The sequence below is a fragment of the Bos indicus x Bos taurus genome, chromosome 3 (assembly GCF_003369695.1).
Source record: "Bos indicus x Bos taurus breed Angus x Brahman F1 hybrid chromosome 3, Bos_hybrid_MaternalHap_v2.0, whole genome shotgun sequence".
Lineage (NCBI taxonomy): Eukaryota > Metazoa > Chordata > Mammalia > Artiodactyla > Bovidae > Bos > Bos indicus x Bos taurus.
In genome coordinates, this window is record NC_040078.1 from 110,444,526 (window position 1) to 110,720,822 (window position 276,297).

At 38.2% G+C, this 276,297-nt stretch overlaps 2 protein-coding genes and 2 pseudogenes across 11 annotated transcripts; 1 reads left to right on the plus strand and 3 right to left on the minus strand.

Annotated features, from left to right (window-relative positions):
* Positions 1–11,746: 11,746 nt before the first annotated feature.
* ZMYM4 (zinc finger MYM-type containing 4) lies at positions 11,747–176,571 on the minus strand. Of its 5 annotated transcripts, none has more exons than XM_027537872.1 (30): positions 176,161–176,571; positions 129,947–129,992; positions 90,496–91,020; positions 88,765–88,826; positions 88,244–88,414; positions 81,360–81,444; positions 80,867–81,122; positions 76,367–76,541; positions 76,042–76,254; positions 72,212–72,362; positions 71,624–71,739; positions 70,905–71,180; positions 70,585–70,735; positions 69,635–69,807; positions 68,767–68,917; positions 68,074–68,214; positions 67,702–67,739; positions 66,509–66,653; positions 60,110–60,225; positions 59,238–59,409; positions 49,515–49,568; positions 48,932–49,111; positions 48,428–48,522; positions 40,227–40,398; positions 39,947–40,042; positions 37,582–37,733; positions 28,832–28,943; positions 27,144–27,392; positions 16,468–16,597; positions 11,747–15,626 (listed from the first exon to the last, which is right to left on the minus strand). In XM_027537872.1, the coding sequence occupies exons 1-30, from the start codon at positions 176,197–176,199 to the stop codon at positions 15,419–15,421; spliced, it is 4,650 nt and encodes a 1,549-aa protein (XP_027393673.1). In that variant the 5' UTR covers positions 176,200–176,571; the 3' UTR covers positions 11,747–15,418. The 5 variants fall into 5 exon arrangements, with proteins under 5 accessions (XP_027393673.1, XP_027393672.1, XP_027393674.1 ...); XM_027537871.1 differs by having other exon boundaries at positions 60,110–60,228; positions 176,161–176,570; XM_027537873.1 differs by lacking the exon at positions 176,161–176,571 and adding an exon at positions 175,976–176,073 and having other exon boundaries at positions 60,110–60,228.
* Positions 121,689–121,847, minus strand: LOC113890650 (annotated as a pseudogene).
* On the minus strand, positions 132,316–133,218 carry LOC113890155 (annotated as a pseudogene). Its single transcript, XR_003510435.1, has one exon. The product of XR_003510435.1 is annotated as a 60S ribosomal protein L6 pseudogene (transcript).
* A 66,368-nt stretch (positions 176,572–242,939) lies between the features above and the next one.
* Positions 242,940–258,884, plus strand: SFPQ (splicing factor proline and glutamine rich). 5 transcript variants are annotated; one of them, XM_027537877.1, is made up of 13 exons: positions 242,957–243,874; positions 244,557–244,745; positions 245,051–245,352; positions 245,454–245,549; positions 246,350–246,546; positions 246,645–246,729; positions 247,024–247,141; positions 247,543–247,591; positions 247,672–247,793; positions 250,217–253,366; positions 256,453–256,501; positions 257,376–257,459; positions 258,795–258,884. In XM_027537877.1, the coding sequence occupies exons 1-10, from the start codon at positions 243,047–243,049 to the stop codon at positions 250,352–250,354; spliced, it is 2,124 nt and encodes a 707-aa protein (XP_027393678.1). In that variant the 5' UTR covers positions 242,957–243,046; the 3' UTR covers positions 250,355–253,366; positions 256,453–256,501; positions 257,376–257,459; positions 258,795–258,884. The 5 variants fall into 5 exon arrangements, with proteins under 5 accessions (XP_027393680.1, XP_027393682.1, XP_027393681.1 ...); XM_027537879.1 differs by having other exon boundaries at positions 242,940–243,874; positions 250,217–256,501; XM_027537881.1 differs by lacking the exon at positions 250,217–253,366 and having other exon boundaries at positions 242,940–243,874; positions 257,361–257,459.
* The last annotated feature ends 17,413 nt before the right edge of the window (positions 258,885–276,297 follow it).

The window sequence follows — 276,297 nt, forward strand, 5'->3', positions numbered from 1 at the left end:
ATGATGATGTACAAATGATTCAGATTCAGTGGAAACTATCAAATTTTGTATTTTTTTAAAAAATTATTTTGAAGATTTTAAAAAAGGTGGACAATTTTTAAAGTCTTTAGACTCTGTTACCATATTACTTGTTTTATGTTTTGGTTTTTTGGCCACAAAGTATGTGGGGTCTTACCTCCCTGACCAGGGATTGATCCTGTGCCCCCTACTTTGGAAGGTGAAATCCTAGCCAGTGGACCACCAAGGAAGTCACTGGAATTTTGGATTTTAATCTCTCCTGGGCGAGCAATATGCAGGACACCTGCCTGCGATGCTGGGCAGTGGCAGCAGCCACAGCTCCCAGTTGCCACATCAGAAGGGGAAACAACCGATACATTATAACTATTCTATATCGATACAGCCCATCTGTTTCTCACTTTCAGTACAATATTCAATAAATTAAATGAGATGGTCAACACTTTATTATAGAATAGGCTTTGTGTACAACCCCCAGTGGCAAAGCAGCAAAGAATCTACCAGCAATGCAGGAGAAAAGAGTTCAATCCCTGGGTCAGAAAGATTCCCTGGGGAAGGAAATGGCAACTCACTCCAATATTCTTGCCTGGGAAATCCCATGGACAGAGGAGCCTGGCAGGCTACCGTCCATGGGGTAGCAAAAAGTCAGACATGACTTAGCAACTAAACAAAAGAAAGTGGTATTGCCCAGTTAATGCAGGCTAATTTAAGTGTTCTGGGCACCTTTAAGGTAGAATCGCTAAGCTATGATGTTGAGGTTAGGCATGATAAATGCTTTCTTGACTTAAAATATTTTCAACTTACTGGGTTTATTGGGACATAACACAAGTTGAAGAAGATCGAGATGATGGGAAAAGAGAGGAAGGAGAAGGAAAAGAAAACAATGAAGTATATTAACAATCCAGAGCCAAAATTCTAAAAAATATCAACATGGTAGAGTTGCAAAGACTACATCTTATTAGAAGATGTAGATGACAGTTAAAGAAACCAAGGAGAAAACAAGCATGTTTTAGTTTGAGTAACTCTTAAAAGGTTTATGACTGTGAAAAAGGAGGCGGAAAGAACCCCGAGGTATTGAACTCAAATTGGAAGAATTGATATGAACTCACAAGTTAAGAGAGATAGATAGATGATAAATTGTTATATATGGCTATATAAGCGTGTATTGTTTCTACTGATTAAACCTAAGGAAATTTGAGTATCAAATTATAACTTAATAAAATAGGAATATATGAGACTACTGATACACATAAATGAGTAAAAAATATGAAGGACTCAATATGAAGTCTCTTTAAAACCCAAAAATTTAGGACTAAAGCAACAGAAAAAAGAAAAAACAGCAAGGGAAAAAAACGGGAGAGGAAAAATAGTTATAAAATCAGAGATGGAAAAGAGAAGACTGACAAAACCAAGTGATGGTTCTTGGAAAGATTTTTAAGATAAGTCTGATCAAAAACAACAAATAACATACAAGGGAGTCTCCATAATGTTATCAGCTGATTTTTCAGCAGAAACTCTACAGGCCAAGAGAGAATGGCATGATATATTTAAAGTGATGAAGGGGAAAACCTACAACCAAGAATACTCTACCCAGCAGGGCTCTCATTCAGATTCGATGGAGAAGTCAAAAGCTTTAAGAACAGCAAAAGCTAAGAGAATCCAGCACCAGCAAACCCACTTTACAACAAACACGGAAGGAACTTCTCTAGGCAACAAAGAGACCACCAACTTAAAACAACTTTGCATATATATACAGACTGCTATATCAAAACCTCGTGGGAACGGCAGACCAAAAAACTACCATACACACACAGTGCTAAAGGTAGTCGTTCAAATCACAAGAAAAGAAGACAGAAGAAAAAAGACCCACAAAAACAAATCCCAGGCCATTAAGAAAATGTCAATAGGAACATGCATATCAATAATGACCTTAAATGTAAATGGATTAAATGTTCCAACCAAAATATACAGACTGGCTGAATATATACAAAAATAAGACCCATATATATGCTGTCTACAAGAGACCCACTTCAGAGCTAGGGACACATACAAACTGAAAGTGAGGGGATAGAAAAAGGTATTCCATGAAAATAGAAACCAAAACAAAACTGGAGTAAGCAATAATTATGAGACAAAACATTAAAATCAACAGCAACTTTAACACTTGTACCAATGGACAGGTCATCCATATAGAAAATAAGGAAACACAGGCCTAAAATGACACATTAGACCAGATGAACTTAATTGATATTTTTAGAACACTCCATCTGAAGGCAGCAGAATATACTTTCTTCTCAAGGGCACGTTGGAACATTCTCCAGGATATACCACATATTAGCCACAAATTAAACCTTGGTAAATCTAAGAAAACTGAAGTCATATCAAGCATCTTTTCCAACCACAAAGCTAAAAGATTACAAATAAATTACTGGGAAGAAACCTGTAACACAAATACATAGAGAAAACAATATGTTATTAAGAAACTAAAGCGTCACCAAAGAAATTTTAAAAAATACATGGAGACAAAGTGACAACGAAAACATGATGTTCGGAAACCTATGGGACACAGCAAAAGCAGTTGTAAGAAGTTTATAGCAATACAACCTTACTTCAGGATACAAGAAAAATCTCAAAGAACATAACCTTACACCTAAAGCAACTGGAAAGAGTAGAACAAACGAACCCAAATTAGTAGAAGGAAAGAAATCATAAAGATCAGAGCAGAAATAAGAGATGAAGAAAGCAACAGAAAAGATCGATGAAAAGTTGGTTCTTTAAAAAGGTAAACAAAATTGATAAACTTTTAGCCAGACTCATCAAGAAAAAAAGGGAGAGGGTTCAAAGTCAATAAAATTAGAAATGAAAAAGAAGTTACAACTGACACCACACAAGTATAAAGGATCATAAGAGCTACTACAAGCAACTATATGCCTATGAATCTGTCCATTTCTTCTAGGGGGACAGATTCATAGAAAGGTACTATCTTCCAAGACTAAACAAGAAATAAAATATATAAACAGACCAATAAGTACTGAAATCTAAACTGATTAAAATAGCTTCCAACAAACAAAAATTCGGGACCCGATGGCTTCACGGGCAAATTCTACAAAACACTGAGTTGTGGCATGTGGGATCTAGTTCTCAGACCAGGGATCTAACCTGGGTCCCCCGCACTGGGAGTTAATGGAGTCTTAGCCACTGGACCACCAGGAAGGCCCTCTATCATTTACAGAAGAGCTAACACCTGTCCTTCTGAAACTCTTCCAAAAAACTGCAGAGGAGGGAACACTCCCAAATTCATTCTGTGAGGCTACCATCACCCTGGTAGCAAAACCAGACAAAGATAGCACAAAATAAGAAAATTACAGGCCATTATCACTGATTAACACAGATACAAAAATCTTCAACAAAATACTAGCAAACCAAATCCAACAATACATTAAAAGGATTATATACCATGACCAAGTGGGATTTATCCCAAAGATGCACAGGTGTTTCAGTATCCACAAATAATGTGATACACCACAGTAACAAACTGAAGAATAAAAACCATATGATCATCTCGAGTTGCAGAAAAGGTTTCTGATAAAAGTCAATATCGATTTATGATAAAAACCCTCCAGAAATAAGGTATAAAGAGAACATAACTCAACATAATTAAGGTTACATAGGACAAACCCAGAGCACATGTAGTTTGTCAAACCCAGTTTTTCAACAGTGAAAAACTGAAAGCATTTCCTCTAAGATCAGGAACAAGACAAAGATGTCTCCTCTCACCACTTTTATTCAACATAGTTTTGCAAGTTCTAGCAAGGCAACTGAAACAAATAAAAGGAATCCAAAGTGAAAAGTAAAAACTTTCACTATTTGCAGATGACATGAGACTATACATAGAAAATCCTAAACATACTACCAGAAAGCTGCTAGAGCTCATCACTGATTTTGGTAAAGTTGCAAACTTTACAACTTATTAGTACACAGAAATAAAATTAATGCACAGAAATCTCTTGCATTACTACACACTAACAATAAAAAATGAGAAATAGAAATTAATGAAACAATCTCATTTACCACTGCATCAAAAAGAATAAATACCTAGGAATAAACCCTCCTGAGGAGGGAAACAACATGTATTCAAAAAACTATGATACTGATGAAAGAAATCAAAGATGACACAAACGGTTGGAGAGATATCCCATGTTCTTAGATTGGAAGAACCAGTATCAGACTGTACTACCCAAAGCAATCTACAGATTCAATGTCAAATTGACATTTTCCACAGAATTAGAACAAACAATTTTACAATTTGTACAGAAACACAAAAGACCTGAAATAGCCAAAGCCATCTTGAGAAAGAAAAGTGGGCCTGGAGGAATCAGGCTCCCTGACTTCAGACTACACTACAAAGCTACAGTAATCAGACAGCATGGTACTGACATAAGACAAATACACATCAATGGAACAGGGTAGAAAGGCCAGAGATAAACCCCCACACCTATGGTCTAATCTATGACAAAGGAAACAAGAATATACAACGGAGAAAAGGCAGTCTTCAATAAATGGCGCTGGGAAAACTGGACAGCCACTTGTAAAAGAATGAAATTAGAACACTCCCTAACACTGTAGACAAAAACAAACTCAAAATGGATTAAAGACTAAGTGTAAGGCTGAATACTATAAACCTCTTAGAGGAACACAGGCAGAACACTGGCATAAACTGAAGCAAGATTTTTTTGATTCATCTCATTAATGAAAATAAAAACTAAAACAACTTGGACATAACTAAACTTAAAAGCTTTGCACAGCAAAGGAAATCATACATAAAACCAAAAAACAGCCCATAGAATGGGAGAAAATGCTTGCATTTTCTCCAACAAGGGATCAGTCTCCAAAGTATACAAACAGCTCATGCGGCTCAGTAACAAAAAACAAAAACCCAGTCAAAAAATGGGTGGAAGATCTAAATACACGCTGCTTTGAAGCAGATATACAGATGTTTAAAAAGCATAAGATGCTCAACATCACTATTACACGAACAGATCTAGAGACTGTCATACTGAGTGATGTGAGTCAGACAAAGACAAATATATCACTTATACATGGAATCCTTAAAAATGGTACAAATGAGCTTATTCACAAAACAGAAGCAGAGGCACTGGTGTGTAACACAATCTATGGTTACAGGGGGGGAAGGATAGATTGGGAGATTGGGAGTGACATACACATACCATGTAAAATAGAAAACTAGTACGGACCTAGGGTATAGTCCAGGGAATTCTACTTAATACTCTGTACGTGGGAGCATCCATGGGAAAAGAATCTAAAACAAGTAGCTCTATATGATTCACCTCCCTGTACAGCAGGAACTAAAACAATATTGTAAATCAGCTCCAATAAAAATTTTTAAAAAGAAGGCATATCAGGAAAAAGAGAAAATGCAAACAATAACAAATATAGAATGGAAGAAGGAATTATGAAACATATGCTAATAAACCTGAACATATAGATCAAACTGAGAAAATTACCAAAATATCCAAATTGATAAGACATAAAAACCTGAGTAGATGAATGAGCACTAAATAAACCAAAATGGCATTAAATCAAAATCGCTTTAGAGGAATTTAAAAAACAATTAAAATGTTATATGGACATCCCTGGTGGTCCACTGGTTAATACATTGCCCCTCCACTGCTGAGGGTGCAGGTTCCACCTGTGGTTGAGGAACTAAAATCCCGCATGTCACATGGCATGGCCAAAAAGTAGAAAAAATGTTTATGGTTTGACTACACTCTCAAGAATATAAGTTCTATATAAGTTGTTCTGCACACTGGAAAAATAAAACTTGCTTATTTCTTTTTCTAACAGTGATTCCAAAATCAGATGAGAAATCAAAGAGAAACATAGTCAAAAATAATTCAGAGAGAAAAAATATAGTCACTTGTGACTATTGATGTAAAAACAGAACTGAATAAGATATTAGTTAGCCAAAATATGTAAACATAACAAGAGTTTATCCAAGGAATTTAAGAAGCATTCAATGTTCTTCACAACATTAATGAAGACAGAAAAGTAAGATGAGTGTTATTTTTTAAATGCAGAAAGAAAAAAAAAGGCCTTTGGTAAGCTCAACACATTTAAAATTTAAAGAAAAATTCAGGGCAAACTAGGAATGGAAGGTATTATCTTTACCTTGCTAAGGTTATATATCTAATCCTGCATATAAATCACATTAGGGTTTCACCAAGGAGTGCAGGGATGATGGTTCAACATTAGAAAAATCCATCAAGGTATTTTGGCAAATGAATAAAGATAAAAATTGCATGGACATAAATAATGAAAAACAAACACATTTAATAATAATCATTTATTTAACAAGAGGAAAGGGTAAACTTCTTTGTAAAATCTACCAAACTTCTTTAACTTAACGTCCAAGATTGACTCCAGAATGGGTATACAGTTCTACAATTATTCTTGCAATATATAAGGGTTTTAATATCCCTATATCACCAGCACCAGTTGACATTATCCTTTTTTTTCCTTTTAATTTTGGCAAGTCTTAGATGTAAAGTGATAGTTCTTTAAACAAAAAAATCCATTGATTACTGATGAGTTTGAACACCTCTTCATGTATTTGCTTACCCTTTGGGGCTCCTCATCTATGAAATGTGGGCAAGAATCCCTTAATAAGAAATGGATTAGCCATCACAGTCAACAGAAGAGTCCAAACTACAGTACTTGGATGCAATCTCAAAAACACCATAATGATCTGTTTGTTTCCAAGGCAAACCATTCAGTATCACAGTAAGCCAAGTCTATGCCCCAACCAGTAATGCTGAAGAAGCTGAACTTGAATGGTTCCATGAAGACCTACAAGACCTTCTAGAGCTATCACCCCAAAAAGATGTCCTTTACATTATAGGGAACTGGAATGCAAAAGTAGAAGTCAAGAAATACCTGGAGTAACAGGCAAATTTGGCCTTGGAGTACAGAACAAAGCAGGGCCAAGAGAACACACTGGTCATAGCAAACACCCCCTTCCAACAACACAAAAGAAGACTCTACACATGGACATCACCAGATGGTCAATACTGAAGTCAGATTGATTATATTCTTTGCAGCCAAAGATGGAGAAGCTCTATACAGTCAGCAAGAACAAGACCAGGAGCTGACTGTGGCTCAGATCATGAACTCCTCCTTGCCAAATTCAGACTTAAATTGAAGAAAGTAGGGGAAACCACCAGACCATTCAGGTATAACCTAAATGAAATCCCTTATGATTATACAGTGAAAGTGACAAATAGGTTCAAGGGATTAGATCTGATTGACAGAGTGCTTGAAAAACTATGGACAGAGGTTCGTGACACTCTACAGGAGGCAAGGATCAAGACCATCCCCAAGGAAAAGAAATGCAAAAAGGCAAAATGGGTGTCTGAGGAGGCCTTACAAATAGCTGTGAAAAGAAGCGAAGGGAAAGGCAAAGAAGACAAGTAAAGATATACCCATTTGAATACAGAGTTCCAAATAGCAAGGTGAGATAAGAAAGCCTTCACTGGTGATCAGTGCAAAGAAATAGAGGAACACAATAGAATGGGAAAGACTAGAGATCTCTTCAAGAAAATTAGAGATACTAAGGGAACATTTATGCAAAGATAGGCTCGATAAAGGACAGAAATGGTAGGGACCTAACAGAAGCAGAAGATACTAAGAAGGGGCAAGAATACACAGAACTGTACAAAAAAGAGCTTCATGACCCAGATAACCAGACCTAGATAACATGACCCATGATAACATGACCCAGATCACACCACGATGGTGTGCTTACTCACCTAGAACCACATATCCTGGAATGCAAAGTCAAGTGGGCCTTAGGAAGCATCACTACAAAGCTAGTGGAGGTGATGGAATTCAAGTTGAGCTATTTCCTAAAAGATGATGCTGTGAAAGTGCTGCACTCAATTTGCCAGCAAATTTGGAAAACTCAGCAGTGGCCACAGGACTGGAAAAGGTCAGTTTTCATTCCAATCCCAAAGAAAGGCAATGCCAAAGAATGCTCAAACTACCGGACAATTGCACTCATCTCACACGCTAGTGAAGTAATGCTTAAAAGTTTCCAAGCCAGGCTTCAACAGTATGTGAACCGTGAACTTCCAGATGTTCAAGCTGGATTTAGAAAAGGCAGAGGAACCAGAGATCAAATTGCCAAAATCTGTGGGATCATCAAAAAACCAAGAGAGTTCCAGAAAAACATCTACTTCTGCTTTATTGACTATGCCAAAGCCTTTGACTGTGTGGATCACAATAAACTGTGGAAAATTCTTCAAGAGATGGGAATACCAGACCACCTGATCTGCCTCCTGGGAAATCTGTATGCAGGCCAAGAAGCCACAGTTAGAACTGGACATGGAACAACTGACTGGTTCCCAATCAGGAAAGGAGTACATCAAGGCTGTATATTGTCACTCTGCTTATTTAACTTATATGCAGAGTACATAATGAGAAATGCTGGACTGGATGTAGCCCAAGCTGGAATCAAGATTGCCAGGAGAAATATCAAAAACCTCAGATATGCAGATGACACCACCCTTATGGCAGAAAGCGAAGAAGAACTAAAGAGCCTCTTGATGAAAGTGAAAGAGGAGAGTGAAAAAGTTGGCTTAAAACTCAACATTCAGAAAACTAAGATTGAGGCATCCGGTCCCATTACTTCATGGTAAATAGACAGGGAAACAATGGAAACAGTGAGAGACTTTATTCTGGGGGGCTCCAAAATCATTGCAGATGGTGACTGCCGCCATAAAATTAAAAGACACTTACTCCTTGGAAGGAAAGTTATGACCAACCTAGACAGCATATTAAAAAGCAGACATTACTTTGCTGACAAAGGTCCATTTAGTCAAAGCTATGGATTTAGTCATGTATGGATGTGAGAGCTGGACTATAAAGAAAGCTGAGCACCGAAGAATTGAGGCTTTTAAACTGTTTTGTTGGAGAAGAGTCTTGAGAGTCCTTTGGACTGCAACAAGATCCAACCAGTCCATCCTAAAGATAATCAGTCCTGAGTATTCATTGGAAAGACTGATGCTGAAGCTGAAACTCCAATACTTTGTCCACCTGATGCAAAGAACTGACTCATTTGAAAAGTCCCTGATGCTAGGAAAGATTGAAGGCGGGAAGAGAAGGGGATGACAGAGAATGAGATGGTTGGACGGCATCACCAACTCAACAGAATCACCAACTCAACAGAATCACCAACTCAACAGACATGAGTTTGAGTAAGCTCCGGAAGTTGGTAATGGACAGGCAAGCCTGGCGTGCTGCAGTCCATGGGGCCGCAGAGTTGGACACGACTGAGCGACTGATCTATGAAATATCTTTGTTTAACTTTCTTTACAATTTAGCAGTTTTATATTCTAGGAATAAATCCTTTGGTGGTCTTACACAAGTATCTTCTCTCAGCCTGTGATGTTTGCCATCCTTTACAGATATGATTAGTAACTAAATACTGTACAGTTTGCATTGCTACTGTGAAGTTATGTTTTTTAAAAATTAGTATCTTTTCCTTTTAATTACATTATCTAATTGGGTACTGCTCTTGTGGAAAAATGCTTTTTTATAAACTTATTGTTCGCAAGCTTAAACTTAGGGCTTTAAAGGTGGTACAGTGGCAAAGAATCCAATGCAGGAGACACAAGAGATCTGGGTTTGATCCCTGGGTTGAAGATCCCCTGGTGGAGATGGCAACCTGCTCCAGCATTCTTCTTTGCAAAGTTCCATGGTCAGAGGAGCCTGGTAGGCTACAGTCCATGGTGCAGAGTTGGATATGACTGGGCACAGCAGCAGCAGCAGCCTTATTTTTAATGGTATGTTTTTTCTCTTTTTTTTTTTGGCTTCATGGCATGGCTTTTGCAATTTTAGTTTCCTGACCAGGAATTGAACCCAGGCCCAGAGCAATGAAAGCAAGCAGTCCTAACCACTGGGCTGCCAGAGAATTCCCTCTTTTGGCTTTTTGCAAATGTTTCTACACCTGAAAATAATGACTTAAATATAATGGGTTTTCTCACTTGCCAATGTTGAAAAGCTCTTTGTACTCTGGATCAGAACTTCCAGTTCTGTATTAAGCAGTAGCATGATACTGGGCACAGTAGGTCTGTTAGGATACTGGTTTGGCTACTTTGGCAGAAACCAAATAATGATGGCTTCAGTAAGACGGAAGGTTTTTTTATGTGAAGGTCTGTCTGAGCTAGTAGGCAGCTGAGGGGTAAGTGGCTGCCCCATATGGTTACCGTACTTTCGCTGTATCGCCCGTTCCCAGGTAGGAAAAACTGGTTTGCCAGAACCACTGACTGACTACATTCACATCCTGGTGCATGGGGAGAGGAAAATTAGAAAGGAGGGCAAACTCTTCCCTTTTATGGATGCGGCCTGGATGTTACGTACTTCTGTTTCCATCCCATTGGTCAAAACCTAGTCACTTGTTTACATCCAGTTGCAAGATAGGCTGGAAGACAGTCACATACCAGAAAGCTGCTGCCTACCCAAAAGGTAGGGGATGCAGGTTCCTAATGAGGAGTGTGAAGCACCCATTGTACAGCAGCCTCTTCCTCTGACGGTGCAGAACTACTGTCAAATGATGAAATCTCACAGACTCAGAATTTCAATTAAAAAAAGGGTAAACTATCACAGGCTCTTCTTGTATCCACTGACGTAGTGAAGTGCATCAAAGCATTTCTGTAACGTCGATTACAGTTTATATGCATGTAAGCAAGCACATGAGTGAAGAATGTATGATTTAGTGTATACAGTGTATACACCAGTGTATATAGAATATTTAGGTATTCTAAATAGTTCATTCCAATATATTGAATTGATGATGCTGTGTATTATGTTTTACAGAATCTGAAGCACTGAATTTAGTGAAAATTCAGGCTGTAGTGGGGGAATTAGCATATATTTAAAATCTTACTATATGCCTAGAATTTGCAGGTGTTATAGTAAAAAAGAGTTGACACTGAAAACCTAGCATGTTCCAAGCACAACTTACAGAAGTTGATATTATTCCCAGTTTAAGAGAAAACTGAGGCACAGAGAGGCTAGGTAACTAACTTAAGGCTATACAAACAGTAAAGACCAGGCTCCAGAGCTTCCGACCTTCCCGCTCTGTAACGAAGGCTCACAATTATTTTTCAATGATGAAATAAGGTATGATGATGACAGACAGGAGGAATTGGGGGTACTGTTGCTTATTTCAACTCAGAATCACAAGGACTTTTTCTATTTGCATAGAAAATTAAATTTTGAATTTAATAGAAAAACTGGGACTCATTTACATAATTTCATTTTAACTTAAAACTTCTCAGAAAACTTTGTTAAAAAAAATAGGAATGCCACAAGGCAGGTAGGTAAAAACAATCTATGTGGAATCTGAAGGTATATTTGCACAATACCAAGATAACTAGAAAGTCTAAGGAAAATACCACTTAGTCTTACATTCCCAAATTAACTATGTATTCATACTTAAGAATATATTCTTTATTCTAATCTCATGATTTCAAAATGATTCAAGTTGAACTAGGTTAAGCTGTGTAAATCTAAAAAAAAGTCTGCCTAAAATGAAATACAGATCAGGTTGATGCAAACATAACTGCGGTTTCGGACTATGAATTTTAAATCATTGTGAGTAGGATCAAGTACATCTTTAATAATCAAAATAGGAATTACTGCAATCAACACATTTTTGCCAATGAGAAACAAGTTTTATTCCCATCGCGTAAGAATCTGTGCTTCAGGATTCGAAGAACTCCTGGAAGGCATTCTCTGCCCGCTGCTGGTTGTGGGATCATTTCCTCTGTAAAAAGCTGTTGAGATGCTTGGAGAAGTGACGGTTGGCTGGTGAGAGGTCGGGTCAATGTGGCAGATGAGGCAACACTTCACAGCCCAATTCATCCAATTTTTGAAGAATCATCCAACTTTTGAAGTGTCGGTTGTGCAGTGTGCAGTCAGGTGTTGTCATGCAGAACTGGGTCCTTTCTGGTGACCAGTGCTGGCCACAGGCATTGCAGTTTTTGGTGCATCTCTTCGAATTGTTGAGCATGTGTCTCAGATGTAATGGTTTTGATGGGATTCAGAAAGCTACAGTGAATCAGATGGGCAGCAGACCGCCACTGACCCTGACTGTTTTTTGGTTCAAGTTTAGCTTTGGGAAGTGCTTTGTGGCTTCTTCTCGATCCAGCCACTGAGCTGGTTGTTGCCTTGTATAAATCCACTTTTTGTCACATGTCATAATCTGATCAAGAAATGGTTTGTTGTAGTTGTGTAGAATTAAGATGACACTTAAAAATGATGATTTTTTTGATTTGCAGTCAGCCGCAAGATAAGTGAGGTACCCACTTCCCAAGCTTTTTCACTTTTCCAATTTGCTTCAAATGCCAAATGACCATAGAGTGGTCCACGCTGAGTTCTTCGGCAACTTCTTGCGTAGTTGTAAGAGGATCAGCTTCGATGATCCTCTCAATTTGCTGCTGTGAACTTCCCACAGCCAAACACTGCACTCCTCATTGTCAAGGGTCTTGTTTCCTTTGCAAAACTTCTTGAATCACCAGTTCCTGGGCCAAGTGCATTGTTGATGTTGTGAGTTGTCTCTACTGTTTTATGACCCATTTTGAACTCAAATAAGAAAATTACTAGAACTTGCTTTTTGTCTAACATCATCATTTCCCTAATCTAAAATAAACAGCAAGTAATAAGTCATTAGCAAAAGAAATGTGCATTAAAATAATGTATAATATAACCACATTTAAGAATGTGCTCATTAATATCAAACAGCAAAGTTCAACAATGCAAAACCGCAGTTACTTTTGCACCAACCTAATACTTGATACTTCTAGCTTTCAGGGCTTTGAAAATAGTAATAAATTAAAAACCAGAACAAGTCTTTGATGGGGGAAAAAAAACAATTGAAAAGATTTTGCAATGAAACACAATGTTTTCTGGACTGAGTAAAAACCAAATAATTTATTTTCTGAAAACTGATCTTTTTCTTTGTAATATACCATCTGTTGGATCATACCAATAGGGTCAAACAGAAAAAAATTTTTAAAATTCTTTCAAGACATAAAGAAAATGAATAATTCACCCATCAAATACAAATATACTATTTTATTCTAAGGGAATATTTCTGTGGTTTCTGCAAGGTGAAAACCCGAAAGTGTTTAAAAAACAAAGAACAACAGATAATTTAATGTTTCTCTTGTTTGATATTTTTTCCTCCCCTGGGGGAAAAAGAACCAATTTTACATTATTTTAATAAAATTTAAAAAAGCAAATAACTGGACACACACATCAACAGCTATGCTTATGAGGAATGACCAATAATGAATCAATATTTTCTTTTACAAATTATTCCAGGATCTGGACAACTCTGTGGACTAACATGCAATTGACATCTTGATACAGTCATTTACCTGGATATTGGCTGTTCTCAATTAAAAGATACAGAATTTTTTCCTCTCTCTAGTGTTTTATAATAGTTTATCTACTATGCCATAAATTTGCATTTCTACAGAAGGGGAAACATTAGTGTTTATATAAACCATAAAATTTCTTAGTGGGGACTATTACACCTGATGTTTCTGGATAGTTTATTGGCAGACTTATCAGACAATCCAATTGTTTTTCCTCCATATCAAACAAGGTCTGGAAGTAAGTTTTCCAGTCAGAAATGACAAACACAGATGGAATTAGTCATACAGAACTGGGGCAGATTTACTTCTTTCACACAGTTCTTGGTAACAAAAACAAGATTTGTTACAGGACAGAACCATAAGTACACAATGTCAAAAGGCCTACTTTAAAATTTTCATTGTATTTAAATTTATTTATTAAAAAACAAAAAAACCACCTGCCACTCCCATCTAAAAAAATGGGACATATAGTAAAGTCTTTCAAGGTTAAAATTTCTAAGAGGCTTTTTAGACTTCTCTCATTTCTATTAAAGGATCAAATTAACCTCACCTAAGGAAATTCTGTGATTGGCCAATATTATAGAAGCTTTGATTCAAAATTTTGTGGGGAAGAAACAGAATGGAGAAGAAGGAAATGGATCCATTTGCCAAACACTCCTATGACTTGATCCTCATCAAACTACTAAAACAGCTAGAGTTTGGAATAATGCTGTAAGAGGACCTTGTGGGTCTTTGCAAGACTGTCAGTGTCTTTGTATACTAACCCCAGAATCCTATTTATTTATTTAAGTGTCTTAGGGTAACAAGGTCATCTTCCAATGCTTTACATAGGAAAATACTAGTTCTTCTTCTACCGTAATTCTGATAGCTAAGTAACACTGTGTCTCTGTGGAATCACCCACAGGTTTGCCAGAGAAAGGAGAGACTCTTCTTTTTGAAATGACAAGGGCCTCCAGAAACTGGTGCAAAAGACAAAATAACAGAAATTATTTGGGAAACGGGAAGATAAAACAACAGGAGGAAAGCTGCCATTTGGGGATAAAATAAAAACAAAAGAACCCCCACTTCTGTGCGCCACAGCTCATGCTGTGAGACAGCAGCAATAAAGGCTGACACCCAGAGAAGTGGGCATTTTAGTGGGTTTTCTACAAACATTTCAAAACACCTGGGGTCTAACAAGTGCCACAGATTTTCTGTGTGCATAATTATTTTGCAAGTTTCAGCCCCTTTAACTTAATTTACCCACATCCAGACCCACAGCTGAGAAGGCTAGACCCAGAAAGTGAAGGGGACACATTACTGTATGAACAGCAGTGAAGGCCTTTTCCCCTGATGTGAGGGACCCTATGGCAAAAGCACCAGAGGCTTCTATCCTTCACAGAATTGGCTTGGCAGTGAAAATCAAAATCAAGACCACTTCACTCTCTACCTTTAAAAAAAAAAAAAGGCTGAGTATTTTTACTGGGTCTTCAAGTCTGGGCCCCACAGTCCTCATCTGATGCCACTCTTAGCTCTGTACTGATTTCTGCCCTGACTCTTACAGAGGGCTTGCCCAAGTAGCCTACTGCAGCCAAGGCTTCACTCCAAAGCTACCTCTCTAAGGTCTAAGGTTACTATGGTAGAATTTTATACAACAGTTTTCCTTAAAAATATTCCACAATTTGTTATTCCCAAACAAAATAAGATTATGCACCACTCAGAGAAATTGGTTAGTCATTCTGAAGATGTCTAAGAGCAATATCACTGCCGGAGAACAAGGTTTCTCAGCTCACATTCTTTCCTTCAGTTGCCATTTGTACATCCACACTGGTTCACGAGCTGTCTGTTCTCCATTACCTCATAATCAAGTCAAGAGGACTTGGGACTTATCATTTTCCAAAGCTGGATGCATTCACAATTTGGTGCATACCAACACGTATGAAAATAGGAACCCTACTTCCACTTTAATCTGATAACTCAACATCAGAGTCTTCTGATTTGGCTTTGGCAAGTTCTTCATGTACCTCCCTCACCATGAGAATACGTGTTAACATGGTGTCCAAGGTCCCAGGGTCTATGGGAAATGTGGAGTACCACATGGGGCTATTTGGAACACAGGAGCGCTCAGGCTGAAGGTAAAACACATCATTCCTCTGCTTCACACTTTCAGAGCTATCACAGGAAAGAAAAGAGAGAAAGAAAACTGGGATCAGAGAGTACAGCACACATGTAATTACTCTTTAAGTATAATGGCTCTCTATCTTTCGTACTATGACTAACATCGTAAACAATGTACCCACAGAGATAAACAAGTTTATAGACATTTATGCTCCAGGAGCAACCTGTAACTGCATATTTTTCCCCCACACTCAGGAATCACACTGGATTCGAAGTAAGTATAATGTTAATAGATGACAAAATGCAAATCCTTCACAAGTATTAGTACTTAAAACTTACCAGGAGCAAAAAAAAATTCAACTCACAAGTGACACTATGGCTGAGACTCATCCTCAGTGCCCAATACCCTGCAATGAATCCCCAGAATACTCCACACAGCTCTGCTGAAGAGCAAACCCAGTCACTGTGTTTCTTTGGGGAAAAAAATTGGCTTTAGTGTGGATCTTGCAACTTTTTAAAATCATAAAGTTTCTGTAAGAAAAAGACCACTCAAAAAATGTCAATTCTTTAAAAACTGTTTTCTCATTTATAGACGTAGCAGTACAGTCTTTCCCCTATTTTTCTATGTAAATAACAAATTCATAGCAGAATAAACAATGACAGTGATTCTTGCTTTTTAAGAGATTTTTGGGGGAAAATGCTCAAGATAAAGCAATTTGTTTCTTGGTTCAAAATCCAGGCAGATATGAAAGTGGGGAAAAAAATGAAACCGTAAGTAAATCTTTGTTTAAAGTCACAGACCAGCTACATTTCTGGGATTTGAGCATCTGAAATCTAAAATATAATAATTACTTTTTGAAGTGTGCTGTATCAAGTTCAGAGGAAAATCACTTACCATTTGGACAGATAAAACTCATAAAGTCGGACTGGGCATCTGAGGGGGTTATCAGTATTCTCTGCCATCTCCACACCCACTGGAACATCATCATCTTCATTTCGTTTCCTCTTGCCAATGGTTAGTTTATCTTGAGACAGAAAATTATAATCAAAGAATTAGAAAAGTCTTTCTTCAAGTCTTAAGACACCCACTTATATGGTTCCCTTTCCCTTCCTTTCACTTACTCGCGTGTTCAACAAGTATTTATTGAGGATCTATGGAAGCACTAGACTAGTGCTGGGTTAATCAAACAAAGTCCCTGTCCTGTACAATTTATGTTTTTATCCTTACCCAAGTTGGGGCAGCATGACAAAAAGCATGATGCCTGAGAGTAAGTCTCAATTCTGAGCCTGACTTTGTTAGGCAATTTTATTAGGCGTAGGGTTCTTAATCCATAGCAAAATAAAGAGAAAAAAGGGTTCTGCATGTTCTTCTCCTATAGTAGAGATCAAAACAGAAGCTGGCACCTCTTTCTCTGAAAACAGTTCTCCTGTAGGACACCAGTGTCCATTGGGCGTTTGTTTAAGTCTCTTTCATTTGTTATAGTATTATGAGAAGTGAAATCTTTTGTCAGAAAAAGAATTCTCAGTAAAGCTGACCATTTGATAAGGAAAGAGCAATCCCTTTTTCACCAGCAGAGTTGTGCAGAGGCCAAGGGTTATCAGAAAGAAGCCAGGGTAAAGACATGGAAAGCAGGCTGTTTCCTTCCCACTTTCTCCATTCAAACTTCAAGAGAACACTAGGTGGATCTGGAAACCCGAAGGAAAAAAGGTTTTCTTCTTCTTTTGTCATATCTGCTTTTAACAACTGATCCAAAAATTTCCCCAGCTTCCCGTATTAGTTCTGAATTAGGCATATGTCATCCAGTTTTCCACTTAGAGACTAAATAGAAAATATGCTAGCTGCTCATTCATAAAAGAAGCTAAATTTACTACCAATCTGGTCAAGCACCTAATCAGAAAACAGGGAAATGTTGTCCCATTGTCTCTACCTCCTTGAATTAATATAAATTTTTAAAGTTATCTATTTTTATTTATTTGGCAGAACCAGGTCTTAGTTGCAACATGTGGAATCTTTAGCTGTGGCACGTGAACGCTTTAGCCATGGCACGTGAGATCTAGTTCCCCAACCAGGGATCACATCTGCAACCCCTGCGTTGGGAGCGTGGATTCTTAGGTACTGGGCCACAAGGGAAGTCGCTGAATTAATATCCATTAAGAGCATAAAGTGGGCTATATATAAACAAAACATACGAGGGTATGAATGCATGGTGGAAAAAGCAAGATAATCTTAGTATTTTCTAAAGTAAACGAGCAACTGAGAAAAAAGTAAATACAAGATGAACATCACAATTATTCTTTACAGATTCTAGTTTCAGTAATTTAAAATTCTTACATTCAAAATATATACTTCACTCTTATCTCAAGGAAATAACAGCTTGGTTTTGGGAATTTCAGAACTTGCAATTCTGTTCAAAATAATTTCTAGTTCTATAATAACATTAATTTTTAAATATTAATAACAAATTATTAACAGATTTTTTAGAATGCAAGATCATAAACCTTCTAATAAAACAGTCACTGCTGATATTTTTCTACTGTGTATGACGGCAGTATACTCTAGGACAGGTTTAAGTTCCCTCAGAATTTTACAGCGTTAACATATTATTGACTAGAGACGTATCAACACATTTTTAGAGAGTGATACAATTAACATCACCAGGTGAAGCTGTTAAGAGTTTAAAACTGACCAAGGATTCATTATGTAACTTAGGATTGTTATCATTCACGTTTTGCTCCATTAGGTTTTTGTACCAGCCTTGTGTATATTAACATAAAATTTTCAAAACTGACACATTGAAAATTTTTGAGTAAAGAAGAATTTTTTGGTGAATTTTATACAGGTACTTTCTCTGATTTTCCAAGTGACATATATACTAGTGTCTTGGAAGATGATAGTTCTTCAAAATATAGTTCTCATTCAAACAATGAGAATATTAGGAAAAAAATAAGACAAAAGGCCGTAGTGATTGATTCTGATACATACAGGGAAACTCATGGTGCTAGAGAATGTACCTCTGCTTCTACAGGAGAGAGGACTAAAGACAACATTTCAAGAAAATTAGAAGACTTCACAGGTGTGTCAAGTGTAACTACTGAATCAAGAACCCACAAAGCGTTAGTGAAATAACAGAATTAATACCGGGCTGGTCAAAATAAAAACCACCAGCCACAGGTGTTAGTTTCTACAAAAATCCTGTGGTCAATAATGAGTTAACTAAAATGGAGTACTCTGGTCAAAACCCCCGAAACTTTTAGAAACACTAGATTTAAAAGTTATGCAAGTTTCTTTTAACTAGTAATTGACCCATCTGTTGCCTCTAAATCAATGATCCCCAATCTTGGCTGTATATTTCAATTTCTTGCAAAGTTTTAAACTGAAGATTATCTGGGTTACATCCCTAATGAATTAAATTAGAATGTCTAATTTAAATGACAATAAAAGAGGACTTTTAAGTGATTAATACTCTGTACTGAAGCGGGCATGAGTTTGAATCCTGGTCAGGGAACTAAGATCCCACAAGCCATGCAACATGGCAACCACTCCCCTCCACCAAAATAGCCCACCAATAAAAGCATACTGAAGCAACTGATTCTTCTAATTTTAAGTCAAGCCTTTAATATGACCCTAACAATAGAGTAAAGCATTTAAATGTTAAACTAAAGCTATACTCTTCCATGTCTAGAATTTGCAATTCCTCTTCTCTAATAAGTGTCTATCTGAATACTAATAAGATTTCAAATAGAAATCTTACAAGGAGGGGACAAGATGCAAGAGTAGGAAGATCCTGGGCTCATCTCTTTCCATGAACACACCAAAACTACAACTATTCACAGAGCAGCTATCCTTGAGAAAGACCTGAAGACCAGCACAAAAGATTTTCCTCAACTAAAGATAAAAAGAAAATCACCATTAAGATGGGTAAGAGAGGCAGAAATGGTATCTGGCCAGGACCCACAGGCAGAGAGGACATCACAGCTGCAGAGGTCCTCCTGAGGAGCAAAGTGTCCAAACTCCGCATCGAGCTCCCCAGCCGAGGGGGAATCAGCACCAGAGAGATAAGCCAACAAACCCCCATAACACCTGGATTTGAAAACCAGTGGGACTTACATCCAGAGGTCTGTAGGAAACTAAAACTTAAAGAGCACATGCAAAAACTCTCTTGCCCCAAGTCCCAGAGGCAGCAGTTTGAAGAGGACCTGGGTCATATGTGAAGGAGAGTCACTGACTGATTTTAGGGTGTGTGCAGCAGAGCCAGGGACTTTTATAATTTTCTCTGGTTCTGTAGCCACTGAGGAACTACGCCTACTTGGTCCAGGGCTGGTGGGTGCCAGTTTGACTCTCCCCATCTCATCCCAGGCTCACCTGTAGATCCATCCAAGCTGATGCTCCTCCAAAGCTATACTACTACACCTAGCAAATGGCTCTGGCCAGCACTAGAGCCCCTCCAAAGCAGCTCCACCCTAGGAGATGGCCTTGCAAACCATACTGCCTTCAACGGTCACAACTCACCATTATAGCCAGCTTTGTCAGGGTCCAGTCCTGCACACCAGTAAACCTACAGCCATCATGGCCTAACCACAGAGAAGGGTGCATGCAGCCCTTTTACATAAAGTCACCCTTTAAAGGCTGGCAGATGTGGCTGATCTATCTAGTACATAGAAACAAACGCAGAGAGCTAGGAATATTGAAGAGACAAAGGAATTTTTCCAAATAAAATAGGCAAAAACTAAGGATTCCCAAAGAAGGCAGGAAAGAAACAAAATCTATTTGAAGAAAAAACTGGCTGAAAACTTCACTAACTTGAAAAAGTATAAAGTCATCCAATTCCAGGAAATGGAGAGTCCCAAACAAGATGAATGCAAAGAAACCTACACTGAGGCACATTATAACTAAAATGTCAAAAGTTAAAGATAGAGAATATTTAAAGCAGCAAGGAGAAGAAAGGGGTGACAGAGGACGAGATGGCTGGATGGCATCACTGACTCAATGGACGTGAGTTCGAGCAAGCTCTGGGAGATGGTGAAGGACACGGAAGCCTGGTGTGCTGCAGTCCACAGGGTTGCAAAGAGTCAGACATGACTGAGCAAAAGAGAGAAATAACTACTTACATACAGAGGAGCCTCCACAAGACCATCAGCTGACTTTTCAGCAGAAACTTTAAAGCCAGAAGGCAGTGGCATGAGGTATTCAAAATGGTTAAAGGAAAAAATTTACAACTGAGAATACTCTGTCAAGATTATCATTCAGAACTAAAGGTGAAATCAAGTTTCCCAAACAAGCAGAAGTTAAAGAGTTTATCATTACAAAACTGACCCTACAACAAATGTTCAAGGGACTTCTTTGAACATAAAAAGAAGGCCATTACTTGAAATATGAAAATTATGGAAGAAAAAAACTCAATGTAAAGGCAAGCACATACTAAAGGTAGTGACTCAACCATCTATGCAGCTAGTATGAAGATTATAAAAGTAGTAAGATCAAATAATCTATAACTATTAAAGAAAATACAACATTAAAAAAATAAAATTTGTCAAAACATAAAAGATGGGGTGGGGTGGTGAGAGTAAAAATGTAGTGCTTTTAGAACACACACAAACTTAAGCAACCATCAACTGAAAATAGACTGCTATATACATAAGTTGTTATATAAGAGCCTCATGATAACCACTAACCAAAACCAAATAACAGATACACACACGAAAAAGAAAAAAGAATACAAACAAAACTAAATAGTAATCAAACTGCAAGGGAAGAGAGCAAGAAGAAAAGAAACAGACGTGAATACAATCATAAAAATTTTTAAATGGTAATAAATACATTTTTGTTGTTCAGTCATTAAGTTGTGTTGGACTCTGTGACCCTGTGGACTGCAGCATGCCAGGCTTCCCTGTCCTGTACATAGCAATAACTACTTTACATGTAAATCAACTAAATGCTGCAATCTAAAGACACAGGGTGCCTGAATGGATACCAAAATAAGATCCATATATATGCTGCATATTAGAGACTCACTTCAGACCTAAAGACACACAGACTGAAAGCAAGGGAAAAGCAAAAGATATCCCATGGAAACGGAAACAGAAAGCTGGGGTAGCAGTACTTTACATTAGACTAAAGAGACTTTAAAACAAAGATGGAAGAAGGACCCTGCATAACGATAAAGGGAACGTTTCAACAATAATACAAAACACTTGTATGTGTGTATGCATCCTACACAGGAGTACCTAAATACAATAATAAGCAAATATTAACAGACACAAAAGGAGGTAGTGACAATAATACCACAACAGCAGGGGGACTCTAACATCCCATTTATATCAATGGACACATCAATAAGGAAACACTGGCCTTAAAGGACACATTTGACCAGATGAACTTAATAAACAGTATGTTCCATCCCCAAACAAAATAATATTCAAGTACACATGGAACATTCTCCAGATACATCACATCAGACCACAGAACAAATCTCAATAAGTTTGTGGTATTCAGTTGCCAAGTCATGTCTGATTCTATGACCTTATGGACTGCAGCAAACCAGGCTTCCCTGTCTTTCACTATCTCCCGGAGTTTGCTCAAACTCATGTCCTCTGAGTCAGTGATGCCATCCAACCATCTCATCCTCTGTCACCCCAAAGCTGAAATCATACTAAGCATCTTTCCCAACCATAATGCTATCACACTGGACAGCAACTAAAAGGAAAACACTGGAAAAAACAAATATGTGGAGTCCAAACAACATGCTAGTGAACAATCAACGGATCACTGAAGAAATCAACGAGGAAATTTAAAAAAAAACACGTACTTTGAGACAAAAATCTATCAGCTGCAGCAAAAACAGTTCTAAGAGGGACGTTTATAGTGATATAGGTCTACCATAGGAAACAAAAAACTCAAATAATCTAACTTTATACCTAAAGGAACTAGAAAAAGAACAGCCGAAAACCAGTTAGTAAAGGAAGTAATAATAAAGATCAAAAGTGAAAATACATAAAATAGAAACAAAAAAATAGAAGAGAACCTGTTCTTTGAAAAGATGAATAAAACTAACCAGATTCATCAAAAACAAAAAGAGAGGGCTCAAATAAATAAAATGAAAATTCAAACAGAAGTTACAATTGACACCACAGAAACACAATGGATCACAAGAGATTACCGTGAACAGTTCTATGCCAACAAATTAGACAACCTAGGGGAAAAAATGGATAAATTCTTAGAAACATACTATCTGACTAAATCAGGCAAGAAATAGAAAACATGAACAGACCAATCACCAATAATAAAACTGAATCAATAATCATAAAACTCTCAAAAAACAAAACCTGGAGCCAGATGGCTTCACAAATGAGTTTACCAAACATTTAGGTAAGAGTTAATACCTATCCTTCTCAAACTATTCCAAAACAGGAGAGGAAGTAACTCTTGCAAACTCATTCTACATGGCCAGCAGAACCCTGATACCAAAACCAAAGACACCAGAAAAAGAAATAAAATGACACGCCAATATCACTGATCCTCAACAAGATATGAGCAAACTGAATTCAACCATACATTAAAAGGATCATATCCATGAACAAATGGGATTTATCCCAGGGATACAAGAATGATTCAATATTCACAAATCAACATAATACACCACATTAAGAAAATGAAGGATAAAAAGCATAAGGTAATCTCAGCAGATGCAGAAAAGGCTTTTGAAAAAAATTCAACATCCATTTCTGATAAAAACTCAACAAAGCAGCTACAGACAGAAGATACCCACACAATAAATGTGATATATGATAAACTCACAACTAACATTATACCCAATGGTGAAAAGCTGAATAAATTTTCTCTAAGTTGGAGAATAAGACAAGATGGTCACTCCTGACCGTTTTATTCAACATAGTATTGGATGAAATCCTAGCCATGGCAATCCTACAAAGACCGAGGCAATCTACAAAGTCCTAAGCAATCAAACAAGAAAAGGAAATTTTTAAAAATCAAGAACTTTGCTGGCGGTCCAGTGGCTAAGATTCCATGCTCCCAATGCAGGGGACCCAGGTTCAATCTTTTGTCAGGGAATTAGATGCCACATTTGCAACAATTAAAGATTCTGTATGCCACAATGAAGATCGAAGATGCCAGGTGCCACAACTAAGACCTGGAGGAGCCAAATAAATAAAATAAATACATATTTTTAAAATAATACTAAAAGACACATCACAGGTTACAAAAAATATTTTTAAAAATTCAAACTGGAAAAGAAGAAGTAAAACCATCACTACCTGCAGATATACTATATATAGAAAATTCTAAAGACACTACCAAAAAATTGTAAGAATAAATCAATTCTAGTAAATACATTTTACAGGATACAAAACATGTAGAAATATTTCAGATTTCTATACACTCATAACAATCTATCAGAAACAGAAATTAAGAAAACAATCCCATTTACAACTACATCGAAAATAATAAAATACCTAGGATGAAATTTAACCAAAGAGGTGAAAGACCTGTACTCTAAAAACTATAAAAAGATACAAATAAATTGGAAGATACACCATGCTCATAGACTGAAAGAACAGTGTTAAAATGTCTATTCCAAAATAACTGACAGATTCAATGCAATCCCTAACAAAATACTGGTTTTTCAAAAGGCAGAGGAACCAGCAATCAAATTGCCAACATCTGCTCAATCATCAAAAACGGAAGACAGTTCCAGAAAAACATCTATTTCTGCTTTACTGAATATGCCAAAGCCTTTGACTGTGTGGATCACAATAAACTGTGGAAAATCCTGAAAGAGACGGAAATACCAGACCACTTGACCTGCCTCTTGAGAAACTTGTATGCAGGTCAGGAAGCAACAGTTAGAACTGGACATAGAACAGACTGGTTCCAAATAGGAAAAGGAGTACGTCAAGGCTGTATATTATCACCCTGCTTATTTAACTTCTATGCAGAGTACATCACGAGAAACGCTGGGCTGGAAGAAGCACAAGCTGGAACCAAGATTTCCGGGAGAAATACCAATAACCTCAGATATGCAGATGACACCACCCTTATGGCAGAAAGTGAAGAGGAACTAAAAAGCCTCTTGATGAAAGTCAAAGAAGAGAGTGAAAAAGTTGGCTTAAAGCTCAACATTCAAAAAACGAAGATCATGGCATCTGGTCCCATCACTTCATGGGAAATAGATGGGGCAACAGTGAAAACAGTATCAGACTTTATTTTTTGGGGCTCCAAAATCACTGCAGATGGTGACTGCAGCCATGAAATTAAAAGACACTTACTCCTTGGAAGGAAAGTTATGACCAACCTAGATAGCATATTGAAAAGCAGAGACACTACTTTGCCAACAAAGGTCCGTCTAGTCAAGGCTATGGTTTTTCCAGTGGTTATGTATGGACGTGAGGGTTGGACTGTGAAGAAAGCTGAGCGCTGAAGAATTGATGCTTTTGAACTGTGGTGTTGGAGAAGACTCTTGAGAGTCCCTTGGACTGCATGGAGATCCAACCAGTCCATTTTAAAGGAGATCAGTCCTGGGTGTTCTTTGGAAGGACTGATGCTAAAGCTGAAACTCCAATACTTTGGCCACCTCACGCGCAGAGTTGACTCACTGGAAAAACACACTGATGCTGGGAGGGATTTGGGGGCAGGAGGAGAAGGGGACAACAAAGGATGAGATGGCTGAATGGCATCACCGACTCGATGGACATGAGTTTGAGTGAACCCCAGGAGTTGGTGATGGACAGGGAGGCCTGGCGTGTTGCAATTCATGGGGTTGAAAAGAGTCGGACATGACTGAGTGACTGAACTGAACAAAATACCATTTGCATTTTTCACAAAGATAAAGCAAGTAATTCTAAAATTTAAATGAACTCACAAAATACCACAAATGGCCAAAGGTATCTTGAATAAGTACAAAGCTGGAGGTTCACACTTCCTGACTTCAAACTACCATTGTTTCTTAAAAACACAAGTTTGAACTATATGGATCTACTCATACATGGATTTTTTTCAATAAATACACACAATACATGGCTTTTGAATCTGCAGACATGAAATGGTAAATGAGGAGGGCTGACTGTAAAGTTATATGCAGATTTTCAACTGGCTGGCTTAAGCTTCAACTGTATACCCAAAGCCACAATGATCATAACAGTATGGTAGTGGTGTGAAGACAGAGACACGAATCAGTGGGACAGAACAGATAGACCAGACATAAACCAACCCTTTGACGATCAATGCATGACCAAGAAAGCAAGAACACACAATGGGCAAAGACAGACTCTAAAACAAATGGACTGGGAAAACCAGACAGCTACGTGGAAAAGAATGGAAGTGAACCACTTTTTCACACCATGTACAAAATTAAACTCAAAATGGATTAAAGACTTACATGTAGACCTGAAACCATAAGACTCCTAGAGGAAAACACCGGCAGGAAACTCTGACATTGGTGTTAATAATATTTTTTTGGCGCTGTCTCATCAGATGAAGACAACAAAGCAAAAATAAACAACTGGGGCCAAATCAAACTTAAAAGATTCTGCATGGCAAAGGAAATGCCACAAAATGAAAAGGCAGCTTACTGAATGGGTAAGGATATTTGCAAAGTATACATCTGGAAAGGGGTTAACACACAAATCATACAAAAACTCAGAAAACTCAATATAAAAAATGCAATTAAAAAATGGGCAGAGGATCTAAATAGACATTTTTCCAAAAGGGACATACAAGCTGCCAACAGACAAATGGAAAGATGTTCCACATGACTAGTCATCAGGAAAATGCAAGTCAAAACCCACAACAAGATATCATCTCATATCTACCAGAACGACTATCATGAAAGGGACAAGGGAGCCCTGCGCACTGCTGGTCAGAGTGTGCACTGGTGCAGCCCCTGTGGAAAACAGCACACAGCGTCCTCAAAAACCGAAAACAGAGCTACCATATGGTCCAGCAATTCTGCTTCTGGGTATTTTTTACCCAAAGGAAACAAAAACACTAATTCAAAAAGATATAAATGCACCCCTATGTCCAATACAGCATTACTGACAATAGCCAAAATATGGATGTGTCCATCAATAGAAGGATTAATTCATTCAGCTATAAAAAAGAATATAATCTTGCCATTTGTGAAAAGACAGAGTGTGCTATGCTAAGTGAAAAAAGTCAGTGAGAAAAAGAAAAATACCATATGATTTTATCTGTATGTATAATCTAAAAAAATTAACTAACAGACAAAACAGAAATAGACTCACAGCTACAGAGAACAAACTGGTGGATGCCAAAGGCAAGAGGGGTGGGGGTAATTAGGTGAAGGGTATTAAGAGGTATGAGATTCCAGTTATAAAATAAATAAGTCATGAGGAGGTAATATGCAGCATACAGAATACAGCCAATACTACTGTAATAACTTTGTATGGTGACAGATGGTTACTAGACTTATAGTGGTGATCATTTCATAACGTATTTAAATGTCAAGTCATTATGTTACACACCTGAAACGAACATAATATTGTACATCAACTATATTTCAATTAAAAAAGAAAGAAATCTTGAAAACTCTGCCACACCTGGTTCCGACTCTTGTTTCTGTGAAGGTGGGAAGAACCTCAGATATGTCATCTTGGTGCTGTACTTCAGCGTCCTCGTCCGCCTCATCACATGGGCAAAAGAAAGCTGCAAGTGCTCAGTAACATTCCGTAGTTGAAAGTATTTGGTATTGAAGAAAAGGAGGGTGTTCAAGAGGACGATTGGTGAGTAAGCGCCCAGCTGTTTGCACTCCCACAAATGCTCTTCTTCAATGCGAGAGAACATGTAACCTGAACAGAACAGGGGAAAAGAAACAGCACTAAGCTCCTGCTAAAAGGGACTACGTAATTTCTTTAATTCTCAGACAGGAGGATACTAAGGAGAACACTGATTGCTCCTCTTTGTCCCTCTTCCTCATACATAAAAATAGAAAAAGCACTGCAAAAAAAAGGGCAGATGATTCCAGTGAAACAAACATAGTGAGCACTCCGCTAAAACAGTTTTAATCTATTGTTATTTTAGACCAGGGCATGGTAAATTTTTCCTGTGAAGAGCCAGATGATAAGTATATTAAGCATTGTGGGCCATAAGGGCTCTGAACAACTTTGTTGTTGTGAAAGATAAGGAAGTATAGACAATACAGAAACAAATAGGTATGGCTATTTATAAATTTTATTTATAGAAACAAATTTGATTCTCATGCAATTTTCCCATGTCACAAAATATAATTTAATTTCCCCCAACTATTTAGAAATGTAAAAAAATATTTTTAGCTGATAAACTATATAGAAACAGGCAAGAGGCCAGATCCAACCATGAGGTGCAGTTAGCAGACTCTTGTTTGAGATCATTATGCTTACTGTTAACTGCTTCAGTTTTATTTGGCTAACAACATTAGAAAGCAGCTCCTATTTAAAACTTATATTAAGAGAAATTACTTCACAATAGTTTATCTGTATTTTTCCTGAAAAGCACAGGTCAGAAGAATTAAAATTAGTATACTTTTAAACACAGCTTCCTCATGATATCCGTTAAACTCAGGTCTTTCCTAATGTTCTCTCCCCAATCCTCTTTGTTACCACCTCTCATTCTATTCTTGGGAGACTGCCCACGAATACATTATTTGTTACTTCCAAATACAGGTTCTTAGCTCCTCCTTTAAAAGCTAAATGCATCATGCCACTGTATTCCTTTTAATGCTTCATAGGTTCTCTGTAGCCCAAAAGAAGGGGACCACATTTCTGGGCATTACATTCAACCTCTCCATTCACAGGCAAGGAGCATGAGAGCAGGAGTGAATTAGGGGCTTGTCCAAAGACATATGGTCATAGACAATTCAAGGATGAAGACTTAACTCTCTTAACAAGTTCAGGGTACTTTTTTCAAAATACTGAAGAAGATCTACTGCTAACAGAGTCTAAAAGTAGTATATGTGGCAGCTACTGGTATAGTGTACAACTTTACCAATACTACCATATCAAAAATGGTTTCTAAAAAGTAAATGTAGCCTTTAGTTATTTTTTTATATCGAGTAGTCATTATCTCTTCATGTGCTATATGCAAGATATAGTTTTATTAAGTAACTGATAATAAACCAAAGATTTTCTCCTCAAAAGTCCAAATATAAGTCAAGACAAATATAAAAGGAACAATTTACAAAAGATAAGCATAAAAATTAAGCAATTTAAGAAGGCATATCATGAAAAGAATCAAAATATAATCATCCTACCATTAGGAAGTATTGTAGGTTCCCATATTTTCAAGAGTTTGGTAAGTTCAATCATAAATCTGGAATAGGGCTCAGTAAAAATGTTATCTATTCTACCATTTTCAAACAGGTACTACAAGAGAAAAAATGGAAACATATATGTTGATACAAAGAAAACATAAAATGTAAAAAATATATGTTTAGGAATATAGTTTACCCTTAGTTTCTGTCCTTACAATACTGAGAAATATTTTAAGGATACAGTCAAAACAGAAGAATTCAAGCTAAAGATCCTTTGCACATGAATTAACATTATCTTGACCACTGAGCTTGTAAGGTAAAGTTTTACATTTCCTTTTAAAAACAATTATTTAAAATAATAATAATAAATCAGTACCTTTCAGTCACTTAATAAAACTGATATACTAAACACTGTTCTTAATTCATATTTCTCAAATCATTTTTTAATTCTCAGCATCTGAGATGTACTCTTAGAAGTTTGTTTGCTTTTGAATCTAGTTATAAGATCATTTCCTGAAAATAATACAGTTAGCTAGTGTCAGGTGACCCGAGGGTACTGAAACTGTAAAACTATTTATTTGGAGGCTTCTAACCACAGCTCTCAACTCTCTGCCCCACAAGCCAGCCTTCACAAAGTTCAAGTCTAATTACAGGACATAAAATTATGCTAATTATAACCATCAAGAATCATTTCAGAGAGGAAACAAGCAATAGCTTGAGTAAATTACTATTAACTATTTTGAGGGTGCAGGTGAGGTCAGATGAAATCACTCAGAGAAATAAAATCAGTAGAATATGAGAAGAACACAAAGTAGCATAATTATAACCTAAAAATCTTGGTGTCTTAAAGATCTAGTATTTTAAACATTTATCTATGGCTATGTTGGTTTCCTGCTTTCTTGATCTATGTATGACTTGCTGTAAATTTTTATTTCCACTTAAGTATTATTCTGGCTAATAAAGATTATATACCATTTCAATGTACACTTTTACAGGTCTCTTTAAAGGCAATTTATGATCATATTGCCAGATTACAGTTTTGTTGTTGAAAAGTATTCATTTCCTTTTTATTTTAATAAAGTTATTTTTACAACTTAAAAATATTATATCTCATTATGAAAAGAGTTTAAAATATAGAAAAGGTGGAAGAAAAGTACGTTCAGACTTATTACTCAAAAGCAACTACTATCAACAATCAACTATCAATCTTTAAAAAATTTTTCTTTATGAATATATAGAGTTGAGTTTTTATACAGTAACTCAAACATAAGTACATATAAAATACATGGGTTAAAAAAAAAAATCACTGGACTTCGCTGGTGGTCCAGTGGCTAAGATTCCATGGTCCTAATGCATGGGGCTCGGGTTCAATCTCTGGTCAGGGAATTATTTAGATCCTACATGCTGCAACTAAGAGTTCCCATGCCTCAACTAAGACTGAGAGCAACCAAATAAATATATCAATAAAATAAAAAGAAATATTAAAAAAAATCACTTCTCCCTTAGATCAGGAACGAGATAAAAACGCCACTTCTATTCAACACTGGATAGGAAATCCTAGCCAGAGTAACCAGACAAGAAAAAGAAATAAAAAGCATTGAAATAGAAGAGGAAGAAGTAAAACTATCTCTATTTGCAGTGACACGAACCTATATATAGAAAATTCTAGAGTCCACAAAAAAATAATTAGAGCTAATAAATTAACTCAATAAAGCTGCAGAATACAAGCAACATAAAATCAGTTGCAATCAACAATCCAAAGAGAATATTAAGAAAATTCCATTTACAACAGTATCAGAAATAAAATACTTGAGAAGAATAAATTTAACCAAGGAGATACACATTTACACACTTAAAACTATATAGAACTTCTGAAATTAAAGACCTAAGAAAAACATCTTGTATTTATGGATCTAGAGACAGTATTATTACACTAGAGACAGTATTATTACAATACCAATACTCCCCAAAGTAAACTACAGATTCAATGCAATCCTATCAAAATCCCAAAGGTTCAGATTTTCTTTTTTGAAGAAATGGAAAAGTCAATCCTAAAACTATTATGAAATTGTAAGGAATATAGTCAAAAGAATCTTGAGGAATCACATTTCCCAATTTCAAAATTTGCTACAAAGCTACAGTAATCAAAACAGTGTGTACTGCCACAAGAATATTCATATGACCAAAAAGTATTAAAAACTGAGAGTGTAAAATAAGCACATACACATTTAGTCAAATGATTTTTGGCAAGGATGTCAAGATCAATGAATGAAGAGCAGACTCTTCAACAAATGATGCCAGGAGAACTGGATATCCACATATCCAGTTATCCCTAATTCAATATATCCCTGTGTTAATCACTTAGTTGTGTCTGACCCTTTGTGACCCCATGGACTGTAGCCTGCCAGGCTCCTCTGTCATGGAATTTCCCAGGTAAGAATACTGGAACGGATTGCCATTTTCTTCTCCAGGGTATCTTCCCGACTCAGGGATTGAACCCAGATCTCCTGCACTGCAGGCAGATTCTTTACCATCTGAGCCACCAGGGAAGTCCTGGTGGCTCACCTGATAGAATAATCATTCAAAACAGAGGATCTAAACACCGGTCCACTGACTTAAACATAAGAGCTAAGACCATAAAACTTTTAGAAGAAAACACAAGCAAATCTTAATGAACTTGAACTTCCCAATGGATTCTTTAGATATATCACCAGAAGAACAAGCCACAACAGAAAAAATGAACTGAACTTTATCAAAATTAAAAATGAAAGTACAAGAAAGTATATGAAACTGAAAAGAAAACCCAGAGAACTGGAAAAAAAATATTTGAACCACAAATCAAATAGAAGTTTACTATCCAGACTATAAAAAGAGATTCTACAACTCAATAACAAGCAAACTACTCAGTTTTAAAACAGGCAAAAGATTTGGACATTTTCCCTGAAGAGACTATACAAATGGCTTCGTACATGAAAAAATGCTCAGTGTCATTAGTCATTAGGGAAAAGCAAATCAAAATCACAATAGAATACCACCTCACACCCATCAGATGGCTATTTTTTTCTTAAGGATATTAACAAGGGTTTACAAGTATATGGAGATAATGTAATACTCAGAAGTTGCTGCTGGGGATGTAAAATGGTGCAGTCATCTTGGAAAATGGTTTGGTGGTTCCTCAACAAGCTAAAGAGTTACCATTTGACTCTAGAATTCCACTCCTAGGCATATAGTACCCAAAAGACATCAAAATGGGTGTTCAAACAAAAACATATATGAATGCTCATAGCAGCACTCACTATTCAGAGCAGCCAAAAGATAGACAGCACTCAAATGTCTATCAACACTTTTCCAACAACAGAATAATTCAACCATAAACGGGAACAAAGTACTGATTCATATTACAAAATGGATGATCTTTGAAAACATCGTGTTAAGTGAAAGAACCAAGGCATCAAAGTCCATAAACTGTAACTTTCCACTTACATGAAACATCTAGAATAGGCAAACCCATAGAGACAGAAAGCAGATTTATGGTTGCCAAGGACTAGATGGAGGAGGTAAGAAGTGAAAGCATAATGGGTAAGAGGTTTCCCTTTAGAGAAATAAAATTTTAGAACAAGATAGTGATGATGGTTGTACAAGATCATGAATGTAATGAATTATATACTTTAAAATGGTAAATTTTATATGTATTTTACCATACTATAAATACTACACATACAATTTTTCAAGTTACTTTTCAAAATGTACGTCTCCAAAAGTTTTCCATGTCAAAACATATAGAAGTTACAGAACCAATTCATTCCTTTAAAACTACTGTTTGATATTTAATAGTATGGATGTACTATATTTAATTGAATCATTTCATGAACACTAAGGTGGTTTCTAGTTTTTTGCTGTTAAAAACATTACAATGAAAACACTATTATGTGTTTTTCTAGGTAATTGTAGTAATTTCTTTGTGGGAAAGATACTGATCAATAGATTTGCTAGACTGAACAATCTATATGCACTTCAAGTTTTAAAATAGTCACTGTCAACTTGCCCTCTGAAAAGGCCTCCAACAGTGCACGTGTCTTCACTAATACTTAGTATTATCAAACTTCTCAATCTTTCAAGTTTTTTAATCCATCTGATAGGTGAAAATTTTCGCTGATTACAGCTGACCACTATTTTATATTAGAGAGGCAGCCCGACACAGTAATCATAACACGGACCCTAAAGCTGAGCTACCTGCGTTCACTTCACACCTTGGCCCTGCCACTTACTACCTTTAAGACCTTAGGCAAGTTATTTAACTCACTGTGCCTCAGATTCTTCAGCAGAAAATGATATTAGTTCTTATACATCATAAGTGTACACTAACAATTATGTAAGTTAATATATGAAATGGGCTTATATTAAAATATGGCATACAAAGTAAATGATTGTTAAATATTCCTGATACATTTTATCTATTAGCAATCTTTTGATTTTCTTCTGTTACTTGACTGTTTCTTTTGCCAATTACCCCTCCTAGAGAACGTTAACAATGGTGGTCAAGGCATTGATATTAAAGCTGTTGTTTTACATGCTTATGTATTTTCAAAACTCTTTACAATTAGCACCAGTTCAGTTCAGTTCAGTTGCTCAGTCATGTCTGACTCTTTGTGACCCCATGGACTGCAGCACGCCAGGCTTCCCGGTCTATTACTAACTCCCGGAGCTTACTCAAACTCATGTCCATCGAGTTGGTGATGCCATCCAACCATCTCATCCTCTGTTGTCTCCTTCTCCTCCAGCAACAGGGTCTTTTCCAATAAGTCAGTACTTTGCATCAGGAGGCCAAAGTACTGGAGTTTCAGCTTCAGCAGCAGTCCTTCCAATGAATATTCAGGACTGATTTCCTTTAGGGTGGACTGGTTGGATCTCCTTGCAGTCCAAGGGACTCTCAAAAGAGTCTTCTCCAAAACCACAGTTCAAAAGCATCAATTCTTTGGAGCTCAGCTTTCTTTATAGTCCAACTCTCACCTCCATACATGACTACTGGAAAAATCATAGCTTGGACTAGACGGACCTTTGTTGGCAAAGTAATATGCTGCTTTTTAATGCTGTCCAGGTAGTCACAGCTTTTCTTCCACGGAGCAAGTGTCTTTTAACTTCATGGTGGCGGCACCATCTGCAGTGCTCTGAAGTCTATCACTCACTCTCACTGTTTCCCTGTCTATCTTCCATGAAGTGATGGGACCGGATGCCACGATCTTAGTCTTCTGAATGGTGAGTTTTAAGCCAACTTTTAAGCATAACCATGTTTATAATGCCAACTTTTATAGCATAACCATATGTTTATAATGAGGAAAAAATAAAAAAGGAAACAAACTTGAGATGTAAACGTAAGTAAACTTTTAAAATTCCCTATAAGGAATAAGTTATAGGTTAACGAAAGTTTATTTCTTGCCAAAATTGCTAACAAGTTTGTAATTACTTACTTTCTATAAGTCATCTGAGAATTTGTTAACCTATAGAATTGTTACAGAAAGTCATTTATTAATATAAACAAATAACGAGAAATATACTAGGAAAAAACGTAACAGGTTTATGATTCACCTCACAAATAGAATACATATAGCAGAGTGTCTACATGTAAAGTACTCAAACGTTTTTTATTGAAATTCCTAGCAATGAGTACATATGTTTTGATTATATTCATATCATTAGATTATTAATAAATACTAAAAACATCTTATTTCCTGACATATGTATTAATAAAATTAGGAAATGTTCTTTAGATTCTTCATATTATAAACTCCAAACAAAGTGTGTCCAGAATCTTTGCGATTTTTACCTAAGCAAAATGCATGTTGACACACATAGAAGGTTCTCAAATTTTGCTGAAAGAATCCATAGAAGTCCTCTTATATGTGACTTTTAAAAATATATTTTACCACCTAGAAACTGGATCAAAATATAAGGGAAACTTATTAAGTAACAGGTGCCATTTTGATTCCATGTAGCTGCTTGCATAACCAGCTACACTTCAGATATGTTATTCATCAGCAACATACTTATTTCATGCATAAAAATGAATTTCAGATATATTAACAATGTCGATCTAAAAAACTCCAAATATTTTAGAAATTGAAGAGAATTTAAATATTTAAGTACAAAGACCATTCTAAGCAACATGGAAAATACAGGAACTACAAAGGGAAATATATCCATACTGGACTATATAAAAATGAAAACCTTTAGTAAAACATACCTAAAAACCAAAAGACAAAAATACACTAGAAAAATTTAATCTCATATTAGAATCAATATCCCTAATATAAGAGAGACCCTACAGATCAGGAGGAAAAATCCAAATGACCAACATAAAGACATTTTACTTCACAAAATTGGAAAAACACATATTGGATCCACAAGTTAACATTTTTAAAAATTCCATCAGAATAATAAACATTAGAAAGAGGACTGGTAAAGAGGATTCAAGAAACAGGCATCACACTGCTGGTAAAACCATAAGCTACCATAATTATCCTGGAAAGTAATCTGAAAATATCTTATAATTAGAAAAATATATGCTTTAACCTAGAAATAAAAGCACCAGTTCATTAGGTTTGCAAACAAAATATTTACTGAAGCACGGTTTGCAAGAGTAAGAGAAGAGGAGGGAGAAACTCCTGAATATATAAAAGAGGAAAGGCTGACTAAATATTATGTTCATATTCTGCAATATTATGTGACTTTCTTTTTTAAAGCAAGGAATTTGATTTATATTCATCTCAAGGGATACACAGATTGAGAATAGTAAGCTACAAAAAGTGGGTATAGTATAGGCCCCATTTTGAAAAAACTAAGCAAAAAAAAACTGTTAAACATCTATACACATGTATAAACATATATTGCATAGAAGATAATGAGATAAGTCAACAACACTACAATAAAAATTACAAAAAAAGAAGATACAGGTCACATATCATACTGCAAACACTGATTACCTCAGGGAGTGGGAATGGACAGATTAACTTTTCTTATTATGCCTTCGTTTACTGTTTTAACAGTTAACTGAGCCCATACTACTTTTATAATTAAAAAATGAAACTTTAACAACAAATAAATGACTAAATAATACCCCCTGAAATACAAAGGGAATAAAATTTGGCAAATAGAGAAAAAATAATCAATTACATTCAGAGTCCCATCACTCCAAGATAATAACCACTATAAATACTTTTCATATATTTCATTTTAGTATGTTATTTATGTGAATGGCTTATAAACCACTATGTTAAAATATAGTGATACACATACATTCTTACTTTGCTCATTAATGCTTTAGTATTAAGATTTTTATGTTACTAGAAGTCACTTTGGAGAAGGCAATGGCACCCCCACTCCAGTACTCTTGCCTGGAAAATCCCGTGGACAGAGAAGCCTGGTGGGCTGCAGTCCATGGGGTCACTGAGGGTCAGACAAGACTAAGCGACTTCACTTTCACTTTTCACTTTCATGCATTGGAGAAGGAAATGGCAACCCACTCCAGTGTTCTTGCCTGGAGAATCCCAGGGACGGGGGAGCCTGGTGGGCTGCCATCTATGGGGTCGCACAAAGTCGGACACGACTAAAGCGACTTAGCGGCAGCAGCAGCAGAAGTCACTTTGTAACCCATTTTTATTGGGGGCATAATATGTAACTTTATAAATATACTATACTTTACTTTGGTGGACACTGAGGTGATCTCCAGTTCTAGGCAATGATGTCTGAACTTCAGACTTTTGAGAGATTCCCCAAAAATGAATCATTGGTGAAATAATATGAACATTCAAAAGTATTCCTGAACCATACACTCAAAACTGCTTTTTACAAACTATGTACTAATTATCATCAACTATGAAGGTGAGGAGAAGGCAATGGCACCCCACTCCAGCACTCTTGCCTGGAAAATCCCATGGATGGAGGAGACTGGTGGGCCGAAATCCACAGGGTCGCTAAGAGTCGGACACGACTGAGCGACTTCACTTTCACTTTCAAGATAAATTAATAATGTATTTTGGAGAAGGCAATGGCACCCTACTCCAGTACTCTTGCCTGGAAAATCCCATGGACAGAGGAGCCTGGTAGGCTGCAGTCTATGGGGTTGCAAAGAGTCGGACACGACTAAGCGACTTCACTTTCTCTTTTCACTTTCATGCATTGGAGAAGGAAATGGCAACCCACTCCGTGTTCTTGCCTGGAGAATCCCAGGGACGGGGGAGCCTGGTAAGCTGCCGTCTATGGGGTCGCACAGAGTTGGACATGACTGAAGTGACTTAGCAGCAGCAGCAGCATGAAGGTGAACCTCCATCTCACAGAACTCATATCAACAATGAGTATTATAATTTTTTGATTTTTGCTAATGTGATAGATAAATATTGACATATCTATTCTAATGTGAATTTAAAGTTTAAATGAGACTACGAAATTCATGTAAATTCATACATATATACACAGAGTCACCTATCTCACTTCTTTTGTGAATTGCTATTAGGCCTTTTTTGTCCATTTAGCAATAAAATGAACCAACTTCAATTTCTATTACTCTAACAGTCTCAATTAAACTTATAAAAGCTTTACGTGACTCAGACTTTTAAATCAGGATCAGTGGTTCATTAAGAAGAGAGTATAGGAGCAATACCAAACAGACAATACATACAATACTTTCTCAGCTTAATTTACAAGTTCTACCAGAATTATTAAAAATGCAATAGTTTACATAACTGATTTCATACCTGCTGAATTCCAAGGCACAAGTATAAGATACTGTCTGGATCATATTTTTCACCATTTGGTCTCCGCACTTCTTGAATAAACTGGCATAAGCCTAAACTCAACTCAGCAAAAGTGCAGGACAGAATATCTTCCTTCAGCTTGATAGAGCGGACTGTGGAAAGGTAGAAAACATCTGAAATACTAACTTATAAGAAAAATAATAACATTACTCAATTCACTAAATAAACACTGACAACACTGCCCCAGGTATAGTGGTATACACTAGTGAATACATGGATTAAAGACAGATACTCATCTCAAGGCTTTTTTAAAGAAATAAAGATAATTCAGCACATTTGATGTAACATTTAAATAAAATGTCTTATTTAAGTAAAATTCTATGAAAACAAATAAAGGCCATCTAATAGTGAAGAGTCATGTTAGATTCCAGAAGATGTGAAAGGTGGAGAAGAATTAAACACGTAGATTAAGAATTTCAACTTGAGGATATAAAAAGATTTCCCAAAGTATATTCCACAAAATACTAACCCTGCGAAAGCTCAATAAAACTGGGTTTCTAAGATCTGATAAATTTGGAAAACAGCAGTATATTATATCTGCCTATGAAGAATTCACAGTATGTTTTAATATATTAAAGGCTCGGAAGATATCTGTAAAAGGAATGCTATTTAACTTTAAGTCGTATTTATTTGAATAAAGTACATTTCAGATTACATATTAACAACTTCATGCTTTTGAAAATGCTGGAAAATACAGTGTGTGCTCAGCCACAAAAGTGAAAGGGTTTGGGGACTTAGGAATATAGGAGAAAAGTAAAGAGGGCAGATCATGGTAAGCCTCATATATATATATTAAGATTTTGAAGACAACTAAGAATTGAATTGCTTCCCAGGTGTCTCAGGGGTAAAGGATCCTCCCATCAAAGCAATAGACACAGGAGACGTGGGTTTATTTCCTGGGTCAGGAAGATCTCTGGAGGAGGAAATGGCAACTCACTCCAGTATTCTTGCCAGGAAAATTCCACGGACAGAGGAGACTGGTGGCCTATAGTCCACAGTGTTACAAAGAGTTGGACATAGAGCAAATGAGCACACGCACATATGACCTGAATTAGTTTTAGGCAGGAGCGTTATCTAATTTGATTTTTAGAGATCTTACGGTAACAGACTGGTCCACACTGTGGGATGAGTTAAAACACCCTTTCCAGTTCCTGCTTTTCTGCATGTAGAAAAGACTACATGTTTCCAATGGCACACTCAAGCTTCCCTGAGTGCAAATTTAAACAGGTCATTCATGAGGGCAAGGACCATGTTTGACCTTTTTACCTGAATACGTACCACCATGCCTGATACATGGCAGATAAATACAGTAAGTATTTATCTGGAAGAGTGAGCAGTAGAAATGAGTAGGCATCCTGTGTGGCTACTACTTGGGCCTGGCAGTCTAACACCATATTACTTCTCCATTCTCACTACCCCTCCTCCTTCTTTCTCAAAAATGTTGTGGCTCAAAGTGCAAACTGAAAGGCCTAGTAAACCCCCATGACGTTGAGCATTTTTACATCACTCTGAAGCAGAGAGATTACACTTGATCTGTGGGAACTCAGTAAGTCAGTCACAGACCACAGCAGCAACTAACTGCTCCAATGAGGGTAAACTGAGGTGAAGCCAAGAATACATGCAGTCACCCAGGTATCAGAGAGAAGGTACAGTTGGAAATGGGTGAAAAGTTTAGTTACATACTCATGCATTCTGCCCTATCTCATTCCACAAAGACTTCATAAAATAATATACAAATGATATATAAACAAAATTAAAAAGCAGAACACAAACTGAAAACAAAATTTAGAACATAAAACAAAATCCTGGAAAGAAGAAATCTAATGATTAGGGTTCTAAAATAACACAGTGTTGCTCTATTTGAACTGCTGATTGGGTTCCAAATTTCTTGGCACCACATGTGAAACCTGCAAACATGGTCAATCACATACAGCTCCTTGATGAGAGAAACTGTAGAAACAGCAAGGCTTTCCCAGGTACTTGTCTTAAAAACAACAATAATGAAGTGTTACACTGGGCTCCACACGGGTTATTCTACAGATACAGGACTCAAAAAAGAGAGATTTGAGTCACTTGCACAGTGTTAGAAAAAGTCACAAAATTTCTTATATTTGTATAAGAAACTCATGATCTGAAGATAATAACCTTCCCTTAATAACAAGTTCTTTAAAACTGAGAGTGGAGATTAATTTCGCTTTTTAAACATAAACTTCAAATTTTAAAGAATTTTAAATTTCCATTTATAAATTTAAAATCAACGATGATATTACAAGCAATTCAGATCATAAGGAGATAAGTATTTTACCTTTACAGCCTGGCTCTGAAGATTCTTGAGAGAGTGCATGCTCTTGAGTACTTCCTAATGGGTCAGAACACGGGCTAGATGAGGCATGTTCAACTCCTGCATGAAAAGAAAAGTAAATGAGAAGTTTAAATAAAGATCCAAAAAAAATTAAGCAAACCAAAATCAAAGTTTTATGGGATTTCTGACCTAGCATTCATCCCCTTTGAGTAGGTTTATGGATTTATTAATCCGTATTCCTCCCACCCCTAAATCAAGACACAAATTCACGCCACATATTTACCGCCACACTTCAGGTCCCCCTGCTCTTCCTTGGCATTTTTCCACTGAACCCAGTTCCTCCAGGCGTTTACCCCATACATGTATTTCAATGTCATCCCAGACACTGAGCACCCTTGAAAGGCTCCTTGAATAAGACTCCTGGGCTCCACAGATACTATAGACTTCTTCCGTCCCTGTAAGAATTTCCAAAAATTTACAGAATATAAATTTAGTTTTGGATCTTTAAGAATCATGGTTCGTAAACATAGAATGGGCATAAATTTACAGAAAATGGAACTCAGTATTACATCCCTGAGATTCAGAGTTCTTATAGCTAGAAAGAGTTTTAGAAGTTATCTAATCCTATCCACAGGAGAAAAAAAAGAGAAAACTGAAGTGTAGAAAATAATACTGTAATAATCAATAATATTTGAGTATTTATTTACTATTTTCCAGATACTAGAATTACAAAATGAGGTATGAGGTATGAGTAACAGTTATTACATTCAGGTCTATTTAATGGAATAGATGAACAGATGGCTATAAAACAACCCTCAATCAACTCCCTAACTACAATGGAATTCAGCTATAAAACAATAAGAGAATAACATTAGAAAAATCCATAAAAGAATTAACCAACACATGTTAAGAAATCAAAAATGCAATTAGAGAATATTTTGAATTTAAGTAAAAATGAAAACAAAACATATCAAAATTTATGTAATAATGCTAAGCAGTGCTTATAAGGATATTTATATCTATTAAAATGCTTATATGAGAAGAAAGTCTGAAATCAATAAGCTAGCTCCTATGTTAAGAAACTAGAATAAAGACTACATTAAAACTCAAATTAGTAAAAAAAAAATAAGAGCAAAAACAAATTAAAAAAGAGGAAAAGATTAGTAAGACAAAAAAGCTGGTAATTTTAAAAGGTTAAAAAAATGGATAAATCTCTAGCCAGAATGATTATAGAGATAAGACAAAAGACACAAATTATCAACACCTGATTCCACAGACAAAATAAAGGGTAACAAAAGAAAACTGTGAACATCATTATGACAATAAACTAGACAGCTTAGAAAAACTGAACAAATTTCTTGAAAGATACAAACTAACAAAGCTTGCTGTTGAAGACATAGATAATGTAAACAGCCAGAGGAATTCAAATTATATTTTAAAACCTTCCCACAAAAAAATTCCAGACCCAGATGACATCACTGCTGAAGTCTACCCAAGAATAAAAGTAACTATATAAATTGTATTTCAGAAAACAGAAGAGGAACAGTAACTCACTTTACATCACTATTATCCTGCCAGCAAGGGCAGATAAAGTCATTACAAGAAAACTACACATCAACACCAGACCGCCTGACCTGCCTCTTGAGAAACCTGTATGCAGGTCAGCAAGCAACAGTTAGAACTGGACATGGAACAACAGACTGGTTCCAAATAGGAAAAGGAATACATCAAGGCTGTATATTGTCACCCTGCTTATTTAACTTCTACGCAGAGTACATCATGAGAAACGCTGGGCTGGAAGAAGCACAAGCTGGAACCAAGATTTCCGGGAGAAATACCAATAACCTCAGATATGCAGATGACACCACCCTTATGGCAGAAAGTGAAGAGGAACTAAAAAGCCTCTTGATGAAAGTGAAAGAGGAGAGTTAAAAAGTTGGCTTAAAGCTCAACGTTCAGAAAACGAAGATCATGGCATCTGGTCCCATCACTTCATGGGAAGTAGATGGGGAAACGATGAAAACAGTATCAGACTTTATTTTTTTGGGCTCCAAAATCACTGCAGATGGTGACTGCAGCCATGAAATTAAAAGACACTTACTCCTTGGAAGGAAAGTTATGACCAACCTAGATAGCATATTCAAAAGCAGAGACACTACTTTGCCAACAAAGGTCCGTCTAGTCAAGGCTATGGTTTTTGCTGTGGTCATGTATGGATGTGAGAGTTGGACTGTGAAGAAAGCTGAGCACCGAAGAATTGATGCTTTTGAACTGTGGTGTTGGAGAAGACTCTTGAGAGTCCCTTGGACTGCAAGGAGATCCAACCAGTCCATTCTAAAGGAGATCAGTCCTGGGTATTCACTGGAAAGACTGTGCTAAAGCTGAAACTCCAGTACTTTGGCCACCTCATGCGAAGAGTTGACTCATTGGAAAAGACCCTGATGGTGGGAGGGATTGGGGGCAGGAGGAGAAGGGGATGACAGAGGATGAGATGGCTGGATGGCATCACTGACTCGATGAACATGAGTTTGGGTAAACTCTGGAAGTTGGTGCTGGACAGGGAGGCCTGGTGTGCTGCGATTCACAGGGTCGCAAAGAGCTGGACACGACTGAGCGACTGAAATGACTGACTGACACATCAATAGATCTTTTAAACTGACATACTTAAAAACTTATACCAGCAAACTCAATTCAGCAATATACATAAATATAAAAACATCAAAAGAGAGTAGTGTTCATCCTATAAATGCAAAGTTAAGTTTATCACTGAAAAAAATCAATGTATTTCACCATTTAAAAAGACTTACAAAAGAAAAATCAGATGATCATCTCAAGAGATCACCTGACAAAGTTCAAAACACAATCACAAAAGCTGAGTAAATCAGAAGAAAACTTCCTGAGCTTGATAGAGGTCATCTATGAGAAAGACTGTCATCTACAAGAAACCTGTATGGAGGTCAAGAAGCAACAGTGAACCAGACATAGAACAATGGACTGGTTCCAAACTGGGAAAGGAGCATGTCAAAGCTGTATACTGTCACCCTGCTTATTCAACTTATATGCAGAATGCTGGCCTGGATGAAGCGCAAGCTACAATCAAGCTTGTGGAGAGAAATATCAATAATTTCAGATATGCAGATGACACCCCCCTTATGGCAGAAGGCAAAGAGGAATTAAAGAGCCTCTTGATAAAGGTGAAAGAGGAGAGTGAAAAAGCTGGCTTAAATCTCAACATTCAAAAACTAAGATCGTGGTATCTGGTCCCATCACTTCATGGTAAACAGATGGGGAAACAAAGGAAACAGTGACAGACTTTATTTTCTTGGGCACCAAAATCACCGTGGACGGTGACTGCAGCCATGAAATTAAAAGATGTTTGCTCCTTGGGAGAAAAGCTATGATCACCTAGATAGCATATTAAAAAGCAGAGACATTACTTTGCCTACAAAGGTCCGTCTAGTCAAAGCTGTGATTTTTTTAGTGGTCATGTATGGATGTGAGAGCTGGGCAATAAAAATGGCTGAGTGCCAAAGAACTGATGCCTTCAAACTGTGGTGCTGGATAAGACTCTTGAGAGTTCTTTGAACAGCAAGGAGAGTAAACCAATCAATCCTAAAGGAAATCAACCCTAAAGGAAATCAATCCAGTGAATATTCACTGGAAGGACTGATGCTGAAGCTCTAGTTACTCTGGCCATCTGATGTGAAGAGCTGACTCATTTAAAAAAACTGATGCTGGGAAAGACTGAAGGCAGCAGGAGAAGCGAACAACAGAGGATGAGATGGTTGGATGGCATCATCAACTCAATGGACATGAGTTTGAGCAAACTCTGATGGTGAAGGACAGGGAAGCCTGGTGTGCTGCAGTCCATAAAGTTGAAATGAATCAGACATGACTGAGCAACTGAACAACAACAACAGGAAGTATACAGCTAACATTGTATTTAACATTGCAAGGCTGAACTCGTTAAAATTGGGAAGAGTCATGAAAGTCTGCACTCATATTAAACATTGATCCCAGTTAATGCAATAAATCAAAAAAAGAAAGAGGGGCTTCCTGGTGGTCCAATGGTTAAGACTCTTGCTTCCACTGCAGGTGGTATAGACTCAATCCCTGTTTGGGGAACTATGATCCAACATGCCACATGGCATGGTCAAAAAAAAAAGTAAAATAACAAATAATAATTTTTTTTTAAAAAAGAAGAAAATACCCTGAGATTATAAAGGAAAAATTTTTAAACTTTCTTACTTCACAGATAATACAACTGTGTAGGCAGAAAATCCCACAGATTTTAGTTGAGCAAAACTGCCACATATAAAGTCAATATACAAAACCATCTCTATTTCTATATGTGAGTGAAGAACACTAGACAAGGAAATTTAAAAACAATGCTACCCACAACAGGATCAAAAATATATTAAAATATTTACTAGATATAATTTAACAAAGTGTAAGACTTGTACAACGAAACATACAAAATACTGTTGGGAGAAATTAAGATAATCTAAACAGAATAATCCAAATTGAAAGGAAGAAGAAAAGCTGTCAGTGCTTGCAGATAACACAACACTGTACATAGAAAATCCTAAACACACCACCAAAAAGCTATGAGAAGTCACCAATGAACTCAGTAAAGTTGCCTGATATAAAATCTACTGCATTTCTATACACTAACAACAAACTGTCAGGGAAATTTTGAAAACAATCCCACTGACAACTGCATCAAAAAGCATAAAATATCTAGGAATAAATCTAATAAAGAAGGCAAAAGACCTGACTCAGAAAACTGTAAGATGATGAAGGAAACTGAAGGTTAAACAAATAAATGGAAAAATATATCATCCTCATGAATTAGAATATTGTAAAAATAATGATACTACCCACAGCAAACGACAGATTCAATGCAAACAATTCAAAATACCAATGGCATGTTCCACAGAACTAAAACAAATGGTCAATTAATCTATGACAAAAGAGGCAAGAAAATATAATGGAGAAAAGACTGATCCTTCTGTAAAAGGTATTAGGAAAACTGGAGAGCTGCATGGAAAAAAATGAAACTGAATTACTTTCTCACACCATATACAAAATTAAACTCAAAATGGATTAAAGATGTAAGACCTGAAACCATGAAACTCCTAGAAGAAAACACAGGCAGGAAATTCTAGGATCGGTTTTAGTAATATTTTTCTAGATCTGTCTCCTCAAGTACAGACAAAATAAGCAAAAGCAAAGTAAAACAAAACAAAAATAAACAAGTGGGGCGTCATCAAATAAAAAAGATTTTGCATATCAAAGGAAACTCAACAAAATGAAAAGGCACCCTACTGAACAGGAGAGGATACTTGCCAAGTACCTATCTGGAAAGGAGTTAAAATACAAAATATAAAAAGAACTTAGAGAACTCATAAAAAGAAAAAAAATGCAATTAAAAAATGGGCACGGGAGCTGAAAAGACTCTTTTCCAAACAGACTGCCAACAGACATTTGGAAAGATCCTCCACATCACTAATTATCAGGAAAATACAAGTCAAAACCAATGCGAGATACCACTTGACTGTCATGAAAGGGACAATAAAGAACAAGTGTTGATGAAGATGTGTAAAAAGAGGAACCCTTGTGCACTCTTGATGGGAATGTAAATTGGTACCACCATTGGGGAAAGTAGCATGGAGCTTTCTCTAAAATTAAAAATATTAATAGGACTATCATATGATCCAGAAATTCCACTTCTCAGTATTTTCTACCCAAAGAAAACAAAAACACAAGTTCAAAAAGATATATATGCACCCCTATATCCACTGCAACATTACCAACAACAGCCAAAATATGGAAACAGCCAAGTGTCCTACATGAATAGATAAAGAAGATGTGGTGTGTATACACACACACACACACACACACACACACACACAGAGTTACATGCAATGGAATTATTAATCAATTACAAAAAAAGAATGAAATCTTGCCATTTGGGACAGCACAAATGGACCTAGAGAATATTAAGGTAAGAGAAAAAAACTGGATAGAATGTTAATACTATATTATTTCACTTATATCTGCAATCTAAAAAATAGGACAAATGAACAAATACAATAAAACAGAAACAGAATCAAACATACAGAGAATAAACATGGGGTTATCAGAGGGGAGGGTGATGCAGAGATGAGAGACACAGGTGAGGGAGATTAAGAAGTACAAACTTCAGTCACAAAGCAAATGAGTCATGGTCATGTTATGAAATGTACAGTGTGGGGAATACAGTCACACAATAATTATGTAATATCTTTGTATGTTGACATACTGTAACTAGACTTACCCTAGTGAACATTTTGAAATATGTAGAAATGTCCAATCACTACGTTGTACTCCAAGAACATAATGTTATGGGTCTATTATATTTCAAAACCAAACAAATTCTTAGAAAAAGAGATCAGATTTGTGGTTACCAGAGGCACAAGGGAGAGGCAGGAGGAATTGGATGAAGGCAGTCAAAAGGCACAAATTTCCAATTTTAGGTAAGGAAGTACTACGGATATAATGTGCATCATGATACATATAATGAACACTTCTCTATATTACATATGAAAGTTGCTAGGAGTAAACCCTAAGAATTCTCATAATAAGGAAAAAACTTTTTTAAAAAAAGTCTTTAATTCTTTATCTATATGAAATGATGTGTGTTTACCATCTTATTGTTGTATTCATTTCATGAAATGTAAGTCAGTCAAATCATTATGCTATATACCTTAAACTTATACAGTGCTGGATGTCGAATATGTTTTAGTAAAACTGGAAGAAAAATAAAATGAACCATGGAAATGGGGGAAAAAGTTGTTTTTCACTGTTAAGAAACGAAAAAGTCACAGAATAGGAGCAAATCATATTTGATACAAGAATTATATCCATAAAAAAAAAAAAAACACAACTCCATAAGACACCTGCTGCTGCTGCTGCTGCTGAGTCGCTTCAGTCGTGGCCAACTCTGTGCGACCCCATAGATGGCAGTCCACCAGGCTTCCCTGTCCCTGGGATTCTCCTGGCAAGAACACTGGAGTGGGTTGCCATTTCCTTCTCCAATGCATGAAAGTGAAAAGTGAAAGTGAAGTCGCTCAGTCGTGTCCGACTCCTAGCGACCCCATGGACTGCAGCCTACCATGGGATTTTCCAGGCAAGAGTACTGGAGTGGGGTGCCATTGCCTTCTCTGCCATAAGACACCTAACCCCCACCAAATGCTCAATAGTTTTGAACACACACTTTATCAAAAATACACCAACAGCAATATACATTTCAAAGATGCCCACACATTAGTCATGAGGAAAATACAAATTAAAGCTATAAGTTAATATCACTACACATTTACTAGAATAACTAAAATTAAAAATTGATAATACCAGGTGATAATAATTGATTATAATTCATAACAATTGATAATAACTGATAACAACTGATAATAATTGTTATTATCAATAACAATTGATAATTGTTAGTAAAGTCATGGAGCAGATAGAATTCCCAGACTGCTGGTGGGAATTCAAGATGGTACATGTACTTTGGAACACACTTTGTCAGCTTTCTTACAAAGTTAAAAATACACCAACAGACCCCACAATTCCATCCCTGGATATTTTTCCCCAAATGAAAAACATATATTCTTCACAAAGATGTTTATATTAGAATGTTCACAGCAGCTTTATTTAAAAACACCCAAATCGGAAATAACCCAAATTTCCAGGAGCTATTAAACAATTATATAAACAGTAGTTCATCCATAAAATGAAATACTCAGAAATAAAAAGGAATGAACTAGTGATACATGAAACAATATGGATAACTCTCAAAAACATTATGCTAACTGAAAGAACCCAGATACAGAAGAGTACAAATTATATGATTGCATTTATATGAATTTTAGAAAAGGTAAAGCAGTACCATTTTACACCCGTCCACAAAGCAGGTCAGTCAGTGGCTGTCAGGAGCTGGAGATGAAGACTGACTGGAAATGGTAACAAGGCAAATTTTTTCACAAGGGAAGTACTGTGATTGTGGAGGTAGTTACGTACTGTATACATTTATCAAAGTTCATCACTGTACACTTAAAATTTATGAATTTTTAAATGTAATTACAACTCAATGGAGATTTTTTTTAAAAGGCTATTATTGTTTAAATTTTAGTATGAGAAACCCCAGTCACCATGAAAACGTCTTTGTGTACCTCACTATTATAACTGTACTAAATAAAATAGGAAACCTCATTATTATATTTAAAAGCTAAATTTAGAGACTTTAAAAAAAGAGGAAAGTCTATAACAAGGATTATAAAAAACAAAACAGAAAAATCCTTCAATTGTGGAAAAAGTCCCTCTTAAAGAAATGTAAAATAAAAGATATGGTTTTTTACTTCAAAAAGCAAAAACATGAAAATTCAAGATTGGGAAATAATAAACAAAACAAAATGCTAGAAAAATTAAGCTACTGCTTACTCTTCGTCTGGGCTGGGGGAAGCCGTCTCTGTGTCGTCTTCTCGTTCGGGAACGTACCTGGATTCCCTGTCCCTTGTTTAATGGGTCAAAGGATTCTGTGACAACCAGGAGAAAGCATAATGTGAGATAAAAAACTCACAGTTAAATAAAGTCTCAGACTGGAGGAGGAAATATCAGGTAATCATCACTATATTATTTTGTTTTGATAAAATACAGATTTTACTTATATACTTGAGGAAACAGAGGAGATACAGCATGAATAAAAACTTTATTAACAATCAAGAAGATCCCCTATATGATTACTGTGGGAAAGTTAACAATAACAACAAAAACAAACCAAACTTTTGTAAAGAAGAAGATGGTATGAATCAATACCTTTGAAGTCAGGGACCATCTGTGCCTTTAGATAGTAATCACGCATCATAACTGCTTCAAAATGTCGATTCAGAGTTGTACCTATCTTCTAAAAAAGGACTTTCAGCAGTCAGGTTACACTGAACAAACCTGAGGGGAAATCTGCTTCCAGATCCTGTTCAGTTTCCCCTTTTGAGAACTGCTTCACTTCTAAATCAGCCTCTTGCACAGTATTTGACTTTAAGGCATAATGATTTAATTCTTCCTCCCAGCTATGTGGAGTAGATACTGCCTCTGATTCAAGATCACCACTGTAAGTACTTCCTTGGTCTGAAATAATAAAAAACAAACAAGCCTTCAAAATGAAATAAGACTCCTGACATGTTCATACATCTCCCTGAAATCCTAAATAACAAAAAGTCAGGTATAGTTGCTGGACAATTCTGTAGTTACCCTTAAGAATGAAGCAACTTATTCACCAGGATCACAGAAACGGATTTATATTCTTGGTATACACTTTAGTACATAAGTTCAATTAATCTCTAAAACCAGTATCTGAGGTACCTTTTATCAGTCTCTTTATAAATTACCACAAATTCACAGTTCTCTGATGCCCCTTACAAACAGCTTAAATTATAAATATTAAATCCAAGGTTGCTAATACTTCATGGGTTTGTATCACTAACAAAGATACAATATTTCTAAGTTTCATAATGTATTTACAATTACAAACCTTTTTCAAATATCTTGGTGTCTAAAAAGAGTTCCTGTTCAGAAGTTTGGGATTCTAAAGAAAAAGAAAAGCACATACTGTCAATTTATATGTACATGTGAACAAACTGCATCTCAAATGAAATGACTGCAAAATACCCTGCATATACAGAATAACTCATTAATAAAAATTAAGCACTAGCGATAAATAGTTAAATTACAACTGGGTAACAGTGGTTATATTTCCAAATAGCAGTATGAAAAAAGTCAAGGCAAGAGATGTTTATTTTGGATTCTATGCTATCTGAAATTTCTTTTTTTTTCTTTTACTTTTTAAAATATATTTAAAAATTTTTTTTATTGAAGGATAATTGCTTTACAGAATTTTTTTGTTTTCTGTCAAACCTCAACATGAATCAGGCATAGGTAAACGTATTTCCCCTCCTTTTCGAACCTCCCTCCCATTTCCCGCCCCATCCTACCCCTCTAGATTGATACAAAACTTCTGTTTGAGTTTCCTGAGCCATAGAGCAAATTCCCATTGGCTATCTATTTTACATATGGCAATCTAAGTTTCCATGTTACTTTCCATACATCTCACCCTCTCCTCCCCTCTCCCCATGTCCATAAGTCTGTTTTCTATCTGTTTCTCCATTGCAGCCCTGTAAATTAAATTCTTCAGTACCCTTCTTTCAGATTCTGTATAAATGCGTCAGAATACAATATTTATCCTTTTCATTCTGACTCACTTCACTCTGTTTAATAGGTTCTAGGTTCATCCACCTCATCAGAACTGACTCAAATGCATTCCTTTTTATGGCTGAGTAATATTCCATTATGTATATGTACCTCAACATCTTTATCCAGTCATCTGTCGATGGACATCTATGTTGCTTCCATGTTCTAGCTATTGTAAATAGTGCTGCAATGAACAATGGGACACATTTGTCTTTTTCAATTTTGGTTTCCTCAGGGTCTATGCCTAGGAGTGGGACTGCTCGGTCATATGGTAGTTTTATTCCTAGTTTTTTAAGGAGTCTCCATACAGTCTTCCATAGTGGCTGTATCAATTTACATTCCCACCAACAGTGCAAGAGTCTTCCCTCTTCTCCACACCCTCTCCAGCATTTATTGTTTGTAGACTTTTTGATGATGGCCATTGTGACTAGTGTGAGATGATATCTCATTGTAGTTCTGATTTGCATTTCTCCAATAATGAGTGATGTTGAGCATCTTTTCATGTGTTTGTTAGCCATCTGTATGTCTTCTCTGGAGAAATGTCTTTTTAAGTCTTTTTCCCACTTTTTGATTGGGTTGTTTGTTTTTCTGTATGAGCTGCTTGTATATTTTGGAAATTATCCTTTGTCAGTTGTTTCACTTGCTATTATTTTCTCCCATTGTGAGGGTTGTCTTTTCACCTTACTTATAGTTTCCTTTGCTTTGCAAAAGCTTTTAAGTTTAATCAGGTCCCACTTGTTTACTTTTGTTTTTATTTCCGTTACTCTAGGAGGTGGGTCATAGAGGATCTTGCTTTATGTCATCGAGTGTTCTATGAAATTTCTTTTTTTAATAACAAACACACACAATTTTTATTTACTCATAGGTTCGAAAATCTGTTCTACATTGCTTCCCCCCTGAAAAAAAAGATGTACCGTGAAATGGAAAACAGAATATAAATACATTAGCAATAAGCACATGAAACTAAACAGAACAAAGTTCTATCAATTATAAACTACCTTATTATTACTATTTTTTTTTTCTTTTGGTTGCACCACACAGCATACAGGATCTCAGTTCCCCAACCAAGAATCAAACCTGTGTTCTCTTCAGTGGAAACAGAGTCTTAACCACTGGACCACCAGGGAAGTCCCTGTAGAAGTACTTTAAAAGTAAAGAGTTTAGGACTTTCAGTTCAAGATGGTGAAGGAAGCATGCTCATCTCCTCCTATGACAGCACCAAAATTGCAACTACCTGTTGAATAATCGACAGGACACAGGGACGCACCAAAAAAGATAAGCCACATCCAAAGACAAAGAAGCTGCAGTGAGAAGGAGTGGCGCAATCACAATAAAATCAAATCCCATACCTGTCAGGTGCATGACCCACAACTGCAGAATAACAGTACCAAAAGAAGTACTGCTGTGAAGTACCCACTGCTGAACCTCCCACTGCTGTGAAGGTGCTGAACCCCACATCAGGCTTCCCAGCCTGGAGCTCTGACAAAGGGTCTGGGAATCTCCAGGGAATCTGGCCTTGAAGGCCAGCAAGATCTGATGAAAGGACTTTCACAGGACTGGGGGGAAACAGTCCTCCAGTCTTGGAGGGCACGAGCAAAGTCTTGCACATACCAAGACCTAGAGGGAAGGAGCAGTGACCTCACAGGAGACTGAACCAAAACCTACCTGCTAGTGTTGGAGGGTCTCCTATGGAGGGATGGGTCAGCAGGGGCTCACCAAAGGTACAGGGGCACTGGCTGCAGCAGTCCAGGAAGGTCCCCTTTGGCATAAGCCCCTTTAGAGGTCACCATTAACCTTACCATACAGCCTGTGGAACCCAGGGTTGGGTCACCTCTGGCCCAACAACTACCAAAGAGGAAGCACAACCCCACCCATCAGCAGATAATCTGACTAAAGCTTTACTGACCAAGGCCTTGCCCACCAGAGCAAAACCCAGTTTTTCCCACCACCAATCCCTTACATCAGGAAGTTTACATAAGCCTCTTAGCCTCCTCCATCAGAGGGCAGACAGAAGAAGCAAGAACTACAGTCCTACAGCAGCTAAAACAAAAACCACATTATAGAAAGTTAAACAAGATGAAAAAGCAGAAAGCTATGTCCCAGATAAAGGGACAAGATAAGACCCGAGAAAAACAACTAAGTGAAATGGAGCTAGGCAACCTTCCAGAAAAAGAATTCAGAATTAATCCAGGATATCTGGAAGACAATGGAGAAGATGCAAGAAATGTTTACCAAAGACCTAGGAGAACTAAAGAACAAACAGAGATGAATAATACACTAGAAGGAATCAATAGCAGAATAACTGAGGCAGAGAACAGATAATGACCTAGAGGACAGAATGGTGGAAATTACTGCTGTAGAATAGAATATAGAAAAAAGAATGAAAAGAAATGAGGACAGCCAAGGAGATCTCTGTGACAACATTAAACACACCAACATCTGCATTAGAAGGGTATCAGAAGGAGAAGAGACAGAGACAGGATCTGAGAAAATATTAAGAAATAATAGATGAAAACTTCCTTAATAGGGAAAAGAAATAGTCATCCAAGTTCAAGAAGCACAGAGAGTTCCAGACAGGATAAATCCAAGGAGGAATACACCGAGACACACAATACTCAAAACTGACAAAAATTAAAGACAAAGATAAACATTAAAAACAACAAGGGAAAAACAACAAATAACATACAAGAGAACTCCCATCAGGCTATCAGCTGATTTCTCAACAAAAACTCTACAAGCCAGAAGGAAATGCCATGGTATATCTAAAGTGATAAAAGGGAAGAACCCATAAGCAAGGAAACTCTATCCAGCAAGACTTTCCTTTCAGATTTGATGGAGAAATCAAAAGCTTTCCAGACAAGCAAAAGTTAAAGAGAATTCAGCACCATCAAACCAGCTTTACAACAAATGCTAAAGGAACTTCTCCAGACAGGAAACACAAGAGAAGGCAAAGATCTACAGAAAATAAACCCCAAATAATTAAGAAAATGGTAACAGGATCAAATGCACCAACCAAAAAACAGACTGGCTGGATGGAAGAAAATATGTGCGTGTTTGCATTTCCACTTACTACATCACTCTGCTTGATGCCCCAAACTGTATGTAATTATTTCATACTGTTAGGTTAATCATGTTCCCATTATGGTTTGCAATTGTAATTACGTTTTATTTTTTTGTCTGGATATTGATTGTGAAAACTGATAAACATCTTTCACTATTGTGATTATGTAACTATTACTCACTTAATACCACTGTATCATGATTGGTCAACAGAAAAATGATAGAACTCTGTATCACCAAAACTACCATTTAATACAAAAACCTGTAAACACTTTTGAAAATCCAGATGCTTATCAGAATTATCTTGGATTTTTAAAATATTTATTTATTTGGCTGCACCAGGTTTTAATTGCAGCATGTAGATCTTCAATCTTCTCTTGCAGCAAAGGAAGATCTTTAGTTGTGGCATGGGAACTCTGAGTTGTGGCATGTGGGATCTAATTCCCTGACCAGGGATTGAACCCAGGCCCCCTGCATCGGAAGCACAGAGTCTTGGGCACTGGACCACCAAGGAAGTCCACTATCTTGGAATTTTTTGAAAAATACAAATGTACAGGTATGCTTTTTTCCCCTCCAGAGCTACAGATATATTTCTAATGAGCAGCGATGTTTAAAAACAACTGGGCTATAACTTTTGTTGTTCATGTTCAGTTCCGCAGTTGTGTCCAACTCTTTGTGATCCCATGAACTACAGCGTGCCAGGCTTCCCTGTCCTTCACCATCTCCTGGTGCTTGATCAAACTCATGTCCACTGAGTCAGTGATGCCATCCAACCATCTCATCCTCTGTGGTCCCCTTCCCCTGCTTTCAATCTTTTCCAGCATCAGGGTCTTTTCCAATGAGTCAGCTCTTCACATCAGGTGGCCACAGCACTGGCACTTCAGCATCAAGTCCTTCCAATGAATATTCAGGGTTGATTTATTTTAGGATTGATTGGTTTGATCTCCATGCAGTCCAATGGACTCTGAAGAATCTTCACCAGGACCACAGTACAAATTCAATTCTTCAGTGCTCAGCCTTTTCTATACGTGACTACTGGAAAAACCTTTTTTATTGTCCAGTTCTCACATCTATACATGACTAATGGAAAAACCATAGCTCTATATGGACCTTTGTTGGTACAGCGATGTCTTTTTAACTTTTATCTAGTTTGTTTCACTTTTTCTATTTCATATTCAGTGCTCCCATTTCATTTAGTTTATGTTTTCCAATTTCTCCACCTCTTCTGGTTTTTTTTTTTTTTTTTTTTGGGTGTTCTTTCTCAAGTCTTTATCAAGTGTAGTAGAAAAGCTTTTGTATCAGTTCAGTTCAGTTCAGTTGCTCAGTCGTGTCTTACTCTTTGCGACCCCATGAATCGCAGCACGCCACACCTCCCTGTCCATCACCAACTCCTGGAGTTCACTCAGACTCATGTCCATCGAGTCAGTGATGCCATCCAGCCATCTCATCCTCTGTCGTCCCCTTCTCCTCCTGCCCCCAGTCCCTCCCAGCATCAGACTCTTTTCCAATGAGTCAACTCTTCTCATGAGGTGGCCACAGTACTGGAGTTTCAGCTTTAACATCATTCCTTCCAAAGAAATCCCAGGGCTGATCTCCTTCAGAATGGACTGGCTGGATCTTCTTGCAGTCCAAGGGACTCTCAAGAGTCTTCTCCAGTACCACAGTTCAAAAGCATCAATTCTTCGGCCCTCAGCTTTCTTCACAGTCCAACTCTCACATCCATACATGACCACTGGAAAAACCATAGCCTTGACTAGACGGACCTTTGTTGGCAAAGTAATGTCTCTGCTTTTCAACATGCTATCTAGGTTGGTCATAACTTTTCTTCCAAGGAGTAAGCATCTTTTCATTTCATGGCTGCAGTCACCATCTGCAGTGATTTGGGAGCCCAAAAAAGTGAAGTCTGACACTGTTTCCACTATTTCCCCATCTATTTCCCATGAAGTGATGGGACCAGATGCCATGATCTTCATTTTCTGATTCCTGAGCTTTAAGCCAACTTTTTCACTCTCCTCTTTCACTTTCATCAAGAGGCTTTTTAGTTCCTCTTCACTTTCTGCCATAAGGGTGGTGTCATCTGCATATCTGAGGTTATTGATACTTCTCCCAGTGATCTTGATTCCAGCTTGTGCTTCTTCCAGCCCAGCACTTCTCATGATGTACTTACATATAAGTTAAATAAGGAGGGTGACAATATACAGCCTTGATGTATTCCTTTTCCTATTTGGAACGAGTCTGATGTTCCATGTCCAGTTCTAACTGTTGCTTCCTGACTTGCATACAAATTTTTCAAGAGGCAGGTCAGGTGGTCTGGTTTCCCATCTCTTGAAGAATTTTCCACAGTTTATCATGATCCTCACGGTCAAAGGCTTTGGCACAGTCAATAAAGCAGAAATAGATGTTTTTCTGGAACTCTCTTGCCTTTTCGATGATCCAGAGGATGTTGGCAATTTGATCTCTGGTTCCTCTGCCTTTTCTAAAACCAGCTTGAACATCTGGAAGTTCACAGTTCACGTACTGCTGAAACCTGGCTTGGAGAATTTTGAGCATTACTTTAGTAGCGTGTGAGATGAGTGCAATTGTGCGGTAGTTTGAGCATTCTTTGGCATTGACTTTCTTTGGGATTGGAATGAAAACTGACGTTTTCCAGTCCTGTGGCCACTGCTGAGTTTTCCACATTTGCTGGCAAATTGAGTGCAGCACTTTCACAGCATCATCTTTCAGGATTTGAAATAGCTCAACTGGAATTCCATCAACTCCACTAGCTTTGTTCGTAGTGATGCTTTCTAAGGCCCACTTGACTTCACATTCCAGGATGTCTGGCTCTAGGTGAGTGATCACACCATTGTGATTATCTGGGTCATGAAGATCTTTTTTGTACAGTTCTTCTGTGTCTTCTTGCCACCTCTTAATATCTTCTGCTTCTGTTAGGTCCATACCATTTCTGTCCTTTATCGAGCCCATCTTTGCATGAAATGTTCCCTTGGTATCTCTAATTTTCTTGAAGAGATCTCTTCAAGAGATCTTTCCCATTTTGTTGTTTTCCTCTATTTCTTTGCATTGATCGCTGAGGAAGGCTTTCTTATCTCTTCTTGCTATTCTTTGGAACTCTGCATTCAGATGCTTGTATCTTTCCTTTTCGCCTTTGCTTTTCGCTTCTCTTCTTTTCACAGCTATTTGTTAAGGCCTCCTCAGACAGCCATTTTGCTTTTTTGCATTTCTTTTCCATGGGGATGGTCTTGATCCCTGTCTCCTGTACAATGTCACGAACCTCAGTCCATAAATATATAAATATATATAAATAAATAAATATATAAATAATATGTACAATATATACATTTCAGAAAACTTAGGAATTTTCGCCTAACTAAAAAATTTATGACATTTTAATACCACTTGTTTGACTTAGAATGAATAGAATGCTAGATTTCTAACTAAAAAAATAGATATGCAACAAGAAAAGTTTTACTGTATAGAACAGCAAACTATACACAGGAAACTATAATCAACATCTTGTAATAATCTATAATGGATAATAATTTCAAAAATATTATATCTGTATATGTATAACTGAATCACCTTGCTATGTACCTGAAACACTGTAAGTCAACTAAATGTCCATAAAATACATATATTAAAAAATAAATGTAAAAAGTTTAAAGATTCAGAGTATTAAAAAATCAGATTTTTTTAAAAACCAAGGAAAACTGTCTCTCTTCCCTGAAATCAAAGATAAATGAGCCAGATCCTTTCAGTTGGAATTAATTTTTCCCACTGTTATATTTCTAGACCATTTGATTTTACTTACACTATGATGATTAAAACTGGCTTGAAGCTTAAAGTTTTTCTGTTTGACTCCACTGCAAGTTAAGGCAAACTCACAATATTTGTATAGAAGAAATATCTGATAAATGCTGACTATTAATGCGAATAGAGAAGACAAGTTAAAATGAGGTTTATCATTAGAAATTGCCTGAACTTCCAAAATAAGTATCAGATATTAGAAGACCAAGTACAGGAGCAATATTCTAAGATATTAACATCCATATATAAATGGGTCACAACTATCAGATTATACACCAAAGAGCAAAATGAGACCAGAAACTTTGCGATAATGACAAAAAGCTTTTTATCCATCTCTCAAAGTATATATAATTTAAAAATACAGTGGCAACACAACTGAAAAGTTGACAGTAGCTTTTTCAAATGCTAAACTGTTCAGAAAATCTCTAGAATGTATTATACAAAATCAGAACCCAGTGGCTAGCTTTCTAAAAGCCATGATGGGAAAAAAGTTGTCAGAAAAGAATAATTTGTTGGGTCATCAATGATATGTGAAAGTTCAGTTCATTCGCTCAGTCATGTCTGACTCTTCGTGACTCCACGGACCAGCGCACGCCAGGCCTCCCTGTCCATCACCAACTCCCAGGGTTTACTCATACTCATTTCCATTGAGTCGGTGATGCCGCGCAACCATCTCATCCTCTGTCCCCTTCTCCTCCCATCTTCAATCTTTCCCAGCATCAGGGTCTTTTCAAATGAGTCAGCTGGCCAAAGTATTGGAGTTTCAGCCTCCAACATCAGTCTTTCCAATGAACACTCAGGACTGATCTCCTTTAGGATGGACTGGCTGGATCTCCTTGCAGTCCAAGGGACGCTCAAGAGTCTTCTCCAACACCACAGTTCAAAAGCATCAATTCTTCGGCACTCAGCTTTCTTTACAGTCCAACTCTCACATCCCTACGTGACTACTGGAAAAACCATAGACTTAACTAGATGGACCTTTGTTGGCAAAGTAATGTCTCTGCTTTTTTTGCTTTTACAAAAATTCACCTGTACATTTCAACTACCTTAAACACTGTTTCCTCTATCTTTTCTTATGATTATATCTCTTCTTTCATCCATAAATCAAGAAGGTGGTAATTAAGGCTGGAAACCATTCTGGAATACATACTACTGAGTTCTAGTCAAAATCCTTTCTTTGAAGTGAGACGGACCTGGATTCAACTTCTGGTTTCATTATGTCCTGATGGTATAACCATGGCTAGCCTATTTTCCAAAAGAAGAATCTAAAGTAAACAATACTTCCCTCAAGGAGTAGTTGTAAAGATTAAATGAGGTGACGTATACAAGTGCATTTAGGACAATGCCTAGCGTACAGCAAGGACATAAATCTTAACTACTGTTATTATCATTATTATACACTCATAAAATGGGATTTATCTATAGGCTATTTTGAACTAAATGTTTTTCCATCCTAAAATTTTATTGACCTTCTACCAACAAGCTGATTATTATACAACAGGAATTTTTATTTGGGGACCAGGGGCTTCCCCAGTGGCTCAGTCACTAAAGAATCTGCCTGCAATGCAGGAGACTGCCTTCAATGCAAGAGACCCGGGTTCACTTTCTCGGGAAATAAGTCTATCATTAAAACTATTACTTGTGAGATCATTTAAATACAAAAATAATAAACAAAATACAAATAAATGGAGAAGGAAATGGAAATGGCAACCCACTCTAGTATTCTTTCCTGGGAAATCCCATGGACAGAGGAGCCTGGTGGGCTATAGTCCATGGGGTTGCAAAGAGTCAGACACAACTGAACAACTGAGCACACAGGCTTTGACAAGAAGTATAAAACCAGAATATGATCATGAAACAGGGATTTGTATGTTATTTTTCTGGAAACATTAAGAACCAGAAATTATATCAAAACTTAGTTTTTTTCCTAAACTGCACAGAGTTTCAGAGTTAACAAGTTTAACAAGCCCACAGACTTGGTATTTAAACACAAGTAAAGCTTTTAGACTTAGTGGCTGAATAACAGCAAAAGCTTTTAGAAACTTCCTCACTGGCTAATACTTAAAATTACTCTTGCACTTTCATTGACCTGAAAGTCTGCAGATGTGCTTTTCTTTTTTATTTCCTTTAAAATTATACCAACCTCCCTGAGATAGAGTCTTCTCCTTCTCCTCATCTTCTGCAATCATTTCTGCCATTTCAAGGAGATCAGCTTCAAAAGGATGTGAGGGAAGCTTTTCCTTAATGTCCTCAATACTCTCAGTGACTTTATCTTCGTTACCCATTGAGGATGGAATAAGCATAGGGACAGGCATCTGAAAGACCAAGGACAGACTAAAGACTTTCTCGGGAAATGGTCTATCATCAAAACTATTAATTGTGAGATCATTTAAATACAAAAATAATAAACAAATCCAAGATATTCTATGGCCAACAATTAAAACAGCCTTGCTAGTTTGTTTTTATAAGACTACAGTCTCTTAAATAAAAACTCAGTAAGTGCTTTTCAGACACTCAAAAAAAGTATCTCTGAATCCTTTAAAAGAATAATTAAGCAATTCATTTTTATTTTTGATTATATTTCTTGTTTAATATTTTCACACAAGTATTTCTCGTAAGAATTCAGTACCAAGAAAATATGTATTTTCTGATAAAAAATGAATACATTTTTCTTTCATAAAAAGTGAGAATCCTGGAAATCACAGTACTCCTCTTTTCAGCCATGCTAGAATATAAGATTCTAACACACACCATTTCCAATCTTTTTCTATGTTAGTGGCCTTATTGTGTTTAAAATATTTTAAAAAACTACATCATAATCTTATCTGAGAAGGCAGGATACAATCAGGAGCTGTCCTTTATATATTCCATGTTCAAGTAATTAAAGTAATATGATGATATCCAACATGAGTCAGGTATATTTTACCAACAAGTGAAAAGTTTTTATGGAGCTGCTAAATCTTAATTGAGAAAAACGTGCACTAGATTAGCCTTAACCTCTCAATGATTACTCACTGGAACTGGAATTCCAAATGGGACTGGTGCATACTGAGTATAAAGATGAAGAGGTACAGGTACAAACACTGGTACTGGAACTGGCACCGCAATAATTTGGGGCTGAGCTGGAGTGTCTTCTAATAAAAACAAAAATAAAAGCAAAAACCCACACAAAAACAAAGAGGGTTAGAAACAACATTCTAATAAAAAAATTTTTTTTGTACTTCAAAAGAAATATCTATGATACTAGGGTGCTTCCCAGGTGACTCAGTGGGTAAAGAATCTGCCTGCAATGCAGGAGACACAGGTTCGATCTCTGGGTAGGGAAGATCCCCAGGAGGGCATGTTAACCCACTCCAGTATTCTTGCCCGGAGAATCTCATGGACAGAGGAGCCTGGTGGGCTACAGTCCATAGGGTGCAAAGAGTCAGACATGACTGAAGTGACTGAGCATGTACCCCAGACCCATGATACTAGGAGTTCATAGAAAGGAGAAATTGGGAAGAAAGGCTTGAGTATAAAGCACTAACAAAAAGTGGGCAACACAATAATTATCAATGACACAAGAATAAGATGAATGGTGGCTATAACTCGATGAATAAATGAACAGTGATCTTAGAAGGGAGGTATAGAAAACTTAACATGAATAGTGTATGTTAAAGAGGAGACTGAATATATAGAAGGGCCCTTTTCATAAGGCTATAATACACATTTAAAATCATTTCTAGTAAACAGTAGGAAGTACTACAAATTGTTTAGCACAAAGTAATGGTATAAAATTTGCATTTTAAAAGATTAATTTTGCTGCCATCTTTGGATGGAATACAAAGTATACAAAGCAACTACAATATATAGAGCTAAGACAATGAGGGCCTGAACTAGGGTGGTTATGATAGCTGCAGAAAAAGAGTAAGTATTCACAGCAGAGGGTCCAAGATATTAAAAAATTAAATAGAACTTGGACACTAACTTATACATGAGTAAGGAAAAAATGGGAAGGATGGAGGTAGGAGTCATTCAATTATTTAACAACCATCTAAAGTCTTTTCTGTAGGCCAGAAACATATGCTGGATAACTGTAAAATCATTAATGCAAGAGAAAGGTATTTCTAGTAAGGAGAACTGAAAAGTTGACAATTTGTCTAGGGTCAGAAGGGGTGAATAATATGGGATCAATTTTACCATGGTACAGTGGACATAAAAAAAGTTACGATTAGAGACGTCTGATAACCACGCGGCTGTTTTTCAGTCACCCAGTTGCGTCCAACTCTTTGAAACCCCATGGACTGTAGCACACCAAGCCTCCTTGTCCCTCACCATCTCCTGGAGTTTGCCCAAGTTCATGCCAACTGCATCGGGCATGCCATCCAGCCAACTCATCCTCTGACGCCCTCCTCTCCTTCCATCTCATCCTTTGATGCCCTCTTCTCCTTCTGCCCTTGATCTTTCCCAGCACTGGGGACTTTTCCAATGAGTCGTCTGTTCGTGTCAGATGACCAAAATACTGAAGCTTCAGCTTTAGCATCACTCCTTCCAGTGAATATTCAGGGCTGATCTCCCTTAAGATTGATCTCCTTGCTCTCCAAGGGACTTTCAGGAGTCTTCTCCTGCACCACAGTTCGAAGGCAAAAACTCTTTGGTGTTCTGCCTTCTTTATGGTCCAGCTCTCACAACCATACGTGACCACGGGGAAGACCAGAGCCTTGATTATACGGACCTTTGTTGGCAAAGTAATGTCTCTGCTTTTCACCACACTGTCTAGGTTTGTCATCTCTTTCCTGCCAAGAAGCAATCATCTTCTGATTTCATGGCTGCAGTTACCATATGCAGTTATTTTGGAGCCCCAAAAAAGGAAGATCTGTCACTACTTCCATCTTTTCCCCTTCTATTTATCATGCAGTAACCAAGCTACATGGTGGTAAACTAGGTCACTATTTTGGGACTGACATGTACAAACTGCTATATTTAAAATAAATATCCAACAAGGACCTACTGCAAAAAAATATTAAAAATAATTTTTTAAAAAGGTACTATTGACACAATAAAAATACAGGACTATCTTATCTATAGCCTTGCTATACAACATGGTTCATGAACCAGCACTGATATTACTCAGGAACTTTAAAGATGCAGAACCTCAGCTCCACTAAATCATAATCTACATAGCAACATTCCCAAGTAATTCATATGCATGTTCATGTTTGAGAAGTACTGCCTAGAGGATAACCTTCCAGGTCTAAGAATCTAAGATTCCTTTCTATTTTAAAAATTCTGGGATTTTCAGATGGCAGCATAAGGAGCTCCAGAGATCCATTCTTTAGGGAAACAAGCAAAGCTGGTGAAAATCTAAAAAATAACCATTTAAATTATTTTGAAATTGTCCAAAGGGTACACATCAAATGGAGAAATGTTTAAGAAAATCTACTAAATACAGTAAGAACAGTAGGAGTCTATGACATTTGATCTACCACCTGCTCCACATCCCTGCCTCACCCAGCTCAATATGACAGAAACTCTACTCTGGAATGGATGTCACCAACAAGAATGGGCTCCTCTTCCTTCAGCTCCCAATTCAAGGTTACTGTATCTCACCAGGAGGGGCAGGCCACCATTATCTCTTATTCCCTCAAACTCCAGGACAGAAAGGTTAATTTCCTAGTGCGTATCACTACCACCCATAAAGAGAAAACCTACTACAGGAATTAAAACTCAACATTCAAAAAACTAAGATCCTGGCATCCGGTCCCATTACTTCATGGCAAACAGATGCAGAAACAATGGAAACAGTGACAGATTTTATTTTCTTGTGCTCCACAATCACTGTGGACGGTGACTGCAGCCATAAAATTAAAAGATGCCTGATCCTTAGGAGAAAAGCTATGACAAACCTAGACAGCATATTCAAATGCAGAGACATTACTTTGCCAACAACGGTCCGTAGAGTCAAAGCTATGGTTTTTCCAGTAGTGACGTAGGGATGTGAGAGGTGGACCAAAAAGAAGGCTTAGTGCTGAAGAATTGATGCTTTCGAACTGTGGTGTTGGAGAAAACTCTTGAGTCCCTCAGATTGCAAGGAGATCCACCCAGTCAATCCTAAAGGAAATCAATCCTGAATATTCACTGGAAGGACTGATGCTGAAGCTCCAATATTTTGGCCACCTGATGTGAAGAACTGACTCATTGGAAAAGACCCTGATGCTGGGAAAGATTGAAGGCAGGAGGAGAAGGGGACAACCCAGGACAAGATGGTTGGATGTCATCACTGACTCAATGGACATGAGTTTGAGCAAACTCCAGGAGATGGTGAAGGACAGGGAAGCCTGGTGTGCTGCAGTCCATGGGGCTGCAAAGGGTCAGACATGACTGAGGAACTGAACATCAACAACTACAGGAACAGCAAGGCTATCAAAGCCAGGGTCTGAACAACCTTCATCCCAGTTCACCTGTAGGGCAGAGATTCCATGCTAGCAGAGGCAAGCTAAGAAGGTCAGAAGCTCACACTGTGCCCACAATCCAGAAAAGCAGTAGGTCAAAGAAGGAAGAGGCAGTTTATAAGAAAAGAAAGCCCTAAAGCTCTTCCCAAAAGAACTGACTTTATTTGAAACAGAGTGTGGAAAAGTCCAAACCTAAGGGTACTCTTTGTCATCAAGATGAAAAAAAGATGTCCTTTTCATTATAGGGGACTGGAATGCAAAAGTAGGAAGTCAAGAAATACCTGGAATAATAGGCAAATTTGGCCTTGGAATACGGAATGAAGCAGGGCAAAGACTAATAGAGTTTTGCCAAGAAAATGCACTGGTCATAGCAAACACCCTCTTCCAACAACACAAGAGAAGACTCTACACATGGACATCACCAGATGGTCAACACCGAAATTAGACTGATTACATTCTTTGCAGCCAAAGATGGAGAAGCTCTATACAGTCAACAAAAACAAGACCAGGAGCTGACTGTGGCTCAGATCATGAACTCCTTCTTGCCAAATTCAGACTTAAACCAAAGAAGTAGGGAAAACCACTAGACCATTCAGATATGACCTAAATCAAATCCCATATGATTATACAGTGGAAGTGAGAAATAGATTTAAGGGACTAGATCTGATAGAGTGCCTGATGAACTACGGACAGAGGTTCGTGACATTGTACAGGAGATAGGGATCAAGATGAACCCCATGGAAAAGAAATGCAAAAATGAGGAGGCCTTACAAATAGCTGTGAGAAGAGAAGCGAAAAGCAAAGAAGAAAAGGAAAGATATAAGCATTTGAATGTAGAGTTCCAAAGAATAGCAAGAAGAGATAAGAAAGCCTTCTTCAGCGATCAATGCAAAGAAATAGAGGAAAACAACAGAATGGGGAAGACTAGACATCTCTTCAAGAAAATTAGAGATACCAAGGGAACATTTCATGCAAAGATGGGCTCGATAAAGGACAGAAATGGTATGGATCTAACAGAAGCAGAAGATATTAAGAGGTGGCAAGAAGACACAGAAGAACTGTATAAAAAAGACCTTCACAACCCAGATAATCACGATGGTGTGATCACTCACCTAGAGCCAGACAGCCTGGAATGTGAAGTCAAGTGGGCCTTAGAAAGCATCACTACGAACAAAGCTAGTGGAGTTGATGGAATTCCAGTTGAGCTATTTCAAATCCTGAAAGATGATGCTGTGAAAGTGCTGCACTCAATTTGCCAGCAAATGTGGAAAACTCAGCAGTGGCCACAGGACTGGAAAACGTCAGTTTTCATTCCAATCCCTAAGAAAGGCAATGCCAAAGAATGCTCAAACTACCGCACAATTGCACTCATCTCACACTCTACTAAAGTAATGCTCAAAATTCTCCAAGCCAGGTTTCAGCAGTACGTGAACTGTGAACTTCCAGATGTTCAAGCTGGTTTTAGAAAAGGCAGAGGAACCAGAGATCAAATTGCCAACATCCTCTGGATCATCGAAAAGGCAAGAGAGTTCCAGAAAAACATCTATTTCTGCTTTATTGACTATGCCAAAGCCTTTGACTGTGTGGATCACAATAAACTGTGGAAAATTCTGAACGAGATGGGAATACCAGACCACCTGACCTGCCTTTTGAGAAACCTATATACAGGTCAGGAAGCAACAGTTAGATCTGGGCATGGAACAACAGACTGGTTCCAAGTAGGAAAAGGAGTACATCAAGGCTGTATACTGTCACCCTGCTTATTTAACTTCTATGCAGAGTGTATCATGAGAAACGCTGGGCTGGAAGAAGCACAAGCTGGAATCAAGATTGCTGGGAGAAATATCAATAACCTCAGATATGCAGATGACACCACCCTTATGGCAGAAAGTAAAGAGGAACTAAAAAGCCTCTTGATGAAAATGAAAGTGGAGAGTGAAAAAGTTGGTTTAAAGCTCAACATTCAGAAAATGAAGATCAGGGCATCTGGTCCCATCACTTCATGGGAAACAGATGGGGAAACAGTGGAAACAGTGTCAGAGTTTTATCTTTTTGGGCTCCCAAATCACTGCAGATGGTGACTGCAGCCATGAAATTAAAAGATGCTTACTCCTTGAAAAAGTTATGACCAACCTAGATAGCATATTGAAAAGCAGAGACATTACTTTGCCAACAAAGGTCCGTCTAGTCAAGGCTATGGTTTTTCCAGTGGTCATGTATGGATGTGAGAGTTGGACTGTGAAGAAAGCTGAGTGCCGAAGAATTGATGCTTTTGAACTGTGGTGTTGGAGAAGACTCTTGAGAGTCCCTTGGACTGCAAGGAGATCCAATCAATCCATTCTGAAGGAGATCAGCCCTGGGATTTCTTTGGAAGGAATGATGCTAAAGCTGAAACTCCAGTACTTTGGCCACCTCATGCGAAGAGTTGACTCATTGGAAAAGACTCTGATGCTGGGAGGGATTGGGGGCAGGAGAAGAAGGGGACGACAGAGGATGAGATGGATGGATGGCATCACTGACTCGATGGACGTGTGAGTCTGAGTAAACTCCAGGAGTTGGTGATGGACAGGGAGGCCTGGCGTGCTGCGATTCACGCGGTCGCAAAGGGTCAGACACGACTGAGCGACTGAACTCAACTGAACTGAAGGGTGCTCTGGAAAATAATAGTTCCTCTTAACTAAGACCCTGTATATATAATTCCAAAAGCTATGGAATTTGGATATATTTCCCATAATAAATAACTGTCATGAATAAAGAAATGAAATGAAGCATTCATGGTATGGTATTATCAACTACCTTTCCTCTGCCATAACTAAGGTACTGAAAACACCTAACCCACGGGGATACTGTAAGGACTCAATTGTGCAATGTATATAAGCAATGAAATACATCACCTATGAAATAAAAGACACAATTATTGTAAGCACATACCACATTCCTTTCCTTTAGGAAAAATTAAACAAAGAAAACACAAGGAACATACCTGTCTGGCATTCTTTGTTTTGTGTATGTGGTTTGCAAGAGGTGGCCTTGGTCTGTGTGATGGGTTTGCACAATAAAGCTTTATTCTTCAGAAGTCTTGGAGGCTGGGAAGGTGGCAGTTTTAGGACATCTGTTTGTGTACTTGCCTAGTAAAAAAATACATCAGAAACGAAAAGCTTACTAATTATGAGAAATATTGTATAATATCATTGGAGAAGGAAATGGCCACCCACTCCAGTAATTTTGCCTGGAGAATCCTATGGACAGAAGAGCCTGGTAAGCCCCAGTCCACGGGGTCACACAGAGTTAGACACGACTGAGCGACTAACACTTCACTACATAATGTTACATTTCAAAGTATTATAATTTCAAAAGAAATGCTATAATGGAATCACATGGAAGACACAGAATATAAATATTCAATTAAATATGTAAGAAATACAAAATTCCTAAAATATCAACAGCAATAAAGGAATACCTTGATAACTACATATTAACTCTGAATGTATCTAATTACCAGTTCTATTAACCAAGAAAAATACCATTTGTATTAATGAAATATTGTTGATCAGTAACAATGATGGTTGAGCTTAAAATAAGAACTGTTTTTTCTTGACTGGGTTAAATCTTAGAAGAACCAGTTTCAAGGTAACTAGAAATAATAATATCACTCATGATCCTATAAGTAACTTGAGAAAAGATGATATGATAATTGTCCCAGAAACTAGGAAAGACTTTAGAAATGCCACTGTTCTAGTCCTAAGTTTTTCTCATTATTGATTTTGTCCTTAAGAGACAAAAATATTTAGCTTTAAAAAAAAAAAAGAATGCTTATTTATAGCATAATCTTCACTGAATGGGAAACAAGCTACTTTCTACAAATACTTCATCTACAATCTGACTACATTACAAAATGCCCCAAATCCTTGTATGCCTAAATGCTATAAGATTTAATTCTATACAATTAAAACAAAAATTTTCAGTAACTATATAAAGCATTCAAAAAAACTGAAGTCCATAAAAGACCTAGTTAAATAACCAGGAAATCCTGTTCCTGAACAAGATTAAATGAACTCATGAAATTTATTTTATATAATAAATAAAAAATGAATAAGGGCAAATCAGCTTAGACATATTCATTCTGCATAAGATGGAAAAGACAGTAGCAATAACAATAAAAATAATAAAACTTACATCCCCAATGATTTTTGCTGTTACTGTTGGAACTGCACCTGATATAAATAAAAATATAAAATTTAGGATCTTATTATTTAAACACTAGCATTAACAGCTGATTTTCAGAAAACAAACACAAAGTTTTATAATAAAAATATGTATTATCTTTTATTTTATTCAGGGGAAGAGTAGCATCTAAAGTATTATACAAGAAAAATAGATTTGGAAACTACAAAAACACTGTTTAATGCCAAAGCAGCACATAGGGAACCACCATTCCTAATATGAATGTGACAAACACATGAAAATGATTACAGACAGAAAAAAGGTAGAGGACCACTGTCGTCAACCTCAAAAAGGCTAAATAACTGCTGTCAAATCAAGCCATACCTTGTAAGACACTGTTAGAATTCACTGTGGGCTGAGCAGCAGGAGCACTTGCTAATGATACCACATTAGCTATAACTGGAGTTGAATCTTTTCTTAGAGATGGCGGCCCTGCTGAAGCAGCTGGCACCATGGAAATACTTGCTGATTAAAATAAACAAAAATAAGAAAACCTCATGTAATTTATATGAACATACATAGAAACCAACATCTTAAGATGGTTAAACAATGCTTTTATGTTAGAGTAAAATAGATTAAAGAGTCACTTCAAGATTAACTGTATTTTTTTCTATTTTTAAATTACTAAACCTTAAAAGTATTCCATGTACTTTCGCTTGCATAACTATGCATGTGGTATATACAAAAGGCTATGTGGTTTAGATTCCATGTTCTTTGTTATAATCTTAAGTGCTTTTCTAAAGAAGTCAAGATGTGTATCTTCAACTATAAAACGTTAACTGCCATTCTTTCCCATAAAGTTCTTACAGAGTTTATTTGACTAAATATGCTCAGAGAAAACTGAAAGAATTTAGGGCATTAACCTAAGGTGTTAAACAAAAGGGATCTACATGTTAATGTGATTTGAACAGAATGAAATCTACAATTCATGAAATTATTTACAACTGTTTAAAGTTCTCAATCTGTGGAAGAGTAGTTAGTCCCTGGCATTGACCTAAGACTCAAGTTTAATTTTACCTGCATTGTTTTGTGAAGGTGGGTCACACATACTTTGCTGATTACAGAACATCAAAATACAAAGCAGGTTACAGAAATGTTTCATTTCTCCCCGCCATTTCAAGGACTCACTGAGCTTACCCTGTCGCTTACAACCATCACATTTTGCCATCTGAAAAAAGAAACAGAAGACAGTAAAGAAGTAAGAAATAAATTATCTATGGACTGATTAAATAAAAGGTCCCAGGTAACGAGTGAGGAAATCTGCTTAGAATTTAGATCACTAAAAGGAAGGTTAACTATCCTGGAGGGAGGGGCAATATACAGTAGGGGACTAAGAGGTACAAACTACTATGCAGAAAATAAGCTATAAAGATATTGTACACCACAGGGAATATAGGCAATATTTTATAATTATAAGTGAAGTATAACCTTTCCAAATTGTTAATCACTGTATTGCACACCTAATACTTTACTATAATACTATAATTCAGCTTTTTTTAAGAAAAAATGAAGGTTAATGATTCTGAAATTGGAAATTATGTCAACAATCTTATACAACATTAAAAAAAGTCACATTATAGATGCCAAAAATAGCAATTTTTAAAAAGTGAAATGGAAATAGATTGATCCTCCTTAAACACGTCAGAAGACTATTTTAAAGTGAATAATTATAATTTTAAATATTTTAATGTTTTAAGACATATGTCTTCTACAAGGAAATTAAAAAACAAAAGCAATGTAATTTCAGTAACATTAAAGTCTTTTTAAATCCTACATTAATACTTAACACTGAAAATCATTAATTGCCCTTTATACTATTTGAAAGAAAAAAAGAAGGGAAAAATGTGCCCTAACTTGAAAAACCAGGAATGTGAATCATATTTACCTGACAGAGCAAAACTGTATATTTGGACATGCATTCTTCACAACAAAACTCTTCTACTTTCCCCCCTAAATTATTCTGTACCAATTTGGGAGATGTCTGTAAACAATAACTGCACATTTTACAGTGATTTCCCCAGCGTTTTGCCAAGTCATGTTTATAAAGCAATTTGCAACCTAAAAAAATCAGAGAAGGTAAAATTAACATTAGAGAGAATAGTAAGTATTTACATCTTTAATTTAAATGCCCTATGATAAAGTTTGCACAGTTGGGTTCTCACCAATTAGTAGATCAAGAAATCAATTTAGAGGATTGATACTACCATTTTCTTTTTTTAAACAAAATAAGACAGCAGAGCAAATATTACAGTCCATCATATATAATAAAAGTCAGTTTTGTTTTATAAAACTTGTTTTCTTTGGGTATGTGATCATACACTGGGTCACAATGTAAAATGTATGTTTTCTGCATGTGGTCAAGAGGTTTGAAAGCCAGTAGACTAGGAGGTTACTTCTGCATGGTTTTAGAGTAAAACAAAACGTTCTAAACTTACAGTCATCTAAATAAGGAAGACATGCTGATTTGCATATTCAGAAATATAATGGATGTTAAAAAAAAAAAGTATAATCTTAGGATGCTACGAAAATTTAAGCAGTTCCTTTTAGAAATAAATATAAGAACTAAAAGATGCTCATCAATCTAATAACATTAAACATTTCTCCCATCACCATCATTTTTGCTATATACTGTGAAGATCTTTTCCTTCATTTTAACATCTTTATAATATGAAGGATTATACCAGAAAAGAGTGAACAAGTATAAACAAAACAAAAGGTTTTGGTGTTATATACAAAGGATGAAATAGATAAAACTTACACAGTGACAGCTTAAATTATCAACTACTTTTCAAATAACCAACATGCTCGGTAGGGAAGATAATCTTCTATCTTTACCTTCACTACAGAATGACTTGTCAGCCCCTGAGAATCGTACAGTCTCCTTTATAATTTTCTCAATTTTACAATATTCACACATTGCCATTACATTATTTATTTTCTTATATTCATCAGAACAATTTTTGCCACAGAACTGAAACATTTTACCCTGCAAAGAAATAAGATTAAGTACTAATTAAACATTTGGCTTTTATCTTGGGGAAATCTTTATCTCTCTTTCAAAGAAACAGTGTAATTTTGAAAGGTGAAAAGCCAGAAGTAAGTTTACAAATTGATCATTTTATACCCAAACTCTCTATCACGCTCCTATACTTTACCTTATAGTCGAGAAGTTCTGGTTTTGTGGCAAAAAGACGGTTACAGTGCTGACACTTGAGTTTTACAACACTTCGTGCAAACCCCACATGTTGGGATTGGGCAGCAAGACGCTGGAGACCAGCTGCAGCAGAGCTGCTGATGGAAGTGGGAGAAACAGCAGAGGTGTTACCCCCTCCTGCTGACACTGTTGAACCTGTAGGGATGCTTACAATTACTTGGCCCTGAGACAAGGGCACTACTGAAGAATTCATTCCTGCTGGTTTGTTGAACAAATTCTGAAAGAAGAAACAAATAAAAAGATCAATCTACTCACTTTTTCAAATAAGAGGGCACTGAGTACCTACCTATCTCAAGCATGGTTCTAGGCACTTAACATACATTTGTGAACAGGCAAAAATCCCTGCCTTTCAGTAGCTTATAATTGAATGGGGGGAGTGTTATTTACATCCAAAAAATAAAATAATTTAACTAATGATAATCTTTAAAGATAATATCCTCCCAATAGATAATCTAGGTAATAATAGTATCATTTAATTTCACAGGAAGCAATTAAATAACATGCATCCAAATAGAGGATGGACCAAAGAACCCTAGTTTATTTACTAAAACTGAGACAGAAATGTCGGCAATCCAGGCAGTTAGCAAACACCTAATAAGTTTACTTCACTATTGTAGGCTACTAACTGGCTGGAGAAAAGGAAGAGTCCTGAAGCCATACCTGGAAAGCTACCACACAACTGTAGCTGCAGAAGTTGCGTATACTTCCATCTGACATGGCTAGGTGATACTGAGGGATTGCTGAGGTTTTACAACTGTTACACTGAACTTGTACACCTTAGCAAATCAAAATAAAAGCTAATGAGTAATACATACAAACGTATGAGAAAGTACAACACATGAAAATTCAAGGGCCAAGTCATGTTGCAGGAACTAAAATTAAACTTAGTTACCTCACATGTAGACAAAAACTAACAATGCTAAAAATATTTCAGATGATTTAAAGTTGTCACGGTCTACACCCTAAAACTAAAAAATAACAAATCTTGAAATAAATTAGGTGTGAATAAAGTACATTTAAAAAGCCCTAAATTCTTTTGGTAAGGAAGATGTACAAATAGGCAAGCAAGTAAATAAACATAAAACATGTAATCAAGATAATAGGTGATATTTTACAACACAGATCTGATATATTTTAATTTGCATTAAAATCAATTAAATATGGACAAAAATCTGTACTACAAAAACAAAGCAATAATCATAATTTTTTCAAATATTATATTTATAAAGTTTATGAAACCAATATTACCTGCAGAAGTAACCATTTTAACTCTGTAAGCAGATAAGCAATTAACAGAACAGAAAAGCTCTGTCTTTCCCAAGCTATTGGTATTTTCAATCATTTCTGCTGAGGATCTCAATGATTTGCAAAGTGCACACGGTGTAATTTTGGCTGATTTCTATTAAGAGAATAAAAAAACATTCATTTTTACCAAATTACAAGTGAAAGCATAATTCTTTTAAATGTTTATACTTAACGCTGTTGAAATATTTTAAATTAGTGGCTTCCAAACTTTTATGATTACAATCCTCAGTAAGAAATATATTTTAGATTTCTGATGTTTTGTGGTTGTGTATTAAATAAGCATGTACATAAAACTGAAAAGTTTCATAAAATAATATATATAGTGATAAGCTTGATATTTTTCCTTTCTACTCATCTTCATTAAAAAACAATGCTCTTTAGCAACTAATTTTGGGATCTATTAATTCATTGCAACTACTGTTTTAAAAACATTATTTTAGACTTCCCTCTCAGATTGTAAAGAATCTGCCTGGAATGTGGGAGACCTGGGTTTGATTCCTGAGTTGGGGAGATCCCCGGGAGAAGGAAATGGCAACCCACTCCAGTATTCTTGCCAGGAGAATCCCATGGACACAGGAGCCTGGTGGGTTACAGGTCTGTGGGGTCACAAAGAGTCAGACACACTGAGTGACTAACACTTTCTTTCACTTCAAGATAAGCATAAGGGGTTAAGTACAAACTATTCAGTATTATGTATAAAGTAAATTAGCTATAAGAATATACCATACAAAACTCCAACCAAACAAATCCCCCCCACTATTTTAAAAATTACACAACAGAGAATTCATGCTCTTACTCTCTTCAAAACATTGGAAGAACTTTCCCACAAAAGGTGCTGCATATAGCAATGAAATGTGAATCCAAGGAAATCAATAAACTTACCAGAAAAATTCATTTTCAAATATACTACCTCTAACAATAACAAAGCACAGGGAATTCCCTGGCAGTTCAATGGTTAAGACTCCACACTTCCACTGCAGGGGCCATGGGTTTGATCCCTGGTCAGGGAACTAAGATCCCACATGCCACATGGCACAGCCAAAAAATAAATTAATAATAACAGCAAAGCACACTCCAAGCAATAAAGTGAGAAGAAACTTTGGATATCCCAAGTGTCCAATACAGACAATGAAAGAATCTGTTATCTTAAGTTCCCACTCTGTGAATCAGTAGTAAATAATGCTAAATACTATTAACATGTCATACATTCAGGATAACTTATACAGTATATCTAGCACCAATTAAAAGATTTCAAGATTCCTATGTAAGACTTGCTATTAAAATAAATACATGTTCAAGTGAGCACATTCTTGCATTCTGGAATGTCTTCAGCATCTCCAACCCCATTTGTCCTTTCTTCCTCCATCAGGGCTACAAATACAAACTTCATTTGTAAGAATTAGGTCAAGAGTTATCTCTGAAACTACCAAGCAGAACTGACCTTGCTTCTGCGGTGCCCTTCTGAATCCCTTAATAATTACATAGCATCTCTACACAGTTATATGTGTATCTCCCCAAGGAACATATAGCACCTCAAAACAGGAACCACATCTAATGCTTGTTAAATAAATTTAACAATTATATAGAAGAAAAGAAAAGTAGCAGAAATGACCATCTTCAGCATTTCAGGCTGTACACTAGGTGCTTTCTCATTCTTACTTCACATAATCCTAGAAACATCCCAGTGACACTGGTAGTACACATTCATTTATAGAAAAGAAAATGCAGTCAGGGAGTTTAACCGCTTTCCCCAATATAAAATTCTATTTGAATAGAAAGTCTGGAAATCAAATCAAAATCCATTTACTTCTAAATCCACATCCTTTCTCTAAAGTACACACTAATAAGTGAAAAGTTTAATAGGTATTAGCTAAATTAAAAGTAATAAACTTAAACTTAAGGCATTTCAAAGTATTTCTCCTCTGGTGGACCATACTACCATCTTCCAATAGACCGAATAGAAGTAACTTTTAGAACTTGATACAGTATCAGGAAAACAGTCTTTTGGACAAAGATAAAGCAAATGAAGATGCTGGATTTTTTTCCCATGTGAAAATGAAAACGAAGTGTTTCTAAGGAAGGATTAACTAGGAACTAAGTCCTTTAAAAATGCTTGCACATTACCAAGAAATAAATGGAAACACTAGAATGTTTAAAATTTCAAGATCACTGCAAAGTTTTAAGAACAATTTAAAAGAAATTTCTCAATCAACATTATTAAATTCACCAGTTTTCATAAACTATATAAAAATTTACTATTCTATGAAAAAGAATGATCAGTAGATGCAGTGAAACAGGAAAGTATTATAAAACTGAAAATTTAAAAACTTCTTACTATCTTTCGTATCAATTTTAAAGTGGATTTTTAAATCAAAACTTATCAACAAAATATAAGCAGTATAAATAAAACTGCCAACACTGCTAATTATCAGAGGAATACAAATCAAAACTATACCTCACACCAGTCAGAACTGCCATCATTTAAAAGTCTATAAATAACAAATGCTGGTGAGGGTGTAAAAAAAAAAAGGGAACACTTCCACACAGCTGGTGGGAATGTAAATTGGTGCAGCACTGTGGAAAACTGTACGGAGGTTCCTCAGAAAAGTAGAAACAGAATTACCATATGATACCACAATCCCACCCCTGTCCATACATCCAAACAAAATTGTAATTCAAAAAGATACATGCATCCCTACTGTTCATAGCAGCACTATTCACAGTAGTCAAGACATGGAAACAACCTACATGTCCACTGAGAGATGAAGGATAAAGAAGACGTGGTGCATGTGCACAATGGAGTACTACTCAGCCATAAAACAGAACAAAATAATGCCATTTGTAGCAACATGGATGCAACCAGAGGTTATCATACTAGGTGAAGTAAGCCAGAAAGAAAAAGACAAATACCATATGATATCATTTATATGTGGAATTTAAAATCGGACACAAATGAACCTATCTATGAAACAGAAACAGAATGAGGGACGGACATAGAAAATAAATTGATGGTTGCCAAGGCAGGAGGAGGGTGGGAGAGGGATGGATTGGGAGTTTGGGATTAGCAGATGCAAAAATTAGAATGCATAAACCAAAATGATGAGACTGGGGATTTCTGGGAGATGCATTATATTTTCTTCTTCGTGCTCTTCTGCATTTTCTGTTCAAAAACATTTAATGAAAAAAATTCCAGAAAGTTTCAAAAAAGCAAAAGAATTTGCTGCATGCCAGCAACTATTTACATGGCATTTACAATGTATTAGATATTATAAGTAATCTGGAGATGATTTAAAGTATGCAGGAGAATGTATGTAGATAATATACAACTGGTGGGCTGCAGTCCATGGGGTCGCTAAGAGTCGGACACGGCTGAGCGACTTCACTTTCACTTTTCACTTTCATGCATTGGAGAAGGAAATGGCAACCCACTCCAATATTCTTGCCTGGAGAATCCCAGGGACGGGGGAGCCTGGTGGGCTGCCGTCTCTGGGGTCGCACAGAGTGGGACACGACTGAAGCGACTTAGCAGCAGCAGCAGCAGGCCTTCTGATTCTGGTTTCCTCAGGGTTCCTGGAAGCAATCCCCCATGGACACTGGGGTACAACTAGTACTTATAAAGTTCCGTAACAAGAGTGTTTAACATACAAGCATTTCACAAATACTATTTAGATGCAAAAATATTAATTAAGCTAATAATAAGAACTTAATATTTTTGTGACATTTTCATAAATAATTTCTACCAAAATAGATCCTTCTGAAGTATGGTCACATACCTGCTTATATGCTGTGACACATGTTGAACTACAAAACTTCTTAGACTGTCCCTCTATCTGAAGCATGTGGCATTGTCCAGAGCCACTGTAGCAGTAACCCCCACAGTTTTCACAACAGTTCATGGTGAGATTGTTAGCAGAGCGAAATTTAGAGAAGCAGGCATCACTGCAAAGTTTATGTACCACATTCTGGTAATTAACTTCATGTCGAATCTAGAAATTATAAAGTAACAACTCAGAAACAACAAGCAAAGATCATCAAAAGCTGTCGTTTAAGCACAAATACCAGACTCTTTCCCCCAGTACAGTAAAAAAGATAACTTACAACAGCATTCTTCTGACACATGCTGCATTTAGTTGAAATGCTATTTGTATTTATGGTAACAACAGGTTTTCTTTTCAGTTCATATGTTGACAAACACGACTGACTACAAAAATCTTTACTAGTGGTGGTATTTTCAAACTGGGCACTGATCACATCCTTTGGATTTAAAATGTCTCTAAAAATGACAACAAAGATAAAATAAGCCACAACATAATTCATTTTTTTCCTTTTTGTCAACTAGAAATATCAAATGAAACAAGGGCAATTAAAAGTGTAGGGAAAGGGCATGGAAATTTAAACCTGAAACCTGGGTTTTCTTGAATAAACTGATAAATCTCTTTGATCCTCAAACTCTGTTGTATAAAATGAAATGAATACATAGCTTAGTTCATAGAACTGTTGTGAGGATCAGTATACTATGTTTTAAGATAAATACTTATCATTTACTATCTCTAGGAGGAAGAATTATAGGAGATTCTCATTTTCTTTATTCAGGTCTCCTGTATGTTCAAAATACTCTTCAAATAACATTACATTTGAAAAATTTGAAGTCACTATCTTTTAAAAGTAAGAATACATTTAAAACTACACAGTGCATATTCTATCAAGATTATATTGAATTGAACATTTTCATATCTAAGTGATTCGATCTGTAAGCATTAGTAAAAGACAATGAAGGTTAAAACTGTGATAATTAAGACTCCCTACCTTTCCACCCTTTATCCCACTCCCAAATCAGTCTTACTGCATAGAAGTTTATGAGATAGTTTAAGTGCAAACCATTTTAAAAACCAGTAATTCTTTAAACAATGTCTCTGTCCCATGAGTATACACTCACATAATAATAAATAAACTGTTATATTCATTCTTACATTTTCAACAGATTACACTAATATAGTATTTTTTAGAAAAGATTACAAATACCCCTGCTTCAATACAGGAAAACAGTGAACACAGTGGGATTCATCACAATACTGTAATTCGTAACACCACACCTCATCTTCAATACTCAGAAGCTTAACACTGCTCTATTATCTGCATTTTCTCATCTTTTATAGCTATTTTTAATTAGGTTTTAATTTATTATATTTCATTTATAAGGGTATTTAATGAGCAGTTATATTGAGTCAGGGACTAGCCCAACCCTAGGCGAAGTAATGGTACAAGCACTCAAGGAGCTTGTATACTGAGACAAGCACATAAATGATATATTAAATACTGTAACAAGTATTCTTAAAATAGTATAATAATTTTGACAAATATATTTATATACATAAAATGTACTACTGAAATATTAGACAAGATGTGACATGAAAATTATGATATTTTATCTGAACCTTAAATAGGTGTTTTCTAGAAGGCTAAGGAGATAAGAGTTGGGGAACAGCATGGATTGAGGCAACAGAAGCATAAAAACAGCTACTTCTCCCAGCTCTTAGTATGTTTAACATCCAGCTGCATTACATTTTATTGATACAGATTACATCTTATGTCAGAATGAGAATGAGCAACATCATTTCAGATAGCAAAAATTCAGAAATGGTACAGACAATCCTGAAACAGTTACTTCTCTGAGTACTATTATATCTAGAAAACTGATCTATGGGTATTAATTAAGACAAGTATCCTTATCCAAATTATCTCTTTTAAATGTTGAATTTGATGACAAAAGCAAAGACAGAGGCAAAAATGAAGACAGGATATGTGGGAGAATGTGAAAAATGTTTTTCATATCTGCCTATTTTTTGGATTAAAATCTCAACTTACTCTAGTAATGTTTGTTTCTCTATATACTTAAAACACGAAGTAAATGTCAAAAAAATCAGAAAGTGTAGGATGTGAAATTGAGTTTTTTAAAATAAATTGTTACATCCTTATTACTAATGAAATCTAAAGATTAAATGATTAGCCAAAATATATTCAGACTTTAGGTTAAATTCAAGATGCTAAGAGATTTGGTTAATAAAAGACTAAAAAATAAAACTGTTACTCCAAACAGTGATGTAGCTTCTTTCAAGTGCTGCTGCTATTATTTCTACCAGTCTGCTGCTGCTAAGTCACTTCAGTCACGTCCGACTCTGTGCAACCCCAGAGATGGCAGCCCACCAGGCTCCCCCATCCCTGGGATTCTCCAGGCAAGAACACTGGAGTGGGTTGCCATTTCCTTCTCCAATGCATGAAAATGGAAAGTGAAGTCGCTCAGTCATGTCCAACTCTTAGCGGTCCCATGGACTGCAGCCTACCAGGCTCCTCCATCCATGGGATGCGGCTACCTAATGCGAAGTGCTGACTCACTGGAAAAGACCCTGATGCTGGGAAAGACTGAAGGCAAAAGGAGAAGTGGGCAGCAGAAAATGAAATGGTTAGACAGCATCTTCAACTCAACGGACATGAATCTGAGCAAACTCTGGGAGATAGTGAAGGACAGGGAAGCCTGGCAGGTTGCAGTTTATGAGGTTGCAGAGTCGGACATGACTTAGCGACTGAACAACAACATAAAAATAGCAGTAAGCTTATCGGAAAAGAAATCTTTTCTATCTCCACCTATTCAAATTAAAGTAAAAATCCTTCTTACAGGGACTGAATTACAAATTAAACCTACTTGACTAAATAGACTATAAGGGGGGAAAATGAATGTGCCAAAACAAGCTGTTAAAACGTGACACTGAGTAAATCACTTAACTTCTTTGACTCTAATTTCCTTATATTTAAGGCACAATTCATATCAATAATTTTATAATCAGAAAAACCAGACTATTCCACACTGTTGTAATGACTGTGTAAACAAGAGAGAAAAAAAGAGAAAGGAAAAGTGATGAAATGGAGATGAAAGAGTAGTTCAGAAAATGAAATGAAACAGAATACAAAGGAAAACGAAACTAGTAAAAATGATTGAGGATTGAGAAACGAGTGAAAAAGGTACTCTGTAATAAGAGAAAGGGGGAAATGAAGACAGAAAATGAAAAAGAAAAACTGAGGTGATAAGCAGGCAAGGAGTACCTGAAAAAAGACCAGAAAGGGGTAAAGGAAAGAGCAAAGGATTTAACAAAAGGTAACAGAGTAAGTGAAGGAAGAGGTAGAACAGTTTAAAGTCAAAGAATGACAGGTTGAAATTTATGGGTAAGACCAAACATTACAAAAGAAGAAAATGTAATCTTAAAAATAATTAAACTACATAAGATCAAAACTAAGGAATGACATGCAGGTAAAAATAACCATCTCCAGATAATGGGAAGTCAATACCAGAGCTCAAAGAAATACAGTGAATTTAGATGAGAAGAGCAACATGTATGGATAAGAATTAAAAAACACAAAAAGAGGGCACACATTTTAACTTCTATGAATTTCCTATGGTCATTTTGAAATTCATTGATAAATCATTGCAATAAATATCTATGACTATTATTATGAAAGGAGAAATCGCTGAAATTTTAGAAAGTGCTGACTGCTCAAGAATTAAATAAAGAAACATAAAAGGAAGTTATTACATGAAATTATTTCATGGCAAAATAGGAAACTGAAAAAAGCCTTATAAAAAGTCTAATTCTCAGGTTGATTAGCCTTAGAAAGATGATAAATTTACTAAAATACAATAATTAGATATGTGGTCTGTAAGTAATCATTTTTTAAAGCATATTTCATAATTCAAACAGTATAAATAAAGTCTACTTTTACTAAATTTAACTTGAAACTTAAAGGAATGCAAATATAACTTCTGGAACATCTAACCATACTCAAATTTCTTTTAGAAGTTTCTTTCTGTATGCCTTTTCCAACTGAACTAGAAGAGGGAGCATCTTTTTCCCTTTCTAGTCAGAAAAGGGCAACATCCTTGTATTGATCTAAGTATTGATACAAATAAATCATAGTTTGAGTAGCTTAATAACAGAAGCCAAATTGTTTCAGAACAAAAGCATTATTCATCTTTTTCTGACTTATTTAAACAGTGTCTAATGACCACCCTGCAAAATTAGTTCATATTCCTCAAATGATCCTGTCATAATTTTTTGTTGTTAAACACTGAATTATAACCTCTGAGATACTTCAGAAATACTGAGAAGGTAAAAATAAATATACTTGAATCTAATTAAAGTTAATATGAAAAGTATTAAATGAATTCCAACTATGTAAACAAGAAATACACACAAGCATTAAATATTTGTTGGACTTAAGTGTCTATTGCCTACAGTTATAAAATACTTCGGTCACATATTACTCTAAGTTATGCAGTTTTTGTTTTATAAAGCATCTCAACTAACAGGGATGCTAAAATATGTTTCAAAAGTATCTCTTATTATATAAAATGCACATTAATTAAAGTTAAAAGAAAGCTGAGCACCTCTCATCCTAAAAGACGGAAAGCAGCAGCAACAAGTTTGTAGTAAACAATGTGTGATATTTCTCAAAAAACACAGAAAGGTAGAAATTAAACAATGCACAAATAAGAACAAAGCATCTTGAAAGAAAGGAAACAGAAGATAATTTAGAATTCTGCTATACTTTGAGCAACTTGAGCAAGTTTTCTTAGTGGGAGGAGGCGGTGGGCGGGCAGGTGGAACTGTATATCCAGTGAGGCACAATGTAGAGCAGAACAGCTGCGTAGACCCTTTCCTCTGATAAGCAGTTTGCCCCTTCTGGAGGATTTTTTTACAACCAGAACAGGAAACTCGAACAGCTGTGGCTGGAACTGAAGGAAGCATTTTATTCATGCCAGATGACGCCAGTGAAGGCTGAAAGCCAGTAGTCAACTGTGGAGCTTTAAAAAAAAATTGAAAAAAAGTTTTACTTTTTACCATGAATTTTAAGTAGGCATCCTTTCTTTCTCTTCTAGAACCAGTTTTGAAATCCAACACTAATTATGCAAAGCACAATTAAAGCCATTCTAAACAGGCAGAGAGAACTGCCTAGTTTACTAATACAAGTAGGTACTTCCTCTCACTCACACTGGTCAGAATAAACAAACATGATTCATTCATTCAGTTCTGTTTCTTACCAAGAGGACTGCCACTGACTGAAAACACAGCGCTAATTTTCAGTTCCCCCTCTTGAGTTTTTTGCTGTTGGCCATGACTATACTCCTTTTTAAAAAAGAAAAATAAATAAATACGTAAATAAAAAATGAATTCAATGTGTCTAAAGAAATTGAAACATTCAAGACATTTTACTAAGTCTATACAGGGGTGGAAAATGTTTACTACATTAGTAAGAAATAATAGCAAGCAAACTATAATTACAATGAGGGTATAACAGGTTGATACATGCTGAGAGTTTAAGAGGTAAAAAATCAAAGTAGCTATCTAATTAGCCTATTCACAAGCTATTGTTTAATTCTTAGTTTACTACAGTATTTTAAGTATTTATATTTATAAAAGTAATACACACTTACTATACAAAATTTAGACAAATAGAAATCAGAAAAAAATTCTTAGAATATTTCCATTACACCCAAACAACCAACCACTGTTATTCTTTTGGTATATTTCTTTCCAGTCTTTTCCCCTCCGATATGTGTTTCTTAACACAGCTGTAGTTATATTGAATATATCATTTTTATAAAGTGATTTTTTTGGTCACTTGAATCAACTGAATATTTGCATATTACCACACTTTACTCCAAAATAACTTCTAGTGGCTAAGTATCAGTGTTTCTAAAGGAGGATTCCAAGAATCCATGAGATCTATATAAAGGTACTCTAAGCAGTATGAAAATTCTAAAAAAAATTTGAGTTTTTGAGTAATTTTTTATAATTTGAATTAAGCTTATTTTCAGTCATGAATAATCACATATAACTGAGTTATACTACAAGTTTATAATACTGTTTTTAACTTTTACAATTATATTATTGCATTGTGAAACCTCTAAGTAATAGATTAACTTTTTATTTTTTAATTCACTGTTTACCACACTGAAACTTGCAAAACCCCAAAAGATGTCATGTTCTTGGAATTCTCAGGCAACTCCAACATACTCCCTTTTTTGTGGCAACAGGTGTCTGTACATTACTCAAATTCGAGAAATACTGATATATATTATTTAATAGACATAACAGATTACACAAGGATGAGACTGGGGTGAGTTAAGGCCCTTGCCTCAGGTATAAATTTAGGCACCAATTCTCAGTCATATTTTTTTTAAATGCAAAACTCCATGATAATATTTCAAAACTTTAAGTAAGTAAAGACAGGATACCATTACTAATTCTTCCCTTGGCCTTAGTCTCCAATTTGGTGATAGCCCTGTATGGCACTGAAATTACAAAACCACAACCCAGTGCTGGTCCATTTGTTTCCACACATTTGCTTTAATCATTAATGCCATGATGTACATCTTTGTGAATGCTCATACATTCATATTTAGGATTATCGCCTAAGGAAAGAACCTTAAAAGTGGAATTACTAGGTAGATAAGTATATAGTAAAGGTTCTTGGTGCACAATGACAGATTGCTTTTTAAAAATTTAACTACATTTATTCTAGCAATTTGTGAAAAAAGCCACTTAGTCTTTTCCCACTCTTGCTATAATTTCCGATTTTTTCAATATCCATTCACAAAAAAGCACTATAAGGTAATAATATTAACCTCCTATAGCATCTGTTATCAGTATTTCCTCAATAAGTTCTTTCAGTTAAAATTTTACATACTGAAGTTCCCATGTTTATGCCAAAAATCAATGGTTTTAGTTTTAGCGATTCCTTCTATTTCTTACAAAGGGCTTCCCTTGTGGCTCAGACAGTAAAGCGTCTGTCTACAATGCGGGAGACCCGGGTTCGATCCCTGGGTCAGGAAGTTCCCCTGGAGAAGGAAATGGCAACCCACTCCAGTATTCTTGCCTGGAAAATCCCATGGACAAAGGAGCCCAGTAGGCTACAGTCCATGGGGTCGCAAAGAGTTGGACACCACTGAGCGACTTCTCTTCACTTCTGTTTCTTACAAAGTTCTACTTCCATGATAAAATGCTAAGAAAATGCTCTCATTGTTTATAGAGTCCTTTAATCCAGAGGTCAGCAAACTTTATCTGCAAAAGGCCAGATACGAAGTATTTCTGACTTTTCAAGCCATGCTATCACAACTACTCAACTCTGCCCTGGTAGACCAAAAGCATCCATAGATAATATATAAATGAACAACTGTGGCAACAACCAATAAAACTTTATTTACAAAAATAGTATACAGAAAAACAAAAACAAAACAGAAACAAAGAGGACAGGTGGGATTTAGCCTGCTGCTGGTAAGACAGTTTGTCAACTCCTATTTTAATCCATCCAGAATTTATTTATTTTGATATATAATGAGCATTTTTCTTTCTCTTTCTCTGAATAGCTGGTGAATTCCTTTCACTCACAATTAATATATCAAATTCCTCTAAAAATACCTCTTTTATGGCAATCTATTCTGCATCATTATCAGGCTACTACTCTTACGATTTCACACTATTCTAATGAAAATAACTGTGAGATGCTTAATCATTTAATAGTTTGCCATATCTCTAATTACTAGAATATACATATAATGTGTGTGCATGCCTATTTATTCTTCTTCAAAACATAAGAAACCATTGATATTTCATCAGAATTGTATCAGAACTATATTTTACTTTAGGAATAACTAATATCTTACTTTTTTTAAGAAAGTCTATCCATTCATTCAAGTTGTTTTATATGATACAGCACTTTTTAGTTGCTTTGCTGTAGGAAATAGTGTATCTTTTCACTGTATTATCTAGGTGGGAAACTGATTTATAGAAATACTGCTGTTTTACATAATTAAAATTCAACCAGCCACTCAACTAAACTTTCATGAAATTTATTAACTTTCTAATAAAGATCCTTACCAGCAAATGATAATTTTGTCTCCCCTTTTCCATTATTTCTTCTAATTTCTTTAACATGTGTTGGGTCGAAAATCCAACAAGAGTTAAATAATAATTAATACTGACATCTGTAATATGTGTTCATTTACTAATTATTAACAGAAGGTTTCCATCATTTTACTTTTAAATTCAATGACTGTTATTGATCAAAAGTAGGTATTTCCTTACCTGATCAAGAGAGTATCTATTTTAAGAAATGTATAGTGAATTACATTGAAATTTTTTTGGCATCTATCTATGTATCTCGTCTTATTTGACCTGTTGATGAAGTTATACATTAAGAGATTTTCTAATACTGACTCATTCTAACATTCCTACATTATATAGTATATTAAGGCATATTACAAGTAAAAATCTTTTCTAATTTCAGAAAATTCAAAAAAAAAATTAATATTCATGGGTATACTTTAATGGTCTCCAATCAGCTCTCTTTCTCAGTCTATGACAGTTATTTAAAACTTCTGCTATATTCCTTAAGCCTCAAGTACGTATTACTTATGTAACATAGTAAAATACACATATATCTTAAGTACTCTGCTTGTACACCCCACAATGCTTTCAAGGCAGAACCATGTTTATGTTAGCATCCTCCCAACAATGACTAATTTCACAAATATTTAATAAAAAATCAATGACTAATAACTTGAGAAGTGAAAATCTTATGATCCAAAAGCTCTCAGAAGCAGAAAAACAGATGTCAAAACCAAAAAAATCCTTTACCAGTATCTTTACTTTCCCTTTGTTTACCATAAAGTATATATCAGTATTACAAGACAGTGTTTCAGAAATGAAAAACCCAGATTCTATAACCAAGTTAACTTGACATAGCTAAAAAACAAGCTCCAACATTTAATTATTGGATCCTACTTTCCACAACTATATGACTCACTATTGTCACAATTAACTGATTTGCTTTCCCATTCTAATCCATTTATTTCAATGAGATTATAGATTAGCTCTCCTTTTATTATGAGCAAAAAGAAAAAAAAATCATTATTTAAAAGTAATATTTACTGAATTCCCAGGTTTTAGAATCTATAGAAAAGGGGAAAAGAAAAAATGAGAAACAACTTTTATTTATAGAACAAAGTTTGGTAGACTAATAATAAGGCCTTGATGAAGGCCTCTGATTGGCTCCTTCCTGGCCATATGGCCTTGAATAACTTATTAACCTCTACAAACCTCAGTTCTCTTATCTATAAATGGACTTAATATCATCTACTCTGGCCTTTTTATTCTGGAGGATGAAACAATGTAGTACATATAAAAGTATCTGTAACTGTAAATATTATATAGAAAATATAGTAACATGCAATAGGATTTGAATGAAGAAATGTAACCAGGAGGACAAACGATGCTATGCCAGTAACAGAGGAAGGAGTACGATAACTGGAAAACCCAGAAAACTTTAACTGAAGAATAATCAAGAGCAATTGGGAAGAAGTGGATAAACATATATAAACATATTTCCATATCTTAGTGAGTTATATGGGAAAGTAAAAAAACTAAGACCAAAATGAATTGTGTAAAGTGGAGAATAAGGAAGCAAGTTGAAACAAAGCTACAAGTTAAGCAAAGAGAAAAGCCAAGGGAGGTTTTTATAAGGTGCCAGAAGCTAAAGCTATGATCTTATTAAGTCAAGAGAAAAGTTATTACAAGTAACTGATGGTCAAAAGTAAAGACTGACCACAGCTGTTAAATCTATCAGTATTTTATGAGCATTAGGTTAATAGTACTGTTTCAGAATAATTCACTGGAACTCCTCCTTCCAACCTATTTTCGGAAATGAAGAGTGATAAAGCATTAGGTAGTACTGAAAAATGAATAGATTTCCAATGATCACTGAGGAGAAATATCTAAAAGGACAGAACAATGAAGAAGGAAGCAAGAGAAGGGGAGAGGAAACAGGAGCGGGGAGAGGAAGTAGGAAAGAAAGGGAGAGAAGGGTAAGGAAGGGAAAGGGAAATAAAGAATACGGTACCCATAGTTTAACGTGAGGTCCCCTGAGGAATTTCTAGAAGAATGATGAAGGTCTGGTCCCACAGGATTGGTGTAGCTGAAAACAGACTTCTCAGAGAAAACCTAGCTTTACCCACTCACGCGTTGGAACTTCCTTATTTTGGGGTCAGCATAAAGAATGCTTCTAGACCTTATGCCTTGGACTTACATTCCTGCTTGGTTCTCGAGTCCAGTCAATCAAGTGGTGAGCTCTTACGGAAGTTCTTCCCCAAAATCATGGCGAAACTTCCTATTTGGTATTTTATAACACATTATTACACTTTGAATAGTTGATAAAAATGTAGGTATTTCTGGGTCCTGACAGTTCCATCCTATTGCTGTTCTCCAGTTACTGGAATATCTGATTGTTTTCAAAACAGTAATACAAATAACCCTTCCTGATGCCCCCTTCCCCTAATGTATGTAGTCTTTCCTATAACTGTCTTTCATCTCAAGGAGTGTCACTGGGTCATGTACAGGGAGAAACTGATGTCTTTGGTACCCTGACAGCACTGCGATTCCTTATGGATTTCTCATGTCCACATTGGGGCACGTAAAGGATGGAGATCTGCTCTGTACAGACATAACTGTAGTCTTCTGAAATATACACTGCCATACGGATCTCCCCTAGGTGTCAGGACATTTCTTTATCTCTAATTCAGGTATCTCTATTTTGCCTGCTTCTATTACTGTTCTTTCAATCTAACTTCTACCACCTTCTTTGTAGCTACCACACTCATACTCATCCAACTCTACAGCTTTATCATCACTACCCTATACAGCTACCTTCCACTGGGCACCATGGAATTCCTGTTTAATTGAGGCATCAGTCTGACTCACATAAATCACTTGTAACTCTTGCCTTTTCCTACTCTAAAACAGTGGTTCTCAATACCAGAAGATTTTGTCCCCCACGGGACATTTGGCAATGTCTGAGGACATGGTGCTACTGGCAACTAGTAGGTAGAGGTCAAGGATGCTACGAAATATCCTATAATGCCTAGGATGTATTGCCCCTCACTACAAAGACCTATCTGGGTCAAACTGTCAACAGTGCTGAGAAACCCTGCTTAGAGACATCCGAGTGAAAAAAATGTCTTCCACACAGTCTCACATTCTCAACCACCCTAATATAAAACAAAGACAGGAAAAGGTAAGCTTTCTCCAGATCAAATGTCATTTCAAAAAAATAGCTAATTCATGCTATCTTTACTTCTCATCTGTATAAAATACAGAACACTCTCAAATAATTGCTGCTATTGCATATTCATCCCTTGGTCCTTTTCTACATTCTTAAATGATTACACCATCTTTATTCTGTTCCAACCACTGCTATGTCATTAACTGCATGGATAACTTCACTGACTTCAGGATTCACAGTTACAGGATCTCTCCAACTTTCATCTCTAGAACAACCTTGAAATAACAGAGCTCTATCCCTACCCTTTTTACTCACACACCTCAAAACTGGAATCCTATACGACCCATCAAAGCCTCCTTTATCTTCAACCCACTGATCTAAAGAACTGGTTCCTCAATCAATTAACTCTTCCAAAGATAACCTGTCCATTAATCCTTCCTGAGAAACACTTAAATCTTTACATACTTCATTAGCAATAACTGTAAAAGGCTTATTACTACCTTATATAAACAATCACACCATAAACTCATAAACCTCCATAAACTTCAGCCATGTCTGCTATTATAAATCTCAAATCCTTGAAGACTCACTTTCCCTAATCCTTCACTAAAATTGTTAAAAATCACAGAACAACGTTATTAAGGGACAAAGTGAATTAGAAGCCTTAATTACTACTTGGAAAAAGTTTCCTGTAACTCTGGTTGATTCCTTAGTATTATTCTTAAGATAATTCAATTTCCTCAATCTTCATTAAGAGTCTCCTCTCACCCCATCCACAAAACACTTCTTTATCAAGAACTTCCTTTCTTGAATGAATAATGCATGTGTGGAACAAAAAAGAAGGGGGAAAAAAGGTGAAATGTTTACTTGAGCATTGTCAGGTTCATCTTTAATTCTGTCTAGTAGTCCCTGCTGTGGTGCCATTGCTTTGTCATACTCATCATCCAAAGGTTCTTCTTTAATTCTAATATTTGATGCAAAGGAATTTCCCAGTTCCGAACCAATGGATTCTTTATTGGCAAATGGATAGCTGGAATCCTAAAACACAATATAAAGGATTAATAAATATTCAGATTTTTAAATTATTCCTCTTCAGGTTTAACACCCAAAGAAAAGCTCACTGGAAATGAAGAACTCTATGGATGTTCATTAGAGTCCCTATGCTTATAAGTAAATGTGATATATGTCCAAATATCAAACACAAATAAAGAATCTAAGACCAAAGACTTCTTAGCACATCTCCAAAGATGTCCTTATCCGAATAATAAAGGAATTTTAAAAAACCAGCGCTCTACCTAATACATATAGTTACAGTTTAGAAAATCACATAAAGAAAACTTTGACACTTGCCACAGTTACAGCAATCTACATACACACTGAAAACTTACCCTAAAGTTTGTTTCTGGGGTTTGTGGTAAATGGGTATGTAATGTTTCTTCAACTTGATTAGCTATTGAAAGAAAAAAACAAAACAAAACAAACATATGTATATGAATAACAAATCTTACAAAGAGTGACCTAAAAAGCTATTACTTGATAATCACCTCTCTTTCCAACAAAGATGCTCCTTAGAGTGAAAAGGGTACAAAAAAATACCCACAGATAGTTTCACTCAAAATAAACAATCTGGCCCCACCTAACTTTTAGCTATCTCCTTGCTCAAACCTAAATAAAGTGGTTACTTTATTCACTATGTTCTAAAAATTACTTAAGTTTGTTCTTCCCCATCTCTGCTTATATCATTCCAAGTCCCCACTATCCTAATCTTTACACAGTCTTCCAGATTCAGCTCAGTTCAAAAATCACCTCTCCTCTAGAAAACCTTCCCTTGCCCGCTAAGTTAAAAATCATTTCTCTTCTAAGAATACCTAAAACACAGTTTCAGTTATTTCAAAGAAATATTATTGTACTGCTTTATTAAAAACTCTTCTACAGTGTCTTCAATTATAAATTAAATTTTATGCTATTCAACTGGTCATTAACACTTCAACTACTTGACTTGTCCCTTCTGCTATTAGATATTATGTTCCCTGAAGATAAGTACCCATATAATTTATCCCTTCTAGGCATACTGAAAATGCATTAAATAATATATACTGAAAAACACAGTATACCCTTGTACATAATAGATACTTAAACTAATTGTTCTTTATAATGATACTGATTTGTTCTATCACAGTTTTCCTAGCACTGTCAGAAGAAATAGTAATACAAGGACTAGAATATTCAACCTTGCTTTCTTTCACACCTATTTAATATTTATTGAAATTTTACTATTTTCACTACACCAGGTTAGGCCCCAAGAACACAAAAATGAGTAAGATACAGTCCAGCCCTCAATAAACTCTCACACTAACAAGTAAAGGCAAAACAAACAGCTATGATACTATGTGATAATTACTATAAATAAATGAGGCATAAACAAAATGCTATGGAAATATAGATGAGGAAATAAACATTCTTGATGCAGAGAGGTTAGGGATGACCACAGGGTAGAAGAGGTTTATGAGTTAGGTATTGTCAGATAAGAAGCACTTTTACAGGCACATATACAAGAGAGAAAATGACATGCAGGCAAATGGAACAGCAAGAGAAAAGAAAGGCATAGAAATAAGAAAATGTATATTCAAGAATGGAACTGAAGCTAAAGTATAGGGTATGCTGGGCAAAGAGGCTCAAGAGGGGTCTCAAGAAACTTTTAAAACATAAAATAGAAATGATATCAAAAAGGAAAACCCTCCCTAAATTGGACTAATTGGTGGGACAGCAGTTTGAATTAGTGCTTACAGCACAAAGAAGTTAAATCCAACTTCAGGTTCCAATGTTCAACCAAAGAAAATGAACAGGTGATTCGAGTATCTTGCCTTCTCATCAAAATATTGCAACCAGGGGAGGGAGAAATGAGGTTTAGAGCTATTTTTCAACCATTTATACCATTACCAATAGTTACTGGGAGAAATTCAGTCACTCTGCAAAGAACAAGGATAAAAGAAAAATGACAAGCTTACAATGAATTTAACTGTTCACACTTTGCTTAGTATCAGAAGTAATAAAAGCTGTATTATTATCACTATGTTGTTATTTACTGTGTTTTATGGCTCTATTCCAACAATTATTACCTGCTTTATCAAAAAAACTGCTTTTCAACCTTGAATCCAACTCTTTATGGGGTTTATCCAACCGTTTTTCACGTTCATGATAAGTTAGGTCTCTATTTTTCTCCTTTCCAGAAAATGTCTCTTTGCTGTTTTCTCTTACTAGACTAAAATCTTTCCGTATTGATTTAAAGACAGAAACCTGATCAAACTGTTTAGGAAAGTCTTTTTTTAATTTATTTTGAATCTGTATTTCATTTTCATTGTCTGATTCATGCTGTGTGACTCTTCTCTCTACTTCCAAGCTATCATCAGTATGAATTGAAGAAACAAGATTGTCCTTTGAACTAAAATCCTGTTCATCCTCATTGTCACTACCAACGACTGGAATTCCTGCAAGATCCCCAGAGTTCAAAAAATAATCATCTTCATCCAGCAATGAATTTTCAGATCCTGTTTGATTCGGCATTCCATAAGACATGCTGTCAAGGGTAGGAGTTAAGTTGTGGTCTATATCTTCAGACATTTCTGTATCCATGATACCACCACCTTAAAAAGTAAAATACTGTTTAGACAAATGATAGTGCTAAAGATGACCATATTTATAAGGTCTGTCTGGCATATAACAAATTATATATTTTTTCTTTTCAAACAAAATATAGATAATAATACTGCAATATTCAATAGGTGTGACAGATAGCCCTATCTGACAGATAAGGAAACAGGGACATAAAACTTGAGAAACTATTTTAAGTTTGAAAGAAAGTCAATGCAATATAGAAAGAAAGAGTACCAACTTCAGAATGAGACATATGTGTGTTGGAATCATAGCATAATTACTGAAAATCTATGGGATACTGAGAAGAAACTCTAAGGCTTCCTTAGCTATAAAACAGTGTAATACTCACCTTGCAGATTAATTTGTGGTGAGGTTTAATGATAGTATGTATAAAGGGCCTACTAACATAGAGACTGACACACAGAAGGGAATATGAAAGTGATAATTACAGTTATCATAGAGACTATTCTGGGGAGCTGAGATCAGAACCCAGTTCTCTGACCTCAGAGTCCTAACTTCCCTACACTAACCCTTAATAAACACAGCAGTTACTGTTTATAGTAGTAAATATTAAAACATAAAAATAAAATTTATCCAGGTCAGAATAAATATTAAAACCTGTTTACTGTTTGAACTAAATGCTCAAGTCTCTCCTATTCCAAAATAAAACAAACAAGAAAACTCAGTCCTGCATTTCTTTTTCCTGCCCTAATTCACCTTTCTTTCCCAAACTTCTAGGGGAAAAGTTTACATTGGTTTGTTTCTACTTCATCTCCCAGTCATTAATCCTTTGAACTTATTGCAGTCTGGTTCCCAATTTCACACTGGAACCTTTCTCATTAAGATCATCAATGATTTCCTCATGGCCAAATTCAATTATTTTTTCAATCTTTACGTGTCATATCCCTCCAAGATAAAATACTTTGGTTTCTTTGACATGCACTATTTCCTATTTTCCTTACTATTCTATGGAGAAGGAAATGGCAATCCACTCCAGTACTATTGCCTGGAAAATCCCAGGACAGAGGAGCCTGGTAGGCTACAGTCCATAGGGTCGCAAAGAGTCAGACACGACTGAGCAACTTCACTCACTTCACTTACTATTCTATTAATTTATTCCATTCTTGTCTTCCTATTTTATGTGTTCAATATTCCAATTATCATCTCATTTCATATACTCAGACCATTTTATTCACCATCATAGCCTTGACTTTTGCTGATGACTTCCCAAATGTTTTAGCTTAGAACTTTCCTCCAAACTTCAGATGTCTATATTCAACTAGCTTCTATAGGACCCCTAAGAACCTTCAACTTAACACCTCTGAAATCAAATTCATCATGTACCCATCCCAAGAAATACTTTCTTGTACTTTATTTCTGTCACTTAATTAATAGAACTGCCAAATCAGCAGACTGATCAAGATTAAAAAAAAAAAGACTCACTCCAATTCTCCTTTCTCTTGGCCAAATTCTGTTAACTGTATTAATATCTCTTTCAAATTCATCTCCTTCTTTGGTACCATTCCAACACTTCACATCTCTTCCTACTGACAGTGCACTAACTCAATCCACAGGATATCTAGTAGGCAACCACATTCTTACAAATCCTGCCCTCAAACCACATTTAATTGGTCCATGAGCAAACAAACTAGAACTGGTGAAAACACAGAGTGAAGCAAAAACTAAAAATATTAGTGGCACCAACAGCTTTGCTTTTATTTCATGTGGCTGGATCTTCAAATCATTCCCTGAGTTCCATGATCCAGGATAAATTTCTCTTTTTGTTCAAACTGATTTGAGTTGGAATACTTCTAATCAAGTCCTAACTAATATAGGGTCCAAATGAAAACTTTCTTCAAGTTGCCCCCTTCATAAAGATATCAGAACTATCTTTTGAAACCATTAACCATTCCACATTATACCTTCACTTGAAATCCTTCAAAAATATCCCTTGGCCTAAAAGTACTCATTCATTCATTCAGCACCTATTTATTAGGAAATCGCTTCATGGTAACTACTCTGCTACGTTCTAGGGATATGATGATGGAAAAGATAGCTATGATTCCATCTCTTCAGAGAACTAGAGAAACAGAGAAAATAATAAAATTAGAAAATCACCATTTTCACATAACTAATTAATTTTAAATAAAGATGGTGAAATCATATGAATTTGCACAACTTACTTTCACATAGTAAGAAAGCATAACACACAAAGAAAAGCATGGAGGGAAGAGAAAGTATGTACAATAGCACAGATATTCACTATACTATTTTTATTCTTTAGAGTGTTTTATTTGAAAATTTTCCTCGTAACAGAAGAATAGGGAGAAAACATAAAGAAGCAGGTGTTAAAACACACACATAGTGAGATAAATTTACCAGATCATAAGGCAACCAAAGGTCAAGGTTAGAGCCTTCTCTACAGAAATTTATCCTTACTACCTGACCACATGGTATATGCTCAGTAACTGTTCAATGAATGAAAGAATATGCATTCCTGTGATCAACATTTTAATCTAAGTACTACAGTATATAAGAAATCAACTAAAATGTAATATTGCCAAGAGACTTCCAAAATCTTTATGTTTAAATTCAGGATATGATATTGGGAGGAAAGGGGAACCACCTGAAAAGAACTGGACCTCTAACTCACACCAAAACGATGTCCAGATGTATTTAACTTTTAGACATAAAAAAATAAAACGCTAATATTAAAAAAAAAATGGAAGAATTATTTTTAGGGAAAAGCCTTTCTAAGAATGACACAAAACCCAGAATAAAAAACTGACTGAATAAAAGAATAAAAGACCAAATGTGACTATAAAAAATTCCTAACGAGAAGGAAACATAAGGCAAACCAAAAGATCAAAGACAAAGCTGTCAAAAACATTTTCCTGCACTTTACATCACAACAGATCCTTTCCCTAATGGATAAAGATTAGACTCTTAGTTCACTAAAGATACCAAAACCAAATACATTTATAAAAGCAAAGTATCTAAATGAACATTTCACAAGAATGGAAACACTAAGGTTGAACTTTGTTCATAAACGAAATGCAAATTAATAATGCAGTTAAGGTTTTGATAACAGCCTGGCAGCTATGCTACTGGCCAAAGCTGCCAAACTATGGCCCAAGGCCAAAAAATACACAAACAGTGTGGCATAGACCATATGTGAGCTGTAAGGCCTAAAATATTTACTATGTGGCCCTTAAGAGAAAAAAAAGTTTGTCAATCCCTGTAGTAGAGAATCCCTACTATAATCCCTAATAGGCAAAGTATGCTATGCTATGCTATGCTAAGTTACTTCAGTCGTGTCCGACTCTGTGCGACCCCATACACGGCAGCCCACCAGGCTCCCCAGTCCCTGGGATTCTCCAGGCAAGAACACTGGATAAGATGGCACAATCATTAAAAAAAAAAAAGCAAACAGGTAATAGGTATATGACTTTACACATACCTTTGATCCAGTAATTCAATTTCTAAGAATTTATCCTATAGACATTTCTCAAAAGATCTATGAAAAAGAACATGAATAAACAGCAAAGACTGGAAACAGTCTATCTGTTCAACAATGAGGCTCAATTAACTATGGTACATACCTATAACAGAATATTATATAGTTGGTAAAAAGAATGAGGCAGCTTTATAAGAGTTCTCAGAGTCAATTAGTAAAAATACCTAAACTGAGAAAGAATATATATATATATATATTAGGCTATCACTGCTATATGTTTTATAATTTCTGTGTATGTTTGTGTATACGTTAAATATACCTTCCACTGATTTTCTGTGACACCAGAATCAGGTGGCTATGAAACAGAAACACTAACTTTCAAAACATATCCTTTTGTATCTTGAGTTTTGAAGCACATCTATTATCTATTGAAAAAAACAAAATTTATTCTCATTTTGAGAATGCACTCAAGATTTTCAGAGGTGGCAATTGCTATTAAGTTATCTAATTTGAATTGCAATTTTGATAGTTATCACACAATAAATTTACAGGCTGAATAAAAGTACATGAGATTAAATTATGTTCTATTAGTATACATAATTAAATAGAACAGAATTGTACTCATCCTTGTGGCCCAAATAAAAGAAATAGGTTCTGTTTCTCAGAGCCTACATCTACATAAAAAATGCAACACTAAATTGTATTTGGGGATACAAGTGGATAATGAAACACTTGAAAGCAAATTTCCCACAAAAGACTCCTACCTAATTTTTAGACACTGAACTGGACCGGTATGTTTGAGGGAAAAAATGGTATATGGCTGGAAATGAATAAGTGTGAGGCTGGAAATGAATAAGTGTGAGGAAGAGTTCTTAAAAATGATAAAAGAGAAAATGCAGGACAGATATATTAGGAATTTCCAAACCATACAAAAAAGATCCCGAAGAGGAAATAATATGATTTATGTTTTACAAGGAACAGGATGTAAAGTAGCAGGACTACTTTAAAGCTGTTAAATGTTACAGGGAGTGAAGAAGGGAAGCAAGGATATCATGTAGGAGGCTACTGCAGTAATCCAAGGAAAAACTGGTGGCTCAGACCAGGATAGAATGGTGGATGTGAGCAACAGTACTCAGATTTGGATATAATTTGAAAGTAGAGGCATTTCCTGGTATATGAGAAGCTGTATATGAAAGGAATCAAAAATAGCAGAAAAGGGTGCCATGTCTTGAGACGTAAACACTAAGGGAGGAACAGACTGAGAGGGGTAGCATGAATAGTTTGGTTTGGACCTGTTAATTTTGAGAACCTTACAAAACTTGAAAATGGAGATATCAAGAAGGCAACTGGACATATTAATGAGGTAAAGAAGAAACTCTTGTCAAAAAATGATATATAAATTTGGGAGTCATAGATGAAATGATGGTACTTAAAGTTCATGAGACTAGTTAAGATAACCTAGTGACTGAACTTACTACTGATGGAAGAGAGCTGAGAGTCCTGAGATACTTCATTCAACTTTTAGAAATCTGGTAGAAAGGAAGGAATCAGGGAAAGAGAATAAAATGGAACAACCAATGAGGTAGGAGGAAAATTAGGGAGGTGATATTACAGAAGCAAAGTGAAGAAAATATTTCAATTAGAAAGAAGTGGGCAACCTTAATGAATGCTGCTGAGCTAACACAGAACAATGAAGGCTGAAGACTGATTATTAATATTGGCAAAGTTGAAACAAACTTCTTACTTGACAGGAGCTTTATCAGTGGAAAATGGATACACAAAAGCTGCAATGGGGTGATCCCATAAAGAGACTCAGAGGAGAGAACTTTAAGTACAAACAACTGTACAGAGGAGTTTTGCTCTAAATTAAAGAAAATGAGCAGAAACTGGAGTAAAATCTAGACTGAAAAGTTCTTTTGACTCTGTATTTTTGTTTTGTTTTCGTTGTTTTGGGTAGTTTTCTGGAGGGGGGAGTTTTGTTTTTTAAGATGAAGACTATCACAGCTTATAGCATACTCCTAGGAATGATTCAATAAAGAGGGAATAACAATGGGAACAGAATCTAAAAAAGAGTGGCTATTTGTACATATATAACTGACTCACTCTGCTGTATAACAGAAATTAACACTGTAAAACAACTGTATTCCAATAAGAAAAATTTATTAAAAAAAAAAAAAGAGGGAGGAGAGCTCCCTGGTAGTCCAGTGGCTAAGACTCTGTGCTCTCAGTGCAGGAGGCCTGGGTTTGATCCTGATCAGGGAACTAGGTCCCCACATGCTGCAACTGAAGATCCTGTGTGGTGCAACAAAGACTGAAGATCCTGAGAGCGGCAACTAAGACCCTTGCACGCTAAGTCACTTCAGTCGTGTCCAACTCTTTGCAACCCTATGGGCTATAGGCCACCAGGCTCCTCTACCCACGGGATTCTCCAGGCATGACTACTGGAGTGGGTTGCCACGCCCTCCTCCAGGGGATCTTCCCAACCCAGGGATCAAACTAAAGTTTCTTACATCTCCTGCACTGGCAGGCAAGTTCTTTACCACTAGCGCCACCTGGGAAGACCCAGTGCAGCCAAATAAACAAATATTTTTTCAATAAAGGGAAAAACTATTAAAAGGGAAAATCTGTGCAACAGGGATGTGATCAGTACATAAATTTCCTCTGTGAAAAAATAAAATGAGCACACTGGTTAAATGCAGGTAGGCTGTTAAGATTTTCAGAAAGAAGAAAGAAAGTTATTTAAAGCACTTAAGTACAATTATGTGTGTTGGAATATGAAATTAAATTTCATGAGGTCAAATGAACTTTTATGCCTTGTCCTTCTTTTTGCTTTTGATTTAGTGGCATATTGGTATTTGTATACTATACCCAAGAATCATTTTACTTTAAAGTACAACCACCAACTAAAGAACTCATTAAAGGAACCTACATAAATGAACATTAATAAAGGGCTATTACTCATTTCCAATATATTACTCCAATATATTATTTCCAATAATATATATATTATAAATTAATTTTATATATTTTTATTTCAATAAATGATAACTTTCAGAAATAAAATAATGTCAATTGTAATTTCAACCTTAGAAGATGGTTCTCTAATAATTCTGACACTGTTTTTCTCTCTTAATAAAGAAATAAAGGATCAAAAGAAAAAACACAAACTCCAAAGAACGCAAAAATAAACAACAGCAAGCATAAAAGCAAGGTAATCTGGTTCCTTTTAAACTTTTAAATTAGCATTTTGCTTTGACACTGAAATAGTTCTAGAAGATGATTTATTTTTGTTTTCAATAAAATACAATCTTATGATTATACAGTAGAGGAGACGAATAGATTCAAGGGATTGGATCTGGTAGACAGAATGCCTGAAGAACTACGGACGAAGGTCTGAAACACTGTACAGGAGGTGGTGACAAAACCGTCTCCAAGTGGGCACAGAAACAGCAAGGACCTAAGAGAAGCAGAAGAGATTAACAAGAGGTGGCAACATAAAAAGAAATGCATCTGAGTCAGTTCTAATCAGGTGGATGAACCTAGAGCCTATTCAACAAACAGCAGCCAGTCAGAAAGACAAAATCAAATATTGTGTATTAATGCATACATATGGAATCTAGAAAGACGGTCCTGATGAACCTATCTGAAGGGTAGCAGTGGAGACACAGACATAGAGCACAGACTCATGGACACAGGGGGAGGGGGAGAAAGAGAGGGTGGGATGGATGGAGGGAGTAACATGGAAACATATACATTACCACATGTAAAACAGATAGCCAATGGGAATTTGCTATATGACTTCAAACCAGGGCATTGAAACAACCTAGATGGGTGGGCTGAGGAGGGAGTTTCAAGAGGAAGGGTACATAGGTAAACCTATGGCTGAATCATGTTGATGTCTGGCAGAAACCAACACAATATTGTAGAACAATTATCCTTCAACTAAAAATAAATTTAATAACTTAAGAAAAAAGAAGAGGTGGCAAGAATACACAGAAGAACTACACAAAAAAAGTTTTAACCACCTGGATAACCACAATGGTGTAGTCACTCACCTACAGCCAGACATCCTGGAATGTGAAGTCAACTGGGCCTTAGGAAGCATCACTACGAACAAAGTTAGTGTAGCTGATAGAATTCCAGTTGAGCTATTTCAAAGCCTAGAAGATGATGCTGTGAAAGTGCTGTACTCAATATGCCAGCAAATTTGGAAAACAGCAGTGGCCACAGGACTGGAAAAGGTTTCTTTTCATCCCAATCCCAAAGAAAGGCAATGCCAAAGAATGTTCAATCTAGTGTACAATTGCGTTCATTTCACATGCTAGCAAGATAATGCTCAAAATTCTTCAAGCTAGGCTTCAAAAGTACATGAACTGAGAACTTCCAAATGTATAAGCTGGATTGAGAAAATGCAGAGGAATCAGAGATCAAACTGCCAACATCCGTTGGATCATAAAAAAAGGGAATTTCAAAAAAAAAATCTGCTTCATTGACTATGCTAAAGCCTTTAACTGTGTGAATCAGAACAAATCGTGAAAAATTCTTAGAGATGGACATACCAGACCACCTTGCCTGCCTCCTGCAAAACTTGTATACAGGTCAATAAGCAAACTGGACATGGAACAACAGACAGGTTCAAAATTGGGAAAGGAGTACGTCTAGGCTGTATATTGTCACCCAGCTTATTTAACTTATATGCAGAGTATATCACGCAAAATGTAGGGCCCAAGCTGGAATCAAGACTGCCAGGAGAAATATCAACAACCTCATATATGCAGATGATACCACTCTAATAGCAGAAAGTGAAGAGGAACTAAAGAGCCTCTTGATGAGGATGAAAGAGGAGAGTGAAAAAGCTGGCTTAAAATTCAACATACAAAAAACTAAAATTATGGCATCCAGTCCCATCACTTCATGGCAAATAGATGGGGAAAACGTGGAAGCAGCAACAGACTTTATTTTCTTGGGCTCCAAAATCACTGTAGATGGTGACTGCAGCCACAAAATTAAAAGACGCCTGCTCCTTGCAAGTAAAGCTATGACAAACCTAGACAGCATATTAAAAAGCAGAGACATCACTTTGCCAACAACAGTCCATATAGTCAAAGTTATAGTTTTTCCAGTAGTCATAAACAGATATGAGAGTTGACTCATAAACAAGGTTCAGCACTGAAGAACTGATGCATTCAAATTGCAGTGCTGGAGAAGCCTCTTGAGAGTCCTTGGACAGCAAGGAGATCATACCAGTCAATCCTAAAGGAAGTCAATCCTGAATATTCACTGGAAGGACTGATGCTAAAGCTCCAATACTGTGGCCAACTGACGTGAAGAGCCAACTCACTGGAAAAGACATTGATGCTGAGAAGGATTAGGCACAGGAGGAGAAGGGGATGACAGAAGAGGAGATGACTGGATGGCATCACCAACTCAATGAGCAAACTCCAGGAGATAGTGAAGGACAGGGAAGCCTGGCATGCTGCAGTCGATGGGTTCCAAAGAGCTGGACATGACTCACCAAATGAACAACAACAACAAAGTAATAAAAGCCCCTTTAAACTATAAGATCAGCAATATAGTTTACCAGTTAAAAGTCCAATAAAGTCAGGAATTAAAAATGAAACATACATGCTTTAAACATTTATTTTTACTTGGTATGTATAAAAAAAGCACACTGACCTATCACTGATGATCAGTGAGACTTTGGAAATGGGTTTGCTAATTTGAGTTCTTCCTTGAGCAAATTACAGCCCTAAAACAACCTTCCAGATCGCAACTTTGGTTTCTTTAGAATGGAATGAGAAAATAAAGGCACCTCCACGTTTTTACTGACTTGACCGAGTTAAGTCTTCCTAAAGCATTAAAATTATTCACAGAAACAATTTTACTTTTCAGAGGAAATTTCATTATTGTCAAAAATGGTACAACTAAAATTAATTACAATAAAAAGCACCACTAGAATAAACAAATACAGGAAATTCTGATTCTTGTAAGCACTCAATTCATCAAAAGCTAAATCAAGTTGTATTCTTCTGAAACTACTAGATGCTCTTCAACAGTCATTCTAGCTTCCTCTCTTAACGACAGGCCCTCATTCTCATTGGGGCACATTTATTGCTGTTCAGTAGCTAAGTTGTGATCCCATGGACTACAGCACACCAGGCCTCCCTGTCCCTACCATCTCCCAGAATTTGGCACACTTATAGTAACAAAAAGATTGTAATCTCAGCTTATGATCCTAAGGTAAAAAGCATATTGTCTATTAACAGGTCAATAACCAACAGAAAACTTTTCATGGAAATAAACAATAATTGGAATACAACAAACCATTCTTCTTTCAAACTGAAAGTGTCAATTCATTAATGAGTCAGGGCTGTAATTTTTTTTTAAATAGACTACAACAGAAAACATAGTTCAGACTCAAAATCAGTTCAGTTCAGTCGCTCAGTCGTGTCTGACTCTTTGCGATCCCACGAATTGCAGCACGCCAGGCCTCCCTGTTCATCACCACTCCCGGAGTTTACTCAAAAACATGTCCATCGAGTCGGTGATGGACATGTCATCCTCTGTCGTCCCCTTCTCCTCCTGCCTCCAATCCCTCCTAGCAACAGGGACGGACGTTCGTGACACTGTACAGGAGACAGGGATCAAGACCATCCCGATGGAAAAGAAATGCAAAAAAGCAAAATGGCTGTCTTAGGAGACCTTACAAATAGCTGTGAGAAGAGAAGCGAAAAGCAAAGGAGAAAAGGAAAGATATAAGCATCTGAATGCAGAGTTCCAAGTAATGCCAAGGAGAAATAAGAAAGCCTTCCTCAGCGATCAATGCAAGGAAATAGAAGAAAACAACAGAAATGGGAAAGATGAGAGATCCCTTCAAGAAAATTAGAGATACCAAGGGAACATTTCATGCAAAGACGGGCTCGATAAAGGACAAAAATGGTATGGACCTAACAGAAGCAGAAGATATTAAGAAGAGGTGGCAGGAATACACAGAAGAACTGTACAAAGAAGATCTTCATGGCCCAGATAATCACGATGGTGTGATCACTCACCTAGAGCCAGATATCCTGGAACGTGAAGTCAAGTGGGCCTTAGAAAGCATCACTACGAACAAAACTAGTGGAGATGATGGAATTCCAGTTGAGCTATTTCAAATCCTGAAAGATGATGCTGTGAAAGTGTTGCACTTAATATGCCAGCAAATCTGGAAAACTCAGCAGTGGCCACAGGACTGGAAAAGGTCAGTTTTCATTCCAATCCCAAAGAAAGCTCAAACTACTGCACAATTTTACTCATCTCACAAGCTAGTAAAGTAATGTTCAAAATTCTCCAAGCCAGGCTCCAGCAATATGTGAACCGTGAACTTCCAGATGTTCAAGCTGGTTTTAGAAAAGGCAGAGGAACCAGAGATCAAATTGCCAACATCCTCTGGATTATCGAAAAGGCAAGAGAGTTCCAAAAAAACGTCTATTTCTGCTTTATTGACTATGCCAAAGCCTTTGACTGTGTGGATCACAATAAACTGTGGAAAATTCTGAAAGAGATGGGAATACCAGACCACCTGACCTGCCTCTTGAAAAATTTGTATCCAGGTCAGGAAGCAACAGTTAGAACTGGACATGGAACAACAGACTGGTTCCAAATAGGAAAAGGAGTACATCAAGGCTGTATATTGTCACCCTGCTTATTTAACTTATATGTGGAGTACATCATGAGAAGTGCTGGGCTGGAAGAAGCACAAGCTGGAATCAAGATCACCGGGAGAAGTATCAATAACCTCAGAAATGCAGATGACAACCACCCTTATGGCAGAAAGTGAAGAGGAACTAAAAAGCCTCTTGATGAAAGTGAACGAGGAGAGTGAGAAAGTTGGCTTAAAGCTCAACATTCAGAAAACGAAGATCATGGCATCTGGTCCCATCACTTCATGGGAAATAGATGGGGAAACAGTGGAAACAGTGTCAGACTTTATTTTGGGGGGCTCCAAAATCACTGCAGATGGTGATTGCAGCCATGAAATTAAAAGACGCTTACTCCTTGGAAGAAAAGTTATGACCAACCTAGATAGCATATTGAAAAGCAGAGACATTACTTTGCCAACAAAGGTCCGTCTAGTCAAGGCTATTGTTTTTCCAGTGGTCATGTATGGATGTGAGATTTGGACTGTGAAGAAAGCTGAGCGCCGAAGGATTGATGCTTTTGAATTGTGGTGTTGGAGAAGACTCTTGTGAGTTCCTTGGACTGCAAGGAGATCCAACCAGTCCATCCTAAAGGAGACTAGTTGTGGGTGTTCATTGGAGGGACTGATGCTGAGGCTGAAACTCCAGTACTTTGGCCAGCTCATGCAAAGAGCTGACTCATTGGAAAGACTCTGATGCTGGGAGGGATTGGGGGCAGGAGGAGAAGGGGATGACAGAGGATGAGATGGCTGGATGGCATCATCGACTCGATGCACAGGTGTTTGGGTGAGCTCCGGGAGTTGGTGATGGACAGGGAGGCCTGGTGTGCTGCAATTCATGGGGTCGCAAAGAGTTGGACACGACTGAGCGACTGAACTGAACTGAAGTGAACTAAAGCAATGCTTCTCAACGGTTACTGGATATCAGACTCTCTAGGTGAGCTTGGAAACGGATTCCTAAATTAATTTCTCAAGATCCTGCCTCAGCAAGTCAAGGGTGGCAGTCAAAATCTGATTTCTAACACAGCTCTAGGTGATGCTAATACCCTACCACATTTGAGGTAATAGGCTCTAGTTTTTATGAACCAGGCATAATTAACATCAGAAAATAAAACACTATACCCGGAGGCTGAAAGCAATCTTCATCAAGTCCAATCTGTTATCAGATGGTTGAATTTCTTTCACAAAACCCTAAATGGTCAACCATCCCTCTGAATGTTAAACCAACAAAGATGAACCACTGAATGATCTACCACCATACAACAGATGAACCATTTATGAACTATTTATGATAGTTCAAAAATAATCCATGTTAAGTACTAATGAAAATGAATTAGTTTTCTCAGGGAGTCATGACTCGAGATTACTGCTCTCCTTTCTTGTTTTCATTTAAATATGTATTGTTACTGTGGAATTATTAAAGAATGCCATTGATGATTCTATACATTCAATGAAGAGAGATGAGACTCCTAAGTGAGATTCACAGAACTTTTCATTAATTTGCTTTTATTTGTTCCCACACTGGGGAAAAACGGGAATATCCAGAACAATTTGACTTTATAACTTGCTAAAAGGTGAATGACAAATGTGAACACTTCTAACACCTCTGACAGGAATTGGTTAGATTTTGTCAATTTCAATAGTCCAGATGTATACTATTTTTAGAGCTAAAAAAAGATTTAACACACATTATAAAACAAGTAACTATTTGTTCTTTACTGTGAGAACAACTAAAGCAAATACAACAGACTACTTTTTTTGAATGGTTATTGATATTTACAGTGCTCTGAAAGCAATGATCAAGGAGCTTAGAGATGTCTATAAATAGAAATATTCAGCATGTACCTAAAAACTGTCCAGGGTCTGTTAAAACTGAAGCATATCACTACAACAGAATATCATACATTTTAATCGAGTATAATATTTATATATTTTAATAACATTTTAGAGAGTATATTACTTCTATAAGGAGAAAACAATGAAATTTTAACAAAACAATAAAAGCAAAAATAATTCATACTAATAGCTGCAGAAGCACAATTCTACAGAGGTATGAGGAGCCAGTTCCAACTGTGTCCCAATCTACAGTTCTACAACTTCCCTGTTATTCGTTCTAATTCTAAATTTCTGTGATACCATTGTTATATATAAAATACAATGTTTTAATTTTCATCTTCTCTCCCTTCTTGCCACACCAAATTTAGCTGATATCCTTTTCTGCACAGATAAACAAGGATCTGTTCCAGTCCTGAACCTTACTTTTTATCCCATCCTATTTAACTGGGAAAAAATGCAATGGTAAAATAGCCATTTTTAAGAGCTTTAAAGCCCTAGAACTAGAGTAACTTTCATTTTTCTGTCTTCAAAGGCATTAGTAAACTTATAACCATTTCATGCTGTTACTCTCTTGAACTCATTAAACTCAGAAACATCAATTCTACTATCTCATATTACCTGCAACAATGTCAACAGAGATTTAAACAGAGAAACAAAAAATCCCACTTGAACAACTTTATCTACAGTAGGGGCTGGTAAACTCTTGATCAAAGGATGGCCCCTGAGCCAGAAATAGTTACATTTTTGAGACAGTAAAAGAAAGAAGTAAAGGAGAGGGGAGGGAAGAGGAGGAAGAGAAGAATACATGGGAGACCCTATTTTTGACTACATCCTACAGAGCTTAAATGTTTCCCATTCAGCCCTTTATGAAAAAGGTTTCCTGACCCCTATCTATAGGAATATTGCTGAGTGTAGTTCACACAATATAATTTGCATCATGCTAGGAAAACATACGGCACTAAATAGGCTTAGAAAAGCCCTCAGGGCAATTATCTACAGAACTCTCTCTTGAGTTACAGCCAAAATGATTCAGAACAAAGCAACTGCAAATTAGGCACTAGGTATAATATACTATCATAAAACTACTTGCATCTCTAGGAGAGTTCTGGTACCCAAATAACCCTTTTGCTGTGAATAAAAAATTTGACGAAATATATAAAACAAATACACCCAAAGTATGGACAACAATAAACACAAGACTGTGATCTCCAACAAAATAAACTACTGAGGTGAGTAGCCTCCACCTTCTGCCTGGGGACAGTTAGCAGGGTCCAGTATACAGAGGGAAAACTCAAGCAGAGCACACCAGGCTCAGTACACTGGGGAGACAAGAGACTGAGAAAACTGAAGCAGATGGTATTTGGAGGACACGCCACCAAAAAGAAGAGACAAATATACACTGAAAGAGCCCTAGAAATTCTTTGGCTGAACAGAAAGCCACACATAAGAAGGTGGAGAAGGTTACGGTTCTGTGAGAGAATGCAACACATAAGAACTCTATACATTCTGCGCAATTTTGCTGTGAACCTAAAAATATGCTCTAAAAATTAAAGCCTATCTTTAAAAAAACAAAGAAACTGCCGGGAGCCGGCGAGAGACATTCCGCTCGTGACAAAGGTCATGAGGAAGGAGGCTCGGCATACGCAAAGGCGGGATCGAGCCTCAGGAGTCTCCCCAGATATTCTCAAGCATCTTCCCCCAAAAAACCAGAGTCTGCCTACTTTATTGCTTTGTGCTCTCACCTCTGACTTTACTGGGGGCTGTCCCCCACCACCATCTCGCTCTCTCTGTCAAAGAGTTAACTTACAGCTCCAATTAATAAAGTTCCTGGGCAATTAGGAGTGTTTAAATCCAAACCCCTCAGATGGCTCTCTAACTCGCCTGACAAGTTTACTCGGACTCCTACAGCTATGCATACGATTGTTTACAGTCTCCCAGCCTCGAGAGGCACAGGAAGCTTAAGATATTCAAATAGCTTAGAGCCTCTCAGAGAGTTAGAAACTGTCAGAATAAAACTAGTAAAAGATTTCATTGATGAGCCAATGCTTGTTGCCAAGTTTCCACATCCCCTGAATTGTATCCTTGAATGTGTATTAATTAATACAGTTGGTATATAGAAAAAATAAGTAGTGGCCTTGGTGTTAGTAACTTTAGACCCTTAAGGTAATAAATTCTTTCCTTTGTTGTAAACCCATTACACATCTGCCCTATAGGAATGCAATTTTATCTTTGGAAGATGGCGCCAAACCTTAAAATAATTACTCTTAGAGAAAATAAGTCTTTGTTGATAAGTCCTTGTCAAGAGTCATAAAATGTTAATAGGCCTTCTGGCCAGAAGATGATGTAAATCACCTAAACCATTTGTATACGATAAATGTGCAGGAAAGAAACCCTTGTTTTTGATAAGGATCAAAAACTGCTGACTTTGCATCCCCTATTATCCTCTATGTGTAACTTAGGGTATATAAGCCCCTGTTGAAAATAAAGCTACAGGCCTTGCTCACCAACGCTTGGTCTCCCCATGTCATTCTTCCCTTTAACTTCCAGCGGAGTCTCCATCTGGAGCGTGGAACCCACCATGCTTACTTATTATGCCTGGGCTTCTAAGACCCACTCGAGAAGGTGTCTAGGGTGGGGCACCTTCCGCTATTCAAGAGGGCGCCTGCGGCCTACGTAAGTGGTGCAAACTTCTTGTCTTGAAGTTTTATTGGTCTCCCGCGTAAACCAAGCTACTCAGCCTCTTTTCTCCACTGAATTTTCCTACTGAGCTATCCTCATTCTATTACTCTTTATATCTTTGATAAATATGTAAATAGTCGCCGACTCCGTCTCCCCTTCGAATACCCTGGATCAGTCGGGGCTGGACCCCGGCAAGAAACCTCATCAAACAACTAGGAGAATCAATGGAGACCTCAAAAAGTCACACGTTAAAAGTAGGACTGGGGTTAGTGTTAGTCGCTCAGTCGTGCCCGACTCTTTGCGACCCCATGGACTGTAGCCCACCAGGCTCCTCTGTCCATGAGATTTCCCAGGCAAGGATACTGGAGTGGGTTGCCATTTCCTTCTCCAGGGGATCTTGCCAACCCAGGGATCGAACCCAGGTCTCCTGCACTGCAGGCAGATTCTTTACCGAGTGAGCTACAAAAGCCAACCCTAGAGCTGTCCTAACAAGCTTTAAAAGCAAATCTCAAAAAAAACAAAACAAAAAAAAAAATCAAGCTGAATCAAAGCAAACTGAATGTCAGAATAAAACTCAATGCTCCTTAAAGGAAATATAATATGAAATATAAAATATAATCTAACACTTAATGTAACATTAACAATATACCACATCCAATCAAAAACTGTAACATATTTGAAAAAGACATGAGAGTCATAACCAGAAGAAAACTCAGCCAACAGAAATGGAGCCAGAAAGAATATAAATGATGGGATTAGATTAGCAGGAAATACTTCAAAAGTTATTTTTTAAAAAAGTAGAAAGATTTAATGCAAAGCATGATCTTAATGAGAATAAAAGTAGAAACTATATTTTTAAAAAAGAAACTTCTGAAACTGAAAAATATATCTGAAATGAAAATTTAACTGAATGAGTTAACTGTACATTAGACTATACAGATGAAAACAGTAAACAGGAGGAGACAGAAATAAAAAAAACTATATTATTATTATTACATATGAAAGAATGTGTTATCAGCAGACTTATATGACAAGAAATGTTGAAGAAAGTTCTTCCTAAAGAAAGACACCGGATGGAAACCTAGACCTAGACAAGGAATACTGGAAACAAACAGAATTAAAAGCAAAAATAGGGACTTCATTGGTGATCTAGTAGTTAAGACTTCCTGCTCTCAAATGCAGGGGGCCCAGGTTCAATCTCTGGTCAGAAAACGATATTCTTCATGAAGTAACTAAAGATCCCCCGTGCCATAGTGCAGCAAAGAAGATCCCATGTAGCCAAATAAAATAAATAAATAAATAAAATTTAAGGGGAAAAAGCAGATAACTTTATTGTAATATCTGAATAGTTTTAACACTTCTCTGCCATTAATTGAATAGCAGTAAATCAACAAAAATATAAAAGACCCAAAAAGATGCTGTCAACCAACTAAACCTAACTGATATTTATAAAATGTTAACCCATAAATGGCAAACACATACTCTTTTCCAATATACATGGGACAATCACCAATACAGATCACGTGATAAGTGATGGAAATATTGTATGGAAGAATTATCAAAGAATGGAACTCATACAGAATAATTACTTTGACCAAAATGCACTCAATAACAAAAGCACATGTGAAAAAACCCCAAATATTTAGAAATAAAAACTTCATTTTAAAAAAGTGACTGGTCAAAAAAGAAATCACAAGGAAAATTAGAAAATATTATAAATTGAGTAGGGGCTCCCCAGGTGGGCAAGAACCCAGTGGTAAAGAACCCAACTGCCAGTGCAGGAAATACAAGCGACACGGATTCGATCCCTGGGTATGGAAGATCTCCTGGAGAAGGGCATGGCAACCCATGCCAGTATTCTTGCCTGGAGAATGCCAATGGACAGAGGAGCCAGGGTGGGTACAGTCCATAGGGTCGCAAAGAGTCAGAAACGACTGAAGCAACTTAACATGCATGCATGCACATGAACTTAATAAAGTTCATGAACACACAACAAAGCTTGAGAAGGGCAATAAAAGAAGTCCTTAGAGGGGGAACTTACAGATTTATACATTTAAAACCTATGACTTAAACTTCCACCTTTATAAGCAAGAAAAAAAATCAAATTAAGCACAAGTATTGATTGGACTTGCCAAAAAGTTCATTTGGTTGGCCAAAAAGTTTATTTGGTTAGTGAATACACTGTTCAATAAAGTTCTTGGTAAAAGTGAAAATATCAATGTCTTTTAATTTTACTTAAAAGCAAATGAACATTTGGCCAACTCAACAGAAGAAGTAATGAAGATAAAAAGAAAAATCTATTTAACAGACAATAAACAGTAAAGAAAAACCAAAAGCAAGATCTTCAAAAAGAACAAAAATGATAAGCTTCTAGACAAACTAACCATAAACAGAGAGAAATAATAAAGGCAAACAAATATATGAAAAAGATGTTCAACATCACTATTTGGGAAACGTAATCAAAACTGAAATCAGGTATCAACTCACATTCAGTAGGCTAACTACTATCAAAAAAGCAAAAATCTTCACCACAGAGGTGAAGATGTGGAGAAACTGGAACCCTTGCACACTGTTGGTGTGAATGCAAAGTGGTACAGCTGCTACATAAAACAGTACGGCAGTTTCTCAAGAGTTGAAAATGGAATTACCACATCATCTCAAAAGAATAAAAAGCATGGTCTGTAAGAGATATTTATATCAGTACACCATGTTCACTGCAGCATTATTTACAATGGCTTAAAGAAAGAAAGTGAAAGTGAAGTCGCTCAGTCGTGTCCGACTCTTTGCAACCCCATGGACACTAGGCTCCTCCGTCCATGGGATTTTCTAGGCAAGAGTACTGGACTGGGTTGCCATTTCCTTCTCCTGGGAACTTCCTGACCCAGGGATTGAACCCAGGTCTCCCACATTGTAGACAGATGCTTTAATGTCTGAGCCACCAGGGAAGTCAGCATTACTTACAATGGCTTAAAGATGGAAGTAATTCAAGTATCTGTCCACTGCTGACTGAACTGATAAAATGTGGTATATCCATATGATGAAATACTGTCGCTGTTGTTGCTTTCAGTCTCTAAGTTCTGTCTGACTCTTCTGCAACACCATGTACTGTAGCCTGCCAGGCTCCTCTGTTCATGGAATTTCCCAGTCAAGAATACCAGAGTGGGTTGCCACTTCTTTCTCCAGGGGATCTTTGAAGCCCAAGGGTCAAAATCATGTCTCTTGCGTTGGCAGGAGATTCTTTACAGCTGAGCCACCAGGGAAGCCCATGGTGGAATATTACTCAGTCTTAAAAAGGAAGGAAATTCTGACATCTGCTTCAACACAGATGAACCTTGAGGACATCATTTTAAATGAAATAAACCAGTCCCATAAAGACAAATACTGTATAATTCCACTTCTATGAGGTACCCAGAAGAGTAAAATTCATAGAGACAGACAGTAAAGAGGTAGATAACACCGCTGAAAGGATACATAGGGAGTGTAATAGACACAGACTTTCAGTCTTGCAAGATGAAAAGTTAATAGATTGGCTGCACAGCAATCTAAATGTAATTAACAGTACTGAACTGAACATTTAAAAATGATAAAAATGGTAAATTTTAATTTATGTGTATTTTTACACTTAAAATATTTTAATAAAAAATACATAGAGGAGGAAAGGATAGAAAGAGAAGACACAAATTACCAATCCTCAGGAGTAAAAGAGACAGCAATAAAGGTTTCATTAGAGTAAAAATAAGTTAATATTAAAAACAACCTTATATCTCCCAATTGTGTGTGTGTCTGTGTTTTTTACCACAGTACACAGCTTGCAGGACATTAGCTCCCCAAGCAGGGATCAAATCCAGGTTCCCTGTAGTGGAAGCTCAGAGTCCTAATAACCATTGGACCACCAGGGAATTCCCTATAAACAATTATGTAGAAAAAAATTTTAAAACTATGAACATAAACTAAAACTATTATTCACAGTATATGACAATCATTTAAGAATTATTAATAATTCTATGGAAATGAAATTAACAACTTAAGATCTATACTATTCAGTACAGTAAGTCACCAGTTACACGCTTAAATAAAATTAGAACTTCAGTTCTGCACTTAATCACATTTCAAGTACTCTACTGCCACAGACAGTTGCTACTATACTTTAATGGTGTAGTACAACGTAGATATTTCAATAGTCAGAGAAAGTTCTACCAGACTGTGCTGACTTATGAGAAAATGCCTTGAAAAGTATAAATTACACAGAAGAAATAGAAAATATGAACAACATCAAGACTAGATGACATCACTAGCAAATTAAATACTTAAGGAAGAAGTAATACCCACCTTACATGGATTCTTTCAGCAAATATAAGAGAAAGGAACACTTTCTAACTAGTATTATGAGGCCATTATCATCCTGGAACCAAAGCCAGAGAAAGATGTGACCAAAAAAAAAAAACTACATACCAATATCCTTCATAAATATAGGTGCTAAAAAATCAGAATACTTAAAATATTAGCAAATTGGATTTTAAAAGATATAAAACAAAGAATAGATCATGACAAAGTACGATTTATATCACAAATGCAAGGTGGGTTTTAAGATTCAAAAATCAATTCACTACATGAACACAATAAAGAAAAACACATGATCATTTCAGCATATGAAAAGAAACCATTTGACAAAATAGTCATTCATGAAAAAAATCTTCTCACAAATACAGAGAAGAGAAGGTCCTCAACCAGAGAAAAGGCATCTACAAAGATAATAAACATCAACTGGAAAATGAAAAAAAATTTTTTTAATCATTATAATAGAATAAAAAATAGGAATATTAAATTTCAAATTAGTAAGGAAAGAATGGACTGTTATTAACTGACTTGGAAGAGAAAAATTGGCTAGTATGGGGGAAAACTGTCCCTTAATTTATCCAAATACACACAAAACTGAAGCAAAATATTTAAAAGACCAAAAGAAGAACAGGAATGCTAATTTCTTAAATATATGCAAAATCTATAGACTAAAACTATAAAAGGTTATTTAGAAATTTAATAATTTATTATTTACAGATTTAAAGAAGAACTAAATAAACTCAGAAATATGCAATGCTCATGGATATATTTAAGATGTCAATTCTCCTCCAAATTAATCCACAAATTTAATGCAACTCTAATCAAATAGCCAATGGTTTATCTATATACCTTTACATGTTGATTATAAAATGTCTGTGTAAATACAAAGGAGTTAAATACACAAAGCAAATTTTAAGAAGAGATGAATGGCTTACACTAACTTGTTTTATAAGTCTGTAATTATTTTGAAGTAAAAAGTTGAAAATGATTTCATGATATAGTACATCTTATATGTAAATTATACATCAGCAAATATAATTTTTTAAATTTCATTTACAATAGCACAAGAAATTTTAAATGTACAGGGATAACAAAATATGCATAAGACTCATACTTATAAATTACAAAACCCTGCTAAAAGGAAAGATGATCTACATAAATTTTTTAAAAGATACAAAACATTCATGAACAGGAAAACTCTTTTAGATGTCAATTCTCCCCAAACTCATCTATAAATGAGAATCCCAATCAAAATCCCAGGAAGCTTTTTTATAGAAAAATAACAAGGTGTTTCTAAGAAGCTGCAAGAAAATGCAAAAGATCTGGAATACAAAAAACAACTTTTGAAAAAAATGGCTTAGACTATGTGATCTCATATAAAACTTAAAAGTAATTAATACAATGTGGTACTGACATAAGGAACGACATATAGATCCTTGGAACAGTATGAGCCCAAAATAAAACCAAACATACAGAACATTTAATCTTCAAAAAAGTATCAAAATAAATCAATCAGAAAAAAGATTATTTTCTTGGGCTCCAAAATCACTGCAGATGGTGACTGCAGCCATGAAATGCAAAAACACTTGTTCTTTGGAAGAAAAGCTATGACCAACCTAGACAGCATATTAAAAAGCAGAGACATTACTTTGCCAACAAAGGTCCATACAGTCAAAGCTATAATTTTTCCAGTAATCATGTATAGATGTATGAGCTGGACCATAAAGAAAGCTGAGTGCTGAAGAATTGATACTTTTCAAACTGTGATGTTGGAAAAGAGTCCCTTAGACAGCAAGGAGATCAAACCAGTCCATCCTAAAGGAAATCAACCCTGAATAGTCATTGAAAGGACTGAGGCTAAAGCGCCAATACTTTAGCCACCTTATGCAATGAGCAGACTCATTGGAAAAGACCCTGATGCTGGGAAAGACTGAAAGCAGGAGGAGAAGGGTCTTACAGGGGGCAAGATGGCTGGATGGTATCACCAACTCAATGGACATGAGTTTGAGCAAGCTCCGGGAGATGGTGAAGGAGAGAGAAGCCTGGCGAGCTGAAGTCCATGGGGTCAGAAAGTCGAACACAACTGAGTGGCTAAACAACAAAAAATCGAATTTCATGGAATTTAATCAAAATTAAAACTTGTGCTTTTCAAAAGACACCAAAAATAATGAAAACATCAGCCACAGAATACCTGAATAGATGGAGACAGATATATCCACATCTATTCCTATCTCAGTTCAGTCGCTCAGTCGTGTCTGACTCTTTGTGACCCCATGAATCACAGCACACCAGGCCTCCTTGTCCATTACCATCTCCCGGAGTTCACTCAAATTCACGTCCATCGAATCGGTGATGCCATCCAGCCACCTCATCCTCTGTCATCCCCTTCTCCTCCTGCCCCCAATTCCTCCCAGCATCAGAGTCTTTTCCAATGAGTCAACTCTTCGCATGAGCTAGCCAAAGTACTGGAGTTTCAGCTTTAGCATCACTCCTTCCAAAGAACACCCAGGGCTCATCTCCTTTAGAATGGACTGGCTGGATCTCCTTGCAGTCCAAGGGCCTCTCAAGAGTCTTCTCCAACACCACAGTTCAAAAGCATCAATTCTTCGGCACTCAGCTTTCTTCACAGTCCAAGTTTCACATCCATACATGACCACTGGAAAAACAATAGCCTTGACTAGACGGACCTTTGTTGGCAAAGTAATGTCTCTGCTTTTCAATATGCTATCTAGGTTGATCATAACTTTTCTTCCAAGGAGTAAGCGTCTTTTAATTTCATGGCTGCAATCACCATCTGCAGTGATTTTGGAGCCCCCCAAATAAAGTCTGACACTGTTTCCACTGTTTCCCCATCTATTTCCCATGAAGTGATGGGACCATGAAGATGCCATGATCTTCGTTTTCTGAATGTTGAGCTTTAAGCCAACTTTTTCACTCTCCTCGTTCACTTTCATTAAGAGGCTTTTTAGTTCCTCTTCACTTTCTGCCATAAGGGTGGTGTCATCTGCATATCTGAGGTTATTGATATTTCTCCTGGCAATCTTGATTCCAGCTTGTGCTTCTTCCAGCCCAGCGTTTCTCATGATGTACTCTGCATAGAAGTTAAATAAGCAGGGTGACAATATACAGCCTTGACGTACTCCTTTTCCTATTTGGAACCAGTCTGTTGTTCCATGTCCAGTTCTAACTGTTGCTTCCTGACCTGCATATATGTTTCTCAAGAGGCATGTCAGGGGGTCTGATATTCCCATCTCTTGAAGAGTTTTCTACAGTTTATTGTGATCCACACAGTCAAAGGCTTTGGCATAGTTAATAAAGCAGAAATAGATGTTTTTCTGGAACTCTCTTGCTTTTTCCATGATCCAACGGATGCTGGCAATTTGACCTCTGGTTCCTCTGCCTTTTCTAAAACCACCTTGAACATCTGGAAGTTCACGGTTCGCGTATTGCTGAAGCCTGGCCTGGAGAATTTTGAGCATTACTTTACTAGCTTGTGAGATGAGTGCAATTGTGCAGTAGTTTGAGCATTCTTTGGCATTGCCTTTCTTTGGGATTGGAATGAAAACTGACCTTTTCCAGTCCTGTGGCCACTGCTGAGTTTTCCAGATTTGCTGGCATATTGAGTGCAGCACTTTCACAGCATCATCTTTCACGATTTGAAATAGCTCAACTGGAATTCCGTCACCTCCACTAGCTTTGTTCGTAGTGATGCTTTCTAAGGCCCGCTTGACTTCACATTCCAGGATATCTGGCTCTAAGTGAGTGATCACACCATCATGATTATCTAGGCTGTGAAGATCTTTTTTGTACAGTTCTTCTGTGTATTTTTGCCACCTCTTCTTAATCTCTTCTGCTTCTGTTAGGTCCATACCATTTCTGTCCTTTATTGAGCCCATCTTTGCATGAAATGTTCCTTTAGTATCTCTGATTTTCTTGAAGAGATCTCTAGTCTTTCCCATTCTGTTGTTTTCTTCTATTTCTTTGTATTGATCCCTGAGGAAGGCTTCTTATCTCTTCTTGCTGTTCTTCGGAACTCTGCATTCAGATGCTTATATCTTTCCTTTTCTTCTTTGCTTTTCACTTCTCTTCTTTTCACAGCTATTTGTAAGGCCTCCCCAGATAGCCATTTTGCTTTTTTGCATTTCTTTACCATGGGGATGATCTTGATCCTTGTCTCCTATACAATGTCATGAACCTCTGTCCATAGTTCATCAGGCACTCTATCTATCAGATCTAGGCCCTTAAATCTATTTCTCACTTCCACCATATAATCATAAGGGATTTGATTTAGGTCATACCTGAATGGTCTAGTGGTTTTCCCTACTTTCTTCAATGTAAGTCTGAATTTGGCAATAAGGAGTTCATGATCTGAGACACAGTCAGCCCCCTGTTTTTGCTGACTGTATAGAGCTTCTCCATCTTTGGCCGCAAAGAATATAATCAATCTGATTTCGGTGTTGACCATCTGGGGATGTCCATGTGTAGAGTCTTCTCTTGTGTTATTGGAAGAGGGTGTTTGCTATGACCAGTGTGTTCTCTTGGCAAAACTCTATCAGCCTTTGCCCTGCTTCATTCTGTACTCCAAGGCCCAAGTTGCCTGTTACTCCAGGTGTTTCTTGACTTCCTACTTTTGCATTCCAGTCCCCTATAATGAAAAGGACATCTTTTTTGGGTGTTAGTTCTAAAAGGTCTTGTAGGTCTTCATAGAACCGTTCGACTTCAGCTTCTTCAGTGTTACTGGTTGGGGCATAGACTTGGCTTACTGTGATATTGAATGGTTTGCCTTGGAAACGAACAGAGATCATCATTCTGTCGTTTTTGAGACTGCATCCAAGTACTGCATTTCGGACTCTTTCGTTGACCATGATGGCTACTCCATTTCTTCTGAGGGATTCCTGCCCGCAGTAGTAGATATAATGGTCATCTGAGTTAAATTCACCCATTCCAGTCCATTTTAGTTGGCTGATTCCTAGAATGTCAACGTTCACTCTTGCCATCTCCTGTTTGCGCACTTCCAATTTGCCTTGATTCATGGACCTAACATTCCAGGTTCCTATGCAATATTGCTCTTTACAGCATCGGACCTTGTTTCTATCACCAGTCACATCCACAACTGGGTATTGTTTTTGCTTTGGCTCCATCCCTTCATTCTTTCTGGAGTTATTTCTCCACTGATCTCCAGTAGCATATTGGGCACCTACCAACCTGGGGAGTTCCTCTTTCAGTATCCTATCATTTTGCCTTTTCATACTGTTCATGGGGTTCTCAAGGCAAGAATACTGAAGTGGTTTGCCATTCCCTTCTCCAGTGGACCACATTCTGTCAGACCTCTCCACCATGACCTGCCCGTTGGGTCGCCCCACAGGGCATGGCTTAGTTAGGGCAGGGCACGTCCAAGGAGCGGTGGCTGCGCGGGTGCAGGAGGGCCTAGAGGAGCTACTCCACGTTCAAGGTCAGGAGGGGTAGTGGTGAGGAGATACCCCTCATCCAAGGTAAGCAGCAGCGGCTGCACTTTGCTGGAGCAGCCGTGAAGAGATACCCCACGTCCAAGGTAAAAGAAACCCAAATAAGACGGTAGGTGTTGCAAGAGGACATCAGAGGGCAGACACACTGAAACCATAATCACAGAAAACTAGTCAATCTAATCACACGGACCACAGCTTTGTCTAACTCAATGAAACTATTTCTATCTAATCATCTATAAAATAAAAGATTCATATCCAGAATATGTAAAAAACCCTTATAATAATATAATAGAAAAAACAAACCAACAATTCAAAAAATGGGCAAAGACTTGGGACACTTTACAAAGGAAACATTTTAAGAAAGGCTAATACACACACTGAAAAAATGTTTGAAATCATTAGTCCGCAGGGAAAGGTAAATTAAAACCATAAACAGTTGCCACTATCCATCCTTCAGTTCAGTTGTTCAATCGTGTCCAACTCTTTGCGACCCCATGAGTGCAGCATGCCAGGCTTCCCTGTCCATCACCAACTCCAGGAGCCTGCTCAAACTCGAGTTCGGGATGCCATCCAACCATCTCATCCTCTGTTGTCCCCTTCTCTTCCCGCCTTCAATCTTTCCCAGCATCAGGGTCTTTTTCAGTCAGTCAGTTCTTCACATCAGGTGGCCAAAGTAGTGGAGCTTCAACTTCTACATCAGTCCTTCCAATGAATATTTAGGACAGATTTCCTTTAGGACTGACTCATTTGATTTCCTTACAGTCCAATGGACTCTCAACAATCTCTTCCAACACTACAGTTCAAAAGTATCAATTCTTCAGCACTCAGCTTTCTTTATAGTCCAACTCTCACATCCATACACGACTACTGGAAAAACCATAGATTTTGACTAGACAGACCTTTGTCAGCAAAGTATCCATCCTTTCCCTTACTTTTTAGAAAGAGTTTATTGATGCGAACCAGCTTTTTTATGTCTTTTTGAATTTGTTATACAATATTTTTTATGTGGTTAATACTTTGGTTTTTGGGCCCCTAGGCATGTGGGATCCTAGCACCCTGAGCAGCGATTGAACCTGCACTGCCTGCATTGAAAGGCAGAGTTTTAATCACTGGACTGCCAGGGAAGTCCCTCCTTCCCACTTTTAAAATAATTATAACCTAAAAGGAAAAGACCAGTTAAGTGAAATGAACAAACTACTTGAAAACATAACAAACCTGACACGAGTAAATATATACATAATCCTGTATTTATTGAAAATTTTGAATTCATAACTTAAAACCTCACAGCACAGAGTAGGAAATGGCAACCCACTCCAGTATTCTTGCCTGGAAAATTCGACGGACAGGGGAGCCTGGTGGGCTACAGTCCATGAGGTCGCAAAGGTCAGACACAACTGAGTGACTTTCACTTTCAAAAGAAAGAATGAGAAAGAAAAAAAAATCACTAACTAACAGTCACATATTTGGTTCTGAAGGACAACTGTTATTTGATACTGTTTTGATTTCTGGAGATCAGATTTTTTAGTACTCATGCATAGGTTTTCTTCTTTCCTTTAGTATTAAAGGACAAAGTTGAAAGAGTATTCTATATACCTAGGAAAATTAAAGTGCATACCAAATGCATATTCAATCTCATAAGGACTGATTTATTAGTTCTTGCACATCCTTGTGAAAAGTGCATGATGCGCCAGGTCCCTTGGAGGCACATTCATTCTCACAGAAAAGAGTAGCATTTCAGGGTCAGGAACTTAGGTTTCATGGCGAGAAGTTCTACAACAGACATCAAAAATATTTTGGAAAACAATTATGCTCAAAATTTTAAAATAAATGGGAAATGTATGCCTTTAAAAACAAAAACAAAAAACCTCATACCAAGAAATCTGTAAGCCAAGGTGGTTTTCCTATGAATTCTATAAAACATTTAATGAAGATATAACTCTAGCTGTACACAAAGTCTGTCAGAAAAAATCCTTAATGAAATATTAGCAAATTGAGTTCAGTAATATATAAATATTCTTCAGCCATTCCTTGTAAAATGGGGAGTTTTTAATGTAATAAAGCCTTAGCAAATGTGACTGAAACCAACAATAATTATCCCTAAGTGATAAAATATGAGAACTATTACACTTAACAAAAATAAGATATTTAAGAATAAATGATAGAAGAAAAACACAATACAGTTACTTGAAAGCAACTCTAAAAATTAAGTAAATGGCATAAATCAAAATCTGTATTAAAATCTAGTTTGTTTCTGAACAGAAAAATATAGTAAAATACTGATTTTCCAAAAAAATAACATATAAATGTATGTATTTTCAATCAGAATTCCAAAAGACTATTTTCAGATATTCAATAAATCATATTAAAATTTAGTGGGTGAAGAGCCTAAAGAAAAGCTTTAACAGATTAAAACTAAGACACTGGCTTGACAGAGCAGAGCAAAGCCAATACCTCAAATCCAAAAAGTATACAGTATTAACATATTTTTATAATAATACATACTATTAATGAAATCACTGAAGATAATATAGCAATAAATATATGTTTATGATAAATATTACTGTGTAAATGTTAAAAGAATGTAAAAGAAATTCAGAAAAAGATTCCCACATATATATGACTTAAATACATCTCAGTAGTGCCAATTGAGTTCACTGATGAATATCAACTATTTAGATGAAAAGATAAGTTATTTAATATATGTTACCACAAGTAATAACTCATCTGAAAAAACTGTACCCCAATCTTATCCTGCATACAAAAATAAATATCAAATTAAGTAAGATTTAAATGCTAAAATATAAAATAAAAAGCTTACAAGATAATCTTTATAGATTATAAAATTTTATTGAAAGGCAATAAAGAATTAAATAAATAAAAAGACACACAAAGTTCACAGTCAGTCAATATCATAAACATGCCAATTGTCTGTTGATCGACAGACTCAAAAAACAGTCCATCAAAATTCTGCTCTTACAATTTTGTTTTGTTAGCTACTTGGTAAAGTATTTCTAAAATGAACAGTAACAAGAATAGGTGATACATTCCTGAAGAAAAATTTTCAAGGATATGTGAACTATCAGGTTATCAAACAAGACTTATTGCAAAGCTAAATTAATTAAAAGAACATGGCACAGAAATAAACAAAAATTCCACTGGACAATGTGGGGGAAAGCCCATAGGTATACACTACAGAATAGCTTTTCAAGTAACTGTGTGAAGAAAACAGTATTTGATGATTGGTAATGAGATAATTTGTTAGTATTATGGCAAGAAATAAATTAATTCCCTAACCCAAACCATAAAACAGTTGTAACAGTTAACTCTATAAGAATTCAAAGAGCTATGTGTTAAAGGTAAAACCAATGAACATTTTAGGAAACAACATGAAATATCCTTCTGATGTCAGCCTAGAAAAGGTTTATCTAAATAAAATTTTTTAAAAATCAAATCATAAAAGACTCTAATATTTATTATCATTCAAATATATTAAAATTAATTTCAGCTTATGCAAAGACTTATTAGGTCAAGTCATGAGTTAGGAAAATTCATTTTTAATATTTATAACTGACATGTTTCTTCTTTAGGATACTTAGAGAACTCCTACAATGCAGTTAAGAAAAGGTCAGCAGTGCAACAGCAAATGGGCAACAGATTTTGCAGTAGAGGAACCAGAAAGAGCCAAAAACATGAAAAAATATTCAACTAAATTATTAATCAGTTAAATATAAATATTTTAAAAATGAATTCCATGTTATACCTGCTATGCTATGCTATGCTATGCTAAGTCACTTCAGTCATGTCCGACTCTGTGCGACCCCACAGACGGCAGCCCACCAGGCTCCCCCGTCCCTGGGATTCTCCAGGCAAGAACACTGGAGTGGGCTGCCATTTCCTTCTACTATAATTACAAAATATTTAAGTCTAGTAATAAGTGTTGCCCAGATGCATAGTGACCAAAACTCTAAACAATGGTAGAAATATAAACAAATGAAAACAGTAAATTTTGCAGTTCTAGTAAGTTGAGAATGTACACATCCAATGCCTGAGCAATCACCTTCCATATGCACTCTAGAGCAGGGGTATGTAAATTATGTCTGAATGCTAAATCCAAAAGCCACCTGTGTCCTATCTACATAACCCATGAGCTAAGAATGATTTTCACATTTTTAAACAGTTAAAAAACAAAAAAGACACATGAAAATAATGTTAAATTCAAAATTCAGTGCCAATAAAGTTTCACTGGAAACAAACACTAATCTCTTCATGTATTGTCTATGGTTGCTTTCATGCCGAAAAGACAGAGTTGAATATGCTGCAACAGAGATGGCAAAATATCTAAAATATTAACTATCTGGTCTTTTAGAGAAACAGTTAGTCAATTCCTATCCTAAACCAAAAGATTCTAAGTTTGTTTTTTGACAGAGACTCACCATAATAGATTTTACATGAATTCCACACATGATACTTTCTTAAATGAATCAAAAGACATACAAGGATGTTCATAGAGGAAAGACTGGCAATGGAAAAACTGGAAATATCAAGAAGTCTATAAACAGTAAAGCAGATTTTGAAATTGTGATATATTTTAAACAGAAGACCTAAAAGTATAAAACTCCTAAAAGAAAACACAGGGAAAAACTTTCATTACATTGGAAGAGGCAATACATTTTTGTATATGACACCAAAAGCACAGGCAGCAAAAGCAAAAATAAACAAATGGGACAAACAATTTTTAAAACTTCTGCACATCCAAAGAAACTATCAACAGAGTAAAAGGGCATCACATGGAATGGAATCAAGTATTTGCAAATCATACATCTGATAAGGAATAATACCCAGAACACATAAAGAACTCATAAATCAACTGTAAGAATAAAAAATCAAAAAGGATCATAGGACTTGAAAAACACATTTCTGCCAGAACACAAATGGCCAACAAGCATATCAAAAGGTGGTATTTGCAGCATTACTCACATAGACCAAGAGGCAGAAGCAACCCAAATGCCCATCAATAAAACAGATAAACAAAATGTGGTATTAGCCATACAACAGAGTATTACTCATTCTTAAAAAAGAAGAAAACCAAAAAAAAAAAAGAAGAAAACCCTAATACATGTTACAACACGTAAAAACCTTAAGACGGGAGGGTATTTTTGTTCAATGGGTATAGAAATTTCAGTTTTGCAAGACAAAATAGTTTCAGAGATTTGTTGCACAAAAATGTGAATGTACTTAATATTACGAAACTGTACACTTAAAAATGATTAAGATGGTAAATTCTGCATTATGTGTTTTTTACCACAATTAAACTGATAAGAACAGATACTACACTTGATCTTAGCCAAAAGGCCGAGAAGCGATTTTTACCACAATTAAAAATGAATAAACAGAAATTTATTAGGGTGGGCGTTAATAATGAATTACACATCAGTGATGAATGACTGAGAGCTAAACAATGAATACAGACAAATACCAAGTATAATGAAAAAACAAAGTGGTAACATATAGAATGATTCAAAAATTATACAAAATTCATAAATAAGCAAAACCAAACAATATACTGATCAATAATGAAAATGTGGTTAAAAACTATAAAGACAGGCAAAGAAAAATGGCAATAAATACATATTTATCAATAACAATTATAAATGTCAATGGAGTAAAAGCTGCAATCACAAGACACATGATAGCTGATTGGATAACAAGAATGTACAATCATATTGCCTATAAGAGACCCACTTTAGGGCAAAAGACATGAACAGACTGAAAGTGAGGGAATGGAAACTGCATTTCATGTAAATGGAAATGACAACAAAGTGATAGCAACATTAAAAAAAAAAGATTTTAAAACAAACATCGTAAAGGCAGACAAAGAAGGACACTATATAATAACAAAAGGATCATTAATACAGAGCACCTAAACACATAAAACAGTGTACTAACAGACATAAAAAAGAAACCGAGGGGAACATAACAACAGTAGGGGATTTCAAAACCCCACTGACATCAATGGACAGACTGTCCAAACTGAAAACCAATAAGGCAACAGAAACTCTAAACGATAAAATTCAACACCCATTCATTAAAAACTTACCAAAACAAGTACAAAGGGAACGTATTTCAACATAATAAAAGCTATTTATGACAAACCCACAGTCAATGTAACACCCCACAGTGAAAGCCTAAAAGCCTGCCTGCTAAATTCTCCAACAGTACAAGCATGTCCACCCTCATCACTTCTCTTCAACACAGTACTGGAAATCTTAGCCACAGCAAAGACAAGAACAAGAAGACATATCCAAATTGGAAGGGAAGAAGTAAAACTGTCACTGTATGCAGATGATACAATATTCATACAAAAAACCCTAAAGACTCCACACAAAACAATTAGAATAAATGAATTCAGCAAGATAATAGGACACAGTTCAATATATAGAAATCTGTTGCATTTCTTTACACTAACAATGAAGTCACAAACAGAAAGTTTAAAAATAATCTCATTTAAAATTGTTTAAACCAAAAAAAAAAGGAATAAACCTAACCACGCAGGTAAATGACATATGCTGAAAACTATAAAATATTGACATCAGATTTGAAGAATTAATATTGCTAAAATGGCCACACTATACACCACAATCTACTGATTTAATGCAATCCCTATCAAACTATCTATGACATTTTCCACAAATGATCCTAAAAGAAAAAATGATCCTAAAATTTACACAGAATCACAAAGACCGACAATTGCCAAAGCAGTTCAGAGGAAGAAGAACAAAGGTAGAGGAACAACATCCCAGACTTCAGACAATACTGCAAACCTACAGCAATCAAAACATGAAGGTTTTGGCACAAAAACAGATATATGGATCAACAGAACAAAACAGAGAGGCCAAAAATACGACCACATTCCTACAGTCAATTAATCCTCAACAAAGGGGCAATATACAATGGAGAAAAGACAGTCTTTCTATAAGTGGTGTTCGGCAAGTTGGACAGTGTCCTATAAATCACTAAAGTTAGACCACTCCCTAACACCAGACATCAAAATGGATGCAAAATGACTTAAAAACTTTAAGATAACACATGAAACGTTAAATTCCTAGAGGAGAACATAAGCAAACCATTCTCAGACATAAAATTTTCTTAGATCAGTCTCTCAAGGTAAAAGAAGTAAAAGCAAGAATAAATGGAACCTAACCAAACTTAAAAAGCTTTTGCACAGCAAAGGAAAACCATTAAAAAAAAAAAAAAAAAAGACAACCTACCTACAGAATGGAAGAAAATATTTGCTAACAATGTGACTGGCAAAGGCTTAATTTCCAAAATAAGCAAACACATCATACAACTCAGTATCAAAAAAACAATTCACTCCAAAAAATGGGCATAAGACCTAAATAGACATTTCTCTAAAGACATACGATGGCCAACAGGCACATGAAAAGATGCTCTGCATAGCTAATTACTAGAAAAATGCAAATCAAAACTACAATGACCTCACACTGGTCAGAATGGCCATCGTCAACAAGTTCACAAATAATAAATGCTGGAGAGAGTGTAGAGGAAAAGGAAGCCTCCTACACTGTTAGTGGGAATGTAAACTGAGAGTCACCACAGAAAACAATCTGAAGTTTTCTTAAAAAACTAAAAAGTTACTATATGATCCAGCAATTCCATTCCTGGACACATATCCAGGAAAGAGGAAACAAATTTGAAAAGATACATGCACACCAATGTTCATAGCAGCATTATTTACAACAGCTAAGACATAGAAGCAAATTAAATGTCCATCAACAGATGAAAGGATAAATGTGATACACAACACACTTCCAGATTCTCCCTACTGAGTTTCCAAATCTTCCTAGCCAAGAACCAAGATATTGCAGAACAAAAACAAGACATCTCACGTGTATCGTTTCGGAATATCTGAGCCACAGATCGACAAGCATAATAAAACTGTCGTTTTAAACCACTATGGTGATCTGTTAAGCAGCACATTATCAGTAATAAGAATGCAAATTCAAACTATGCTTTATCTTAAATAATTTAGACAGCAGGCTCTAGAAAACTATTAACTGATTTAAGAAATGACACTAGTGTTAACAAAGTCAAATTTCTAAAATATGCATGTTAGGTACTTAAAATTCTTTCACAAAATAACTGTGAGAAAAGGAGTATTTTCTAAATTAATATTACTTAACATGAAGTTTTGGAGAAGGCAATGGCACCCCACTCCAGTACTCTTGCCTGGAAAATCCCAAGGACGGAGGAGCCTGGTGGGCTGCCATCTACGGGGTTGCACAGAGTCGGACACAACTGAAGTGACTTAGGAGCAGCAGCAGCAGCAACATGAAGTTTAAAGATGTATATATTTAAATTAACAAGTAGTTGAATTAACATGGATCAACAGACACCTGATTTTCATCTATATGTCTAAGACAACATGCACTGTAGAAATTAAAAACTTAAGTGTTGTGATCTTTTCATTGGAAAATGGATGAGAACCCTGTATTTGAATCATCTTATATTTAAACATTTGTCTTATACTTTCAACTCTACCAATCTTTTATACTAGTTATCAACATAAACTAAAATTCATATGCAACTCATGTCTTCCTTTCAGTCTCTAAGTTTTCCTGTCACCACTCAGTTTTAAAGATAACAATCTTAAAATAAAAGTGTAACTTGTTTTCAAATACATATTCCTTTTAGCAACATAGAAATAAAGAAAAAATTAGTTTAAAAACTTAATACAATGCTTAATTCAAAAAAAAACTATGTTTTTATTTAATAAACTAGAAAATTATTAAGAATGGTGAGGTGTTTTAAGTTAAAGTCATCTCAGTTTTATACCCATGTTTTTATCTTTAAAGACAACTCTAGGTTTTGATTTCAACATTTTCATAAAGAAGATATTCCTTCAAATGCTGGAAGGACAAAAACAATACTCAGCAATAGGCCATATAAACAGAAATTTTTAAGTAGCTCTGAGGTTTAAAAAAAAAACAACACTGCTCAACTTATTAGTTCTTTTAAAAATTGAACTGCACTGATAAGACAGATGTTTTATAATTCAAACACAAACTGATGTTGACACTCTGTGTGCTCAGTTGCTTCAGCTGTGCCTGACTCTCTGCAACTCTATGGGCTGCAGCCTGTCAGGATCCTTTGTTCATGGCAATTCTCCATGCAATAACACTGGAGTGGGTCGCCACACCCTACTCCAGGGGAATCTTCCGAACCCAGGGATTGAACCCACGTCTCGAACCCACGTCTCCTGTGTCTCCTGAATTGCAAGCAGATTCTTTACTGCTGATAGACGGTACCAAAAACTCGTCATGGTTAACACTCATTAAAATATCTCTAAATTACTTTACAAAATATTCTTTTATTTCTACCGAATAACAATTACTATTCAAGACCTGTGATTCCAGTGAACCAGGGGGCAGTTCAGAAATAGGTAACAAGAGATTTAAGAGGAGCTTAGAGGAGCTTGGGAGTTAAGATAAACCTGCATTCAAATCCTGGTTGTACCACTTTAAATGATGTCTCTAAGCCTTAGTTTCCTCCTTGGTAAAACAGAAACAGCTGTAATATCTTCATCCAGAGGGTTGTTATGGCAGAGATTACACACCTGGTAACAATTCCCTTTCTCTTTATTAAGAGATCCTTAATTTTACTGTTGGACCAACAGGCACAGCTAAAGGACAATCCTAGTTTTCTTCAAAATCAGGATGGCTAATGAAATGGAAACCAATGTATATATGTCGAGTTTCTAGGAAAGTTCTTTAAGAGGCTGATTCCATTGAGAAGTATGCCTTTTTGCCTTCCTCCCTAACCCATCACAAGCTGAAGACACAGCAGGAATCTCAGAACATCAGAGAATGGAAGCCAAACACTAAGGAAGTGATAAACAAAACCAGAACACCCTGTATTCCTGATAACCAGAGCATTTTTTCATCTAGGCTTTTTTCACATAGAAAATAAGTTTTCCCCAGGTTCGATACACGATACTGGATGCTTGGGGCTAGAGCACTGGGACGACCCAGAGGGATGGTATGGGGAGGGAGGAGGGAGGAGGGTTCAAGATGGGGAACACATGTATACCGGTGGCGGATTCATTTTGATATTTGGCAAAACTAATACAATTATGTAAAGTTTAAAAATAAAATAAAATTTAAAAAATAAAAAATAAATAAATAAAGTTTTTCTATTGTGTTTCTGTTATATCAACACATGGTTGAATCTAATCTACCAGTTATATAATGATCAAGATTTTAAAAAAGTAATACATGTAAAGTTTTTCACAAATAAACTAGTATACTGCAAGTGATCAAAACAATAAGAATAGTTTTTTAATCCAAAGACTGCACACGAAAATTCAACAATGCTCTTGTTTTTCCCTTGAAGTTGTCGAGTTTGTTACATTCAATGAACTTTTTCTATCAGTAAGAAAATTAACCACTGGTAAATGACCAAGTGGTTATCTTTGTTATTATCATTTACTCGCCAAGTCGTGCCTGACTCTTTTGCAACCCCATGGACTGTAGCCCACAAGGTTCCTTTGTCCATAGGATTTCCTAGGCAAGAATATCAGAGTGGGTGGCCACTTCCTTCTCCAGGAGATCCTCCCAATCCAGGGACTGAAACTGCACTGGCAGGTGGATTCTTCCCTGGTGGTTACCTTAGAGCCATTCAGTCGATGGAAGTCCTTGATTTAAAGAAGCAGTTATCTAAAAGCATTTTTTAAAAAATCTCTCAACAACCAGGTCCTACTGTATAAACACAGGGAACTATACTCAATATCCTATAAATGGAAATGAATATTAAAAAAATGTATAACACAATCACTTTGCTGTATAGCAGAAATTGACATTGTAAATAAACTATATGTCAATAAAAATTATTTTTGAACTTCTTTCAAACTGCACATAAATAATGTGAAGCAATGGTTAAAGGAACATGAGTTATACATCAGTCATTTCCACTACCAACATGTTACCTTAAAAAATCGACAGTACAATTCTCCAGACAAATGACAAACTAGAAGGTGGACAACTCTACTTTCTCTTCTGATTTGCATAAAATATTGAAGATTTTTTTTTCTTTTAAATCTCTTTCATTGAAAACACTATATATTTGGAACGCCAATTTAACTATTTTCATGTTTAAACCAAATTTCCCGAAGTCCTCACTGATAGGGTTACAGTAGCAGACACTGTAGTTTGCTGAAAGGTTGCACCCTAGAAGGGCTGAACTTGATTTATAAAACAAATACTTGAAGTTCCCATCCTAGTGGTCTTGGGCAATGAACACACAGTTAGGTCTGGTATTACACAAGACATTTTCAGGCACCTGCCTGAGATATAGTGAATCTCCTTTTTTTCTGGACATCAAGACAAAATGGTAGGCCTCAAATGGCCATCTTTGGAATCAGAAACTTCCAGAATACCATCTATATAGTGGTCTGCCCTTCTCTCTATATGTAGAGGTCTATGTTCCTGAGCTCCCTTATGGAGGCAGAGCAGCCTCCTCTTCCAAGCTAGTTACTTCTCTGCCTTCAACAGCCCCTTAATTATAAACTACCAGAAAGAGGGAGATAAACGGTAATCTTTACCACACCATTTGCATTCAACATTTGGTTTAAAATCCCCTGCTTGCAAACCCCTAGCCTAAAAATGCTTGCAGGGCTGGAGCAAAAAAGAGTACCTGCACCAGAAATACAAATTCCAAACGTTGTGTGTCAAGAGCCACATGGAGCAGCATGCTTAGTACTTTACTGCCTTAAGATTTCTGCTTTAAAACTGTTGGTACTGCAACATCTTTCACAAAAAAAGTATCCAATCAAAAGCATCATTAGAAAGCTATTTGATTAATTACTATTACTATTAATTACTATTTCTGGCATACAGACTTGAGCAAAGGCATATCCAGAAGCAGGAAATCAAAAATTACTTGCTGAACGTGAAGCAATGGCTGAGGAATACCTTCTAACAGCATGTTTTACTTTTTGACCCTGTTCTCCCGACCACAGACAACTGGTTCAAAGATACACCAGCTGGACCAATTATAATCTTTTTACTAGGAACTTAAAATCTAAAATGGATAAACAAAAAGACTAAAAGTCACTGGAGCATAACTGCTTTTTGGCAGTACTAGAGAGAGCAGGCCCATGATCACGTTTCATTGAGTTCCCTGGAGGAAATGTGTTCTTTATCTCCTCCCTGATATCTGTGAAATACCCCAGTACACTTCTAAATGTTTTTTCTTGAGAAAAGCAAGCAAAAGTCTATTTTTGAAACTTGCATGCAATAAAAAGGACATTTAATAATTAAATCCACTGAAGATCAGGAACGCTAGTTACTTTTCAATATGCAATCTAAAGAACTGTTACCACTCAAAAAATATTAACAAACTAATTCCAAAGAGAAGGAAGGTACTACTAGATCCCTTTAGTGAAGGTAAACAGAAAACAAAACAAAAGAAAAGCACATTTCCCTTGCCTTAGGAATTTTAGATGATGAAATTTATCCATCATAAGCAAGTGCATGAACATCCTTTGATGATTCATCAATTCTATTCTTAGATTCACTAAACTTACTGTGGCAATCATTTAATGATGTACATAAGTCAAAACATGCCAATTATATCTCAATAAAACTGGAAGAAAAAATTCTATTCTTGGAATTTATTCTACACAAACACTTCAATAAGTAGACAAAAACGTGTACAGAAATGCATACTTAACACTGTTTGTAACAGTAAAAAGTTGAAAATAATATCACACATGTAAAAGAGGAATCTGGTTAACTTACAGTACAGTGAGACAATAAAATACTGAGTACACACTAAAAAGGATAAAATGGGTCCATAAACACTAACAGAAGATGTCCAGGCAGTTGTATGAAAAATGCAAGAACAGTACACTCTTCCCGCCCATCACATAAAGATATGTATTTACATTCATAGAAAAAAGTCTGGAAAGATATATATTACACTTTCAAACCAGATTCTCTTTGGAGAATGGTAAAGATAAAGGTTTTTATTTTCTGCTTTATTCATTTTTGTATTATAAAATTGAATGTATTACTTTTATAATCTAAGAAACAAAGTTTCTTTTAAGAAAATCATGTAACAATGGAAAAAATATGAAGAGAGAATTAAGAGACCCTGTAAACAAAGTTTGAGTGATAAGTTCAACATGATCCACACATATACAAACCATGGCTATATTTCAATAGTAATAACTACAAGAATGTTTAAAGAAAAGAGTAAGATTCTTACAAGTCAGATTAACTTTATTAAAACACTAAGATGGTGTGGAAAGATCTAAACCAAATCAAGTTGGACCATCACACTAATTAGCCCTAACTAATCACTGTGATAGATAAATGCCTTCTCTAGACTTGTATTTATTATCTAAGACACCACTGTTTTGGGTTTTTTTTAAGAATGGTACTTACAGTTCTCTACAATTTCATCAAAAACTGCACCAGTTTTCTGCTCAAACTGAAAAAGCAAAAAAAGAAAAGTAACATTATTATCATTCTTCATTCATACTTTTTAGTATCCCTTCTTCCTCCCTTAAGAGCCGTAATCTTCACCCAAAGTATGCAAATTCATAACAATAGAAACAAAAACACTACCAAATAGAGTAAAACAAAAATTTAGTGTGGATAAAAGGGTTCTCAGGCCAAAACTTCCAAACCAAAAGTTAAGAGATATATACATACTCTCCCTATTAAAAAAGCTATTTTTTAAGGTTTTATAAAAACTGAAGTATAGTTGATCTACAATGTTTCAGGTATACAACAAAGTGATTTGGAAAAGCTACAAATCACTTTTCTATCACATAACACAAAAGATGATATACATTTGTAATAATAATAAAACACAGCCAACACTTACTGAGAACTTTCAACACTTATTATTAGAACTATGTTAAACTTCTAATCAAAACTGAACAGAACAATCGCATCAATAGGTTTTACTCTCAGGCGAAAGCCAGAAATCTGCTGCTCTTTAAATCAAAGTTAGCCAAATTACAGAAACGATTCCTTTTTGAGTATGTTAGGGCCCAATACAGAAACAGAGCCAAGTATAAAGTAATTTCAGACCTTTAAAACAGACACAGAGAAGGGGAAATCTAAAGCAGAGGGAACTCCACTCAGAAGCTGATAAAGACACAACTAGCATTTTTCACTTCTAGTCTTTAAAGCCCTCCTCATTTTGGCAAGTGTGAGCATTCCAACCTCCTGCCTCCCTACCTACTATTCATCCATGAGGCAAGAAGAGAAGCAAGTCTGCTTCATGATAAACCCACTAAACTACAGGTGAGTCTCCCCATTCAAAGGGGAAACTTCAGGGAAAAAGAACTACCTAGCTACCTACATAACTACAAATAAAACACAACAGCTAGCTATAGTAATCAATAATATCTAAGATTCATTGAACAAAAAGACAATCAAGGATCCCAGATTTCTGAAAGAAATTAACTCTGTGAAAGAGAAGGTTCAAGAAGAATTAAAGAATAACCACTCCAGGAGGAAACAATTTACAGAAAAGAAGTTTCTACTTTTAAGTGCTGAGATACGTGAGAGGCTACAGATACAAAAACTAAACCCAGATGGCCATGAAAAGGAGACATATGAAAATATTAGCAGACAAGAAAATAAAAATTTTGCTGGGCAAGCTTTTGACAAGAGTTCTAAAAACTTCCAAAAAAAAACAAAACAAAAAGTTAGAGTTGAAAGATATTTTATATGAAAACATGAAAGATGAAGCAATTAGGTATAAAAGAAATCTCAAAGGCAAATCCAAGGAAGAGAACAATAAACAGGTGAAATAATAGAAGAAAATTTCCCTGAACTAAATAAATGGATATTTGAGATTGAATGGGTATACCAAATACCAAAGAGAAAGTGGGGGGCGGGAAGGCACATCCTGGTGAAATTTCAAAATTTCAAAAAGAAAACAAAAAGAAAAATAAAAAATTATCATGCAGATGATTCATTAAACACATTTAACATAATTGAATTCAACTATATAAACAGTGAAAAAGGAAAGAAACAGTAAAGGCCACTTTACCTACCATTCCACTCAATGAGCTATGTGAATAAAAGGGAAACGGGAGACATGACTCTGCAAGCCAAAGAATGAAAGCACTGGGCTACACTGAAAAGGGGTTTGAGTGTCTGAAGAAAATGCATTTTTTGGACAACACTGCCTTTTTCTTTTTCTGGTGATGAAAATGATCTAAAACTGATGTGGTTGCACAACTGTGAAAATACAACTATTGAATTATATGCTTTAAATGGGTGAATTGCATGACATATGAACTACATCTCTATTAAGCTGTTCTAAAAACACATTAAGAAAACTATTTCCATGAAGTCTTGCATATTAAAAACTGAAAGGCACAAATGAAACAAGAGTAACTAGGGAAACGGTATGTCAGCATATGCCAGTATTTTTTAAACAGAAATTTTCAAAATATATATTCAAATCCATTAAATAATATTTTCAATACATTGAAGCCCCTCAAGTACAATTTCCAGTGTTATGTGGTTATCTCCTTTTAATGTTAGCCTCTCTGTGTATTTGAACTTCTTACTATGGTAGAGCTTCAATTAAGGGAGAATCTACTTTTGACTCACTTTGATTTTGTTTTTGTTTTTCTTATTTACAGAATTTTATTTTACCTTGGAGTATAGTTGATTTACTATAGTGAAATGGAGAACACTCCCACCAACAGTGTAGAAGGATTCACTTTTCTCCATCCCCTCTCTGGCATTTATTGTTTGTAGACTTTTTCTTTTTTTGAAATGCCAAGTTATTTAATTAGGTTCTTTGCAAGAAGTTCAGAACACTACTTTGTGAGGATAAATTCCATTTGTGAGAGCAAACACGGAGCGGAGGTAGCCCTGGAGCTGAGGGACAGCTTTGATTCTTCGCAGAATTTGTGAGTCCACAGCTTTCTGATCAACCTTGTGCTGCTCTGTGATCTCGTATTTCTCTCTCTGTGTGTCGAAGATCTCGCCCTCCTCGTGTCTGGGTTTACGCAGCTTCTTCTTCTTGAAGTGTCAGTGAGATGTTCTGGGATTTTCACACCACTGATATCGATTTTGGTGAAGGTGGCAATGACAAATTTCTGGTGTGTTCTACGCAGAGGAACTCGATTGAGGGATAGAGGCCTAGTCACAAGTAGCAAGCCAGTGACCAGCTGCTTCAGGAAAACGACCCTCTTGCCTCTGTGGCGCCCAGTGAGGATGATCACAATGGTCCCAGGAGTGATGCTGGCACGCAGCTTCCTCACATGCTTACTGAAGGGTTTTTTGCCATGACTCAACAGTTTTCGAGGCACATCTTCAGTAGGGTAATACCTACGCATTTTGCGAAGTTTGACCACTCGGGTACCACCATTCTTGTCTCCACCAACTGGTTTTGTGACAGTAGCAAGAACACGAACCTTCTTTTTCTTTTCGACCTTGGATTTAGCTGCTGAATACTTTCTCTTGTACAAGGCCTTTCTGGAGTACATGGCTGATCGGGAATATCTGCCAATTCCTCTGACCAGGACAGGATTTCGGCTGCAGTGGGGCTTCCCCTTCTTAACTTTCTTCACCTTTTCCACCTTTTTAGCCTTGTTGGCAGCATCAGCCTTCTTGGCTTCAGGTTTTTTCTCCTTAGTATCTGGCTTCTCAGCCTTTTCACCCGCCATCTTGCAAGATGGGAAAGAACCGTTTGTAGACTTTTTCATGAGGCCATTCTGACTGGTGTGAGGTCTGACTGGTGTGAGGTCACTTCACTATAATTTTGATTTAATTTCTCTAATATGCAGTGATGTTATATACAATAGAATATTACTCAGCCATAAAAAGGAACAAATTTGTGTCAGCTCTAGTGAGGTAGATGAACTTAGAGTTTGTCATACAGAGTGAATTAAGTCAAAAAGAGAAAAACAAGTATCGTTTATTAACACATATATATGGAATCTACAAAAATGGTCCCTTAGAGAAGGAAATGGCAACCCACTCTAGTATTCTTGCCTAGAAAATCCAATGGACAAAGGAGCCTGGTGGGCTAGTCCATGGGGTCACAGAAGAGTCAGACAAAACTTACCTACTAAACAACAACAGAAAAATGGTACTAAGGAACCTATCTGCAGGGCAATAATAGAGAAGCAGACATAGAGAAAAGACTTGTGGACACAGCAGGGGAAGAAGGCAGGATGAATTGAGAGAACAGCATTGAAACATATATATTATCATATGTAAAACAGATCTGTATGATGCAGGGAGCTCAACTTGGTGCTCTGTGACAACCTAGCTGGGTAGGATGGGGTGGGAAGTAGGAGGGAGGTTCAAAAAGGAAGGAACATTCGTATACCTATGGCTGACTCATGCTGATACATGGCAGAAACCAACACAACATTGTAAAGCAATTATCCTCCAAGTAAAACTAAATAAATTTTTTAAAAACCCATAATAGTGATGTTGAGCATCTTTTCATGTGTCTGTTGCCTATCTGCATGTATTCTTTGGAGAAATGTCTAATTTAGATCTTCTGCTCGTTTTTTGATTGGGTTGTTTGCCTTTTTGATCTTTTAATTCAAATCTGTTGGTGACTGCTCACTTAACACTAACACTACTCTCAAATATGGACTACATCAGAACTGCAGAACACCTGCTTGGCCTAAAATCTAACATTGGGGTGACAACAAATGTACAAGTAAGACTATAATACAGTAGTTTTGCTAAATGTGTCTGGGTGCTTCTTGTCTAACCTCTATATTTACAAATAAGAATTAGATATAAACTGTAATTTAGCTTTGAATAATGTATTACTCAATCCTCAAGTTTCATAAAAGATTTAACTGGACTTAAAAGCCACGCTGATTTTAAGAATCTGTAATAATTATTCTGTATAGGCAAGGATTTTCTCAATACCACAAAACCTAATATTAAAAAAATAAACAAATGAATATGGATATTAACTTAAGACAAAAAATACCAGTTCATTTTTAGTTACCAAAATAGTCTTATGGGTTCTACCCCTTTCAAAACATGTAACTGTTGCATATTTAAACTTATAAAATAAATGCTACAACTTTAAGGGATTTTTACTTTCAAATTTCTTTACCCATAAAATAAAGATATAGTGATACCTACACTTCCCAGAATTGTTAGCATGATTAAATGAAAAGCATTTAGCATATGATTAGCAAATCATAAATATGCAGTGAAGTGTTAGTCACTGAATCGTGTCCAACTCCCACCAGGCTCCTCTGACCATAGAATTCTACCGGCAAGAATACTAGAATGGGTAGCCATTTCCTTCTCTAGGGTATCATCCTGACCCAGGGATTGAACCCATCTCCTATATCACAGGCAGATTCTTTACTGTCTGAGCCACCAGGGAGCAATAAGATGACATTAATAAAAGATATCCTCCCTTATCTTAAAATTTAGGATTCACTACAACATTTGTTTGTAAAAATGTATCCACTGCTTAAAATTAAAGGAAAGCACTGGGGAAATGACTTATCCCTCTTTATTCCAAAAATTAAGCACTGGGAATAAAGTATATTTTTACTTACCAAATAGAACACTAAAGTTCCCTAACCCTAGAGGGAGCTAAAAATCCCAATATACTGTGAATTGATAAATACCACCCATGACCACCTGCGGGAAAAAATTAAAACATTTAAAAAATCACAGAGGGAATTCCCTGGCAGTCCAGGGTTAGGACACTACATTTCCACTGCAAGGGAACCAGATTCCATCCCTGGTTGGGGAACTAAATCTGCACACAGTATGGTGTGGGCAAAAAAAACCCACAGAAATTTATTGAATCCTGGACCAATAATTTTTATTTTAAAATGTTAATTTTCTCTTTTATCCACCATGTGTGTGTTAGTTGCTCAGTCATGTCCTCCTCTTTGCAACCCATGGACTGTAGCCGACCAGACTCCTCTGTTCATGGGATTCTCCAAGCAAGAATGCCATAGGAGTGCATTGCCACTGCCTTCTTCAGGGGATCTTCCGAACCCAGGGATCGAACCCAGATCTCCTGAATTGCAGGCAGACTCGTGCACTGCATGCAGATTCTTTACCAACTGAGCTATGAGGGAAATCCACCATACAATTTTGCAAATTCTCTGGACATAACTGCTAAAATGCCTAACACCATAAACACCTTTCTCAAACTGGTTTTAATATCTGCAACAATTTAAGAGTTTATATGATAAACTTATTCAGTGAAAACTAAACCAAAAGCTCTATTTTCAGAAAATTGAACCTGGATTTTTCAATGATTAAGTAGAGACTGAAAACTGTCAAATGTCTTTCACTGTCTTCTTCTCTAAAATTTACTCTTTTCACCACTGATTCCTTTTTTTCATTTCAGTAGGAGCCCCAACACCCCAGAATTCAAAGAACTCTCAAAATATTTTCTGCCATTCAATTGGGCTTCCTTGGTGGCTCATTCATAAAGAATCTGCCTGCAATACAGGAGATGTAGGTTTGATTCCTGAGACAGGAAGATCACCTGGAGAAGGAAATGGTAACCCACTCCAGTATTCTTGCCTGGGAAATTCCATGATCAGAGGAGCCTGGCAGGCTACAGTCCATGGGGTTGCAAGAGTTGGACATGACTTACCTACTAAAACCACCACCCGCTTCAACTGATCGTAAGAACTATCGTTTCTATTTCTAACACATCTTCAGTTTTAGATAAATCTTAACTTTCCATGATTAGCTAACCTATAGAGGAGGTCAAGAAAGAAACAGAAACTGTTCCATAATTTAATTTCTGAAGGATAACTAAGAATTAAGTGAAAAGATAGAAGAAAAGATTCAAGAGAAGAACAGCAAACGTAAAGGTTCTTAGCAGGAAAAAAACTGAAAATTCAAACAACAGAAAGGCTAGGTGGGTAAGAATTCTGGGACTAAAGCAAGTCAGCACTGTAAGACAAAGCTGATGACAAATCATGGGCCAAACAATGGACATTCTTTATGGAAAGGGTGATCACATATTCCAGTTAGCCCAAAGCATCGCAGCTTATGCCTACTATCCCCATGTAATCATTAACATGCTCCCTTTCACTCCCAAAACTGTCTCAGTTTGTCACCCTAAGTATTAGTCATGTTTAGACGCTGGACTTTATCCTAAGTAAAAACACTGAAGGAGATAGTAGAAAGGAGATCTAAGTTCTGAAAACAATTACTCTGGTTATGGCGTAAGGTTATTTATTATTCCTCACTAAAGTTCTCATCATACCATTCCCATACTATTGTCTTCCAACTGGGAATGAGTTCTACCTGATGAAATTCCAATGCTTACTTTTCTTGTGGGGTGGAGGGCGGCGGGGGAAGAGGTGCTACTCAGCTTTCAGGATCTTACTTCCCCAACCAGGAACTGAATCCAAGTCACCAGTAGTGGAAGCCCAGAGTCCTAACCACTAGACTGCCAGGGAATTCTCTCCAATAATTATTTAAAATAAAGCTCTTTGATACTTCCCTGGTGGCTCAGACACTAAAGTGTCTGTCTACAATGTGGGAGACCTGGGTTTGATCCTTGGGTCGGGAAGTTCCCTGGAGAAGGAAAAGGCAACCCACTCCAGTACTCTTGCCTAGAAAATCCCATGGACGGAGGAGCCTAGTGTCCATGGGGTCGCAAAGAGTCGGAAACGACTAAGCGACTTCACTTGCACTTTCTGATAAACCATTTAGAAGTCTTGACTTCTCTGTAGCACTACATTTATATTTCACTTACAGTTACTTGTGGCACAGTTAACATATATGTGTCAGTATCACTTTCTAGATAAATCTTTTTCATCTTGGGGTACCTACAGGTCCTAGCATATTGTGTTGTATCTCCTTTCTGTATCTTTTTTATTAACTGAATACCGTAACTCTGCATCTCTCAATATTTGTTATACAAAACCTGCAAGAGGCCCTAAGTGAAAAAAAGAGTTCTGTGATCAGATATTCTTTCCAAATACAGTATTACAGAACTCTTCCACTACTTGGCATAAAGTTTTATTCATCATCCTCCATTTGGTAGGAAAAAGATGTTATCTCATTTAAGTTTGTATTTTGCTGTTTTATTTACATTCATTTATTTTCATTTTCATTTTTGAAGAACCTATAACATATAGTTATTATATAATATATAATAATATAGTTATTAACTGTGATTATCAATTCTATCAACTGTCTGACTTCAGAATTTTTTAAATGACCTGAGTCAATGGTTCACAAACCAGAATGACGAGTGGTCAACACTTAGCAAGAAAAACTGATATGAGATATGAAGAAAATCAATAAAATGTTATACAGACAAAACAGGAATATCAATAAAGAGAAAATACATAAAGAAACCAAAAAAGAAATTCTAGAGACAAAAAGTTCAATATCTAAAAGGAATTCACTAAATGGATTCGAAGGCAGATTTAGGCAAACAAAAGAATCATCAAGCTTGAAGACAGAACAATGGAAATTATCAAGTCTGAGGAAAAGAAAGAAAACTGATAGAAGAAAAATAAACACGGTAAGGAACCTATAGGACACAAAGCAGTGTACCAACATATGTATTGTGGGAGTCCCAGAAGCAGAAAGAGCAAAATGGGGCAGACAGAATATCTGAAAAATTAATAATTGAAAACGTCCCCAAATTTGATGAAAAACACGAACATAAATGTCCAAGAAGCTCTACAAACACCATGTAAAGATAAACTCAAAGAGATCCACATAAAGACACTTTGAACAGCCAAAGATAAAGAGAAAATCTTGAAAGCAGCAAGACACAACTGGCTCATCACACACAAGGTGTCTGCAGTAAGTATGTAAGCAGGGTTGGGTGGCATCACTGACTCAATGGACATGAGTTTGAGTAAACTCCGGGAGTTGGTGATGGACAGGGAGACCTGGCGCGCTGCAGTCCACAGGGGCACAAAGAGTCGGACATGACTCAGTGAAAGAACTGAACTGAACTCATTAGAAAGACTGTATGCCAGCAGGCTGATATATTCAAAATGTTAAAAGAAAAAGCAGATAACCAAGAATCTTCTATTCGGTAAAACTCTCCTTCAAGGAGAAATTAAGACATTACCAAATAAAGCCTGAGCAAGTTCATACTACTGAAGGACAATGAAATGAAAGGGCAATAGAAAGTAATTCACATACTGGGCATATACTTTGAGGAAACCGTTAACTGAAAAAAATTCATGCACCTCAATGATCATTGCAGCATTATTTACAATTCCTAGGACGTGGAAGCAACCTAGATGTCCATCATCAGATAAATGGATAAAGAAGTTCTGGTACATGTACACAATGGAATATTACTCAGCCATAAAAAGGAACATATTTGACTCAGTTCTAACAAGATGGATGAACCTATACAGAGTGAAGGAAGTCAGAAAGAGAAAACAAATATTATATATTAATGAAAACATATGGAGTCTAGAAAGATAGTGCTGATGAACCTACCTGCAGGGCAGCAATGGAGATGCAGACATAGAGAACAGACTTGTGGAAACAGCAGGAAAGGAGAAGGTGGGGCAAATTAAGAGAGTTGCACTGACACATATACAGTACCATATATAAAACTAGATAGCGGAAATTTACTGTATGAAGCAGGGAGCTCAAATCTGATGCTCTGTATGATAACTTAGAGGGGTGGGAATGGGGTGGGAGGGAGGTTCAAGAGGGAGGGGATATACATAACCTATGGCTGATTCATGTTGATATATGGCAGAAACCAACACAATATTGTAAAGCAATTATCCTCCAATTAAAAATAAAGAAAATTTAAAAATAATTTTACAAAATAATATAGTAATTCACAGCCATATGAAAAAATAAAGATCTTAATAAAGGTAAATATATGGGCAATTAAAAAACTTAGAATTACTGTAATTTTGGTTTATAACTCAAGTCATTTTTCTACATAATTCAAGACATTAATGAAACTTAAAATTCTTACTTTATGTTTTTAGGCACATGATGTATAAAGATATGATCTGCATGGGTCCACTTATCAGATCAGATCAGTTGCTCAGTCGTGTCTGACTCTTTCTGACCCCATGAATCGCACCACGCCAGGCCTCCCTGTCTATCACCAACTCCCAGAGTTCACTCAGACTCATGTCCATCGAGTCAGTGATGCCATCCAGCCATCTCACCCTCTGTCATCCCCTTCTCCTCTTGCCCCCAATCCCTCCCAGCATCAGAGTCTTTTCCAGTGAGTCAACTCTTCTCATGAGGTGGCCAAAGTACCGGAGTTTCAGCTTTAGCATCATTCCTTCCAAAGAAATCCCAGGGCTGATCTCCTTCAGAATGGACTGGTTGAATCTCCTTGCAGTCCAAGGGACTCTCAAGAGTCTTCTCCGACACCACAGTTCAAAAGCATCAATTCTTCGGCGCTCAGCCTTCTTCACAGTCCAACTCTCACATCCATACATGACCACAGGAAAAACCATAGCCTTGACTAGCTGGACCTTTGTTGGCAAAGTAATGTCTCTGCTTTTGAATATGCCATCTAGGTTGGTCTGCATTTTTTTTAACAGTACATACTACAGTACTACACAGATATGGAAAAATCACAGACACAGAGGGCCAACTATAAATTCCATGTGGGGTGCTCCACTGCATGGAGGGCTGGTGCCCCAACCCCCATGCTGTTCAAAGGTCAACTGTATTTACAAATCTCCTTTTTGATAAAGGATACTGAGAATATATAGAAAACTCCTAAAACCTACAAGAAAACCACCCCAATTCAAAAGCAGGACTTCCCTAGCAGTCCAGTGGTTAAGACTCCATGCTTCAACTGCAAGGGGTGTGGGTTCATTTCCTGGTTGGGGAACTATGATCCCACATGCTGTGTGGTGTCACCAAAAATTAAATTTGATTAAAAAAAACAGGGGCAAAGGACTTGAACAGGTATTTCTCCCAAGAAAATATACAGATGGCCAATAAACAGGAGAAAAGATACTCAATGCCCCTAATTACTTGAAAAATGCAAATCAAAACTACAATGAGATATGACCTCAAGCTCATTGGGAAGGAAATCGCAAACCACTCCAGTATTCTTGCCTGGAAAATCCCACGGATGGAGGAGCCTGGCAGGCTACAGTCCATGGGGTCACAAAGAATCGGACACGACTGAGCGACTTTCACTTTCACTTTTCAGAAAGAAGAAAAATTACACCACATGGAAATCAAGGTAAACCCAAAGGAATGAGGGATTCCCTGGTGGCTCAGATGGTAAAGAGTCTACCTGCATTGCGGGAGACCCAGGTTCAATCCCTGGGTCGGGAAGATCCCCTGGAGAAGGAAATGGCAACCCACTCCAGTATTCTTGCCTGGAAAATCCCATGGGTGGAGGCGCCTGGCAGGCTACAGTCCATGGGGTCGTAAAGAGTTGGACACGACTTCACTTTTACTTTCACTTTCAAAGGAATGAAGAGCACAAGAAATTTAAGTATCTGAGTTACCAACTATATACCTACTGTCTTTCAACTTCAAATCTGATTTTCTCTGCCTTGTTTTTGGCATCTATAAACACTTCTCCTTTGTCATCTGGCAGTGTTAACTTTTGACAACAGATTGCACCCAAAGAATACTCTGGAAAGAATGGGTCCTCTTCTCATTGCACTGTGCTCTAATCTGCTTGGCTCCAGTGGAGGCCAGTGGTCTATGAGACAGTCGATGGCCCTCTCCCAGGTGCCAACTCCCCACCAGTCTCAGCAACACACACACAACTCCACTGGTGGTTTCCTACTCAGACACACACACACACCCGCAGGCAGTTTCCTATCAGATTTGGTCAGCTCCCTAGAGGGTAGCATACCGAGCAAGTTTCAGCAGTACTCCAATGAGCAGGTTTCCCAGAGAATTATGCCGATACTCCAGGTGGCTTCTTCTCAGCAAGGGGTTTTCTAGTGACTTTTGTCAGCACCCGAGAAAGGTTTCCTCCCTGCCAGCAAAAATCTGCAGCACCTAAAACTTCTTCACCATCTACTGGCATTCCACCCTCTCCAAAATCTGAATCTCAGCCCTGAAGGTGGGAGACAGGCATCTTCACATCTTTCCATCACTGCTACTTTGCCTCAGTCCTACAGCTAGTGGCTACTCCTTTTACCTGCTAGTCTGTAAACTTTAATATTCTCTTTTGCCCTTAAGAGTTAGTTCTCTGCTGCTGCTGCTGCTGCCAAGTTGCTTCAATCGTGTCCGACTCTGGGCGACCCCATAGACAGCAGCCCACCAGTCTCCCCCGTCCCTGGGACTCTCCAGGCAAGAACACTGGAGTGGGTTGCCATTTCTTTCTCCAATGCGTGAAAGTGAAAAGTGAAAGTGAAGTCACTCAGTCATGTCCGACTCTTCGCGACCCCATGGACTGCAGCCCACCAGGCTCCTCCGTTCATGGGATTTTCCAAGCAAGAGTACTGTAGTGGGGTGCCATCACCTTCTCCGTAATTCTCTGCTACTGGTTGATAATTCTTTACACTAAACTTTTCTTATTCAATTTACTTTTCAGTTTCTGATCTCTGACTAATACAGGGTAGGTAATGGCAGTGTTGACAGTAGACAGACCCACAAGGATGAGATTTGGAGATTGGCTTGATTGTGTCTCTGGGTTTAAGCATTGGGCTCAAAGAGGAAACAGGAGGCTAGTAATCCCTGGCACACAGTGCCATTAGAGTTGTTACACTTAACTGTTAAGGCAGTAATGATGAGTTATATCCATCTCATGTAACAGATTTATGAGATGGATTCTCCAAGTGCTCTTCAGCAGTTAAAGAATAACAAGTTCAGGTCCATTAACTCTCAAATCAAATCACAGTCTGAGAAACAGAGCACTTTCATGATGGTATTAAAAAAAAAAGTCTTAATTCTTATAACCATAGGTTGAAGGGTTTCCCTGATGGCTCAGCTGGTAAAGAATCCACCTGCAATGTGAGAGACATGGGTGTGATATCTGGGTTGGGAAGATCCGCTGGAGAAGGGAAAGGCTACCCACCCCAGAACTCTGGCCTGGAGAATTCCATGGACTGTATGGTCCACGGGGTCCCAAAGAGTCAGACACAACTGAGTGACTTTCACTTCCACTTTCCTAGCTTGGTATTACTAAAAATGAAATGCAAAATCTAACTGTGCAAACAGCTGAACTACAATTATCACATAAATTCACAGTCAAACCATTTCTAATATGAAAGTAAGGGCAATGACTAGGAAAAGAATGGATCCTTAAACCTGGAATGGGAACGTGTGATTGAACCAGAATGAAAAAGACAACTTCAAATCTCCAGGAGAAATAACTTACCATCCTGTATGTAAGAACAGCCTTCCTTTTCTTGAATATCTGTGACATCCTTATGTGACACAAATGACTTGCGAGAAGATGTTAACTCTCTTCAAGATCAACCACAACCAACCCTGTTATCACTAGACCCACGAATTGGTTGCAGTAAGACAAATACACACTATGACCCAACAGGGAAGAAATTACATGTCCAAAATGCCAAAACCTTGCTAACATATAAAGGCAAAAACCTGGGACTGCGTGTGAAAACAGATGCTGAGGGTATTAGACCAAGGAGATTATATAATTCATTAAAATGAGTGAGATAACTACAGATTCAGAATGTAATGTGCTAGCTGTGCAGCTGGAGGTGGCTCTACTGGCTTAGTTGTTGGTTTAAACTTATACTCAACAATAGCTGATAATCATTAGGGAAATGCAAATCAAAACTACACTAACAATGAAGATGTAATAAAGTTTAAAGAGACTGAGATAGCAAAGTTCCACTGGCATTATGTAGGAGAGGAAATCCAAAGGCTCAGGGAGACAGGAACATGGTTCATTTATCCTCTGCAACCTACACACCTATTACCCAACTACATTCTCTGAGAAGGCCCAGAGGACGCTACACTAGTGAGAGAAGCACATACCCTGAGAAGCTGTGTGGCGGCTCTCTTTTGGAAGTCAGATATGGAAGCCAGCCCCCTGAGATGGGGCCCCAGGCAGCAAAGGCCAAGTGGCAGCACTCAACCCCAAGATAAGGGCAGCAGAGAGGCACCAGTAATCAGAGTACCTGGCCTGCAGGAGCCTGGCAGTGGCTAACTGTTCACAATGATTCTAGCAATGAAATACATGGGCAGCGTAATCTACCAGAAAAATGTCTAAATCTGATTGCCAGAAACTCACTTAAGGCATCAGAGTGGAAGTTAAGGACATGTGACCAGTTTCCAGACCAAGTTAATTAACTGACTCACTGGCTCTTTTTTATTAAGATTTATTGACTGACTGACTGATTGATTTTCGGCTATAGTGGGGCTCTGTTGCTGCAGGCAAGCTTTTTCTAGTTGTGAAGAGCGGGAGCTACTCTTCACTGTGCCTTCTCAATGCGGCAGCTTCTCTTATTGTGGCTTCCCAGATGGCACAGTGCTAAAGAATCCGCCTGCCAATGTAGAGACACAAGAGATGCAGGTTCAATTCCTGGGTTGGGAATATCCTCTGGATTAGGAAATGGCAAATCCCTCCAGTATTCTTGCCGGGAAAAATTCCATGGACAGAGGAGCCTGGCGGGCTACAGTCCACAGGGTCTCAAAGAGTTGGACACAACTGCACGCACACTCTCTCTTGTGGAGTACAGGCTCTAGGGCATGGAGCTCCAGTAGCTGTAGCACATGGGCTCAGAAGCTGTGGCTCACAGACTCTAAAGCACAAGCTCAGTAGTTGTGGCACACAGGCTTAACTGCTCCAACGCAGCTGGGATCTTCCCAGACCAGGGGTTGAACTGGTATCCCTTGCATTGCAAGACAGATTCTTAACCACTGGACCACTAGGGAAGTCCCCCATTGCCTCTTAATTGTGGGGAGATTTGGTTCTCTTGAGGAAGGACTCTGCACCATTACCACAAGTGGTGGTGGTGGTGGTGGTTTAGTGGCTAACTCATATCCAACTCTTTGCAACCCCATTGACTAAAGCCCCAGCAGGCTCCTCTGTCCATGGGATTTCCCCAGCAAGAATACTCGAGTGGGTTGCCATTTCCTTCTCCACGGGATCTTCCCAACCCAGGGATCAAATCCATGTGTCCTGCTTGGCAGGTGGATTCTTTACCACTGAGCCACCTGGGAAGCCCCGAACACAACCATAAATCTTCCTCCAAGCCTCCCCCAAGATGGATCCACAGCCACTTAATAAGGAGTGGTTTTCAATCAGGGGCAATTTCACTTCCCAAATCTAGAAAAGTTGGCAGTGTCTGGAGGCATTTTTGGTTATCACAACTAGGGAGTTCAAGTGACATCTAGTGGGTACAGGTCAAGGATGCTGCAAAACATCAATGTATACAACAGCCACCACAGCAAAGAATTATCTGGCCTTAAAAGACCCTACATGATCTAGACAGTTATCTCCCTGATCTCTTCTCTGACTGTTCACCACCTTGCTCTTTCACCTCCAACTGCCTGTTCGATGCTCATAAAACACGCGCAGTACTCTGCTGCTTCAGAGCTACTGCCCTTGTTTGTTTGCCCTCTCCTATCATGTTCTTCCTCTCAGAGATTTGTATGGGTTTCTCATTTCCTTCAGATTTTTGCTTAGATGCCCCTGTTTAAAACTGCAATGCCCCTTCCACTATAGCATACTGTGTCCCATTTTAGTAACATTGAGTTTTCCCATCCAGGAACATGATATATTACTCTATTTTTTCCAAGAGTCATCAAAGCACAGTGGTTACAGGGACTTGCCTGGCAGTCCAGTAGTTAGGACTGCCCACTCCCTTTTTTTTTTTTTTTTTTGGCCCCATCTTCTGGCTTATAGGATCCTAGTTCCCCAATCAGGGACTGAACGTGGGCCCTTGGCAGTGAGAGCACAAACTCCTAACCACTGGACTGCCAAGGAACTGCCTTAAATATTTTCTTTACAGTATAGCTCTGCTCATATCCCAAGTTGTGATATGGCATGTTCTCATTGCTATATTCTTTTTGTTACTAAGGTATAATTAACATATAACACCATTATTATACTCTATAAACAACTGAAGCTAGTTATAACTTATTTAACCCAAGAGTTGCTTAAAAGTTTTAAAATTTCAAAACTGTTGGATTGTTTTAATTGATACTCTACTCATCTCAGTTTTAATGCACTATGGTCAAAGAATGTAATCTCTAAATTTTAAGGTTTTAAAATTTGCAATCTTCTTCAAAGTATAAATTATGATTAATTTCTGTAAATGTTCCATGAGAATGTAAAAAGGCAATGTCTCCTCATTCTGTACCAGGTTCAATTAAACTATAAACCTCTAAACCATTTAAATTTTTGTTTTATATACTTCACTACAAGGCTTTTTGATACATAAAAATTCATGGCAATTACATTCTCAAAGTGAATTATATCTGTTATGAATAAAGTCAGAAATTTGTGGCAGATAATCATTTTTTTACATAGTTTTCTTTTAATATTAAAATTCTGATTTTGCTGCATATGCTTTATATACACTGTTTTATTTTTAATTTTTTTAGTTTCATTTCATTTTAGATTTCTTATGAGCAACATCAAGTAGAGCTCATATTGAACAAAAGAATCTGATCACCTAACTTTTTTAAATGGGCTCCAAAGGAGTCCAACCATGAATGTGCAAAATGCTTAGGACACAGATTCCCACACTCGGTAGAAACTCCAAAGAACTTTCCTAAATCTAGAAACTAAGATGATATAACTTTAAAAAGTCCTGGGAATTCCCTGGGAGCCCAGTGGTTAGGACTCCACACTTTCACTGCCAAGGGCATGGGTTCAACCTGTGGTCAGGGAACTAACATCTTCCAAGTACAGTCAAAAAAAAAAAAAAAGATTATCAAGTGTTATGTTCCCTAAATACTATTTCCCACTAAGAGGGATCAGGACTCCTGGCAGAAATGGTTGATTTCAGATCCAGAATAGGGAATACACACATGAAGCTGCTTCATCATTCAGCTACAAAGTCATGTCTGACTCCTTGCCATGGACTGTAGCATGCCAAGCTTCCCTGTTCTTCACCATCTCCCAGACTTAGCTCAAGTTCATGTCCATTGAGTCGGTAATGCTATCTAACCATCTCATCCTCTTCATTCTCTGCTGTTCTCTCCTTTTGCCTTCAATCATTCCCAGCATCAAGGTGCTTCATCTTGCATCAAAAAGCAAGTAAATTACCAAAGACTACTGAAGTCATGACAGAATGACTCAAGGGCTAACTGAGGATTTTACTGACCACAGATGGTACAACTGACGTATGTCAGTTCTCAGTTCATTTCAGTCGCCCAATCATGTCCAACTCTTTGCAACCCCATAGACTGCAGCACGCCAGGCTTCCCTGTCCATCACCAAATCCCGGAGCTTGCCCAAACTCACATCTGTCAAGTCAGTGATGCCATCCAACCATCTCAACCTCTGTCGTCCCCTTCTCCTCCTGCCTTCAATCTTTCCCAGCATCAGTGTCTTTTCTAATGAGTCAGTTCTTCACATCAGGTGGTCAAAGTATTAGAGTTTCAGCTTCAGCATCATTCCTTCCAATGAATATTCAGGGCTAATTTCTTTCAGGATTGACTAGTTTGATCTCCTTCCTGTCCAAGGGACTCTCGAGAGTCTTCTCCAACACCACAGTTCAAAAGCATCAATTCTTTGAAGCTCAGCCTTCTTTATGGTCCAACTCTCACATCCATACATGAATACTGGAAAAACCATAGCTTTACAGCTTTAACTATATGGACCTTTGTTGGCAAAGTAATGTCTCTGCTTTTTAATAATGCTGTCTAGGTTTGTCATAGTTTTTCTTTCAAGGAGCAGGTATCTATTAATTTCATGGCTGCAGTTACCATCTTCAGTGATTCTGGAGCCCAAAGAAATAAAGTCCGTCACTGTTTCCATTGTTCCCCCATCTATTTGCCATGAAGTATAATACAGTACAATAAACAATACATAAATCCATTTTTGATGACTTACCAGGATAGCTCCCTCATTCCCCCACCCACCCAAAAAACAACCTTTACTTGTCATCTGTAGAGCCTGTGAGGGTATCAACTTATTTTTTAAAATGACAAAAAAAGAATTAACCATTTATCTTGTCTTTCCTGCATTGACAATATTTCAAAGCAATAAGAAAACGAGAGAGTTAACTGACAAGGAACTATTACAGTTAACAGATACTGCAGAAATAAAAGAATCAGGAAACTATCATTTTATAACTACTAATTAAATAGTGAATCAAGAACTAATCAATGAATGATAAAAGCATTAGATCAAAACTGAAGGAGAACTTTTTAATATATGGATTAGGCTGATATCACCTGACCTAGGATGAACATCACGAATAGTGATGTGCTACCATTGCCAGTGTCATAGAAAGAACACAGGACCACCTATGAAGAAGTCTTTGCAAAAAAAAAAAAAAATTAAGCATGAATCTAATCATACTTCTAACAGCTTACAGGGAACATAAGGGATGGAGGAATGTGTTCAATGACACCAGGATATAACCAGCAAAACACAGAATGTAGGAAATGCTGTACAACAAATCAAACAGTATCTTCTAAAAACAAATGGCTTTTTTTTTAATGGGGGAAGATTTACTGATGAAAAGAGGCTGAAAAGACACAACAACCCACAGACTCTGTTTTAGCAACACACAAATCTTATTTTAGCTACTAACTTTCTGAAACAGTTTCAACAGTTGAACAGGGTATTAAGTGAAACTGAAAAATTACTAATGATTTTGTTAAGTGCGATAATGGTATTTATGGCTTATTTTTTGTAAAAAAGAGACTCATCTTTCAGAGATACATATTTTATGTATTAATAGGTAAAAAAACGTATGTCCAGGATTTGCTTTAAAATATGACAGGGAGGGGCTTCCCTGGTGGTCCAGTGGCTAAGACTCTGCGCTCTGAATGCAGGAGGCCCAGGTTTGATCCCTGGTTGGGTAATTAGATTCCACATGCCCACAATGAAGATCAAAGATCCTGTGTGCTGCAACTAAGACCTGGTGTAGCCAAATAAATACTTTTTACACACACACACACACACACACATATACACACATGTATATTGTAGGGAAAGAAATGTGGGAAGAATAGATGAAAAATGAGGCAAAAAGTTGATGAATCTTTAAAAAGATGAATGATGAATACATGAGCATTAGTTTATCTACTCACATTTATGTTTGAAAATTTTCATAACAAAGGTTAAGCAAAGTAGTAATCAAGTAGAAATCTCTTAAAAGTTGTATTCCTCACACTAAACAAGCCACTTTTTCTTTTAACAAACCATTTGTACAGGAGGCAGTGATCAAGAACATCCCCAAGAGAAAAGAATGCAAAAAGACAAAATGGTTGTCTGAGGAGGCCTTACAAATAGCTAAGAAAAGACAAGACACAAAAGGCAAAGGAGAAAAGGAAAGATATTATGCATTTGAATGCAGAGTTCCAAACAACAGCAAGGAGAGATAAGAAACCCTTCCTCAGTGATCAATGCAAAGAAATAGAGGAAAACAATAAAATGGGAAAGACTAGAGATCTCTTCAAGAAAATTAGATACCAAGGGAACATTTCATGCAAAGATGGGCACAATAAAGGACAGAAATGGTATGGACCTAACAGAAGCAGAAGATATTAAGACAAGGTGGCAAGAAAACACAGAAGAACTATACAAAAAAATATCTTCATGACCCAGATAACCAGGATGGCGTGATTACTCACCTAGAACCAGGCATCCTGGAATGCAAAGTCAAGTGGGCCTTAGGAAACATCACTACAAATAAAACTAGCGGAGGTGAAGGAATTCCATTTAAGCAATTTCAAATCATAGAAGATGATGCTGTGAAAGTGCTGCACTCAATATGCCAGCAAATTTGGAAAACTCATCAGTGGCCACAGGACTGGAAAAGGTTTCTTTTCATTCCCATCCCAAAGAAAGGCAATGCCAAAGAATGCTCAAACTACCATACAATTGCACTCATTTCACACACTAGCAAAGTAATGCTCAAAATTCTCCAAGCCAGGCTTCAACAGTACATGAACTATGAACTTCCAGATGTTCAAGCTGGATTTAGAAAGGCAGAGGAACCAGAGATCAAATTGCCAACATCCTTTGGATCATCAAAAAAGCAAGAGGGTTCCAGAAAAACATCTACTTCATTGACTACACCAAAGCCTTTGACTGTTTGGGTCACAACAATCTGTGGGAAATTCTTAAACAGATGGGAATACCGACCACCCTACTGCCTCCTGAGAAATCTGTATGCAGGTCAAGAAGCAATAGTTAGAACCCGACATGGAACAGACTGGTTGCAGATCGGGAAAGGAGTACGTCAAGGTTGTATACTGTCACCCTGCTTATTTAACTTATATGCAGAGTACATCATGAGAAACGCTGGGCTGGGAGAAGCCCAAGCTGGAATCAAGACTGCGGGAGAAATATCAGTAACCTCAGATATGTAGATGACATCACCCTTATGGCACAAAGCCAATAAGAACTAAAAAGCCTCTTGATGCAAGTGAAAGTGGAGAGTGAAAAAGTTGGCTTCAAGCTCAACATTCAGAAAATGAAGATCATGGCATCTGGTCCCATCACTTCATGGGAAATAGATGGGGAAACAGTGGAAACAGTGTCAGACTTTATCTTTTTGGGCTCCAAAATCATGGCAGATGGTGACTGCAGCCATGAAATTAAAAGATGCTTGCTCCTTGGAAGAAAAGCTATGAACAACCTCAGCAGCATATTAAAAAACAGAGACATTACTTGCCAACAAAGGTTTACCTAGGCAAAGCTATGGTTTTTCCAGTGGTCATGTACAGATGTGATAGTTGGATTATAAAGAAAACTGAGTGCACTGGGATGACCCAGAGGGAGGGGAGGGGAGGGAGGAGGGTTCAGGATGGGGAACGCGGGTATACCTGTGGTGGATTCATTTCGATATTTGGCAAAACTAATACAATATTGTAAAGTTTAAAAATAAAATAAAATTTTAAAAAAAAAGAAAAAAAAATAAAGAAAACTGAGCACCAAAGAATTGATATTTTTGAACTGTGGTGTTGGAGAAGATTCTTGAGAATCCCTTGACTCTCTACAAGGAGAGCCAACCATTCATCATGAAGGAAACCAGTCCTGAATATTCATTGGAAGGGCTGATGCAGAAGCTGAAACTCCAATACTATGGCCACCTGATGTAAAGAAGTGATTCAATGGAAAGACCCTGATGCTGGGAAAGATTGAAGGCAGGAGGAAAAGGGGACGACAGAGGATGAGATGGTTGGAGGGCATCACCGACTCGATGGACATGATCTTGAATAAGCTCCGGGAGTTGGTGATGGACAGCGAAGCCTGGTGTGCTGCAGTCCATGGTGTCACAAACAGTCAGACACGACTGAGCGACTGAAATGAACTGAACTGAAAAATAACTATTTGGGGGCCTTTCTTTACTCCTTTCATCCAACAAATGGCAACAAAACAAAGCACATCTTCTTTTGGTAACAGGCAGAGGACCCTTTTTTCCTTTTTATCATGGTTGAATACTCTTTAAATTAAAGTGAAATTATTTTTCATATATAAAAATTACAGTAAAAAAAGTATTTACTTCTCCAATACATATGTTAAGACATCAAGCATGAAAAATAACTGAACGTCAGTAAACATGCATATTTTTTTAAACTATCTTTAGTGGACCATTTCAACTTTGATATAAATTCATCAAAACTCATATGAAGAGCATATAAAAAAGCAAAAAATTTACTATGCTATATTAGAATTCAAGAACTTCTGAAAACAACATAGTCAATTTCAGGAGAATAAATGGACTGAACCAGAGAAAAACTGAAACAAACATTTGCTTCTTAAATAATTCAAGCACCACACAGAAATGGAAAGGAAGAAAAGAGTAATGTTCACTACCAGTTTCTGGCAATGATCTGAAAGCCTTCCATGACAAGATCTTTGGCTCTTACTCTTTCCCTTTGCTTTTAGAAATCACCACCTAATGTATTCCATGTGCACTAACCTACTGAAACCTACTAAGAGAGTTAGAGTGTCTTTATTTCCATTTTATACATAAGGAAACACAAACTGTTGTTACTGCTAAGGACCAGGGCCAAATTCTACTGTCAATGGTTCCTATTCTGCAATCTTCCACTTTCTCCCCCATATTCTACTTCAAAAGGTCTGGGATAGACAGAAACTGGATGGGTATTTGTGTATTGTAAAGGGGGGACGGGTGGTGAATTCCTTCAGGGGATTCTGAAAAATACACCATGGTTTTTATTCTTCAATTTGTTAATGTGGTATATTACATTGATTGATTTCTGGATATTGAAAAATAACTTATATTCATGAGATAAATCCCACTTGATCAGTGTGTATGATCTCTCAAATATATTGCTGGATTCAGTTTGCTAGTATTTTGTTGAAGACTATTTTGCATCTATGCTCATCAGTGATATTAGTCTGGAATTTTGTTTTTTTGTGATAAATGTGTCTGCTTTGAGTATAAGGGTGATGGTGGCCTCATAAAATGACTTCAGAAATGTTCCTTCCTCTGAAATTTTTTAAAAGACTTTGAGACAAACAGATCTTAACTCTTCTCTAAATGTTTAGTAGAATTCACCAGTGAAGCCATCTGATCCTGGACTTGTTTGTTTTAAATTACTGATTCAGTTTCAGTACTGATAACTGGTTTGTTCATATTTTCTATTTCTTACTGTTTCAGTCTTAGGAGATTGTATCTAAGAATTTGTCCACTTTTTCTAGGTTGTCCACTTTATTGGCATGCTGCTGTTCACAGTTGGAGAAGGCAATGGCAACCCACTCCAGTACTCTTGCCTGGAAAATCCCATGGACGGAGGAGCCTGATGGGCTGCAGTCCATGGGGTTGCTGACAGTCGGGCACAACTTCACTTTCACTTTCACTTTTCACTTTGTGCATTGGAAAAGCAAATGGCAACCCACTCCGGTGTTCTTGCCTGGAGAATCCCAGGGACGGGAGAGCCTGGTGGGCTGCTGTCTATGGGGTCGAACAGAGTTGGACACGACTGAAGTGACTTAGCAGCAGCAGCAGCAGCTGTTCACAGTAGTCTCTTATGACCCTTTGTATTTCTGTGGAGTCAGTTGCAACTTCACCTTTTTCATCTGATTTTACTGATTTGAGCTCTCTCCATTTTTTCTTGATGAGTCTGGGTAACCGTTAGTCAATTTTGTCTATCATTTCGAAGAACTAGCTTTTAATTTCATTTATCTTCTCTACTGCTTTTTATTGCAGAGAAAGGAACACCTCTGCCAACAGCAGGCAAAGATATCACACACAAAAAATATTACAGGCCAGTATCACTGATGATAATCTCCAAGCTAGGGTTCAACTGAGAACTTCCAGATGTTCAAGCTGGATTTAGAAAAGGCAAAGGAACCAGAGATCAAATTGCCAACATCCACTGGATCACAGAAAAAGCAAGAGAATTCCAGAAAAACATCTACTTCTGCTTTATTGACTATGCCAAAGCCTTTGACCGTGTGGATCACAACAAACTGTGAAAGCTCTTCAAGAGATGGGAATACCAGACCACCTTACCTGCCTCCTGAGAAATCTGCACGCAGGTCAAGAAGCAACAGTTAAAACCAGACATGGAACAACAGACTGGTCCAAATTGGGAAAGGAGTACGTCAACGCTGTATGCTGTTACCCTGCTTATTTAATTTATATACAGAGTACATCATGAGAAATGCCAGGCTAGATGAAGCACAAGCTCGAATCAAGATTGCTGGGAGAAATATCAATAACCTCAGATATGCAGATGACACCACCCTCATGGCAGAAAGCGAAGAAGAACTAAAGGGCCTCCTGATGAAAGTCAAAGAGGAGAGGGAAAAAGCTGGCTTAAAACTCGATATTCAAAACACGAAGCTCACAGCATCCAGTCCCATTACTTCATGGCAACAGATGGAGAAACAATGGAAACAGTGACAGACTTTATTTCTTTGGGCTCCAGAATCACTGTAGATGGTGCCCACAGCCATGAAATTAAAAGACACTTGCTCCTTGGAGGAAAAGCTATGACCAACATAGACAGCATATTAAAAAGCAGAGACATTACTTTGCCAACAAAGGTCCATATAGTCAAAGTCATGTTTTTTCCAATAGTCATGTATGGATGTGAGAGTGGACTCTAAAGAAAGCTGAGCACCAAAGAATTGATGCTTTTGAACTATGGTGTTGGAGAAGACTCTTCAGAGTCCTTTGGACTGCAAGGAGATCAAACCAGTCAATCCTAAAATAAAATCAGCCCTGATATTCATTGGAAGGAATGATGCTGCCTGAAACTCCAATACTTTGGCCACCTGATGCGAAGAACTGACTCATTAGAAAACATCCTGATGCTGGGAAAGACTGAAGGCAGGAGAAGGGGACAACAGAGGATGAGATGGTTGGATAGCATTACCGACTCAATGGACATGAGTTTGAGCAAGCTCTGGGAGTTGGTGATGGCCAGGGAAACCTGGCATCCTTCGGTCCATGAGGTCGCAAAGAGTCAGAGAGAACTGGGCAACTGAACTGAACTTATCACTGATGAACAACAGATACAAAAATCCTCAACAAAATACTAGCAAACCAAACCCAACAATACATTAAAAGGATCATACATCATGATAAAGTGCGATTTATCCCAGGAAAGCAAGGATTTTTCAATATCCAAAGATCAATATGATACATCATATTAACAAACTAAAGAATAAAAACCACAGAATCATCTCAATAGATGCAGAAAATGCTTCTGACAGAACTCACTATCCACTGAAAATAACTCTCTAGAAAGCAGGCACAGAGGGAACATATCTCAACATAATAAAGGTCACATATGACAAACCCATGGCTAACATCACACTCAACAATGCAAAGTTCAAAGCATTCCTTCGAAGACCAGAAACAAGACAAGGAAGGACACTTTCACCACTGTTATTCAACAGTTTGGAAAGTCCTAGCCACAGCCTCAGAAAAGAAAAACAAAGGAATCCGAATGGGAAGGAAGAACTACAACTGTCAATGTCTGCAGATAACATGATAGTATAGACAGAAAATCCTAGAGATGCCACCAGAAAACTACTAGAACTCATCAGTGAATTTGGTAAAGTTACCAAATACAAAATTAACATACAGAAGCCTTTTACATTTCTACACACTAACAACAAATTATCAAAAACAGAAATTAAAGAAACAATCCTGCTTACCACTGCACCAAAAACAATAAAATACCTAGGAATAAATCTACCTCAGGAGGCAAAAAGCTTGTACTCCAAAAACTGTAAGACACTGATGAGAGACATTGAAGTCAACACAAATGGAAAGATATATTGTGTTCTTGGATGGGAAAAATCAATACTGTTAAAAATAACCATACTACCCAAGGCAATCTACAGATTCAATGCAATCCCTATCAAACTACCATGGCATTTTTCACAGAACTAGAACAAATAATTTTAAATTTTGTATGGAAACACAAAAGATCCTGAATAGCCATAACAATCTTGAGAACGAAGAATAAAGCTGAAGGAATCAGACTCCCTAACTTCAGGCTATATTACAAAGCTACAGTAATCAAACTCAAATTACCAAACCAGACACTAGATCAATGGAAGAGGACAGAAGGCCCAGAAATATACTCATATGCTTATGTCTGACAAATCTATGACAGAGGAGGCAAGGATGTACTGTGGAGAAAAGACAGCCTCTTCAACAAGTAATGCTGGGAAAACTGGACAGCTACACGTAAAAGAGTGAAATCAGATATACACTATACACAAAATAAACTCAAAATGGATTCAAGACCTACATATAAGACGGGATACTATAAACTTCTAGAGGAAGACAGAGGCAGAACACTCTTTGACATAAACACAGGGAATTAACCTAAATGTCCACTGACAGATGAATGCAGAAACCAGATGTGGTATGTGTGCACGCGTGCCTGTGTGTGTGTGTGTATATATATGAAAATATATAAAGGAGTATTACTCAGCCATAAAACAGAATGAAATAATGTCATTTACAGCAATATGAATGATCTAGAAACTTACATGTGGAATCTGAAAAAATGATACAGATGAACTTATTTACAAAGCAGAAACAGACTCACAGACATAGAAAACAAGTTTATGGTTACCAAAGAGGAAAAGGGAGGAATGATAAATTAGGAATGTAGGATTAACAGAGACACACTTCTCTATACTAAATAAACAACAAAGACTTATTGTATGACACATGAAACTATGTTCAGTATCTTGTAATTAACTATAATGGAAAAGAAATATGAAAAAAATAGATAAATACATGTATGACTGAGTCAATCTGCCACACACCTGAAACTAACACACCACTGTAAATCAACTATAATTCAATAACAAGTTGCTTTTTTTGAAACAAAAAAAAAGAAATACATCATGATGTTTTCTATTGGGTCCTTTGACATGATCTACGTGCTTATTCCCACAAAATTAAATTTGTGTCTGTGTGTGTATTCACCCACTTCAATCTCAATTTCTACTCTTTGAAAAATACTTAAGAATATGAAGTTGAGCCACAGACTAGGAAAAAATACTTCCAAAACACATATCAAGTAAAAGATTTATATCCAAAATACAAAAATAACTCTTAAAATGCAACATAAGAAAACATATATGACCCAGCAATCCCACACCTAATTATTTACCCAAAGGAAATGAAAATGTATGTGTATACAAAAACCTATAAGCAAGAAGTTCAGACTGATGTTTCCTGTTGAAAAGGAGATGTTATTGTTCCTTTACTCAGAGTCTCCTACTGAAGATTCACGTCTGAAATTACTTTTAGAATAAGTGCTAGAAGATACTGGTTTTTTTTAGCAGATTCAGTAATGTTTGCTCCAGTTAATAATGGCACATACATACCTAACCGTATTCTCTCATCAATCACATTAGAATTATCTATATTTTCCTATTATGGTTCTGATTTCTTTTAATCTTTTCTCCCTATATATCTTTTCATAAACTGCCTCAAATTCATTGTTCATTATGAACAAGTATAAAGAAATTACACCCAATGTAATAAGCTTTTTCCTCATTAATTCCTTCTTGAAAATGAAGGGTTTTTCCCCATTTGTATACTTTGCTTTAAACTTTTTTTGAAAGAGCAAAGTGTTATAGTATATCCCTGCAATAATATAGTGCTTAGGAAAAGAAAAAAATCTATAGGCAGGGACCTTCCTGGTGGTCCAGTGGTTAAGAATCCATCTTCCAATTCAGGGGACATGGTTGAAGAACTAAGATCTCACATGCCATGGTGCAATTAACTCCACGCACTCTAGAGCCTGAGCTCCACAACACAAGAAGCCCACACTACACAAAGAGAAGCCTGCACGCACGACTAGAGAAGTCAGCACACCACAACAAAGACCAGGGCAGCCAAATAAAAAACACTTACAGGCAAATATTTATTATGACTTTACTCATAATCACCAAAAACTAGAAACAATACAATTGTTTTTCAACTGGCAAGTTGATAAGATTTTGGTACATCCACAAAAAGGAATGTTAGTCACCAATAAAAAGGAACTGCTGACACATGCAACAATATGGATAAATTTCAAATGCATCATGCTAAGTGAAAAAAACAAAATTCATAAGGCTGCATACTGTATGATGTTATTTATATGGTTTTCTGAAAATGCAGAATTGCGGAAGAGAAAACGGATCAGGGCAGAGGTAGGGGAAAGGCTGGCTGTAAGGGACATGAGGGTTTGGGGGCTGATGGAACTGTTCTGGATCCTGACTCTGTTGGTAGTTCAATAAGTTACAGAATGTACTGTACAGTAAAAGGGATAAATGTTACTCCATATAGAATACCTCAGTAAACCGTAAATATATTTTTCACATGCCTTGAATCAGTAGTTTCACTTCTAGAGTTACAGACAGAAGTTACACACAATCAGACTTCCCTGGTGGTACAGTGGATAAGAGCCTGCCTGCCGATGCAGGGAACACAGGCTCGATCTCTGGTCTATAAAGATTCCACATGCCACAGAGCAACTAAGCCTCTGTGCCCCAACTACTGAAGCCCGTGTGCTGAGAGCCTGTTCTCCGAAAAAAGAGAAGCCACCTCAATGAGAAAGCAGTGCACCACAATGAAGAGCAGACCCCACCTGCTGCAACTAGAGAAAACCTGTGACCAACAACAAAGACCCATCACAACCACAAATAAAAGTTAAAAAAAAAAACTTGTAAAAAGTTACACAGAAGGCTGTTTGCTTTAAACCTTTTTCTATAACAACTTCAGTGAGATGCCATATAATTCACATCACACATCTAAAGTACACAACCCAATGAGTGTTAGTATACTCAGAGTTACATAACCATGACCACAATCGATTTTAGAATATTTTTCTTATTCCAGGAGGAAACCTCAAACCCTTGGCTATCACTCAGTGGTCCCAACATCCCCCAACCAGTTTAGCCAGTTTCAGTTCAGTCGCTCAGTCATGTCTGACTCTTTGTGACACCATGGACTGCAGCACGCCAGGCCTTCCTGTCCATCACCAACTCCCGGAGCTTGCTCAAACTCATGTCCATTGCGTCAGTGATGCCATCCAACCATCTCATCCTCTGTCGTCCCCTTCTCCACCTGCATTCAATCTTTCTCAACATCAGGGTCTTTTCCAATGAGTCAGTTCTTTGCATCAGGTGGCCAAAGTATTGGAGTTTCAGCTTGAGCATCACTCCTTCCAATGAATATTCAGCACTGATTGCCTTTAGGATGAACTGGTTGGATCTCCTCATAGTCCAAGGGACTCTCAAGAATCTTCTCCAATACCACAGTTCAAAAGCATCAATTCTTCAGCGCTCAGCTTTCTTTATAGTCCAATTCTCACATCCATACATGACTAATGGAAAAACCATAGCCTTGACTAGAGGGACCTTTGCTGGCAAAATAATGTCTCTGGTTTTTAATAAGCTGTCTAGGTTGGTCATAGCTTTTCTTCCAAGGAGCAAGCGTCTTTTAATTTCATGGCTGCAGTCACTATCTGCAGTGATTTTGGAGCCCCCAAAAGTAGTCTCTCACTGTTTCCACTGTTTCCCCATCTATTTGCCATGAAGTGATGGGACCAGAGGCCATGATCTTAGTTTTCTGAATGTTGAGTTTTAAGCCAACTTTTTCACTCTCCTCTTGTACTTTCATCAAGAGGCTCTTTAGTTCTTCTTTGCTTTCTGCCATGAGGGTGGTGTTATCTGCATATCTGAGGTTGTTGATATTTCTCTCAGCAATCTTGATTCTGGCTTGTGCTTCATCCAGCCAGTTTAGCCTCACTTTTAACAGGAAAAGATTTTAAACAATCTAAGAATTGGAGGATATTCCCACATTATGGTCTATCTATACCACAGATTATTACAATTTAAAATATTTTAAAGTTATAAAGTATTACAACTTTAAAATATTATCATTTTAAAGCCATTAAAGTTATGTTTACAAGCATATTTTAGTAACAGAAGCAGTGCTCAGGATAAAAATTTAGGTTAAAAAATCAGGAAACAATTATGGCTGAATAAAACACGATTTTTTTAAAAGGCACAAAAGCAAGAAAAGTAGCATGTCAATCAACATAGCTGTATTGACAGAATTTATATAAGAGGACGGAATGAAAAGTAGTTGGAGCCATTTGATAGGTCTTTAGGCTATATCTAGAGCCGTGGTACTCAACGAGGGGCAATCATGCCCCTCAGGAGACATCTGGCCATGCCTGGAGGTATTTTCAGTTCTCACAATGGGGAGTCAGTGCTACTGGCATGCAGTTGGTAAAGAACAGGTATACTGCTAAACATCCAAAATACACAGGGCAACTCGCTCTACCCCATACACATTACCTGGTTCAAAACCTCAACAATATCAAAGTTGAGACTCTGATGTATACTTTACAGTGAAGCTGTTATATTCTTATCACAAGCAATTTAGACCAGTAATCTAATGTAAGGAAATAACAGTTTCTTCCTATCTTGGTAAAACCTCCAGGGCTTCCCTGCTGGTTCAGACAGCAAAGAATCCACCTGCAATGTGGGAGACCTGGGTTCGATCCCTGGGTTGGGAAGATCCCAGCAGAAGGAAACGGCTACCCACTCCAGTGTTCTGGCCTGGAGAATTCCACGGACAGAGGAGCATGACAGGCTATACAGTCCATGGGGTCGCAAAGAGTCATACAACTGAGCGACTTTCACTTCACTTCCCTTCCCTTATCCTCATTACTATGTGTATTCTTTTCCATTTTCCCATCTCAGTTTATGGTGCCACGAAGTATCTAGCTCATCCAGGTGAAAACCCAGAGGTCTGCAGTCTTATTTCCCTATTCAATCAATCCACAAGTTGTACTGACTCCATCTCCAAAATGTATTACAACCAATTCTCACCATCTCTACCTTCCTCAAACAATGGTTACCTTTACACAAAAATTACACCGAGAGCCTCCTAATTCATCCTCTTTCCCATCGTGCTCCCTGAAGATCACCCTATACACAGGAACTAAAGGAACCTTTTTAAGAGATCTTATTTAAAAACCACAAGCTAGCTTCTTAGAGAAATATCTAATATTGTTTGTTTCCACCCCAATTACTCACTATCATATTATCTTATGCTCTCTTATTTTCTTCACTACCTGAAATTATTTTATCTATTTCTTATTTTCTGTCTTGCACCCCCACCACCAGCATGAACCTTGTCTTTCTTGTTCCTTACTATTTCTCCAGCACCTAGAACCATGTGTTCAGTTCAGTGGCTCAGTCGTGTCCAACTCTGAAACTCCATGGCTGTGTGACACATCTTATATATATGTTGAATAAGCCAATCTGTCTTACACAAATGTTGGTCTGTTTGCTCTACTGTAGCCAAAGACTAACATAACACTACATCTCTGCAGAAAGGAGACTGAATCTCCTGAAGTGAACTAGTCCCAATGTTAGTCAGCCAAAAAACAAGAAATTACAGGTCAGGATGCTAGATCCTCAGAAGAAAGGAGAGAGGAATAAGTTCATCTATAAGGTAACATGTTGACCCCCTCACCATTCTAATTCCCTTAGATACTCTTTGAATTCTCTCCCTGTGGCAAGAGGCAGGTTGCTTCACAGCTCTTACTCTCATCCTGGAAATAAGTTCTTTCCCTCAGATCTCAAACTGCTTCCAGGTTGCAAAGAGAAGACATCCTCTATTCACTAGACAATAAGCTGAAGGCTTAGTAGGTAAATGTTACCCATTTCTCCTAGATCAGCCTATGTAAAAGCCAGCTATATTTGTTTTCGAATTCCCTCCTACTATGCTAAACTTTTAACTGTTGTTGTTCAGTCACCCAGTTGTGTCCAACTCGGTGAGACCCCATGACCTACAGCACACCAGGCCTCCCTGTCCTTCACCACCTCCCGATGTTAGCCCAAGTAAATGTTAATTGCCTCAGTGATGCCATCCAGCCATCTCATTCTCTATTAAAAGTTAAAAGCAAACTTTTTTAATAGTCCTGTGTAAAAAATCATAGCCTGGTCTCAGCTGTATTGGGTGGAATTAAGCTAAGATTTTGTCTCCATATTTGGGTTGTAGAGCCCAAGCAGAACCCCCACCAAGGTAACATAATAGCAGCAAAGACAACCAGAAAGAAACTCTCCCATGAAGGAAAAGAAAACTTCCAGGATGAGAGTAAGAGCTGTGAAGCAACCTGCCTCTTGCCACAGGGAGAGAATTCAAAGAGTATCTAAGGGAATTAGAATAGTGAGGGGGTCAACATGTTACCTTATAGATGAACAGATTTTCATTTCTGAAGATACTTCAGTCTCCAGTGTATAAAATGAATGGGGAATAGGAAACAGTAGATTACAGAAAGGGAAAACAAGAATTGTAAAGGCATAGAAAGTAAAAAGACAAAGCATTTTAAGTACTAGAACTAGGGTGTTGGCAGTAGCACTGAAGTTTTAAAAATAATTTCAGATAATCTCAACAAGATTTACCAATTTAAACTGGATTGATAAGGGGAAAGGAATAAGCAAGATGACTCAGAAGTCTCTAAGTTGGGTGATAATACAGGAAGAAAAACAGGTTCAGAAGGAATAGGGCACTATTTGGAAGATTAAGTACCTGTCAAGGATATAGAGAATTCCATTTTAGGTATACTGAGTTAGCAATACTCACAAGACATCAAAATGTGAGTCAAAGCTCACATTTGGAAACACTGATTTTGAATTTTAGAGACAACAGAGAAGCAAAGGAAGGAAATCACATAATGTATTTAATGGGTAATGGCTAAAATCACTGTAGAAGGAATTACCCAACAAAAATGCAGCTGGGGGAACCAGACCTACTGGGCAAGCAAAGTCAGAGGTGACTGAAAAGAATCAATTCAAGAGAAGAACCACGAGAATGCCATCTTATACCTAAGGGAGAAGTTTCAAGGAAAGAATGGGTAATAGGGTCAGATGTTTAACAAAGATCAAAAAAGGAAAGTTCTGAAAAAGCATCCATTAGACTTGGTGATTATCAGGTCATTTCAGTGATTTTAAAGAGAATTTAAGTGGTGAAACAGAAGGAAAAGCATAGGTGTGACTGAAGAGTAAATGCGAAATATTCAGCTGATACCATCTCAAAAAAACTCCAAAGTCAAAAGACTTGCCTGAGTTCAGTCTATGGTCTATAAACTACCATTTCCCACTTGGAGTTAATTCCAAGTCTGAAGTGGTAATATACAAGATGAGCCAATGAGCCTAGGAACATCTTTTTGGCCAAAAGGGGAGACTCGAGGACTACTGGAATTAAGTCAAAAGGATAAATACAAGTATTTTATTCTTTTTGATTATAATATAAACAATCATTTTTTTAATTTCCTTTTGGGGTTGTTCATTGATAGTATATAGAAATAAAACTAAGTTATTTATTTTTTGTATCCTGAACTTTAACTTCTCAGAGGGCTTGATTTTTGGGGAGGAGGAGGATTTTTACAGGCTTCTACATACAAGGTCATATCCTCTGTAAATATAGTTTTACTTCTTTCTTTGCAATTAGGATCTTTTCTTTCTTTCTTGCCTAAATGCTTTGGCTAAAACTTCATATACCACATTGAACAGAAATGCCAAAAAAGGGCATCTCTGTCTTATTTCTACTCTGACGGGAAATTTTTTCAGTCTTTCATCATCAAAAATGATGTTAGCTATGATTTTTCATATATAGACTTTATCATATTGAGAAAGTTTCCTTCTATTCCTAGTTTGTAAAAGGATGTTGGATCTTTTCAAATGCTTTATTTCCCCTACATCAACAAAGATTATCATGCTTTTTCCCTTCATTCTATCAATGTGGTCTATTACTCTGACTGATATTGTAGCAAAGGAGGTATAAAACTTACACATTGAGGGACGTGTACAAAACATTGCTGAAAGAAATTAAAGAAGACCTAAATAAACTGGAAGACATCCCATGTTCACTGATTCACAACATTTAATAGTGCTGGGATGAAACATACTACTCAGGAGATTCACAGATTGAATCCAATGCCTATAAAAATTCCAATGGCACTACTGCAGAAATCAACAAAAATCCTAAACTTATGAATTTTAAAAAACCCCAAGACAAAACAATCTAGAAAAAAAAGCAAAGCTGGAGGACTTGTACCTTCCAGTTTCAAACTTCTTACAAACTACAGTAATCAAAACAGGGACTTCCCTAGGGGTCCAGTGTTCAACACTCGATGCTTTCACTGCTGAGGGCCAGGTTCAATCCCAGTCCCTGGCTGGGGAACTAAAATCCCACAAGCCATGCAGAGCAGCCAAAACAACAACAACAACAACAAACACACACACAATGAGGAATAAATTAGGAATCTGGGATTAACACAGTACTGTATATAAAAATGGATAAACAACAAGTACCTGCTGAACGGCACAGGGAACTATATTCAACATCTTGTAATAACCTGTATTAGAAAAGAATATGAAAAAGAATGTATACATATATATATATATATGTTTGTATAATTTAATCACCCTACTGTACAACTGAATACTGTAAATTATACTTGGAAAAACATCAAAACCACAATGAATATACATCATGATAAATAAAATTAACACTGCTGTATATTACATATGGAAGTTGTTAGTAAGTCCTAAGAATTCTCATTACAAGAAAAAACTTTTTTTCTAAGTCTGTATTTGTATGAGATGATGGATGTTCACTAAACTTACTATGATAATCATTTCATGATGTATGTGAGTCAAATCCTTATGCTGTATACCTTAAACTTCTACAATCTGGTATGTCAATTAGATCTCAATAAAACTGGGGGTAAAAACCACAAAGAGATACACTTCACACCCACCAGGACCGCTATTACCAAAAGAAAAGAACAAGTATTGGTGAGGATGAAAACAGAGAAAACAGAACAGTCATGAACTGCTAGTGAGAATGGAAATCAGTGCAGCCTCTGTTGAAAAGTTTGGTGACTCCTCAAAACGACAGGCATAAAATTTCTATGTGACCCAGCAAATTCATTTCTAGGTACCCAACCAAAAAATGAAGGAAGGAACTCAAATACTTGTATGGCAACGTTTACACCAGCATTTTTCACAACAGCCAAAAGGCAGAAACAACCAAAGTATCAACAGAGGAACAGATAAAACAAAATGTGCTATATACATAATTCAGCCATTTTAAAAAACGAAGTTTTGACATATCCTACAACATTATGCTATGTGAAATAAGCCAGACACCAAAAGTCAAATACTTAAGATTTCACTTATATGAAATACCTAAAATAAGCAGCAAACACACCAAAGGCTGGAGAAAAGGGCAATGGAGACTTATACCTTAATGAATATACAGAGTTTCTGTTTGGGATGAAATAGTGGTAACAGTTGCACAACACTGTTAATGTATCAAATGCCACGGACTTATACATTTTAAATGATTAAAGTCATAAACTGGACATTATATATATTTCAAGAAGCAACAGAACCAGACATGTAACAATAGTCTGGTTCCAAATTGGGAAACTGTCACCCTGCTTGTTTAACTTATAGGCAGAGTACACCATGAGAAATGCCCAGATGGATGAAGCACAAACTGGAATCCAGATTGCCAGGAGAAATATCAATAACCTCAGATATGCAGATGGCAGAAAGCAAAGAGGAACTGAGGAGCCTCTTGATGAAAGTGAAAGAGGAGAGTGAAAAAATTGGCTTAAAACTCAACATTCAGAAAACTAAGATTATGGCATCCGGTCCCATTACTTCATGGCAAATAGATGCAGAAACAATGAAAACAGTGAGAGATTTTATTTTTGAGGGCTCCAAAATCACTGCAGATGGTTGACTATAGCCATGAAATTTAAAGATATTTGCTCCTTGGAAGAAAAGCTATGACAAACCTAGACAGCATATGAAAAAGCAGAGACATTACTTTGCCAAAAAAGGTCCATCTAGTCAAAGCAATGGTTTTCCAGTAGTCATGTATGGATTTGAGAGTTGGACCATAAAGAAAGCTGAGCACCTAAGAATTGATGCTTTTGAACTGTGGTGTCGGAGAAGACTCTTCAGAGTCCCTTGGACAGCAAGGAGATCAAACCATTCAATCCTAAAGAAAATCAGTCCTAAATATTCATTGGAAGGAATGATGCTGAAGCTGAAGCTCCTTTTACCCACCTGATGTGAACAACTGACTCACTGGAAAAGACCCTGATGCTGGGAAAGATAGAAGGCAGGAGGCAAAGGGAACAATGGAGCATGAGATGGCTGGATGGCATCACCAACTCAATGGACATGAGTTTGAGCAAGCTCATGGAGTTGGTGATGGGACAGGGAAGCCTGAAATGCTGCAGTCCATGGGGTCGCAAAGAGTCAGACACGACTGAGTGACTGAACTTAACTGAAGACATAAGAAATTTTTCAACTAATTGTTTAAATATAAAATAATCATCTTTAAAAAGGACTCAGGAAGTAAAAGATCCTGCTGTAGGTTAAACTGTGGCCCCCAAAAGATCTGTGTACCCAGAATCTCAGAATGTGACCTTTTTGAAATAAACTTCTTTGCAGATATAATTAATATAAAGATCTTGAAACGAAATCACCTTCGTTTAGGGTGGGCCCTAAATCCAATGACAATCATCCTTAGACGGAAAAGAACAAACAGAAAGAGAAGGCTGTATGAAGATGGAGGGAAAGACTAGAATTATGCTGCCACAAAAATCAAAGAACATGTGGAGCCACCAGAGGTTAGAAGAGACAAAGGATTCTTTCCTAGAGTCTTCAGGCATGGCATGGCCCTGCTGACACCTCGATTTTGGACTTCTAGCCTCCAGAACTGTGCAGAAATAAATTTCTGTTGTTTAAAGCCACCAAGTTCCTTTGGAACACAGAGGCATGCTGCTGCAATAAATATCTAAAAATGTGGAATTTGAGGGGGTTCCCTGGTGACTCAGAAAATAATTGCCAGCAATGCAGGAGACACAGGTTTGGGTCACTCAAGACAGATGGATCATGGTGGAGAGTTCTAACAAAAGATAGTCCACTGGAAAAGGTAATGGCAAACCACTCCAGTATTCATGCCTTGAAAAGCCCATGAACAATATGAGAAGGCAAAAAGATATGACACTGGAAGATAAATCCCCAGGGTAAGTGTCCAAAATGCTACCAGGAAAGAGCAGAGAAAAGCTCCAGAAAGATGAAGAGGTTGGGCCAAAGCGGAAACAACACTCAGGTGTTGATATGCCTGTGAAAGTGGTGAAAGTCCAATGCTGTGAATAAAATATTGCATCAGATCAGATCAGATCAGTCGCCCAGTCGTGTCCAACTATTTGCGACCCCATGAATTGCAGCATGCCAGGCCTCCCTATCCATCACCAACTCCCAGAGTCCACTCAGACTCACGTCCATCGAGTCAGTGATGCCATCCAGCCATCTCATTCTCTGTCATCCCCTTCTCCTCCTGCCCCCAATCCCTCCCAGCATCAGAGTCTTTTCCAATGAGTCAACTCTTCACATGAGGTGGCCAAAGTACTGGAGTTTCAGCTTTAGCATCATTCCTTCCAAAGAAATCCCAGGGCTCATCTCCTTCAGAATGGACTAGCTGGATCTCCTTGCAGTCCAAGGGACTCTCAAGAGTCTTCTCCAACACCACAGTTCAAAAGCATCAATTCTTTGGCGCTCAGCCTTCTTCACAGTCCAACTCTCACATCCATACATGACCACAGGAAAAACCATAGCCTTGACTAGACGGACCTTTGTTGGCAAAGTAATGTCTCTGCTTTTGAATATGCTATCTAGGTTGGTCATAACTTTCCTTCCAAGGAGTAAGCGTCTTTTAATTTCATGGCTGTAGTCACCATCTGTAGTGATTTTGGAGCCCCCCAAAATAAAGTCTGACACTGTTTCCACTGTTTCCCCATCTATTTCCCATGAAGTGATGGGACCAGATGCCATGATCTTAGTTTTCTGAATGTTGAGCTTTAAGCCAACTTTTTCACTCTCCACTTTCACTTTCATCAAGAGGCTTTTTAGTTCCTCTTCACTTTCTGCCATAAGGGTGGTATCATCTGCATATCTGAGGTTATTGATATTTCTCCCGGCAATCTTGATTCCAGCTTGTGTTTCTTCCAGTCCAGCGTTTCTCATGATGTACTCTGCATGTAAGTTAAATAAACAGCATAGGAACCTGGAATTTCAGGTCCATGAATCAAGGTAAGCTGGATGTGGTCAAGTAGGAAATGGCAAAAGGGGACACCAACATTTTAGGAATCAGTCAACTAAACTGGACCAGAATAGGCAAATTTAATTCAGATGACCATTTTATCTACCACTGTGGGCAAGAATCCCTTAGAAGAAATGGAGTAGCCATCGCAGTCAAAAGAGAGCCCAAAATGCAGTACTTGCATGCAATCTCAAAATCAACAGAATGATCTCTGTTCATTTCCAAGGCAAACCATTCAACACCACAGTAATCCAAGTCTAGGCTCCAATCACTAATGTCAAAGAAGCTGAGGTTGAAAGGTTCTATAAGAATCTACAAAACCTTCTAGAACATCAAAAAAAGATGTTCTTTTCATCATAGGGGACTGGAATGCAAAAGGAGAAAGTCAAGAGATACCTGGAGTGACAGGCAAGTTTGGCCTTGGAGTACAAAATGAAGCAAGGCAAAGACTAACAGAGTTTTGCCAAGAGAACACACTAGTCATAGCAAACACCCTCTTCCAAGAAGACAAAAGATGACTCTACACATGGACATTAACAGATGGTCAATATCAAAATTAGATTAATTATATTCTTTGCAAGCAAAGATGGAGTGCTCTACACAATCAGCAAAAATAAGATCTAGAGCTGACCTCAGATCACAGGTTCCTTCTTGCAAAATTCAGGCTTAAACTGAAGAAATAAGGGAAAACCACTAGACCATTCAGGTAGTGTTTAGTCGCTCAGTAGTGTCTAACTCTTCGTGACCCCATGGACTGTAGCCCATCAGGCTCCTCTGTCCATGGGATTTTCCAGGCAAGAATACTGGAGTGGGTTGCCATTTCCTCCTCCAGGGGATCTTCCCAACCCAGGAATCAAACTCAGATCCTGAACTGCAGGCAGATCCTTTACCATGTGAGCTACCCAGGGAAAAACCAAATTCCTTATGATTATACAGTGGAAGTGACACATAGATTCAAGGAATTAGATCTGGTAGACAGAGTGCCTGAAGAACTATGGACAGAGGTTCATAACATTGTACAGGGGGTGGTATTCAAAACCATCCCCAAGAAAAAAAAATGTAACAAGGCCAAGATGGTTGTCTGAGGAGGCCTTACAAATAGCAGAGAGAAGAAGAGAAGTGAAAGGCAAAGGAGAAAGGGAAAGATAAACCCAACTGAATGCACAGTCCCAGAGAATAGCAAGGAGAGATAAGTGAACAATGCAAAGAAATAGAGGAAAGTTATAGAATGGAAAAGGCTAAAGATCTTTTCAAGAAAATTGGAGATACCAAGCGAACATTTCATGCAAAGATGGGCACAATAAAGGACAGAAGCAGTATGGACCTAACAGAAGCAGAAGAGATTAAGAGGAGGTAGCAAGAATACACAGAAGAACTATACAAAAAAGCTCCTAATGGCCCAGATAACCACAATGGTGTGGTCACTCACCTAGAGCCAGACATTCTGGAGTATGAAGTCGAGGGAGCCTTAGGAATCTTTACTACAAACAAACCTAGTGAAGGTGATGGACGTCCAGCTGAGCTATTTCAAATCTTTAAAAATGATGCTGTTAAAATACTGCACTCATATTTGGCAAAACTAATACAATTATGTAAAGTTTAAAAAAAAAAAAATACTGCACTCAGTATGTCAGCAAATTTGGCAAACTCAGCAATGGCCACAGGCCTGGAAAAGGTCAGTTTTTATTCCAATCCCAAAGAAAGGCAATGTCAAAGAATGTTCAAACTACCATACAATTGTGCTCATTTCGCAAAGTAGCAAAGTTATGCTCAAAATACTTTAAGCTAGACTTCAGCTGTACACGAACCGAGAACTTCCAAATGTACAAGCTGGATTTAGAAAAGGCAATGAAACCAGAGATCAAATTGCCTTTAAAAATACTGATGCCTAGAATCCACCTTGTGAATTGATTTAATTGATTTGAGAATCAAGATCTTTAAGAACTCTCCAAGTAATCCTAATGTTTCAGCCAAAATAGAGAACAATTGCTCTATATCTATTTTGTGGGAAATATGAAAGGTTAAACACCATGAGAATTCAATCAGCCAAAACCAGAATGTGGGAAACTCTCCTGGTCAAAAGAGGGAATATATTTAACAAATAAAGAGCATGGGAAAAAGTGGGAGGGTGGATGGTTAAAGTTAACAGAAACTTAAGATACATATAAGCCTCATTTGCACAGTAAATGAGGTAAATCTCATTTGCACAGTAATTTAAACAGAACAATTGTAAAAAGACACTTATTAATAATCAGAGAAATCTAAACTGGATTAAGGAAATCAATTTTGTTTAGCATTGTGGTTGTGTCGTTTACCTGTTAAAAATGCATACGGAAGTATTTATAGATTAAATGATGTGATACCTGAGATTTCTTTGAAGTTATTGCATCAAAAAAAAAAAAAGAGAAGGCAGGCAGGAAGAAATAAGATGAGATAAAAAATGGCAAAATGTTGATAACTGTTTACTTGTCAAAGCTGGGTATTAAGAACATGGGGATTCACTGCCCCAATATATTTTTCATATTCGGCATTGATACGGAATTATGAAATACAGTACAGTTTTTTAATCTTGCCTATGAATATGTAGTATATATGTGACTGTGTATATTTATATGTTGGGAAATATAAAAAAAAAATGAACACGTGATCCTTGGCCTCAAGGAATAGTGGGGAGCCTAAATATTGGACAACAAAAGGTTTGCTTATGTACTGTCTTTCATCAAAGACAGGAAGGCAGCTAGCTCAAGCTTCTGTGAGACCAAAATGAATGAAATTAAAATAACATTATTAGTATTCCCTAAGCATAAAAAACTGGGCATAGGAATACTATTGCTAAATACTAGAGGTTGTACATAACCTGACTTTGTAAAGTCCATGCTCCTACTACTGAGTTGAGCCATATGAAAAGGCATCTATGTAGTTAAAATGATCAAATATTAGCAATTCTGTATGGTACAACCTAATACTATGTTAAAATTCCTTTCTCTTTTGCGAAAATAATTACATACAGTTAACTCATAGTAAAATAATCAGCATATTTAAAGGAAATGTCAGTCTTCTTTAAAAAGTGGTTGATCTTAAAAAAAAAAAGTGATTGATCTAACACAGAGCTCAAAAATATTTTCTAAATATCCAGAGAAATTGCAACTGTACATTTATCTACTTATATTTTATCACATAATAAAAGCATTCCATTTTCAAAGGAAGCATAAGCTTTATCTTTTAAGTGAATCATAGCTTTAAAATATTTAGTGTATATTTCTTAAAAACAAGCCTGTGAGATGCAAAGATATGCTTTAAGGTTATCGCAAGATATATTTCACAGGCAGAAAGTTAATGTGATGCTTCTTGGGAAATAATTTGTATCAGTTTGATTTAAATATATTTCAATGTTTTGTTTGCCACGCCACAGGGCATGCAGGATCTTAGTTTCCCAACCAGGGATCAAACCCACGCTCCCTGCAGTAGAAGTGCAGTCTTAACTACAATATTATTTTAAAAACCAAAAATTCCAGACAATGAATTCTGAACCAATACTATTATGTACACATATTACCTTGTATCACATATATTAATAACTAATGTATATGTTTACTAAAGGCTTCCCAGGTGGCACTAGTGGTAAAGATTCCACTTGCCAATGCAGGAGAGGACATGAGTTCAGTCCCTGAGTCGGGAAGATTCCCCAGAGGAGGAAATGGCAACTCACTTCAGTATTCTTGCCTGGAAAATGTCATGGATGGAAGAGCCTACTGGGCTCCAGTCTACAGGACCACAAAGAGTCAGACATGAGCAACTAAGTACAATGTTTATTAATTACTGTATGTTAATATAATGAATTCTAACCTATACTACTTATCAAACAGTACAATTTTTCAAGTGGCACTTGATCTTACTTTAGCTTAATATATCATGACCTTGAGCTCTCTCTGTGCTGCAGTTTCCTCCTGTATAAAACAGGACAGTAATAGTTGACTACTATTTATGGAATTAATGAGAATTAAAAAATACACTGCATGTAAAACCTTTAGAATGGCACGTAAATGTTTATAAATATTATCATTATTTGTAGAATTCTCTGCTAGTTACAAGATGCGCACTGTGAAAACAATTCAGGATCACTGTCATCATTAGAATGGTCTCTTCAAAATGCTCTTTATACACTCAATGTATAAGGGGCATTTTGAAGTAGATATGTAAGTAGATAACTTACACTATGCACATGTGAACTGCAAATATTTTTAATGATATGTACCACCATGTTCTTAAGCAACACATTTAGTAGAAAAACCAAAGATAAAAAGTTCATTAAGGAATTAAGAGGGATTAACCTTTTGCAATTTTTTTATTATAAAATATTAAAATAACAGAAATACAAAACAAAACTTCTCCATAATCCCATCACATAGTAAAATCAATGTTTTCATTTGTTCATGTTACTTTCTATTCCTTGTCTACATGCATGTTCAATTTTAACATATTTACAATGAGAACATAGTTTACATTTTCACTTTAATTTTATACCCCATGAAATTTTCCATTTTGCAAAATTTTCCCTTAGTCTCCCTTTTCCTTTCTCATCCCCATCTGCTGAAGATAATGGTAACAGCTGACATACGTCCTTCACAACTTTCTCCAAGCTCATACATATACAAGTATAGACACATATGTAAAGAGGAGAGAAAGATCAGTTTGTTTTTACAAAAATGGAAGTATAATACTTATATACATATGCTTTCTCTTTCTTTTAAACATATGCCAAACATATATCTCAAAGTTAATATACAGAAAAGTTTAAATAAGAAAATGGATACAATCTACTAAACCAGATAATAATACATACATTTACAAAAGTTATTATAATTTTGTATGTAACCTTTGAAAAGATAAAGGAATTTCACAAAAAAATATGGTCACCAGATTTAGTCAGAGCTCATGCTTCATAAGAGTTTATTACAATAACCATGCATAAAATAATCCCACTACTTATAAGCCTATCTTATGAATTTTAAAGCTTAGTTCAGAAAATAAAAATTTTATAATCTTAAACAAACTCATAAATAATATCTGAAAAATATCCTGACTTTAAAGAGTATGTGAGTGTTTGTGTATAATACTGGCCTTCATATGAACTTGGTTCTTTGTACAGCAGAGATGATAGATGGATGTGGTACTCACCCACCCACATATTCAGCTTCTCCATGTTTACAAATTGAGAGACTGGCGTTCAGATATAGTCTGAATACAATTAAATCAGTCTTACCTTAGGTATTACTATTGTCCTAAGTGCCCATAAACATAAAAATAAGACATGAGACAGACCTACAAAGAATTTAAGGTTGTTAAGTCAATGGTTTTAAAACACACTCTCCCATCTAACTGTAATCCAAAACAATCACAAGATCCTTAAATCTAAATTCACAAAGGAGAATTTGGAATATAAAGGGTGATATCAAAGATTAACAGAAGGTCGCAAAACTACAAACCAGATAACTTGGTACCCAAGCCATAGAGCCTCTAATACAAGTAAACTACCAAAAGTCAATTTCTGAGTCCCTATCACATGGAGGTCATACGTATTAGAGGTTCAAAAAAGAATATAATGGCCCTATGCTTATGGAGTTCACAATTTAGCAGACAAGTCAGAATATGTAATTCTAAATGATCATACATACCATATACCGTAGCACAATGCCTAAAACACAGTTCACCAACAGGCACAGGTACTCAACAATTTTTTTGTGACTTGTGATTATAAAAGTCAAAGGCAGTAAGTATCATAAACACAACACCAAAACAACATCAATGCAATTTCAGATTAAATAAATTTATTATCTAGGCCTATATAGTTTAAACTACCTCAAGGCAAACAGATTATTTTAAAAGATATCGTACTTTTTAAATTTATTTTTAAGTAAAGGATAATTGCTTTACAGTATTACATTTGTTTCTACCAAACATCAAAAGGAATCAGCCATAGGTTTACCCATGTCCCTTCCCGCCTGAACATTTCTCCCACCACCCTCCCCATTCCACCCCTCTAGGTTGTTATCCAGCCCCAGTTTGAGTTCCCTGAGTCTACAGCAAACTCCCTTTGGTATCTATTTTAAATATGGTAATACATGTTTCCATGTTACTCTGGCCATACCCCCCCCTCCTCCCCCACCCAGGCATGTCCATAAGTCTGTACTCGATGTCTATTGTCTCCACTGCTGCTCTGCAAACGGGTTCATCAGTGCCATCTTTCTAGATTCCATATACATGCATTAGTATATGGTAACTGTTTTTCTCTTTCTGACTCACTAGATGCATCCCCTTCATTAGGACTGTTTCAACTGCAAACGGGTTCATCAGTGCCATCTTTCTAGATTCCATATACATGCATTAGTATATGGTAACTGTTTTTCTCTTTCTGACTCACTAGATGCATCCCCTTCATTAGGACTGTTTCAAACGTGTTCCTTTTTATGACTGAGTAATATTCCATTTTATATATGTACCAGCTTCTTTAAAAAGATACTATACTTTTATACACACTTCCCACTAACTGCTCAGAATGTACACATGGAACCCATGTAGAGTTTAGTGCAGGGAGACAAAAATATGGGCGGGGGGGAAGCACATGCATCATGTGCACCATTTAAAACAACTCTACTAAACATTCTAACCAAATATCAAAACCAAAATAGATTATGGAGCCTAAAAGAGACTGGCTGTAACCTTCTTCCACAATGAAACTGGTAAAATAACATGAAAAACCTATACAAGTGCTCTGTATGTTACATGCTGTTAAAAACAATATTAAGTTTACACTGATATCAGTGTAGCACCTTTTAAGTGTATTAGAAGAGAAAATAGTACTTAAAATCTAGTTGAATTTGTTACTAAAGTGCACAGATGTTTTCTAGAACACTCTATCTTCTATGGTGAAAATAACAACAGTATTAGCAGCAACTGGGTTCAGAGATGATCTTGAATTCTCAACTAAGATAATTTATTCTTTATATTTTAACAGGTGGCCCACATGCCATATGCCTTCACTCAAGCATAATGAGGATCCAGTTTAAAACTGGCTCAAAGTATAAACAACAATTTAAAACTTTCAAAATGCATGCATTCCATAACCAATATTAATCCTAAGTGAACTATTTGGGCATACTATCATACAATTTAATTTGTCCTATGAGGAAGATCTAACTATTGCATGAGAGATCTAAAGTTTTCTAAACCTAAGACTATCAACGATAAACTTCAATTGCTCAGTATACTACAGTGAAATGCAAATAAGAACTGATAAAGTGATAGATGTTAATAAATATTTGATAACACAAGTACAGTAAAATGTCAATGACAGAATCTAAATGTTGGTCATTATGGACACATCCTGCATTTTTTTTTTCAGTTTTGCTGAGTAGTTGAAAATATTTTCCTAATAAATTGTGGAAAAAACACTACTTGACACTTCTTTGGTTATTTATCATTTAAGCTTTTAAGGAGAGAAACATAGACTTTAAAAACTCCTATGTGGGCACTGTAGTTGGGACAAACATGGATTCAAATCCCAGCTAAATCTCCTAACTAGCTCTCTAATATTAGTTACTTAACCCCTATACACCTACGTTTCCTCCTGAAAGTCACTCAGTCGTGTCCAGCTCTTTGCAACCCCATGGACTATAGAGTCCACAGAGTTCTCCAGGCCAGAATACTGGAGTGGGAAGCCTTTCCCTTCTCCAGGTAATCTTCCCAACTTCCCAACTCAGGGATCTAACCCAGCTCTCCCGCACTGCAGGTAGATTCTTTACCAGCTGAGACACCAGGGAAGCCCATAGTAAATGTTGAGGTTTAATTCTTCCTATAAAGCACAGTGCCAGGCACATGGTAAGCACTCGAAATGTTAGCTGTAGTATCACTGAGATTGCTAATTTTATGATAAATCGAAAGATTAGGATTTAAGCAGTAATTTTCTAGGCAGCTGTCTTAACACTGAGTTGATCATTTTGACACCATTTACAAAAAGGAAGATTCCTGGTAGGAAACTTACTGCTTAACACGCAGGCTAAGGGAGAAGGGAGGCGAGGGGGAGGGGGGGACGGGTGATAAAAGAAAAATCTAAAAAATACTGCTCAATTGACAGTACAGTATTGTTCTCCATCTGAAAAAAAGAAAATCACTCAGAATTAAATAAGAAAAGTTTCAAGACAAACTTTAAAAAGCACTCAGCAACTCCTATGTAGAATTGGCTTCACCTCTGCAGGTTGGTTGGATACATCCTTGTTATGACAAAACTTGTCACACTCTTCCATATTCTTAATTGTTGCTAAAGGGACTAGACTAGAACATGACATTTATAGTTGCCAACATCTTTCTCCTAAATCAGGACAAGCCAACGAACCCATTTCTTCTTAGGTAAGAGCACCACCTCCACCTTGGTCTTGATAACGGTTATGGGGGGAGGGGAAAGAAGGCAGGAAAATGAATTTGCAATGGTACTCCTGAAACACCCTCTTGGTTATTCCTCAGAAGACCCCTCCACGACTCATTCCCGCCACCACCACCCCCACCTGACCTCTCTCCTGTTAAAACTTCCAGACTCTGGTTCACTAAAGATGCACTTAAGTATCTGACACCTTTCCTCTCCCGGCCCAGATAACCCACCAACAGGGCTGGAAAAATTAAAAACACAAAAACAACAGCCCCTCCCCCTCCCCTCCCAACCAGCAGCAAATCTTTGTCCCACCTGCCGAAGGACCACTCTAAACGCGCTCCAGACTCAAGGTTGCCTCAGTCCTGCCCGGAACCTTTCCCCAACCGGGCCTCGGCGACGCCTCCACGAGCCTACGCTTGGCCCATTCCCCTCCCGGGCCCCGGGACGCGGCCCCCGCCCCGCCCCCCGCCGCCCGAGTTCTGCCTCACCTCACCTACCCTCTTTCGGGGGCCGGACTCCACCTCTCTCTCCGCCATGTTGGGCCCCGCTCGGAACCGCTGCGGCTCCCAGCACGGTGGCGGCGGAACCTCTCGGGCCCCCGGCCCCCGCCCACACTGCAGGAATAGCCGCCTCGCGGCAGCGTCCCCGAACCTGGCCGGGCCTGGCGCTTAGAGTGGGGAGGGGGCGGATGCCGCGCGCCGGGTCGGAGATCTTGAGATCCCACGGGTGCGAGCGTAGGCGGTAGGGCCTGCCCGGGAAAGGGGGGGGCCGGGACTCGGGGGGTTAATGGCCTCCAAGGGGCCCCGTGAGTAGGATTATTTTCTCTCAGAGAAATTCCTCCGCCTGCGGTTTCTTAAAGGGATCACCAAACCAGCCCCTTGCGCGCGCCCTTGATGCGCAGGCGCACCCTAAGCCCCTCCTTCCTTTCCCACCAAGCCCCCGGTCCCGAGCGTGCGCGTTGAGTAGCCGAGGGTAGGCCAAATCCTGCAAGTCTCTTTGCTGCCAGCAGCTGGTCCCACTACTCAACTATGGCCGCTTCCTTAAAGGGGCCATGACGCAATGATGAAGGGGGAATGCAAGAAATTAGTGAAAGGGCTATCTGGAGTATTGGGTGAAATGTCAGTGAGGGGTCCAGATCACCATCTTGGACCTGACTCCAGTGATACCATTGTAAGGGGAAAACGATGGTGAGCTGAAGTTCACAGTGGACCTCTGAATGTGAAGAATCCCAAGCAACAAGAGAACAAGCCAGTCATCTCAAGAAGATCCACCTTTCTTGCCTTTAGACAGCCTGGTCAGAAGCACAGGGCGTAGACGATTAAGGGCCACCTCTGACAGCCTAACTTCAAAGCCAAAGCCTTTGGTGATTTTGAAGACTGAAGCAACAACTGGAGACAATTTTCTCAAATTTGTCCTTTGTCTAAATCGAAAAGTATCTTAGGAACCATCTACGCTTTCCCATTGGTAAAATTGCAGCCAAAACAAGGAAAGTCATTTGCCCCAAAGCATGTAGAGGCTGGTGTGTAATTAGAACAAGACTTGAGTCACAATCCTCCAGGCTTTTCAACGCACCAGGCTGTCTTCGAAGCAAGAAATAAATTCATTCTTATCTAGAAGATTAAAAGTGAAAATTCATGATATTTCAAGAATACTGTAATTATCCTCTGAAGATGTGTGACGGTTTGCAAATACTGTGTGTCTTCATTCACTTCCACTGAAGGAGCTTTGAGAATATGACTTAAAGAATGAGCATCTTTAAGCAGAAAACTGTGAAATAGATTTGGATCTAATTTGCCCTGAAACCAAAGCTGAAGATTGCTGAAGAAACTGAGGACTTGATGCATTCCAGTCTCCCATCCCCAGGAGGGGAGAAATTGCCCTAATGGAGTTGTAGCTAGGGGTAATCATATAAGAAAGAAATACAAAGAATTTGCTTCCGAAGAGTCTTTCCTCGTGACAAAAGACATTTAGATGCAAATGAGCAACTCCAAAAATTACAAGATAATGGGACGTAATGTTTGTGTGTCACTTTAATTTTTGCATATTGCTTGATAGATGTTTTTAAACTAAGAAGTTTTATAATCCATCACACTTAACTGAAAAGAATGTGTAAGATTGCTAGGTTTCCATGCTGATCTTTGCTCACTCTTGTTCATCTTTAATTTCACTTGTGGATGAGAAAGAGGAGAAAAAGACAAAAAAAAGTATGTTTCAGCCCAAAAGAAAAAGAGATGTCAGACCCTTTAGTTCCATGTTAAGAACAAGAAGGAATTAAAAAGAGCAGCCAAGAAAAAATTTCAGGGAATATGGGTACATGAAAGGTCTAGTCATCTCTTCTAATAAAATCTGGTGACTTAAGTTTGAAGTTGGAGTTGCTAAATTTGAAGAGGAAATGGGGAACCTATAAGCCTGCTCCCCAGCTTCCCCCTTGCCCTCAGTGTTCTCCTTTCATGCCCCCTCCCACTGCTAGAGAAATGTGTTTCTCTGAACACAGTTTAAAGCCATTTATTTCCTCCACGTTTTTAAAGATGGAGCCACTGAGGCCCAGAAATAAGATTTGACTTGCTTGAGATCACAAAAAGAATTAGGAACAACAATAGAACTGGAACAGACAGCCTAAAGCTGTTTCTTACTTCCAACTGTTTCTAGAGGTATTGTGAATGTGTTGGGTCCTGAACAATAGGTGGGATTTGTACATTCCACATGATAATACAAGCATACAATCAATTTTCAGAGCAATCATCCATGTCAGGGAAGGAGAAAAGAGAAAACCAACGCTTAGTGGGCACTGCAAGGTTACTCATATTATCTGAATTTTGTAGAGGGAATTTTAGAGGTTAAGTGACAGTCCAAGGCCATTCAGCAGAGAAACCAATTCAGAATTAAAAGCCTTTTTCTTTCTAGCTTATGCAAATATGTAATAACCTGTGGATTGCAAATTGGCAGTCTTGCACACCATCTTTCCTGTAGTTGTATTTGATTCACCATGTACAGTTTAGTCAGGTTACCTGCTCTTTGCCTCAGTTTCCTCATCTGTAAAATAGGTTGCTGGGAGAATTAGTTAATACCTCTAAATCTCTTAGGATACTTTTGGTTCCAAACACCAAAAGACCATATCATTTTATAGACTTTAAAAAATGTTTTAACTTAAAATATTTACTGCATGCCAACCTTTAAAATGGGCTAATTCACATGCAAATATCACATAAAATTTTCTGACTTCTCTGTGAACAAGTAGAATATAATGGTGTAGTATTTTGTGAATATCATTTTAATTTTCTTCATCAAGTTATGTTCCAGTATAGACTATTGTCTGAAGTGTAGCTCTGAGACTTATTTCCCTAATCAAGAGTGAGTAGAACAGGCTTCAGTCAGTTCAGTCACTCAGTTGTGTCCAACTCTTTGCGACCCCGTGAAGTGCAGCATGCCAGGTCTCCCTGTCCGTCACCAACTCCCGGAGTTCACTAAAACTCACGTGCATCGACTCAGTGATGCCACCCAGCCATCTCATCCTCTGTCGTCCCCTTCTCCTCCTACCCCCAATCCCTCCCAGCATCAGAGTCTTTTCCAATGAGTCAACTCTTCCCATGAGCTGGCCAAAGTACTGGAGTTTCAGCTTTAGCATCATTCCTTCCAAAGAACACCCAGGACTGATCTCCTTTACAATATACTGGTTGGATCTCCATGCAGTCCAAGAGACTCTCAAGAGTCTTCTCCAACACCACAGTTCAAAAGCATCAATTCTTTGGCCCTCAGCTTTCTTCACAGTCCAAGTTTCACATCCATACATGACCACTGGAAAAACCATAGCCTTGACTAAACAGACCTTGCTTGGGAAAAAAATGTCTCTGCTTTGTAATATGCTGTCTAGGTTGGTCATAATTTTCCTTCCAAGGAGTAAGCGTCTTTTAATTTCATGGCTGCAGTCACCATCTGCCGTGATTTTGGAGCCCCCAAAAATAAAGTCTGACATTATTTCCACTGTTTCCCCATCTATTTCCCATGAAGTGATGGGACCAGATGCCATGATCTTAGTTTTCTGAATGTTGAGCTTTAAGCCAACTTTTTCACTCTCTTCTTTGACTTTCATCAAGAGGCTTTTTAGTTCCTCTTCACTTTCTGCCATAAGGGTGGTATCATCTTCATTTCTAAGGTTATTGATATTTCTCCCAGTAATCTTGATTCCAGCTTGTGCTTCTTCCAGCCCAGTGTTTCTCATGATGTACTCTGCATATAAGTTAAATAAGCAGGGTGACAGTATACAGCCTTGACGTACTCCTTTTCCTATTTGGAGCCAGTCTATTGTTCCATGTCCAGTTTTAACTGTTGCTTCCTGACCTGCATATAGGTTTCTCAAGAGGCAGATCAGGAGGTCTGGTATTCCCATCTCTTGAAGAATTTTCCACAGTTTATTGTGATCCACACAGTCAAAGGCTTTAGCTTTGGCCACCTCATACAAAGAGTTGACTCATTGGAAAAGACTGATGCTGGGAGGGATTGGGTGCAGGAGGAGAAGGGGATGACAGAGGATGAGATGGCTGGATGGCATCACTGACTCGATGGACGTGAGTCTGAGTGAACTCTAGGAGTTGGTGATGATCAGGAAGGCCTGGCGTGCTGCGATTCATGGGGTCGCAAAGAGTCAGACACGACTGAGCAACTAAACTGAACTGAACTGATAGTCAATAAAGAAGAAGTAGATGTTTTTCTGGAACTCTCTTGCTTTTTCCATGATCCAGTGGATGTTGGCAATTTGATCTCTGGTTCCTCTGCCTTTTCTAAATCCAGCTTGAACATCTGGAAGTTCACAGTTCACGTATTGCTGAAGCCTGGCTTGGAGAATTTTGAGCATTACTTTACTAGCATGTAAGATGAGTACAATTGTGCGGTAGTTCGAGCATTCTTTGGCATTGCCTTTCTATGGGATTGGAATGAAAACTGACCTTTTCCAGTCCTGTGGCCATTGCTGAGCTTTCCAAATTTTCTGGCATAGTGAGTGCAGCACTTTCACAGCACCATCTTTCAGGATTTGAAATAGCTCAACTGGAATTCCATCATCTCCACTAGCTTTGTTCATAGTGATGCTTTCTAAGGCCCACTTGACTAAATATTCCAGGATGTCTGGCTCTAGGTCATCGTGATTTTCTTAGTTGTCTAGATTTTTTTTGTGCAGTTCTTCTGTGTATTCTTGCCATCTCTTCTTAATAGCTTCTGTTAGGTCCATACCATTTTTGTCCTTTATCGAGCCCATCTTTGCATGAAATTTTCCCTTTGTATCTCTAATTTTCTTGAAGAGATCTTTAGTCTTTATCATTCTGTTGTTTTCCTGCATTTCTTTGCATTGATCTCTGAGGGAGGCTTTATTATCTCTTCTTGCTATTCTTTGGAACTCGGCATTCAGATGCTTATATCTTTCCTTTTCTCCTAGAACAGACTTAGTGGAGCGAAAACGAATTTGCTAAATTTCCTTAATTCCATTTAACCTGTGAAATTTAGTACTTCCTAAGAATCTCATGCTCAAACTACCACACAGTTGCACTCATCTCACACGCTAGTAAAGTAATGCTCAAAATTCTCCAGGCCAGGCTTCAGCAATACGTGAACCGTGAACTTTCAGATGTTCAAGCTGGTTTTAGAAAAGGCAGAGGAACCAGAGATCAAATTGCCAACATCCGCTGGATCATCAAAAAAGCAAGAGAGTTCCAGAAAAACATCTATTTCTGCTTTATTGACTATGCCAAAGCCTTTGACTGTGTGGATCACAATAAACTGTGGAAAATTCTTTAAGAGATGGGAATACCAGACCCCCTGACCTGCCTCTTGAGAAACCTATATGCAGGTCAGGAAGCAACAGTTAGAACTGGACATGGAACAACAGACTGGTTCCACATAAGAAAAGGAGTACGTCAAGGCTGTATATTGTCACCCTGCTTATTTAACTTCTATGCAGAGTACATCATGAGAAATGCTGGGCTGGAAGAAGCACAAGCTGGAATCAAGATTGCCGGGAGAAGTATCAATAACCTCAGAAATGCAGATGACACCACCCTTATGGCAGAAAGTGAAGAGGAACTAAAAAGCCTCTTGATGAAAGTCAAAGAGGAGAGTGAGAAAGTTGGCTTAAAGCTCAACATTCAGAAAACTAAGATCATGGCATCTGGTCCCATCACTTCATGGGAAATAGACGGGGAAAGAGTGGAAACAGTGCAAACCGTGTCAGACTTTATTTTGGGGGGCTCCAAAATCATGGCAGATGGTGACTGCAGCCATGAAATTAAAAGACGCTTACTCCTTGGAAGGAAAATTATGACCAACCTAGATAGCATATTACAAAGCAGAGACATTTGTTTGCCAAGAAAGGTCCATCTAGTCAAGGCTATGGTTTTTCCAGTGGTCATGTATGGATGTGAAACTTGGACTGTGAAGAAAGCTGAGCGCCGAAGAATTGATGCTTTTGAACTGTGGTGTTGTCTTGGGAGTCCCTTGGACTGCAAGGAGATCCAACCAGTATATTGTAAAGGAGATCAGCCCTGGGTGTTCTTTTTAGGGAATGATGCTAAAGCTGAAGCTCCAGTACTTTGGCCAGCTCATGCGAAGGGTTGACTCATTGGAAGAAACTCTGATGCTAGGAGGGATTGGGGGCAGGAGGAGAAGAGGACGACAGAGGATGAGATGGCTGGATGGCATTACCGAGTCGATGGACGTGAGTTTGAATGAACTCTGGGAGTTGGTGATGGACAGGGAGGCCTGGCGTGCTGCGATTCATGGGGTCGAAAAGGGTCAGACACGACTGAGCAACTGAACTGAACTGAACTGAAGAATCTCATATTCTTCCACACTCCAGAAATGATACTGCTTCCAACGAGGACAGTTCAGTCAGGAAGCCATGACATACTCAGACGTTAAACCTAACTCAAAGTGTAGAGGGAAGAAGGAAAAGAAAGATAAGAAAGAGAATGATTGAGAGATATATGTCTATATCTTCCCAATTTGGGTAAAATTCCATATACACAATTATTAGATACAGTGTTTTTGAAGGAGCTATGCAAGTGAGTGGCCCTTTAGCTCCAGTGTGATATGGAATGTATCCAGAAGTTCCCACACACCCTGCAGAGGAATAGGGAAGGTAGCCAAGAGAACTGGCTGGCAAGTGTTGGAGGAGATAACTCTACAGCTCTATCTGAGAACAAAAAGTAGTAATAGCCAGACCTTAGGAAGAACTGTGGTTTGCTTCCTGGCTCCCAGCAAGCTTAGTAAGGCCAAGCTACAAGTTGCACTGCTCGTGATGAACAGGTTGCTGGGCATCCAGAGAAGCCAGAGAACAGTCCAAGGATATCAAATGGACCCAAGGTCCATTTGGGTCCCAAGTCCTTCCTCAGCAATATAATGTTTCCTACACAACCACAACAACACTATCTTAGGGACATGTGCAGAAGTGGAAAGAAGCTGTAGGAAGTTCTTGGCGTTTCTTCCCCAAAGAGGTTATTACCTAAAGGAATTCCATCCTTTAGATTCAAATATATCCTAAACAAAATTGGACACTTGGGTAAGTTAGATAAATTCTGAGAGTGTTTAAAAGAAAGTAACAGGGTGCTGGGATAAAAAGTGAATGGAGTAGGGCTACTTCAGTTATTTAGTTTCTGAAGAACTTCTAAACCCTGGTTTTGGGAACCTGAACAATTAGAAAGGGAATTAGGTGCCCCTTTTGTGGACTGCCGCTTATAGAGGCTTCCTTCCTTCCCTGTTGGTAGGACAGTTTCAAGAATACCACAATTAGAAGACTTGCAGAAGATCTGAATTTCCCCTCTTTGTATCGCCTGCTTTCAGCAGAATATGAGGAAGAAGAGTAATCTATTGTTTATCCCTGGCTTCTCCCTTGGGTTTCTTAATGTCATAGGAACCTGTCTTCCCAGATAGAAATGGTCTACCGTATATAGACTCTTATTTGCCATTGCTGGGACCTGAAGCATAGCCAATTGATTCAAGGCTCAGAGAGAGCAGATTTTTGCATTATACAAAGAAGGATTCTCTGTCAGCCACTGGCGTCCCTGATGGCTCAGTGGGTAAAGAATCCACCTGCAATGCAGGAGACACAGGAGAGATGGGTTCAGTCTCTGGGTGGAAAAGAAGCCTGGAGGAGGAAATGGCAACCCACTCCAGTATTCTTGCCTGGGAAATCGCATGGACAGAGGAGCCTGGCAGGCTACAGTCCAAGGGGTCGAAGAGTGGGACACGACTGAGCCACTGAGCACACTTGCACACATGTCAGTCACTGAATGACCTTGGGACAGTTACCTTACCTTTGTGGGCCTCAATGTTCAAATGTAAGGTGATTAGTTCAGGTAGGGTCTCACTGGTAGCGCCAATTACCTGGAATGACCACTGGGGGTGTTACGCAGAAAACATCTCTTGGAATGTTAGAAAACACGTTTAGTTTCAGTAATTAATGAGTGATGTCTGCCACAGATCAGACAGGGGTGGAGGGAGCTACATTGCCCATTACATAGGCCATCCCTAAGCTAAATGCTCTACTAATTACCCCCTTTCTAGGTTTTTTTGATTCTATAAATTTACGTGACTGCTGTTGAGATGTAGCAATTTAATCTCACTGTTTTGACTATTTGCCATTATGTCAGTAGGAATGGACAGAAGGGATGGTAAAAAAGAATTGATCCTCCAATTTAACACTGCCCTTTGAGTAATGAAGATCCAGAAATCTGGTCCACAGCTTTTTCTTGAACCAAAGCTTTTTAATTAGCTGCAAAAAAAACTGAAGATGGATTCTTTTGTTAAAGGATAACTCTTATTTTTCTTGTCCTAATATGGAGAAAATAATGCTTATCTCCTTTTCATGTACCAGACCTTTGTGCAGAAAATTTTGTCTTAAAGAGTGATCTTCAAATCTTATTTTTTAATTAAATTAAAAAACAATTTTAAGATTCTCATTCTGAAATGAGGACAATAGAAAAAATTAAAGTTAAGCAAATAATAAAATAAGTTTCTGTTCCTTTGTGAGAAAATAAAAAATAATAGTAAGAAGGATCATGGAAGCTTTTCAGCTTCAAGGACCTATGTGTCTGAGGTGAGCGGTTCAGAGGACTTAACACATAAATACAAATAAAATTAGCAACTATCTGCCAAAAATGACAGGAGAAATGGTGAATATTCAGTTTAACTGATAGTTAATACATATGTTCTGCATGAATTAATTTTCAAAAATTTAGAATATGAGACTATAATTCACATAAAAACTATTCAGATTAGAATTTAATCTTGCTTTGGTGGTTTAAAGACAGTCTAAGATTTTGTAGTGCCGCTGGGTTATTAAGTCAAGCATCTTAACTTTCTAACAGACAGTATGGGGTGTTGGGCTGAATCTTTCCTGACTTACATCTTGACGTACACTGAAGCAATAGGGACATTTTGTTTGTCATTTTTCAAAAAAATAGCATGCAGTAAATTGCAGAGAAGTTGTTACTGACTTGAAGTTGTTTGGATCCCTTATGACGTGTTTACTGTACCTTTTATTAACAGAATACCCACATTTTCAATTCAGTTTTTTCAGGGAGTGTCCATCCAATCAGTCTATCCTAAAGCAGATCAATCCTGGGTATTCATTGGAAGGACTAATGTTGAAGCTGAAACTCCAGTACTTTGGCCACCTGATGTGAAGAGCTGACTCATTGGAAAAGACCCTGATGCTGGGAAAGATTGAGGGCAGGAGGAGAAGGGGACGACAGAGGATGAGATGGTTGGATGACATCACCAACTCAATGGACATGGGTTTGGGTAGACTCCGGGAGTTGGTGATGGACAGGGAGGCCTGGCATGCTGCAGTTCATGGGGTCGCAAAGAGGTGGACACAACTGAGCGACTGAACTGAACTGAACACCCAAACAATGAGTGCTCATTACATTGTCCTCATGTGAAGATATTTTCCCCATTTCCCTTCACTAAAAAGTGACCCACTAAGGTATGAATATTCTCTAGGCATGTGAGTGAGGCTCAGAGACTGGAGCAGAGTAAGCTTTACAGGCCTGGAAGATGGGAACTTTCCCTGGTAAATTTTATCCATCACATAACTCATTGGCTACCTCTATTGACATCTTCAGTGCAGGCCTTACTCTGAGCTCTAGAACCTCATATCCACTACATGATGATTTAACATAATTTACTTATTTATAAGCCTAGCATCTGTCAGAAATTAAGGATACCAAGATAAATAAGATAAGAATTGATATGGACATGTAATTAAATAATTAAAACCGGTGATAGGAGAGAAATGAGCCTGATATGGTAGGGAGCACAGAGGAAGTGTACTGAAGCTTTTTAGACTCCAGTTAATGCAAGTGTGTTTCAACTTGAACCCATTAACTTTGTCCCCACCCAAACTGATACTTCAAGAAACTAAAAACAGATGAAATGCAAACTATGGAGACTGACATGACTTGTGAGAACCTAAGTCCCTTCAAGTAACCCTATACTACTATAAGGAGAATTGTGGGTCAAGAGGGTTGATCTTTTTAAAGATGGGAATCATTAAAGCATATTACAAATAGTAAAGCATCACCAAATATATTGGAAAGATCATCTGGACAAAACGGTATGAAAGACCTCTGCCTTCAAGATGACACAAATTTTGGAGACAAGGCTGAAAGATTAGGTGAAGGCCAGGAAGTGGATGAAGAGGTGGGTGAAAAAGAAGAAATCATGCATCATGGGGCCAAGCCATCTTCAGAAACCAGTGCTCCATCCAACAGTTAATCCTTGGGAAATGCATTCTGTAGCATTGTCATGCGTGCATGCCAAGTCCCTTCAGTTGTTTTGCGACCCTATGGACTGTAGCCCGCCAAGTTCCTCTGTCCATGGGATTCTGCAGGCAAAAATACTGGAATGGGATGCCATGCTCTCCTCCAGGGGATCTTTCCAACCCAGGGACCGAATCTGTGGCTTCTGCATTGCAGGAGTATGCTTTACCGCTGAGCCACTGGGGAAGCCCAGCAGAGTTGTCATAGTTATTGGTTTATTTCTGTGAAAGAAGGTGAATATCATTGTACTGCTTCTTCTATAAGCCTTGTTCTTCAGGTCCTAGCACGAGAGTAAAATTCATGATTAATAAGGATAAAGATGAGTATATTTAATGCTGATGAGTTAGATATTTTGAAATTGCAGGAAGAAAAGATAAAGGACAGAGCTTGGCCAGTCACAATAATTGTCGTAGGCCAGCTGAATAATCACGAAATATTCTTATTTTCTACTACAACAGTAATGATAATAATAACAACATTGCTCTCAATAATATGGAAATTATTTTTCAAAAGGAAAGTTTCAAAGAGTTAAATTTAAAAATCACCCCCCTGAAAAGAATATGTATTTGCTCAAATATGCATTTAAAAATCTGGAAAGACACACAGGAAATGAATAGTAGTTACCTATTTGGGACCAGATAAGGGAAGATGGGGGAGGAATAATCTTAATCATATACTTTTAAAATATTAATTATGTAAATACAAAAATAAGTAATTATTATTATTACCCCTTAAAAAATAGCTATCTCCTCCTTCTCTGGCAACCACCATTCTACTTTCTGTTTCTATAAACTGGACTACTTTAGATACCACATATAAGTAGCCCATCAGGCTCCTCTGTCCTTCGGATGATCCCGGTAAGAATACTAGAGCTGGTTGCCGTTTCCTCCTTCCAGGGATCATCCCAACCCAGGGATTGAACCTGCTTCTCTTGCCTCTCCTGCATTGGCAGGTAAATTTTTTTTACCACTTCACCACCTGGGATACAATTCAATAGTTTCTACTATATTCACAGATACGTACAACCAACATCACCATCACTTTTAGAACATTTGCATTACCTCCAAAATACACTTTCACTATGACTGTCCAATCTCTCCCACAACCCAACTGGTCATAAGCAACTACTAACCTACTTTCGGTCTCTGCCAAGTTCAATATTCTGGAAATTTCATATGAATGGAATCATATAATATGTGGCATTTGTGAACAGTTTCTTTCATTTAGCATACTATTTTTGCGGTTCATCCATGTTGTAACATGTATCAGTACTTCATTCCTTTATATAACTGGATAACATTCTCCTGTATGGACACACCATAAAATTTACAAATATTTCAGTGCTGTCAATTAAGTCAAACAGTTTTGAACTTTCCACATATGCTAACAAAAATTGGAAGGACTGGTGCTGAAGCTGAAGCTCCAGTACTTTGGCCACCTGATGTAAAGACCTGACTCATTGAAAAAAGACCCTGATGCTGGGAAAGATCAAAGGCAGGAGGAGAAGGGGACCACACAGGATGAGATGGTTCGATGACATCACCAACTCGATGGGCGTGAGTTTGAACAAGCTCAGGGAGTTGGTGATGACAGGCAAGTCTGGCGTGCTGCAGTTCATGGGGTTGTAAAGAGTTGGACACAAATAAGCCACTGAGCTGAACTAAGAAAAATTACCTAGAAAGCCCACCATTTGTAATGTCTCCAAAAGCTTCGGATAAATATCACCTAATTGTAAAGTGAAGGATAAGGAACAGCAATAAGAGAAGGCATTCAGGCAAACTTTGGGTGGAAAAGAACACTGAAAACACAGACAGGCACAGAGCTGACAAGTCAGCACAGTTAACTCCCGTGGTAGCGTCACAGGAACAACAGGAGTAGCCTGAAGGCACAGCAGGCTCCAGCTCCCAGGAGGCAAAAGAGGAAATCACAGGGAAAAGACCATTCATTTCCTCCTAAGCGCTGATTGCCTGTCCTCTTCAGTTTCAATTGTTTTAATCTTGGATATCTGCATATGAGACCAAAACTAAAATGGGTACTTCCTTCTCAGTCTTGTCCAAGTCTTTGCCACCCAATGGACTGCAGCCCTCCAGACTTCCCTGTCCTTCACTATCTCCCAGAGCTTGCTCAAACTCATGTCCATTGACTTGGTGACTCCATCCAAACATTTCATTCTATTCTGTCCCCTTCCTCTCCTGCCTTCAATCTTTCCTAGCATCAGGGTCTTTCCTAATGATACAGCTCTTCAAATCAGGTGGCCAAAGTACTGACGCTTCAGCTTCAGCATCATTCCTTGAATGAATACTCAGGACTGGTTTCCTTTAGGATTGACTGGTTTGATGTCCTTGCAGTCCAAGGAATTCTCAAGACTCTTCTCTAACACCGCAGTTTAAAAGCATCAGTTCTTCGACAATTAGCCTTCTTTATGGTCCAAATCTCACATACATATGTAACTACTGACAAAAACTTAGCTTTGACTATATGAAACTTAATCTGCAAAATAAAATTGCTGCTTTTTAATATGCTGTGTAGATTGGTCATAGCTTTTCTTCCAAGGAGGAAGCATCTTTTAATTTTATGGCTGCAGTCACCATCTACAGTGATTTTGGAGCCCAAGAAAATAGTCTGTCAATATTTCCATTGTTTCTGCATCTATTTGTCATGAAGTGATGGGACGAGATGCCACGATGTTAGTTTTTTGAATGTTGAGTTTTAAGCCAGCATTTTTGACTCTCCTCTTTCACCTTCAGGAAGAGGCTCTTTAATTCCTCTTCACTTTCTGCCCTAAGGGTGGTGTCATCTGCATATCTGAGGTTATTGATATTTCTCCTAGTAACTTGATCCCAGCTTGTGCTTCATCCAGTCTATCATTTCACACGATGTACTCTGCATATAAGTTAAATAAGCAGGGTATGATGGATAGCCTTGACATACTCCTTTGCCAATTTGGAACCAGTCCGTTCTTCCATATCTGGTTCTAACTGGTGTTTCTTGACCTGCATACAGGTTTCTCAGGAGGCAGGTAAAGGGGTTGGTAGCCCCATCTCTTGAAGAATTTTCCACAGTTTGTTATGATCCACACAGTCAAAGGCTTTGGCATAATCAATGAAACAGAAGTACATGTTTTCCTGAATTCTTTTGCTTTTTCTATGATCCAGCGGATGTTGGCAATTTGATCTCTGGTTCTTCTGCCTTTTCTAAAGCCAGCTTGAGCATTTGGAAGTTCTCAGTTCATACACTGTTGAAGCCTCACTTAGAAAATTTTGAGCATTACTTTGCTACCATGTGAAATGACTGCAATTGTGTGGTACCTTGAGCATTCTTTGGCACTGCCTTTATTTGGGATTGGAATGAAAACTGACCTTTTCCAGTCCTGTGGCTACTGATGAGTTTTTCAAATTTGCTGGCATATTGAGTGCAGCACTTTCACAGCATCATCTTCTATGATTTGAAATAGCTCAGCTAGAATTTCATCACCTCCACTAGCTTTGTTCATAGTGATGCTTCCTAAGGCCCTTTTGACTTCACACACCAGGATGCCTGGCTCTAGGTGAGTGATCACACCATTGTGGTTACCTGGGTCATGAAGATCTTTTTTGTATAGTTCTTCTGTGTATTCTTGCCACCTCATCTTAATATCTTCTGCTTCTGTTAGGTCCATACCATTTCAGTCCTTTATTGAGCCCATCTTTGCATGAAATGTTCCCTTCGTATCTCTAATTTTCTTGAAGAGATCTCTAGTCCTTCCCATTCTATTGTGTTCCTCTATTTCTTTGCATTGATCACTGAGGAAGGCTTTCTTATCTCTCCTTGCTGTTGTTTGGAACTCTGCATTCAAATGGGTATATCTTTCCTTTTCTCCTTTGCCTTTTGCTTCTTTTCTTTTCACAGCTATTTGTAAGGCTTCCTCAGATAACCATTTTGCCTTTTTGCATTTCTTTTTCTTGGAATGGTCTTGATCACTGCCACCTGTACAATGTCATGAACCTCCACCCGTGGTTCTTCAGGCATTCTATTAGATCAAATCCCTTCAGTGTGTTTGTCACTTACACTGTATAATTGTAAGGGATTTATTTAGGTCAACCCGAATGGCCTAGTGGTATTCCATAGTTTCTTCAATTCAATTCTGATTTCGGGAATAAGGAGTTGATCACCTGAGCCACAGTCAGCTCCTGGTCTTGTTTTTGCTGACTGCATAGAGCTTCTCCATCTTTGGCTGCAAAGAATATAATCAATCTGATTTCAGTGTTGACCATCTGGTGATGTCCATGTGTAGAGTCTTCTTTTATGTTGTTGGAAGAGGGTGTTTGCTATGACCAGTGTGTTCTCTTGGCAAAACTCTGTTAGCTTTTGCCCTGCTTCATTTTGTACTCCAAGGCCAAACTTGCCTATTACTCTAGGTATCTCTTGACTTCCTACATTTGCATTCCAGTCCCCTATGATGAAAAGGACATCATTTTGTAGTGTTACTTATAGAAGGTCTTGTAAGTCATATAGAACCATTCATTAGCATTAGTGGCTGGGGAGTACACTTGGATTACTGTGGTATTGAATGGTTTGCCTTGGAAACAAAAAGAGATCATTCTGTCGTTTTTGAGATTGCACCCAAGTACTGCATTTCAGACTCTTTGTTGACTATGATGGCTACTCCATTTCTTCTAAGGGATTATTGCCTACAGTAGCAGTTATAATGGTCATCTGAATTAAATATGCCAATTTTGGTCCATTTTAGTTTACTGGTTCCTAAAATGTCAATGTTCACTCTTGCTATTTCCTGTTTGACCACTACACATTTACCTCGATTCATGGAAATAACATTCTAGGTTCTTGTGCAATATTGTTCTTTACAGCATCGGATGTTACTTTCATCGCCAGTCACATCCACAATTGGGCATTGTTTTCATTTGGGCTCCATCTCTTCATTCTTTCTGGGGTCATTTTTCCACTATTCTCGAGTAGCATCTTGGATACCTACTGATCTGGGGAGCTCACCTTTCAGTGTCATATATTTTTGCCTTTTCATACTGTTTATGAGTCTCTCAAGGCAAGAATACTGAAGTGGTTTGCAATTCCCCTTTCCAGTTGACCACATTTTGTCAGAACTCTCAACCATGACCCATCCATCTTCAGTGGCTCTACAAGGGATGGCTCATAGTTTCATTGAATTAGACAAGGCTTTTGTCCATGTGATCAGTTTGGTTCAGTTCAGTTCAATCACTCAGTCATGTCCAACTCTTTGCAATCCCATGAACTGCAGCATGCCAGGCTTCCCTGTCCATCACAAACTCCCAGAGTTTCCTCAAACTCATGTCCATTGAGTCGGTGATACCATCCAACCATCTCATCTTCTGTCATCCCCTTCTCCTTCTGCCTTCAATCTTTTCCAGCATTAGGATCTTTTCAAATGAGTCAGTTCTTCGCATCAGGGGGCCAAAGTATTAAAGTTTCAGCTTCAGCGAATATTCAGGACTGATTTCCTTTAGGATAGACTGGTTGGATCTCCTTGCAGTCTAAGGGACTCTCAAGAGTCTTCTCCAACACCACAGTTCAAAAGCATCAATTCTTCAGTGTTCAGCTTTCTTTATAGTCCAACTCTCACATCCATACATGACTACTGGAAAAACCATAGCTTTGACTAGACGGACCTTTGTTGGCAAAGTAATGTCTCTGTTTTTTAATAAGCTGTCTAGGTTGGTCATAATTTTCCTTCCAAGGGGCAAGTGTCTTTTAATTTCATGGCTGCAGTCACCATCAGCAGTGATTTTGGAGCCCAAATAAATAAAGTCAGCCACTGTTTTCACTATTTCCCCATCTATTTGCCATGATGTGATGGGACCAGAGGCCATGATCTTAGCTTTCTGAATGCTGAGGTTTAAGCGAACTTTTTCACTCTCCTCTTTCACTTTCATTAAGAGGCTCTTTAATTCTTTGCTTTCTGCCATAAAGGTGGTATCAACAGCATACCTGAGGTTATTGATATTTCTCCTAGCAACTTGATTCCAGCTTGTCCTTCATCCGGTCCAGAATTTCTCATGATGTACACTGTATATAAGTTAAATAAGCAGGGTGACAACACATAGCCTTGATGTACTTGTTTCCCGATTTGGAAGCAGTCTGTTGTTCCATGTCCAGTTCTAACTGTTGCTTCTTAACCTGCACACAGATTTCTCAGGAGGCAGATCAGGTGGTCTGGCATTCCCATCTCTTGAAGAATTTTCCACAGTTTATTGTGATCCACACAGTCAAAGGTTTGACATAGTCAATAAAGTAGAAGCAGATGTTTTTCCAGAAGTCTCTTGCTTTTTTGATGATCCAATGGATGCTGGCAATTTGATTTCTGGTTCCTCTGCCTTTTCTAAATCCAGCTTGAACATTTGGAAGTTCACGGTTCACGTACTGTTGAAGCCTGGCTTGGCGAATTTTGAGCATTACCTTACTAGCATGTGAGGTGAGTGCAATTGTGCGGTAGTTTGAGCATTCTTTGGCATTGCCTTTCTTTGGGATTGGAATGAAAACTGACCTTTTCCAGTCCTGTGGCAACTGATGAGTTTTCCAAATTTGGTGGCATATTGAGTGCAGCACTTTCACAGCATCATCTTCTAGGTTTTGAAATAGCTCAGCTGGAATTCCATCACCTCCACTAGCTTTGTGCATAGTGATGCTTCTCAAGGCCCACTTGACTTTACATTCCAGGATGCCTGGTTCTAGGTGAGTAATCACGCCATCCTGGTTATCTGGGTCATGAAGATTTTTTTTTGTATAGTTCTTCTGTGTATTCTTGCCACCTCTTCTTAATCTCTTCTGCTTCTCTTAGGTCCATACCATTTCTGTCCGTTATTGTGCCCATCTTTGCATGAAATGTTCCCTTGGTATCTCTAATTTTCTTGAAGAGATCACTAGTCCTTCCCATTCTATTGTGTTCCTCTATTTCTTTGCATTGATCACTGAGGAAGGCTTTCTTATCTCTCCTTGCTGTTGTTTGAAACTCTGCATTGGGTATATCTTTCCTTTACTCCTTTGCCTTTTGCTTCTCTTCTTTTCACAGCTATTTGTAAGGCCTCCTCAGACAACCATTTTGCCTTTTTGCATTTCTTGGGGATGGTCTTGATCCCTGCCTCCTGTACAATGTCATGAACCTCCATCCATAGTTCTTCAGGCAGTCAGGCCCACTGTCTATCAGATCTAATCCCTTGAATCTATTTCTCACGTCCTTTGTATAATCGTAAGGATGCAGCCGCAGTATGAAAAGGCAAAAAGATAGGACACTGAAAGATGAACTCCCCAGGTCGGTAGATGCCCAATATGCTACTGGAGATCAGTGGAGAAAAAAACTCCAGAAAGAATGAAGAGATGGAACCAAAGCAAAAACAATACCCAGTTGTGGATGTGACTGGTGATGGAAGTAAAGTCCAATGCTGTAAAGAGCAATATTGCACAGGAACCTGGAATGTTAGGTCCATGAATCAAGGCAAATTGGAAGTGGTCAAACAGGAGATGGCAAGAGTGAACATTGACATTCTAGGAATCAGGGGACTGAAATGGACTAGAATGGGTGAATTTAACTCAGATGACCATTGTATCTACTACTGTATGCAAGAATCCCTTAGAAGAAATGGAGTTGCCATCATTATCAACAAAAGAGTCTGAAATGCAGTACTTGGGTGCAATCTCAAAAATGACAGAATGATCTCTGTTTGTTTCCAAGGCAAACCATTCAACACCACAGTAATCCAAGTTGATTCCCTGACTAGTAATCCTGAAGAAGCTGAGGTTGAATGGTTCTATGAAGACCTACAAGACCTTCTAGAACTAACACCCCCCAAAAAATATTCTTTTCATTATAGGGGACTGGAATGCAAAAATAGGAAGTCAAGAAATACCTGGAGTAACAAGCAAATTTGGCCTTAGAGAACAGAATGAAGCAGGGCAAAGGCTAATAGAGTTTTGCCAAGAGAACACACTGGTCATAGCAAACACCCTCTTCCAACAACACAAGAGATAATTCTACACATGGACATCACCAAATGGTCAATACAGAAATCAGATTGATTATATTCTTTGCAGTCAAAGATGGAGAAGCTCTATGCAGTCAGCAAAAACAAGACCAGGAGCTGACTGTGGCTCAGATCATGAACACCATCTTGCAAATTCAGACTTAAATTGAAGAAAGTAGGGAAAACCACTAGACCATTCAGGTATGACCTAAATGAAATCCCTTACGATTATAGAGTGGAAATGAGCTCCATGCTCAGTAAATCTTTAATGCAATTTTCTGTTGATGGGTGGGGCTGTGTTCCCTCCTTGTAGATTGGCCTGAGGTCAAACTATTGTAGGGCTAATGGCATTAATGGTGACCGCCATCAAAAGGACTTACACCAGCATGGTGCAGGACTGTTTTATTCAGTGACCCTAATCCCACCGCAGGCCACTGTTAACCCACGCCTCTATCGGAGAATCCTGGACACTCACAGGCAAGTCTGGTTCAGTCTCTTGTGGAGTCACTCCTCTTTTCCTCAATATGCCAGCAATGTTGGAAAACTCAGCAGTGGCCACAGGACTGGAAAAGGTCAGTTTTCATTCCAATCCCAAAGAAAGGCAACGTCAAAGAATGTTCAAACTACCGCACAATTGCATTCATCTCACACGCTAGCAAGGAATGCTCAAAATTCTCCAAATTAGGCTTCAACAGTACACGAACCGAGAACTTCCAGATGCTCAAGCTGGAGTTTGAAAAGGCAGAGGAACCAGACATCAAATTGCCAACATCCGTTGGATCATCGAAAAAGCAAGAGAATTCCAGAAAAACATCTACTTCTGTTTCATTGACTACACTAAAACCTTTGAATTGTGGATCACAACAAACTGTGGAAATTTCTTAAGGAGATGTGAATACCAGACCACCTGACCTGTGTTCTGAGAAATCTGTATGCAGGTCAGGATCAACACTTAGAACCAGACTTGGAACAAGGGACTGGTTCCAAATCAGGAAAGGAGTACGTCAAGGCTGTGTATTGTCACCCTGCTTATTTAACTTATATGCAGAGTATGTCTTGTGAAATGCTGGGCTGGATGAAGCCCAAGCTGGAATCAAGATTGCTGGAAGAAATACCAGTAACTTCAGATATACAGAATTACTAAATGAATTTAGCAAATTTTTATAACAGGATATAAAATTACACAAAATCATTTGTATTTTTATACACTAACAATGAACAATTTGAAAAGAAAATTACAAAAACAATTCCATTTATAATAGCATTAAAAAGAATGCAATATCTAGAAATGCTGGACTGGATGAAGCACAGGCTGGAATCAAGACTGCTGGGAGAATTATCAATCATCTCAGATATGCTGAGGACACCAGCTTTATGGCAGAAAGTGAAGAACTAAAGAGCCTCCTGATGAAAGTGAAAGAGGAGAGTGAAAAAGTTGGCTTAAACCTCAGCATTCAGAAAGCTAAGTTCATGGCATCTGGTCCCATCACTTCATGGCAAATAGATGGGGAAACAGTGGAAACAGTGACAGATTTTATCTTTCTGGGCTTCAAAATCACTGCAGATGGTGACTGTATCCATGAAATTAAAAGACACTTGCTCCTTGGAAGAAAAGCTATGACCAACCTAGACAGCATATTAAAAAGCAGAGACATTACTTTGCTAACAAAGGTCCATCTAGTCAAAGCTATAGTTTTTCCAGTAGTCATGTATGGATGTGAGAGTTGGACTATAAAGAAAGCTGAGCACCGAAGAATTGAGAGAGAAAAAACTTGCGTTGGAGAAAACTTTGAGAGTCCCTTGGATTACAGGGAGATCCAACTAGTCCATCCTAAAGGAAATCAGTCCTGAATATTCATTGGAAGGACTGATGCTGAAGCTGAAACTCCAATACATTGGCCACCTGATGTGAAGAAGTGACTCACTTAAAAAGACCCTGATGCTAGGAAAGATTGAAGGCAGGAAGAGAAGGGGACGACAGAGGATGAGGTGGTTGGATGGCATCACCAATTCAATGGACATGAGTTTGGACAAGCTCTGGGAGTTTGTGATTGACAGGGAAGCCTGGCATGCTGCAGTCCATGGGGTTGCATAGAGTTGGACATGACTGGGCGACTGAACTGACTGACTGATCTAGAAATTAATTTAACCACAGTGTTGAAAGACTTATACAATGAAAACTACAAAACATTCCTTAAAGAAATTAAAGAAACATAGATAAATTTAAACACATGTCATGGTCATGGATTAGAAGACTTATTATTGTCAAAATTTCACACTACCCAAAGAAATCTACAGATTCAATGCAATTACTATCAAAATTCTAATGAACTTTTATGCAGAACTAAAATAACCCATTCAAAATTGATATAAAATCTCAGGGGACTTGGAATAGCCAAAACATTCATAAGAGAGAAGAACAAAGCTGAAGGACTCATAGTTCTTGATTTTAAAATTTATCAAAAAATAATGTGATACTGACATAAAGATCATTGGCATAGAATAGAAAGCTCAGAAAAAGCCCTCCTCTATATGGTCAAATGATTTTTTTTTTCAATTAATTAGTTAATTTTTGGCCACACTAGGTCTTCATTACTGCATGCTAGCTTTCTCTAGTCGTGGCCATCAGGGGCTACTCTCTTGTTGCGGTGCATGGGCTTCTCATTTCAGTTATTTTCCTTGCTGGGACACACAGGCTTAGTTATTCCGAGGTACGTGGAATCCTCCCAGAACAGGGATTGAACCCATGTCCTCTGCATTGTCAAACAGATCCTTAACCACTGGACCAGCAAGGAATTCCTGCTGAAATAATTTAGATAAGAGGCAAGGAGCAAGATAAGGGGCAAGGACACTCAACAGGAAAAGGATAGTCTTTTCAACAAATAGTACGGGGAAAACTCAATATCCACATTCAAGAGAAAGAAAATTTGGACCCCTGCCTTACACTGTATTAAAAAATAACTTAAAATGGATCAAAGGCTTAAATATAAGAGCTAAAACTATAAAACTCTTAAAAGAGAACTTAAGGGAAAAACTTCATGATATTGGATTTGGCAACCACTGTTTGGACATGACACCAAAAACACAGGCAAGAAAAGAAAAAAAATGTTTTTCTTTTGTTTGATGTTAGACTTCATCAAAATTCAAAGCTTTTATGCATCAAAGGACATTGTCAACAGAATGAAAAGGCAACCCACAGCATATGATAAAATATTTGCAAATCATGTGTCTGAAGGGATTGATATCCAGAATATATAAAGAACTCCTAGAGTTCAACACAACAACAAAAATAACATAATTTTAAAAAATTAGTAAAGGAGGGAGCTCCCTGGTGGCCTAGTGGTTAGCATTCCAGGCTGTTATTGCCATGGCCCATGTTCAGTCCTTGGTCAGGGAACTGAAACCCAGCAAGTCATGTGGCATGGCCCCCAAAAAAAGTTAGTACAGGATTTTATTTCTCCAAAGAAGAAATATAAATGGCCAATAAGCATAAGAAAAGGTGCTCAACATTACTAGTCATTGGAAATCCAAATCAAAACACCATAAGATACCACTCCACCCACATTAGGATGATTGTTATTAAAAATAATAATAATAATAATGACTGTTGATGAGACTGCAAACAAATTGGAACCCATGTACGTTGTTGATAGAAATGTAAATGGTTCAATCACTGTGGAAAAGGGCATCACAATGCCTCAAAAAATTAAACATAGAATTATTATATATTGCAACATATCTACTCTTAGATATATACTCCAAAGAAATAAAGAAGGGATTTGAACAGGTATTTATATATCCACATTCATAGCAGCATTATTCATTGTAACCAAAAGACAGAAGCAATCCAAGTGTCTATCAACAGATGAAAGGGTAAACAAAATGTGGTATATCCATCTAACAGAATGTTATTCCACCTTTAAAAGGATAGAAATCTTGACATGCAGTACATAGATGAACCTTGAAGAATTATGCTATGTGAAAAAAGCCAATCACAAAAGGACAAATCTTCTACCATTCCACTTACATAAAGTATCTAGAGTAGCCCAATTCATAGAAATTAGAAAGGTGATTGCCAGGGGTTGGAAGAAGAGGACGATGGAGATTTACTGTTTAACAGGTACAAAGTTTCAGTTAGGGAAGATGAGAAAGTTCTGGAGATGGATGATGGTAAGGGTTGCACAGTGATATGAATGTAAATGCTACAGAACTATACACAAATGGTAAATTTATGTTATATACACTTGACCACAATTTCAAAAAAAACTGTGAACTTCCTATTTTATAGATAAATAAAGCTTATCCAGATTAATTAACTTTAGAGACTTCCTTAGTGATCCAGCGACTAAGACTCTAAGTTCCCAATGCAGTGGGGGCTGGGTTCGATCCCTGGTCAGGGAACTCAGTTCCGTTCAGTTGCTCAGTCATGTCTGACTCTTTGCGACCCCATAGACTGCAGCAAGCCAGGCCTCCACGTCCATCACCAACTCCATCACCAGAGTTTATTCAAACTCATATTCATTGAGTCTTTGATGCCATCCAACCATCTCATCCTCTGTTGTCACCTTCTCCTTCCATCTTCAATCTTTCCCAGCATCAGGATCTTTTCAAATGAGTCAGTTCTTCACATCAGGTAGCCAAAGTATTGGAGTTTCAGTTTCAGCCATCAGTCCTTCCAATGAATATTCAGGACTGATTTCCTTTAGGATGGACTGGTTTGATCTCCTTGCAGTCTAAGGGACTCTCAAGAGTCTTCTCCAACACCACAGTTCAAAAGTATCAATTCTTCAGTGCTCAGCTTTCTTTATAGTCCAACTCTCATATCCATACATGACTGCTGAAAAAATCATAGCTTTGACTAGACAGACCTTTGTTGGAAAAGTCTCCTTTTTAATATGCTATCTAGGTAGATCCCAGAGAAGGCAATGGCACCCCACTCCAGTACTCTTGCCTGGAAAATCCCATGGACGGAGGAGCCTGGAAGGCTGCAGTCCATTGGGTTGCTGAGGGTCAGACACGACTGAAGCCACTTAGCAGCAGCAGCAGCAGGTAGATCTCACACACTACAAGTAAGAGTTAGCATGTGTAAATTAAGACCTCCTTCAGGTCTTAAATAAAATAAATGAATAAATATTTTTAAAAGGATTATGTAGCTAGGAATTGGAAATGGTATCCAAATATAAGGCTTTTTAACATCAAAGCTTATGTTCTTACTACTACATCAGTTTGTTAAAGGTAAAATTTTGATAACAGTGAAATGTGTAGATCTAAAGCATACAAGTAAAAGCATAAAATATCAAGTTTAGTGAATTCTGATAAATTAACATATACTTGTAACCAGCACTCCAGTCAAGATGAAGCCCATTTCTGTGAACCCAGAGAATGCCCTTATGCCTCTTCCACTCAGCCTTCATATCCTTTAACCATTATCCTGATTTCTATCACCATAGGTTAGCTTCACCTGTTCTCTAGCTTCAAATAAATGGATCTATTCACATGTAGTGTTTTAGGTCTGACCTCTTTGGCGCAACATAATATTTTTTATTTTCATCTGTGTTGCTACTTGTATCAGTTGTTTATTCTTTTATTGCTGAGTAATACTTCATTTGTGAATATGCCACAGTTTGTCTATTCTTCCTCTTATTGATGAACATTTGGATTTGTTTCCTGTTGTTGGCTCTTATGACTAAAACTACTATAAATATTTTTTCACAACTCTATATAGCTACATCTTAATTTCTTTTCTCATGTAACTTGCTTTAGTTAATGGGATGAATTCAAGTTGAGCTACTTCAAATCTTAAAAGATGATGCTGTGAAAGTGTTGCACTCAATATGCCAGCAAATGTGGAAAACTCAGCAGTGGCCACAGGACTGGAAAAGGTCAGTTTTCATCCAATCCCAAAGAAAGGCAATGCCAAAGAATGCTCAAACTACCGCACAATTGCACTCATCTCACATGCTAGTAAAGTAATGCTCAAAATTCTCCAAGCCAGACTTCAACAGTACATGAACCGTGAACTTCCAGATGTTCAAGCTGGATTTAGAAAAGGCAGAGGAACCAGAGATCAAATTGCCAACATCCGTTGGATCATCAAAAAAAGCAAGAGAGTTCCAGAAAAACATCTACTTCTGCTTTATTGACAACGCCAAAGCCTTTGACTGTGTGGATCACAACAAACTGTGGAAAATTCTTCAAGAAATGGGAATGCCAGACCACCTGACCTGCCTCCTGAGAAATCTGTATGCAGGTCAAGAAGCAACATTTAGAACTGGACATGGAACAACAGGTTGGTTCCAAATCAGGAACTGAGTATGTCAAGGCTATGTATTGTCACCCTGCTTGGTTAACTTATATGAAGAGTACATCATGAGAAATGCTGGACTGGATGAAGCACAAGATTGCCGGGAGAAATATTAATAACCTCAGATATGCAGATGACACCACCCTTATGGCAGAAAGTGAAGAAGAACTAAAGAGCCTCTTGATGAATGTGAAAGATGAGAGTGAAGAAGTTGGCTTAAAACTCAACATTTAGAAAACTAAGATCATGGCATCTGGTCCCATCACATCATGGCAAATAGATGGAGAAACAGTGAAAACAGTGACAGACTTTATTTATTTGGACTCCAAAATCACAGCAGATGGTGACTGCAGCCATGAAATTAAAAGATGCTTGCTCCTTGGAAGAAAAGTTATGACCAACCTAGACAGCTTATTAAAAAACAGAGACATTACTTTGACAACAAAGGTCCGTCTAGTCAAAGCGATGGTTTTTCCAAGTAGTCCTGTATGGATGCAAGAGTTGGACTATTAATAAAGCTGAACACCAAAGAATTGATGCTTTTGAGCTGTGGTGTTGGAGAAGACTCTTGAGAGTCCCTTGGACTGGAAGCAGATCAAACCAGTCCATTCTAAAGGCGATCAGTCTTGAGTATTCACTGGAAGGACTGATGCTGAAGCTGAAACTCCAATACATTGGCCACCTGATGTGAAGAACTGACTCATTTGAAAAGACCCTGATACTGGGAAAGATTGAAGGCAGAAGGAGAAGGAGGACAACAGAGGATGAGATGGTTGGATGGCATCACCGACTCAATGGGTGTGAGTTTGAGTAAACTCTGGGAGTTGGTGATGGACAGGGAAGCCTGGCGTGCTGCAGTCCGTGGGGTCGCAAAGAGTCGGACATGACTGAGTGACTGAACTGGACTGAACTGAGCAAATTTGATGCAAACAATTTGAAATTCGCTTTTGTAAATTTTAATTCCTCTCTCTAACCTTGTTATTACCATGAGAACAAACACAGTCTAGCCTGCTGGAAAATGAAGGACCATGTGGAGAGAAGCCAGGTCATCCCACCTGAGGTCTTTCTAGACTAGCCAACTTCCAGGCAATTCAACAGGTGTTATATCATGAACAAGTCCGACTGAGATTAGCCTCAACCAGCCCAGGTCAAAAGAGCAGCCTGGGTGACCTGAGAAGTAATAAATAGTAGTTCCTTTAAGCTTCTGAGTTTGGGGATGGTTTGTTATACAGAATTATTGTGGCCATAGATCATTTATACACATCTATACCAGTATTCTACTGCTGCATGACAAATTATCAGAAACTTAGTGGATTAAAACAACACATTCATTATCTCAGTCTTAGATTTTCCACATGGCCCTAGTGGTAAAATAACTACCTGCCAAAGCAGGAAACATAAGAGGCGCAGGTTTGATCTCTGGATCTGGAACATCCCTGTTGCTGCTGCTGCTAAGTTGCTTCAGTCGTGTCCGACTCTGTGCAATCCCAGAGATGGCAGCCCATCAGGCTCCCCCGTCCCCAGGATTCTCCAGGCAAGAACACTGGAGTGGGTTGCCATTTCCTTCTCCAATGCATGAAAGTGAAAGTGAAGTCACTCAGTTGTGTCCAACTCCTAGCAACCCCATGGACTGCAGCCTACCAGGCTCCTCTGTCCATGGGATTTGCAAGGCAAGAGTACTGGAGTGGGTTGCCATTGCCTTCTCCAAAGGAACATCCCTAGGAGGAGGGAATGGCAACCCACTCCAGTATTCTTGCCTGGAGAATTCCCATGGACAGACGAGCCTGGAGGGCTATAGTCACAGGTTGCACCGTGTTGGACACGATTGAAGTGACTAAGCATTGCACACACATGGGTCAGAAATCTGGACATGGGTTAGCTGGATCCTCTGCTCTGTTCTTTCTCTGCTGAAATCAAGATGTCAGCCAGGACTTTGATGTCATCTGAGGCTCAGGGTCCTCTTCCAAACTTGCTGGTTGTTGGCTATGCAACTTCTTCCAGTCATTGGACTGAGGCCCTCAACTCTTAGTGGCCAGTCACAATGTCCTGCTATATAGACCACTCTACAACAGGGCAGTTTGCTTCTTTAAGGCGGTTGTGCTTCAGATCTTTCTGTCTCTAACCCTTTTCAAAGAGCCCTGCTGACTAGGTGAAGCCCATCCAGGATAATCTCCCTTTTGATTACCTTAAAGTCAACTGATTAGAAAACTTTCAGTTTCAGTTCAGTCACTCAGTCCTGTCTGACTCTTTGAGACCACATGAACCACAGCACACCAGGCCTCCCTGTCCATCACCAACTCCCAGAGTTTACCCAAACTCATGTCCATTGAGTCGGTGATGCCATCTAACCATCTCATCCTCTGTCGTCCCCTTCTCCTCCTGCCTTCAATCTTTCCCAACATCAGAGTCTTTTCAAATGAGTCAGCTCTTTGCATCAGGTGGCCAAAGTATTGGAGTTTCAGCTTCAACATCAGTCCTTACAATGAACACCCAGGACTGATCTCCTTTAGGATGGACTGGTTGGATATCCTTGCAGTCCAAAGGACTGTCAAGAGTCTTCTTCAGCACCACAGTTCAAAAGCATCAATTCTTCAGTGCTCAGCTTTCCTTATAGTCCAGCTCTCACATCCATACATGAAACCTTATTACATCTCAAAAATCTCCTGACTTTTGCTATTTAAGATAACCTAATCACACATTATTGGAGAAGGCAATGGCACCCCACTCCAGTACTCTTGCCTAGAGAATCCCATGGATGGAGGAACCTGGTGGGCTGCAGTCCATGGGGTCGCTGAGAGTCAGACACGACTGAGCGACTTCACTTTCACTTTTCACTTTCATGCATTGGTGAAGGAAATGGCAACCCACTCCAGTGTTCTTGCCTGGAGAATCCCAGGGACGGGGGAGCCTGTAGGGCTATGGGGTCACACAGAGTCGGACACGACTGAAGTGACTTAGCAGCAGCAGAATCACACATTATAGCTCATCATATTTATAGATCCCACCCATTCTTGAGTGTAGGGATTTTATACATGTGCATACCAAGAGATGGAAACTTTGGGAGCCAACTTAGAACCCAAGATTTGCAAACAATTTTTAAAGGTAAAGAAATAGAGGATGTAGAGGGAGATTGCAGTGTTGGGGGTAGAATAAAGGACTGGCTCCTTCACTGTTCCCGTCAATGATCACTTCACCCCGGCAACAGCAACTGGTTCCAACCTCCAGCTTTTTTCATATTCCTAGACCCAGCAGCACACAATCCCTCCTTGGAGGTCTGAGTCCCAGCTCCATGGTACCTCTTTTCACCCTCCTGAAGTTCTATCAGCAGCCAGCTGTGCCTCCTCCTTCAAGATCTGAGTCCCAACTCTGCATATTAAATTATTCAACTAAAGCAAAAATAAACAAATAAATACATTTATTAAGCAGTGAAAATAGGTTTATATATTATGTACTATAATGGTATATATTATAATCTATTATAGTAGATAATATATTAATTATAATAAATAACGGTGCACAGCAAACACATCATATGTTAATTATATATATTATATTATATAATCTATTATGCAATAGATTATATGATATGTATACCATTTTGGGCTTCCCCAGTAGCTCAGTAGTAAAGAATCCGCCTGCAATGCAGGAGACATGGGTTCCATCCCTGGATCAGGAAGATCCCATGTAGAAGGGCATGGCAATCCACTCCAGTATTCTTGCCTGGAGAATCCTATGGACAGAGGAGCCTAGTAGGCTGCTGCTGCTAAGTTGCTTCAGTTGTGTCCGACTCTGTGCGACCCCATAGATGGCAGCCCACCAGGCTCCCCCATCCCTGGGATTCTCCAGGCAAGAACACTGGAGTGGGTTGCCATTTCCTTCTCCAATGCATGAAAGTGAAAAGTGAAAATGACGTCGCTCAGTCATGTCCGACTCTTAGCTATCCCGTGGACTGCAACCTACCAGGCTCCTCCTCTGTCCATGGGTTTTTCCAGGCAAGAGTACTGGAGTAGGCTAGTCTGTGGGAATGCAGAGAATCAGACGTGACTGAAGCAACTGAGCACACATATCATTACATGATGGTATATATAGCTATAACATGGTTTATAACATATAATTGTTTTCACTTAAGTATCATAATTATGTTATACCATAGTATATGTATAATGTATAATAGTATAATGTAATATAATATATATCTGTAAATATATACCATTATGTGGTATATTATATGATATCTATCACATGTATATACCATTTCATATAATACAATATATAATTGCATAATAATATTATAATGCAATATATACCATTGCATAATATAATATTATTTGAGGTATACTGTGTGTGTTACTTGCTCGGTCGTGTCTGATACTGTGACCCCATGGACTGTAGCCTGCCAGGCTCCTCTGTCCATGGAATTCTCCAGGCAAGAATACTAGAGCAAGTTGCCATTCCTTTCCCCAGGGTATCTTCCCCACCCAGGGATCAAACCTGGTCTCCCGCATTACAGACAGGTTCTTTACCATGTGAGCCACAGGGAAAGCCCATACCATGTAACATATATATATTAATCTTCAAATAAACAGCTATTTGAAGGTTAATATCTTTTGTACATAAAATATAATTCAATCAATCTTTTAAACTTATCAAAAAAAGAAGAGAAGACTTGTTTGTGAGAGGTGGTTGGTGGAGGATGGATACAGGGAAATTATTCTCTAGAAGGTGTATTCTTTTGTTGGCCATTTGCACCACTTTTTCAATCTTTTAGAAGCTCATGGTTTTCTTGCCCTTGAACTGCACTTAGAAATAAATTTATAACAAGGAAAAATATCTCTAGGGCAAAATAAAGGCTAACTCCAAATGTGCTTTGAAAAATGGAAATGACATAAGCACTCATTCAACTGATCATAGAAGATGCTTCATTTTTCTCACTTTGTATATATATGCAAAACAAAACATTTGTGCTCATCTAAATCTAGAGTCCAATACAAATTTGTCCATATGATATTCTCTGACTAAATCTGTTGTGCCAAGTAAAGTGATGAGTGTATTTTTACTGGAAACCATAGGATTGAAATATTACATAATAAAAATAGAGCATACTTTTACTATTTTTAAGTGAAAAAACTGTAGTATTAGGAAAAATGAGTCATTGACTGAAAAGTTGAATAATTTTCCAAGAGCCATTAGGGCAAAAACTGGTTATCATTATGTAAGGTAAATCTGTACTCCTCCCTTAACTCCAGATGTAAAATTCTTACTCTCAGTTTACTGTAATGACAGGTCCCACATCTAATCGATATGACAGTTGATCTGCCATATATTAAGCCATCATGCGTGTCTGCCAAAACCTTTCGGTATGTCATCTAATTTAAATCTCATTTCTAGATACTGCCGCCCCCTTCTCCCTTTGCCTTTTATATTTCCTAGCATCAGGGTATTTTCCAAGGGGGTGGTAAAGGATGAGATGGTTAGATACCATCACCGACTAAATGGACATGAATTTCAACAAACTTCAGGAGATAGTGAAGGACAGAGGAGCCTGGCATGCTGCAATCCATGGGGTCACTGAGAGTCAGACGCGACTTAGCTACCCAACAACATCAAGATGAAAGTGAGGTTTAGACAGCTTAGGTAACGTGCTCAAGGTCATACAGGTAGGAATTAGCAGAATTGGGATCTGAATCCAAGTCTATTCAAGTCCACAACCTGTTCTTTTAGCCTCTTCTGCCAGTTTAACACCTGGCATCTGATAGATGGGGGGGGAAACATTTTTGGAGAACAAGAACAACTTAATTCAAAGCCACCTCTTGCACTTAATAGATGTTCAGCCCTATGCAAGTTTATTAACATCGTAGAGGCTACTTTGTTCCTATCAAGCAGGGGTAGTAATTCCTACCTTATATACTTATTTTGTTTGTTGGTTTGAATTTAAGAGACTATGTTTGTGAAAAATATATTTAGTCAATTATAGGTGTCTTCTTATAAATGATTGGAGCATCTGGGCCTGAAACTCATAAATGTTCACCCCATCTCTACCACCCCCATAAACCAGCTTCTTATTTTGTGTTTCTTTCAATGTTATGGCCCTTGGAGTAGGAAATGGCAGCCCACCCCAGTATTCTTGCCTGGAAAATTCCATGGACAGAAGAGCCCGGTGGGCTACAGTCCATAGGGTCACAAAAACTCAGACACAACTGAGCACACACAGTGGTTATGGGTGCCATCAATCGTTCTGTCTGGAGAATGAAATCATCTTTAATTCCTTATTATCTTTCTTTTTAGCCCCAGCACCACTCATACCTTCAAAATGAAACCAGTCATCAAAATTAATCAATTCTAGGACTTGCTTGGTTAAGACTCCATGATTCCACAGCAAGGGACCAAGGGTTCAATCCCTGGTCAGAGAACTGAGATCCAGCACAGCCAAAAAAAGGTTTAAAAACCAATCAATTCCACTTTTACAACGTCTGTGCTATCTCCCGCTCTCCATTTCATGCAGGACCATAGATAAGACTCCTACTGTCACTGAAACTATCTTCTTGTTCTTAACCATTTAAGTGAAATTTGGACTCATAATACATATATCTGACGTGGAATTTTTAAGATATAAAAGGTTATATAAGGAAGAGTAAATCTCCCTTCTACTATTGTCTTTCAGCCATCTAATTCTCTACTTCAGAGGCAGCTACTATCACAGTTTCTTGTATATCTTTTGAGAGGTTACAAATCTACCATACACACACACACACTTTTTTTTCACACGTGATAGCACATTATGTGCATTTTTCTCAATCTTTATTTTCACTAACAATGTATTTTGGAAATAGTTCTATATTTGTACCCATAAAAACTGATTCCTTCTTTTCAGTGACTTCATACTATGTCATTGCATGGTTTGTGTGTGTGTCTAATTCACGTCCGACTCTTTTGTGACCCACTAGACTGCAGGCTGCCAGGCTACTCTATCCATGGGATTCCCCAGGGGAGAATAGAGTGGGCCGCCATTCCCTTCTCCACATTGTATGGATAGCTTAACTCAAATATTTAACCATCCTCTACAAACGTTTAAACTCTTTCCATTGCATATAAATATATGTGTGTGTGTAATTTTGAACAAATGTGCATATATTTGTAGTATAAATTCTTAATATAAATGTCTGGGTCAACATACATAAATACTTTAAATACGGATAGATATTAATATTTCATGAAGCCCAATTCATCCCCTAGCTGTGTATAAATGTGACTATATCTCTATACCTTCACCTACCTTCACCTATCATCAGACTTCTTGAGCATTCAGTTAGCAATCAGTTAGATTTTTAAATGGCATTTTCTTTTAATTGTGAGTGTTCTTAAAGTATCTATTGGGTTGCAACCTTTTCCTGCACTTTTCTTACTTTGCATTCAGATTGTGGAATGTTCAGCACAACTATTTTAATAGTTTCCCCACTGACTTTGATATTTCTAAATTTTCACCTTTTTCAGGCCTTCCAAATACCATCTTCAGAATTATATTCTTAAAAGCACTCCTAGGACTTCCCTGGAGGTTCGGGGGCTAAGACTTCACGTTCAGTGCAGGGGGCCCAGGCTGGATCCCTGTTCAGAGAACTAGGCCCCACGTGCCACAACTAAGAATTGGCACAGCCAATAAAGAGTCCTAAAAGTCCTAATCCTGTTACACCTGACCCCTAAATCACCAGTCCTGAAGTTCTTTATATCAGGACCCCTTTACACTCTTAAAATTATTGAGCTTTTGGGGGCTTCCCTAGTGGCTTTGTGGTAAAGAATCCACCTGCCAATGCAGGAGACACGGGTTCGATCCCTGTCTGGGAAGATCCCACGTACTTTCAAGCAACAAAGTCCATGGGACACAACTACTGAGACTGTGCTCGAGAGCCGGGGAGCCGCAACTACTGAGCCCACGTGCCACAGCTACTGAAGCCCGTGTGCTCTACAGCCCGTGCTCTGCAAGAGAAGCCACTGCAATGAGAAGTCCTCACACTGCAATGAGAAGCCCACCTACGGCAACTAGACAGTGGCTTCCACTCGCTGCAAACTAGCAATGAAGACCCAGCACAGTCAAAAATAAATAAATATTGAGCTTTTGTTTATGTATATTTACCATATTTGAAATTAGAACTAGAATGTATTAAAATATATTTTTATGTACTTAAGAGGATAGCAATAAATCCACTATGTTAATATAACCTATGAAAAATAACTATATTTTCCAAAATAAAAAAAACTAGAGAGCAAAATGAAGTGTTTTACTACCTCATTTGTGTCTGGCTCAATAGAAAACAGCTGGATTCTCATATCTTCTGCATTCAATCTATTGCAGTATGCTGTTTTGGTTGAAGTCTATGAAAAAATCTAATCTGATATAGATGTATTACTGGGAAAAGGAGAAGTATTTTAAAAGCCTTTTGGGATGTGGATATTCTTCTTTGGCATGACACCAATAATCAACATACACAGAGTAATTTATGAAAGGCTACTTTCAATGTGGAATCTGAAGCCATATCAATGAATTCTGTATTCTGTTACATTAAAATTCATCAATCTATCTTATACCCTGAATAGATGCTCCACCCATGAATAATTTTATAGCATCAGACATTGGTCATGTGGAAAATATTGATTCACCACGTTACCCTAATCTTCCAAACACTGACACATTTCATTATAAAATATAAAAAATCTCATTTATTAATGTCTCCATCAGCCTTATCATAAAAGTCTTCAAGTATTGCAAACCTTGACCTATCAAGGTCATGATAAAAGATATAAGTTTTCCAAAATTATAATTTCACACAAAAAGTTGAATTTTATTATTGGCAACATATATTGTCAGTTGTTTTCCTTGAGGTAATAGTTGTATTTCAGTCTATTTTGGGAACGTGTCTGCCAATTACACAAGTCTGTATAACCATCATTCATCAATCATTCTTTCAAGTAAAGACGGTGTTATGTGAAAAAGCTGCTAGATCTGCTCCCAGCTCAAACAATCTCACAAGAGCTTTTCCTTGAAATAAACTTCATACTTTGATACACAGCTAAAGTGCTTTATGTCTTCATTACATTTTGCCACACAGGATATTAAAAAGATACGTGCTCGAGAATCAAAATTTAATAAAATTAAAAAGAATTTTTTTTTTACTGCTTCATCAAGAATACTTGTTTTACTGTGATTGTATGCAAAGAATACAGATTCAATCTGGGGCCACTGGGCTATGCTGACCCACCATTAACCCACCATTGATTTACAATGTCAGTGAAAATGTTAACGTAGCTAAAAAGGCAAATAACAATGTAAAATGATGCAACAACTATGGAAAACTATGATGGTTCCTCAAAAAAATTAAAAATCAAATTATCATATGCTCTATCAACCTCACTTCTGGATATATATCCAAAAGAATTGAAAGTAGGATCTCGAAGGGGTACTCGGAGAAAGCAATGGCAACCCACTCCAGTACTCTTGCCTGGAAAATCCCATGTACAGAGAAGCCTGGTAGACTATGGTCCATGGGATAGCAAAGAGTCGGACATGACTGAGCGACTTCATTTTCACTTTCAAAAGACAAATACCATAAGCTTTCACTACTTATATGAGGTATCTATAGAGTCCAATTCACAGAAACAGAAAGTCAAAGGGTGATTAGCAGGGGCTAGTGGAAATGGGAAATAGGAAGTTATTAATGGGTATAAAGTTTCAGTTCTGAAAAAAAAAAAAGTTTTGGAAGTGGATGATGTGATGGTGGCACAACAATATGAATATACTTAGCACTATCGAACTGTATGGAGAAGGCAATGGCACCTCACTCCAGTGCTCTTGCCTGGAAAATCCCATGGATGGAGGAGCCTGGTAGGTTGCAGTCCATGGGGTCGCTAAGAGTTGGACATGACTGAGCGACTTTCTTTCACTTTTCACTTTCATGCATCGGAGAAGGAAATGGCAACCCACTCAAGTATTCTTGCCTGGAGAATCCCAGGGACGGGGGAGCCTGGTGGGCTGCCGTCTGTGGGGTCTCACAGAGTCGGACATGACTGAAGCGACTTAGTAGTAGTAGTAGTATTGAACCGTACACTTAAAAATGGTTAAGATGGTAGATTTTATGGCATGTGCTCTTTGCCACCATTTTAAAAAGGCAAAATATTTACTTTTTATAAGTTGTCAGATAATCAGTTGTTAGTGTATAGAAACTGTTGAGTTCAGTTCAGTGGCTCAGTCATGTCCAACTCTTCGTGACCCCATGAATTGCAGCACACCAGGCCGCCCTGTCCATCACCAACTCCCGGAGTTCACTCAAACTCATGTCCATAAAGTCGGTGATGCCATCCAGCCATCTCATCCTCTGTCATTCCCTTTTCCTCCTGACCCCAATCCCTGCAGGCATCAGAGTCTTTTCCAATGAGTCAACTCTTCGCATGAGGTGGCCAAAGTACTGGAGTTTCAGCTTTAGGATCATTCCTTCCAAAGAAATCCCAGGGCTGATCTCCTTTAGAATGGACTGGGTTGGCTCTCCTTGCAGTCCAAGGGACTCTCAAGAGTCTTCTCCAACACCACAGTTCAAAAGCATCAATTCTTCGGCGCTCAGCCTTCTTCACAGTCTAACTCTCACATCCATACATGACCACTGGAAAAACCATAGCCTTGACTAGATGGACCTTTGTTGGCAAAGTAATGTCTCTGCTTTTGAATATGCTATCTAGGTTGGTCATAACTTTCCTTTCAAGGAGTAAGTGTCTTTTAATTTCATGGCTGCAGTCACCATCTGCAGTGATTTTGGAGCCCCCAAAACTAAAGTCTGACACTGTTTCCACTGTTTCCCCATCTATTTCCCACAAAGTGATGGGGCCAGATGCCATGATCTTCGTTTTCTGAATGTTGAGCTTTAAGCCAACTTTTTCACTCTCCTCTTTCACTTTCATCAAGAGGCTTTTTTAGTTCCTCTTCACTTTCTGCCATAAGGGTGGTGTCATTTGCATATCTGAGGTTATTGATATTTCTCCCAGCAATGTGTGCTGATTTAAAAAAAATTATTTATTTGGTTGTTCTGTGTCTTAGTTGCAACACACAAGATCTTCAATCTTCATTGCGGGCATGTGAGTTCTTTAATTGTGGCATTTAGGATCTAGTTCCCTGACGAGGGATCAAACCTGGATCCCCTGCATGGGGAGCACAGGGCCTTAGCCACAGGACCACCAGGGAAGTCCCAAGGCAAGATATTTATTAGTATTAAAATAGTTTTAACCCCATGGACACTCTGAAAAGGTCTCAGGGACTTCCATTGACCACACCTTGAGAACTGTTGCTCTAAATCATCTGTTGGCTCCTGATTGCCTTCAAAATGAAACCCACATTCCATGTTATAGCCTTCAGGACCATACATGATCTGGCTTCACTTCCCTTCTCTGCTTCTACTTCTCTGTGCTTCAACCACACAGACAGTTGCTATCTCCCAAACACAAAACACTTCACTGGCTGTGCTCAAGCAATACTGTAGGGATTACCTTCTTATTTTATTTAACACTCTACTCATCCTTTGGGGCCCAGCCAACATACCTGTCCCCACCAACTCAGACAAAAATTCCCCTTTCTGTGTGCTCTCTGGATATTTTGTTGGCACTTTTAACTTCTCATTTATTTCTTTTGCTTTATATTATAGTCATTTGTATGTCTGTCTTGCCATTAGACTGTAAACTTTCCAGAGTGAGTCTGTTTCTCTCACAGCGTAATCAGCAAAGTGCCTTCTTGGCAGAACCTGGGCAAATTAGCTGCTATCTTAACTTCAGTTTCCTCATTCGTAAGGAGGAGATAATAATTTCCATCTTGCAAATTCTTGGGAAATTCAGTAAGGTCATGTCTATGGATGCCTAGCCTAGTTCCAGTCACACTGTAGCCCTTCAATAAATGAGAAGACCCTTGCTTCCCTCAGTATAGGCTGAATGAACAGATGACTCCACAGATTTGATAGGAAGCATTGTAAAGTTCACAAGGGGATTTAGAGAAATGTCTGTGATTTTGAATTGGTTATTAATAAATAATACTAGGATTATGAAGCCCTAACAGTTGCATTCAGAAAACTAAGATCATGGCATCTGGTCCCATCACTTCATGGGAAATAGATGGGGAAACAGTGGAAACAGTGACAGACTTTATTTTTGGAGCTCCAAAATCACTGCAGATGGTGACTACATGAAATTAAAAGATGCTTACTCCTTGGAAGAAAAGTTATGACCAACCTAGACAGCATATTAAAAAGCAGAGACATTACTTTGCCAACAAAGGTCCATCTAGTCAAAGATATGGTTTTTCCAGTAGTCATGTATGAATGTGAGAGTTGGAATATAAAGAAAGCTGAGCACCGACCGAAGAACTGATGCTTTTGAACTGTAGTATTGGAGAAGACTCTTGAGAGTCCCTTGGATTGCAAGGAGATCAAACCAGTCCATCCTAAAGGAAATCAGTCTTGAATATTTATTGGAAGCACTGATGCTGAAGCTGAAACCCCAATACTTTGGCCACCTGATGTGAAGAACTGACTCATTTGAAAAGACCCTGATACTGGTAAAGATTGAAGGTGGGAGGAGAAGGGGATGACAGAGGATGAGATGGTTGGATGGCATCACCGACTCAATGGACATGAGTTTGAGTAAACTCCAGGAGTTGGTGATGGACAGGGAGGCCTGGCGTGCTGCAGTCCATGGGGTCGCAAAGAGTTGGACATGACTGAGCGACCGAACTGAACCAAACAGTTGCTGTTAGAACACCTGGAGCAGGTTCTTTATTTCAAGGCAAATCTAATCTTCTCTCCATGGTCCTCTGACTTTCCTCCTGCATATTTGGTCTTGTGAGTCTTTTTAGGGTTTCCTGGAGAAGCTTGGGCACTCAAAAGTTGGTAGAATAATGTTTTTGGCTGTTGGCTGCAAGTTTCACACAATCTATGAGGTATTAAAAATTAAATGAGATATTTAAGATATTCAAAAGTAATACTTGTCTCATTCTAGGGTTATGTGAGAATGCAAGATTCCTTCAAGTCCCAAAGTATTTAAAACTTAAATTTTTAAGTGGAAGTAAACATATCCTTGGGTTCCCTCAAATCCAGTGGTTTTAATAATTAAGAAGAAATGACATATACATATTCAAAAGCCCTGGAAATGCAAAATTCAATCAACTAATTGAAGAAGAAAAAATTAGGAAATGTGCATATTTAACATAGGCTTGTTATCACACTCCACTTGAAGTTAATGAGTACTGATTTAACAATTTTAAGGAGAGTTCAGTATTTCTGTGGTCATTCACAACTTCAGTAAATGTCTCCCTTTCTGGTCTGCATCTTCTCTCTCTCTCTCTTTTTTTTCTTTGTCCTAGTAGCATGCAGGATCCTGTTTCCCAGATTAGGGATCAAACCTGCCACCCCTTCAGTGGAAGTGCAGTCTTAACCACTGGACCACCAGAAAGTCCCTGCATTTTCTAAGTCTGGGAAGTTTTAGAATTTAATATGGGAACGTGTAAGAGACTGAAACTGTGTTAAGAGAAATTATCTCTAGATTGAAAAAGCCTAACAAATGAAAAAAAGAGGGTCACCTTAAAGCATACATTCTTAAAAATCTCAGGTTACAGCGACTTCCCTGGTGGACCAGTGGTTAAGATCCCAGTCTCCCAATACAGGGGTCATGGGTTCAATTCCTGGTTGAGGAACTAAGAACCTGAATGCTGCATGGCGTGGCCTAAAAAAATAAAGAAGAACTCAGATTCAGTTCAGTTCAGTTCAGTCGCTCAGTCGTGTCTGACTCTTTGCAACCCCATGAATTGCAGCACGCCAGGTCTCCCTGTCCATCACCAATTCCTGGAGTTCACTCAAACTCAATGTCCATTGAGTCGGTGATGCCATCCAGCCATCTCATCCTCTGTCGTCCCCTTCTCCTCCTGCCCCCAATCCCTCCCAGCATCAGAGTCTTTTCCAATGACTTAACTCTTCGCATGAGGTGGCCAAAGTACTAGAGTTCCAGCTTTAGCATCATTCCTTCCAAAGAACACCCAGGACTGATCTCCTTTAGAATGGACTGGTTGGCTCTCCTTGCAGTCCAAGGGACTCTCAAGAGTCTTCTCCAACACCACAGTTCAAAAGCATCAATTCTTCGGCGCTCAGCTTTCTTCACAGTCCAACTCTCACATCCATACATGACTACTGGAAAAACCATAGCTACTCAGATTACAAGCTATAAAAAGGAATTCTTAAAAGTTTACAGAGCGAGGAGGAAAACAGATGATATTCTGAAATCATAATGTAACACTGGAAGCTAGAAGATGATGGAGCAAGACTTTCCAAATTCTGAGAGGAAAAAAATGGAGTATCAACCTTGTTTTCTTCACCTTACCATACTGTGAAATATAACAGTAAAATTAAGACATTTACAAGCTTTCAGTAGATTTTCCTTACATGCCCCCTTAATAGAGAAACTACTGGAGGGTGTGTTCCTGTAAAACAAAGGAATAAATCTAATGAAATAAATTTCTTTTATTTCTAATGAAATAAGACGGAGGAAACAGAAGACACAATACAGCAAAATGGTGAAAAAGAGAGCTATGGAAATAGTTTGTGTCAGATCTAGAAATCTTCCTCTTTATTTTTTGGCCGTGCTGGGTATTCATTGCTGCACAAAATTTTTTCTGCAGTTGTGGTGAGCAGGGCCTACTCCCTGGTTGTGGCACGCGGGCTTCTCATTGTGGTGTCTCCTCTTGTTGCAGAGCACGGGTTCTGTGGCTCGCAGGCCTTCAGGAGTTGTGCTTCTCCGGCTTAATGCACAGGCTCAATAGTTGTGCCGCAGGGGCTAGCTGCTCCACAGCACGTGGGATCTTCCTGGACCAGGGATAGAACCCGTGTCTCTTGCATTGGCAGGTGGACTCTACCCCTGAGCTACTAGGGAAGCCCCTAGAAATCTTGATCTTACTCCAGAACAGAGCAACGAAATGAGGCTCTAGTAATGAGGTGTCTGGGGGAAAAAAATGAAGTTGATAGAATATCTGATATGTTTGACCAGTTGAAAAATAATATTGACAGACATATAGCAGACTCCATGGAACACTCAAAGCAAGCTAATTTTATGATTATTGAAAACTAAACAAATATAAAAATGAAGCAATAACTGCAGGAAGAAACAGCAAAAGAACAAGAGAATTCCCTAGTCCTCCAGTGGTTAGGATTCAGCACTTTCGCTGCCATGGCCTAGGTTCAATCCTTGGTTGGGGAATTAAGATCTTGCAAGTAGTACAGCATGGCCAAAAAAAAGAAAAAATTTAAATTTCAAGCATTTATTATTCATTTCTGTACCACATGGCACAGAAGTGAATAATGCTTATTAAATTATAATAATATAAAGTACTGCTTACCAATTTAACAAACAATTGTGATACTGGGAGAATGAAGAGAGGAAGAGGGAGAGGTAAATGTAAGGAGCTAAATCCTCACTTTACATAGTGAAAATCAATGAATAATGTCCGAAATTAGGAAAAGTCAAGAAATAATGGTATGAGGGAGTTCCATGGTAGCCTAGTAGTTAGGATTTCGGGCTTCCACTGTCATGAGCTGGGTTGAGGAAGATCACACAAGCCACATGGCATGGCCAAAAAAGAAAAAAGGAGCGAATAGTGACAGATGCATATGATTAAAAAACATGAAAATAGTTATCAGGAAAAAATATAGATAACATGCTGTACAGGTCTGGGGAGTGGAATTAGTGGGCAGGGACTGGTAGGAAAAGGATGACTAGGTTTCATAAAGCCAGCTCATATTGATATTTTAATTACATAATATAAAATATAGTAATATAATTAATATAATATAATAATATATTATATAACATGTGATTATATAATTAACACATATTATATAACATATAATACATTATTATATTATTATACATAATATATTATTATATTATATTATTATATATAATATATTAGTATATTATATTATTATATATAATATATTAGTATATTATAAATAATTATATATTATAACAATATACTGTATTGTAATAATTAAAATAATTAATTATAATAATATATAAAATAATATAAAACTTTAATATTAAATTTTTAAAATTATAAATGATGCTGCTATACATATACACAGGCATGCGTGCATGCTAAGTCTCTTCAGGCATGTCTGACTCTTTCTGATCCTATAGACAGTAGCCCACTAGACCCCTCTGCATGGGATTCTCCAGGCAAGAGTACTCAAGAGTGGGTTGCCATGCCCTCCTCCAGAGGATCTTCCTGACCCAGGGAAGGAACACATGTCTCTCATATCTACCTGCATTGGCAGGTGGGTTCTTTACCACTAGCACCACCTGGGGAGCCCAAATATATATATCTTTATACTTATTTCTGATTATGGCCTTACAATCATTTCCAAAAGATAAAATTTCAGGGTTGGGGGGAATGCACATGTTCATGGTTCTTGATACTAGTTGCCAAATAACTCTTTGGTAGTGCTAGGCTGATTTGCATTCCCATCAAAGAGGGCTAGCCTAGCCCATCACCTCTCCAACAGGTTGTCAGCAGCTCCAAACCCAATTTAACAGATTATTCTTGTTTGCCTCCCAGATCATTCCTGTGCCTGCTATTAGAAACGAAGATTTTGGTTTTGGCCACGCTCCATAGCATATGGTATTCTTTTTCCCCCAACCAAGGATGAAATCTGTGCTCCCTGCATTGGAAGTGTGAGTCCCAACCACTGGACCACCAGGGGAGTCCAAAAACCCAGATTTTCAACCGGGAAGTTTGTTTGGTCAAAGAGAAACCTGGATCAGCAATTCTATTCTGGATCTGCTACTGCCTGCCTACTTGGTTTTGAACATATTTCTTTCTTTCTCTGACCTCAGTATCTGTTTTAGTATCTGTAAAATGAGGTGCTTGGACCAGAACAGTACTCCCGAAAATTTTTCCACTAAGGTGCTTCCTTTGAACACCGTGTTTTTATCTTCTAAACAAATTGCATTTACTAAGAAATCATTTATTCTCGTTCCTTTGTGTATTACTCATACAAGGTGTGAGAGTCAGCAAGTATTTCTGAATAGCAGGGGCAAGATACCTCTTGCAAGCTAAGTTAATTAACAAATTCAAGCTGAAAGAATTTTATTATCCAGCTTGCACAGCCCAGCTGAAGCAAATAAATAAACTATATTGAAATCCTCACAGACCATCTTTGCTGTTTTCAGATTCCCCAGAGTGAATGGAGTGAGATCCAATAAATCATTTTCCCCAGCCTAGACCCCCACCATCATCAGATTTTATTCTTTCAAGATTGCTCCCCCAGCAAAATCAGTTTAACTAGAGATACCAAGGGAACATTTCATGCAAAGATGGGCTCGATAAAGGACAGAAATGGTATACACCTAACGGAAGCAGAAGATATTAAGAAGAGATGGCAAGAATACACAGAAGAACTGTACAAAAAAGAGCTTCACGACCCAGATAATCACATGGTGTGATCACTCACCTAGAGCCAGACATCCTGGAATGTGAAGTTAAGCGGGCCTTAGAAAGCATCACTATGAACAAAGCTAGTGGAGGTGATGGAATTCCAGTTGAGCTATTTCAAATCCTGAAAGATGATGCTGTGAAAGTGCTGCACTCAATCTGTCAGCAAATTTGGAAAACTCAGCAGTGGCCACAGGACTGGAAAAGGTCAGTTATCATTCAATCCCAAAGAAAGGCAATGCCAAAGAATGCTCAAACTACTGCACAATTGCACTCATCTCACACGCTAATAAAGTAATGCTCAAAATTCTCCAAGCCACTCTTCAGTAGTACGTGAACTGTGAACTTCCAGATGTCCAAGCTGGTTTTAGAAAAGGCAGAGGAACCAGAGATCAAATTGCCAACATCTGCTGGATCATCGAAAAAGCAAGAGAGTTCCAGAAAAACATCTATTTCTGCTTTACTGACTATGCCAAAGCCTTTGACTGTGTGGATCACAATAAACTGTGGAAAATTCTGAAAGAGATGGGAATACTAGACCCCCTGACCTGCCTCTTGAGAAACCTTTATGCAGGTCAGGAAGCAACAGTTAGAACTGGACATGGAACAACAGACTGGTTCCAAATAGGAGTACGTCAAGGCTGTATATTGTCACCCTGTTTATTTAACTTATATGCAGAGTACATCATGAGAAACGCTGGGCTGGAAGAAGCACAAGCTGGAATCAAGATCGCCGGGAGAAATATCAATAACCTCAGTATGCAGATGACACCACCCTTATGGCAGAAAGTGAAGAGGAACTAAAAAGCCTCTTGATAAAAGTGAAAATGGAGAGTGAAAAAGTTGGCTTAAAGCTCAATATTCAGAAAACTAAGATCATGGCATCTGGTCCCATCACTTCATGGTAAATAGATGGGGAAACAGTGCAAACAGTGTCAGACTTTATTTTGGGGGGCTCCAAAATCACTGCAGATGGTGACTACAGCCATGAAATTAAAAGACGCTTACTCCTTGGAAGGAAAGTTATGACCAACCTAGATAGCATATTCAAAAGCAGAGACATTACTTTGCCAACAAAGGTCCGTCTAGTCAAGGCTATGGTTTTTCCAGTGGTCATGTATGGATGTGAGAGCTGGACTGTGAAGAAAGCTGAGTGCCGAAGAATTGATGCTTTTGAACTGTGGTGTTGGAAAAGACTCTTAAGAGTCCCTTGGACTGCAAGGAGATCCAACTAGTCCATTCTGAAGGAGATCAGCCCTGGGATTTCTTTGGAAGGAATGATGCTAAAGCTGAAACTCCAGTACTTTGGCCACCTCATGAGAGAGTTGACTCATTGGAAAAGACTCTGATGCTGGGAGGGATTGGGGGCAGGAGGAGAAGGGGACGACAGAGGATGGATGACTGGATGGCATCACCGACTTGATGGTCATCAGTTTGGGTGAACTCAGGGAGTTGGTGATGGACAGGGAGTCCTGGCGTGCTGTGATTCATGGGGTCGCAAAGAGTCGGACATGACTGAGCAACTGAACTGAACTGACTGAGCCTTTTGCATATTTTCTGGAGCCAGTCGGTAACAAAAGACCACTGGAGCAAAGATTAGCACTTTGTCCTATAAGGAAAGAAGGAAGGAAATGAGATTTATTGTGAAGTTAATGAGGCTTATTGGAGAAGGAAATGGCAACCCACTCCAATATTCTTGCCTGGAGAATCCCAGGGACAGAGGAACCTGGTGGGCTGCTGTCTGTGGGGTCACACAGAGTTGGACACAACAGAAGCGACTTAGCAGCAGCAGCAGCAATGAGGTTTAAGTTTCAGGGTCCCTCACTTGCAGGAGCCCCTATGAAAGGTGGGAGTTGCTGGGATTTGTTGGCTGAGAGTTGAGGAGAGGAAGCGGCTGGCAGTCAAGAAGCATTTCTGAAAAATTGCCTAAAGATCTCAGAAAAGAGGGATCTGAAACTGAGTCTTCAATACTTTGTCTTGACTTCTTTTCTCATTCTAAACAAACATTCACTTTCATACTTAATATTATACTCACAATTTTGTATGGTTTTTCTTGGAGCGGGTCTTTGGGCCTGTAGAAACTCAGCCCTTACAAAACCTAGATCCATTGCGCATATAGACACCCATCCTTCCCAAGCTAGATAATAGCTAGTGATCTGACTTCTTCACAGGAAGCAGAAGAGAAATGGCTCTCTTGCTTGCTTATCTTTGATCAGCATATCCAGGAAGGCATGCTCCACTACCATAAAACATGGTAGTGGAGCACATGGGTGACCAGTGACTCCTGTGTAGTCCCAGATTATTACAGCTATCTCACTGGGGACCCTGAGCGTCTCTGTAACTGATCATTCAAATAATTTCTCAATTTCTTCTTTTGACCGTTGTTTTCAAATTTCTCTCCCCCAGTTGTTTGCCTTCCTTTCTAATACATTTCAGAAGCAATGTGTTGGCTTTCCTATGCCTGGCACATTTGAAAGCATGCAATAAATAAGTGCTAAATGAATAATTTAGAAGAACAAATCCTAGGCTTTCTGGCTCTCAGTCTCTGAGAAGAGTGCAAACAAGCTATAAAATTACAAAAATATGGGCAGGTGTAGAAAGGAGGAGTGTTTATTCACTGAACCAGTGATTTGCAAACTCAGTGTGTTTTACAGTCTTATTTTAAATGCAGATTTCAGGACTGTGGCCCTGGGGGTTGGAATCAGTAGTCTGGGAAGGGATTCAGGAGGGCACATTTTGATTAAGGACCCCCTGGTGATTCTGATGTAGCCTACTTCTTGAGAAATGCCGCAAAAGGGACTGGGCCTGGCTGGTATAGAATTTAATTATCTCCTACAACCACTCCATACATTGCTAATTCTGGTCCAAGATCTGTCTGGAGATACTTTCTGAGAAGATTTGGCCCATGGATTTGTGGTAATCCTTAATTTCTATTCCTCAGGCAAATATTCACAGCTACTATAGTGAAAACAATGCAAATTTGGGAATTTGGACAGATCTGGGTTCCAATTGCGACATCTCTCTGAGGCTGATTTATCCATAAAATAGGGATACTATTGCTATTCATAATTAATATGAGGATTAAATATATCAATTTATGTAAAAGTGTTGTATATAATGCCTAGTATGGACCAGTTATTCAGTAAAAGTTAGTTTTTGTCTCATTTTTTTGCTGTCAAGGATTTAGAGTTTCCGCCTGAGAACTGAGATACCTGAAATTCTCCCATTTAGAGATGCCTGGTGGCTCAGATGGTAAAGTGTCTGCCTGCAATGTGGAAGACCCGGGTTTGATCCCTGGATCGGGAAGATCCCCTGGAGAAGGAAATGGCAGCACACTTCAGTACTCTTACCTGGAAAATTCCATGGACAGTGGAGCCTGGTAGGCTACAGTCCATGGGCTCACAAAGAGTTGGACACAACTGAGCGACTTCACTTTCACTTTCTTAGGCTTCAGCCTTTAGTCCTTGTTTTCTTGGGGCTTCCTTGGTGGCTCAGATGGTAAAGAATCTGCCTGCAATGTGGGAGACCTGAGTTCGATCAGGGTTGGAAAGAACCCCTGGAAAAGGGAATGGCTACCTACTCCATATTCTTGCCTAGAGAATTCCATGGACAGAGGAGCCTGGTAGGCTACAGTCCATGGGGTCACAAAGAGTTGGACATGACCAAGCAACTAACACTACTACACTAAAATGAAAATAACCCTGGCATTAGTAACTAGATACCCTACTCTTATGTATGACATAGTCAAAGTGCTTCATGAATTGTTTTGGGAAAGCAAAGGCAGGAGGACCTCTTGGGGGTGACATGAAGGAAAAGGAAGGAGAGGGGAAGAGTGTAGAGAAAAACTGAAGGTACCTGAAAACAAGTTTTTCCAACATTACAGTTTATATGGGGCCAGGAAGCTGACTGAGAACAACTGTTTTCAGCTGATACTTCTGATTGTCATGTGAAGAAATGTTCAAAGAGTGCTAGACATAAAGGAATTTTATCTCATCTGTTGGTGAAAAGGATGTTCTTAGTGTAAAGGTGTGAAAATTTTAACAGCTTTTCTAAGCAAAAGTTTTTCCTTGAAAAAAAATCTTGATAATCCTCTTAAAGTAGAAGGTGAACCCCTAAGGGGATGACTGTGGTTGGATAAACCACTTCAAGCAAACTGGGGAGTTTGGTTTCACTCCTGAGAGGGAGAGGAAAGAAGAATGGGGTGGGACAGAGAAATATGGAAATGTTATGAGGTTGGAGAGTATGTGGAGTAAAAATGGCTGGGATAAATTCCTTAGTGGTAGGGTAACCAAATAACATTAGAAAAGGAATGTCTGGTGTTCTCACGGAAATTTTTGGTGGTAATGTAATGAAGATGATGATGAATAGCCATTAAAGTGTTGGATTTTCCCAGATCCATCTTCTACTCTTAGGATGGTTGCACCCCAGCTTTGGCAGAGACTGCTGATGGTCTTCCCCAAATTCAGCCTCCTCTTCTTTAATCTTTACAGAAACTTTAGCTGAGCACAGAGCTGTCTACTATGAGACTACACTTCCCAGCCTCCCTTGCAGCTAGCTATGGCCATGTGACTAGGTTCTGGCCAATGGAATGTGAGCAGAATGAATGAACTGTGCAACTTCCAAGCATGTCTTTAAAAAAGAGTATACTATCCTTTTTCTACTGAATGTGGATGCTGTGGCAGCCTCTAGAGCACCCATCTTAGTCATACAACAACCAAAACTTCCATTGTAGCCATGATGACTACTTGTTAAACAGAACTATCAGACAGAAGGAATCTGGGTCTTTTGCCAACCTTGTAAAGCAAACTGCCCCATCAGCTCTAGACTGCTCTGTCTAGACCTTTTTGAGAGAAAGAAATTAATTTCTATCATGCTTTAATATTTTTTATTTCTGTTGTAACAGCCAAACTTTCATCCTTAACAAATATATAAAAATGCATTGTTTGTTCTTAGAACTTTAAAAAGCATATTACTTTTTATTACAAAAATAACATACCAAACTCCAAGAGATAGTGAAAGACAGGGAAGCCTGGTGTCCTGCAGTCCTGGCATCACAAAGAATCAGACACAACTTAGCTACTGAACAACATACCAAAAAGTGATTAAGTACTCGGACTGCAAGAAGATCCAACCAGTCCATTCTAAAGGAGATCAATCCTGGGTGTTCTTTGGAAGGAATGATGCTAAAGCTGAAACTCCAGTACTTTGGCCACCTCATGTGAAGAGTTGACTCATTGGAAAAGACCCTGATGCTGGGAGGGATTGGGGGCAGGAGGAGAAGGGGACAACAGAGGATGAGATGGCTGGATGGCATCACTGACTCGATGGACGTGAGTTTGAGTGAACTCCGAGAGTTGGTGATGGACAGAGAGGCCTGGCGTGCTGTAATTCATGGGGTCGCAAAGAGTCAGACATGACTGAGCGACTGAACTGACTGAACTGACTGACTCTTGAGGTGATAAGAATGGTACTCTATTTCTCTGGTCTTTCCTAAAACCTATAACTTCAGTTTAATTGAGAGAAAAACATCAAACAAATCTTATTAAACAACTGACTATCCCCTATACTATCAAGGTCATCAAAAACAAGGAAAGGAGCCTGAGGAGACATAATGACCAAAACTGTAGACAGCCCTCCATATCAATGGGTTCCATATTTATGGAGTCAACCAACTGCAGATCAAAAATATTTTTTAAAAATTAGAGAAATTTCCAAAAAGCAAAACTTGAATTTGCTGTGCACTGGCAACTGATTACATAACATTTACTAATACATTGTATTAGGTATTATGAGTAATCTAGAAATGATTTAAAGTATATAGGAGGATATGTGGAGGTTATACACAAATACTATACCATTTTATATAAGGGACTTGAGCATTGTTGGATTTTGGTATCTGTCCTGGACTATAGTATGTAGTATCCTGGATAGGATCCTAGAACAGAAAAAGGTAAAAACTAAGGTCCTTTTAGTATGGAGTTAAAGAAAGTATAACTAAAGCATGAATAATACTTCATTTAAAGAAAGTATGAACTTTAATTCATAATAATGGTCAATATTGGCTAATTAGTTGTGACAAATAGTGTTAATAATAGGTGAAACTATGTCGAGTATAAGAGAACTATTTTTTCTGGCTGTGCTAGGTCTTCACTGTTGTCCACAGGCTATCTCTAGTTGCAGCGATGGTGGGGGCGACTCTGCATTGTGATGTGCGGCCCTCTCACTGTGGTGGTTTCTCCTGTTGCTGGGCACAGGCACTAAGCACGCAGGCTTCAGTAGTTGCGGAGCATGGGCTTAGCTGCTCAGCAACATGTGGGGTCTTCCTGGACCAAGGATCAAACCCGTGTCCTTTGCATTGGCAGGTGGATTCTAAAACACTAGATCATTAGGGAAGCCCTAAGAGAATTTGTCAATGTCAGCAACTTTTCTGTAATCTAAATCTACTCTAAAATAAAGTTTACTGAAAAAGTAATAAAAGATAATATGCCTTAAAATGTTTTTTAAAAATTACATGCTACATTTCAGAAAATTTGAAATACAAATTGAAATTTTAAAATCATCCTAAATTCCCTGGCTGTCCAGGGGTTCATGCTGCATTCTCACTGTGGAGGGCCTGGGTTTAATCCCTTTTGGGGAAACTAAAATCCCACAGCCGTGCAACACAGCCAAAAAAACCCCAAAATCCCAAACAACAAGGTCCTACTGTAGAGCATAGGGTATCCTTGGATGAATCATAATGGAAAAGAATGTTTAAAAGAATGTATGTATATGTATAACTGAATCACTTTGCTGTACAAGAGAAATTAATGCAAAATTGTAAATCAACTATCTTTCAATTAAACAAGAAAATAATCCCCCAAATTTTGCTGTATCTGTGTTTGTGTGTGTTTTTAATGAAAACTACCATACTGTATACACAGTTTTCTGTCTTGATTATTTTACTTAACATTTATCATTAAGCATTTTTATGCATATTCATTTTCGAGCCCTTCAAGAGCACCAGAAGCAATGACAGGACAAGAACATTGAATATACTTGGAACCAGGAACTCAGAGAAATGACTGATTCCAGGGCTGCAACAGAATGAGCCTGCAACTGTTTTGTTGTGCCAGAAACTAAGCAGCGCTCAAAGAATGATGCAATATTCAAAAGTACACATGAGCCAGCTTGAAGGAGCGTCCCCTGGTCAAATCTAGAATAATTTGAAAATCAATACTCATTGATGAGTCCCTCTTTAGTGACAGCAATGAAAAATAACTCGGAATAAAATGAGAAACAGTTCTAACAGTTTTCTCTATTTCCCCACACCCTTGCCAGTACTTGATAGTAGCACTATTTTCTGTTTTGCAAAAGGATAAAAAGTAGTAGCTCACTATTATTATAGTTTTAGAAATCACTACTATGTTGATATATGGCAAAACCAATACAATATTGTAAAGTTAAAAAATAAAATTAAAAAAAATAGAAATCACTACTTACCAGTAAGGAATATTAACTGAACATATGTGTTTATTTCTTCAGGGAGTTTTTGATTCATATTCTTTGCCAATATTTCAACTGGATTATCTGTATTTTTCATATTGATTTTAGGAACTCTTGCTGTTGTTCAGTTGCTAAGTCACGTGTGAGGCTTTGTGATACCATGGACTGCAGCACGCCAGGTTTCCCTGTCCTTCACTGTCTCCCGGAGTTTGCTCAAACTCAGGTCCATTGAGTTGGTGATGCCATCTAGTCATCTCATTCTCTGTCACCCCCTTCTCATCCTGCCCTCAATCTTTCCCAGCATCAGGGATTTTTCCAATGAGCCGGCTCTTCACATCAGGTGGCCAAAGTATGGGAACTTCAGCTTCATGCTACCTGATCAGTCCTTCCAATGAATGTTCAGGGTTGATTTCCTTTAAAATGGACTGGTTTGATCTCCTTGCTGTCCAAGGGAGCCTCAAGATTCTTCTCTCACACCACAGTTCAAAAGCATAAATTCTTCAGCACTTAGCCTTCATCTCAGTCAGTTCAGTGTCTTACTCTTTGCGACTCCATGGATTGCAGCACGCCAGGTTTCCCTGTCCATTACCAACTCCTGGAGCCAACTCAGACTCATATCCATCACGTCAATGATACCATCCAACCATCTCATCCTTTGTTGTCCCCTTCTCCTTCCGCCTTCAATCTTTCCCAGCATCAGGGTCTTATCCAATGAGTTGGTTCATCACATCAGGTGGCCAAAGTATTGAAATTTCAGTTTCAGCATCAGTCCTTCCAATGAATATTCAGGACTGATCTCCTTTAAGATTGACTGGTTTGATCTCCTTGCAGTGCAAGGGACTCTTAAGAGTCTTCTCCAACACCACAGTTCAAAAGCATCAATTCTTCGGCACTCAGCTTCCTTTATATTCCAACTCTCACAGTCTTACATAACTACTGGAAAAACCATACCTTTGACTGACAGAACTTTGTTGGCAAAGTAATGTCTCTGCTTTTTAACATGCTGTCTAGGTTGGTCATAGCTTTTCCTCCAAGAGCAAGCATCTTTTAATTTCATGGCTGCAATCACCATCTGCAGTGATTTTGGAGCACCCTCCAAAAAATCTGTCACTGTTTCCACTGTTTCTCCATCTATTTGCCATGAAGTGATGGGACCAGATGCCATGATCTTAGTTTTCTAAATGCTGAGTTTTAAACCAACTTTTTCACTCTCCTCTTTCACTTTCATCAAGAGGCTCTGTAGTTCTTCTTCGCTTTCTGCCATGGTGGTGTCATCTGCATATCTGAGGTTATTGATATTTCTCCTGGCAATCTTGACTCCAGCTTATGCTTCATCCAGCCCAGCATTTCACATGATGTACTCTACATATAAGTTAAATAAACATTTTGACAATACACAGCCTTGACGTACTTGTTTCCCAATTTGGAATCAGTCTGTTGTTCCATGTCCAGTTCTAACTGCTGCTTCTTCACCTGCATACAGATTTCTCAGGAGACAGATCAGGTGGTCTGGTATTCCTATCTCCTGAAGAATTTTCCACAGTTTGTTGTGATCCACACAGTCAAAGGCTTTGGCATGGTCAATAAAGCAAAAGTAGATATTTTTCTCAAAGTCTCTTGCTTTTTCAATGTTCCAGCAGATGTTGGCAATTTGGTCTCTGGTTCCTCCGCCTTTTCTAAATCCATCTTGAACATCTGAACATTCTAAATCCAGCCTTCATCTAGAAATTCTTAATTGTTATAAATATTAAGGCTTTGTCTGGTATATATGTTGCAAAATTTTTCTCCCAGTCTTTTGGTTATTTAAAAAAATTTTTTTTACATTATTTTTCTAGGGTAACTGTAATACAGTGGTTGAGAACATGGACCCTGGAACTAGGCTGCATGAGATCTAATCTGAGGCTCCACAATTTAGAAGCTGATCTTGAGCAAAGTATTTAATCTTGTTGAGCCTCAGTTTCATTATATGTAAAAGGGAAATGATAATAGTGCCTGCATCAGAAGACTATTAGGATGCATAAATGAATTAAGAGATACAAAATGCTTAGAACAGAAGCTGGAACATATAAAGTGACACATAAGTGGTGGTTATTATTATTTTTCAGGTGGAAAATTGTGTGTGTGTGTGTTAGTCAGTCTTGGCTTCTTGATTTTCTTTTTTGTTATAGAAAGGTTTCATGCCCCCCCCCAAGAATTTAAAAATAAATGTTTTCCAATATTTCCTTGTATTATTTTAAGAGAGTGTTTTCTATGTTTAAAATCTATAACATCATGCCAGGCATTGTGTTGGTTGCCATGGATACAAGGATAAGCCAAGACTGAAGGGCCTGTTCCTTGCCCTCCTGGAGTTTATATTGTAGGGGAGTAATGGAGGAAACCAAGAAATCAATTACTAAAAAGATAAATTAGATATTCATCATGAAGGAAACAAAAACATTATTAACTTTTCCGCATTTTTAAAATCTGTTACCTCCTCTCCAGAATCGTCTCTCCTCTTGTAATGTAGCTTACACTTAGCATTAAGAAAGCAAATAGAAAACAACAAAGACCTACTTTATAGCACAGGGACCTATATTCAATACCTTGAGATAAACCATAAGGTAAAAGAATATGAAAAAATATATAGGTATAATTGAGTCGCATTGCTGTACAGCAGAAATTAACACAACATTGTAAGTTAACTATATTTCAATTGACAAACAAACAAACAAACAAAGCAGGGACTTCCCTGGTGGTCCAGTGGCTAAGACTCCATGCTCCCAATGCAGGGAGCCTCGGTTCGATCCCTGGTTGGGGAACTAGATCCCACATGCTGCAATAAAGGCCCAGAGCAGCCAAATAAATAAAATAAATTTTTTTTAAAAAGCAAATAGAAAAACAAAAGGGGGGGGGTGGAGAAAATAAGTCTGGCCCAGCAGCTTTTGGTAGACTTCATCCCTTTTACTTCGTCTTTTCTGGCCTATATATTATCTCCATTGTTTTTTGTTGTAGTAAAGCTTCTTTGTAATCTTAAAATTTTTTTTCATTGAAATATAATTGACATATAACAGTATATTAATTTCATTTGCACATAATAATTTGATTTTTGTATCTATTGTGAGGTGGTGCTAGTGGTAAAGAACCTGCCTACCAATACAGGAGACATCAGAGACATGAGTTTCATCCCTGAGTTAGGAAGATCCCTTGGAGAAGGAAATAGCAACTCACTCCAGTATTCTTGCCTGGAGAATTTCATGGACAGAGGAGCCTAGCAGGCTATAGTCCATGGGGTCACAAAGAGTTGGACATGAATGAAGCGACTTTACACACACATATATTGTGAAATGGCCACCACAATAAGTCTAGTTAACATCCATCACCACACTTAGGATTTTTTTTCTTATGATGAGAACTTTTACCTTGTAACCTTTCTTTCTTTTTCTGACCTCACATCGAGGCTAGCCACTGCAGTCAAAGCGCTGAGTCCTAACCACTGGACTGCCAAGGAATTCCCCCTTCCTTGTATCCTCTAAACAGTGTCCTTGCCACTGTCCCCGAGCTTGAAGGCTTTGGTGCAAAGCCAAGAAGAAATTACAAAAACTGAAGAAGGATAAGAAGTAAAGAAAGGTGGGGACTGCCTCAAAAGGGACATCAGTGACTTTTTCAAAGTACCAGAAGCTGAATTTCAAGGCACTGAAACTCATCTTTTGTTTGTATGATTATGGATTCTGTGGATGCTTCTAATTCACAGGTCAGTTCTTTTGTCTTTTGAGAGCTGTTCTTCATTCAACTCTGCTAACGATCTCATTTCCATAAACTGAAATCTCTGCAAACCTAGAAATGGAGCCACTTCAGTTTCATTAAAACAGAAGTTCTGACCAGAGGGTTCATGTCTCTTCTTTCAAGGGTGGGAGGTACTTGACTCTTGAAAGAACAAGCATTCAGGTGGCCGAGTAGGAGAATGGTAAAAGGTTTGTATGAATTGGGAATGATGGTTTGTCACAAAGTATCAGAGTGGCTGAGCAATTAAAGACCTAGGATACCAGTCCCAGTTGTCATCTATATAATGGAGTTCAAAGCTGCTGCTGCTGCTGCTGCTGTATCGCTTTAGTCGTGTCCGACTCTGTGCGACCCCATAGACGGCAGCCCACCAGGCTCCCCCGTCCCTGGGATTCTCCAGGCAAGAACACTGGAGTGGGTTGCCATTTCCTCCTCCAATGCATGAAAGGGAAAAGTGAAAGTGAAGTCGCTCAGTTGTGTCCGACTTTTCTGGACCCCATGGACTGCAGCCCACCAGGCTCCTCCCTCCATGGGATTTTCCAGGCAAGAGTACTGGAGTGGGTGCATTGCCTTCTCTGGGAGTTCAAAACTACCTTCTAGTAAAATCATAGACCATGTTTTTCTAGCAGGTCTCATGTGCTGTTCTATATGCTGTAAATGCTCCCTTAATCCTCCTAATTCTAAAAGTAAGTATCAACACCATTATTATCATCTCTGATTACAGATAAGGAAATCTCCCTCAAGGCCTAGAGAGGTTAAGAGACTTGACAAAGGCATATAACTAGTTAGCAGCAGACCAAGGATTCAAACACACAGTCTGGTCCTAGAATTCTATGTACTGCTTAAAAGCTATGCTGACCTCTCAGGAGTGAGTTCTGTCTGTCCTGAAACATTTTTGGTTTTGTTGTTTTTCTTTCATTAAAAGGAACTGATTTCTTTTAAAAGACATATACAAAAGACATCTAGGGTAGACAATTCCTTGCAAATTTTAAGAGAATGAGAAGCAAGGGATAGAGCAATTTTCTTATGGAGTTGGACAAACCTTCCCAAGAAAAGATGCTAGTATTTCAGATAAGAACTAAGAGTTCTGAACTTTTTCAAAATCACGTCTCAGACTTGTGAGACTGAGGTAACTTTCTGAAAAACAAAAAAAAATTTTGAGTTTTATTTATTTATTTATTTTGGCTGTGGGTGTGTGGGATCTTGTTTCCTGACCAGGGATTGAACTCAGGCCCCCTGCATTGGAAGCATGGAGTCTTAACCACCAGTCTGCCAGGGTAGAAGAGACCATTCTCCCCTGAAGGGCAGTGGGAAGGCTATGGGAAAGGGAAAGCGGGGAGTGGACACTGGCAGATGAGTCCCAGAATGATAACTCACAGGGGTTGGGGCAGGGTGACAGATCTAATCCAGTTTTGTGAATAAACTCTTCAGAATTTTAGCCCATTTCCTCCTAGCAACATCTCTTGCGTGACTGCTTCGTTTACCCCCAAATAAATGGAGCCGATGGTAGAAAACAGAAGCAGCAGGCTGTTCGTGCAGCGGATTCCCCGGCTGCTTCAGAAACATCCGATTCTCACTCCCGCGAGGGTTCTCAAGAGGCAGCAGGCACAGCACGTGGTTCAGGGTCTAAATTCAGCAGCCGTGAAAAGGCAGTGGGGGAGGGGTGGCAGGTGGGTAATGCAAGACTTGGGGAGGAGCTACTGAGCAACCCTGGGATCTGGCTTCCATGAGCATTCCAAGGAATATCTCTCCGTTTGCCTCTGAGGTTTACCTCGCTTCTCTTCTTTTATCCTCTGTCCAATAGGATTCGTGTTTATTTAAAGTCAGCCCTCTCCCTCAGTCCCCCAGCCCTTGTTGCAGCCATTCACCAGGCCTGATGAATCTTGAGTCATATTGCCAGCCTGTTCTGGTTGGGGTGATTCAGAGAGAAGCCCCAGGGGAGGAGGAGGACGCACTTAGCAGGGTTTATTAGTGTCTGGGAAGAGGACTAAGAAGAAATGTTGCTGCCTCAAGTCGGGGAGTGAAGCTCCTGCCCAGGCTTTCCCTCCTGGGAGGAGTGTTCTTGAATTAACCCCAAAGAGAATGTATTTTCATCCATTATGGTAGAATAGCGGAGAAGACTTAATTAAGCTCAGTAATAACACATTAGACTCTTCCTTCAGCTAAACACCCATTGTTCAGCCAGAGACATCATCGCATTACTTTACATTTACCTCATACCTCCTTATTCCATGAGAATGTTACAAATGAAGGAGACTTAAGAGTCCAGATTTGCATTTTCAATTCTTTAGTGTATTAGTGTAAACTCAATTTACAGTAGGAACTCAGTTACTGAGCACCTAAAATTGGCCAGATTTTGGAGGGGGTTTATATTTTTTCTTACATTATTCTATTTAATCCTCACAACAATGTTAGGAGGGAGTTACAGGTCACCCTTCTTTTGGGGGTGAGGAAAGGGAAACTGTGAGCAAAGTAACTTACTAGGGACACACAGCTTTATTCCCAAGGTTAGGATTCATATCCAGATCTATAAAAATTTCGCAATGCATACTTTTTTTCGATGTACTTTGCTTTATTTAACAGTCATGAAACATTCATAATTCATCTAAGATATGATTTCACAGGCTGAATTCACAGATAAAGGATGTAGTCTCAGACTTCAAAGAACTCACAGCCTTGTGGAGGAAATCTGCAAGTCAGCAGACAGTAGAAATGCAATGCAGAGTGATCAAGCACAGTGACAGACCCAGAACAGAGTGTTTAGGAACAAAAAAGGAGGAAGTCACAGGCCCTGCCTGAGAAAGGCCAGGGAAGATGACCTGTAATCAACCAATGTCTGCTGCATTCCAGGTCGTGGAGCATGGGGATGCACAGGAATAACAGCCAAAATTTTGTAGTGGGCATTGTACTAAATATGCATTATCTATCTCATTTAATCCTTATAGCCCTGAGCCTGAGTTAAACTTTGAAAAATGGCAAAGGGAAATGGAGGCAGCGACCTCCTGCTGTCTCTCGCCCATGGTACTAACTCTAGGCTGCTGGGAGAAGATAAGAATCTTGAATAGTGGGACTTAACCTAGAGCAAAGGCCACATTCTGGGCCTGTGTGAGGGCAGGCAAATGAGACAAAGGCTCTTTTGCTGCTCATGCTGTATTTCCAGTGACCAGCAGGAGAGGGCCAGTACCCAAACTGGCTTTCACTAGTGTCAAAAGTCCAGGAAGATATTGTGGTCTGAAAGATATTAAAATTCACTCCAGCTTGCCCCAGATACACCCCTGCAGTGTGTAGCATGCCTGCCAAAACCCAACCAGCCCTGATGATCTTGCCTGCTTTGTCCTACCCTTCTAGATTGTTCCTTTGCATTCTCTTGGGGAAACATCACACAAGCTGTGCTTTCATTGTGTCCTTTACTCAATGAAGTACTCAAAGCAGAGAGGTTATTTTCAAAATTGTTCCTGTCTAACCAGGGTCACCACATAAGAGCCTGAGTTGGGTTCCCAGAACTTGGATGTCACATAGATAATAATAACTAACTTCAACTGAGAATTTACCAGAAGCCAGCCTCTATGTTAAGACTATGACCCACTTTACTTCATCCCAGGTGGTATTATTACCCTTATCCTTTTACAAATGAGGAAACTGAAGCTCAGAGAGGTTCAGAAACTCGCCTAGGGACAAATGACCTGAGATGGAACTGGAATGGAAACTTGAATCTGCTTCATTCCACAGCTGACCTATGCTACTTTCAGCATCTGAGAATGAAACTAGGAAATGTCAACACATGACGGATGAGGCATCTACAGTCAGTCTTTAACATGGGCTACGAATCTGTAGCCGAGGTGACTTGGAAACACTCAAGCCCGTGAAAGGGAATTTAATAGGCACCAATGTAGTATTATTCAGACTGGTAAGGTGATACTTCAGTATTCCAGGGTCCCCTTTAAGGAGGTTATTTAAAATTTGCCCTTTTGTAGTATATGATTTTTTTAAAAAGTGACTTGAAGTTATTTAACAATTTAGATTAACAGATAATTAAAATTAGCACTAAACAGTTGTTTTTATAAATTCTCAATAACACTCATAAAGTATTTTTTAACATTTCCTTACTTGGTAATGCATATTGTTTAATTCACTTTAAATTAATTAATCGTGAAAGAAAAATATTATTTGTCCACCAACACGTTTTTTTTTGTTTTGCCACATGGCATGTGGAATCTTAGTTTCCTGACCAGGGATTGAGCTGCGCCCCCTACAGTTTAAGAATGGAGGTTTAACCACTGGACCCACCAGAGAAGTCCCTCTACCAACACATTTAAAACAAGTATTTTAATCATGTGTACTTAATGTGTTGAAATTTAAATGGAAATATAAATATATATTAAAAAGGACATTCATAATTTTGTGTTTGGGATTCTTACAGTTTATAATTTTTGCATCTTAAATTTCTAAAAAATCAACTATTTTATAACATAAATATTATGTTTCTCAGAAATAAACGGAGACCTTTTGGGGCTACTATTTGTAAGCACTTTTCAGTTAATATTTACATAGGTAGTCGACATTCCCCCATAAGTGAAAAACAAGCTCAATGGGATATAGTTGTCCCTATGGGCAGGATACTGTAGTGTTTAAGGGTATGAAGATAGATTGCTTAGGTATAAATCTTGGTTCTACCACTTGGTAAATTTGTGACTCTAAGTAAGAAATCTCTCAGTACTTCAATTGCCTCATTTCATTGTTTTTTTAAAGATAGAGGGAAAAAAAATTATAGGCATACCTTGCAGATGGGCTTCCCTAGTGGCTCAGATGGTAGAGAATCTGCCTGCAATGCAGGGGACCCAGCTTCCATCCCTGGGTTGGGAAGATCTGCTGGAGAAGGGAATGGCAATGGCAACCCACTCCAGTATTCTTGCCTGGAGAATCCCATGGAGAGAGGAGCCTGATGAGCTACAGTCCTTAGGGTCGCAAATAGTCGGAGGCAGCTAAGCAACTAAGCACAACCCCACCTGGGAGGTATTATGGGCGTGGCTCCAGACCACTGCAATACACACAGTACTGCAACAAAGTGAGTCACATGATTTTTTTGGTTTCCCAATGCACATAAAAGCTATGTTCACACTAATCTGTTGTCTATTAAGTGTGCAATAGCATGTCTAAAATAAAGTACATCTTAATTAAAAAAATGCTAACTATTATCTGACAAGGCAGGGTTGCCACAAACCTTTAATCTGTAAAAAGCATAATAAAGTGAAGCACAATAAAATGAGGTATGCCTTATAGGGTTGAGAAAATTAGATGAGTTAATGCATGTAAAGCCCCATATGCATAGAAGATATTTTATCTTTTCATTTTAGAAAATCCAGAAATTATAGAAAAATAGAGGCAACACCAGAAATCACCCTATCTCCATAACTTGATCAGCAGTGGCTAATCCTAGTGGTGCTTTTGTACAAATTAAAAAAGCTGGTCCTTCCTCAAAATACTTCACTGCCATCAGCCAGGAAGTTGTCTAAATGGGGGCACCGTTTAATAATTACTCTGGGACATCAGGCATAAACCAAGAATGTCAGGAGCAAAACAGGACATTTGGTCACCTTGTCTATGGATGAAAATGTAGGATGTTTTCAATCTGAGGCTATTACTGATCATGTTGAGATGAACAAAATTGAAGATAAAGTTTTTTACTGTATTTAGAATTTAGGCTAGATTCCAGCGCCTCGCAGGCATACAAAAGGTATTTGTTGAATAAAAATGAACGAATGAAAGAGGGGAAGGAAGCTTGGAGAAGAAGAAGACTTGAGATTGATGGAGGAGAAAAGAAGGATGAATTTGCTAAATGATATGCTACATTATTTTCCAAAAGGGTTGTATGAAAACTGACTGTTTCAATTTGTTAATTTTTAAAATTTTAAATTATTTTTAATTTTATTGTTATTTTTAAAATTTTTGGCCATGTTACATGGCTTATGGGATCTTAGTTCCCTGACCAGGGGTCAAACCTCTTCCAAACCTGGCAGTGGAAGCATAGAGTCCTAACCACTGAAAAGTCCACAATTTGTGTTAACTTAGATGAAAAATGGTATCTAATTTTTATTTGCATTTTTGGAATTATCAGTGAAGATGAATATTTTCCATATGTTTGTTCGTTTATTTTGGCTATTTTTTACTGAGATCTTGATGATTTTATAAAATTGTATAAATTACTTATATTAATATATTAAAGATATTCACCACTTATAATTTTTCTTTGCAATTAAGTTTTTCAGTGTAACTTTTAATTTTTGTCTTTTTTTCACACGGTGATTTCTAACCTTCATGCACAGAAATTTATTGATATTTTGTTTTGTAGTTTATTTGTATCATATTAAACCTTAGAAATTTCTCTTCCTGACAAAGATCTGATATTCACATCGATTTTTTCCTCATTATTTCTTTCAGGATTTGATTTAAAAGTATATTTATCTCTTTAATCCACCTATATAGAATTAGTTTGGTAATTTTTCATAAACTAGTTATTTTAATATCATTTATTGACTATTCCTTTCTCATTGATCTCTGATGTTCCCTTATGGAAAAAATTCATATATATGGTTCTATCTCTGAGCTATCTTCCTCCCTTTGATAATTCTTTAAACTCTTAACTTCTTTGATATTTAAAATCAATCCAGGAAAATAATATGAAAAACAATATATGTACATTATAACTCAATCACTTTGTTGTACACCAGAGATAACACAACCTCGTAAATCAGCTACACCTCAGTTTTAAAAAATCAATCCGAGTGGTCAGTTTATGGCTTCTCTGATAGCTCAGTTGGTAAAGAATCTGCCTGCAATGCAGAAGACCCTGGTTCGATTCCTGGGTCAGGAAGATCCACTGGAGAAGGGATCAGCTACTCATTCCGGTATTCTTGGACTTCCCTGGTGGCTCAGCTTAGCTGCAGAGTGATGATACCTTCAAGTACCTGTGTGGGGAGGGCCTGGAAGGACACGTAGCTCACTGTAGGGCTAAGAGGTGATCAAAATCAGGTAGAACATTATAATCACTTCAAGCCAAGTCTCCTTCCCTCTCCCCCAACCCATAAACAAGTAAATAGAGAAATAAATAAATAAATGAATGTTCCACCAACACAGCATGTTTTCCCTTAGCAAAGGAAAGCCATACTGAGTGAGACACTTTGGTTAATCCAGTGTTTCTCTTGAGAGATGCGATCTAGATTCTGATTAGATCTGCTGGAAGACTTACTCAGGTATTGAAACCAACCCTTCCTATAGGATATTTGCTTGAAGGTTCCATAACAGAGTACTGGAGTTTGTGCAGTTGGCTGCTTGACGTGGAGGACGTGGCATAGCCACTGAGACACCTAGTGGTGAGTATCTTTACTACACTGTTAGAATTTGCCATTTGGGCCCGAATCCCAGGGACAGAGGAGCCTAGTGGGCTGCTGTCTGTGGGGTCGCACAGAGTCGGACACGGCTAAAGCGACTTAGCAGCAGCAGCAGCAGCAGCTTCTCAGGTGGAAAAGGCAATGGCACCCCACTCCAGTACTCTTGCCTGGAAAATTCCATGGACAGAGGAGCCTGGCGGGCTATAGTCCATGGGGTTACAAAGAGTCAGACACAACTGAATGACTAACATTTTCTTTCACTTAGGAACCCCTTATTACTGGGAAGAGTGGGTTTGGGGACCTCAGGTGCCCTCTTTTCTGCTCCAAAATAACTTGAGGCTTCTATTGTGTTTGTGAAGCTACAGAGATAGATCTGTGCTGATAGATCTGGAAACTGAATAGCCTCTGCAAAGTTGGAACTACAAAGCTAATTAACACAAATTAAGCTGACCAACATGGTAACTCAGGCCTTGGGATACAGTTGAAGATGTAAATTTAGCCAATTCAATTAATATTCATTAGGGAGTGGCAATATGTTTTATCAAGCATATTATCTCCACCCCCTACTTTCTATGCCTTATAGAAAGTCAAACCAGAGAATTATTATACTTTTTATTATTGAAATTATAATTTGAATTGTAAGTTCATCCACATTCAGAGTATTATAGATTGAATATTGTTCTACATGCCATTCAGCATAATTTTCCACATATTTGAACTATGGAGTTGTGTTTAATATCAGAAATTAGTCATTTATGACTGGGGCCATTCTTCAATTGCTCAGAAAAGGGAGACTAATGGATTTGTTCATTCATTCATTCAAATATATGTTGAGTTTCCACCACCAGGTTGCAGGGATTTGGTGGTTTAAAGAGAATCTCAATCATTGCCCTCATGATCTTATAGACTAAAGAGTACAATTTAGAAAGTCTGTACAATGGAGTGGGATGAGTGTTATGAGAGTGTAAGTTCAGGATGCCAATCAAATGATGCAATTTGGTCTTTCTTTGGGGTCACAGGAGGCCTTCAGGGAAGGGTAGGTATAAGTTAAGTCCTAAAAGATGGATAGGAGCTAACTAAAACGTGCTAAGAAGGGTAGCAACATTCAGCATAGATGGTACTCTTTGATGAAACACTTTCTCACTGACCTCTGTGACATGACACTCGGATGATTTTCGCCTTGCCTCAATGATGTCTCCTTTGCTGACTTCTTCCTCTTAAGACTTCTAAATGATGAGATAGTTCACATCTCAGTTTTGGACTCACTTTAACAACCAGGCTCTCTTTTGATCTAGATAGTCTCTTCAAGACTTCAAGCACCTTCTAAATATTAATAATCTTTACATTTTTACTTACTTGATAGGGTAGATCTCTCTTCTGAGTTCCCAACTTATATATCCAACTACTTACTAGACATCTCCATTCAGAGCTCTAGCTCGCGTATCAGATTTAATATGTCCAATCTAGAGCTCTTGACTTTATCAACCTAACATATTCCTTCCAGTCTTCCCCAGCATAGTAAATGGCATCATATAGTTAACAATAACAGGGATTTATCCTCTGCGTGAAATTAAAAAGTCATTTCTACCTCTGAAATATATCTCAAATGTCACTACAACCTGATCTTTTCTACCTCCATCTCTCACCTAAATTACTGTACCTACCTTTTAAAAAAAATGTTTATGTATTTAGCTATGCTGGCTCTTAGCTGTGGCATATGGGATCTAGTTCTCTGACCAGAGATCATATCTTGGCCTCCTGCATTGATAGTGTAGAGTCTCAGGCACTGAACCATCAGGGAAGTCTCAATGCAACCACTTTATAACTTTTCTCCTTGCTTTCTTTCTGGGTCCTCTCTAATTCAGTTTCCATTCAGCAGCTAGAGTGAACTTTTAGGAAAAAGCAATTCAGATGTCATTTTCCTTCCCCTATTTAAAGGCCTTCAGTGGTTTCTTGTTGCTCTTAGATTAAAAATCCAAACACCTTCAGTTCAGTTCAGTCGCTCAGTCGTGTCTGACTCTTTGCGACCCCATGAATCGCAGCACGCCAGGCCTCCCTGTCCATCACCAACTCTCGGAGTTCACTCAGACTCACCAAACACCTTACCAAGATTTAAAAGGCCCCCGTCTGCTTCCCCATTCTTATCTCTCTGGTTCCCAAACCCCATCCACAGGAAGCCCCTGTCTTTTCTTAGGATTTATCAAGTTACTTTGTCTGCATGGTTTTTGCCTCAAGGTATTTGAACTTGCTGTTTACCCAGCTCCAAGTGCTCTTCCCCCAACTTTCTGCAGAGTTATGGCTTCTTCATTCTTCTATGTCAGATTGAACGTCACCTCAAAAGTCTTCTCCCCTCTCTGTAATGCCATTCCATATGTGATGTAATATACATGAGAGTTCTCTTTACGATTTCTAGTATTTATCTTGTATCTTTCTTTTGTTTATTGTCTGTTTCCTCTGTTGCACTGAGATTCTGTCAGAGTTCTTTAAGTCTGTACCATTGGTACGTAACAGACAAGAGCACAGAAATGCTTAATATGCTAAACGAATGAATGAAGCATAACAGTTTTTAAGGCTCTGGTTCCATCTCCAGGGCCTTGTCCCAAGGTTCTGTACTTTTCTGACATACTCCTTAGGGAAATTGTGAAGATTAGGTGTTTAGTATAGTTGTTAAGTGCTCAATAAATACTAGCTATTGTTTAAAAAAAAAAAAATCAGAAGCTCTTGAATGTTATAGGCCAGAAGACAAATTGAGTTCAGTAACAAATGTCTGGTTAGTATATTTTCAAAGAGGCAAGGTTAGTAATGGCTCTTATTTTTTAAATAAATTTTATTAAAAATAAATAGTTTATTTACAATGTTGTGTTAATTTCTGCTTTACAACAAAGTGTACATATACGTACATATATTTATTCCCTTTGATATTCTTTTCCATTATGGTTTGTCACAGAAGATTGAATATAGTTCCTTGTGTACACAGTAGGGGCTCCCCTGATAGCTCAGTGGGTAAAGAATCTGCATGCAACGCAGGAGACACAGGAAAGGTGGGTTCAATCCCTGGGATGAGACTATCCCCCTGGAGAAGGAAATAGCAGCCTACTCCAGTATTCTTGCCTGAAAAATCCCATGGACAGAGGAGCCTGGGGGGCTACATTGGTTGCAGAGTCAGATATGCTTGAGAGACTAAGCACACACACAGTAGGATCTTGTTGTTTCTCCATCCTATCTATAAACTCTGCCTCTGCTAATCCTAAACACCCACGCCTTCCCTCCCCTGCTCCCATCCACCACCCACCCCCATTGCCACAAGTCTGTTCTCTATATCTGAGTCTGTTTTTGTTTCATAGATACGTTGATTTGCGTCACACTTAGATCCCACATATAAGTGATATCATACAGTATTTGTCTTTCTCTTTCTGACTTACTTTGTTCACCGTGCTCCCAAAGCAGTGGGCCCTAAACATGGTGTCACTACTGCCCTTTCTTTCTGTTTTCCAGGTAGCAATCAAAATTATCTTTTAAAGAAGCAAATCTGATGCTTCTTACTCTTCTTTTTAAAACCACTTGTTGTCTTCATATTGCCCGTAGGAAAAAAAAAAAATTACAAACTCCTAAATTCTGAAGGTGAACCTCCATTCCCATCCCATTTCTCTCCAGTTATCTCTCCTTCTTGCATTCTTTGCTGCAGTCATACTGGCTACCTTTTAGTTCTTTTAACTTGCTCTCACCTGAGAAGGGGATGACAGAGGATGAGATGGCTGGATGGCATCACCGACTCGATGGACATGAGTTTGAGCAAGCTCTGTGAGTTGCTGATGGACAGGGAATCCTGGCATGCTGCAGTCTATGGGGTCACAAAGAGTCAGACACGACTGAGCGAATGAACTGAACTGAACTGAGCATAGACAATTTTAATGCTGTTGCAAATAGTGGAAGAAATGAGATGATAGGGTAAAGAGAAGGTTTTGTTTACGATGGAAATGATTCAGTAGAAGTAACTGATGATACAGCAAAGAAAATTCCCTGAGACGGCACGGGGGGTGTAGCATGGAATCCAAATCACTGGGGCAGGAGTGGTGGGTGGGGGCCTAGGGCTTGCCCTTTGGTAGGGGCAGAGATATACTTTTCATGATATCAGGAAGGAAGTCAGAGATGATGGACACAGATGCAAGTAGTTTGGTGGCTTCTAGCTGGATGAGAATGTTCCTATGCAGTGATTCTTATTTTCTCAAAGAAATATGAGAAGTCATTAGTTATGGAGGTGTGACAGAACAGAGTGTTGGAGTTTGAACAGAGAAAGCATGAAATACACTATCTCTGGAAGAGAGAAAGTGAACTTACTAGGGAAATTCGGTAAGATTGACAGGAAAAGCCTAACGCCCTTTCGAGAACCGTGGTCAAAATTTAAAGTGAAAGCCTCAGCCCTTGTTAAAGAAGGTGAATTCTTTGGTCCAACCACAAACAGAATTTTACCAGGTGAGTATAATGGAGAAAGAGCTATGGCCATCGCAACATCTAAACTAGGTGACACAAGTTGTGAAAGTGAGAGTGAAAATCTGGGAGTTGTTTTTCTTTTTCTGGCTGTATGGCATGTGAGATCGTAGTTCCCCAACCTGGGATCAACCCTGTGAACCCTGCAGTGGGAGCGTGAAAGCCTAACCACTGGACTGCCAGGTTAAGTCCTGGTGTGGTGGTTCTGATGAAGTCAGACTCAGAAGTTACTATGTTGGCTGGGATTCCAAAATAGAGATTTTCTAAGGGATGTTATTCCTGGCAATAACAAATAGGATTAACTACGATGTGGGTGGGTGGCTAACATAGGATAGAAGGAAAGATGGCTGGAGTCGAGGAGGTAAAGGATTGACAAGAGTATTATTGGGTGGTCATCCATTCAGATGGTGCCTGATATACAGAATTAGAAAAGAAGACATGAGCCATGGGCTAATATTAACCAGAGGAGTGATCCACCCAAAGGTCTCTAGATGACACTAATTAGGAGAGGTATTAAGGGAAATGGCTCATGCACTTCGAAATAAGAAGGATGTTGTCCATTGGTTGATTCCATATATATTTTTTAATATGGTAATTTTAAAGTATCTTAATCTGCTCATCAAGTGTTTTGTGGTAGAATTAAGAAAAATGTTTAATTCCTTCTGTGATTTGTGTTTGTAAATAGTCTATATGCTGCTGCTGCTGCTGCTGCTAAGTCGCTTCAGTCCTGTCCGACTCTCTGCGACCCCATAGACGGCAGCCCACCAGGCTCCGCCATCCCTGGGATTCTCCAGGCAAGAACACTGGAGTGGGTTGCCATTTCCTTCTCCAATGCATGAAAGTAAAAAGTGAAAGTGAAGTCGCTCAGTCGTGTCCGACTCTTTGCGACCCTATGGACTGCAGCCTACCAGGCTCCGCCGTCCATGGGATTTTCCAGGCAAGAGTACTGGAGTGGGTTGCCATTGCTTTCTCCGAAACAGTCTACATATATACCACAAAATCAAGGCCTTTTTGAGCAAAAGAACACTCACTTAAGCCTATTGAGACACTTACACTGCTAGAACCAATACTCCAATGAGGTTCCAAAATCAAATCAGTAAATGCTGTGTACGAAATCTGTAAATTTTTCTCTAATTCCATTGGCCCAGCACAAAGCTAATTTATGCTTTTGAACTGGAGACTACTGTTCTTTCTGTGGAAAGATACCAGCAGTCTGCTCATAAGGGCAATCAAGAAAGAAAAGGGTCTTCTAACATCTCTCCCCAGGAGCTGATAGGGCCCTGGCTGTTTGCTTTCACGGGAAAATTGCTCTGGAAAACCCATTCAAATATCTCCCAGCAAATCACGGTGGCCTACAGACAACTCCTTTACCGCTCATTGGCCGACTGAAATCTTCAACCACTCCATTCCTCCCGCCTCTCATCGAGAGCCAATAGGAGAGATGAGATCTTCGTAACCTAGCGTCACCAAGCACAGTACTTGCAATTGGCTATTGGAGCTACCGATCGAGAAGTAGGCGGGGCCATGCCAGCAGGCCTATATAAGAAGAGGACAAAGGCGGCGCGCCGCCTGTGTCATCCGCCATCTTGTGCGAAGCAAGGTGGCCTCCACGTTCCCTGAACGACTTCTCCGCTTTTGCCTCGACCGCCCCTTGATCACAGACATGTCTCGGGACCGGTTCCGAAGCCGGGGCGGTGGCGGTGGCGGCTTCCACCGACGCGGAGGAGGAGGCGGCCGCGGCGGTCTCCACGACTTCCGCTCCCCGCCGCCCGGCATGGGCCTCAATCAGAATCGCGGACCCATGGGGCCCGTGCCGGGCCAAGGTGGCCCCAAGCCTCAGATCCCGCCACCGCCTCCTCACCAGCAACAGCAGCAGCCACCGCCGCAGCAGCCGCCACCACAGCAGCCGCCGCCGCTTCAGCCCCCGCCGCACCAGCCGCCCCATCAGCAGCCGCCGCACCAGCAGCCGCCGCCGCCGCCACAGGACTCATCTAAGTCTGTTGTTCCTCAAGGACCCGGTTCGGCTCCCGGAGTAGGCAGCGCCCCTCCGGCCACCGGCTCGGCGCCGCCCGCCACACCCCCGACCTCGGGGGCCCCCACGGGGCCAGGCCCCACCCCGACCCCGCCGCCCGCTGTCACCTCGGCGCCCCCAGGTGCGCCTCCACCGGCTCCGCCGAGCAGTGGGGTGCCCACCACCCCCCCTCAGGCTGGGGGCCCGCCGCCTCCACCACCTGCAGGGGGCCCGGTGCCCGGGCCTAAGCAGGGCCCGGGACCCGGCGGCCCCAAGGGCGGCAAAATGCCAGGCGGGCCGAAGCCTGGCGGCGGCCCGGGCCTAAGCACTCCTGGCGGCCACCCTAAGCCGCCGCACCGAGGTGGCGGGGAGCCCCGCGGGGGCCGGCAGCACCATCCGCCCTACCACCAGCAGCACCACCAAGGGCCGCCGCCCGGAGGGCCCGGCGGCCGCAGCGAGGAAAAGATTTCGGACTCTGAGGTGAGTGTTAACCTGAGCTACGCGTCGGTTTTCCTAAGATGGCGGCGGCCCCTCTCCCCGCCCTCCATTTTGTCGGAGACCGGAAAGGGCGCCTGCGCGCGGGAGGCCGGGGTGGGTGGGCGGGGCTGCGGGATTGAGGGGCGGACGGCGCGGGTCCGCTAGCGGCATCCCTGGGGAGGCCTCCGGGCTGGCAGCGGGTGGTTTGAGGAAAGTTTGATGGGCCCTGTTAAAGCTAACGGATCCTGGGGTCCAGAGTAAAGAGTATAGCTTGAAATTTAGGACTGACGACATCGGTCGAGTTTTTCTCTTAACGCTTAGCCACAGGTTTCGTCGTTGACAACAGTTTTAATCGTTTTATTCATACCCTTCCATCCTTTTAATTTTTGTCCACTATAGTTTTGATGCTGTCAGGGACGTTAGGCATAAACGGTTGACGAGGTTCCTGATACAGACAGAGCCTACTCTCTAAAGAGACTTCTCAAGAGTATTAGGATGGTTTAGGCTTTTTAATGTTATGAGTGATTACTTTGGAAGTCCGGTTAGGCATGTAATACGATCTTTAAAGGCAACAGAAGAGCAACCCGATTGGATTGGTAACATACTCAGTTTTGGGAAAAGACTATTGGTTCTTCCTACTTGCAGGGGTACCTTGTATCTGAAAGTTTCCTTCCTTTTATATCAGGGGTTTAAAGCCAACTTGTCACTCCTGAGGAGGCCTGGAGAGAAAACTTACACCCAGCGGTGTCGGTTGTTTGTTGGTAATCTACCTGCAGACATCACGGAGGATGAATTCAAAAGACTTTTTGCTAAATATGGAGAACCAGGAGAAGTTTTTATAAACAAAGGCAAAGGATTTGGATTTATTAAGCTTGTGAGTTTAGTTTTTGTGTTTTTCTGGTGGAATTATCTTTTTTTTTTTTTTACTACTACATAGTGTTTTCTGAACCAGCAACTTTATAAAGTTTTCATCACTAACAGAAAAGATGTAGCCTCTCTATAGTGCATAATATGTAAAACGGGCGATTGGGTGGTAAGTGTCAGGGAAGACTGCTTCGAGATAAGTTGAATTGAGCTGGCAGTAGAATAGGATTGGGGGTTAGACTCGTAACAATTTTAGGGTGGGCATTAGCCAGTTTTGAGGTCATTAACTTTGAGTGTATGTCTTGATGCTTGCAGGAATCTAGAGCGTTGGCTGAAATAGCTAAAGCTGAACTTGATGATACACCCATGAGAGGTAGACAGCTTCGGGTTCGATTTGCCACACATGCTGCTGCCCTTTCTGTTCGAAATCTTTCACCTTATGTTTCCAATGAACTGTTGGAAGAAGCCTTTAGCCAGTTTGGTCCTATTGAAAGGGCTGTTGTAATTGTGGATGATCGTGGAAGATCTACAGGGAAAGGCATTGTTGAATTTGCTTCTAAACCAGCAGCAAGAAAAGCATTTGAAAGATGCAGTGAAGGTGTTTTCTTACTGACAACGTAAGTTTTTATGTTTATCTTAGTAACTCTTACTTACTAACTTACGAAGAAATTGCGATACAGATGGAACAAAATTAAGATGGAACCATTTTTGTTGTTAGAACTCCTCGTCCAGTCATTGTGGAACCACTTGAACAGTTAGATGATGAAGACGGTCTTCCTGAAAAACTTGCCCAGAAGAATCCAATGTATCAAAAGTAAGAACAATTTCTTAAAGTACAAAAGAGAACTTGTTCGTTTTTTTTTTTGTTTTAAGTTTTTAATTTTGTTTTGGGGTATAGCAGATTGACAGTGTTCGATAGTTCCAGGTGAACTGCAAATGGACTCAGCCATGCATGCACATGTATTCATTCTCCCCCAAACGCCCGTCCCATCCTCTCTGCCCTGTAGCATTGAGCAAAGTTCTCTGTGCTGTACAGTAGGTTCTTGTTGGTTATCTATTTTAAATAATAGGAATGTGTGCATGTCTTACCCAAACTCTTAACTATCCTATCCCCTTCAGCAACCGTAAGTTCGGAGAACTTGATAATTTTTCAGTTTTGCTTAATATGTACAAAAATCTTAGATATGCTTAATGAAAAGCTCAGGTTTAGAAAGCTAGAGGATTTGAAGCAGTCATTCAAATACCTAGTGGTTGTTTCTGTGGTAGCTATATTTTTATATGCAATCTTGTTTTGTTCTTAACAGTTGTTAAGATGTGTTGTAGATGTCCTGGTTTTTCAGGGTTGGAAAAATATTCTTTGAATTGAAACTTGGCTTGGGAAGTGGAATTAGGACAGTGAGGAAGGTAGGATTGATCCTCATTGCCTGTGTTACTGTCTAGCATCATCCTGGAATGTGTAAAGAGATAAGATAACTAAGAATCAAGGTAATTTTTGCCTTCCAGTATTTCTTAGAAGTGAGAAGCCAGTGGAAGGACCAGTGATTTTTAGGGGACATCAGATACATATATTTCTTGTGTGCATCCATAAATTGGTTCATATTTAAATATTGTCAGGGAGAGAGAAACCCCTCCTCGTTTTGCCCAGCATGGGACATTTGAGTATGAGTATTCTCAGCGGTGGAAGTCCCTTGATGAAATGGAAAAACAGCAGCGGGAACAAGTTGAAAAAAACATGAAAGATGCAAAAGACAAATTGGAAAGTGAAATGGAAGATGCCTATCATGAGCATCAGGCAAATCTTTTGCGTCAAGGTAAAATACCTTCTGAATTTTGCCGGTAGGATCATTTGCCTTTTGAGCGTATTAGAATTTGTTAATGTGAATCTCTAACAGAATTTTCCAATGTTCAGATCTAATGCGACGCCAGGAAGAATTAAGACGCATGGAAGAACTGCACAATCAAGAAATGCAGAAACGTAAAGAGATGCAATTGAGGTACAATTTTGTCAAACCTTTGTTTCAGTGTTAAGTGTACCTAAATTTTGCAGGTGAGTCAATTGAGGTACAGAGATATTAAATACTATGTCAGTGTTGGTTTAATGCTTAAATTGTGAAATAGAGGTTTCTGTTATATGGCTCATTTACTTTGCTGGAATACATTTAGGGCTTTTCTCCTTAGTCCCAACCTTCCATTTGCTGTAATGCTCTTGAGTAAACTACTAGTTTCCTTCAAGCTGAATTTTTTTAATGTGCATAGTTTTTGTTTACATACTTGATGAATATTTCCAGGCAAGAGGAAGAACGACGTAGGAGGGAAGAAGAGATGATGATTCGTCAACGTGAGATGGAAGAACAGATGAGACGCCAAAGAGAGGAAAGTTATAGTCGGATGGGCTATATGGATCCAGTAAGTAAACTTTTGCAATGTAATCGGAGTTTTCTACAGAATTTGTGGATACCTAGGGTGCAGTTTATTCAGTTAAATGTCACTTTTCACATGGTAGCTATTCTACCTTTTTCTTTCTTTCTTTTTAACCCAAGTGTTTATGATTGATGGGCCTTGAGTTTTACCTTCTTGGGTGGGCCAAAAGATTTCATTGGTTAGGAAGAAGCTTGCTTTATAGGTTTTTTGATAATGGCATCTTTTAAAAAATCACCTAATTGGTTTTTTCCTTTAAGTTGAAAACAATTTTTGTTCAGCTTTGGAAATTCCTTGTTAGGGAATTTCCAAGTTAAGAATTACCAAGTTAAGAATGCTTGGTATGGGTTTAGTAGAAGTGTATGAAAGGATTTTTTTTTTAATTTCAGAGAGAAAGAGACATGAGAATGGGTGGTGGAGGAGCAATGAACATGGGAGGTAAGAATGAAAATTAAATTAGTAATATTAATGAAGAGCAGTATTTTGGTTGAGGGGTAACCAGCATTTTTGTTTCCTAGATCCCTATGGCTCAGGAGGCCAGAAATTTCCACCTCTAGGTGGTGGTGGTGGCATAGGTTATGAAGCTAATCCTGGCGTTCCACCGGCAACAATGAGTGGTTCCATGATGGGAAGCGACATGGTAATGTATCTTGTGGGACATAGTTCAAAAGGAAATTCTCATTCTCACAACTTATGTGTGTGTGTTTTTTTTGTTTTTGTTTTTTTAAGTAGGTGACTGGACTTCTTTTAGTTCCCCTATCGTGTAAATCCGTAATATTGGTGAATACCTTGGCAACATAGAAGAACTCAATGTGGTAACCACCTGATAAGGTTGCCAACAAAAAGTCAATACTGTTAGTATGTTGGGAGTTACCTTTGGCAATAAGTAGACTTAGGTGCTTTCCATTATATTGCTTGTGTACTTTTGCACAATAGTTCATGGCAAATCCAAATTCTAAATGTTAGATACTACTGATTATTCTACATCCAAGTGAGAGTAATCAAATGGCAAGTTGTCATTCATAAAGCTGGTATTTGCCATAAGTGTGAATCAGACTTGTTTGTAGCTTGTAGCTTTAGGCATGTTTTAGCAATGTTTAGGACTTTGACCTACATTTGGTGTGACTTTATCCATGAAAAGGGAATTGTTTAGTCTTCGGACTCGTCGTTTCCCTCCTGTTGGGCCTGTCTTTAGGTGTACTTTCTAAAATAAATGGACATCTCTTTTGCTACAGAATAGCAAAAGTCACTTATTTTTTAGCATACTAGTTGTGTGCATTTGATCTGAACCTTCTTGATGGTGTCATATTTTAGCTGTACAGATAGCGTGTCAGGATCCTTTAGAACAACCAAGAGAATTGGTCTGAGTGGTGATACTGGGATTTTACAATCCTTAGAAGAACTGAATATTGGCTGTAGAGGTGGGTTTGGAGAAAAGTGCTTTGTCACAACCGAATTGAATCTAATTAGTTCATCTACAGTCTTTTGGCAAAGGAGAGAAGCTGCAGTATATAGCTCACTAGATTCATTTTACAAATAATAAGGATTTAGAATGGGGCTTCATCTGCTTAAGGCTTTGAAGATTAGAATCATAAATAGTTGGAGGGTTAAATGTAGCGCTGTTAGCTTCAAAATGAATTTTAAAAATAATGTGAGTTATATTTTGGTTTATATGCTTCCTAATAGTCAGATGTAGGTTATATATCAAATTTGTAACTAATTTTGACACGATGTTCCCACAATTCAGATTCTATAGTCCTTGTGACGTGTAGCTTCTGGATTCTAAGATGATGTGGTAACAAACCCCCAAATTTCCTTTTTACCTTTTTGAGATAATACAATGCTCTGAAAACCTAAAATTGTTAGGATTTTGAAATAGTTGGAAGGATTAGGATTTAGTCTTGAGTAGCCCTGTAGTATTTTATAGGAAGCATGTTGAAATTATTTATAATAACATTTTTAAACCCTGATGCCTTTTTTAATTTCTGGGGGGTTTTGTTGGATTTTTGTTCTGTTTTGGGGCTTTGTTTTGTGTTTTGAGCAATACTCTTAATAATTGGTCTGCTTTATATGAATTTGAGAGATAGTTCAGGCTGCTGTGCTTGCATATCTGTAGGGTTACTCTGTTTGGGATCATAGGTTTCTAGGATTAGAATTAACCTAAAACAAGATGGAATAAAGTCCTGCTTTATCGCAGTCACTTAAGCTTGGTATTAATGCTGTTTGGGAGACACCCAAAACACGGAATCATAACTGTCGGGACTTTTCACAGACATAAGGGAAAATGAAAAGTTGGGCTGTTATGAGGGTGGGCTGTATATTCAGTTAATTTGCAACTATAAAGAACAGTACTGTGAACATAATTTCTCTGGTTTTATGTAGTGATGGCTGTGAAGGTGATATACTTGGAGAGAATATGGCAACACTTTTAAATCAAATTACTGTGCCGGTTAAGTGACTAAACCTATTAGTCTTCTATTCTTTTTCTTTTTGTAGTCTGGTAGCATTTTATTAAAAACTTTGAACCTTTTAAGATTTCTGCAACTTAGCAGATGTGTCTTAAGATCTTGAAAAGCACAAGGTTTCTTATGCAGCACATACCACTAACTGGTGAGTAGGTCTTTGTCACTTCATTGAGTGAATTGAATCTGTCTGGTTGGGCTTGTTAGGCTTACTTGGAAATTAAATTTCCTGTTCAGACCTTGAAAGTGAGAAGTTTGTAAGCTTTTCAGTGGGTTAATCTGATGTGAAATTTCTTAAAACTCATTTTGGAATGGGTTTTCACATCTGCACTAATTCTTAAATTTTTTAGCACTACAGGGAAGATCTATTCTTTGAAACAGGTGTATGAGAATGGCTCAAGTGGGAACATACCACAAGGCATGTATTATCGTAAACTAATTTTCAAATTACCCTTTTTTCCTTTCTATGTTCCCGGTACCTGTGGATCGACTCATTGGTGATTGTATCGACGAACGTTGACTACGGAACCTTCTAAAATATTTACTTAACACACATGGACATCAACTACATATAATGAACTGTTAATTACTGTTCCAATAGCGTACTGAGCGCTTTGGGCAGGGAGGTGCGGGACCTGTGGGTGGACAGGGTCCTAGAGGAATGGGGCCTGGAACTCCAGCAGGATATGGTAGAGGGAGAGAAGAGTATGAAGGCCCAAACAAAAAACCCCGATTTTAGATGTGATATCTAGGCTTTCATTCCAGTTTGTTTTTGTCTTTTCTTGTTTAGATAACCAGTCTTTTAAATTCTTGCATTTTAGTAAGAAAGCAACCTTTTTATGGATGTTAGCAGTTTATTGACCTAATATTTGTAAATGGTCTGTTGGGGCAGGTAAAATTATGTAATGCAGTGTTTGCAACAGGGGATTTTTTTTTCCTTTTTTTTTTCCTTTTTTTTTTTAAACTGTATAATGTCCCTCAAGTTACGGCAGTGTACCTGTGCCACTGAATTTCCAAAGTGTACCAATTTTTTTTTTTTACTGTGCTTCAAATAAATAGAAAAAATAGTTATGATATTGATCTTCAACTTTGCCATTCATGCTTCTATGCACATTAGGCTAGGTATTCCACTTGGAAAGCATAAGCGTGTCTAGGCCTTTGAATGGCATATGCCATTTCTGGGAAATGTTATTTGTAGGCTAAGTATTGCTTTCTACTTATAAGTACCCCCTTGTTTTAAAAAGAAGAAATACTTACTGAAGTAGTTTCATGATTTGATTTGTTTGGCAAGGAAGCAAGCTGGTGCTAAGTATTTTTAAATGGCTATGTAAGCAAAGCTGAACTGTAAATCTTCATCCAGGAATGTGTATCAAGATTATGGAATGGGTGTAAGACTATTGGTAGGGGGAGAAAGTGGTTATGACTTAAATGGATCTTTTATGGCCCTATGATCTATTCTTTCCTTGAAAGTTTCTGAAGAAAAAGTGGAAAGATCATTTTGTTGCATTCCTCCATTCTTGTTTTTTAAAAAACGAGTCCCAAGCCCTACAAATGGCTTGTATTGAACTTTCACATTTGAATTAAAGATTGTTAAACATGAAGCCTTTTCATGTATTACTTTTAAGTGATTTATAAAGGTGGAGTTTAGTGTGAATAATTTAAAAATAAGAGGTATAGTTAATCATAAAGTAGGTTAGAAATGTATATACTTGTAATCTAACTTTTTACATCTCCTTGTGCTACTTCTATTGGGCAAAATCTGTAGGACTATGAAAAAAACTAGTCTGTTTTCTAAGAGCTTGTAGTGACTGTTAATAACATAGGGTTGCAGAGAACCATTCTTAGGAAACATTTTTGTTTTTCATAGTTTCCTTTTGATGTGGCACAAAATCTGGAGACAGTGGCTCGTGCTACACAGTACAGATGTTCCTTCCTCCCACCATAAAGCTTTCGGAGTGTTTCGATGGTGGTGTCAGTTTAACATCAACTTCATTGACTCTCCTTCCATCAGAGACATTTTGACTTATTAATAAAATAGATTGATACTGGTGTCTGTTAGTACAATGGGAACACCTGCTTTCCCAGTGTATTTTTAAGCAGAGGAACAATTTCCTAAAAGTAGTAGGTAAAGTAATTGAATGGTTTGGCTTTGATTTTAGCTGTTTCCATTCTAATTTGTACATTATAGAACTCTTACTGTGGAATGTGTCTTCCTCCTTTTCACCTCTTTTAGTGTTAATTGGCAAAAGTAAAATTCTAAATCAAATCTTTAAATGCTGAAGTAAGTTTAGTATTGTGCCTGAGTACAAAGGGAAACCTATAGTTGAAACAATTGAGCACTGTGCATAGGAAACCTGTTAATACTAAAACACTAGTGGAATATAAAGGCATGCCACCAAATTCTGGTTGTGTGACTGACAGGTACCTGGTGTGCTAATTAAGGGAGAGAATCTCGTTAGAAAATGTTCATTATTTCTGTTCACCAAGACACTTGGAAATGAGTAGTTCTACCATAATAATAGGAGGAAGTTTTGTCCCAAGTCATTAATTGGTGATAATGTATGAGATTTTCTGTATTGGAAACAAGGGTCTTGATTTGAAAGGAGTCCATTACAATTTGAATTGTATGGTAGGGACTCCGTTAATGATAAGAAAATAAGGGGTGTTCATGGGACACCCACAGAGGGTGAACTTGAATGTGTGGGTGGGGGCTGGTGGGGAAATGGGAAAATCTGCCTATAAAATTAATGTTTCAGTTTATTTTTCAGATTACATGCCTTTCTTTGTAAAGGGATGCTGGCACAGACCCCTAAAATAAGCTTTTCGTAGTACTGTACCTTTGAAGAGTGGTGAAGGATGCTAATGGATTATCTCCTAAAAGTTGTGGTTTTGATAGACTTACTGTGCAGAATTGCTAAACATGGTTTAGCAAATAATGTTGCTTAGTTTTAACTAAGTTTTGACTTTTATCACTGAAATAGCAGTGTATCAAGGGTTGTAAGCTACTCAGACTTTGAACAAGTCCTGCAATGTATATGATAGCCTAATGTGAATTTAAATCATCTCAAAAAGTAGATTCCTAAAAGCTGATTTACGAAACTTGGGGTGGGAAAGGGAAGGTAGTATTTTAGAGGTATTTTGGCCAGTCTTCTCATTTAAAGAAACCACCTGCCCCCATTTCCTCTTCTCCACTTTCTCTCATAATTTTAAGAGGAACACTTGATTGTTTTTAAACTAACTGCTCCTCTTACTACTCCTTATCTTTAAAAAATGCATTCTCTAAGAGATCCCAGTGTATTTAATAGGGACTTCAGAAACTTAGCCCATTGGTTCATGTTCAGTGAAACCATAATCCTCTTGGCTTAAAACACTAATTAAACTTCTAAGAAGTACTGTAAACCCCACCACTCTTTATTAGATGTATTATATCACTAATATAAATAGACAATAATTTGGGAAATTGTAATGTTACGCCTGTGCAATTTTTGTAAGTGGCATATCATGGCAGATCAAAATTCAGATACTTGGCTTTTCTTGGGCAAGCCACTAAGTTTGTGGCGGAATATTTTCTGGTGTTCTTGGACTGCAATTGTGCACTATTAAAGTAGTGGCCTGCTACATAACTGCATTTAGCCAGCATTTCTGCAGTGCGTAACTGTGAGGAACGTAGTACCGCAAATGGCAATGGACATTAGGACCCGGATGTAGTATTCCTGCTTGCTCCGAGATTCTCATTGCCGACTGCATACAGGTAGGTAACAAGCAATATAATCTAACTTGGTGACTTGCTATGTACTTTTATTCCGTGGGCATTCTGACATCATACTTCTGACAATGAAATTACAGTGCAGCACCTAACACGTGTATGATAAAGCTAGCTTATATCAAAACTGTGTGGGTTTGGGTTAGAGCTGTAATTTGTCAGGCAGAATTCAGTGCTGTTGCAGTTCTCAGATAAAAAGTGCAAACTTGAGTATTTGGTATGTATCTGATTCAGTTGTGTGGTTTTTGGTTGCATCGTAACTGAACATAACATGAAACACATCAGTGGTGTGGGGGAGAGGGGACCATACCATATTTGGAAAGTAGAGTGCTTTTAGCATCTTGACACAGACTGTATACAGCACGTGACAATTAGTTTCTGTTATAGCAAACTGACCTTCCCAGAGGTCAGCAATATCAATTTCAGAGTGCAATCTTGGTTATTACTCCACAGGGTTGAGTGAATTAAAACTAAAAGTACAGTTTTTTTTTTTTTGCAATGTGATTTGAACATTTTTTAAATGGGCTCCATGGGAACAGCTTTGTTACTAACTGGGGGCATAGATGGGAATCTAACATGAATAGTTCAAGTTCTGTGATTTGTCTAAATATGTCTATACTCTAAACCTGGGGGAAGATGGTGTGGCATGTTGACTTGCCTATTGAATACATGTTGGGAATCATTTCCCAACTGTAAGACTTCGTCGTATTCTGTAGGATAACTGCAAATGTTCAGGGTAGCTTTTTGAATTTGGTTCCCTTAGCTTTTTAGGGATGAGATGTTGCAATCCAAACTGTTCAATTACCAAAATAGTAAGGCTTCAAAAGCACCCTCTCTGTTGTTCAGGATTTAAGCTTTGCATCAACAGTTGTTCCAGACCTCAATTCAACTGAACATTGGTCTATGAACTGATTTTTAGCTAGCATGCATGAGAAATAGCTTTCATGTATAATGTTTTCTGCTCTGTAACTGGAAAGTTTGGTTTACTTCGCATAAATGTTGGCAAAACTCTTCATGATTATGAGAATTTCTTTTGTATCAAAAATGGCTTGCTCTTTGGCAAGCAGTTCACATGGTGGGGACAGACTTGTAACTTTAATATGCAGTCCATTCAACCAAATGACTTGACTCCTGCTAGACGAAAGAACAAATGGTGACTAGTTTAGCTCTGTATTAGTAATACAATGTACCTCAAACGTAATGCTCAGTATTAGTGACAATAGTGTCATGAAATTGGCATGCAATTCTGATGGGGTTTTCCTATGGCATAATCCATGAAGTTGGTAGCCAACACTTGGCTACCGTGGCTCAGTGATTGTTTAGAAATAAAAGATCAGGTTTATTTCTTAACAGTCAATAACACTTTTGAGAGAATGTACTTAATACATGGACATCATTGGGTTGGGGGGTAATTTTGCTTCATTCTGCTTATTTCAAGATGAATAGGCTTTTGCACTTTCAATGAGAAACCTGTGACTTAAGTTGATTCTTACTAGTTTCGATTTGTATGCAGCTGTAATTTGTGAATTTTAGTGCAGAGGGTCTTTTTAAAAATCAGTCAAAAAACGGGATAAACGGGTTTCAATAGTAACTATATCCCAGGTGCTTGCATTGTATTTCATAGTCTTTTCTTATTACAAACAAAAATTATTTTTAATGACAATGGTCGCAAGTTCAGAGGTGTGATGCCAGAATGCATTTTCGTACTGTTAGGCCCTTGGGAATAGATACCGGTGCTTTATGAAAGATGAAAGAAATGCAATGGGTGCTCTTCATATAAGGTTGCAAAACCTACAAAGAATGCATAATAGTCTCATTTTTCCCGATAAAGAGATGCGTGTGACTAGTTTTGGACTTTTAACTTTAATGGGGGTTGCATGTTTCTTATTGTTAATCATTGTCAGCTGCAGTGACATGATCCACAGTCCTGCATTTACTGCCTTAACATTAATGATTTTGGATAGGTTTTAGAGAGCTGGGATGTTTGTTCTGGGCCTTTATTTGGTTTGGGCTTTAGCTGATAACGTTTCAGTGCTCTGTCAGCTAGTGCAGTTCTCAAATGGCTGCCTGTTAGGGAAAGAATTCAGAGGATTTGGCTGCTCCTAATCATCTGTCATTGCTGCTAGATAATGATTGGCAATTTTTAAGACTCAACTGTGGAAATCACACAGTTGCTGGTAAACCATCAAACATAAATGTTGCTTTTGAACACCAGTGCTGAAAAGATTTATTCAGAGGGTGAAAAGGGGGCTGGATGCAGAATAGGATAATCTGGAGAATGGAGGAAGAATGCAAAACGATATAGTATCCCTTATGGATGGTACATGTGCAACAGGGAACTATTTCATATACCCTTGGCAGTCTCTGATAATCAGGGAGGAAGAAAAACCTGGAATTTGGATTAAGGCTGATCTTTCTGGTTTTTGCGCACTGTGGCTCTCCCAGGCATATATAGTGAAGGTGAATGTCTTCTCCCTCAGAAAAACTCAGGTTCCTTGCTGTCCTGATAAGGCATAGCTTCCCTGCCGTAACTTAAAACTCAGTGAGGACTTAAGAGGGAAAGAATGAGGCAAATATATAGGACTGCAGGATAACAACTGCATTGTTGTGTACTGTGGAATGGGGAGGGCACTCTTGGAGGAGGACTGCTGAAGGTGGTCAGTCTACCTGAGAATGGAAGACATACTTGGTGGGGAGCAGGGTATGTGCTTTTATATGAAAAGAGCCGATGTTAAAACTCATTTGGTTAGGTAAACGTTGTCACATACCTTCACATAAGGGATAGTATATTTTGGGTTGCAGTCAAACTTCATTGTGCTCAGACTGGTGAAAATGCAGTTAGGCTTTTGTAAATACAAAGAAGATACAGTTCTCACTCTAATTCAGGTGTCTACTGCTACTTCAGAATGATTTTAGAGTCCACCCACCTCCCCCATGAAGTTTCTTCCTATTTTTTATGCTGTAACTTGCCCCCAATCTTTGTTTCTGGAATTTTACTCTTTAAATTTTGAAATTAGCATTTCTAATCTTCATGCCCTTGTCTTTTATATTAACTTTTTCTTATTATTCTTTAGGTAAGAATGATTGATGTTGGCTGAGAACTGGAGTGCTCATTCACTTGAAGTAAGTTTTCTTGAAAGTCTACCTATTAAGGATTTGGGGTTTGGTTTCTATTTAATGGTTATGATTTGATTTAACTATGTGGGGTGAAAGCTATTTGATTTTTTTTAAGATGTTCACCTCTTGATACCCCTGTATTTTTGTTTTTTAAAATAGATGTGTGTGGGTGTATATGAGTTGGAAAGAGAAAAGGCTGGGAATACTTACTACAAAAATGTTAAACAATAGAAGAAAAAGATGAAGTTAGATCAGAAAAGGCTTGAATTTGTAGAGAAATGCTGTATTTTGTGGTACTCTAAAATCAACTTGGGTCCAATTCAGAAATCTCCTTGAGATTGCTTTCACAGTATAAGTTGTGAAGAACAATTGTTCAGTCATTGGTAGGGAGAATTCCTTTAAAGTACATTTGACCTTTGAACAACATGGGTTTGCGCTTCAGGGGTTCACTTAATGATGCTGATTTTTTCCAATAGATACATACTACAATGCCAGGTCTTACCTAAACTAACTGTGAGATTGAAAGTTGCTCAGTTGTGTCTTAACTCTTTGCAACCCCATGGACAGCAGCTTGCCAGGCTCCTTTGTCCATGGAATTATCCAGGCAAGAGTACTGAAGTGGGTAGCCGTTCCTTCTCTAGGACATCTTCCCAACCCAGGGATCGAGCCCAGGTCTTCTCCCTTGCCAGGTGGATTCTTTTTACTGTCTGAGCCACAAGGGAAGCCCATAGCCAAAAGAAAAAAAACCAAACCACTACTGAAATCCAAACCTATGCCAAAATATATACCTGTTGATGTCAGAATAAAGTGTACATGTTAAAAATCAGTTTTGTTCAAGATAATGCCAAATATGTTATCATAACAGATATTTTAATGCTAGGTGGATATAAGTTCTCAAGACGTCACACAGCATGAACTGATCAAGAAAGCAAGCCACAACTTGTTAGACTGATGAAGTATCAAGGTAAGTTGAGATTCTTAACTCTAAACTGTCCTCAGGGACTTCCCTGCAGTCCAGTGGTTAAGATTTCGCTTTCTAATGCAGGGGGTGAGGGTTCAATCCCTGGCAGGGAGTTAAAATCCCACATGCCTCAGGGCCAAAAAACTAAAGCATAAAACAGAAGCAGTCTTGTAACAGATTCAATAAAGACTTTTAAAATGGTCCACATCAAAAAACATCTTTAAAAAAATTGTCTTCAGAAGGAATCTTGGGTGGTGTAAGATAACTGCTTATGTGGATATCTCATTTTAATTTCTTCTGTGTTAAAACTTTTTTGTAGCAAGTATGTTTTTATAACATTTACTTAAATATTTAATCATCTTTTTTTTTTTAAGTTTTCTGAGGTGTGGTAGGCCTTGGCTTTAGTCTTGTTTGGCTAAAGCCTTGGGAAAAACAGGGACTTAAGTTTTTAATAAAAATATATATAGCTTTATTTACCTTTGCATCCATACAACAATGCAGAGGAAGATTCAGAAGATTTGAAGTTCCTATTTTTCATCCAGATAGTTAAATGGTGGAGTCACTGATAGAATAGATGGAAAACAAAATCTAGAGGGTTGGCAATTTTAAAGGGCAATTCAGCTCTGCTTTTCTGGCTAAAAAGCAGTCATAGACATTAGGTAGACGAATGGACAGTGACTGTGTTCCAGTAAAGCTTTTTTTTTTTTTTACAAAATGGGCTGTAGACAGTAGCTTACCTGTCTCATGTAATAAAAATTGCATTTGTTCATGGTATCACTTAGATATAAAGGGCTATCATAATCAGTTGAATTTTAAGCAGAAATGGGAGAATTGAGATCTGTGTCTTATACCTTAGAAAGTATTAGTTGCTCAGTTGTGTTTTAATTCTTGCAACCCCATGGACTGTAGCCCACCAGGCTCCTTTGTCAATGGGATTTCTCGGGCCAAGAATAGTGGAGTGGGTTGCTGTTGCCTTCTCCAGGAGATCTTCCTGACCCAGGGATCAAACTTGGGTCTTCTGCATTGGGGGTGGATTCTTTACTGCCCAAGCCACCAGAGGGTGCCAATTAATGGAGTATCTTGAAGAGATCTGCCTTTTAAGAGTTTGGTTGTAACTAAAAGTTCTTGTAGAAGATGGAAATAAAATTTAATAAACTCGCTAGGTGAGTCTGGTATTAAAATTATTTGTGCTGCTTAACCCTTATTTATCTAGAGATAAGCAAATACTTATGCTACCACATTCTTTGATTAAAGTTTGGTTGTTGCTGATAAATATTTGAGACCTTGATACCTAATTATTAACGACTTTTGGAATAATTGTTTCCTTTTAATTGGCAGGATTACGTGAACTGTGTCCTGAAACCCAGTGAGGAAAAGAGCAAAGAGAGGAATCAACCTGTTGTTGAATAAAAATGTTTCGAGATGGGATTTTGTTTTGGTTTGTTTTTAAGTAGGATTCTTCTATTTTTGAGAATTTTTCCATAAGTATCAGCAACTTATTTCTCAGTGGCATTGAAGTCATTCCATATTACAAGTTTAAAACAAATTGCATAATTCAGGATTTATATTTCTTGAGTCCTTTTTGGCAGAGCTGCTTCAGCCTTTTTTTCCACCCCCCCCCCCCCCCCAGCTTCTTAATAGCTAATCAACCTGATGCCCTTATTTATTCACGGGTTTAGCTGTCAGTATCTTAAAAATCACCTTCAGGGGCTTCTGGCTGTCCAGTGGACCAGTGCAAGGGGTACAGGTTTGAGCCCTGATTGGGGAATTAAGATCTTATACGCTGCCTGGTGTGGCCTTAAAAAATTGCCTTCAGGCTTCATAAGTTTTAGTCTTGGAGTTAGCATGTGATCGGCAATTGTTAATTGCCACAGAGGTGGCACAGGATGAGATGGTTAGCATCACTGACTTAGATGGACACGAATTTGAGCAAACTACAGGAGATGGTGCAAAGTCAGGAGCTTGGTGTGCTGTAGTCCGTGAGATAGAAAAGTCACAACAGATTCTAACGTGACAGTGACTGAACATCAAAGCAATTGCTAAGTAGGTTTTTATGTACTGCTACTGCTAAGTCACTTGAGTCATGTCTGACTCTGTGACCTCATAGCTGGCAGCCCACCAGGCTCCCCTGTCCCTGGGATTCTCCAGGCAAGAACACTGGAGTGGGTTGCCATTTCCTTCTCCAATGCATGAAAGTGATGAAAATGAAGTCGCTCAGTTGTGTCTGACCCTCAGCGACCCCATGGACTGCAGCCTTCCAGGCTCCTCCATCCATGGGATTTTCCAGGCAAGAGTACTGGAGTGGGGTGCCATTGCCTTCTCCATTTTATGTACTATTGTGTATTAGAAAAGGATTACCAAATTATGGTTATGAGTAATTGGGTGTTATTTCACTCAAAGACTGAATTGCATATTGCCAAATACAACATTTTGGTTGTCCTGAGTGGCAATTCTGTAAACTGGAGTTGAATTTTATGTACAGTGTAATGGGCAAATTCTCAGTTTACCTATAAGTGTAAGGGAAATACTGTTGTAATTTACTATAAAATCTGCTTATCCCCTTCATTCTTGAAAACTCATGACAATTTGACAAGCTGTTCTACAAACCAAATTAATGTGAGGTATATATTCAAAATAATTTTTTAAACTGTTTTTGACAAGTTACATGTTCAGTTGCTAAGTCATGCCCCAACTCTGCAACCCCATGGGCTGCAGCACACTAGGCTTTTCTGTCCTTCAGTTTCCTGAAGTTTGCTCAAAAAACTCGTGTTGATGCCCTCCAACCGTCTCATTTTCTTGCCCCCTTCTGCCCTCTTATCTAACTAGCATCAGGGTCTTTCCCAGTGAGTCTACTCTTCGTATCACGTGGCCACAATATTAGAGCTTCCGTGTCAATCCTTTCAATGAATATTCAGGGTTTATTTCCTTTAGGATTGACTGGTTTGATCCTGCTGTCCAAGAGACACAGTCTACAGCACCACAGTTTGAAAGAATCAATTCATTGGCACGGTTCAATGCAAATATATGACTACTGGAGAAACAGCTTTGACTGTATGGACCTTTGTGAAATGTCTCTTGCTTTTTAATATGCTCTTGTATTTGACAAGTTGTTTAACCTCATGCTATATTAGGGTTAAATAAAAATCCCTGCCTTGCAAGGTGTATTGATTAGTTGCTATTTTTAAGTGTGTATAGGGAAGTCAGGGGAGCTTAAGTTGAGAACGAGTCCACAAGGTTTTTAACATACTGTGTATGAGGCATGTAATGTTTTGCACGTCTTCTATCTTTGATGTTAAACTGGGTTGGGAGACTTCCCCAGTGGTCCCGGGTCTTAATCCATCTTCCAATGCAGGGAATGTAGTTTCAGCCCCTTGGTTGTGGAACTTGATTCCACATGAGCCTGTGACCTGTAGCGCCCATGTGCAGTAACAAGAGAAGCTCAAGCCTGTGCCACAGTGGAGACCCAACACAGCCAAATTTGAAAAAGTTCCAGACATACTTGAGGTCAAGGAGGATGAGAAGGAAAAGACTCGGTTCAGTTCAGTCACTTGGTTGTGTCTGTCTCTTTGGAAACCAATGGACTTCATTCAGCACACCAGGCTTCCCTGTCCATCACCAACTCCCAGAGCCTGCTTAAACTCATGTCCATAGAATCAGTGATGCCATCCAACCATCTCATCCTCTGTCTTCCCTTTCTCCTGCCCTCAATCTTTCCCAGCATCAGGATCTTTTCAAATGATTCCGTTCTTTGCATCAGGAAGCCAAAGTATTGAGAGTTTAAGCTTCAGCATCAGTCCTTGTGATGAATACTCAGGATGGACCTCCTTTTGGATGGACTGGTTGGATCCCCTTGCAGTCCAAGAGTCTTCTCCAACACCACAGCTCAAAGGCATCAATTGTTTGGCACTCAGCTTTCTTTATAGTCCCAACTCTCACATCCATACAGGACTGCTGGGAAATAGCTTTGACTAGATGGACCTTTGCTGGCAAAGTAATGTCTATGCTTTTTAATATGCTGCCTAGGTTGGTCATAGCTTTTCTTCCAAGGAGCAAGTGTCTTAATTTCATGGCTGCAGTCACCATCTTCAGTGATTTTGGAGCCCAGAAAAATAGTCTCACTGTTTCTGTTGTTTCCCCCTCTATTTGCCATAAAGTGATGGGACTGAAGGCCATGATCTTAGATTTCTGAATGTTGAGTTTTAAGCCAGCTTTTTCACTCTCCTCTTTCACCAAGAGGCTCTTTAGTTCTTCGCTTTCTTCATAAGGGTGGTGTCATCTGCATGTTTGAGGTTACTGATACTTCTCCCTGCAATCTTGATTCCAGCTTGTGCTTCATCCAGTCCAACATTTCTCATGATGTACTCTGCATGTAAGTTAACTAGGGGTGACAATATGCAGCATTGATGTATTCCTTTCCCGATTTGGAACCAGTCTGTTCTATGTCCAGTTCTAACTGTTGCTTGACCTGCATAGGTTTCTCACGAGGCAGGTTGGGTGGTCTGGTATTCCCATTTCTTGAAGAATTTTCCAGTTTGTTGTGATCCACACACTTTGTCAATAAAGCAGAAGTAGATGTTTTCCTGGAACTCTTGCTTCATTGATCTAATGAATGTTAGCAATTTGATCTCTGGCTCCTCTGCCTTTTCTAAATACAGCTTGAACATCAGGAAGTTCACAGTTCACATACTGTTGAAGCCTGGCTTGGAGAATTTTGAGCATTACTTTGCTAGTGTGTGAGATGAGTGCAATCGTGCGGTCTGGGGAAAGACTCAGAAGACATTAAAGTGCCAAATAGGAAAACATCCCGTTTTTAAGAATTTGAAGATTTAACACAGCATGGTATTCCCCAAACTCATTTACTTAACAACTAAAGTGTTGAAAATCTAAATGTATGAATAAAATTAAACTTAGAAAATGGGTAAATGAGTTGGGTGAGAGACTATTAAATATGACACTGAAAAGGTGTTCAACAAAAAATGGGCATGTTGGGTTTATCACTTTTCTTCAAAGGAACATGGCCGTCCAGTGGTTAGGACTCCACACTTCCAGCACAGGGGCCCAGCTTCCATCCCTGGTTGTGCAGCTTGCCATGAAAGATACATGTATATACCCTGAGATACCAGTTCACACTTTGAACTATAGGCTGTCTGAAGATAATATGGTGTTCAGTTCAATTCAGTCGCTCAGTCTTGTCTGACTGTGACCCCATGAACTGCAGCATGCCAGGCCTCCCTGTCCATCACCAACTCCCGGAGTCCACCCAAAGCCATGTCCATTGAGTCAGTGATGCCATCCAGCCATCTCATCCTCTGTCATACCCTTCTCCCACCTTCAATCTTCCCCAGCATCAGGGTCTTTTCAAGTGAGTCAGTTCTTCGCATCAGGTGGCCAGACTATTGGAGTTTCAGCTTCAGCATGAGTCTTTCCAATGAACACCCAGGACTGATCTTTAGGATGGACTGGTTGGATCTCCTTGCAATCCAAGGGACTCAAGAGTCTTCAACACCACAGTTCAAAAACATCAATTCTTTGTAATATGGTGACTAGTTCATAAACACTGCATTATAGAATTGAAATTTACTAAGAGAGTAGAACTTAAAATGTTTTCAAAGAGCAGCAGTTGCTAGGTGCTTTCATAATGTATCCAGTCACAATGTACACTTTATTATACAATTATGTTTGTCAATACCTTAATAAAAGTTGGAGAAGGAAAAAAAATACCACTTTACAACTACTAGATTGTTGGCAGAAATGTGAAGAAACCAGAGCCCTCATACACTATTGGGCAGAGAAGGCGATGGCACCCCACTCCAGTACTCTTGCCTGGAAAATCCCATGAATGGAGGAGCCTGGAGAGCTGCAGTCCATGGGGTCTCTAAGAGTCGGACACGACTGAGCAACTTCACTTTGACTTTCATGCATTGGAGAAGGAGATGGCAACCCACTCCAGTGTTCTTGCCTGGAGAATCCCAGGGACGGGGAAGCCTGGTGGGCTGCTGTCTATGGGGTCGCACAGAGTCGGACATGACTGAAGCAACTTAGCAGCAGCACCATACACTATCGGGAGTGTAAAATTGTGTAGCCATCTTGGAAAACAGTAGCAGTTCCTCAGTTACCATGTGACCCAGCAAGTCTAATAACCTGAGAGAAATGAAAACATGCTCACAAAAATTTGTACATGAATGTTTATAGAATCATACATAACAGCCAAAATGTGGAAATAAAAGTCATGGATGAATGAATAAACATGTAGTGATATATCCATACTGTGGAATATTAGCCATAAAAAAGAATGAAGTAGTGATACGTGCTACAAGAGAAGTGAAGCCCGTCACAAAAGACCACGTATTATATGATTCTATTTGTATAAAATGGCCAGAACAGGGAAATCTACAAAGTAGGTAAGTGGTTGCTTAGGACTGGGGGAAAGGTGTTAAGAAATGGGAAAGTAGGAATAAGGGTGTAATTGCTAAAGGATACAGGATTCCTTCTTGTGGTAATAAAAATATTCTAAAGTAGTAATGGATGCATGTATCTGTGAATATACTAAAAACTATTAAATCATATACTTTGGAGGGAATGGGATGGTATGTGAATTACATCCCAATAAAATGGTTTTTAAAAAAAGACTGCTGTATAAGAAGAGGCCTGAGCAGTAGGCTGAAGTAAGATCATTTGTAGGCCATTATTAAGGATTTTGATCACAACACTTTTCTTTTGTTCTTTGCAAACAGCTTGAGCAAGAGGCACTGAGATCTCAGACCCAGATTATTAAAATTGCCTCCTAAATTGTCTGACCCCTTGCCCAGTTATCCATCTCAGTAGTTTCTATGGTCTAATGCTCATAACAAACCACCCCTAAGTTTAGTGACTTGGGACAACAAATTATTATGGTGTTGAGAGTTGACTGGCCTCAGCAAGGTGGACAGACACTGGAGCTTTGGTTGTCTGAAGACTGTTGGACCAAGGTGGCTACTTCACGTATCTGATGCCTCAGCTGGGATGGTTGGAACTTTATATTGTTTCCACAAAATAAATATGTCTCAGATCCTAAAAGCAAAAGGGACTGGTGTATTTTTTGAGGCCAGTGAGAGGGACTTTAGAGAATGTTCAACTCTAAGCCTGTGGTGTGGAGAGACATTTAAATGACATTCTGTGGTAGCAATTCCAACAGACTAGAAAGCCAGTCTGTGTCTGAGAAAAGGGTTTTGAATCGGGCAGTAGAAGCACACTTTGCCCTTAGCTGTAACAGACAAAAAGGAAAAGTGTTACATGTGGGGATTCATTGATATTTTACTTTGTGTTTTAGGGAAACCAGCTCTTCATTTATATATTGATTTGGAACCAGGGGTTTATTTTCAGCAAATAAGATGGTGAATTTAACAAAGATGTGCTAGCACCACAAGGACTGCTGGATAAAATTATGAGTGAACCCAACAGGGTTCAGCTAGATAGCTTATCCTGTTCTCTTTCTGGTTTCAGACTTTAAACTATAGGGACTTCCCTGGTGGTCCAGTGGTTAAGGCTCCAAGTTTCCAATGCAAGGTGTATGGGTTTGATCCCTGGTCGGGGAAGTAAGATCCCACATGCCACACTGAAATAACTAATAATGTAATTTTTCCATTAGAGAGTCAAACCAAATTTTTCTATTCAGGGCAAAACCAGATGAAAGTAACAATACGGTTTCCTTTTGTATGGAACCAAGTAATAAATATTATAGACTTTTCTGGTGGCTCAGTGGTAAAGAATCCACCTGTAAGGCAAGGAGACAAGGGTTCAATCCTGGGTCGGGAAGATCCCCTGGGGCAGAAAATGGCAACCCACTCCAGTATTCTTGCCTAGGAAATGCCTTGAACAGAGGAGCCTGGCAGGCTGCGGTCCATGGGGTTGCAAGAGTCAAACACTGCTTCGCAACTAAACAACAACAGCAACAAACAGATGTTACTCATTTTTCTTTCCTTCATCTTATACTTTTTAGGTTCTCTGATATATGGTTGTATTACACTTGTATACTCTTGCCCCTCCTTGTTTTTAAATTTTTTGGTGGAATTTTATTTAGTATTTTACATGAGACGTTAAAAAGAAAAACTAAATCAAAGCAAATGTTATTTTTTCCTCACAACTTTCCTTTATGGTAGAATTTAAAATAGTATTATTTTACATTTCCCTCCCCTTTTCTCAGGCAATTGTTCTCTAAGTACTGTAGATTATACTTCCTAAATATCTGATTCAAGCCCTTTTTGTATCTGCCCAAACCATCCTAATCCAGTGTCAGTGTACTCCACTTGGACTCTGCTACCCTTTACGAGTCTCCCCTTCTTCACTGGCACTTGCACGGCTGTCAGGCTTTTTCCCCGGAACTCTAATTTTATTTATGTGGTGTTCAGAATCCCTTTCTCTTGTATGTGTTGGCCAGAAAGAAAGGAAAAATCTGAACGAACTTTTTGGTCAACTCAAGATGAAGTTGAAACTCCTTGCTGCTGCTGCTAAGTCGCTTCAGTCATGTCCGACTCTGTGTGACCCCATAGACGGCAGCCCACCAGGCTTCACCGTCCCTGTGATTCTCCAGGCAAGAACACTGGAGTGGGTTGCCATTTCCTTCTCCAATGCATGAAAGTGAAAAGTGAAAGTGAAGTCGCTCAGTCGTGTCCAACTCTTCACGACCCCAGGGACTGCAGCCTACCAGGCTCCTCCGTCCATGGGATTCTCCAGGCAAGAGTACTGGAGTGGGATGCCATTGCCTTCTCTGGTCATCTTGAATAGTCATCTTCAAATCGGTCATCGGTGGTCTGACTAGCATCATTTAGGTTGTTTCAGGTACAGTTAATTTTTATTTCCAGGGTCCATTTGTTCCAATTCTCAAAATTGTAGCAGCTCATGTCCTGGGTAGACTCTGGTCATCATGTAATTAACTTCTCCACCTGGTGTTTTAGTATCTATAAGACAGCTCACAGGATGTGGCTCAGAATATTATCTATAGCCCTTGGGAAAAAACTAAAGGTCCTTGACTGTGTTTAATGACTATAATTATTTAGTCTCCTATGACTGTTTTCCTTTGTTTCAGCATTTCTCACTTCTCTGATTAAACTTGTTCTTTGACTAAAGTTATCCACAGACAAAAGGCATGCAGAGGACATGAGGGCGGGCGGGTGGGTGGTGGCAAGGACCATAGGGTCCTGCTCCGTTTCAAGACTAGCAAATATCAACTTTCAGGATACTCTTACTTTTCTTTTTATTATAAAACATGTTTTTTTTTGTTTTTGTTTTTTTTTTTAATTTCCACAACTCAGAGGTACACACACACATGCAGACACACAAAGAAAAATGATGATTCCTTTGGTGTTCCTTTATTGTTAACCATTGGATTTATTTGTCTACAGTTGTTTCACCCATTAGACCTCTGAGTGGCAGGGAGCGTGTCTTACTGGACTTTGAATCCTCTGTGAGAATCCTGGTGTAAAATAAATTTAAAATAACAGTATAATTATTTTATACATTAGAAAGAATTCCTGTTTTACCAAGGAGACTGAGCCTGGAGAACATGGCTTATCCAAAGTCTCTGAACTAGTAAATGGCAGAGCTGACACTCAGATACGAAACTTATTCCACATTTGGTGTTTTATCCAGTATATCTAGGTCTTCCCTAGTGGGTCAGCAGTAAGGAATCCACCTGCAATACAGGAGCTGCAGGAGACAAGGGTTCAATCCCTGGGTGAGAAGGATCCCCTGGAGGATGGCAATCCACTTGAGTATTCTTGCCTGGAGAATCTCATTGGCAGAAAAGGCTGCTGGGCTACAGTCCACAGGGTTTCAAAGAAGCGGACATGACTGCAGCGACTTAGCAGGCATGCACACGTGGCACTGTATCTAAGATATTAATGACATCTTACATTTTACTCAGGGAACATCTTTTTATGGTCTACTAAAGTGAAGAACTAAAGAGCCTCTTGATGAAAGTGAAAGAGAGCAGTGAGAAAGTTGGTTTAAAGCTCAACATTCAGAAAACTAAGATCATGGCATCTGGTCCCATCACTTCATGGCAAATAGATGGGGAAACAGTGGAAACAGTGTCAGACTTTATTTTTTTGGGCTCCAAAATCACTGCAGATGGTGACTGCAGCCATGAAATTAAAAGACGCTTACTCCTTGGAAGCAAAGTTATGACCAACCTAGACAGCATATTAAAAAAGCAGAGACATTACTTTGCCAACAAAGATCTGCTTAGTCAAGGCTACGGTTTTCCCAGTGATCATGTATGGATGTGAAAGTTGGACTATAAAGAAAGCTGAGTGCTAAAGAATTGATGCTTTTGAACTGTGGTGTTGGAGAAGACTCTTGAGAGTCCCTTGGACTGCAAGGAGACCCAACCAGTCCATCCTAAAGGAGATCAGTCCTGGGTGTTCATTGGAAGGACTGATTTTGAAGCTGAAACTCCAATACTTTGGCCACCTCATTCGAAGAGCTGACTCACTGGAAAAGACCCTGATGCTGGGAAAGATTGAGGGTAGGAGGAGAAGGGGACAACAGGATGAGATGGTTGGATGGCATCACCGACTCAACGGACATGAGTTTGGGTAGGCTCCAGGAGTTGGTGATGGACAGGGAGGCCTGGCGTGCTGCAGTCCATGGGGTTGCAGAGTCAGACACGACTGAGCGACTGAACGCAAAATAAGATACAGACCTTCAGAATTCACTGGCTGGCCTGTGGTTAAAACTCTGGGCTTCCACTGCAGGGACCATGGATTCAATCCCTGATTAGGGAACTAAGATCTGGCATGCTGCACAGTGTCGCTGGCCCACACCCCGCTCTCCACCCCTCTAAAAAAGATACAGACCTTGCCTTTGAGAGGTAATGTTTAATATGGAATTATCTTTACCGTTGTGGAAGAAGAAAAAAAAATATGCTTTCAATGGTTCATACTAAGGAACCATTAGTAAATAATATATTGTTACCTTCAGGAAATAGGCTTTTTCCATATTAGACTCCACAGCTTTCTTTTGCTTTTATCCCATCTGGTAACTAGGACATTTCTGCATGTGTTTTCCTGGAAGCTTCACATGTCACTTTACTTACTAATTCTCACTTGCCACAAGGGTCATTCTGACTTTGATATTTTTGTATAAAATCAACTTCTGCTTCATATTTTCAATTGAAATTCCGAAATGCTGAGATACATGACTTTATCATCTTCTAATTACCTTGGTTATTTCCTTCATGATCTGGGCCTGGTACTCACTTCTTCTGTTAGTCGATGATAGATCCCTGTTCTTTTCTCCTGCTCTGCTCTATGCCAACTAGTCCTACGTGAGTGCTCAGTCACTAAGTCGTGTCTAACTCTTTGCAGCCCCATAGGTTGTTGCTCGGAGAAGGCGATGGCACCCCACTCCAGTACTCTTGCCTGGAGAATCCCATGGACAGAGGAGCCTGGTAGGGTGCAGTCCATGGGGTTTCGAAGAGTCGGACACGACTGAGCGACTTCACTTTCACTTCACTTCACATCAGTAAATGGCAGAACTGAGATTAAAATTTATGCTCTAATCTCTAGGCCAGTGTTTCTGTACATAAAAAATTATACTAATGAAAAGATTCCTTATCATGTGTACACAGCGTTATCTTTCAAGACTGAGTATGGATGTGAGGTAACCAAATGAAGAACTTTATCAGATTTCACAGTAAATCTCTCAGTCCAGTTTTGGCAAGTAGACTTATAAAAATCAAATGTGTTAAATGGTCCATCTCAGACAGGAATTGTTCTGGTTCCTGTTGCTGTGTAATAAATTACCCCAATCATTTTACTTCATCACAGCTTCATGTGTCAGGAATTTACGAAGGGCTTGACGACCATTTTTGCTTGGGATCTCATGCAATTGCAGTCAGTTGTTGACTGGTCTGCAGTCATCACAAAATTCCCTGGGCGTGACATTCAAGGTGACACTGACATGATTGCCAGATGCTGGTTATTGGCCAAGGGCTCAGCTGAGGCTGTTGACTGGAATGCCTACTCCTAGCTTCAGCACGACAGTCTCAGGGTAGACGTCTTTTTTTTTTTTTAAATAAATTTATGTTGACTTCTTTATTGTCTTTTTAAAAACTTTTATTTTTGGCTATGCTGGATCCTTGTTGCTGCTTGGGCTTTTCTCTAGTTGTGGCGAGTGGCAGCTACTCTCTAGTTGTGGCATCTAGGCTTCTCATTGTAGTTGCTTCTCTTGTTGCAGAGCATGGGCTCTAGACACATGGGCTCTGTAGTTGAGGCTCCTGGGCTCTAGAGCACAGGTTCAATAGTTGTGGTGCACGGGCTTATATTCCATTCTATGGATAAAACAGAATTTGTTTATCCATTTATCGGTTGATGGATGCTTGGGTTGTTTCTGCTTTTGTGAATGGTGATGCTACGAACATTCACACACAAGTTTCTGTGTTAACATGGGTTTTCAGTTGAATATCTACCTAGGAGTGAGATTCCTCGGTTTTAAGGTAACTTTAACATTTTGAGGAACCACCAAACTTTTCCACAGAACCCACTTCCCACTAGCAGGTGTATGACAGTTTTAATTTCTCACCAACACTTGGCTGTTTTCAGTGTTTTGATTATGGCCCTTCTAGTGGGTATGATGGAGAAGGCAATGGCACCCCACTCCAGTACTTGTGCTTGCAGAATCCCAGGGACGGGGGAGCCTGGTGGGCTGCTGTCTATGGGGTCGCACAGTGTCGGACATGACTGAAGCGACTTAGCAGCAGCAGTGGGTATGAAATGGAGCTTCATTGTGGTTTTTTTGTTTTCGGCTACCCTGTTTTTTGACTGGAGAGTTTAAACCATTTAAAGTAATTACTGGTAAAGAAGGACTTACTTCTGTCGTTTTGCTATTTTCTGTATGCCTTATAGGTCTTCATCCCTCATTTCCTCCATTACTGGCTTCTTTTGTATTCTTTTTTTTGTAGTTAAACATTTAGATTCCTTTTCCTTTTTTGGGAGGGTATATTCTCTCATTATTTTCTCCAATCTACACTTTCTGTTCTTTATTTCAATTATTACACATTTTTGTACCCAGTATTAAGTTTCCCTTTGTAACTCTTTATTCTTGCTTCATGCTTTTTTTTTTTTTTTTTTGACTTTCAGTTCATTATTTTTACTTTACAATATTGTATTGGTTTTGCCATACATCAACATGAATCCGCCATGGGTGTACACGTGTTTCCCATCCTGAACCCTGCTCCCACCTCCCTCCCCATACCATCCCTCTGGGTCATCCCAGTGCACCAGCCCCAAGCTTCCTGTATCCTGCATCGAACCTGGACTGGCGATTCGCTTCACATATGATATTATACATGTTTCAACGCCATTCTCCCAAATCATCCCATCCTCTCCCTCTCCCAGAGTCCAAAAGACTGTTCTATACATCAGTGTCTCTTTTGCTGTCTCGTATACAGGGTTATCATTACCATCTTTCTAAATTCCATACATATGCGTTAGTATACTGTATTGGTGTTTTTCTTTCTGGCTTACTTGACTCTGTATAATAGGCTCCAGTTTCATCCACCTCATTATAACTGATTCAAACGTATTCTTTTTACATGGCTGACTAACACTCCATTGTGTATATGTACCACAGCTCTCTTATCCATTCGTCTGCTGATATCTAGGTTGCTTCCATGTCCTGGCTATTATAAACAGTGCTGCGATGAACACTGGGGTGCATGTGTCTCTTTCAATTCTGGTTTCCTCAGTGTATATGCCCAGCAGTGGGATTGCTGGGTCGTATGGCAGTTCTATTTCGTTTTTTAAGGAATCTCCACACTGTTCTCCATAGTGGCTGTACTAGTTTGCATTTCCACCAACACTGTAAGAGGGTTTCCCCCAGCATTTATTGCTTGTAGACTTTTGGATAGCAGCCATTCTGACTGGCGTGAAATGGTACCTCATTGTGCTTTTGATTTGTATTTCTCTGATAATGAGTGATGTTGAGCATCTTTTCACGTGTTTGTTAGCCATCTGTATGTCTTCTTTGGAGAAATGTCCATTTAGTTCTTTTGCCTGTTTTTTGATTGGTTCATTTATTTTTCTGGAATTGAGCTGCAGGAGTTGCTTGTGTATTTTTGAGATTGTCAGTTGCTTCATTTGCTATTATTTTGTCCCATTCTGAAGGCTGTCTTTTCACCTTGCTTATAGTTTCCTTTGTTGTGCAGAAGCTTTTAACTAGGTCCCATTTATTTTTTCTTTTATTTCCAATATTCTGGAAGGTGGGTCATAGAGGATCCTGCTGTGATTATGTTTTGCCTAAGTTCTCCTCTAGGAATTTTATAGTTTCTGGTCTTACGTTTAGATCTTTAATCCATTTTATTTTTGTGTATGGTGTTAGAAAGTGTTGCTTCACGCTTTCAATTGACTTCCCAGGCGGCTTAGTGGTAAAAAGTCTACCTGCTAATGCAGAAGCCGGAGGGGCGTGTTCGATCCCTGCATTGGAAAGATCCCTTGGAGGAGGGCATGGCAACTTACTCCAGTATTCTTGCCTGAATAATCCCATGGCTAGTGGAACCTGCCGGGCTCCAGTCCATGGAATTACAGAGTTGGACACGACTGAGCAACTGTGTGTGAATGCACAGATGTTTTCAATATTATCCCTTCTCTCCGTGAGGCTCCTGCTTACGTATGTTTAAACTTTTTGTTCTGTATATATTTTTATCTTCTTGTACTGTAATTTACTCAGTTTGTTGTATTTCTTCTTATGCTCAACTATGTAATCTTTTCCTGAGTTCCTATTTGTCTGGAACTATCAGCTCTGTTGGCTAGGTAATGGGCACCATGGAGAATTATTTACCTTAGAGAGAACTCTTTGAAAGTGAAACCAATATAGAACAAAGAGTAAAGCTTAATGATAAAAAGGAGGAGCTGTGGTAACATTATTTTCATGGTTTCCAGTTCTACCTGAATTCAGCTTCACAATTCACCGAAGTAATCTGTTTCCTTAAGCTAGTTTGAGTTGCTTCTGTCTCTTGATAATCAAAATAGCCTTCACTAGTTCAGCTACCTTTATCATATACTAAATTTCATTATATATCTGGTCCAGTGAGCTATCTATTCCTACACAAATATCATATTTTAAATTTAATTGCTTTGGATATGAGTTCTAGCAGTCTTTTTTTTTTTCCAAGAAAAGATTGTCTTTGGTTTCCCACACGCTCGTCTTTTTTAACCTCCTTAATTTCTTGTTTGGCTGCACTGGGCCTGCATTACTGTGCACGGGCCTCCTCCAGTTGTGAGCGGGGCTGCTCTCCAGTTGTGTGGTGCACTGGCTTCAGGAGTTGTGGGTCGTGGGTTCTGGGGCACAAGCGCAGCAGTTGTGGTACATGGGCTTAGCTGGTCCATGGCATGTGAAATTTTCCCAGAGCAGGGATCAAACCTCTGTCAGACTGACAGGCAGATTCTTAACCACTGGACTGCCAGGGAAGTCCTGCACTCATTTTCATGGAATGGTTATATACATCTTAGTGTTCTTCAGAGAAACAGAACTAATACACACGCACATTTTTCGGGGCAGAGGGGCATACTTTTGATTGAAAAGGAAAAGTTTCCACATATTTGGAAGAAAACAAAATATGGTTATAACTGCTATTAAGGAAGAACTGAGCAGGCACCAGTACAAGGTAATTAAACAAGATGGATGTAAAAGCATAAGTCTATTTGAGGCAGGAAAGTGGGTAGTTCATGGAGTTGATATAGACTTCTTCAAGGGACATATTGGTAGAAACCCAGGTGGAGTCAAATAAGAGAACGAGAGGGCTTTTTGGTTTTCTATGCATATATAAATTTAAACATGCACGTGGGAGACCTTTCAGGGTGCTGCTTCTCCTGAAGATTCTTGTAATGTCACTGTAATTAATAAATCAGATAACTTTTTATCCATCTTGGTTTAATGGCTATTTTGTAAGTTTACATGAAGAAAAACCATGAACTAAAAAAAGGCAAGGAGGCTCATAGGGAGACTCACTTGGACAGTGTTCCATGTGAGCTGGCCTGGGACTGTGTAATGTAGAAACACTTTTCAACTTGCTTATTGCCCTTGCCATCTCCCTAGAAGATTTAGCTTGCCTAGAAAGGAAGGAGAATAACATTAACATCATTTCCTAGATATAAAAATGGATGAGATAAGATGCTTACTTTTTACTTTCCTACTTTTTAATGTTTCTAGTAGATGGTAAGCACTCAGTAAAATGCTAGATAATTCATACTGATAATTTTAATTTGGTATTGCATATTTAACTTATATGCAGAGTACATCATGAGAAATGCTGGACTGGATGAAGCACAAGCTGGAATCAAGATTGCCAGGAGAAATATCAATAACCTCAGATATGCAGGTGACACCACCCTTATGGCAGAAAACAAAGAACTAAAGAGCCTCTTGATGAAAGTCAAAGAGGAGAATGAAAAAGTTGGTTTAAAACTCAACATTCAGAAAACTAAAATCATGGCATCTGGTCCCATCACTTCATAATGGCAAATACATAGGGAAACAATGGAAACAGTGAGAGACTTTATTTTTCTGGGCTCCAAAATCACTGCAGATAGTGACTGCAGCCATGAAATTAAAAGACGCTTGCTCCTTGGAAGAAAAGCTATGACCAACCTAGACAGCACATTACAAAGCAGAGACATAACTTTGCTGACAAAGGTCTGTCTAGTCAACGCTATTGCTTTTCCAGTAGTCGTGTATGGATGTGAGAGTTGGGCCATAAAGAAAGCTGAGCACTGAAGAATTGATGCTTTTGAACTGTGGTGTTGGAGAAGGCTCTTGAGACTCCCTTGGACTGCAAGGAGATCCAACCAGTCCATCCTAAAGGAAATCAGACCTGAATACTCACTGGAAGGACTGATGCTGAAGCTGAAACTCCAATACTCTGGCCACCTGATGTGAAGAGCTGACTCATTTGAAAAAACCCTGATGCTGGGAAAGATTGAAGGCAAGAGGAGAAAGGGATGACAGAGGATGAGATGGTAGGATGGCATCATCAACTCGGTGGACGTGAGTTTGGGCAAGCTCTGGGAGTTGGTGATGGACAGGGAAGCCTGGCATGCTGCAGTTCATGGGGTCACAGAGTCAGATATGACTGAACAAATGAACTGATAATGTTATACATACTATTATCTAGGTCTTCACCTACCTACTAATAAATATATTACCAACAATTTATTGTTAACAGAAAATATCTTTTGTTCTAATTTTACCAAAGTTTTAAAAATCAGGCACAAAAGTTAAAGCTTTAGCAATGCTATGGTATTTTATATCATTTTCTTAATTTGATATATTATTCTGTTGCATTTCATAAACAAATAAATATGAAATATGAAATTTCATTTCATAAATAAATTTCCTAGTATTAAAATACCTTTACATTCCTGGCATGAATTCCAATGGGAAATAGTTCATCATTTAGTAACATTGTTACAATAGAAAATGTCACATGTAAAAACTGAGTTAACAATACAATGAATCCCTACATACCCATCACCTAGACTCAACAACTATGAAATCATGGCCAATTTTTCATCTTGATCCTCACATATTCCCTCTACTTCTATGATTATTTTGAAGCCCCAGATTACATGTTGGTAATTTCATGACTAACAGCTTAAGTATTTTTCTCTAAAAGTGACTTTTTAAAAAACACATAACCACAATGTCATTATAAATATCCGTTTTTTTCACAGTTGCTTAAAGATCTAAACATGGTCTACACAATTTGTTGATATATGACTCCTTCTAAAATAACAGCTTTATCGAAATATAATTCATGGATCATAAAATTCTCTTTTCAAGAAATATTTCTCTTTGTCTACACTGGGCCTTCGTTGCTGCACTTGGGCTTTCTCCAGTTGCAGTGGTTGGGGGCTACTCTAGTTGTGGTGTGTGGGCTTCTTAACTGCCGTGGCTTCTCTTGTTGCAGAGCCGGGCCCTAGCACACGGGTTTTAGCAGCTGCGGCTCATGGGCTCTAGAGTGAGGGCTCAGTAGTTGTGGTGCACGGGCTTAGTTGCCCCGCAGCATGTGGGATCTTCCTAGGTCAGGAATTTAATTGTGTCCCCTTTTTAATCACTGGACCACCAGGGAAGTCCCTAAATCCCCTCATTTTAAAGTGTACAATTCAGTGACATTACCCCCAGGACTGTAATACAAAAAATTTTTTTTCAGTTACACATGTATCCTTTTTCAAATCCTACTGCTCTTTTAGAGGATCCTCTGCCATTTTTTTCCTTGTTAGTTTTTGTTAGAAGTGTTTATCCTGTGCAGTTTCCCAGGATTTGGACTTTGCTGGTTAATCCCATTGATGTTTAATATGCTCCTCTGACCCCCTACATTTCCAGTAAACAAGCAGCTAGATCTAGGGTTTTGACAAGACTCCAGATTGAATTATTTGGCAAGATTCATAGCTAGTGTTGTATCAGGGAACATCCAGTCAGGCGACTGGAACCACATGAGTTATTTGAACTATATGACTAGAAAGGCTAAAGAGCACCAAGAAGGTATTAAGCAGCAGCAACTGCAAAGCTGCTAGGACTGGGAGAGGGGAAAAAAAAAAAAAGAGTTGAAATTAATACTTAGCAGCCTGATAGAGTCCTACGGAACGGAAATTCAGATACCTGAGGATGCCTTTCTTAGCTAATGCTAGTATCAGTTAGGAAGTACACAATGTCTGACTGTATTACTGGTATTAGCATAGGTAATCATTAAGGTAATATTCTCATCTTACTCATTCAATACTTGCAAAGCTTTATCACCTCTTACATTAATGCCTCTCCTATTAATCTGGTTATCTGAACCTTATTCTAATAGACTCCTCATGTA

Coding starts and splice junctions, on each gene's coding strand:
- SFPQ (XM_027537879.1), top strand. CDS start 243,047: ATGTCTCGGGACCGGTTCCGAAGCCGGGGCGGTGGCGGTGGCGGCTTC. Junction 243,875..244,556: donor AAAAGATTTCGGACTCTGAG/GTGAGTGTTAAC, acceptor CTTTTATATCAG/GGGTTTAAAGCCAACTTGTC. Junction 247,592..247,671: donor AGGAGCAATGAACATGGGAG/GTAAGAATGAAA, acceptor TTTGTTTCCTAG/ATCCCTATGGCTCAGGAGGC.
- ZMYM4 (XM_027537871.1), bottom strand. CDS start 176,199: ATGGCGGAGAGAGAGGTGGAGTCCGGCCCCCGAAAGAGG. Junction 48,523..48,931: donor GGAAGCAGATTTCCCCTCAG/GTTTGTTCAGTG, acceptor TGGTTGTCACAG/AATCCTTTGACCCATTAAAC. Junction 27,393..28,831: donor ACCTACAATACTTCCTAATG/GTAGGATGATTA, acceptor TGTTCTGTTCAG/GTTACATGTTCTCTCGCATT.